At 41.4% G+C, this 245,000-nt stretch overlaps 8 protein-coding genes across 11 annotated transcripts in view; 2 read left to right on the top strand and 6 right to left on the bottom strand.

Annotated features, from left to right (window-relative positions):
• Window positions 1–22,447, bottom strand: part of LOC311062980 (rho GTPase-activating protein 20-like) — a gene marked incomplete at both ends in the record, with an annotated part of 22,623 nt that extends 176 nt beyond the window's left edge. Inside the window, 3 exons of the mRNA XM_084082200.1 lie at window positions 9,670–9,840; window positions 15,026–15,114; window positions 22,370–22,447. Coding sequence (XP_083938326.1) covers window positions 9,670–9,840; window positions 15,026–15,114; window positions 22,370–22,447 — 338 coding nt within the window. The remainder of the gene's footprint in view (window positions 1–9,669; window positions 9,841–15,025; window positions 15,115–22,369) is intronic.
• Window positions 22,448–53,527: 31,080 nt separating this feature from the next.
• opn8c (opsin 8, group member c) lies at window positions 53,528–66,054 on the bottom strand (the record flags this gene model as incomplete). Its single annotated transcript, XM_084082201.1, has 4 exons — window positions 53,528–54,037; window positions 55,564–55,895; window positions 63,215–63,508; window positions 65,910–66,054. 4 exons carry the CDS (start codon window positions 66,052–66,054, stop codon window positions 53,528–53,530), a joined length of 1,281 nt encoding a protein of 426 aa, XP_083938327.1.
• A 6,458-nt stretch (window positions 66,055–72,512) lies between these two features.
• On the bottom strand, window positions 72,513–170,660 carry ppp2r5a (protein phosphatase 2, regulatory subunit B', alpha isoform). Of its 2 annotated transcripts, none has more exons than XM_084083103.1 (13): window positions 169,597–170,660; window positions 132,100–132,296; window positions 98,476–98,577; window positions 97,536–97,628; window positions 85,408–85,538; window positions 83,041–83,100; window positions 81,865–81,973; window positions 81,046–81,099; window positions 80,091–80,141; window positions 79,789–79,908; window positions 76,973–77,100; window positions 75,395–75,496; window positions 72,513–73,734 (listed from the first exon to the last, which is right to left on the bottom strand). In XM_084083103.1, the coding sequence occupies exons 1-13, from the start codon at window positions 169,742–169,744 to the stop codon at window positions 73,422–73,424; spliced, it is 1,608 nt and encodes a 535-aa protein (XP_083939229.1). In that variant the 5' UTR covers window positions 169,745–170,660; the 3' UTR covers window positions 72,513–73,421. The 2 variants fall into 2 exon arrangements, with proteins under 2 accessions (XP_083939229.1, XP_083939230.1); XM_084083104.1 differs by lacking the exon at window positions 169,597–170,660 and adding an exon at window positions 138,200–138,384.
• A 1,575-nt stretch (window positions 170,661–172,235) lies between these two features.
• Window positions 172,236–185,488, bottom strand: dtl (denticleless E3 ubiquitin protein ligase homolog). 2 transcript variants are annotated; one of them, XM_084082706.1, is made up of 15 exons: window positions 185,339–185,488; window positions 182,682–182,807; window positions 181,726–181,818; window positions 181,552–181,613; window positions 180,748–180,868; window positions 180,458–180,523; window positions 179,692–179,810; window positions 178,998–179,071; window positions 178,231–178,334; window positions 177,690–177,794; window positions 176,472–176,584; window positions 175,455–175,544; window positions 174,574–174,703; window positions 173,642–174,351; window positions 172,236–172,990 (listed from the first exon to the last, which is right to left on the bottom strand). In XM_084082706.1, exons 1-15 carry the CDS (start codon window positions 185,388–185,390, stop codon window positions 172,925–172,927), a joined length of 2,031 nt encoding a protein of 676 aa, XP_083938832.1. In that variant the 5' UTR covers window positions 185,391–185,488; the 3' UTR covers window positions 172,236–172,924. The 2 variants fall into 2 exon arrangements, with proteins under 2 accessions (XP_083938832.1, XP_083938831.1); XM_084082705.1 differs by having other exon boundaries at window positions 182,682–182,810.
• Window positions 185,489–191,534: 6,046 nt separating this feature from the next.
• LOC311062670 (cytochrome c oxidase copper chaperone-like) lies at window positions 191,535–191,735 on the bottom strand (the record flags this gene model as incomplete). The annotated part of the gene is made up of 1 exon (XM_084081877.1): window positions 191,535–191,735. The coding sequence occupies one exon, from the start codon at window positions 191,733–191,735 to the stop codon at window positions 191,535–191,537; it is 201 nt and encodes a 66-aa protein (XP_083938003.1).
• Window positions 191,736–196,018: 4,283 nt separating this feature from the next.
• On the top strand, window positions 196,019–204,601 carry slc35f6 (solute carrier family 35 member F6). Its single transcript, XM_084081869.1, has 6 exons — window positions 196,019–196,173; window positions 200,615–200,687; window positions 201,698–201,869; window positions 202,121–202,336; window positions 203,106–203,216; window positions 204,005–204,601. The coding sequence occupies exons 1-6, from the start codon at window positions 196,097–196,099 to the stop codon at window positions 204,505–204,507; spliced, it is 1,152 nt and encodes a 383-aa protein (XP_083937995.1). The 5' UTR covers window positions 196,019–196,096; the 3' UTR covers window positions 204,508–204,601.
• A 4,956-nt stretch (window positions 204,602–209,557) lies between these two features.
• LOC311063831 (beta-1,3-galactosyltransferase 2-like) lies at window positions 209,558–210,721 on the bottom strand (the record flags this gene model as incomplete). Its single annotated transcript, XM_084083442.1, has 1 exon — window positions 209,558–210,721. One exon carries the CDS (start codon window positions 210,719–210,721, stop codon window positions 209,558–209,560), a length of 1,164 nt encoding a protein of 387 aa, XP_083939568.1.
• A 14,863-nt stretch (window positions 210,722–225,584) lies between these two features.
• Window positions 225,585–230,671, top strand: hlx1 (H2.0-like homeo box 1). Of its 2 annotated transcripts, XM_084083530.1 has the most exons (4): window positions 225,585–226,212; window positions 227,614–227,808; window positions 228,325–228,509; window positions 229,196–230,671. In XM_084083530.1, the coding sequence occupies exons 1-4, from the start codon at window positions 225,732–225,734 to the stop codon at window positions 229,631–229,633; spliced, it is 1,299 nt and encodes a 432-aa protein (XP_083939656.1). In that variant the 5' UTR covers window positions 225,585–225,731; the 3' UTR covers window positions 229,634–230,671. The 2 variants fall into 2 exon arrangements, with proteins under 2 accessions (XP_083939656.1, XP_083939657.1); XM_084083531.1 differs by lacking the exon at window positions 227,614–227,808.
• The last annotated feature ends 14,329 nt before the right edge of the window (window positions 230,672–245,000 follow it).

Raw genomic sequence — 245,000 nt, forward strand, 5'->3', positions numbered from 1 at the left:
TGAAAAACACACACACACACACACACACACACACACACACACACACACACACACACACACACACACACACACACACACACACACACACACTTACTGATGTTAAGCTCCGTTCACGTACACTACAGTACATCTGGTCTTATAGTGAACAGGTCATGCTCCCATCGCATGACAGTGTTAAGCTATAGTTAAGCTAATAAGCTTCAGTTGAACAGTCCAGTGGCCCTCAACGGTCAGCGGGGCCCTCTTGAAAATTGAGACCATCTGAACCCCACTGTTCCAGAGTCTGGTCCTGAATTTCAAAAGCGGTCTTTTTGTTTTGTCTTGTATGTATGTATGTATGTATGTATCGGTTCGGTTCATTTTTACTTGATTTGGTTTTTATGGTATTTGAAAAATATTATGCAAGTGTAATTATTGTCCATTTGTATTGTGATGTATGTAATATTGCAACACTATTGACAATAAACCAAAAAGGCCCCACATACAGAGGTACATTTTATGAGCAGGCAGTTCATTCAAGTGAGTCTACTACTCAGTGCAGAATCACCAACACCAGTGCAGGTCACCCGCTTACGAACGGCTAAATATTGTTACTGTTGGGCAGAAACCTCTTATCTCTCATATTTAACATTGTGTTATTTGCGTATATTAATGCCCTACTTGATCATACTACAGCATCACACAAAAGTAGCAGATATACACGCCCAGTTTGCCCTAGCATTAGGCCACGGACCCCCATAACTCGAAGAGCTAATACATAAATGGTCCATCTGGTTCCATTTACGCTCTCAGAGTTACAGACCTTTGTTCCTAACTATCAAGTAATTTAGCTGGGGACCCCCTAGAACACCCTCAAGGACCCCTCGGGGTCCCCGCACAATACTTTGAGAACCACTAGCTGTAGAACAACATGGTTGTTGATGGCATATATAACTGATGTACTGTACGTACAGTATGTCTCAGACTTTAAAAGGGATAGTTCACCCCCAATTTTTTTGAAGAAGAAGACCCCTGTGAGAAGGTCCTTTATGTCAGTAAGTGTGTGTTTTGTGTCGTTCCATTTGGCTATTTTAACAACCCTTTCCATGCCAATTTCTATCACTATGTTATGTTTGGGCTGGTACAACCTAAAATACTGTATCTCTTTAATGTAAATATAATTATGTAAGCCTTCTTTACCCTTTTAAAAGGTTTCATCCCTACTGACGAATGAAACATTTTACTATATTGGTCACATATAATAAAACAATTACAGTATACCTAATAGGCAAAAATACATTTGTGGTTCGACAGTACTTCCTGTGAGAATGCCTGCGTCATTCTGGTGCGAGTTTCGGGGCCTTCCAGAGCGGACATTAAAAATAGAAGTGGTCACACAGCACATTTACGTATACTGTATGTGGAACGGTTATTGTTAAAACTATTTGAATGAAACATATCAAAAATAAACCGTATACCTGTGATTAAGTCTAAGGTTAAAATAATTGTGTTTAGACATTAGGTTAGAGATGGTTAAGTTTAAGGTTAAAATGGTTGTGTGTAGACGTCACAGCAGGGTTGTTTTAGTTTTTAGCCATTATTCTATAGTCAGTGTAGAGAGACAGGAATCAGGAGACAGTAGGGAAGTGACATGCAGCAAATGGTCCGGCAATAGTCGATCTACAAGTTTACGACGCGTTGCAACGTGACGTGTGTAGACCATTGGTTCTCAAAGTGGGGTCCGGGGACCCCCAGCAAAATGTGCTAACATAGCGTCCAATCATAACCACTTTATCCATGTATACGTTAGCTATTCAAAAATAGCAGATCTACAAGCTTGTATACATCTGCTATTTTTTAGATTATTTGATAAATACTCTTCTGGGGGTCCCTGGCACAAAACCTTTTTCAGATGGGGGTCCGTGGCCAAATACATATAATTTTGGGGGGCCTTGACATGAAAAAGTTTGAGGACCACTGGTGTACACCAGCTATTTTCAGCAAATATTTGCTTATCATGCCATACAGCATGCCCAGAATAGGAACGCTATAGGTTAAAGCTTCTAATTGCATTGCAGTGTGTGCAGAGTGACCCTTTGTTATCGATGCTGCGGATTAATTAAGAACACTTTCCACGCTTTCCATGTTTCCGTGAAGCTCTTCAAACAACAGTGGGCGATCATTATATTTACCATAATGCCCAATTTATATTCTTTGCTTGTAAAGGTCACCACCGTTCCACCTGACCATGCCTGTGAGCAGATAAGACGTTTTGTTCTGGTTTGCAACAGGTAGACAATGGCGAGGGAAGCTAATTCTCTCTCAGTGAAGGTTCGATGATTGCTAAGCTGGGCTTCTTGGATCTCCAACTTGTTGTGTTTTTTCATAAATTAACGTCCTACTTGATCACACTACAGCGCCACGCAAATGCATCAAAAGTAGCAGATCTGCAAGCTCGAAACGCGTCGTGGAGCGCTGCGTTTCGAGCTTGCAGATCTGCTACTTTTGCCATTTTTGAATTTCAATGCTGAAAAGTAACAGTTCTGGACATATAAGGTTTGCACCCGACAGAGACGATATATTATACTTTTATATTTATATTAAATGACATTGAGCAGTCCACTTGCCTGTAGTTTAACCACTTAAGCCCTTTTTTTCCCTTCTTTTTTTTAATAGGTTAAATTGCACTAATTGACTGAGGCACCAACCACTTACCGATGTAACATAGGTTATACGGTAGATCTTCTGGTCTATAATGACACGGCTAAAATAGGCAGGTTGAAAGTGGTTAAATTGCACTAATTGACCGACCCGGCAGTCACTCACTTACCACTGAACTGAAAGAATACAGGAATAAACTGAAGCAAAACTATTACGTAAAAAAAAGCCTGCTCTCTCTGATCTGAACGTGCACATGGGCATTGACCATTGGCATAATTATGCAGGAAGTGCTGAAGCTGATTCTTCACTTTCCCCAAAAGTAAGCTGTTTATTACCATTTTAACTGCCCATAGCCTGGATGGACAGTGGATGGAAATGTGGGTATGTAGTCCTACTACTGTAGTTAAGTTCTAAGAAGACTTTAAGCCCTATATAGTTTGTCGTGCGATGAATAGCGGAAAATGGAACATCTATCAGTTCACACAATTGTGAGCTTGTAGATCAGCTATGTGACGTTTTGAAAATAGTACAGAATTGTTAGATTAATTTTCTCATTACCACTCTTTCTTTCCAGCTTATTGTACTTCATTCTTATTTCAGTGTTATCCACACTGTTGATGAAGAGTACCTATAATGCTGCCACCAGCCAGCTGTGTAAGTATGTGTATGTGACAAATACACACCTTGAACCACAGAGAGAGAGTATACACGAGGTCTGAATATTGATCCAGAGAAACTTGAAAAACAAACCTGTGAAACAGTTCAAGCATCAAACAGTCAAAAGAAGAAACCATTTGACTACAAACAAACTGCTGCTGCTTCACGCTACATTGAAATGAGTCAGCTGAGCGCTATTTTTTACTTAAGTAAAAGTATCAATACCCTATTGTAGAAAGTACAAGTTCAGTATAAAAACAATTACTTGAGTAAAAGTACAAAAGTATAGGCATCAACATGTAGGCCTACTTAAAGTATCAAAGTAAAAGTACTCATTATGCAGAATGTCCCGTTTAACAAGTTTTCAAAATGTATAAAAATCCTTTGAAAATAGCCGATCTACAAGCTCACAATGCATCGCGAAGCGACGCATTGTGAGCTTGTAGATCGGCTATTTTCAAATTGCCGAAGAATATAGGTCTGAAGTTGTTCTGTAATAATAATCAAAATCTACAAAGTAACTAGTAACTAAAGTTTTCAAATAATTGTAGTGGAGTAAGAGCACAATATTTGCCTTGGAGATGTAGTGGAGTAGAAGTAAAATTGAAAATTGGAAGTACTCCAGCAAAGTAAAAAATACCTCAACATTGTACTTAAATACAGTACTTGAGTAAATGTACTTAAAATGTTACTTTACATCACTGCTCCCAGCACATTGAAATGAGTCATGTGAGCTTTAGCACCATGCTGCTGATTCACAGCAAACTGAACATACTGTAACTGGAACCAGAGACGCATAATGCACTAATACTAATAATACACTTCACATATGAGGCAATTTGACCTACAGTATAGCCAGAATAAAACATGAATGTATCATTCATTCTTCTGTTATAGTCTGCAGCTACTGGAAAGGTGGGCAGCTGTACAGTAACGGCAGTGAAAGGAAAGATGTACAGTAAAGGAAAGATGTACAGTAAAGGAAAGACGTTTGTGGTAAAGTTCACGAGTGGGATAGACGACCCACTCTTCAGCTAAAAGCTAAACAAAAAAGTTTCCCATAGCGTGAGACCTAGCCTCTGCTTAGTAACACGTTGTTACGCCTAATTTACAAGTTGTTGGATCAACTCAAATCAAGTTTATAGAACACATTTAACCCATTAAGACCTGGAACGCAGCTGTGTCCTTTTTTTTTAATTTGAGCTAAAAAGCATTATTTTACACTTTGGCTATTCAAAAATAGCAGATATACAAGCTCGTAGCGCGGCACGAGTGCGGCACCGAGCTTGTAGATCTGCTATTTTTGAAAAAATCATGAAAGGTGCAAATCTTTGAATATATATATTCTTTTAAAGCAAACATTTGTAACTCAAATCTTTGCTTCTGGGGGGTCCCTGGAACAAAACATTTTGAGATGGGGGTACATATCATTTTGGGGGTCCTTGACATGACAAAGTTTGAGCACCGCTGATATAGAAACATACGTTTTTCAGAATACTGTTGGGATTTAAAGAAATCTTTTAGAATCGGCCTCAGGCTAATGGGTTAAAACAATCGAGATTGACCAAAGGGCTGTACACAGTAAAATCAAAGCATCAACAAAACATTATGCATGTGCACTCTCATGGCATCAAAATTGAAGTGAAATAAGTACAATAACCTCAGGTGTGATCAAAGGCCATTGAAAAGAAATGAGTCATGAGAAGAAACTTCAATAATAACTTCAATAACGTCAATAGAATGGCCACTTCTGATGGTAAAGGGCATGCAGGCTATTCCAGAGCCCAGGGGTTGCAACAGCAAAGGCACGATCTCCCCTGCATTTTAGCCTAGCTGTGGGAACAGTCAAGAGCAGCTTGTTAGCGGACCAAGTGGATGACAGTGTCACTCGCAGATTATAGCCGCTTATCGAGCTGTAGATGTGCTATTTTGACAAGTGAGACCCGTCCGCAAGACAGGAATATAAATGAAGAATTACAGTAGCATACGTTACGGTAGTCGACCCCCCCCGTTTCATGTCAGCTATGGCACAGCGGCCATAATTAACGCCTGGGGCTGCATTCAATGCTGCCATTTTGGATGGATGTTGGCGAGAATATCAACATTGAAACCATTCATCCTGATAGAAGCTTCTCTGTACCGATGCTCAACTGTTACGGTCAACCTTTCTGTTCTCTCCGGCTAGTCTGTCACAGCTGGGTTTTATTTGTTAAAAACACTGAAAAGGGGGGCGCTCAGGTGGCGCAGTGGTAAAGTCCCTGCCCGCCACCACGGAGGTTGTGGGTTCCAATCCACCGTGGTGCAACCGGCTTTGTCGGGCGGCTATGCGAACACAATTGACCCGTGTTCAGGGGAGCGAAGCCTGGTGGGGAGGGGGATTTTGGTAAATAGTCGACTAATTGTGACAAAATCAAACATATCAGACAGTCCACATTTCCCAAAAAGAAATACATGTATATCTAGTCTGAACAGAAGCAGGGATAAAACATACTGAATCCCCACCGGCAATAAAAATGGATGACCGCAGCGGGAATATCAAAACCAGCAAATCCAACCCTGCGTCACGATATTACAAATAAATACAAAGTCCAGACAACTCCTCACTTCCTTTAAAAAAAACAACAACATTCAAATCTGAGTCATCGCAAGGGCTATTTTAAACATGGAACTATGATGGATGGAAAATCATCACAAAATGACAAAAATAATGTGTTATTGGTGTGGTTGCCACTGTATACACAGTAGTAATTGCTATTTATATCTTACTGTTTATCCTCAAAAGTTTCATTCGCTATTCCTCCCAGTTTTTGTGGCAGCACATACAACTAATGGTGTAAAGTAACCAAGTACATTTACTCAAGTACTGTATTTAAGTACAATTTGAGGTATTTTTTACTTTACTGGAGTATTTCCCATTTTCAATACTTTTACTTCTACTCCATTAAATCTCAGAGGCAAATATTGTACTTTTACTCCACTACAATCTGAAAGCTTTAGTCACTAGTTACTTTGCAGATATACATTATTAGATTATGAAACATACATTAACCACTTCAGCCCTATTTTATACCAAGGCTATTTGAAAATATCTACAAGCTACAAGCTCTACAAGCTCACAGCGCGTCGCATCGCGACGCGTTGTGAGCTTGTAGTATTTTTTGTAGTATTTTTATATTGCGGTATTGTTACTTTTACTTAAGTAAAATCCAAGATCTTCCACAAGTGTCAAATCGACACTTAATCGGAAGCGGTGCTTGTATTTTTCTAGTATGGGGAAATGTGACAGTTCCGAATAAAGTCATACTGTGTAACCTTTTCAATGAAAAGGTTATTTTTTATATCATTTTTCACTGGCATATATTTCACAATAGCCACTCCACATAAATGTGTTGTAATGTGGACCACTTCTCTAAATACTTTTTTTAAGTAACGAGTGCCCTGACACTCCCTCTCACTCCCACTTTTTCTTTCGTTTGATCAATATTATTATTTTTCCGGTAAATGTGTTACTAGCGAAGCTTCCAAATGTTGTGTGAAGGGCCCCCTAGTTTACTAAAACCATAAAACATGAACACAATGTCCAATCAATCCCAAATATGAATCTGGCATCTATAGAACACACCACCAAAAGACCCTTTCATTTCTGGCCATAATGGACACAGCAAATGTGAAAAGTTGAACCTTATGTCATGAGACACTTTTCTTTACTATGGATTCCTCGGGCCACAACTCAGCTGCAACACAGAACTTGTATCGAAGCAACAACACCCAAAACTGTCTAGTAGTTAGTAATTAGTAAATAGTATTTAAATCTTATATTCAGTCTAAAGATATTTCTGAAAATAACTCAAGTGAGAAACATTAATCTGATGGAGTCTAAATTAAGCTTAAGCGGGAATCCCCATGCTTTCTACTGTGTATTTGGAGAAACTTTACACTAACAGATACGTTGCCAGGAGAATCCCCAACCGTCATGTGTTCAGCGACACGTGGTTTTTCACTTCCCCCGTTGCACTACTGGGCTCGCCTTACAGATAGATATTTGTCAGGGGTTGTATACAGCAGTGGTTCTCAACCTGTGGGTCGGGACCCCACATGATTTTGGGGGGGTCCCGAGATGACAGTGAAGTGACAGTTTAAGGACTTTTAAGACTTTTTTAATACCTCAACAGACAAAAAGAAAAGAAAAATACCATTACTGCATCAAAAGTAATCAACAAACTATACTATAAAAACTGGTCAAACATTGGCCAAATTGTCAAATAAATAATATAAAAAAGAAGCAAACATTTTTTAAATAGCCGATCTACAGGCTCACAACGCCTCACTTAGTATCCTTGCCATGTTTATATCAAAGTTCCTCCTTGGTTGATTAAATTGCATTCTTTATTTCTTTTTGTTATGTCAAGCAATTTAAAGAAAATGGGAACTGGCTACTGTGACAGTGTGGTTCACACCGAGAGAGGGCGGTCCATTGAGAAATTCCCTTCGACTTTGTGTGGCGACTCTTGACATCTTCATTGTGTCAACAGAGTGTAGCAACTTGGATGTGGTTTAGTTTTGCTTGCTGGGTCAACTTCAACTTCAAGTTTATTGTAAACAACTAATTTACAGGTATTAAAGATGAAAGTTGTTTTTATATCACAAACTGCTAGAACGATCAGCACCAAACTTCTTGTGCACAGTGCCTTGTGCACACATTACTTTCACATAATATGTTATACTTCTTTGAAATATTTTATTTTAATTTTATAATGGACCTCAATGGGTCTCTGATCAGAGTCGGGACGGAATCCTTGCTGAAATGGAGTCACATGTCAAAGATATGTCGTAGATGACTGACATCATGACGTCATAGATCATTGGTTCTCAAAGTGGGGTGCGGGGACCCCCAGGGGTCCTTGGGGAGGTTACAGGGGGTCCCCAGCAAAAGTAGTTAATACAGCATCACAATCATTTTTAACCATTTTGGCTATTCAAAAATAGCAGATCTACAAGCTCACAGCCCACGAACCAAGCTTGCACATCTGCTATTTTTGAAAAGATGTTTGGAAAATGTTGAATCATTTTGGAAGACTTTTTTTTTATTTTTTTACATAAATCTTCTCTCCTGGGGGTCCCTGGCAAAATATTTTCAGATGAGGGTCCGTGGCCAAATACATATCAATTTGGGAGTCCTTGACTTGATTTTTTTTGAGAACCACTGTCATAGACGACTGACATCATAGACCAGTGGTTCTCAAACTTTTTTCATGTCAAGGATCCCCAAATTGACACTTATTACCCCACAGACCCCCATTTGAAAAGATAAGCCAGGGACCCCAATACGAGAAGGTTTTTACGGCTCTCTAGCAGTGATTCTCAACCATTTTAATTTCAAGGACCCCCAGTTTAACATGCATTAGGCCATGGACCCCCATTTAATGGCATTTATACCTCTGGGACCCCAATTTATATTGTAGAATCAATGTTAATTTAACTCTGAGAGTTACAGACCCATAAGGGTCCATTTGGTTCCTGTCCATCATTTAGCTGGGGACCCCCTGAAACCCCCTCAAGTACCCCTGGGGGTCCCCGGACCCCACTTTGAGAACCAATGTCATAGACGACTGACATCATACTGTAGTCGACTGATGTCACAGGCTGGTCACATGAAGTCTCAGATCCACATTGGATTCCATTTTTATTGTTAAATCTTATTCGAGTGCATGTGAGCAAAAGGTATTTGGTTTTGGTTCCCAAACATTGTAGCGTGGGTGAAAACGTTTCACAAATAGTCACGAGAATAGAGAAAGGAGAAAGGAAACAAAGTCAATTGTCGTGTCATTCGCGTTTCATCTGTAGCTATAAAACTGCTTTATGGGTTTGTGTCCATCTCTTTATGTCAGTGTTGGTGGATTACTCTTTCACCCCTAGACACAGTTTATCACTCAGCACTTAGATTCATTACTGGTGAAAGCTACAGCACTCACCACTGTATCCTCTCTACGACAAGGTCTTCCCTCTCTGAGAGGAGAAATAGGCACTGGTATCGGTTTGTTTAAGGCTATTGATGGGAAGTTGCCACCATACATCGCATTGCCGTTAGAGTGTAGAAAAAAGCACTTACCAGACCCGTTCCAAGTGACTTGCTTACACTTGAGGTTCCACCTGTTCAGTCTGAACCTGGAAAATCTGCTTTTTGCTTTGATGCTCCCATTTCATGGAACACACTACAACTCATGTTAAAAAGTAACGCCTCGATATCCTATGGACAATTTAATAACCTGCTCTTAATTGTTGTATTGTATGTAATCTCGACAGCATTGCAAATGAGGGTAAAACTCAATGCTCTTTTCGAGAATTTAAAAAAAAGGTTTCAATCGACCTTACTTGAGCTTGGCGAAGATGATGACGTCGCTGAAGAGGAAGAGGTGTCTGTCCCTGGTCTTGGTGCCCTCGGTCACCTGGACACACTCGTCCAATAGGAGCTCTCCGTTCTCGCCGCTCAGACCCACGACAAAGGGACACTGGTCCAACGTGACCCAGCATGAAGGCTCCTCCCTGTAGGCCAGTGACAACAACACATAACGCAGTCAAATCTGGACCGTTCTTTTAAACTTTTAAAGGCCTATACTTCTTCATACGACGAATATATGACGTAAACAGACGGTCTATAGATCTGCTATTGTCTTAGCGATCTGCTAAAAGTAAAGAAAACATTTTGAAACCGATAATGACTTGCCCAAAAATAGCCCACTGAGTATTTTTCTGACTAAATTACGTTTAACGGCAAGGCTAAAACCGGGTTATAACTGGTCTAAAAGTGAGTCTATTCTTAGCCTAGCCTATTCTTAGCCTTAGCCGTTGAATACACGTCTATACATGTGTATAAAAGACAGCTAATTAAAAAACAGCTAATCATCGTCTAGCGTTGAAAAAAAAATCAACGCCCCTCCCCCGTCCCGTGACCATCTACACCAAATCTCTGTGCTGAAAATAACAGCTCTACAAGCTCACGATGCATCACATTGCAAGCTTGTAAGATGTGCAATTTTCACAGAATGTTCACCATACTGTATACTACAACAGCAGTACAGTATATGTTCACCAAATGTTCGCCTGTTATGACATGTTCAGAACAGGAGCGCTAGGGTTTATGTGGGTATAAGAATAATAATAAACGATCTTATTCATAGACACACATCAGGACGAAGCTGAGCCCAGCCTTTGACTGGAAATGCAGCCCATTGGTTGTTTGCAATCAATAGCATGTAGTCCTGGAATCCTCAATCAAATGTCATTCAATGACACATTGATTATTCTTCCCACAATGACAGTCACTGTGCGAAAATAACATTCCCAGCAGCATGCGATAGTATTAAAAAAAATCATTAAAAAATATTTTACTAGAAGTGAATAGTGCAACTGAAGCAAAAGCAAGGCAGTAACCACCCAGCTAGACAAAAAAAGTGCTATCCAAGCTGGCAATAAGCTAAAGAAGTCGTCTCCAGACACAAGTTAGATATCTAGAGATAGGCAGGTTTATTGCAGTAGACTATACACAAATGGAGCCTCTGTAGTAGGTTAAAATGTAGTCAGTCTAAACTAAAGTAATGGGATTAACGAGAGACAACATTGTACAGTACAGGAAAGAAGCTCTTCCTGGCTGAGGGGTTTTCGGTTGGGTAAAGCCCATTTTATATTCAAATGGCATCAACACAGGTACTTTCCCAGATGCCCTCGTGCCAAACCAGAGATAGCCTACATGGGTATGAAACAGATAAACCGAAAGGTTAACTACTCTGAAGTCCAATAGGTGTGAGAACAGCAATCAAATTCTCACGGCAGTCTGATAATTCAAGCCCAGCAGGTGATAAGCATTATCATAAAAGCATTTACATATGAGCAGAAAATGAGCTCTATTTCACGGTTACTGTACAAAGGTGATTTTGTCCTCCTCTAGATTCAGACACTAACAAGATAAATAGCTCTTATGTGCACAGTATTGTATGTGCATGGCACACCAAAAGGCCATCATGATGTATTATGTAGATAGCTTTGCTTATAGCTTTGATTCTTCTGGGTTTTTTTTTTACATTTATTCTTGTAATATACTCATGTGTAGAGTCGATATGCGGCATTGTTCACCGTTTTATTCATCTATTTGCATCTATATTGTATGTACCACTGAGGGCTTGCAATGCAATTCGTTGTACAGTGTGCAATGACAAAAGGCAATTCTATTCTATTCTATGAGATGGTTTCAACATTCTGTTGCTGCAAGAAGACAATGTGAGCTCCTTTGTAAACATCCTGTCAGCTGTTTATACCAAAATCCATACATAATCACACAACCACCACCATCATCAACATCATAACATTACAAAAGGGATGTTCATAAAGGATGCGATGTTCAGGACATGGATGTCGTCTTATATGGGTTATTCATAGGTGAGTGACTTATTACTTGCAGTGCAAATGTACTGTAGCAATGACCTCAACAACAATTAGATCTGACTATAAAAAATAGCAAAAGTAGCAGATCTACTAGCTCAAAACGTGTCGGTTCGCGCCCCGTTTAGAGCTTGTAGATCTGCTACTTTTGATGCTTTTGTGTGACGCTGTAGTATGAGGTAGTATGTGGTGTCTGGGGTGGAAGGGAGAGGTACTACCTTTGAGGATGATACGGTCGCAGCGCTATTGATAGTGCTGGTTGAAACCTTACTGGTCCTCACCAACACCCAGCTCTTGTCTATGGCTCCAAGTAGCAGAATTTCTGCGGCCACACCACGGCAAACTGCTTCGACCGGCAGGCTAAACTAGACAAGGGTAGCCAGGGGTCTACGGCCCCTGGTGAAGAGCTTGGAGAGGAGATAGGCACCACCAAGCTTAATTGCCTAATGAAATGTCATGATGTAAAACGTCGCAAACTGGCCTGGTATGGTCATGTCACAAGACATACCTCCCTGTCAAAGACCATCCTACAGGGGACAGTGGAGGGGAAGCGGAGAAGAGGCAGGCAGAGAAAGTCCTGGATGGACAACATCAAGGAATGGACTGGCTGCAGCTTCCAAACCCTGCTACGCACAGCAGAAGATCGTGAGCGCTGGAGATCCCTGACTGCCCAAGCATCCACCATGACACCCCTACGGCCCCCTAGGCCATGGGATGAGTGAGTGAGTGAGTGAGTAGTATGATCAAGTAGTGCGTTAATTTACAAAAAAACTCAAAAAGTTAGAATATGGAGATAGGAGGTTTCTGCCCGACAGCAACGCTATATACTGTACTGGAGTCCTCCAGGGATCTATACGAGGTCCGCTCCTTATTTCCCTCGACACTATATCTCTTCGCCGAAATTTGCAGATCTACAAGCTCACAAGGCATTTGAGTTGTGAGCTTGTACTGTAGATTGGCAAATTTCGCCAAAAGCTAGACCCCAGAATAGGGACGCTAGGGTTCATGTGGTCAGAGACCTGCCGTGATCTAGACTACGATAGATCAAAGTCACATGGTTGCCCACCGTTCGTTCGTCTAGTCCATACATGGTCAACTGCAACCTAAATGCATCCCGCAGGTTAATATCGGAATACTGATATATTATTGATTTCAGCGGTAACAATTCCAAACATGCAAACATGAACCCGCTTTAATTACTTCAGTCTATATTAGTAGCTTAATGACTAGTATTAAAATTCGATTGTCTTTTTTATGTCCAATGTATTTGTATTTAAGTTCATAAAGTTAACATAAGTATAACTAAATGCATTTGAAATTAAATCAAATGTATACTTTTCAGGATTCCAATTCAAAAATAGCAGGCCTACATGCTCAAAATGTGTCGCACTGCAACGCGTTTTGAGCTTGTCGATCGGCTATTTTTGCTACTTTTGTGTGACATAGAATGGCATTAATGTACGAAAAAAGTTAAAATACGGAGACAAGAGGTTTCTGCCCGACAGTATATGCAACGTGGCCCTCTGGAGTGAGTTTGGAAATATAATGGCCCTCTCCATCATCAAAGTTGCCCACCCCTAGTCTCGACACTAGCTTCTCCATGTCATTGACGCCCACACTGCAGCTCAAACTGAATATTGTGTGGGATTTATGATGCAGCATTGAAGGGGTGTAAGTGTGAATATGATAATATCACATTAACGGAGTAGTTTTCTTGGACTCCCCCGTTATCTGCAGCTCTGGGGGTCTGTGAGGGAGGCGTTATCAAAGGTTAGTGAGTCAGTAGGATAGTAGTGACTCATATATAGTACGGCAGTGGGTTTCAACGTGGGCCACAGAGGCCACAGAGGGGGGCAATAGGAGAGATAGGAATTTAATTCTTAAGATTGTTGGTATCCATCTATCTACAGTATCTCAGTGTTGATTTCGTCGACTAAAACTATGACGAAAAATGTTCGTCGACTACCTTTTTTTCACTGACGAAAACTAAATAAAAAACAAATAAAAACTAAGCGATGATGACTAAAAATAAGACTAAATATATTGACAATTTCGTCAACAGACAAAACTAGACTAAAATGTTAGTGAGGGACGAATGGAGAAGAGATCCAGTAAAACTAAAAGACAAGTAATTTTATAGACTATGACTAAAACTAAATCAAAATTTGCTGTCAAAATCAACACTGCAGTATCTATCTATATAGCTATGCAGCATTCTGATTTTGAATGGGCTATTGTCACAGTGACAACATTCTAGGACTGAACATAATGTCCAATGTTTACAAAACAGAAATCAATTAGAAAGAAAGGAAAATGAATTATAATGTATATAAACATTTTCATTTCAATTCAAATTAAATTCATAAGATTGTTGGCACGCACACACGTAATTCTGGCCATTCAGGTTCTGAAAGGACTATTTTGTCCAAGTGACAACATTTTAGGACTGAACGTATATGTCCAATATTAAAACGGCAGCCGTGTCCTCAGAATCAACCTGTGGGTTATGAGTATGGAGGCGGTTGTACTCTGCTCATGCAACTGTTTATTTACCTACGGAAACCCCACGGCAAACCCCCCTACACACACACACACACACACACACACACACACACACACACACACACACACACACACACACACACACACACACACACACACACACACACACACACACACACACACACACACACACACACACACACACACACACACACACACACACACACACACACAGCTGTGTGCTGAACAGAGTGGGGGGACTGAAGCCCACACGGTGACATAGTGAAACCAACAAACCGCTATCAAACAGGTGCTGTAAGGTTAAAGGCGCAAGCACATTTAAAGTGTTATGTGTTGCATGAAATACGCAGCAAAGTCTGTTATGTGAATAGTGTAGAGTACAGAATCTGAGTGTTAATGTAACTGTAACAGTGTGTACAATTGTACCCTCTCAGAGTTAGACATGGATAACACATTATTTTACTGTGTAGACTCATCTGTTTAGTAAGATAGTTACTCTGCCATGCTTGCTCTGCTTCCCCCTGCAGGCTGTGAGGAGTGAGAATGAAGTTAAGATTAATTAACAAAGCTACAGTAGAATGTAGGTGACATCCTATATATAACAAGATGATCCATCCTAATCGGAGAATACCAACTGGGAAATTAGGAGCAAGAATAGAAAAGTGTTGCTTGCTGTACTGGACTTTTCAGGTGTAGACTTGTAAAAATGATTGCTCTTGCTCAGGAGTCATTCTGTTGAAGTAGAAGAGAAACAAAAAGTTCCACTCACCTGATGGGAGACCATGGCATCCCCAAAGCCTTCCCGAAGGCCAGCGACGGAGCCGAGCGTCGCCTTTGGGCCAAGCTACGGAGCTGGTGCTGGAAGACAACAGAAGGTTTGAATTAGGTTAAATTAAGGGTTTAGTTTCTTAAAAAAAAGATCTGCTATTCTTTGCTATATTTCAACCTTAAAAAAGGATCTTTGACGAAGTTTGACACATTTTTAAGATTTTCCCACAGTACAGTAGGGGCGCCGCCACGCCTGGGTTAATGTGGGTAACATATGTTTTTAATTCATTTGTTAGATTGTGACATTATGGGTAACATTATTACCAAAAGGAAATGCATGCATTTTAATTGAGTGCAAGAATGTACTTTTGGGGTTTTTAATTCACCTCTAAAACACGTGTGTACAGTGCACCTGGGCAAAAACATCAATTTACCAAAGAATAAGCGCACAGACAGACAGACACACACGCAATCAGTGGTGAACTACAGCTGTTATCTACTGTATCATCAACAGGCGGTTTAGAAACATTCTAGCGCAAGCAGATGTTCGATGCACAATGACGTGTCAGGCATTCCTCACCTCAGGCACGACCAGGAAGGTCGCGTGTGACCGAAACGTTGCTCTAATTAATAAATCACCCTACTACGTGAACCTTGTAGGTGGCAGTGTGCCGGTTATCTTTTACTGTTGATGTTCCCCTTTTTGCACCAGCTTTTAGACTTTTAACAACCCTGTAGAACCTGAACTATGAAGGAAAGGTCAGAAAATTCAAATTTTTTGAAAAGGGACACTTTATTGGGTCTTAAAACATTTTTAATGTTTTTTTATTTTTTTTAACATTCCTTTGTATCATTTCTTTGTTGTATCATATTTGATACAAGGGGTATTACAAGGGGTATTTCAAGTCGGTTTTAACATTACAAAAACAAAATTAACATTTCTTTTAGACCTGTAGTATCAAATATGATACAAATCGTAAAGGACTATAGACCTGTAGTATCACATATGATACAAACACTTTTGACATCATAAAAAACAAACTCAAATACTAAATTTTGAGAGCTCATAAGTGCATTCAAGTTATCCGACACTTATTTCAAAATATTAGTAAAGATATACTAGGAAAACTTACCAGAACTGCTTAAAAAATAATTGTTTCTTAGTAGTGCATCAACCTCTAGAGCTCCTGTTTAGTTGATGGCAGATCTACAAGCACACAACGCGTCGCGATGCGACGCGTTGTGAGCTTGTAGATCGGCTATTTTCAAATAGCCTAGGTATAAAATAGGGCTAAAGTGGTTAATGTACGTTTCATAATACCATAATTAATATCTGAAAAGTAACTAGTACCTAAAGTTTTCGAAGTAAAAGTGACTGAAAATGGGAAATACTCCAGTAAAGTAAAAATTCCTCAAAAGTGTACTTAAGAACAGTACTTAAGTAAATGTACTTAGTTACTTTACACCACTGACTTTCACATCACTAAATTGGGATAATGAGTGTGGAAAAGCCTTTGCAAAAATCCCTTTTTTTTAGCGGTGCCAACCGCTCTAAGCTTGACTTTGTCCGTATGTCCGTCCGTGGAAGCACGGGATGAGCACGGGATTTCAAACAGCTATAACTCCAGTGTGCAGCATGCCACCAAGTCCAAATATGGTATGTGGACTTAGACCACCAATAGGGACGAGCATGAATTGCTGAATTTATCAAAGAGGGGTCCAGGGACCCCCAAGCACGGGATGAGCACGGGATTTTAAACAGCTATAACTCCAGTTTGCAGCATGCCACCAAGTCCAAATATGGTATGTGGACTTAGACCACCAATAGGGACAAGCATGAATTGCTGAAGTTAGCAAAGAGGGGTCCAGGGACCCCCAGCGTATGTTATGTTTGTCCGTCCGTGGAAGCACGGGATGAGCACGGGATTTCAAACAGCTATAGCTCAAGTTTGCAGCATGCCACCAAGTCCAAATATGGTATGTGGACTTAGACCACCAATCGGGACGAGCATGAATTGCTGAAGTTATCAAAGAGGAGTCCAGGGACCCCCAGCGTATGTTATGTCCGTCCGTCCGTGGAAGCACGGGATGAGCACGGGATTTCAAACAGCTATAACTCCAGTTTGCAGCATGCCACCAAGTCCACATATGGTATGTGGACTTAGACCACCAATAGGGACGAGCATGAATTGCTGAAGTTATCAAAGAGGGGTCCAGGGACCCCCAAGCACGGGATGAGCACGGGATTTTAAACAGCTATAACTCCAGTTTGCAGCATGCCACCAAGTCCAAATTTGGTATGTGGACTTAGACCACCAATAGGGACGAGCATGAATTGCTGAAGCCCCGCCCCCTCTGTCTTCCCATTGGCTGGCCTTTAAACAGGCATAACTCAAGTTCACAGCATGCTAGGGAGTACAAATTTTGTACATGGACTAAAACCACCAATAGGGACGAACTGTAATTACTTAAGCCCCGCCCCCTCTGTCTGCCCATTGGCTGGGCTTTAAACAGCCATCATTCCAGTTTGCAGCATGCTACCAAGTAAAAATTTGGTAAGTGGACTCAGACCACCAATAGGGACGAACTGAAATGAGTTAAGCCCCGCCCCAAAGGCACCGCTTCCTTCACACAGGGTGTGATTTTTTACCACAGGTCCAACACGCCAGAGGAATCTACTATTCTTTAATAACTAATAATAATATGATGACTTGTATTATACTTTTATTAAATTCAAAAGGGTTAGAGAAGTCACTCTGGCTTCACTGATCCTTTCGAATAAATCGATAATTGTTGTCTGCTGCAGAGCCTTCTGATTGTCGTAATAAGTGCACTTATCTGTATTTTTTTCTGCACTCTTACTGTACTACGTGTTATAATGGTGCAATTATAGTCTCAGAACATAACAATGATCAGCAGAAAGGATTCAGAGACCAGGGTAAATGACTAACATAGCATAATAAAAGAAAATCAATTGATGTTCTTGCATGCAAGGCTTTCATCCTTGCTTCTTCCGTTTCACTTGTAAAACAGATAGACAAGGGTCAATACGGACGAGAACTGTATGCCTCTTGGTGCTTCGATCTTTACGACATGGCTCTGCAATCAGTGGTGGAAAAAGTACTCAAATTCTTTACTTAAGTAAAAGTACCGATACTGCAATATAGAAATACTCTGTTACAAGTAAAAGTCCAGAATTCAAAATTGACTTGAGTAAACGTACAAAAGTATTGGCATCAAAATGTACTTAAAGTACCAAAAGTAAAAGTACTAAAATATTTGAAAATAGCAGATCTACAAGCTCTCAACGTGTCGCGATGCAACGCGTTGAGAGCTTGTAGATCTGCTATTTTCAAATAGCCTAGGTATAGAATAGGGCTAAAGTGGTTAATGTATGTTTCATAATATAATCATTTATATTTGAAAAGTAAATAGTAACTAAAGTTTTCAAATAATTGTAGTGGAGTAAAAGTACAATATTTGCCTCTGAGATGTAGTGGAGTAAAAGTAAAAGTATTGGAAATTGGAAATACTCAAGTAAAGTACAATTACCTCAAAATTTTACTTAAGTACAGTACTTAAGTAAATTTCACCACTGCCTGAAAGAAACCAAAGTGGGCATCCACCTTGCTGTTGATACCGATAACTGCTCCCAGACAGACCTTTACTTACACCATATGAATTATGTTGCTGAAAACACAAGGCAATAATAGGGGTGCAAATTTTAATCAAACTAATCGATTGGATTATATTTTTTTTTACAGATTTTAATAAAATAATCGATAATCAATTTAGGAGACAAATAGAATTTCTTCATTTCACTTTTTTTCTTGTCATTATAAGTCACTTATTAAAAAAAAAAAGGGTAAAATAGCCCCATCTACAAGCTCACTATACGTTTTGAGCTAGCTTGTAGATCGCCTATTTTTGCTATTTTAGTATATAAGTATACAGTAGAACAGGTAAATGGTTAATCCGATCACTTGATTTAGTTGATCATTAAAATTTTTGTTCAATTTGTTGGGGGGGGGGGGGGGGGGGGGGCCTCTTGATTATTCGATTAATCCACAGTTGCAAGCAGCCCTTAGACAATAATAAGCATTCCACCGTCCAACACTTTCAATGATGAGAGTTACCGACTGGAAGTAAACTTCTTATTCACAAAGAAACAAGGTCATTTGACAAAAGCATCTATTTCTGGTCCGTCTTCTCTCCTGTCACCCAAACGGTGCCCCTTCTAAACGGCTGAGACAGAGGGTACTGTACAGGACAGACTGGCTGTCACACAGGATGGTACAGGACAGACTGACAGGCACACAGGATGGTACAGGACAGACTGGCAGGCTTTACTGTACGCCCCAAAGGACCAGGGCGTCCTAGCACAGTGGTCCCCAAACTTTTAAGACCCAAAAAGAGAAATTAGACGTTTGCCCGGGACCCAAACTAGTGAAAACAGCAGATCTACAAGCTCACAACGCGTTGCTTCGCACCGCGTTGTGAGCTTGTAGATCTGCTATTTTCACTACTTCTTAAATGTTTTTATTTATTTATATATATTCCCCCCCCCCCCCCCATAATACAGATTAGCCAATTTAGTCGTTATGCCAATTAATTCCCTATGATTCGATTTTATTTATGAAAACTGTTGGAATTGTTTTTAATTGATGAAACGTGAGTTTTGTTTAAACTTTTTAAAATATTTTTGAAATAATATACAGTATACCGGTATATATTTTTCTAATGTAGGAAACCCATAAAAACCCATAAAAAAAATGGTCCGCGACCCAAACATGGGTCCCGACCCACTGTCTGGGAAAAAGTGTCCTATCAAGCTCAAAGGCCAGTAGTACACTCAAACAAACACACACACACACACACACACACACACACACACACGCTTCATTGTAATGTATGAATTTACATAACTGCAAACAAACAATGACAGATGTCACAACACAACAGATCGCGACACACTGCAACATCACAACACAAAACACTGCAACGCAACCCATTTGTGAGGAAGAGGCATTGTAGAGTAGATATTAGTAGAGTAGACAAGATATTTAAAGAACATGTGACATAACTTGTACAAGTCTTGTAACATAACACGTGATTTAAAATAATACTTTGGTCTGTTAATGAGTTTCAGCTGAAAGATGACTCTTATTTCACAGCTCAGTAAAATATCGAAAACTGGGAATAGTTAAAATGCCTAAAGCCTGACTCTGAATGCCCAAATTGTTGCCGTTATAATATTTAGAGTGACATAAAATACGGCAATTACATATATTTTAAGGACCACTTCACCCATTTTCAACCTATCTTCATATAATTGGTCCTCACGTCCTCAAGTTGAAAATGGGTGCTCCTTTAACTTTGTGTGTAGTTTGAACATGAATAAGACTACCCAGTTGTAAACACTGTCAGGGCAGTTTCATTACAATGTCAATTGTATGTCTACGGAATGTCTACACAGGAATGTACGGTTTTACTATACTTTTTCACAGGGTCTATTATAGATTATTATCTGCCCTGAGATTGTGAGGTCGGGGTTCGATACCAAAGACTCTAATGGGACCCAATGCCTCCCTACTTGGCACAATGGCACTCAGCATCAAGGGTTGGATTGGGGGTATAAGTCCCTGTGACATAGCGTCATGTAAAGGGGTGCACTTGTAAATCATGGCTGGAGGATGCACTTGTACGTCAAACCGCCACACGCTACAGAAACAGGAGATGGGCTCCAGTCCTATGGGGCCACATGGCTCGGCAAGGCTCAATACTTATATAGACGATAGTCAGATTTGCTGTGAATGAATAATAGACAATGACATGATTGTATTGGCACCAGTCATTTAAATGCAAAACATCCCATTTGGTGTCTTTAACACTAGACGCACCATGTGTGACACCGCCGCGTGTAGACGGACAGGACAGCGTTGTTTGTGAGCAGCGTGATGCTGGCAAAAAGGTTTGTTTGTTTCGTGTGTTTAAATAAAGTTTGATTGATCGATTCATTGTGTTTTCGGTGTGTTCGTTGCGGTTTTCGTTGGGCTTCCTATACTCATTCCCTTTGTTTGTCGTGTATTTTCTTAGTTTGTATGCGTCATGTATGTTTATGTTTATTCTGAACGTTGCTATTTTGTGTTTTTGCCAGTTTTACATTGGCATGTTAAAGCCGCAAGTGTATTTAACACGCCTTTCCAGGTAATGTATCAGACCTGATGAAGACCCTTAGCGGTCGAAACGTTGTGTAACTCCATACGTTTTTTCTACTGAGAGTGTGCAGACTTCCCTTACTTTTTTTCTAAAGCCGCAAGTGTGCCTTAATAAAGCCACCAGAAACAAGAACTACTGACCCGTTTTTGGACCACATGAAGGGAGAGACAACACTCATTCCCTAATTGATGCAAGTTTGTTGTTTGTCACTACAAAGGCACATCAGAGGGCATGGACATACAGTGTGTGTGTGTGTGTGTGTGTGTGTGTGTGTGTGTGTGTGTGTGTGTGTGTGTGTGTGTGTGTGTGTGTGTGTGTGTGTGTGTGTGTGTGTGTGTGTGTGTGTGTGTGTGTGTGTGTGTGTGTGTGTGTGTGTGTGTGTGTGTGTGTGTTTCAGGCCCGTTAGCTTAGAACAAGAAGAACAGTCGAACTAGACCATCAAAGTGGGGTACGGGGACACACAGGGGTCCTTGAGCGAATTCCAGGGGGTCTCCAGCTAAATGAGTTAACATAACATAAAAATAATTTTAACTACTTTAAACCTATTGTACACTACGGCTATTTGAAAATAGACTGTCCAAAAACTCTTGAGAAATCTAAAACAGAACCATTTTACACACATTTTCTGTTATTCAAATGGGGTCCACAACCAGCCAAATACGTCAATTTGGCAGTCCTTGACATGAAAATGTTTGAGAACCACCACTGCTCTAGAACAGTGGTTTCAACCTTTTTCATTTCAAGGTCCATATTCGGCATTTGAGCCTCGGAACCACCATTTGATGATTTGATTTAGCCTCTCAGACCCAAAACTTTAAATATTTCTTCTACATTCTCTAATTGTGTAGACTTCTTGTAAATTAATTAATGCAGATGTTTAACAATAATTTAACTCTTGAGAGTGTAAAATGAAACCAAGATCTATAAGGGTCCATTTGGTTACCAACTCTCCATCATTTAGCTGGGGACCACCCTGGGAACCCACTCAAGGACCACTGGTGGTCCCCGGACCACTTGGTTGAGAACCACTGCTCTAGAAGGTCGTCACCTCAACAGTATAGGTGTCTCCAACATCTTTTCAGTGGGTGGTGGACAGACAGACGGATGGATGGAGATGGATACTCACCGTGCACAGCGAGGCCGCAGCCTCATCGTAGCTTCCTCTCCTCATCACCGCCGCTCCGTGACATTCGGTCGTATCCATGCCTGTGTATAGCGTCTCTACGGCGTCTCTCTCTCTCTCTGAACGTCTATGTCTGTCGGTCTCAGGACCCTGCGGTGTCTTCTGGTTCTCCTCCCGTGTTTTTCGTCCCGTCTGTGTGAGATTGTTCCGCAGGCGAAGAGCTGGCTTGGTTTCCCGCACGTAGGCTATGGGGGTCAGAGCCACAGAGTGGGTGCTGCTGCTGGGTGCTGGCCAAAAAGCCTGGTTCAGCTGGTGCTAATGAGGGTGACAACAATGAAAGGGCCGGCGGACAATGGAGGAGATGAGGTGTTCTGCTTGACCCTGTGCCGCCGTGGCCTCCCACACAGAACCCCCAGCCTCTCCATCCCAGCCTGTTCCCGTTAATGAGATAAACAAGCATGGCGACAGAGGCCCCCGCCGACCCGCCCCCGTTAACCAGGCTAACGAGGTAGATGCCATGACAGTCCAGGAAAACAACAATCCCCCCCCCCCCCCTCCAACACACACACACACACACACACACACACACACACACGTTTGTGTTACTATACTTGCGAGGATTTACAAGTAATCTACAGGCTTACAATGCGTCGCTCTGTGACACTGACACATTGTAACTTCTGGCTCATTGGTTCTCAAAGTGGGGTCCGGGGACCCCCAGGGGACCTTGAGGGAGTTCCAGGGGGTCCCCAGCTAAATGATGGATAGTTAGGAACCAAATGGACCCTTATGGGTCTGTAACTCTGAGCGTGTACAAATGGAACCAAATGGACCCTAACCCTGAAATTAAAATGGTTGAGAATCACTGCTAGAGCCGTAAAAAAAAATCTTCTTATGGGGGTCCCTGGCATATCTTTTCAAATGGGGGTCCGCGGGCTAATAAGTGTCAATTTGGGGGTCCTTGACATGAAAAAGTTTGAGAACCACTGTCCTAGATTGCCTATTTCCGGTGCATCACACCATCACGCAACTAAGTGTAATGCAGGCAGAAAAACCTCAACCCATAGACCTACAGTATAACCTCTAAATGCATAATCCTCATCTTAACCTCAATTTGGGTTCCAGTTTTGGGTCCCAGTCTTAAAGGACGACTTCACCACTTTTCAACCTATCTTCATATAATTGGTCCTCACTAATACTCATGATAAAGCGGTACCATTTTTTTCTACTTGGTCTGTGTCTCGTAGGAGGGCTGTGGAAAGTCCAGAAACCGTCTACCAGTGACATCATCATTAGGCATGATTTTTTTTTCCAACAAGATTTCAAGTTTATTATTTAGATTTTTATTAACGCGAGAACAATGGCTTCTTTTATTGCATTGCAACTTTCCAGGAATAGAAAGCCTGCAGTTTCTATTAGCTTGGATTCCCCATCGATGATGTCACTGGTAGACGGTTTCTGAACTGTCCACAGCCCTCCTCTGAGACACAGACCGAGTAGAAGAAAATGGTACCATTTTATCATGAGCATTAGTGAGGACCAATTATATGAAGATAGGTTGAAAAGTGGTGAAGTCGTCCTTTAAGAGTCTTTGATATGACCTGGCCAGGGATCGAACTCCTACCCCCTTGTCTCAGGGCGGACACTCTAGCAACAAGGCCACTGAGCTGATATAAATACAGCTAAGCATAACTCTTAAATTCATAATTACAACCATAAAACAACAATCTCTCTTGTTATTTTACTTATCCCCAGATTACAACGGCTGCCAATCTCTTGTGAGGACCAGGGGAAATTGTCCTAGTAATACTGTACAAGTACACACACATTTGAATCATTTTATTTGGATCTGCACAGAAAGCGCAATACATAATAGATCCAAACACTGATCAGAAGGTGAGGAAGTGCAGAACAAACGGGCATCCAGGTATTCAAACAAAACAATGTTTAATTTTCCCACAGATAGTTAACTCAGGATAGGCCAACATGAGGGTGATTTTCAAAACAACATAAAACTTCCCAAAGAATCCAAATAATGTCCAAACTTCTACTTAACATAAGCAGACAGTCTTGTCCACGTTCAGTCCTTGGGTCCAGCTCCTTCCAGTCATTCTCTCTCAATCCATCTTGCTTTGTTAGTTCTGTCTCTCTTTGCTCTACCTCAATAGGCTCTATGCACAGCAGACATGTTGTGACATTTACAGGTGTTACCAATGATACTACTAATGAAGGCTCTGTTCCATTCTGGTCAAACAGAGTCAGGGTGCTGATAGCATGTTGACTCACTGGAGACACTCTGCTACACCAGTGGGTCTAAAATGTGGGTCCAGGGACCCTCATGGTTCCTTAAGGGGTTTCCAAATGGCCCTTACGGGTGTGTAACTCTGAGAGTGTACACATTTGTGGGTCCATTTGATTCCATTTGTACACTCTCAGAGTTATGGGGGTCGTGGAAATTGAAAAATCTGAGAAACACTGTGCTACACTAAATGGAACAGAGCCGTAACACCTGTGAAGGAAGTGATAATATGGCTGCTGTGCATAGAGCCTATTCGATGCCTCAAGCACCTATACACCTATCTGTGTTGAGGCCCTCTCTGGGACTTACTGTAGTTGTCACCACAGCGGCCATTTTGTGTGTGGGAAACGTATAGCACCCATCTACCACCTGTCCCCTCGTGATGCCACAAAACATAATTAATTATCAGAATTCAGTTAATAAAATAATACTTTCTATTGGCTTATCAAATCAGTCAATGCTTTCAAAATGCATTAAAATACAATGATATGGTGATTTTGATGAAAGCTAGTAAATGGAAATGCCACCGTATCTCAAGCTAATTTCAAGCCTCTGCAATTGGATTTTTCAAACCGTATACCGAAATGAACGGAAGGAATCCAATAACTTCTTCGGAAATCAAACAAACCACGTTATCATTGCTGTCGGCAGAAGAAACCTTGTATCTCTATTGATGGATATTTTCATAATAATCATTTGAAGTGTCATAACTGGCCCAATGTCACGTTCATATAAAATGTCTAAATCTGCCATCATATCCTATTTTAGTGTGCCATCTTGGCATAACTCAAGTTTGCCTACCAATCTTATGATTTTATTAAGTTCAAGGTTGTACGGAACTAATCCTAGTATTCGTTTTCTCCTTTCCTCTAGAGACTGCATGTGTTTTGAGCTGTACAGAGCACAGGCCCTCCAAGGTCACTGATTATCTCTGGAGGAATACAATAACAGCTCAGTGGATTTAACTTGACCATCTATGACAAAGCAACAACACCTCCAGCAACGCTACAACGGTAAACATGACCTATAAATGACCTGCCCACCTACAGTAATAGCTCCCCGGGGAACATCTATAACTACTGTGAATTACATTACTGTGCCTGGATTTCTATTCTGAGAAGACAGGCACTAAGGCAGGAAATAAGGAAGCAAAAGTCGTCCCTTCAGCTGAACAAAAACGGGTACAATTTTGAATAATTATCCTTTCACTTTAGGGGGATGTTAGAATCACCTGCATTACTGGAGAGAGACATGTACGAAAACACATTTTGATGATGTGTGCTTGCTCGTCTGAATGATAAGTGCATGTTTGTTTGCTCTCTGTAGATATTCAATGAATTCTGAGACGCACATGTTTGATGAGGACTGTAATTGGCTTGATAGGTAAGGCCCTTAATACTGTCTTATTATCAGTATTAAGTGGTGGGAAAAGTACTCAAATGTTTTACGTAAGTGAAAGTATCAATACTGCAATGTAGAAGTACTCTGTTACAAGTAAAAGTACAGAATTAAAAATGTACTTGAGTTAAAGTACAAAAGTATTGGTATCAAAATGTACTTAGAGTACCAAAAGTAAAACTACTAAAATGTTTGAAAATAGCGTGTAGATCAGCTATTTTCAAATAGCCTATGTATGTATGTATACGATAGGGCTAAAGGGGTTAATGTATGTTATATGATATAATAATTTATATCTGCAAAGTAACTAGTAGCTAAAGTTTTCAAATAATTGTAGTGAAGTAAAAGTACAATATTTGCCTCTGAGATGTAGTGGAGTAGATGTAAAAGTATTGGACATTGGAAATGCTCAAGTAAAGTACAAATACCTCAGAATGTTACTTAAGCACAGTACTTAAGTAAATGTACTTAGTTACTTTCCACCACTGCTTATTATCATAGAGTGTGTACTAGCCTTTGTATGGAGGTGTCTCGTGCTAAACACTGCCGCGACACTGACATTCCTCCCTGACCTTTCTGGATCTGAATAGTTATAGAATCAATATACCATTGTCATGCTAGCCAGGTATTTATTGCTATGGGGACAGCTTGCAACTCTATGACATAATGAAGCTTGGCCACACGGTTGGTTGTTGTGTTCGTGCCAATCCACAGGCTCACAACGTGTCACAGTGTAATGCGTTGTGATCTTGTAGATCTGCTATTTTGGCGATTTTTTTTTTTATGTCGACAATTTTTGAACACGTACAAATATGGATGTGATAGATTGCTTTATCATTTTACAAACACCTTAGGCTCAGATCACACATTGGAATAAGATAGACACAGACACAGTCGGAGATCTCCGTCATATTTTACTTGGTACCAAGGAGCCAATGTCCAGCTTTACCTGAATCATTTCTGAAGTACAAATACTTTACATTGGTTTATATACAGCAACATGAGAAGGAGAAACAGTTAAGCAGGAGGCAGGGCTTAGGAAGTACTCAAAAGTATTAGGATACGAGTAATAGGTACTAAATGTAATAGATTAGAGCGTATTTGAGACTTCAGTGGGAGCAGAGAGCTGTGCCTCCAAGGGCTGGAGACACTATAAGATAGCCGTGGAATGTCAACATCTGTAACTTACAATAATAGACCATTCAGTATTGGCCCTTAGTTCTGTCCTCCTCTCAGTACCAAGCACAGTAGAAATGAACATTTATGCATTAATTATATGAACACATTATATAAAACTGAGAATCGGACCTTTCATTTCCCTCCTTTTGATCAATAATTAATATACATATTCTTCTTGTTTTCACATTTTCAAAATGGACATCATATCAGGATTTCATTAATCACTTGCCTCTTTCGCTTTCAGTGGCCTTGGTACTTAAGCTATCCGCTTGTCGCACTTTGTCATACAGAGCATAGCACAAAGCTGTTATCAGGGCACATGATGAGACTATTAGAATGTCAATTGATCCTGATCAATAATGATATAAACGATTGTAGATAATGCTGAAAAAACCCACGGATAGGAAAAAGGACATTATCACTCTCAAAATGTGTGGCTTTCTTGTGAGCAGTGGTTGTAACACTTAATAACCTTCAACCGTTTGTATCATAAATTTGACCATTATGAACTGACAATTCATTTTCAAATATTAACAGAGCACTTAGATGTCTGTGTCATTCTCATCATAAAGGCGAACGTCCGCAACCATGCGTTTCAGGATCACACAGACCGATAACACGCGAAACAGCACCAAAGCACAGAGTACCATTGTTTCAAATTTGCACAGAGCTTGAATCCAACCCCCTCCCATTAACCAAGAAAAACCACCCCTTATGGTGATGTTACCATTCATAGCTTTCTGAAGGGCACGTAGATTGGACATCGCGTTATTGGCCTCTTTAGCATTAATGTCATCTGAAATGTAAACACAACAGGTACTTGTTCGAAAAGTACTTCTCACCAGGACCACTGGATCCCCAGTGGGGTCACGGTGTTTTGATGGCATCATTAGTATGTGGCTTCGGAGAGGGTTTGATGGCATGTTAGGGTGTGGCTTAGCCGAGATGATGACCGTTTGGTCGGTTATCCCGCCCCTCCCTTCGGAGGTTGTCTTAAATGCGCCCTCATTCCACACTAACACATTCACACCAGTTGGCATTTTCCATCTCGCTCCATGATATTACATTTATCACACTTCATACTTAGTCCGCTTCAGAGTGACATAAAAGCTCTTATTTATGTGCTTAAAACTGATCATACGTTTTGCACGGCAAATAGCTTGACCCAAGGCTCACTCACTGTTTGGATTCGCGGCACTTACTTACTATCAGTTAACTGCAACAGGAAATGTAGGATGTAGACATATATATATGCAACATAACAATCATAATTATCTTAGCTTTAGCCTTCCCCTGCTTAACTTTTAATAATAGAGACAAAAGATACATAGAAAAATATACAATAACATAGATAGGAAAATATAAAAATAAAAACAAGTGTGGTGCATCGTCCTTTTAAGTGTAATCAGGTGAGGGGGGGGGTACTATTCTAAGTGGATTCTTCACCGGTTAGGGCCTAATATCACTCTATATGTGAGACTCCACCCCACAAGCCGGCCTTCTTCACCTTCTTACGTAATGTTCGATGATGTTTGCACCAACTTGCGAATGTTTTTGTGTGGATTGGACAAACCACACGTCTCACATCAGGTGACATGTTGACCAGGGACTGCATCTCACAGCAGTTGGCATGTTGACGTGACCCGGGCATGGACCCTCCTAGCACGGAGAGTTCAGTTCACACTTGATGACCTGGTCAGCATCACCATAAGCAGTCCCATCGTTCCTGTGGAAGAGATAAAATCTTGGCAGCTTACTAGTTCTTTTGACCTTTGTAACGTCTTCAAATTCATTTTTACAGTGTATGGCTTTTACCAGAATTTTTAAAATATAAGTTTGAATATGTTGTGAATGTGTCTTTAATTACTATTAATACTACTATTAATACTTCTTAACTCAGTGTCACTCCCTCCTGTTTGAACCATGGCCATAACTTATGGTCATGATTCAATATACAATTAATTACTTAAAAACCGCTACTTATAATGATTCACAACTTTACTTAGAACACTGCAAATATACTTCAAATATAGAGGAGAAGAAATCATCTACAAAAACAAAACTAAGTGAGAAATGGGGCCTGTGGCACACTAGTATCAAGACACAACAAATGAAAGATAAGTTCCATGAGAACTGAACTCGCTTCCTTTACTATTTTTTTTTATAAGCATTCCCATGGGCTTGGAACGTGGGAGTCACTGCTCTCGTCATAACAGCTTGCAGGCTGAGATTAGAATGCCTTCACATGATATACTCCTCACTTGAGTAGAAATACTTTTCAGTCAAAGTGACTAAATGCTTTTAGAAACATGGCAGCTTCTTACTTGTGAAGAGGGAAAGGGCCAAACCTATGAATATTACTAATTCTCAAACTTGGACGAAGTGTCACTAATCTTTTAACAAAAATAACAACAACGGGGGATTTCATAGTAGTGAATGAATACAGAAAGACACCTTTTTCTTAATCATGACTTTGTGGAATCTACAACAAAAACAGAAAAGAACCAGGGTTTAGTCCCTATCTACATGAAGAAAACAACCTTTGCCCTTTAAGTGTTCTGTAACTAAAGGGCTTGGACACAGCCTTGACTTCAAATAAGTCTTCAACTAATACTTAAGGTACTTTTCATTATTGAGTATTTCTTAAAATCAACAACTGCTCTACAGCTTGTAGATCTGTCATCTTTTGGAAAAAGATTTCCATTGCTAGTTACGACACAAATGTCACTTTCAAAAATAGAACTGCCTGCCATTTGACTCAATTTTAATCAAAACAAAAATATTGATTGAATACAGTTTTAATAAACTTAAAGTTTGTGAGCCACTCCATGGCACAGCGGATTCAGACTTGCAGCCCTGCAGTAGCTTGCAACCTCAACCCCCACTCCAGGACACGACACACAAACCTCTACGCTTCTTCTCTGGACAGTAATGCCCCTTGACCCTGCAGTGCACATTCCTAGCTTGGGGTACTTGGAACTAATCCCTCTTAATACTTAAGGTTCACTTCTTTTCGCTAATTTACTAAAAACTTCATATTCTACCGCAATGAGCTCAATATCATTAAGCAAAGGCCCATGTTACTTTGATCACTCTTCCAGAGTAAACCACCCACAGGCCTTAATTCAATGTAATGTCACCGCAACAGAACAGAAGTCATAACACATCTTTAACATTTGAGTTTAGACAAAGGGCTTCAACAGAAAAATGGGCCTTATATGGGAGCTGGTTAATAGCTTTAACTGCACAAACTTCACTGATAAGGGCTCCTAAATATCACTAGAACTTATGGCCTTTTGTGATGTTTTTTTTTTTTTTTTACTTCATCACTGTCTTTCTGTCTGGCTCTGTTAGCACACAGCCCGCACACACACGTGCACATACACACGTGCACATACACACGTGCACACAGACTCCTCTAAACACCCACACACACAGTACCACACAGCAACCCTATTGGTTGGCATTTAAGTACAGTACTTGAGTAAATGTACTCAATTACTTTCCAACATACACTCATTTCAACTGTTCGCTGTAACTCATTCATACCAACCACAAAAATACTTTTACTCTCTGGGAGTTACTCATTTGCTCAGTCACCATTCTGTCACTTCTTCCCCACACACGTATGTGATACTTAAGTACAGTACTTGAGTAAATGTACTCAGTCACTTTCACACTCACACTCTTGAGAATGGTTTATACAGTAAACTACATCTGAAGCTGTAACGCCCAGTGATTAAGTATACTCATAGCGGTATTTGGAGTCCAATGTACATGATCTCCCACTGTCTGAAAATCACGCGCTGGGATTGGTGTCAGGTGCCGATAGTTTGTTTCGATGAACAAATTAAGGGATAAGAGACTTTCTTGCTGTAGCCAACTCAGTGATGTGGAATAATTTAGCAAGGGCATATAGATGATTGCATTTGGAAACGTTTCCCTGGCACTGAGATGTAAAGCGTCCAACAGTGCATTATTACGTAGCAGATCTGGTTGGTCTTTACTATTAATGCCTAAAGATAAGACCAGTATCTCTGCATGTACATCTCTATGGGACCTCTTGATCATTTCACATACATTATGAAAATTCCCTCCCGCGAAACTTTCGACTTGCATGTTAAAATAAGGAATACTCGGTATTCTAGCCAAATTGCTGTCTCCCATTAATAGGATGGGTAGATGTCGATTAAATGCCCATGATCTCTTGTCATATCCTGCATGCTTGAAAGGGACCGAATAATCACGCACAGGAGGACCTGCATATCGCATCCCGGTGCTGGGCATTGTCCACGCCTGAGAGCGCGCTAATATTTGCCTACGATTAGGGGTGCTGCGAGGAGACCAGTATGCCATTTGCAACGATTAAAAAGGAAATAGATATATGTGTGGCTTGTATATTTATATCTATTTTCCAACAACACTGCTCCCTGGGAAGTCTAATTATGAATGTAATACGATTTGGGGCTTTTATTCATGCATAAAACTTTGCTTTAGACTGGCTACTGTAAACAGGTAAGGGGCTTTCTCTCCCATCTTGCATACACGCACGCTTGAGTACAGTATCTGAGTAAATGTACTCAGTTACTTTTCACACACACAGCTTTCTCTCAAGCAGTCGCTATCTCTCTCTCTCTGCACACACATGCAGCCCTCACACACACACACATTCACTTGTATTCCTATACTCGTGAGGACATACACAGACACTGAAAAACTCATTCATTCAAAGTCACGACACTTTGTCTGCTCACTCATTCAAGACTCAATGCATCACGTGTCCTGGTACACCACGACATGTAGAGTAATACAAACACACACAAAGTCTTACAAATGACACAGATCTTGACAGAAATACTGTATCCATGTACTTCAATTTCATGCACATACTCATGTCATTTACCAGGCACACACATTCGCTGGGATCCCATCCATCACACTGTATTTTCATTCATAGATTCACACAATAGTCACCAGTCTCGTCTCTCAACCACCGTGACCCACTCACACTTATTTCGAGCGTTATTTACACTGCTGTATACTGTTTGAATCATACTTCACACATTCCTTAATAACACATCTTAATATCACACTATCACCACGTTCCAACGGATTTCTCCGGAAAGGTGCGGTAGTGAGGATCTTTTAGTAATATTAAGCACAAACATACAATATAAACACATTCAGTTTCACCACGTCCCAACGGATTTCTCATCGAGACACCCAAGTTTAGATGTGGGTTATCTCTAGCTGATAGATCCCGAAAAGTGCTCACGGCTAACACATAGTGATGACCGCGGAGAGAAAATTGTTAGACCCGGATAATTCACTCAGATCGCGTTTTGGATACACATAGTGATGACGCGCGTCCGTCAATATCTGTGATTTCATACACACTACAGTATACAATTTGCAGGAAATAAATCACTCTTGTTGCTTCTAAAACATAGCAACATACCCTAAGCTTTCACTGCCTACAGTGCTTAGGTTTATGTTTATGCACGCAGATAAACAATGTCTATATGCACGCAGATAGACAACTTTTGTGTCTCACTTACGTGCTATCTTATAGTTGTGTGATGAGCGTTCAAATGCCGTCGGCCGTTCCTTGAAGAGCAGATGATAAGACGAGATGACCACCGGCCTGGAGGCGAATTCAACGCTCCAGGATTTTTGCAGGATCCGGGTCCTGGCTGCTTGCAGACTTTTCCAGCGTCGTCTTCCTTCTTACTCTTCTTGGAACAGCTCTGACATCCAGGCTCGAGGGACCATTGTAATGATAGATTGCTTTATCATTTTACAAACACCTTAGGCTCAGATCACACATTGGAATAAGATAGACACAGACACAGTCGGAGATCTCCGTCATATTTTACTTGGTACCAAGGAGCCAATGTCCAGCTTTACCTGAATCATTTCTGAAGTACAAATACTTTACATTGGTTTATATACAGCAACATGAGAAGGAGAAACAGTTAAGCAGGAGGCAGGGCTTAGGAAGTACTCAAAAGTATTAGGATACGAGTAATAGGTACTAAATGTAATAGATTAGAGCGTATTTGAGACTTCAGTGGGAGCAGAGAGCTGTGCCTCCAAGGGCTGGAGACACTATAAGATAGCCGTGGAATGTCAACATCTGTAACTTACAATAATAGACCATTCAGTATTGGCCCTTAGTTCTGTCCTCCTCTCAGTACCAAGCACAGTAGAAATGAACATTTATGCATTAATTATATGAACACATTATATAAAACTGAGAATCGGACCTTTCAGGATGCCAGCCTTAATCCATTTAGACGGGGGAAGGCAGCTGTGTGTCATTTTTAAGATTTGTTTTGGGCTATTCAAAAATAGCAGATCTACAAGCTCATAGCGCCATATTTTTAAAGCGAACGTTTGTACAGTAACTCAAATCTTTGCTTCTGGGGATCTCTGGAACAACATATTTTGAGATATTTTTGTTTTTTAAATATTTTACATTTATTTCATATATTTTTTAATTTTTTTTATATTTTTTATATTTTTGATTTTTGATGATTTTTAGAATCGGCTTCAGGTCTTAATGGGTTAATATGGTTTATCAAAAAAATAAATTAATTAAACGTTTTAATTGTGATTTTATCAAAAGCAGAGATAAAGATTTCCCCCCCATCCCCCCCAGCAAATCCAACCCTACAGCCAATCAATGAAGAGTGCACCATGGAGATTTAACACAAGGTCAAATTAATATACTTGCAGAGCAGCTCCATGGGACATGATTGCAGTGGTGGAAAAAGTACTCAAATGTTTTACTTAAGTAAAAGTATCAGGATGAAAATGTACTTAAAGTACCAAAAGTAAAAGTACTCATTATGCAGACTGTCCAATTTCCAAAAGTTTTCAAATGTATACAAATCTTTTGAAAATAGCAGATCTACCAGCTTTTGTTGAGCTTGTAGATCGGCTATTTTCAAATAGCCAAAGTATACATGTATATATATTTAAAGCTGGAGTGGTTAATGTATGTTTTGTAATAATAATCAAAAACAACAAAGTAACTAGTGACTAAAGTTTTCAAATAATTGTCATGGAGTAAAAGTACAACATTTGCCATCTGAGATGTAGTGAAGTAGAAGTAAAAAAAAGTACAGAAATGTGTACTTTAGTACAGTAGACTTGAGTAAATGTACTTAGTTACTTTCCACCGCCGCATGATTGCAATGATGAATTCATACCATTGATTCAGACTCGTGATGCGTATAATGAAGCTGTGCTGAACATCTTACGGTGTGAGAACAGCAGGATGGCGTTCATCTCTCCCTCCTTCATCTCTCCCTCGTTCATCTGATGAGAGGCCATCAAGATGGTCAGGAATAATTATTATGTCAATATAGAGCCCATGCAGGCGTCAAGTGCGTTTGCTGGAATGTGTGCTATTTCTTGCAGCATATTATCACAGTAATGTATGCAGCAACACATTACAGCCAATGTACTTGATGCTGGTGGGCTCTATTAACATAATACTATGATGTGCTTATAACTGTACATGCAGGCCAAGGACCCCCTAGCTGAGAGAGAGATGAAGCAGGGACCCCCCTCTATATTGTATAAAATTGTGTTTCAGATAAACTTTTTCTGCTCTTTTTTCCCTCTACACCTATACCTCTTTGCCAAAAATAGCAGATCTACAAGCTCACAACGCCTCGCAGATTTTTGGCTAAAGTTCTCCTCAGAAAAGGGATGCTATAGGTTCAAGTGGTTCATGTAAAAAAAAAAGAAATCCTATCACACAAGGATTTGGCGGACCCCCTGTAGTAACTCTGAGGACCCCCAAGGGGTCCCGGACCCCCTGTTGAAGACCCCTGCCCTACTTCATTACACTTGGACCTGCCTTCATAGATCAGTTTGCATGTCAGAGGCCGTAAAAGAGGGTTTGGTTTAAAGGAGTAGTTCACCCCAAAAAGGACTCATTTCTATCAGTGACTGGCGGAGTCTCTGGTATAGGAGACTTGCAGAGTCTCCTACTCCTATTGACTGATGACCTGGTCATCAAATTATTGGCTTATGAATGCAACAAAAACTAAAAGATCTCCATGAATTCAAGGCTTCATGCGGTGTGTAATTGATAGAAAATAAGTAATTTTTTGGTTGAACTACTCCTTTAAGCCTTGAAAATGTTAGTCCCATGATCTGAATAAGAATTCATCTACATTAAATCTGCACTGGGCCAGGATAAATGATATTCCATACCGGTATTATGACTAATAGAAACTGTATCCCGGAGATGTAACTCTTTAAAGGCCAGTTTGATCATTGAATTGAAATTAAAATGCATAGTGGGACATGGGATGGAAAGACGTTGGTTTCTCATTAATGAGCACTTATCTTCAACCACACCATGATTGAATCCTTTCAAAAAAAACTAGCTACAATGCTCTTGTAATAATAGAGTTTTTCCATTTATAATAATAGTTGGTAAAAGAAAAAAAAAGAAAAAGAAGAAAAAACTGAACAACCCGCCCATAAATATCAGCTCATTAGCAGTGGTGTAAAGTAACTAAGTACATTTACTCAAGTACTGTACTTAAGTGCCCTTGTGAGGTATTTTTTACTTTACTGGAGTATTTCCAATTTTCTATCTATCTCTTCTATCTACTCCACAACATCTCAGAGACAAATATTGTACTTTTACTCCACTACAATTATTTGAAAACTTTAGCTACTGTAGATTTTGATTATTATTAGAAAACATACATTGACCACTTCAGCCCTATTTAAACGATATGAAAATAGCCGATATACAAGCTCACAACACGTCACAATGCAACGTGTTGTGAGCTTGTAGATCTGCTATTTTCCAAAGAAACAAACATAGACATATGATAACTTGTGAAACTTGTGCATAATGAGTACTTTTGGTACTTTGAGTATATCTTGATGCCAATACTTTTGTACTTTTACTCAAGTAATTTTTGATTACCAGACTTTCACTAGTAAGAGTGTTTCTACATTGCAGTATTGATACTTTTACTTAAGTCAAAAAAAAAGTACTTTTTCCACCACTGCTCATTAGCGTGGGTTCACAGTTGCTATGGGAAGCGATGGCTGGATCCTATAAGCTTTGTATCATAAGCAGAGCCTCACTCAGTGAAGTGGCACGTCTGACCATGTCAAATCAGTGTAATTGCATGTAAATGTATGCAAAATTAGGAGAGCAGCCATGCCAGAAATATAGGGCTGAAGTGGTTACTATATGTTTTGTAATAATAATCAAAATCTACGAAGTAACTAAAGTTTTCAAAGGATCATAGTGGAGTAAAAGTACAATATCTGCCTCTGAGATGTAGTGGAATAGAGGCAAAAGTACAGAAAATTGGAAATACTCCAGTAAAGTAAAAAATACCTCACAATTGTACTTAAGTACAGTACTTGAGTAAATGCACTTTAGTTGCTTTACACCACTGATTACAAGCAGAGCCTCACTCGATGAAGTGGCATCTCAGACCATGTCAAATCAGTGTAAATTAAACACCGATTTAATTTACACAGTATGTGAAAGTAGGAGAGCAGCCATGCATACAAATGTGCAGTGACACACCACAACAGCAAACACCATTCATAAGGCACTAGTATCCACCAATACATTACAGTATAATACTTAATAGCATAATACATGACAAAAGTGGTGGAAAAAGTACTCAAATGTTTCACTTAAGTAAAAGTATAAATACTGCAATGTAGAAGTACTCTGTTACAAGTAAAAGTCCAGAATAAAACATGAACTTGAGTACAAGTACAAAAGTATTGGTATTGAAATGTACTTAAAGTACCAAAAGTAAAAGTACTAAAATGTTTGAAAATAGCAGATCTACAAGCTCACAACACGTCGCAATGCGACGTGTTGAGCTTGTAGATCGCCTATGTAGATAGCCTATGTATAAAGTAACTATTAACTCAAGTTTTCAAATAATTGTAGAAAACTCCCCCAGAAGAGTTAGTGTTGAAGTGTCCTTGAGCAAGACGCTGAACCCCTAATCGCTCCCGATGAGCAGGTTGGTGCCTTGCATGGTTTCCTCCGCCATCGGTGTATGAATGTGTTTTCAAAGAATTATAGTGGAGTAAAAGTACAATATTTTCCTCTGAGATGTACTGTAGTGGAGTAGAAGTAAAAGTATAATATTTGCCTCTGAGATGTACTGTAGTGGAGTAGAAGTAAAAGTACAAAACAATTGAAATACTCCAGTAAAGTAGAAAATACCTCAACATTGTGCTTGAGTACAGTACTTGTGTAAATTTACTTAGTTACTTTACACTGCTGATTATAAGCAGAGCCTCACTCAGTAAAGTGGCATCTCAGACCATGTCAAATCAGTGTAAATGCATTTAAATGTACGTATGTGAAAGTAGGAGAGCAGCCATGCATACAAATGTGCAGTGACACACAGCAAACACCATTCTTAAGGCACTACCACCAACACATTACTATAATACATAGCATAACAAATAAGGCACTCAATGTTCCATAACCTTAATCTTGTGTACGACGCACTGATATTCTGTTTGCACCTTAATGTCTAATATCATGTACAGTAGATACCGTACTTACTTACTCTTACCTAATTTGTATATATGAAGATATATTTTGTTGATTCCCCCCGCGCTCCAATTGTTATTGTAAATTGTCACTACACATAGAAAATGTTCTGGAAAGTTCTCTTATCCTTCCATTCCATTGTTCTCTATTCAGGGACGTGCACAGATAGACTCTAGGTGGTGCTAGAGCACCTGCCCTTTGCCCTCTTGACCAGAAGTGCCCTTTTGAAAAAATATGATTTTTCTTTTTACCATAACCACTCGAAACCTAGCATCCTTTTTCTGAGGAGAACTTTAGCCAAAAATAGCAGATCTACAAGCCCACAACGCCTAGCGCTGCGAGGCGTTGTGGGCTTGTAGATCTGCTATTTTTGGCAAAGAGGTATAGGTGTAGAGGGGAAAAAGAGCAGACCAAGTAAACAAAAAAAAGTATAATTTACTTGAGCACCTGCCCCTCAAAATGTCTGTGCACGCCACTGTCTCTATTCTTCCATACTATGGAATGAAAGGGCCAGCACTGGACTGTATGCAATCAATGGTTTCCTTCCATAACGCTGCTAATAATATACAATCAGCTGCCAACACTGTGGTATGAATTCTTCATTGTCCTCAGGGGCTTCGTTAGCACAGTAGTGCAGCTGGTTTGGTTTCAATAGAGCCCAAGCCCTATATGTAACGGCCTAATGGGCTTAATAACAGGGGACAGAAAACAACATGTTTACCTTCATAGTTATTTTTATCTTTGTATAGCACCAGAAGCCTACCTTCACCTTGCTTGCCATGCCTTAGGCAGTGTCAGGGACCAGCGTTGGTCGGCAAGAGAGACACCAGGAGACCTGTGTAGTTTCTTTAAAATGCATGAGGTTTTTCCTTGGCCTCTTAGGGCGGCATTTCTTCCTCGGCCTAGTGGGAATGTGCGTGCAAAGTTTCACGGCAATCAGACACTGCATTCATGATTTCAGGCATTTTCTTCAAAACGGAGCACTACTGCAAACTTTACATGCCAATCTTAGCTTTCTTTTTTAAATCTTTTATTATTTCCATAAAAATAAGACAAGACATTGATTCTAGGCCCAAAACAAAAGAGGACAAATGTAACTGAACTTTACATCAAGACTGAGCTAACCAAAATGAGACATGAGGGGATAGTGGTGATCAATCCACTCTTGACACAAAGGGGACTTTGACTAACATTCAGAAAAACAAATAACGCGCATCCTCCGTTCTTTGGTGCTGAGCTTTAACTGGATGAACAGTGATACTGTAGTATATTAGAACTAAGCATATAGTCTAATAGACATATAGTCTAAAAAATACCTAAGATGAACACACAAAGAGCAGAATTAGAGACACATCCCCCACAGGATGCCATACACTGGATGCTCCTATGGTCAATGACTAACAGTGACCTAGGGCAACACATGGTCCTTGTACTTACTTACATGCATCCATGCATAATATCACATATCATTATACACTAATATACCAGTACCCATATTGTGATGCACTCACATTATGATATAACTATGCATACTACTAAATACTACAAAGGCCTAATAAACATAGTCCATTGATTACTCTGGTCAAACTTAACGCTGACTAGCTGGTTTGGGAGACATTCCGGATTAGTTACAGAAATTCTACACCCTTTCATGGGGGAGAAAAGCCCAGGTCCAGATATGGCGAACCAGCTTGGAGTTCATTAATTCATTTGTGGGACAATCTTCTAGTTTGTCCCTCAAAATGTTTTCGAAGACATGAACCTTTTTTTTTTAATTTTTATAATTGCCATCTGTGGGGCATTATTTTTGCCTTTGTTGAGGGAGTGTTTTGGATTCATGTTAAATTTATTTTTATTGAAATTTTGGTCAAAAGTATATGGCTCACATTGCAGTTATGCCTCTGTGTCAGGCGATTACGCATCAGATTAAGTCGTCACGCTCTGTCTCCTAATAATTTTGCCTGACTGATCATGAAGCTAAAAAAAAAAAAAAAAAACAGTAAACTAATAAGAGGATTGATGATGGAAGATGTATGATTTTATAAGCCACACTCCATGTTGCGAGACTATCCTCCGAGGACTATAAGCCATGGATGGCCCACCATGCATAGGAGATTAGTCCACGACCTTCATGAGATCTGCAAAATGATTAGTCGTCTTTCCATTCATAGTTCGACTATAAAAAATGTAATATTCAAAAAACCAAATAAAATCTATGACTATTCGATTGGATAGTAGTTATGTGTTACGGCACGGGATCCTTCTATAATACCATGATATGCCTGATCAGCTTTGGTTGGGGAGGCCAGCGCTAAGGCGAATTGGGTTTAGTTTTTGTGGATTGATGATGAAAGATGCATGAATTTATAAGCCACACCTTATGTTACGAGGCTAAATCCTCCCACGATTGTAAGACATAGGTTCGCCACCATGCGTTAGGACATATTTGGTTCCATGACCATCATAAGGTCTGCGTAAACTGGTCATCTGTTCATTCATAGTTCAAATTGTAGCGTATGGCTACCGAATTCTTACTTGATTGATTAGCGTTTGTAAAAGAATCCGCCGGGTGTTCTGGGGGTACCCTCTGATGCGGCTGCGGGCTGCTACTGGAACCTGTTGAGTTGCGGCCAAAGGCTGCTACTTATATTCACTGGAAACTGTAGTTTTCCGTGAGACTGGAAAATGTTGAGTTACGGCCGAGAGCTGTTACTTATATTCACTGGAAACTGTAGTTTTCCGTGAGACTGGAAAATGTTGAGTTACGGCCGAGAGCTGTTACTTATATTCACTGAAAACTGTGTTTTTCCGTGAGACTGCGATGTTGACGTCTTTTTGGAGGGTTTTTGTTTTATGTTGTGTGTATGGATGCATCTTTTTGTTTTTGTTTCATGCATTTTGCGTACATGTAATAGCTAAACATGTGTACAAGTGAGGAGATGAGAATGAAAGTGTCTTGTTTGTCTGCCTGTCTACTGCAGTGGGCGGTGGATGTGTCTGTGTCTGTCTTTGTAGTAATGTAATAATAATATTAATAATAATAATGATAATACGTCTTGCTAAGTGGTGTATTCCACAGTTAGACAGTGAAAGTTGTCCTACTGCGGCTCTCCTAGTTCTCCTCTGTATGCGGGAGAAAGGGGGGTCCACACACGCGTTAGCCTGTCTGGTTGCTAACTCATGTGGCTAGCTCGTGTGAGTGAAATGAATGTCCATTTATTGGCTTAACTGAGTGGTGTCACGTATTTTCAAAGCAGCGACTATAAGTGTTTTGCTCATAGCACCTGAACCATGTGCTTGATTACAGCATTTATAGCCTTTATTGACACTTTTACACATTTGTGAAACGAGTGATTTCTGTTGACATTCTGTTGCTTACGTCTTTACGTTGCTGCCGTAAACCGTTCTGATGGTTGCTATGGTAACGCTCATGTGACCTATGCATTAGACTCATTTATCTCTATTCTTTTAATTAATTTCTTAAATTATATGTGCTTTGGTTCGCAAACTGAATCGCTATTTTTGACTTTAATATACTTATTGTCCTAATACTAGTCATCCTAAATTTTAAACTTGCTGATGGTGACGTTATCAGCTGCTGTTTTAATTTATTAACGGCCAACTCGACACTGCTAGCCTTTGTGCCAGGTCACGTGGTACGCTGCTACTGCGAGTGCGTCACTACGTTTATACGTGGGGATTCCCTCCCCTTTTCATTGAGGGTGTCACGGAGATCCTCCTTACTTATTACATTTTAGTATCATTTTGACACGCATGTGTTTTGTTGCATGTTAGTGAACAACTTTACAGCCACTTCCATGTGGTATTTTCTTCTCGTTTCACGTATATAGGTGTATTCGGTGTGGTTACATATTTTATAGGGTTATACATAACAATTGTGTTGCTCCTGCACACTTTCCTCTGTGTTTCTGAAACCTGATTCTCATGTTTCAAGGGGGGAGGTGAAGCAGGAGAGATGTTTTAAAATAAGTAATGCACCGTTTACAATCTAATGATAAACATTATAATTGTGAGCATGTTATAAAAGTGTGCAAACACATATTTCCCATTTCACCACGTTAATAACAATAGGGGAAATCATAATGAAACATGTAGTAATTGTGAATCTCTTTACATTCTTAAAAAAAAAAAGTATAGTCTGTTTGAGACATTTATTTCTGGAACAAACAATCACTGTTGGTTGTCTTGTCTCTTACCCTTTTGTGTGTGAGTGAGTGCGTGAGTGAGTGAGTGCAGAGCCTAGGCTCCCTGTCTCTATACCCCCTCAAGCCCCCCACCTTCCAGTGGGCACCCACAGTCCTTGGCCCCACCAATTTTTACCCTATGCTATAGGATGTGCCAATCTCTCTCTCTTCTGTGTGATTGTTTGTGTCATTTCTCTTTTTTGTTTGAGTGAATGAGTGAGAGTTAAGAGTTATTTTGCATTTAATGTGATGTAGAGATTATGGTTTGAAGAATTGAAGAATGAACGCTAATGCAATTGTTTATGTTCTCTTGTGTTGATCGCACATGTGCCATGGGGAGTTCCCAGTGAGGATGACACACCTCCCTGGAGACCAAGCCAAACCCCCTTCTGAGGCCAGATACAAAGATCCAGAAGGCCAAACAGACCACACAGAGGCCTTTCATCTGGATGGACATAAGCAGACCCATTCCGTGACCTGAGGGATGCCGGTCCATTGTATCACACAAGATCAGTTTGTCCCTAAACCATTTGAAACTTAATAGCCTAACAGCAGTAGTTTGACATTTATTATTTGAGTGTGTGGTTGTGTAGGCATGGAAATCGACTCATTGAAATAGGTAAAGTGACATAGTCCATTGATTACTCTGGTCAAACTTAACGCTGACTAGCTGGTTTGGGATACATTCCGGATTAGTTACAGAAATTCTACACCCTTTCATGGGGGAGAAAAGCCCAGGTCCAGATGTCAGTATCTCCTGGGGTCATCTGACCTTAGTGACCACTATATTGTTCTAACCAACTCTCACAATAGACCTACACACACACCAAACTACTTAGCTTAGCACACACACATTTACACACCGTTTTAGTATTTGTAAGACACGCACCTACGTGCACACTGAAGTGCATCCGTGCATGCACACACACACATATAGGATCCACACTGTTTAGACATGTGGACCTCAACACACACACCTCGTGCACAAGCCTATAGAAAACAAGCGTGCATGTGCATACACACGGAGTATAAATATGTTCTCTGAAGTAGAATTCTGTCTCTTTTCCTGTGTGAAAGCTGCCATGTAACCATGTAAGTAATTCTCTTCTCTCCTTAATAAAATCAACTGAGGAGAAGGAATGCCTGGACTCTTTAATTCTCCTTAAACAAGGGCAAATAGCCCCACAGATTAATGCATTTCACTTCAATACTGAAACAAAAATAGAGCTCGGAACTCACTTTTATGCTCCAAGGTTTATTCAAACAAACAGCAGACACAACGTTTCGACCCTGTCGGTCTTTTTCAAGTATTGACTAACACTTTGACCAACATTACACAGATTACAAATAGCTACAAGCAACATACCAAGAGCACTGACTCAGATTAAGTAAAGACATTACACACAACTGAAATATCAAAATAAATGTCTTCACAATTGCAGTAATACATTCAAACTCATAATAAACCCCTGTCCCTCCCCATATGCATAGGGGACAGTCCAATTACTAGTCAGCTCCTTATAAGCACCTGTGAAGCAGTTGTTTTTTTCTGTGGACAGGCATCTAAACTTCAGCACTCTTTGAAACTGATAACTCAACAAAACAAAATGAACTTAAATACAAATTAAATAACTCCTGATAAAACAATTTGACCTTAACAAAATATAACTTAATGGACTCCAGTCCGTAACTTTATCACCAAACTTGCAATAAACAGTGTGTCATTTAACCGGTGGTGTGTAGTCCTTTATGTTTGTAGAATGTAGTGCTGAAAATAAATATAAACTAAATTAATAAACCAAAAAAGTGTCCACCTTGTTTTATCAACTTTATGTGGCTGCTGGTGTGGCCATCACAGGCAGTATAATGTAATCACTATAGTCATCACCACACAGAAAAACAACAGATAAAACAATTCATCACAGAGGCTCTTTCTGTGTGTGTGTGTGTGTGTGTGTGTGTGTGTGTGTGTGTGTGTGTGTGTGTGTGTGTGTGTGTGTGTGTGTGTGTGTGTGTGTGTGTGTGTGTGTGTGTGTGTGTGGGGCTTTCATATTTTTCATATTCCATCTGATTGCCTAAGATTGGTTTCCAAAGATTGCTCCGCTTTGAACAAAATGACTCAAATCATGAACACAGTGTGCGATTGCCGTGAAACTTTGCACACACATTGCAACTAGGCCAAGGAAGAAATGCCACCCTATGTTTTTCAAAATCGGCCATAGATACTGTAACTGGACCAATCGGCGTGAAACTTTGCACGCACACTCCCTTGACTAGAGGCCAAGGAAAAACCTCTGCTCTGCATTTTTCACATCAGCCTTTTATAGCGCCACCAGGAGGCCATTTTTTTGCGAAACACATTTCTTGATATTACTCCTACAGATTTTGTTCAAACATCACGCAAATCAGTACAGATTATCTCTATAGTCATGTGATCAACACAGATTTGTCAGATTCTTCATATTCCATCCTGATTGGCTAAGACTGGCATGTAAAGTTTGCAGTAGTGCTCCGTTTTGAAGAAAATGTCTGAAATCATTAATGCAGTGTCTGATTGCCGTGAAGAAATGCCAAGAGGCCAAGGAAAAACCTCATGCACTTTTCAACTCGGCCTTTTCTAGTGCCACCAGGAGGCCCTTCCTATACAAACCCATTGTAACTTCAAACTCCATTTTAACCATGTTAGATTAATTGAAAACTACTGTCCTTGGTTCTGGTGACTGATATTCTATGTGAGGGGGTGTTTTTACGGGGCCAGAGCTCAGCTCTGGACCTGTTTTATTATTCGCTTTATTCTGTCACTTCTGCCACTTTTCGCAGTTCTGGGTGAACCGTGCTGTCGCTTTTTACGAAACTCGGCCATATGGTAGATGGTCATGAAAAACGATCAAAAAATAATTCTCACAATCTTTCGTCCAAAGGTGGCGCTATAGCACTCAATTGAAAATGGCAACTTTGAACAGGTACAACTCATGCCCTGTTTGACCTACAGCCATGAAACTTGGATACACATATGCGTCTCCTCATGCTGAACAACTTTCACCCTCTGACTTTTGACCTCTGACCTTTAGATCTCCCAGCATTTTGAATTATATGAAAAACAGTCATTGGCTCCTAACTTCTGCATTTTTTCACTTATGGAAAATCCGTTGGAAATTTTTGTAGGCAGTGGTCCAAAGTTCAAGTGTTAAACGTTTCGTGCAGATTGCTCAAAAATCCCAGGAGGAGATAGATTTTAACTATTACAGTTTTATGAAAATTATTCATCTGTGCCTAAAACATACATGCAGACTCACATTTCTTTGAAACTTTGCAGAAATGTACAGGGTCATTCCAAATATCACTGAAACCAATCTTACTCCAATTGGCCAAAAGGGGGCGCTATAGCAATTTTTTGAAAAGGCAGACTTTAAACAGGCATAAGTCATGCCTCGTTTGGCCGAAAGTCGTGAAACTTGCTTACACATGTGCCTTGACTCATGAGGAACACACGTATTGATTTGACCATTAAGCTCCGCCCTTAGATTTTCCGCAATTTTGAGCAGTTTGAAAAATACTTGTTTTTGCCAGTTCTGGCTTAACCGTGCATACGCTTTTTACGAAACTCGGCCATATGGTAGATGCTCATGAAAAACTACCAAGAAATAATTCTCACACTCATTCGTCAAAGGGTGGCGCTATAGCACTCAATTGAAAGTGCCAACTTTGAACAGGTACAACTCATGCCCTGTTTGACCTACAACCATGAAACTTCGATACACACATGCGTCTCTTCATGCCCGACAACTTTCGTGGTCTGACTTTTGACCTCTGACCTTTAGATCACCCACCATTTTGAATTATATGAAAAACAGTCATTGGCTCCTAACTTCTGCATTTTTTCACTTATGGAAAATCCGTTGGAAATTTTTGTAGGCAGTGGTCCAAAGTTCAAGTGTTAAACGTTTCGTGCAGATTGCTCAAAAATCCCAGGAGGAGATAGATTTTAACTATTACAGTTTTATGAAAATTATTCATCTGTGCCTAAAACATACATGCAGACTCACATTTCTTTGAAACTTTGCAGAAATGTACAGGGTCATTCCAAATATCACTGAAACCAATCTCACTCCAATTGGCCAAAGGGGGGCGCTATAGCAATTTTTTGAAAATGCAAACTTTAAACAGGCAAAAGTCATGCCTCGTTTGGCCGAAAGTCGTGAAACTTGCTTACACATGTGCCTTGACTCATGAGGAACACATCTATCGCTTTGACCAGTAAGCTCCGCCCTTAGATTGTCCGCAATTTTGAGCAGTTTGAAAAACACTTAAACCCAGGATTTTTCAGCTATTTGCGTGAAACTGTATCATCTGTGTGATCTCCTTTTTCACAGTTACTTGTCTGTTGGGCCAATGGCGTCTCCCTTAAATGAATGCCTCACAATCTCAAGGTCGCCAGTTCAAGCCTCACTTGATGCAGACTTAATTTAAGTTGAATTGCAAACAACATGACTGTATCAATGAATACATGTGCAAATGGTAAAGATAACCTGAAATGCTTATTTGAGAGTACGTTTTTTCAACGTATGACATACTTCATTCTGAAAATAGCTGATCTACAATCTCACAACTTTTCATGGTTTGTGAGCTTGTAGATCGGCTACTTTCACTAGTTTTGGTTCTGAGGAGATGTACAATTTCTTCATTGGTAAATGGTTTGTGAACGAGTGATCTTAGTGTTAGTGAAACAGGGGCTTGGTTCATGAAAGAAGGCAAGAGTTTATGATCTTCAACAGACAATATCAGCCTGGACAAAGCTATAGCACTATAGGTAGTGTTGCAGCCTATTAGTCTGAAGGTTGAGAGTTTGAATCCTGTTAATGGCAGTAGGTTGAGATGTCCAATCAAATCATTATGTTTCCATCTCTCTCTCTCATCAATCTATTGTTTCCATGTCACTCTCTCTCTCTTCAATCTATTCCGTTTCCATGTCTCTTAGGGGTGTGCCGATATATCGTCCCGCGATATATCGCGATACGTTTTCGTGACGATATGTATCGTTTTGGAAAAAAAAAATATCGTTTTTGATTTTTTTTTTTTTTTTTTTTTTACAATCATAATAATCAGGCATGCAAACGTCCCCGAAGTGAAAAGAGTGACAACATGTTTTTTTTTTCGGGTCAGGTGTCATACTATTTGGATTCAAAACGGCTATTGTAGCTGAAAAGCTACAAGTTTGCATGTCTGAATAATGCAAAAACAGAATTATTTGTTTGCATTTTCTTTTTTTCTCCTCCATATATTTTCATAATAAAAAAAGTGCGTATCGTATCGTATCGAAATCGTATCGAAGTTGTGAGTCAAATATCGTATCGTATCGTTTCGTGAAATTAGTGTATCGGCACACCCCTAATGTCTCTCTCTCTCTCTATTCACTGGCCCCGTATTATCGCTGCTTGCAGCTATATTTTCAATTACTTTTTGTATTTCTCCTGCCCTCCTGACCGAAGGCCACCGAGCAATTTTCTTTTCTTTCTTTCTTTTCTCACTTTTCTTTTTCTTCTTCCCAACCGAGTGTAGCCTTGGACTCGACAAGACCACCACCAACACCCCAGTAAGTGGGCTTTGGCATATTTGTTCATATTGTTTTCTCCTGACCAAGAGCACCTCGGATATACACAAACAAACAAACAAACACACACAATAGAACACTTCCAGCAGAGAGATTCAGACCTTGCCTGGGTCACACAATTAGCCCCTTATATCTTTACTTTACTGGAGTATTTCCAATTTTCAGTACTTTTACTTCTACTCCACTACATCTCAGATCCAAATATTGTACTTTTACAAAAAAAAAAAAAAAAAACCTGCAAAAGTAGCAGATCTACAAGCTCAAAACGCCTCACTTCGCGCCGTGTTTCGAGCTTGCAGATCTGCTACTTTTGATACTTTTTGTGTGACGCTGTAGTATGATCAAGTAGGACGTTAATTTGTGCACGAAAAAAACACAAAAAGTTAAGACAAGGAGATAAGAGATTTCTGCCCTACAGCAGCTAACTTATTTATAGTTGCTGTAGAGTTTCTGCAGCAGTGAAGTCCAGTCCAATTAAGTCTGGCTAGGATCTTTGCATAATTAATTAACAGTGGCGGGGAGGGGCCCATGCAGTCATCAATGGAGCCCATGTTATCTATTATATTACATAACCTGTCAAGTTGTAAAGCAACTAAGTACATGTACTCAAGTATACTGTACTTAAGTACAATTTTGAGGTACTTTTACTGTCTTCATTATTTACAATTTTCAATACTTATACGTTACACCCCACTACATCTCAGAGGAAAATATTGTACTTTTACTCAACTACAATTATATGACAATTATTGTAGATTTTGATTATTATTACAAAACATACACTAACCACTTCAGTCCTATGTTTTGTATACATTTTGAACTTTTGAAATGGGACATTCTGCACAATGAGTACTTTTACTTTTGGTACTTTAAAGGGATAGTTCAGCCCCAAAATGACTTTTTTTCATCCATTTGTCACTCCGTGGAGACTTGAATTGATGGATATTTTTTAGTTGTCTTATTCCTAAGCCAATAATGTGATAACCGGCAGCGGTTCCGGTCCGCTGGACATCAAATTATTGGCTTAGGAATGCGACAAAAACAAAAAAATATCCATCAATTCAAGTCTCCATGGGGTGACTATGATAGAAAAAAATAAAAGATTTTGGGTGAATTATGTCTAAGTATATTTTGATGCCGATACTTTTGTACTTTTACTCAAATACATTTTGAATACGGGACTTCTACATGTAACAGAGTATATCTACATTGCAGTATTGATACTTTTACATAGGTAAAACATGCGAGAGTATACTTCTTCCATCACTGGGAAACATTTCTTCTATTTACTTTTAGGTAATAAGGCCTCACTGTCTGTATTGTCATGTGTATGTACTAGTCATGCATACTTGACCGTGTGAATTTGTTCTAACAATCTGAATATTATCAAATCAACTTCATGCTGGCCCGGAATTATTATAATACTAATAATCGTGTTTCCTTTAGTTTTGGTTGTGGTGCATACATTTGCACCTAATATATATAGAATGTGTCCTCTGCAATTAAGCCACCCAACTATTTGTTGTGGGAAAGTGGTATTAATGAAGTGACTGGGGTGCAGTTAGGGGTTAAGTGTAATTAAGTGTTAAGCTGCTGGTATGAAATGCCTGCATAGGCGCAGGCTTTCATTACACAGTAGCAGGGGTTGGTTGCGCTTGACGGGCCGGGACAGCTTGTACACGACCCGAAACCTGTCTGGTCTCACGTGGCATGAGACTGTAATCCATTGATTGATTGATTGATGTACTTTATTTAGTAAGACATGAGAACAACAGTACATGGAAGTACAAATTCACAATACGAGGTCTACTAAACTGGAAGACTCATTAAAGCACTGAGCTTGTTTCAAATGAGTTCCCCACGCACACAAATCATGATGACATATAAGAGACAGACAGATATACATACTACTATAGAATGTCATACAATCAGTTTACAGGTTACTGGTATGAAGAGTGAAAAATATGTACAAAAGAAGAAAGAGAGAGGGGGGTGGGGGGGGTAGGTTAGGACTTAGACAGGGGCCATCTTTCAATTGCAGCCTCCTGAAGGTGTAACTTTAAGGCAGTTTTGAAAGTGAGTAGGGTTTTACACTCCTTTACTCCTTTTGGTAGGGCATTCCACATTTTTGATGAATAGCATGAGAACGAGTTCATTCCCTTTGTTGAGCCAAATCTGTGTTGAACATGATTTGTGGAGCTGCCTCTGGTGTTATGATCATGGACTTCATTAACATTGGCTGGAAGACAACAGGTTAGAGGACTATAACAAACCGGCTGGAAGACAACAGGTTAGAGGACTATAACAAACCGACCCAAAAAAATCCTGAACCCAGAAACGGGGGGAGCTTGGGCTCGGGGCCAGCAACCCCAAACCGTAAAACAACCACACATAATATGCTTCAAAAATGTTGAAAACAGAAAGACACCATTAGCAATAACGATGTCTGGCAGAGAGCGGGTCTACTACCACCAGTGGAAGAGGAGATTAAAGGAGAATTTTGGACTAAGTTTTTCTTACCTTTTCTATGATGTTATGATATCTTAGGATGAATGGTACAGTAGAACGTTTTCATAACTCCATCCTGGGTCCGCCACAGCTTAAAACGTGCGCAGATAGGCCTTGCATTAGATCACATATTTTAATAGCTTTTTTTTTTTATTTTTTTTTTAGATCTGACATTCATAGTGACAGAACACTGTCCAAAAAAAAAAGAATTCTCGCTAGACGAGATTAGACGTCACGTGGCGCTCAGGGCTTAACAATGGCGATAAAAACGGACTTCTTAGACGTCATGTGGCACTGAATGTGCATTTTCCGCTAAAACAGGCAACCAAGAGTGTACCTAGCGCTAAGGTGAAAGTGCAATATATCAGCTACCTACTTTCTTAAACAGATGAGACAAATAGCAAAATCAGATGAGCACGAGCTAAAACATTTAAGAAGTTCAGGAGGAAGGAACACACTTTGATCATCACACAACACTCCTAAACTTCTCCCCGACACCAGTTTAACACTGAGGATTTTACAGTGTACATTGGGTTCCCAGAGGTAAAAGAAAATGGTATGAAATGGGGGTCCCTGGCCTAATGCATATCAAACTGGGGGGTCCTTGAAATAAAAAAAAGATTGAGAACCACTGAACTAAACTATGCTGGAACCCCAATCTAAACCGTGACATCCTCAGTGTTTATTTAAAGGTAGGGTAAGTGAAATTATTTTGTTAAAATAAGTTTTAAATTGCTATAGAGTTTTTTTTATATAGAGATTTTACCTTTTAACGAAAAAACAAACAAACATCAGGAACCAGAAAAATCACTTACCCTACCTTTAACTCAGTGAGTGTACAAATGGAACCAATCCATTTGTAAGAGTCCATTTGGTTCCATTTGTACACTCTCTGAGTTACAGACCCGTAAAGGTCCATTTGGACCACTGGTGGAACCACGACCGGAACCACCGGTGCCGTGCATCTCCAAAATGATTCCCCAGTTTAAAACTTGTTTACTTCCCCTCTTTCTTGTGCCTTCCTCTAAGGGCTTGTCTCGTGATGCTGGTATTGGGCTTCCGGAGCGTGTGGCCGATCCATCCCCAACTTCTTCTCTTAATGGCCAAAAATCTTGTAACTCCACTTGAGCTGTATTCGGGTACATGATGATGATAGCATAAGGACACATTCAAGTATCTTACAATGTATAAAGTGACCATACCACAGTGTTGTGGAAAAAAATGATTTTTTTTTCTCCATTTGCTGAAAAGCTAATATTTTGGACATAGCTGGTTGCTGCCCTACAGCAGAGATATCCCTTTGTTCGGTTAAATCACGATGACCTTCATCACAATTAACAATACAGTAATAAAAGACAGATATACCACTGCATTTGATTGCCGTTATGTGAGACAAATGAATCAATAACTCACAAATACTTTAACATTCAACACAGAAAACATCATTACACTTTCTTTAAACAAAAAGGTAATTCTGCGTATTATAGGTTTGAAATGGTCAAAGTCAAAGTGTACTCACAAATGATTAGGACCACTCGCCTAATACATCAAAATGGATTGATAAAAATGGACATGTAAGGGTTGTGTACAGCAGTGGTTTTCAACCAGTGGTCCGGGGACCACCAGTGGTCCTTGAGGGGGTACAAAACAACAAAACCCTGGCACAAAACATTTCAAATGGTGGTCCGTGGCCAAATGTATAACAATTTAGGGGTCCTTGGCATGAAAAAGGTTGAAAACCACTGGTGTACAGGACAATGTGTACACAATGACAAAGTGCAGTGAGCAGGTGGAACTATCTGACTTTACGGCTGTGTTTGTTTAGATGTTTTAATGTTTATGGATAGGGCCGAAATGTATTTCGGATGTTGAACCATCCAGACCTCTCAGGTCATCTAGGAAAGGTCTGCTTTCTGTCCAAAACGAAACGTGGGGAATCAGCATTTAGTTCTTATGCACCACATTATCTGGAACAAACTCCACAGAAAACTGCAGGTCTGCTGCCACTCGTATTTCTTTTAAAATCACAACTAAAGACCTTTCTGTTTGCAGCTGCATTTGATTGAGTTACCTTTATTTATTTTTTAATTTCTCTTCTGCACTGTATCTGTTCCTTTTTTACCTCTTTTGTTTCATGCATCCTAATGTCATTGTGCAATTGTCTCCACCGGGCCCAAGGCATGGCTGAGACTATATTTTGCACCCTGTCCATCCGTCCGTCCGTCTGTCTGTCCGTGTGTCCGTCTGTGGAACAGCTAATCTCCGGCAGCGTTGGCTTGAAAACTGTGCACACACACTCCCCGGATGCCAGAGCAGAACCTCGGGCCGAATCTTTCAGATTGGCCCATTATAGCGCCACCAAAAGGCCGATTTTTGCAAAACTAATCTTTTGACAGTACTCCAACAGATTTTGTCCAAACATCACGCACATCGGTTCACATTATCTCTATCGTCATGTGATCAAGAAGACGGTTCTGTCCGAATGATTATATTCCATCCTGATTGTCGAACATTGCTGGCCCACAATAACCTACCTGAACGGGCGGGGGACCTGTGCTCTGCGGAGCACTTAGTTGTGTTTCCTTTGCTTGGTGTTCTGTGTAAAGCACATTGAAATGCCTTGTTGTTGAAATGTGCTGTACAAATAAAGCTGCCTTTCCTTGCCCGCTTGCCTACCTTACTGCTGTACTTTTAAACTGCCAATGAAATATTCAATCAATCAATCAGGTGCTTTCTGCTTCGGGAGATAAGCAAGAGAGCATTCACATGGAAACAATAAACAAGCACAATAAAAGCTCAAACACATACAATACAAACGATAGATAAGGGGAGCATTTTCTGGTCCTTGGGGAGGGGAAATAGTTTTTACAGCTTCACGTATCAGCATGAACATGCCATTATGAACCATCCAGACCTTTCACGTCATCTGGACAGGATTTCTGCTCATAACACGGCAGATTAAATCAAAGCCGAAGCCTTTTCTGTTTGCCGCTGCAAAAAAAGGAGTGGTTTAACTGGCATAACAATTGTATGGATTGAATTTGAATTGAAATATATGTTGTATTTATTATAATCATGTATATTTTTTATGTTTTTTTCAATAAGAATTTCATTTTCCTCTGCTTTCCAATTGGACTCCCTGGCGGGCCACAACCCACACTTTGAGAAGCACTGCGCTATGTATGGTCCAGCTCTGCACCGGCTGTATATCCAGTTCAGCAGTCTGCAGAAACCCAGTGGGGGGGACCCATGATGCACTGGGGCAGTGCAGTGACTGTGTTGACCTCCTCAGTAAAGGGATAGCTCCAAACTTTCGTTCTCTACCGGAAAAAAGTTAATTCAGCAGACGTGACAAGAAGGTTATAGATCACTCCTTTTTTGTCACGTGTCACGACGTGGAGATGGGCAGGAACTCTCTGACAGCCTTGTTGTGGCTCATAGACGGTGTGATCTTCAGCTTGTCGCCCCAGCACTGGTACACGACGTCGCCGTGGATGTAGCTGCTTCCCAGGCGCTTGTTCCGGCTGCTGCTGCGGCTCTTGTTGTGCTGCGACAAGCTGACCGGCGGGCCGGGGGGTCGCTCCTGGAGCTCTATCTGGATGGGGTGGGGGGCCTGGTGGTGGTGGTGGAGCGCGCCGGCGGAGCGGACCCCCACCCGGTTGCCCAGCGCGCCGGGACACAGCGAGCGGAGCAGACAGCGCAGCTCCTGCTGGAAGGTCTTGTTGAAGTAGAAGTAGATGAGCGGGTTGTAGACGTGCGAGCTCTTGGCGAAGAGGGCCGGGAGGACGAAGACCCCGGGGCTCATGTTCCAGTTGTCCTCCTGGAAGATGAACAGGAAGGAGACCACGGCGTAGGGCGCCCACGCCACCACGAAGCCCAGGCTGATGCAGAAGAACATCTGGAGGATGAGAGAAACGACGCGAACGTGGGGTTATTTTTTTTTTACACTTCTGTTGCAGAGTACAACCAGTGGTGGAATGTACCTAAGTATGTTTACTCAAGTACTGAACTTAAGTACTTGAGTATTTCCATTTCCCATCCAGTGATGCTCATTAGGCAGGGAGTGCTGTGCAACTTGCGTGATGATTAGGCTGACCTAAGAACAGATTATACCAGCGCCGCAAAATAAGAGTTGAGCTGTGCATAGGCTGCCTGCTGAGTTGTGAGAGAACAGATCAAAGGTGCGCAATCATAAATTAGTCATCAAGGTGAAAACATGCTATTTAATGTCATCATGCATACAGTAGGCTGCTATGCAGTAACTGCTTGATCCCTTTATGGAGTAGCCTATAATTGGCATCTACTGCTAGAACTGCATTTTTAATTGAAATTGTACTCATTAGGCTTGTCATGTCCGTTCTGTAATATCTCAGAAGAAATTGGATCTCAGAACAAATTTCATGGGTCCAATTAGGGTTTAAGTCTGTCATTTTGGAACTGTGAATACCTCTATTTCACAGTCCAAGAACAGCAGGACCTCACTTACAGAGATTTCAGAAAATATTTATATAAATTATTGTAAGCCTGAAACCAAGCTATCCAGGCTCCTGGTGAATCATGACCATTGAATATTTGACTAGTATATGATATAGCCTACTATATTTAAAGGTAGGGTAAGTGATTTACTTTGGTTAATATAAGTGATTTTTTCATTTTAGCATTTGGGGAACAATGCTCTAGTGTAGCTGTAGTATACAACCCTCGTAGACGTATTTATGATTCTGACGTTTTCAATCTACGAGAGTTGTAGGGTTCACGCCCCATGGAGACCTGGACTTTCTGCACTATGCCCCGCAAAGTACTCCAAACGTGTACAAATTGAAAATAAAGGTGCTTACCCCAAAGCCCCAAATGTTAACTACTTCTACGGGGTAGTCGTTTAATGTAATAATGCATATCTTTCAATAAAGAAGTGCTTTAATGCCGTCTGTGGCCGAACGCCATTTTTTCACCCTCGTTTACTTCCTGTTTACATTTAGTGTAATTCCAGGTTTCACCGGATGCGCCCCCTCACTACCCGTCACTACCGCCCATTGGGAACTTCCGACAGAATCGGCCACAGACGGCATTAAAACACTTCTTTATTGAAAGATATGGATTATTACATTAAACTACTACCCCGTAGAAGTAGTTAACATTTGGGGCTTTGGGGTAAGCACCTTTATTTTCAATTTGTACACGTTTGGAGTACTTTGCGGGGCATAGTGCAGAAAGTCCAGGTCTCCATGGGGCGTGAACCCTACAACTCTCGTAGATTGAAAACGTCAGAATCATAAATACGTCTACGAGGGTTGTATACTACAGCTAGCTCTAGTGCATGCCAAACTGGGGGGTCCGTGATGTTATAACATTTGAGAACCACTGCCTTAGGCCTAACAACACGTCACACCAAAGAGATGGCACTTCCACCCCGCCCCAGCTCACCATGGAGAGGCGTTTCTCTGCGTGCCGCAGGTTGTTGCGGATGCCGCGGGCGGACAGCGAGTAGGAGAAGTGGGAGATCTTGCACAGGATCTGGCACTGGGAGACGGCGATAAGGAGCACGGGCACCAGCGTGAAGCAGGCGAACGAGCAGATGACGTAGACAGCGTCCTTGACCGAGGTGTGGTAGGCCCGCCAGGCCACGGTGCAGGACAGGCCGTAGGGCTCGGGAACGTACGCGCCCCAGCCCAGCAGCGGCAGGAAGGACCACACGGCGGCCACCGTCCAGGTGGTGACGCACACCATCCGGATGTTGGCGCCCTCCAGCCACACGGCTGCACAGCAGAAAAAGGAGGATCGAAGAACATGGATTGATGGATGCAGTGGTGTAAAGCAGGGGTCTTCAACAGGGGGTCCGGGACCCCTAGGGAGTCCTCAGAGCTACTATAGGGGGTCCGCCAATTCTTTGTGTGATAGGATTTTTTTTTGTTTTACATTAACCACTTGAACCCTAGAATTCCTTTTCTGAGGGGAACATTAGCCGAAAATAGCAGATCTACAAGCTCACAACGGCTGTGAGCTTGTAGATCGGCTATTTTTGGCAAAGAGGCTATAGGTGTAGAGGGAAAAAAGAGCAGACTATAGTATAAAAAAAAAAAAAATCTGAAACACAATTTTATACAATATAGAGTAGGGGGTCCCTGCTTCATCTCTCTCTTAGCTAGGGGGTCCTTAGCCTGAAAAGGTTGAAGACCCCTGGTGTAAAGTAACTAAGTACTTTTACTCAAGTACTGTACTTGAGTACACTTTTGAGGATTTTTTTTTACTTTACTGGGGTATTTCCCATTTTCAATACTTTTAAAAATAAATCAAAATGAAAAAATCAGGTGTGTTTGGAGGAACGTGAGCTATAGGAATCAGGTGAATGAAATCAAGATTCATTTATATTCATAAGAGTCTATCAATGACATCATGGAGTATGTTTTTTGTTTGACAGGAAGTAATTAAGATTAGCTTTTTAGGGACTTTTGAGAATACACAAAAATTAAGAAGATTTCGGCATCTATTATTAGTTATGTTCATACCTAATACAAGTGCTCTAAAAGTGTGAAAAAAAAATATTTTTCATTTTGCCACGCCTTTAAGCCCTTTTTGTACAATACAATTTCTTTAGACAAGACAAGACAAATGTATCTTGGACAGGGACGTGCACAGATAGACTCTAGGTGGTGCTAGAGCACCTGCCCTTTGCCCTCTTGACCAGAAGTGCCCTTTTGAAAAAAAAGTTTTATTTTTTTCAGTTTACAGCAGGGGTCTTCAACAGGGGGTCCGGGACCCTTAGGGGGTCCTCAGAGTTACTACAGGGGGTCCGCCAAATCTTTATGTGATATGATTTTTCTTTTTACCATAACCACTCGAAACCTAGCATCCCTTTTCTGAGGAGAACTTTAGCCAAAAATAGCAGATCTACAAACCCACAACTGCGAGGCGTTGTGGGCTTGTAGATCGGCTATTTTTGGCAAAGAGGTATAGGTGTAGAGGGAAAAAAGAGCAGACCAAGGAAACAAAAAAAAGTATGATTTACTTGAGCACCTGCCCCTCAAAATGTCTGTGCACGCCACTGATCTTGGACACTGTGGCAGAGGGCCCTGTAGGAGTCACCTTGCTCTGGGCAAAAGCCATGCGCTGCTGGCAGAAGAGGGTTCACCTGGTTCATTCAGGCCCTGCATAACAAGGCCTCTCTGGCCCTTCAGAGAGGCAGAACATGAGAGACACCATAATTATCGTCTCTGTCGGGTGGAAAACCTCACATGTCCAAAACCGTTACTTAACCCATTGAGACCTGAAGCCGATTCCAGACATCTCCTAAATCCCAACGGTATTTTGAAAAACGTATGTTTCTATATCAGTTGTGCTCAAACTTTTTCATATCAAGGACACCAAAATGATATGTATTGTGCCGCGGACCCCCACCTCAAAATATTTAGTTCCAGGGACCCCAGAAGCGAAGATTTGAGTTAAAAATGTTCGCTTTAAAATAATATATTTTCAAAGATTTGCACACATTTTCATTATTTTTCAAAAATAGCAGATCTACAGTGCCGCGCTACGAGCTTGTATATCTGCTATTTTTGAATAGCCAAAGTGTAAAATAATGCTTTTTTAAGCGGGATTCAAATTCAAAAGCATCAAAAGTAGCCGATCTACAAGCTCAAAACACGTCGCGCTTCGCGTCGCGTTTCGTTTGACGCTTTCGTGTGACGCTGTAGTATGATTACGGGGCATTCATTTATGAAAAAACACAAAAAGTTAAAAAAATACGGAGATAAGTGGTTTCTGCCCGACAGCAACGTTATGTTTACTGTTTTCCCATTTCCTCCCATTAGTACTACTGGGTTTGAGTACTTCTTTGTCCATCACTGTCTGCCTGCTACCTCAGCTACAACGATTACCTAACCCTGCCACAGAGCAACAAACACCCCCCGGCACCACCCTGGGAGCACACTTCAGCACGCTCCTGCACTTATCGCCTTTGTCTTCCCCTTCAATAAACACGCCTACAGGCTTTCTCTCTCGTGTGTGTCTCAGTCGCATAGTACTCCTGCCATGAGGCCTCTCTAACAATAACACAATGAATTAAGTGACTGCTGTTAAAAAAGAATATTTACATTATTGCACTGTATTTACATAATTGTACTGTATTGCACAGTGACATTATAGTCACAGTGCATACAGTACACACACGCGTGCGCGCACACGCACACGCACACACACACACACACACACGCACACGCACACGCACACGCACACGCACACGCACACGCACACGCACACACACACACACACACACACACACACACACTACAGTAAGCATGCATTGCATCTATGCATCTATGAATTGAATACCAAGGCCCTCATTGGAAACAAGTCCGCAAGGACTTTTATGAACGGACCTGTTAGACAAAGTATTTTAAATGTAAATGTGTTGTTTTACATTTTTTTTGCCTAATAAAATATTCAATCAATCATGCCATAGTGCATTGGTTCTCAATGTGGGGTCCGGGGACCCCCAGGGGTCCTTGAGGGAGTTCCAGGGGGTCCCCAGCTAAATAATAGATTAGGCACCAAATGGACCCTTATGGGTCTGTAACTCTGAGAGTGTACAAATGGATAACGGGTCCATTTGGTTCCATTTGTACACTCTCAGAGTTAAATTGACATAGATTTTACAATATAAATTGCGGTCCAAGTGATAGAAATGCCATTAAATGGGGGTCTGTAGCCTAATGCATGTCAAACTGGGGGTCCTTGAAATTAAAATGGTTGAGAATCACTGCTAGAGCCGTAAAAAATCTTCTCTTATGGGGGTCCCTGGCATATCTTTTGAAATGGGGGTCCGCGGGCTAATAAGTGTCAATTTGGGGGTCCTTGAAATGAAAAAGTTTGAGAACCACTGTCATAGTGAATACATACCAAAGGCAATACATTGCCAAACTAGAAAAAGTGCTCCTCGGAGCACAGGTCTCCGCCAGGTCAGGTACGTTATTCTGGCCTCCTGGTGGCGCTATAATAGGCCAATGTGAAAAGGGTGCCATTTATTCTTAGGTCTTTCACGGCAATCAGACACTGCATTCATGATTTGAGGCATTTTGTTCCAAAAATGTGTTTTGCTAAATTAGACCTGCTGGTGGCGCTATAACAGGCCAATGTGAAAAGGGTGGCATTTCTTCCTTGGCCTAGTGGGAATGTGCGTGTGAAATGCCACGGAAATCGCAAGCTGCGTGCATAGTTTGAGGCTTTTTGTTCAAAACGGACCAATCCTGCAAACTTTGGAAGCCAACCATAGGCAATGAGGATGGAATATGGGAAATCGGACAGATCCATGTTGATCACATGACTATAGAGATACTGTGTACCGATTTGCATGACGTTTGGATAAAATCTGTAGGAGTAATGTAAAAAACATTGTTTTGCACAAATCGGCCTCCTGGTGGCGCTATAACAGGCCCATGTGAAAAAATTGGGGCAGAGGTTCTGAATTGGCATCCAGGGAGTGTGTGTGCAAAGTTTCGGAGCGAACGGGCCAACGGTGCCGGAGATTAGCTGGTAACACACAGACAGGACGGACACACACACGGACGGACGGACGGAGGGTAAAACATACTCTCTCGCCATGCCTTCGGCCTGGCGGAGACAATAATTTAAGTTTTTTTTTTACTTTGTATTTTTTGTTAAGTGCACCTGCACATCCCAACCCAATATTATGCCGTTGTTACAAATGTGTTGCTTTTAAATGTGCAAAACAAAAATCTAAAAATAAATCAACATAGAATCATCCACAACATGTTCACATGCACAGTTCAGTTTAAAAAGCAGTGTTAAAGGGGTTAGGGTGTCATTTAGAGGGCTTTGTGGATAGGAGGACAAATAAGTTCTTGATGATCTAAAAAGCAATGATTCTCAACCTTTATAATTCTAATGGCCCCCAGTTTGACATGCATTAGGCCACGGACCACCCGTTAACCATGTTTTATCTCAGGGTCCCCAAACAACACTGTAAAAACCTCTGCGTTTATTTAACTCTGAGAGAGCGTACAGTACACATTGTACACTCTCAGAATTACAGGCCTGTAAGGGTCCATTTGGACCCCAGGTGGTCCCTGGGCCCCATGTTGAGAACCACTGGTCTGACTCTGAAGGCATAGACAACGTTTCACCTCCCTCCTCCATATGTGTGCATATGTGTTCTTACTGTACTGTACACTCCTGACTGATTGAAGTGGATTTAGGAGATAGAAATAATGAGCGCCTATAGCTGAACCTCCCTGATATTCTCCGCTTTAGAAGCCTCTCACTTTAATCAGCAGTACAAGCACGTTATGTGAAGATGACATTTCCTCCTTTCCCCCTTTTCCATCTGCGTTTGAACCAGGGCCGTAACAAGGGGTAATCACAGGGGATGACATCGGCCACCCCACTAGCATTTACATTAAACCTCAAATTTGTCGCATCTTGACACGTAGTGGTCGAGGTGATTTTTCTGAAATAGGGCTTATGTGGCTGCCATACTAATTTTGGTTATATTTCTGTTCTTAATTTGCCCTAACCCATTAAGACCTGAAGCCGATGGCGATTCTACAAATGTCTTCTAAATCCCAACGGTATTCTGAAAAACGTATGTTTCTATATCAGTGGTGCTCAAACTTTTTCATGTCAAGGACCCCAAGATTATATGTATTTGGCCTCGGACCCCCATCACAAATTATTTTGTTCCAGGGACCCCCAGAAGCAAAGATTTGAGTTAAAAATGTTTGCTTTAAAACAATATATATTCAAAGATTTGCACACATTTTCACGATTTTTCAAAAATATCAGATATACAAGCTCGTAACGCGGCACTCGGTGCCGCACTATGAGCTTGTATATCTGATATTTTTGAATAGCCAAAGCGTAAAATAATGATTTTTAGCTCATATAAAAAAATGACACAGATGCGGGTTAAATATAATTTGCCCTGAACCTGTTCATGCAGGAACGCCATATATGGCGAGGTGTCAGTGGGACACAGCAAGTGTGTTATACTTCCGCTCACTGACGGAGCGTTTGTTTGAGCATGGCGCGGGAAGGAGGACACGGTGCTTTAGTTTGCTATTCTAATTCTAAATGTGAATATTTACGTTACTACTGGCTTGTGGCTAAATGCCAAGAAAAATGAGGTTATCACTAGGGATGTCCGATATTAAAGGCCGATTATTAGCATAAAAATTTAATATCGGAAAAAATCGGTAAAGGTTTTTGGTAAAACTTGCATGGCACTTGCATGGAGGGCCCTGAACGGCATGACGAGCGTATGGAACTACAACCTCCCGCGTCAAATCAAACTCCCCTTCTTCTATGTAACGGTAGAGTCTGCTCTCCTCTATGGCAGTGAATGCTGGACTCTGAAGCCAACCCTGCAGAAGTCCCTCCCTAGACGGATGCTGCCTACACCAGAATGTTGCGTGCAGTACTTAACATCAGCAAGAGTACACATGTTACCAACAAGATCCTGTATGAGGGAATGGCAAAGGGTGAGCGAGAAAATGGCAGCCAGGAGAATGAGACTGCCAAAGACATCAAGAACTGCCAGCCAGCAAATTGGTGCTGTGGAACCAACACACGGGCATCGGTCCCGAGGACGTCCCACACTAACGTACGTGGATGTACTCAAGAATGATGCAGGAGCGCAAAGTACCAACGAACTGGCCAGATGTACTGTATGGAGAACCGGGATGACTGGAAGCAACGATGGAGGGCTCGCCTGAGGACGACCTAGAGACTAGCATGTCTTCTTTATACGTTGATCGATGTATTGATTTATTGCAGTTGTATGTTGCTGTCTGTTCCTGGGCGGACTCGTTCTCGTTGTGCAGCCAGCGAGGTGTTTATATTTTCTTTTGTCGTACAATGTTTATGCTTTATGTTCTATTACGTTTTATGTTCCATTATTTTTGTCTGTTTATTTATGCTCTAGCAGTTGGATGGTTTGTGTCTGTGAGAGCTACACAATAAATCCACTCAGTACGAGAAAGAACAAGCTGTCTCGTTTTTTTGGACCACTGATGGGAGTGATAGCTTAAGTGGTCACTTTTTCCTTGCCGCCCTCTATTTTTGTTCTGAAATGAATTCTCTGGTTTTAGCGCAGATTGTCCATTCATGTGCAGTAAGTGGAGGGGCTGCACATTTACATTGAAATAAGATGCTCATTGTGAGGCATTGCGATTCGTGACAAAATGTTCTCTTTCCATTTGAAGAGTAATACGCATGCTACGCGATAGATCAATTTACTACCACAGGACTACAAAATGAACTAATATAAACAACGTAGGCTACTGTAGCTATTATTATAATTCTTTTTTTTACAACAACTGTTGTTTTAATCATCCAATTAACATGCAGTTACAATTCATAGTAGAGGATCACTTATTGTCATTTTGGACCTTTGAAGACCTCTACCATTAGGGCTGTGAATCTTCTGCTTTCTCACAGTTCGATTGATTCTTGGGGTCACGATTCGATTTAAAAATTAATTCTCATTCAAAAATTAATTCTCATTCAAAAATCAATTCTCATTTAAAAATAATTCCAAGCTGTAGCTCTGTTATTTCCAATAGCTCAAACAAAAAAAGAGGCTAAGATTCTTGGCTTTAATGATATCTTAGATTAGGTGTAGTTCTATTTGATGCAGAAACACAACGTAATTGCCTTGATGCAAGTAACATTAATGAGCGTCAGCTGGACAGTGACACACACTGTGCTGTGCTGAACTGGAAGTGACTGGAATTAGTTTCATTTTCCCCCTAAAGCCCTTGAATATGACATGAATAAGACATGATCATATTTACTGTTTAATTGGTTGCCATTATTGACAAATAGGTAGGAAAGCTTTCATTTATTTTCTTCTTTTTCTTCTATATGTATTTTTTGGAATTCATCGATTTTGAATCGTTGATGATAAGAATTGTGATTTTTACATGAATCTATTTTTTTCCAACACCCCTATCTGCCATAGACCGATTTCAGTGAATGTCCCTCCCCATCACCTTAGAACTGTGCTGGTGGAGCCCCCTTCACTATACACATGTTCCGGTAGACCCCCCCCCCCTCCCCTCACCATAGAGCAGGCTGTAGCAGGTCTTCAGGTACCGGATGACACTGATGGCGGCGACGGTGAACATGCCACACAGGCCGAAGATGAAGCAGCCCAGGCCGTAGTAGATGCAGGTGGGGTTGTGTCCCAGCCAAGCGTGGTTGAAGGACGACATGATGGACAGCGGGTAGAAGAGGACACAGCTGAGGAAGTCCACCACGGCCAGGTTGACGCACAGCAGCTCGGAGCCCACCATCTTCTTCCTCCTCCGGTATGAGATCAGCAACACCAGGCCGTTGCCCGTGAGGGAGAGGAGAACTGAGGACAGGAAAGCGATCGATCAACAGCGGCACTCATGATTTGTTGTTCAGCAGTATAGTGGCTACCTAGCTACGTACAGTGGAACAAGATATGTCACAGGAAAATGGTCACATACTGTACGACTGACTGGCTTTATTGTGACTGTTGTGTCTTCGTGGGCCACATAGCACCTGAGGAACCAGTGAGGAACTACCGAGGAACCAGAGAGGAACTACTGAGAAAATAGTGAGGAACTAGTAAGGATCTAGTGAGGAAATAATGACGAACTAGCGAGGGCCTAGTGAGGATCTAGAGAGGAACTAGTGAGGATCTAGTGAGGAAATAATGAGGAACTAGTGAGGGCCTAGTGAGGATATAGAGAGGAACTAGTGAGGATCTGGTGAGGAAATAGTGAGGAACCAGTCAAGCTCCAGTAGGAACCAACCAGGAATCAGTAGAAACCAATCAGGAACCAATCAGGAACCAGTGGGGAACCAATCAGGATCCAGTAGGAACCAATCAGGAACCAGTGGGGAATCAATCAGGAACCAGTGGGGAACCAATCAAGAACCAGTGGGGAACCAACCAGGAAGCAGTGAGGCACCACTGTGCTGGGTCTTTAACGAATCATGGTGCCTAGGTCACAATCCTCTTATTGAGGTTCTTATTTAAAGGAGTAGTTCACCCAAAACGTGACTTATTTTCTATCAATTACACACCCCATGAAGCGTTGAATTCGTGGAGATTTTTTTGTTTTTGTCGCATTCCTAAGCCAATAATTTGATTACCGGCAGAAAGATGCTAATGTATCCGGTATGAGTCTCCTACCGGAGACACCGCCGGTCATCAAACTATTGCCTTAGGAATGCGACAAAAACAAAAGAATCTCCATGAATTCAATGCTTCCTTACGGGTCCATTTGGTTCTATTTGTACACTCTCAGAGTTACACACCCCAAATTGTAGACCCACTGGTGTAGCAGAGTGTCTCCAGTGAGCCAACATGCACAATATCAGCACCCTGACTCTGTTTGACCAGAATGGAACAGAGCCTTAATTAGTATCATTGATAACACCTGTCAATGTCTTCACAATATGGCTGCTGTGCAAGTGATGAAACCAAAGTAGTGAGCACACAACATTGGAACTGAACTGGAACACTATAAAATTGAAGCTGATAAATGGGTCCTCTCTCTCTGATTGGATGCAATTGATAACCCAACCGAAAATGTATTTTATGTTTAATGTGTTTATTAAAAAGCTGGAGAGACAGAGAGACCCTTGTTACTGAGCAAACACTGTCTACTCTAGCAAGAGAAGGCCTACTACTACTATCAGAATATAGAGCTATTTAAAGCGTATTTTAACCAAAGAAAATCACTCACCCTACCTTTAATCCGGGTGGTTTTGTTTGCAGGTGAGGAAACTAAACATTTTAAGTAGCCCTCTGCCATCTAGTGGCTGTTTTTTTAACTGCAGCGTACACGCTTCACATTAAACAACGTGACATTCCAGCTTCACATTAGAGTCTCGCTCCTTTTTTCTTTCTTTCGTTTTTATAGAACCATTTTGTTACAATATCATCAAATACATTTGTAGGCAATTTTTAACCGCAGTACCCCCCCCCCCCCCACCCACTGTTTACTGCAGCCTACATATTTTTCTTATTGATTAGGATAGGCTACTCATTTATATGATGTTTTTGCATAGTATTGTATATCTGTCTGTCATTAAATGTTTCGATTAATTGAATAATACACATGCATAGACCCCAATTGAAACAAGCCATAGTGCTTTCTTGGGTTTAATCCTTTTGGCAGCCCTATTACTTTCTGTGCTTTTTTTTTTGCAAACTGTTAATAACGTATTCAATCAATCAAGCAAAGACACATTGCGTGCGTAATGCGTATACAGAAACATGCACGCACACACAGATTTGAGTGTAAGGTTGCCTTTAGTTTTTAAGTTTAGTTCATTATTTTGGTCATGATTCATACAACATAAAACGGATCTGGCTTTTATATAGGTTAAACGTATTCATCATTATAGGGGGGGGGGGACCAGGGCCCCCCCCGAAAAATCAGTTAACATAGCCTCAGAATCCTTTTAACCACTTAGCGTTGGCTAGATCTTATACAAAATCTGCAAGTTCATAAGCTTATGTAGATACGCTATTTTTTGAAAATGTGTGCATATCTTTGAATATAATTATTTTTTAAATAGAACATTTTTTTTAAACTAAAATCTTTGCTTCTGGGGGTCCCTGGCACCAAACATTTTAAGATGGGGGGTCCGCGCCTCCGCGGCCAAATGTAGTAGGCTATATCAATTTAGGGATCCTTGGCATTGAAAACCACTATATAGGCGACAAGCAACATCATTACTATTCACAAAATAATAACATAAGTTGTTGAACTCACCAACCACAAGGATAGCCAGTCCTACACAGATATCGGCACCGGGTGCGAGTTTGGACGCGTAGACAGACACAGAGATGGTTCTGTTGAGATGAAGATGAAGATCAGAGTCCAGGTCGTGTGGATCAGCGGACCGGTTCAGAGGCATGTTTGTCACAGCATCACATTCACATCACATGGAGAACAATGTCAACAATGTGTCAAGATGCACTGACTGGACCAGTGGTCCTATAGCCTTCTCTGACTCCTTCATCCTTCTAATCTTCTACAAGGAATAACAAAACGCTCGCCCCAAAACACAGTCGCCCCGGGATAAAATCCGGCGACCTCGGAACGGTCGCCGCTTGGTATTCCTTCCTATTAACATTAACCTCAGTAAAACTATACCTAAACAAACCTAACGTTATTCCTAAACTTAACCTCAGTAAAACTATACCTAAATATATTTCTAACGTTTATCCTCAGTAAAACAAATATAAGAGTACAAGAACCACTGGAGGCGAGCGTACCGCGGAAAAAAAGAAAAAGGGGGTGAGTGAGCCATAGGGGGTGAGCGTGTTTTGGGGCGAGTCTTCTGGTTACCGTCTACTACAGCACCAGCAGCAGCGAATCGAGTCCTCTCTCCTCTTCAATTAACTTACACGTGTCATTTATAGTCCGCCGTACGATGGTGTCGCTTGGCAAATACAACAGATCTTCATTCAAGCCCGTGATTGTCTCTTGAATTATTAAAACCAATCAACTCACAATGAGCATTTCAAGCACAGGTCAACAATATGAACTCCCTCCATATGCCCATGGTATGACAAGACAGACAGACAGACAGACAGGCAGGCAGACAGACAGACAGACAGACAGACAGACAAGCATGCCACTTTCATCAAAGTCCATAGCTATTGTGGGTGTGGTCAGTGGTGGACTTAAGTACAATTTTGAGGTATTTGTACTTTACTTGAGTATTTCCCATTTACAGTAGCCTACTTTTACTTCTACTCCACTACATCTCAGGGTAATATATTGTACTTCAGTTACTAGTTACTTTGTAGAATTTGATTATTATTACAAAACATACATTAACCACTTCAGCCCCTATATATACATTTAGGCCATTTGAAAATAGCTGATCTACAAGCTCACAATGCATTGCATCGTGACGCATTATGAGCTTGTAGATCTGCTAGTTTCAAAATATTTGTATACATTTCAAAACCTGAAATGGGACATTCTGCACAATGAGTACTTTTACTTTTGGTACTTTTTGATGCCAATACTTCTGTACTTTTACTAAAGTACATTTCGAATTGCGGACTTTTACTTGTGACAGAATATTTTTATATTGCAGTATTGATACTTTTACTTAAGTAAAAAAAACATGAGCACTTTCTACCACTGGGTGTCGTGCGTTTGTGCCACAGGGTGGCGCTCCGGTGCTGCGTTTAATATGCACTGTATGCATGTCATTAATCAGGTCCAAAAACCTGCCTCCCTGAAAACAGAACAGAACAGTCTATTCTACTATAGAATAGAATGCGCCTCGGCCTCTTCAAGCTGAACTGGTCAGGACCGGACAGCTTCAATGCGTTTTATTCAAAGGACGGAGTCACCTAAAAGACTATTCATTTTGACCAAAATCTGCAGTAACCATGTATCCAGTCATCCATTCAACCCTTAAATTGCATAAAATATATTTACACCTATATATCTACACCTAGAGGTGAAGATATGTGTTATATTTACACATATATATCTACACCCAGAGGTCTAGATATGTTATATTTACACATACATCTACACCCAGAGGTGTAGATATGTATGTTTGATATCTTGACTTTACATTTTGGGATGAAGTCTCTTGCCTGGTGTTTCTAGTTAAAAAGAAACATCAAACAGAAATGAATGATCCTTTCCTTTACCCATTGAGACCTGGAACGCATCTGTGTCACTTTTTGATTTGAGCTTAAAAAAAAAGCATTATTTTACACTTTGGCTATACAAAAATAGCAGATATACAAGCTCATCTACAAGCTACGAGCTTGTAGATCTGCTATTTTTGAAATGTTTTGAAAATATGTGCAAATCCTTGAATATATATTGTTTTTTTAGCGAACATTTTTAACTCAAATCTTTGCTTCTGGGGGGGTCCCTGGAACAACATATTTTGAGATGGGGGTCCGCGGCCAAATACATATAATGTTGGGGGGTCCTTGACATGAAAAGGTTTTGAGCACCAGTGATATAGAAACATACGTTTTTTTCAGAAAACTGTTGGGATTTAGAAGACATTTGTAGAATCAGCTTCAGGTCTTAATGGGTTAAGACCTGGAACGCATCTGTGTCACTTAAGATTTCTTAGGCTATTCAAAAATCGTGAATTTTTTTTTTTTTTTTTTTTTTTCAAAAAAACTTAGGATTTAGATTTTTTTTAAAGAATCCCCTCAGGTCTCCAGGAACTTCCAGCTCACTGTAGCAGGTACTGCAGCACAGTGGTTCTCAAAGTGTGGTCCGGGGACCCCCTCCTTGTAGAGGGTTCCAGTGCAGTGAGGCAACCAGCGAGATTAGTTAACTTATACTATACCATCAAAATCAGTTAAAACCCCTTTAACCCTATTTTATACTTGATTTATTTGTAAAATAGCAGATCTAAAAGCCCACAATGGGTTGCGATGCGACGCATTGTCAACTTATAGGTCGGCTATTTTCAAATAGGTTAGAAAAATATAGAAAAGGTTTTGAAAAGAATATGTACACATGTTCTCATATGGGGGTCCATGACGCAGACATCTTTTCAGATGGGGATACATATCAATATGAGGGGTCCTTGACCAGTGGTGGAAAGGAACTAAGCACATTTACTTAAGTACTGTACTTAAGTACAATTTTGAGGTATTTGTACTTTACTTGAGCATTTCCAATTTCCAATACTTTTACTTATACTCAGAGGCAAATATTGTACTTTTACTCCACTACAATTATTTGAACATTTTAGTTGCTAGATACTTTTCAGATATAAATTATGATATTGTGAAACATACATTAACCACTTATTTTATACATAGGCTATTTGAAAATAGCCGATCTACAAGCTCACAACGTTGTCAGCTTGTAGATCTACTATTTTCAAATATTTTAGTACTTTTACTTTTGGTAGGCTACTTTAAGTACATTTTGAAGCCAATACATTTTGAATTCTGGACTTTTACTTGTAACAGAGTATTTTTACTTAAGTAAAGAATTTGAGTATGTTTTCCACCACTGCCCTTGACATGAAAAGGTTTGCTGTAGCAGACAGGAGGGAAAAGTTGAAGCGCATTCATCCGGCGCCATCTGTTGACACCCGTAGCACACTACAAGTCCACACACACACACACACACACACACAGCCGCATATATAAAAAGACATTGGATGTTACGTTTGGAGTAGAAAGGTAAGGTAGACTTTATTTGATGGCGTTTCAAAGCCTACATAAAGGTCTAGCCGTTACAAAACACAGGTTCCCCACACAGTTGTATGTCACAGAGATTGGAATGGTGTGTACCGACAGAAAGGCATCATTATCAAACAGCGGGGACCTAAAAGTACAGGGTAGGCAGTCCAGTTTAACCACGTGAAGCCTGGCCCTTCAACTACTATTTTTGGCCATGTCCTTATCTGTGAAAATGTTTGTTTTTGTTAGTTTGTCAACTTTTCAAACATAATTCCATCAAAAATGTCAACAATGACTGATCTACAAGCTCACAATGTGCTGCATCACGACGTGTTGTGAGCTTGTAGAGCTTGTATTTTTTGCTATACATCATACGGAAAAATATATAGGCTATAAGTGGTTAACCACTTAAACACATTAAGACCCGGCCGGAACGCATCTGTGTCATTTTTAGATTTGAGCAAAAAAAAAGCATTATTTCCCACTATTTTTGAAAAATCGTGAAAATGTGTGCAAATCTTTGAATATATATATTTTTAAAGCGAACATTTTTAACAACATATTTTGAGATGGGGGTCCGGGGCCAAATACATGTCATTTTGGTGGTCCTTGACATGAAAAAGTTTGAGCAACACTGATATAGAAACATACTTTTCAGAATACTGTTGGGATTTAGAAGACATTTGTAGAATCGGCTTCAGGTCTTAAAGGGTTAAACCCTATACACTTTGTCGGCCGGGGGTCCCCCAGGGGTCTGTACTAGACCCCCTCCTTTCCCCCCCCCCCTCACCCCCCCAAAAAAAATATCTATGGCGAAAAAAAATAGCACATCTATCTATAGTTGAGCCCCTCTCCTTTTCTCCCTCTACACCAAAATGCTGAGAATAGCGTACGGTCTGCAATCTAGCGACGCAAGCTTGTAGATCAGCCATTTGTGCACCTGTTATGACATGGCCAGAGTAAGGACGCTGGGGGTTCATGTGGTTAAAAGAGAAAACACAGCTCAATTTAAGACTTCCTGTGTCGTTTATTCTAACGGCCGGTCCGATCGATATTACGCTCGCTGTCGGGGGTGGAAACCTCGCATGTCCAAAACGTTTTACTTTTCAGGAAATGTAAGAAAAAAAAGAAGAACCTGTGTTCCCATGGAATGCAGTTATTATTCGGTTAAGCTCTTGTTAATACTTTTCATTGGTTCAATATTTATATTAAAAAAAAAAAAACCCACAGACCACAGAGAGACTTCACCACAATCAATTTCAATTTCAGTAAAAAAAAAAAAGAAAAAAAGTCTTCCAAAATAGCCGATCTACAAGCTCACAACGTGTCACATCGTGAGCTTATCAGAGCGGTTATTTGCGCTACTTTTGTGTGCCACCGTAGTATGACGAAGTAGGGCATTCGTTTACGAAAAAACAACATAACAAAGTCGAAATACGGCGATACCATAGTTCCTTGAGGGGGTTCCAAATGGCCTCTTACGGGTGTGTAACTCTGAGAGTGTACAAATGGAACCAAATGGACCCTTACGGGTCCATTTGGTTCCATTTGTACACTCTCAGAGTTATGGTGGTCGTGGAAATTAAAACGCCTGAGAACCACTGTGCTACTCTAAATGGAACAGAGCCTTCATTAGTATCACTGGTAACACCTGTGAAGGAAGTGATAATATGGCTGCTGCGCATAGAGCAGACTAAATAGAGCCGACTAAAAAAGTCGAAATACGGCGATACCAGGTTTCTGCCCCGACAGCCGACGACTCGTGGACATAATGGACGAGTCCAAGTCCTGAAGCTCTGTGACGTCCTCAGACAAAGAGCGGAGGAGGTGTGAGAACGCAGAGTGAACAGCAAAAAAAGGCAAAGACAAAAGGCCATGGTTATATCTTTGCTTGACGACATCACATCACACGTGAGGCATCGTCCACCCACAGGAATAACATTCATGCTTCAAATTGACTGATGTTTTGCCTTCTCAAGATGCTATAGTCTCACACACACACACACACACACACACACAGAAACAATTAACCAACACACCACATCCAGCCATATTTAAACCGTTACACCTGCACCGTCTATTACCACTATTATCGTTTAAAAAAATGTTTGCCATGACAATACTCTTGGGGGTGGTGGGGGGGGGAGGAGGGGAAAAAAATATATGGCTCATTTCTTTGTGTCTGCTTTTATTAATTCTATTCAGCCTGGAAAAATACAATGTATAATATATTTATATAATATATCTGTGCCCATTTTCGTCATTAATTTCTCTAAACTAAGATCATTTCAATACCTTACTGTAAATAAGTCTTATGGCTGCAAGGTCATGGTTTGTGTTAAAACTAGAGTCAAGCTTTGTGTCCATCCAGATAAAAAAAAAAGAAAGAAAGAAAGAAAGAAATCAAATAAACCGAAACACCCGAAAAAGGCTGAAAAATATGTCAAGACATTGACATTCTCTAAAGGTAGACTTCCAACGAGTTTAACCTGCGTTGCCCAGAGTCACTGATAAAGAGTTATGCCTTATTAACGCGGCGGCGCCGCGCGTCGAAAACAGCCGACCTACGGGCTTGTAGGTTCGGCTTGTTTTCGGGGCGCGCGATACCGACCAATGGGACGATGACTGAATCCGGCTTTGGACCATCCATCGATTCAGGAGCTTCCATTGTCCCATTCAAGGGGAGAGGGCTGCCATGCTTAATTTATGCTTCATCGTCCGTCGCGCGACAGCGTTCGCTCGCCGAAAAAAACAGCCGATCTAATAAGCTCACGAGCGAGTGAGTTTCGGCACCCGACAAAGTTATAAATCAGCCTTTTATCCCATTAAGACCTGAGGCCATTCTTAAAAAAAAAAAATCTAAATCCTAACAGTTTTTTGGAAAAAAAAATCAAAACAATTTTTTTTTCAAGATTTTTCAAAAAATAGCAGATCTACAAGCTCATAGCGTGGCACTCAGTGCCGCGCTATGAGCTTGTATATCTGCTATTTTTGAATAGCCAAAGAAATCTAAAGTGACACAGATGCGTTCCAGGTCTTAATGGGTTATACACCTCACACACCCCCTTGCCTATATACACCATCAATAGACGCGCGTCTATCGAAAACGAAAAAACGGACTGGTCCCAGCCACCCGCCCTGTCCTCCAAAAAAGCTTGCAACCCCCCCCTCCCCTCCCCTCTCCCCCCCCAAAAAAAAGGTTTGCTTTGCACCCGTGTGGTTGGCAGCAGTGAGGGGAAGAAGAAAAAAAAAAAAAACACATACAAAATAGAACATCTTTAAAATAGCAATATAGGTTTCTCTAAGTGCAGCGACAATCAGAAACATTAATTTCAAGTCATTATAACCCTCCCCCTCCCCCTCGTCTCGTATATCACAAAATGAATCAATTCTCAGTTAAGAAACTAAACGTGAAAGGATAAACTTTGATCAGACAAAAAAACAAAAACAAAAAAAAAAGATCAATATACTGCAGCCCAGGCTGTACTGTAACATCCAAAAATATAGACTTAAAGTTGAAATATGCTTTCTGCCAAAGAACTGCTGGCATTTTAGTCACTCTAAATAGGTTTATTCTTTTTTTTTTTTTATATATACTGATGAGGTTTAACTTGTGTATTTAACCACCTCCCTTAAAGCTACAATCCGGTGACTTATTTTAATGAATGAAACGGTTTATTTTTTAAACGATCTGGTATGGTAGAGTATGTTAACACAATAATAAACTAGCACATCTGCAAGTGGGTTTGGAGGTGGTTCTCCCTACTCTTCCATCGAGACATCTAGAGACCCTGGTGTCGGGGTTTTTTAGGACAATACCGACAATACCGACTGGTCGACAACGTCAATAAAGTTATTTGAAGCAGACGGCGGCGAAAACCGGATTGGACACTAGTTTCGGAAACATTGTTTACAATTACAGTACCTCTCTCTGGTCGGGAGAGGTAAAAAATAAAATAAAAAAAAAGAACAAACAGAAAAACCTTACGGATTGTAGCTCTAAAACGTTGCCCGCTTACGGACAGTTCTTTTTTTTTTTTTTACTGCGGTTGTGAAACTGTTTAAGGGAATAGAAAACTCAAGTCCTGTGTCATTTGGCACACGGAGGTTCGCTCTCGCCGGAAGGCGTGGCGCCGGCGGCGGTCGTGGCCTCGGCGTCCGCGGCGGCCTCGCGGTTGTCGTGGTCCGCGGCGGTGACCTCGCCGCCGCCGCCCTCCTGGTCGTGGCTGTGATTGCTGCTACTGGTGGTGGTGGTGGTGGAGTTGTTGTTGTTGTTATTGTTGTTGTTGTTCTGGGCGTTCTGCAGCCCGTGGCTGTTGTTCTGGATCAGCTCAGCGCTGCCCAGCCTCAGTTCCTCCAGCTTCCTCCACAGCTCCTCCCTCTCCTGCTCCTTCTTCTTCTCCCTGTGCCGGGAGAACCCCAAACACACCAGTGTTGATTTTGACAGCACATTTTGTTTTAGTCACAGTCTTTTTTTTATTATTATTATTATTTTTGAGCGGTGTAGCCGCTCCAATAAGTGGGTTTGGGACCGTCGTGAAAAGACCGTCGTGAACATTTGTCTTTCGCTGTACTGTGATTGGCTGACTCTATTCACACCCTTTGCTCAGTACTGTGATTGGCTAGCGAGACGCATGATGAAATTAATAACCTATAAATATCACCACGCACTTCAAAAAAATTACTTTTTGTGTCCGCCAGTATGGTGGAGAGTATGTTTTCGTCTCTGTCCTTCCGTGTGTCCGCCAAGCTAACATTGGTCAAGCTTCACGTGACACGTACCGTGATTGGCTGACTCTTTGCTTTGATTGGCTAGCGAGACGCATGATGAAATAAAAACCTATAAATAGGTGACACACTTCAAAAAATAATTTATATTTTTTGAAGTGAGCTTCCATCAGCCAAGCTAACATTGGTCAAGTGAAACGTGACAATATGTAATATAAATAGGTTAGACAGGATTAATCAGGAACATTACTGGCGGAGAGCTGTGCTCCTTAGGAGCACATTTTCTATCTTCTTCCATCACTGTGATGACCACTGTTGTTGCTAAATAACACCGCTCACTTCACATTGGGTGTGATTTTTTAAACCTTTTTCCCAATTTAGTCGTTATGCCAATTGACTCCTCCCCACACACATTTCTGTGTCGTCACTGATGTCATATCCTACTGACTCACCTGCCAGTGAGGAGCCCCCACCAGGAGGACGTAGAGCCTTCGTCCTACTCCTCCCGCCAAACACTCCCCGCTGACAGGTGCCGCCCCCAGCCCGTAGGAGTACGTGCAATGACCAATATCACCCTCCTCCCCGCCCGGCTTCCCTCCCCCCGAACACGGGCCAATTGTGTTTGTGTAGAAGACGCTCGACAAAGCCGGATGCACCATGGCGATATTCGAACCCACAACCTCCGTGACGGTGGGCAGTGACTTTACCACTGCGCCACCCGAGCGCTCAGTCACTGTCTTTTCAATAAAATTCCATTTAGTTTTAGTCATATTTTAGTCATCTGAAATGTTTTAGTTTTTATCTAGTTTTATTCGACTAAATCATTGGTTCTCAAAGTGGGGTCCGGGGACCCCCAGGGGTCCTTGAGGGAGTTCCAGGGGGTCCCCAGCTAAATGATAGATTAGGCACCAAATGGACCCTTGTGGGTCTGTAACTCTGAGAGTGTACAAATGGAACCAAATGGACCCGTTAGGGTCCATTTGGTTCCATTTGTACACTCTCAGAGTTAAATTGACATAGATTTTACAATATAAATTGCGACCCAAGTGATAGAAATGCCATTAAATGGGGGTCCGTAGCCTAATGCATGTCAAACTGGGGGTCCTTGAAATTAAAATGGTTGAGAAGCACTGCTAGAGAGCCGTAAACATCTTCTATTATTGGGGGTCCCTGGCTTATCTTTTCAAATTGGGGTCCGCGGGCTAATAAGTGTCTATTTGGGGGTCCTTGACATGAAAACGTTTGAGAACCACTGGACTAAATATCATAAGATTTTAGTCGTCTAAATCTACAGTTCATTTAGTTGACTAAAATGTATTTTGGCCATGGACTCACCGTTGCCTGTCTGCTTTGTAAGAGGCTGTGAGCTCGTCAAACAGGGTGCTGTTCATCTCCATCAGTGTCTTCAACACGTTGTAGACCAGCGCTACGATGGTCCTGTAACAACAACACACAACACCATTCACAACATGACTATGACACGAATACGACTGTTTATCTTATCCTGTAAGCTGTGACAATCCTTCAGTAAAAATTATTTAAAAATAATTATAAAATAAAATGACACGAAGACACGATGAACAGTTGAAAGGGAATGCTGAGCACGTTAATCTATTACGACTGGGAACGCATCTGTGTCATTTTAAGATTTCTTTGGCTATTCAAAAATAGCAGATATACAAGTTCATAGCGCAGCACCGAGTGCCACGCTATGAGCTTGTACATCTGCTATTTTTTTAAGAGAAAAAATTGTGAAAACGTGTGCAAATCTTTGAATATATATATAAATGTTTAACTCAAATCTTTGCTTCTGGGGTCCCTGGAACAAAATATTTTGAGATGACGACGACGACGACGACAGACAAATCATTTTGGGGGTCCTTGACAAAAGTTTGAGAACCACTGATATTATAGCAACATAAGTGTTTCATAAAAATGTTAAGACATTTGTACTATCGGTGTCAGGTCTTAAACCATCATGGTCGTTAAAAGGACCCCACCCCCCCCCCCACCCCGTTAACTCCCAAACAAAGTAAAAATCAATGCTGCTGCTAGAAAAGTCCATGATGGACAAGTCAAATCAATGGCTTGCCAGGAAGAACCACTGATTACGGCCAAATGGGAAACGCACCAACACGGTTCTCAGGCAGATGATTGCCTGTGTAACTTCCTGGCAGTGAGACTGCACAACATAAACATGACTCACTTTTTTAGTTGCTGTCGGGCAGAAACCTTGTATCTTTTTTTTTCCCTTCGTAAATTAACGCTATACTTCAGGGGTCTTCAACGTTTTCAGGCCAAGGACCCCCTAGCTAAGAGAGAGATGAAGCAGGGACCCCCTACTCTATATTGGATAAAATTGTGTTTCAGATGTATTTTATTTTTTTACTTAGTCTGCTCTTTTTTCCCTCTACACCTATAGCCTCTTTGCCAAAAAGGCTATAGGTGAGGCGTTGAGAGCTTGTAGATCTGCTATTTTCGGCTAATGTTCCCCTCAGAAAAAGGAATTCTAGGGTTCAAGCGGTTAATGTAAAAAAAAAAAATCCTATCACACAAAGAATTGGCGGACCCCCTGTAGTAGCTCTGAGGACCCCCTAGGGGTCCCGGACCCCCTGTTGAAGACCCCTGTACTACAGTGTCCCCCAGGGGTTTGTATTTAGCCCCCTCCTTTTTTTCCCCCTCTGCACCAAATCTATTCACTGAAAATAGCTGATCTCCAACGTTAAGCTTGGCTATTTTCGCTGTGAATGTTGGCCTATTTTTTCTGAGGAATCTTTGCCTATTATAACAAACCCCAGAATAGGGACACAAGGGGTTCATGTGGTTAACAAGTTCTCAGCTCAGTTGTAAACAAAGCTTTTGACAAATCAGCGTGGCGTGACTGACAAAAGCACCCGGAAACAGAATACATACGGATTCCAGTGTTCTTTGGAGATCCTGTACAGGCTGCCAAACATAATTGGTAGGACCTTGTCGATGTTCTCCTCGATCAGGCTGAGAATGTACTCGTTGTTCCAGAAATACAGCGCTCGCTCGGCCACCTGCAGGGGAGGAGAGGCACTGCGGTCAAAAAAACACTAAAATAACACTCTGTGCAAAATAATAGCAACACCTGAACTTTAACCACTTGAACCCTATATACTTCGTTGACTGGGGTCCCCCAGGGATCTATACTTTGCCGTTACTTTTCCCCCCAAAACCTCTTTGCAACAGTTACAGTATCTATAAGCCAGTGGTTCTCAAACTTTTTCATGCCAAGGACCCCCAAATCGACACTTATTAGCCCGCGGACCCCCATTTGGAAAGTTAAGCCAGGGACCCCCATAAGAGAAGATTTTCACGGCTCAACCATTTTAATCTCAAGGACCCCCAGTTTAACATGCATTAGGCTACAGACCCCCATTTAATGGCATTTATATCTCTGGGACCCCAATTCACATTGTAAAATCAATGTTAATTTAACTCTGAGAGTGTACAAATGGAACCAAATGGACCCGTTAGGGTCCATTTGGTTCCATTTGTACACTCTCAGAGTTACAGACCCATAAGGGTCCATTTGGTTCCTGTCCACCATTTAGCTGGGGACCCCCTGGAACCCCCTCAAGTACCCCTGGGGGTCCCCGGACCCCACTTTGAGAACCAATGCTATAAGTTATCTGCAATGTTCTGTTAATGTTGGCCTATTATGACATCCTATTATAATTCTAGTAAGCTCACGGTGGTGGTTGGTGGTTGGTGGTGGTGGTTGGTGGTAGGGTGGACTCTTGATCAAACTGCGCATGCGTCGTTGTGTGCCAGGTTTCGCGAGAGAAACAAGCAGCGAGGTCTATGAAAACGAGGCCAAACCAAACGAACCCTATAACACCAACATTGGCCCTAAAGCGCTTACAATCGGCGGACATGGCAACACCGACGCCGACGCTACACCATAGACCCCGCCCACTCTCTGCTGTGGAAAGTAAACACTCCAGATTTGTTTCTCCACACACGATGCACATTAGCTCCATAAAGAACGGTTCTATGTCGTTCTCTTCCAGGATCGGGCGAACGTCCGCCAAGGCTCCGCTGTTTGCCCTTTTGTATACATCGTATCCCAAAACTAATGGTAGATTCTAAACCGCACGGATGTTTAAGGTTTGGTCGCCTGCATAATATTTTAGGTCGCCAGCGAAACTACCCGTTTAAATCGCTTATTTAGTCAGCCTGTGGCCATGTTTCCCATTGTAGCCAAACCGGGAGCAGTAGTGGCAGCGGACGTAGGGTTTTTTTCCGGGTTGAATGGGAAACATGGCCACAGGCTGACTACATAGCCTGATAATAATGTCCAAAGCATGTCTGTGTATGTTTACATCCATTACTGTGTTGGCGTTAGTTGGGATTAATGTTTATTAGCCAAACCAACTTAATATGAGCCGTTAGCGTGATGCTAAGCTAACGGACGTTTGGCGCTAGCATGCGGCTAACGCTAATGCTAACGTCGTCATCGTGACTTAATCAACAATGTAAACATTTCATCAACAAACTTTATGAACCTTACTGTGGTTAATATTATCAATGCTACCCAAGTAGTCCATTGAAAAGTATTATTTTGGTGTATTTTGTGTATTGTAACTTGGACACTAACTTAATGGTAGCTGGGGCGACGCGTTGTTGGCTCATGGTTCAGAATGCCTCATGGCTATTGTAGTCATTTTCTGCTATTTCGGTTCTACTGTGATAGACAGTGCTACATTACCTGCTGTTTAATTGTGAATCATATATGCTATGAATATATGGTAATACAATGTTTATTTTCCTGTATTTCCAGGTTTATGACCTGTGTCATCTATGACCTGTGTGTCATCTGTGTGTCCAGTACTTTGTACTGTGTTGGTTAAAAATAAAACTACAAAAAGACAAAACACGAGTTGTGACAAAGACGTGTGATTCTCTGATTAATGTTGTTAGTGGTGTAAAATGCCATCAAAAAATATACTCAAGCCTGCTGCAGGGCAACAGAAAATAGCAAGCCTATTTTGCTATTTTATATAGCAAATTTTTATATATATATATATATATATATATAGAGAACTATAACAACATAGTATTTATATATCCGTTTTTATATTTATATTTTGCTATATTAAAATAGCAAGCCTATATTGGTGCTATTTAATGTACTTATATACTGTTCTATGTTTGCATATAATTTGCAAATATTAAAGATTTGGAATTGTGTAGATTTAGAGACATGTATGGACTGTTATATCTTGAACATTTATTCATTTCCACTTACCAGACACTTTTTTTATGGTAAAAATGAGCATAAAAAGCAAAATACAGAATTCAGAAATATTAAAATGGAAAAAACAGAATTTGGGAAAAAAATAAAACGGATTTCATATGGCTCTTGCCGCGACGGGAGCGACCGGGGGGGGGGGGGGGGTGCCACGACGGGACGCGCGCGGGGGAGAAACCGCGCGACAGGACGTGCATTAACCCCACGTTTGCAACGACTTTCGTCTGCGCCCTTCACCGGGTATGGTCTAGTGATAAGAATAGGGACAGTTAGGGTTCATGTGGTTAATATAAGCACGACATTCATTCATTATTTCACCACATAAACACACTAAGATATAGTAGATAACAGATACATATTTTTACTCTACGGTACACGTACACAAGATGCAAGTGTGTGCGTGTGCGTGTGCGTGTGTGTGTGTGTGTGTGTGTGCATGCGCTCAGCATACCTGGAAGTGGGGATTGGCCACGCATCTAGAGATTTGCTTGAACAACGGCTCCTCAATTTTCTTGAACTGTGTGGGCTCAATGACGTCCAAAATCTCCTCTATTTCCCCCAGATACATCACCTGATTGGACAAGAGACCGACGGTGTAAACCAGTGGTTCTAAAGTGGTTTCTAATTTCAAAGCTCTACCATACAGATGTACTAGCTATATCGTATTAACATATTACAGATCGGTTAAAATAACATTGTATTTATCAAAATAAGTGCCAGATTGTAGATTTCATGTCAGACACAATACTGTACCTCCTTCTGGCTGCAGGTTTTAGGCCAAAACTTCAACAGTCCACGGATTACCTGCAAATAAATCGAGAGGAACGTGATAATAAATAACATAATAATCATATTATGACAGAAACCATACGTTATGGTGAGAGTGTGTAAAGGTTGGATTTATACTTAGGTAAGTGCCGAAGTCGCATGATGAAAATAGCTGTTCTACATGGTTTTAATTTTCTATATATCGTCTGTCGGGTGGAAACCTCATATGTCCAAAACTGTTACTTTTCAGAATTCAAATTCAAAAGTATCAAAAGTAACAGATCTACAAGCTTGAAACGCGTCGCTTCTCGCCGCGTTTCGAGCTTGTAGATCTGTTACTTTTGATACTTTTGTGCGGCACGGTAGTATGATCAAGTAGGGCATTAATTTACGGGAAAAAAAACAGTGCACTCTGAAATAGGATTCTTAGAGCGTATTTCTGAACGCACCCAATGTAAGGGCCATTAACCCATTGAGACCTGAAGCCGATTCTACAGGTCTCCTAAATCCCAACAGTATTCTGAAAAAACGTATGTTTCTATATCAGTGGTGCTCAAACTTTTTCATGTCAAGGACCCCCAAAATGATATGTATTTGGCCGCGGACCCCATCAAAATATTTTGTTCCAGGGACCCCCCAGAAGCAAAGATTTGAGTTAAAAATGTTCGCTTTAAAAATATATATATTCAAAGATTTGCACACATTTTCACGATTTTTCAAAAATAGCAGATCTACAAGCTCGTAGCGCGGCACTCGATGCCACGCTATGAGCTTGTATATCTGCTATTTTTGAATAGCCCAAAGTGTAAAATAATGCTTTCTTAGCTCAAATCTAAAAATGACACGGTTCCAGGTCTTAACGGGTTAAATAGATAGAAATAGTATGCATTCTATCACCAGTAAAAAAGGCCTTATAAGAAGAACAAACAAGACAGCTCACCGGCTCAGTGAGTGTGGGGTCCTTCTCCAGGAACTGGACGACGCAGTAGGCCAGCTGAACAACAACAACAACGTTAGAACCTGTCACAGTATTAAGGCTTATTTCACGTCACAGCCACTAGATGTCACCGCAGTGCTTCGTCACAGCTCTCCTTCAGCTCAGACAGAGCTCACAGTACATGTATTTTATTAGGGGTTTAATGATGCATTTAAACAGTGATGCGCATCACAATACATGGTTTATGATACGATACATGGACGATATACTATACTACTAATATTGCATAACACCTGTGTACGACAAAGTATAAACACAAATGCTTAATCAGAATAATCGATTCAGTCATCGATTTGTTAATTGGTTGAAAAAAACAACAACATACTTCTGATTGATTTGATAATCAACAGAATAAACTCTATGAAAATAATGTGAGGACGGTTTAGTTTGTAAACTTTTACTTGACGATTAACTGTCATACAAATAATTGCGATTAACGATTTCATTGTGTTTTCTTTTCCGTTTGACTTTTAGACTTTGTAAACAAAAAAATGCACGGGACAGATATGCCAAATGACTTAAATATACAGAAAGAAATGACTGACAACGATCAATTCCAATAATCAAAATTAATAATGTATACCATGGCCAAAATAGGCCACATTTAATCATTTCATATTCACAATTTCAAGGTTTTTTTTTAATGAATGCATGAAAGATTTTCAACATGGAAACAATTTTGAGAATGATGTAAAAACAATGAGTGATTATCTCAAATAATTGTGATTAGGTGATGACGTAATTATTGCCTGCCAGGCCTACCTGTGCGTGGAACAGCGACAGTCCTTTAGCAGTGTGCATGGGGATGAGCACCTTCATCAGGAACTGCTTGTGTTCCGCCTTCAGAGGCAGCGCAAAGCCATTGATGATACTGCAGCGCACACACACACACACACACACACACACACACACACACACACACACACACACACACACACACACACACACACACACACACACACACACACACACACACACACACACACACACACGATGAAACTATGTTATTATTTACAACTTTACTTGACTTTAGTTGTTTATTCAGACGGGACAATGCACATTAATGAACATTCAATATATGAACGTGAATTCAGCTGAACATTATCTCATTCATGTAAACATGCAGGATTTAGCTATTTTCTTCCATCAGTCCACACATATAAAAACAATACAAATACAGAAGAGAACATGCAACTGCCTAAAAAAAATTGGTTGAAGAATACCCAACCCAATCTCACACAACTGAGTATACATTGCACGGAGTGTCATTCCGTGCATAGACAACTGGAAAACCCGAAAATTCCGTGCATGGCCGCCTCGCATCTCCTCCATTGACTAAACCATTTCGGAGGCGCACAGTCTCAAGCGAGCAGGAGCCACGTGAGGGACCACTGAGCGAGCGAGTTGCCGTCCCGAACGTTGTGACGATCGCTTCAGCCTACTCAGCGCCGTTTGAGTTATGTAATGATAGGCACAGAATCGTAAATTTAGTTGAGGGTACTGCTCTGCTTCCTGGTTGCAATCGGTTACGCCCACCGTGGAACTCGCCGTACATATGCACAGACTAGGTCTGTGCATATGTATTCTAAATTGGGTGAGATAAGGCTGAGAATACCATACCTACTTTATGCCTAACTAAAAACCTAAATACCTACTACTGTAAAGTCAAATACCTAGGGTCCAAATGGACCTCTGAGAGTGTACAAATGCTTTTTGACTGATTTTGTATTACATGTCACTTTGTGTAGCCTTTTGGGACGTTGTTTTTGATTGATATTGATGTTTGTGTAAATGGATTATGTAGTTCTTACTGTAGACACCTGATGTGAGCACGAGTTGTAGTTTGATCCGTTCATATTCAAACTTTTCACGTTTGATTCTGACGGTATTCAAGACGGTGTGCGGATATATTTTTTCTATTTTTTTTAATCCACTGACCTTCCCAGGATCTCCAGGAGCTCAGCCACGCCGTTGAAGTGATCCGTCTCATAGATGAACCTGCAAGAGCACAAAAACACCACACACACACACACACACACACACACACACACACACACACACACACACACACACACACACACACACACACACACACACACACACACACACACACACACACACACACACACACACACACACACACACACACACACAATTTTGAGACGGGGGTCTGCTCAGTGGTGTAAAGTATCTAAGTACATGTACTCAAGTACTGTACTTAAGTACAACTTTGAGGCCTTTTTTACTTTACTGGAGTATTTCCAATTTTCAGTACTTTTACTTCTACTCCACTACATCTCCGAGGCAAATATTGTACTTTTACTCCACTACAATTATTTAAAAACTTGAGTTACTAGTTACTTTGCAATTATTATCTTGTAAAACACACATTGACCACTTAGCCCTATTTTATATATACAGTATATAGGCTATTTTCAAACATTTTGGTACTTTAAGTACATTTTGATACTAATACTTTTGTACTTTTACTCAAGTAAATTTTGAATTCTGGACTTTTATTGTGAGTACTTTTTCCACCAATGGGGCTGCTGCCAAACTCGGGGGTCATTCTTGACATGAAAGGGTTTCAGAACCACTTGTTCTACGAGTCACCCCCATGTTCAACAGGCCGGGGGTGGCACAGTAAGCCGGTGCCCATTGGAAAGCAGCAGCGCTTGGCAACTGTGGCACTATTTTTAACCCCTCGGCCAGCAGATGGTCAAAGTGGAAACATCCGTTGTCTTCGGTGCCACTTTGCCAGTTGGAAGTGACGTCGAGTGCCCCCTGTTTTTTTTTTTTGCGCGCCAGCCGGTCTAAATCCCTCTGTATCACAGCAACCAGGGTGACAACGATTAACCCATTAAGGCCTGAGGCCTTAATGTTGCTATATAAGTGGTTCTCAAAACTTTTTCATGATTGTCAAGGACCACCCAAAATTATATGTATTTGGCCGCGGACCCCCCCCCACCCCCATCTCAAAATATTTTGTTCCAGGGACCCCCCAGAAGCAAAGATTTGAGATAGAAATGTTCGCTTAAAAAAGAATATATATATTCAAAGATTTTCAAAAATGTTCACAATGTTTCAAAAAATAGCAGATCTACGAGCTTGTATATCTGCTATTTTTGAATAGCCAAAAGTGTAAAATAATGCTTTTTTTTTAGCTCAAATAAAAAAAATGACACAGATGCGTTCCCGGTCTTAAGGGGTTAAACGCGTCCCTGTCTGTCGATGATGCGAGGGACCCGGAGTGTTTGCTCTGGAGTTATGCCGTCTGTTGTCGCAGCTTAAAGGGTGGTCCGTCTGTACAGAGAGCAATGAGTTCTCTGGCTCAACACGTCCCCAGACCCCCCTCAGAGGAACACCGTTCATTGGTCGTGTTACATGGCTTAGCAAATCACAGTGCTGCAATAGGCTCTATTCACAGCAGCCATATTATGAAGACATTCACAGGTGTTACCAATGATACTAATGAAGGCTCTGTTCCATTCTGGTCAAACAGAGTCAGGGTGCTGATATTGTGTGCATGTTGGCTCACTAGAAACACTCTGCTACACCAGTGGGTCTAAAGTTGGGGTCCGGGGACCCTCATGGGCTTCCAAATAGCAGGTCCATTTGGGGGAAGCAGGGCAATATCTGTCACTGCACTAGAGCAGTAATTCTCAAACCCGTTTTGTAGCAAGGACCCCCAAATTGAGGTATTTGGCCGCGGACCCCCCACCCCCATCTGAAAATAGTTTGTTCCAGGGATCCCCCCAAAAGCAAAGATTGGTGTTAAAAATGTTCTTCTAGATTTTTTGTTTTTTAATAGCCAAAGTATAAAATAAAAATGATTGTGATGGTATATTAACACATTTTGCTGGGGACCCCCTGGTACCCCCTCCCATACCAAGGACCCCTGGGGGTCCCCGGAACCCACTTTTGAGAACAAATGCACTAGAGCAGTGGTTCTCCAACTCCGACCCCCCCCAAAAAATAACCCTATTTGAACTGGGGACCACCCCACCCTGACAAGCACTTGGACTTGAGCTGAGCTATTGAGCTATTGCATTTAGTTTAGACCTGGTTTCACGGATAAACATTGTAAAAAAAATAGCAGATCTACATGCTCAAAATGCCTCACGTTGTGAGATCTGATATTTTCACAATTGTTGCCTTTTCTTATGTATTCTTATGTTTCTTTCTATTGGCCAATGTTTGAACATTTTCTATAGTATAGTTTGTCGATTACTTTTGATGCAGTAGTGGTCTCATTTCTTTTTTTTACTTCAGAGGTACTGTAATCCATGCATGTGTCTCTCTCACCGCAAGAAGATGTTGTTGATCTGCTTCCGGATGAAGGCTCGCAGACCCAGGAACTTCCCGTAGATCCGATGCAAGATGGTCTTGAGGAAGTCCCTCTCCCTGGGGTCCTCGCTGTCGAACAGCTCCAGCAGCTGAAATACACAGAACAGCCATAGACAATCATTATTACACTGTCACCCGTTTCCTTCTCCACAGAACATCCACATACAGTCATTACACTGTGACCTGCATCCTTCTCTTTCCAGCTGCATTCAGCAAGGCCACAACTAGTACAGTAGATATAGGTATATATATATTTATATAATTTCCCAAAAAGTGTGGCCGGGACCCATTTTTCGGTCACAGCAGACCAATTCTTATGGGTTGTGTTCTGAGTAAATATCCCACTTACTAAATAAAAAAAATCTCATTCTTTCAACCCGTCCCCCAAAACATTTCTTTTTACATAAAAATAAATAAATGATGAACATAGCAGATCTACAAGCTTACAACGCATCGCAATGCTATTTTATTTTCACTATTAAATAGAGCTTAAATGTATAATTCTTAACCCATAAAGACCTGAAGCCGATTCTGCAAATGCCTTCTAAATCCCAACAGTTTTCTAAAAAAACGTATGTTTCTATATCAGTGGTGCTTAAACCTTTTCATGTCAAGGACCCCAAAAATTATATTTATTTGGCCGCCGACCCCCATCTCAAAATATGTTGTTCCAGGGACCCCCCAGAAGCAAAGAATAGAGTTAAAAATGTTCGCTTTAAACAATATATATTCAAAGATTTGCACACATTTTCACGATTTTTCTAAAATAGCAGATCTACAAGATCGTAGCGTGGCACTCTGTGCCGCGCTACGAGCTTGTAGATCTGCTATTTTTCAATAGCCAAAGAAATTAAAAATGACACAGATGATGCTTTCCCCGGTCTTATCAAAGAGTTAAATGTATAATTCTTAATGCATTTTTATACGATTGGATCCCCGGTAGACACCGGATATAATGTTTTGGGGTCTGGAGCTTGAAAAAACCCTGGTATGGGACTCATAGACACCAGCATCCTGATCAGAACAAACGGATGCTTCCCCCCCACGCATCCCGAAGACAGCAAACCAGCTCGCCTCACTGCACGGCCGTCATTTCTGAACAAATTGGCATAAATAACAGCATATCACATCTTTACCAGCAAGCAGCCCACGTTATGTAACTGACTCATGTAAAGGCCTAACGGCAAGCGTATCGTATATAGATTTATACCCGTGGCATGGGAATGGCTATTTTCAGCTGTGTGTGATGAGTCATTAGTGCATGGTTGCTTAGCGCAAAGCAGCCCGAGCAGTTTTGAAGAGAGAATGTCACTGACACACATCTGCTATCTGGGAGGCAGGTTGAGGTTGAGCAGCACGAGGCGAAGAAGTCCCTCCCGTCCGCAAGGGCTTAGCAAATCACAGTGCTGCAATCCCACGGCTTTTCAATTCATTTACCTTTAACCTCTTGTGTCTACGGTATGGTTTGGGGATCCTTTAGGATTTGTAATGATTCCGTCTCCTTAACGATTCCCTCCTTAACTCACTGAGTGCCAGGATTGCCAGAATTATTTCAGAATTGATTCTGAAAAGTTTTTTTCACAGAAAACAAAAAGTGCTTAGGAAGCGAGATACAGCCTTTTTCAGTTCTAAGTTAAACAAGGATTGGATGGAACTGCACATCTTCAGATGATGATATCTTGGGTTCTGAACATGTTTTTCAAAAAAAAAAAAAAAAAAATTGAAACTATTTTTTCAAAAACACGTCAAACACGTTAATGGCACCCAGCGCCATAGCGGTAAAAACACGTGAAACACGTTAATGGCACTCAATGAGTTAACGGTCCGATTTCTTGGGTATCACAAGGGAAACTTTTTTTATTTTAACGTTATATTATCATTTAAATCTTACTGGTCTAGGGAATAGTTTAACTGAACACGCACGCACGTTAGAAACTCTGCATATAATGACATATTCACACCTGGTGATAAAGAAGCAGTCTGTCAGAGTTATTGACTTTGAATGCCTTGAAGTCAGGATCAATATTTAATCACACAACAATCAACCACTCCCCTTCCCCCTACAATGACGTGTAGACTAGCCTACATTTTCCATGAATTCTTTCCAAAGAAAGAAAAAAAACTGCAATGGACTTGAATGTAAACAACTTGGTTGTCACATAACTTTACACCTGGAATTCAATGGACCCAGCCCCAAATACAGGTGCCTTGCTTAAGAGTCCTTCTCTAAGTACTAGCACATACTAAACACATCTCGTGTTCCAATACTTTGACCCCTATTTACATACAGAACACTGTGTACCAATGAGATCACAATATGGTCTCTAGGTCTAGATAAGCTGAAATGGATTTGAAGATCTCACCTATCAAATCCACCTACAATACATCATGAGTTAGAAATGGATTTCTGTAGTCCCAACCCCAGAAGTTACCCCCGCCATGGGATCCCACCACAGTTTCAGATAAATGTAGAAAGCTCTGTAGCAAACAGGGGCTTATGACAACAAGATAATGTTTGCCACTCAACCTTTTTTTATTTTTGAACCACACACGTAAATAAATACATTTTAAAAAGCATTCAACAGCTTAAAAATTCACGACCGAGTCCGAGGTACCAACGTGTATAAGTTATGCAGAAGAACAAAACGTGCAACTCTACCAGCCTCGTGTTAGCCACACGATCATCAGAAGGAACAATCTGTGCTCAGGTTTCAGAGCATTTAATGTACCACAGCAGCGGGCATCAGAACAAACGCATAATATCAGTCGTTCTGGCCTTTGTCCGTGTTAACCACCATTATTTTATGCATGAATCTAAAAATTCAGATGCAAATCTGAATATATATATTTTTTAAGCAAACATTTGTAACTCAAATCTTTGCTTCTGGGGATTCTACAAATGCCTTCTAAATCCTAATAGTTTTCTGAAAAACGTATGTTGCTATAAACCTTTTCATGTCAATGACCATCCACAATGAGATGTATTTGGCCGCGGACCCTCATCTGAAAATATTTAGTTCCAGGGACCCCCCAGAAGCTAAGATTTTAGATAAAGATGGTCAAAAACTTTCAAGATTTTTCAAAAATAGCAGATCTACAAGCTCTACAAGCTTGTATATCTGCTATTTTTGAATAGACCAAAGTGTAAAATAATGCGTTCCCGGATTGAAGGGTTACAGAACAGTAAACTACGGCCAATCGGCAGACAGGAAGTGAGACACTGTGGCCGGTACAGTTCATCAGAGTTATGACTCAGCTCATGTTCAAAGCCCTGAGGTTTAGGGTCAATAGTTAATCTACACTGTCACACACATTCAAGTCACTTGTTTTTCACCCTGGCTGGGGTTTGAACCGGGACGTTCTCTCCTGTAAACTGACCAATGCCAGGCCCTCTATAGAGACAAAGGGATTCCCCCTGATTCAAAAAAACAAAGTTGAAACCTTATGCAGAGACACTGTCAACGTGCTAAAAACTATGACTCTTTGTATTTAAATCCCTTTCAACCTGGTGTCGCTATTTTGGGCATCGTGTCATATTAGGCAAAGAATGTTGCGCAATGTTTTTCAAAAATGTTTTGAAAATAGCCGATCTACATAAGATCATTCTGAGCTTGTAGATCGTAGTATAACATTTTATAAAATAGGGCTTTTGTGTGGTTAAGACCAGGAAAGCATCTGTGATTTTAGATTTGAACCACTTGAACCATTATTTTATACTTTGTCTATTCGTGAAAAATCGTGAAAATGTGTGCAAATCTGTGAATATGTACACATATAAAGCGAAGATCTAAATCTCAAAGCTTTGCTGCTGGGGGGGGGGGATCACTTGAACTATGTGTTTTGAGATGGGGGTCCGCGGCCAAATACATATCATTTTGGGGATCCTCGAAATAAAAAAAGTTTGAGAACCACCGATATCGTAGCAACAAAAGTGTTTCACTTTGGAAGAAATGTATAGAATCGGCACTCAGGTCTTAATGGGTTCAAAAGTTCAGAGTTGAATTTACACCCAGAACTTTAAGGATGGCAAAAATGACGCACAAAAGGTTTAGAGGAAAGGAACCAGAGAGAAAAGCCAGTGTTCGGTTGAAACAACATCAGAGTGTTTTCATACCGTCTCTGTTGGGTGGAAAGAGACCTCATTAAGTCCCAAAAAGAAATTTTACTTTTCAGAATTCAAATTCAAAAATAACAAAAGCGAAATCCACAAGCTCGAAGCGCGGCGAGCTTGTGTGGATCTGCCTTATTTTACACTTTGGCTATTCAAAAATAGCTTTTTTTCATGGAAAAGTTGGAGCACCACTGATAAAGCAACATTGCGTTTTTCATTAAACCGATTTTGATGACATTTGTAGAATCGGCCTCAGGTCTTAATAGGTTAATTTACGAGGGCAAAAAACACAACAAAGTTAGAATACGGGAGATGAGAGGTTCCCCCCCCCTCCCCCCGACAGCAACGGCGTTTAAAATGACCCGGTGCTTTACTGTACATCAACACCACAGCACTAATTGGGAGACTAGGAGAGCTCAGTCTGAACATGGATTCTCTTCTCAAGCCAAACAACAGCCGGCCTATTTTTAAACCCTTCTCCGACGCCCACTGTGACTGCGGCTGGGCTGGGAAAACATCACGTTTTGTTTTTAGAGGCTCATCTTTTTGCTGCAACTAAAAAAAAAGCCCAGGCCCTGGTAGTAGAGACCCATTTTAACCACTTTAAGGCCATTAAGACCTGAAGCCGATTCTACATCATACATGTCTCCTAAATCTCAACAGTATTCTGAAAAACGTATGTTTCTATATCAGTGGTGCTCAATCTTATTCATGTCAAGGACCCCCACAATTATATGTATTTGGCCGCGGACCCCCATCAAAATATTTTGTTCCAGGGTCCCCCAGAAACAAAGATTTGAGTTAAATGTTCGCTTTAAAAATATATATATTTCAAAGATTTGCACACATTTTCACGATTTTTCAAAAATAGCAGATCTACAAGCTCAAATTGCTTGGTTTCTCCAAATAAATCATGATATATATCCTATTTTTGGCAAACTATTAGTTAATTAATATAACAAATTAGGCCAATCTCTCAGTCGAATCAGACTCCCTCGATCGATTGATCGATTAGTCGACTAATCGAGGTCAGGCCTAGATTTTACATAATGTGTGTGTGTGTGTGTGTGTGTGTGTGTGTGTGTGTGTGTGTGTGTGTGTGTGTGTGTGCCTCTGTGTGTAGCTGACAGGGGTATAGCTAACACGTGGACCTGTATAATGGCGGTATGTTGATTGACGAGCTATAAGGGAGGAATGGCTGTACTGCACCAGCAAGGTAAACAGGCTTGTGCAATCCTCCAGGGGGGTTCACGACCTCTGGCAACTTCCTCTACCTCCGCCCGACCCCCCGTCGAGGTGCTAACAGCCTCATCTATGCTCTTCCTTTCACTGTGTGACCGCAGTTTATTAATAATCCCCATGCCAAGTAAAAGAGAGCAGGACATTGGCATTCTTGTCCACGATTGTCCACTTAACCCATTAAGACCTGAGGCAATTCTTAAAAATGTTTTCTAAATCCTAACAGTTTTTTGGAAAATATAAAAAAAAAAAAATTTCAAGACTTTTCAAAAATAGCAGATCTACAAGCTCATGAGCTTGTAGATCTGCTATTTTTGAATAGCCAAAGAAATCTAAAGTGACAGAGATGCGTTCCAGGTCTTAAAGGGTTAAAGGACAACTTTGTTTTTTTACAACCAAGGTTTATGTTTTAGCTTGTAATTAAAGTTAAAAAAAAGATGAGTGTTAATTTTTTTCATTTACTACTTTCTATAGTTTTAGATATTTTCGAGATCTTTAAAAAAAAGAAGACATATTTAGCCTAAATATGTCTATATAGGCTAAATATATATTTTTTTACAAAATAAAAAAGTTCCCGTGGTCTTTGATGGCCAGATGTGAGTTATTGGGGGCTAGAAAAGCTACTGTAAATAATAATAAAGAAATCGCCGGGTTATTGTGTAAAAAAAGACATATTTAGCCACCTGCCCGAATGCCCCCACCCACTGTAAAAAAAGATGGCGAAAATTGCTAAAACTATAGAAAGCAGTAAATGAAAAAATCATCTTCTATTTACTTTAATTACGAGCTAAAACATAAACCTTGGTTGTAAAAAAAACAAAGTTGTCCTTTAAACTATGACGAAAGATGTCCGTCGACTACCTTTTCTTCCACTGACAAAAAACAAAATAAAAAACTAAGTGAAAACTAATTTATTTATTTCGGCGTTCTTGAGAAGAATACGTTTGAGAATCCCTGTCCTGAAGTATAAAACTAAGTGGGGGGGGGGGGCTTAATTCGGTTAAATCTCAATGACAAAAAGGAAAAATAAAAAAGCATGCGGGCAAGTAGACGGTAATTAAATGATGAAGTAATCAAGTGAACCATGTTATTAACAATGTAGTGTTAAATTACCCCGCAGCACAAAATGCCTGATTAACCCCTTCAATCCTGGGAACGCATCCGTGTCATCGTGAAAATGTGTGCAAATCTTTGAATATATATATATATACATTTTTAACTCAAATCTTTGCTTTTGCATGGGGGTCCCTGGAACAAAATATTTTGAGATGGGGGTCCACGGCTAAATACATATCATTTTGGGTGGTGAGAACCACCGATATTATAGCGACATAAGTTTTTTTTTTTCAATTAACTGTTAGGATTTAGAAGACATTTGTAGATTTGAGTTAAAAATGTTCACTTTAAAAAACAAGCTCGTAGCGCGGCACTCGGTGCCACACTATGAGCTTGTATATCTGCTATTTTTGAATAGCCCCAAAGTATAAAATAATGCTTACAGCTAAAAATGTAAAATGACACAGTACGCGTTCCCAGATCAAATGGGTTAATAAAATGTGTCTCGGCTGACATTCTGATTGCTTAGAAACCTGAGCTTTACAACAGAGCGTCGTCACCATCACAGCAATTTAGTTAACGGTCACACAGCAATTAACTGCGGTTCATGATTTACAATTGTGTTTTTTTGGCCTTCAACATTGAGAACGTATGAATACAAATGACATTTCTGTTTGCCTTTTTTAGGCTTTAAAAACAAAATCACACGGGGCAGATATGACAAATAAGTTAACCCATTGAGACCTGAAGCCGATTCTACATGTCTCCTAAATCCCAACAGTATTCTTAAAAACGTATGTTTCTATATCAGTGTCATTTTTAGATTTGAGCTAAAAAGCATTATTTTACACTTTGGGCTATTCAAAAATAGCAGATCTACAAGCTCATAGCGTGGCACCAAGTGCCACGCTATGAGCTTGTAGATCTGCTATTTTTGAAAAATCGTGAAAATGTGTGCAAATCTTTGAATATATATATTTTTAAAGCGAACATTTTCAACTCAAATCTTTGCTTCTGGGGTCCCTGGAACAACATATTTTGATGGGGGTCCGCGGCCAAATACATATCATTTTGGGGGTCCTTGACATGAAAAAGATTGAGCACCACTGATATAGAAACATGCGTTTTTCAGAATACTGAGATTTAGGAGACATGTAGAATCGGCTTCAGGTCTCAATGGGTTAAAAGATACATGCTACCATTCATTTTCAATGGAAACCAGCGACATGAATATACAAAGATACATCCGACGTTTGTAGCTGTAGCTACAGCGACAAAGCTACAAAGCTACAAAGCTACAAATTCAAGCTGAGCTGGGTTCAACTTCCAGATACAAAGCTACAACTGTAGCTCCGATTCACGATGCACGTTTGATGACCTCAGCGACCGCGTTGAGCAACACGGATACAAAGCAACACAGTGACAAAGATGCGGTGTATTTTTGTATCTTTTAATCTGCCCGTGTGAACGCACCATGACATTTGCCTCTAAAATGCTGTGGAGTAGAAGTAAAAGTACAGAAAATTGGATATACTCCAGTAAAGGAAAAAAATAAAAACTCAAAATTGTACTTAACTCACTGAGTGCCATTAACGTGTTTCACGTGTTTTTACCGCTATGGCGCTGGGTGCCATTAACGTGTTTGACGTGTTTTTGAAAAAATAGTAAAAAAATAAATAAAATAAAAAATATTTTTTTTTTTTTTTTTTTTGGGAAAAAAAATGTTCAGAACCAAGATATCATTATCTGAAGATGTGCAGCTCCATCCACTCCTTGTTTAACTTAGAACTGAAAAGGGCTGTATCTCGCTTCCTAAGCACTTTTTGTTTTCTGTGAAAAAAACTCTGGCCCTTTTCAGAATCAATTCTGAAATAATTCTGGCAATCCTGGCACCCAATGAGTTAAGTACAGTACTTGAGTAAATCTACTTAAGTTACTTACACTGCTGAAACTCAAGCGCAAGGGCAGGCACCTGGGATGTGGCCCATGAGCCAGGCATTCCTACTATACAGTACTACCCAAACGCTACCATGTCTCTCTCTGCGTCGTTCAGCCTGTGGCTTTGACACGACCAGATGAAAAGTCAAGCTCTCCTGTGATTCTAAAACGAGGAGAGGAGGTGGGAGCTGGCATAGTGGCTGAGTATGGGGGGGCGACGTGTGAAATTGTAGGCAACTTGCTAGAGCAGGGGGGGTCTTCAACAGGGGGTCCGGGACCCCTAGGGGGGGTCCTTAAGAGTTACTACAGGGGGAGGGGGTAGGGGGGCGACAAATCTGTGTGTGATTTATTGATTGATTTATTATTATTTTTTTACGTTAACCACTTGAAACCTAGCATCTCCTTTTCTGAGGAGAACTTATACTATGCGTTCCCGGACTATAGGTCCGGGAACGCATCTGTGTCATTCTAAGATTTCTTTGGCTATTCAAAAATAGCAGATATACAAGCTTGTAGATCTGCTATTTTTGAAAAATCCCGACTTTGAGAACCACTGGTTCTCCCGACCCTCTGCGAAATCGACAGAAATGTTGCCTTGACCTCAATCTTCTATATTTTCACCAAACTCTAAGCAGATGGTGCTGTTTTTAGAATGCTTATTTTAAGACGGCTTTCACCATGATGCCGTCTTAAAATAAGACACTTGGAAGTTGCTGAATGAATATGCTAGATTTGAAATTATCTACTTAATTTAATTTCCAGCTGAAAAAAATAAAAAATAAAACAAAAAAAAACAGTTTAAGCTTTGTGTCCCGAGTCCTGAAAAATATCACACACAAAGAATAACAAACAAAAATGTCTTAGTTGCCTTATTTATTACTTGATAAGACTGTAACTGGCGTCTGCCACAGCAGGCAGGCAGGCAGAGAACTAGGGTGTGATCTGTTTGTGTCTCTTTCAGATCCCTGTCCCCCCCTTCTCTTCCTGACTTCCTTTACAGTGTGTGTGAGCCCTCTATAGTTTTAAGGTAAAGGCCTTCTGTGCCTCCGAGCAAGGGCGAGTGGTAGAGGGAAGGGAATAGGAATTCAAACCGGAGCACGGCAGCTCAGAGCTCAGACACCTGCAGTCTTGTCAGTGCTAAGAGCGGAGGACGATCACAGCTAGATAGAGATCCACTGCACCAATGTTTGCTGGACACACTAGGTCAGTGGTTCTCAAACGGCGTGCCCAGTAGTGGCGGGGTCGTTGGAGAGCGATTTGTTCGAAGTGATTCGGCCTTTTGTGTAAGTAGTAAGTAAGCCTTTGCCGAGCCCTGAGGCCCGTAGAGGGCAGGAGCCTATCTCCTGTTCCCTTAGCGTGAGGCAGCTTGATGTACAAGCACACCCCCTGGACATGACGCTAGTATGTCACAGGGACTTAACCCAATCCAACCCTTGTCTTTTGTGGTGAACGGGAACAAATTCGGTCACTTCCTTCAAGACGTTATCGAAAATGACAATGCACAAAAACCCCAGGGAAGAGGTCCCTGAAAGTTGAGTTGAATGAATGAATTTATTTGGTGATAATAGGAAAGAGCATATCAGCACTTCCGTACATACAGCAGAAACAATATCACAGAGGATAAAAAAACACAATAAAGCCCTAAGGCTTATTTCCATTGTGGTCCTCTTAACACATTGCCTGCCAAAGATGTTTTAAAACGTCATTTTTGATTATTTTTTTTACACAGAACCAGGAATAACGTGATATTTTTTTCTTCACAGAAGCATAGTGAAACCCTCCGTGATTAGCAACCATCAGGGGATCGATCATACTGGAGATAAAAATATCAGATCACAAGCTCACAGCACGTCACTTTGTGCCACGCTGCGAGCTACACCTGCTATTTTTGACAAATACACGTCAATTTGGGGGTCCTTGACTTGAAAAAAAGTTAAGAGAACCACTGGGGTGATACGACTCACACCTCACAACGGCCATGTACTGCAGGTTCTGCAACCAATTTCTCATTCACAGACAGTGTTGATTTCGTCGACTAAAACTATGACGAAAAATGTTCATCAACTACCTTTTAATCACTGACGAAAACTAAACAAAAACTAAAATAAAAACTAAGATATGATGACTAAAACTGACAATTTCGTCAACAAATAAAAACTAGACTAAAATGTTAGTGAGGGACTAGTGGAGAAGAGATCCAGTAGAACTAAAAGACAAGTCATTTTATGCTTGGTTGTGCCGATCTACAAGCGACACGTTGAGAGCTTGTAGATCGGCTATTTTCAGAGCGCAACCAAGTGTAAAATCAGCCATTACGACGCCATCAAGGCACCGCCAACATACATTTTAGTCGACTAAATCAACTGTAGACTTAGTCGATTAAAATCTTATGATATTTAGACGACTAAAACTAGACGAATACTAAAACATTTCAGATGACTAAAATATGACTAAAACAGAATTTTATTCAAAAGACTAAAAACTAAATCAAAATTTGCTGTCAAAATCAACACTGGACCTAGACACTACAGGTCGGTGGGGCCGGTGTCTCAGCCATTAGGGCCAATTGATCGAACCAAAGCTGTGACTTCATCACTCAGTCATCACAGTCAATATTCAGTCTACACTGCTGGCCTCACTGGTCCGGGCCAAAAATAAAACAACTCTCTCTTGTCCCCTGGGTGGGCTGTCGTGAAATGCCAAGCCAGGCACAGCCCCCAGCTCCACTTAAATAAAGTCATCTCATCATGTCATCGTGTGGGGCCGGAATTCAGTATGTTTTTTTCTGTCCATTGTTAAGTAACAGAAAATAAATGTTCTTAAGCTTTGTCACAGGACTCAAGATATCTGAATAACAGCCAGCCTACAACAGCCACTAAGAAAGTCATTCAAGACTCAGAGCAGAGCAGCCATGTTGTCCCATGAGTGTGTCTTTTAGGTAGATAGAGTCTGGCTGTCTCTTGCATTTCTTCTGCTGTTTTAACCACATGAACTCTAGCATAGCATCCCTATTCTGCGCATGTCATAATAGGTGGACATTCGCCGGAAATAACCGATCTACAAGTCTACAACGCGTCGCGACACAACACGTTGTGAGCTCGTAGATCAGTTCGTTTTGGCAAAGAGGGCACCAAGTAGAGACCCCTGGGGGGGGGGGCTCTGCTCCATGAAGTTTATAGGGTTAAAGGGATAGTTCACCCAAAAAATGATTGAGCCAATTTTGATGACCAGCGAACCGGCGAAGTCCGGCCCCTCTGGCCTCTCCTCTCGGCTTCTCTCCTCTCCTCCTCTCCTCCCTCCCCGCTTTGCTTTGCGGCCCTAACCTCTAGTCCCAACCTCCCAACCTCGGTCATGTGATAAAGAGGTCAGACTTCCTGTATCTGGTTGCTATGGCAACCTGCCAGATCAGGCTGAGGGTCTGATAGGCGAATCAGAGAATCAATCAAGCCAAGAGTCCACTGATCACTGATCGAGGTGAGGTAAGATGCCTAAAACATAGTCATAGTAGTCATATAGTACTAAGATAAGATAGTAAGATAGTAAGATAAGATAAGATAATGCGTTCATATTGCAAAAGGTGAAGCTGAAGCCTGAGAGTGGCCTGTACTGACGCAAGAGGAATGACTTGCTAATGCAAGTCATTTGGCATAACAACAACTCCACTCAAGAGTGCAGACGCCGGCGCCATGTTAAATCACACCGGCTCAGCAAGAAAAGAGCTTAATGCAATGAAGACACTTACCTGAAGAACAAACCTCTGATCAATGTAGCGCTTTGCCATGCTCGGCTGGAAATCTGGGTTCTCCAGGAAGCGCAGGAGAAACTCATAGACGAGCTGTGGATATAGAAGCAAAAACGAAAAGTTAATGAGAAAAACACATCCTACACCACAGCCAAACCAGCTGAAGTTATGAAAGCTCATTTATACTTTGTCGCACAAGGGATGTGTGTGACTGTCAACTAGAGCAGGGGTTTTCAATCAGTGGTCCGGGGACCACCAGTGGTCCTTGACGGGGTTCCAGGGGGTCCCCCAGCCAAATTAATAGTTAGTAACCAAATTGACCCTTATATGTCTGTAACTCTGAGAGTTAAATGAACACTGATGATGGTGATACAGTGTAGATTGGGACCCCCGATAAACCTAAATGGTTGAGTCCCTGGCATATCTTTTCAAATGGGGGGTCCGTGGGCTAATATGTGTCAATTTGGGGGTCCTTGACGCGAAAAAGGTTGAAAACCGCTGAACTAGAGCTCTTCACGGGTCCAAAATGACGGACCCGGACGGCCCAGTGAATTTAAGAATTATTTTCTAACCAAGTTATAAACAACATTTCTGTGTGCGGCCCCATGCAGTCTGTGTGTTGCTTTTCAACAGTTGCCAGGTTTAGCGAGAGAAACAAGCAACCAGGTTTATGAAAACAAGCCCAAAAGAAGCGAGCCCTTCGCCCCCGCCACGTCAGTGGCACATAGGTGTCAAACTCTAGAAGGTTCTGGTTATGCGGCCCGAATTTCTAGTAATGATACAATCCGAGACAATGGAACCGGAACCAACCCGGGTCCGAGTGATTATGGTAAAACACGGATCCGGATCTCGTGAAGAGCTCTACTGTCAACTCTTTTTTTTCCAGTACGACATTTTTGACAACTGTGCAAAAAAGAATAAAGTGTTTTCATAGTCTTACTTGTATGTGAGGCCATGAAGCCTCCAGCGTTGGCTCGTCTTCCTCTGGGTCAAAATCGGGGTTGTCACTTGGTGGAAGAGTCCGGAATATATTGGTGCAGATCTGGAGACAGAGAGGAGAAGAAGGATACTTGTTACATCCCATGGTATGTACTGTATGTAATGTGTCCTGTCCTATGCAAGTTTAGTGTGTCATGCCAGACAACTGACTGTGTCCTGTTCTATGCAAATCTAGTGTGCCATTCCCGACCTATGATTGGCTGATGGCATCCAGTTCTCTGTCCATTCTATTGGTCCGTGGCTCTCCAGCGTGGTGGGCCAATCAGAGAGCACCTTCAGTTACCAGTGGTCGATTGGTGGGGACTTCTCAAGCTACTGTGGACCAATCATGACTGTCTGATTCACTATTTAAGCTGGCTGCTGTTCACCTGTAGTACTCTCTCTCTCTCTTTGCATCTATGCATGTCCAGGCTTGGGCATGTTATTCAGTCTCAGACCATGTTTGACCTTTATGACAAGGGTAGGCAAGGTAAGATTGGGGAGGCTACATTTTGCACACATGTAGGGTACCTATATGCTGTCTAGAAACATCAGTAAGAGGGTATGTGCCAATTCTGTATTTTGTTAGTTTATTTAGTGTAGTAAGTTAAGTTAGGTTTGTTTTGGGTTATTCCCTTATTTCTGTATTAGATTAGGTAGGTAAGCTTTAACACACTTGAGTTATTAGTTTAAAGGTTTTTGTAATCACTGGCACTGCCCTGCCTCCCTATGTCTTGGTCCCTTCTGAAATTCAATTATTGTCAAATCACCTTAATGTAAATAAATCACTTTTCTTTGCACCATACCATCGTGTTTTGTTACTCCCTGTGCCCTAGACCTATAACAGGGTCGTAACAGATGGGGGCTCGTCCGGGATAAAATTTTCCCGTAAAGTGAATTTATTGACATTGGTGATTTGACTAGTGGTGCAATAATAACTGGTGAATTACCATTGATAATCAGGTTGAGGGATAATGGTAACCTTCGATATTGACCAGTTTGCAGCTAATCCAACATTAGAGGTACTAGACAAATGTCGTAAAGATGAACTGTTGCAAATAGCTGCTTACTACAAGTTACCTACTGCTAAACAAGACAATAAGACGGAGATCAGAACAGTGATTGTGTCTAAATTGTTTGCAGTGTCTCTCACTACTGAGGGAAGTCCTATGGCAGAGGGTGGTATACTGTTAGGGACGCCAAGTCCTCCTGCTCCTGAGGAGAAGGGAAAATCTCCTGGTACGCGCTCAAAGTATGAGCCTTTCTCTCCTGAGGATGAACCACAACTCAAAGTCCGGTTGGCCCGTCTCCAAATAGAAGCAGATGAAAGGAAAAGCAAACGCGAAGCAGAGTTAAAACTAGAGATACGTAGACTTGAGGTGGAAGCAGAAAAAGCTGTTCAGATGCACAAACATCAGTTAGAAGCCCAGCATGGGTTTGGTAATGTTGCGTCAAGTGTGCCAGCTCAGCCTATCAACATCTCTGGTCCAGTTGGTCCTACCATCCCATCGGTTTCTGTTGGGTCTGGTCTTCCCACTTCTCCTCCTTCAGTTCCACAGTCTTTCAATGTGAGTAAGAACATTTCATTGGTGCCACTATTTCGTGAAAATGAAGTTGACTCATATTTCAGTGTGTTTGAGCGCATTGCGGCAGCTCTCCAGTGGCCACCTGAGGTTTGGCCTATCATGTTGCAATGTAAGCTCTCTGGTAAAGCTCAAGAAGTAATTGCTGCTCTTCCTCTTGAGGACAGTTTGAAATATGACTCTGTAAAGGCTGCCATTATGCGTGCCTATGAATTGGTACCAGAAGCCTACCGGCAGAAGTTCAGAAATCTCAGAAAAGGTTCCAGTCAAACCTATGGTGAATTTGCTAGGGAGAAATGCACATTTTTTGATAAATGGTGTACAGCCTGTACGGTATCAGGTTTCGATTCCCTTCGAGAGATGATGTTACTGGAAGAGTTCAAGCAGTGTCTTCCAGAACGCGTTGTAACCTACTTGAATGAACAGAAGGTCACTACTTTGCATCAAGCTGCTATCTCAGCTGATGAGTTTGTGCTCACTCACAAGAGTGTGTTTCGCAGTTGGTCACCTGAAAGGTCTGCCATGTCCCGCCCAACTAAGGTTCAGAATGGGTCACCTGAAAAGTCAGCAGGGTCCCGTACCACTAATGTGTCTCAGCGTAAATTTTCACCACCTCCCGGGACACGATCCAGAGAGGAGCGAGAGTGTTTCTACTGCCACAGAAAGGGTCATGTTATTGGTAATTGTTTAACCCGAAAGCGCAAGGAACAGCAACAGTCTCAGGGTTCTAACCAGCAAAAGGGTGTGGGATTAATTAAAACCGTTCCCTCCCCAGCTACAAGTAGCATTGACGAGATCCCAGATGCTTGTTTCAAGCCATTTATGTCTGATGGGTTTGTATCTCTTACGGGAGATTCAAGTAATGAGCAACCCATCCGTATCTTAAGAAATACAGGTGGGGCACAGTCTGTTATGCTCACAAGGGTTCTGCCCCTTACACCTGAAACGGGCTGTGGGGCTAGTGCGATAGTCCAGGGAATAGAGATGGGATTGGTGCCAATGCCATTGCATCGTGTTTTTGTTAGGTCCAAGATGATCACTGGATTCTTTAATGTGGCTGTGTGCGCAGAGTTGCCTGTACAGGGGGTGGAGTTCTTACTGTGTAATGACATTGCCGGAGGTAAGGTGACTCCTACCCTGGAAGTATATGATCACGTTCCAAACAGCATTGAAGCGGATGATCTTGAGATCTCTTTCCCAAATATATTTCCAGCTTGTGTGCTCACTCGCTCCCAGTCTAAAAAGTGGAAAAAGGAGATCCCCCTGTTTGACACTGTGTTGATGCCATTGCTTGCCGGGGAGGAGTCTTCTGTGGGTGGTGTAGCGCCTTCACAGGGTGTTGGGGGAAATGGCAGGGGTGACACCACAGCAGATACTGAGCTCTCAATACCTGCCACTCGAGAGAAGCTCATTGGTGCACAACAGGCTGACCCGAGCCTTGCAAATTGTTTTGCTGCTGTGGTGAGCCAGAGTGTGGCAAATGAAAAAAACCCTGCCTACTTCCTTGATAAGGGTATGTTGCTGAGGAGATGGTCACCATCAGTAACAGAGAAACTAGACTGGGGTGGTGTGTACCAAATTGTTGTGCCTTCAATGTACCGTGATCAGGTGTTGTCCATAGCGCATGAGAATCCATGGTCAGGTCATCTTGGCATAACAAAAACATACAACCGTATCCTCCGTCACTTCTTTTGGCCTGGCCTAAAGTCCGATGTTGCTAAATTTTGCCGTAGCTGTCACACATGCCAGATTATTGGGAAACCAAATCAAGTCATTCCGCCTGCTCCTTTGTGTCCTATTCCAGTAATGGGCGAACCCTTTGAGCGCATTGTAATAGACTGTGTTGGTCCGTTGCCCAGAACCAGGTCTGGAAATCAGTTCCTTCTTACATGCATGTGTGCTGCTACTCGATTTCCTGAAGCAGTTCCCCTCCGCAACATTACAGCTAGATCAGTTATTAAAGCCCTGACCAAATTCTTCTCTACTTTTGGCCTAGCAAAACTTGTGCAATCTGATCAAGGTACGAATTTTCAGTCCAAGGTCTTTAAACAGGTTTTAGAGTCGCTGGGCATAGTACATGTAACTTCGAGTGCCTACCACCCAGAAAGCCAGGGGGCTCTGGAACGCTGGCACCAGACTCTTAAATCAATGCTGCGCAAGTACTGTCTGGAGAATGGTAACAATTGGGATGAGGGGATACCTTTTGTGTTGTTCGCTGCTCGTGAAACTGTGCAGGAGTCCACAGGGTTTAGTCCTGCCGAGTTAGTCTTTGGGCACACTGTCCGTGGTCCCCTTAAGGTATTGAAAGACAAACTGTTGTTAAGTACTGGATCCTCTGGTCAGAGTGTACTAGAATATGTCAGTCAGTTTAAGGAAAGGCTACACAAAGCCTGTACTTTGGCAAAAGAGTCTCTGGCCAGTGCTCAAACTACCATGAAGCAGCATTATGACCGTTCTGCAGTGTCCCGATCGTTTAAGCCTGGGGATAAAGTTCTAGCTTTGCTCCCCATCCCTGGTTCTGCTTTATCAGCTCGTTTTACTGGCCCTTACATCATTCAGGAAAAGCTCAGCGAGACAGACTATGTCCTCCATACACCTGAGCGAAGACGTAAGAGCCGGGTTTGTCACATTAACATGCTGAAGCTCTATCACTCCAGGGAAACCGGTTCCAGTCCAGTGTGTTCTCTTGACCCGGTTGCTGTTTGTCAAATGTCAACTATCATTGTTGAGCCTCAGGTCAGTGATGAAATTGAGTTGAAGGTGGGTAATACTAGTGTAAGATTACCAAATTCAGAGATGCTAACTGTGTTATCCCACCATTTGACCCATTTGAGAGAGGATCAACAAAAAGATGTGGTTGACTTAGTTAATGAGTATGTTGTGCTCTTTGGTGACATTCCTTCCCAGACCACAGTGTTGGAACATGATATAGATGTGGGTAATGCTGCTCCCATTAAACAACACCATTATCGTGCCAATCCCACCAAGAGAGCATCGATGAAAGCGGAGGTTGAGTATATGTTACAACATGGGCTTGCTGAACCCAGCTCTAGTCCTTGGAGTTCCCCCTGTCTAGTCCAGTTGAAGTCTGATGGGTCCCCAAGGTTTATTACAGATTACCGTAGAGTAAATGCTGTAACTGTCCCTGATTCTTACCCGCTACCGCGGATGGAAGATTGCATAGACAACATTGGTTCTGCTAAGTATGTGACAAAATTAGATCTGTTAAAAGGATACTGGCAGGTTCCCTTAACTGAGCGTGCTTCTAAAATCTCTGCTTTTGCCACTCCTGATTACTTCCTACAGTACACCGTCATGGCGTTTGGAATGCGGAATGCTCCTGCCACCTTCCAACGGCTAGTCAACATTGTCTTAAGTAATGTGCCAAATTGCAACGCATATCTTGACGACCTGCTGGTGTACTCTTCTGGGTGGGAGGAACATATGGAGACATTGAGGTTGGTGTTCAAACGTTTAGCACAAGCCTCTTTGACCATAAATCTTGCTAAGTGCGAGTTTGGTAAAGCTACCGTCACCTATTTAGGGAGAGAAGTGGGTCAGGGTCAGGTAAGGCCTGTAGAGGCCAAAGTCTCAGCCATGTTAAAATATCCTGCTCCCACAACAAGGCGTGAGTTACGCCGTTTTCTAGGCGTGGCCGGGTATTACAGGAGTTTTTGTAAGAACTTTTCTACTGTAGCCCATCCCTTAACTAATTTACTCAGTCCTACCCAGTCCTTTATTTGGACCAGTGATTGCAAGCATGCCTTCGAAAGCATCAAGAGTTTGCTATGTAATGCTCCTGTACTTTCTGCTCCTGACTTCACGCGTCCCTTTAAGTTGGAAGTGGATGCTAGTGGTGTGGGTGCTGGTGCAGTATTGCTGCAGGAGAAACTGGACGGCGTGGATCATCCAGTTGGTTACTTTTCACGAAAGTTTGACAAGTATCAGGTGAACTATGCCACCATCGAACAGGAAGCCTTAGCTCTTTTGCTGGCTCTCCAACATTTTGATGTGTATGTTGGATCCAGTCCCCTTCCTGTTACGGTATACACTGATCATAATCCCTTAGTTTTTCTGTCACGCATGTATAACCATAACCAGAGACTCATGCGCTGGGCTCTGGTACTACAGGAATACAACATTGATATTAAGCATAAGAAGGGATCTGAAAATGTAATAGCCGATGCTTTGTCTCGTGTTTAACTTAAACTTGTTAAACTTGGTAAACAAACTGAAGTTTGTTCTTTAAAGGGTGGGGATGTTACATCCCATGGTATGTACTGTATGTAATGTGTCCTGTCCTATGCAAGTTTAGTGTGTCATGCCAGACAACTGACTGTGTCCTGTTCTATGCAAATCTAGTGTGCCATTCCCGACCTATGATTGGCTGATGGCATCCAGTTCTCTGTCCATTCTATTGGTCCGTGGCTCTCCAGCGTGGTGGGCCAATCAGAGAGCACCTTCAGTTACCAGTGGTCGATTGGTGGGGACTTCTCAAGCTACTGTGGACCAATCATGACTGTCTGATTCACTATTTAAGCTGGCTGCTGTTCACCTGTAGTACTCTCTCTCTCTCTTTGCATCTATGCATGTCCAGGCTTGGGCATGTTATTCAGTCTCAGACCATGTTTGACCTTTATGACAAGGGTAGGCAAGGTAAGATTGGGGAGGCTACATTTTGCACACATGTAGGGTACCTATATGCTGTCTAGAAACATCAGTAAGAGGGTATGTGCCAATTCTGTATTTTGTTAGTTTATTTAGTGTAGTAAGTTAAGTTAGGTTTGTTTTGGGTTATTCCCTTATTTCTGTATTAGATTAGGTAGGTAAGCTTTAACACACTTGAGTTATTAGTTTAAAGGTTTTTGTAATCACTGGCACTGCCCTGCCTCCCTATGTCTTGGTCCCTTCTGAAATTCAATTATTGTCAAATCACCTTAATGTAAATAAATCACTTTTCTTTGCACCATACCATCGTGTTTTGTTACTCCCTGTGCCCTAGACCTATAACAGGGTCGTAACAATACTCATGAGACATCAGGACTAACTCGGGCAGTGTCCATACAAACACATTCAGCTGTGGGAGGGGAAGCTGGAGCGTGATTATTTGGAGTGAACCATGCCGTGGTGGTGTGTAAAGTGTTGTTGTTTCCATACACCATGGCTCGGTTTCACATAAGGTTCTCATAACCTCATTTTGGGCCCTACTCAGGACTCAGGAGGTAGTACTGTGCTAACCCTGAGTTCTGGGTGACTCAGGGTTAGCACTTATACTTTCAAAATGTTTCGTTGACGTACTTTGTGTCAAGCTCGTGAAAATGTGTGCAAATCCTGGAATATACAGTATATTGTTTTAAAGCGAACATTTTTAACTCAAATCTTTGCTTCTGGGGGGTCCCAGGGAACAAAATATTTTGAGATGGGGGTCGGCGGTCAAATACGTATCATTTTGGGGGTCCTTGACATTTAAAACTTTGAGAACCACTGATATAGAAACATACGTTTCTTTTTTCAGAATACTGTTGGGATTTAGAAGACATTTGTAGAATCGGCTTCAGGTCTTAATGGGTTAAAGAAAAAGGCTCCAGTGCCTTCTTTATTCACCATAGTTATCCTTGTCAAAATGTAGCCTAGCTCTTAGCTACGTCATGAGAACCTGATCATCTCTTAGATGTGACGAGGTGACTGGAATTAAATCAGGGTTTTTTAATACTTGCACATCTCTTGATATACAGTAACGGTGCCAGAGAGGTAAATATGATTCACTTTCAAATGACTTGTGATGCAGCAGCTCCTCAATGAAAGGAATTGTTTGTGGTTATGTCAACAGGTTCCCAAAATAGTGAGAACACGTTGGCATACAGGAACATCTTCTTATTATTCTTATTCTCCTCCAGTGTCTGTGTTGTAAAGTGTCAGAGCAGACCCGACAGGGCTTATGCAATGTAACAAAGTGCACACTGGATGAGGTGTTAAGCAGACGCCACAAAAAACACTAAACTAAACAACCTAGAAGTGTCTGAAGTGCTAAAAAGTGTCTGTGTTAACTGAGAAAACTGCATAGGTTCAACAATAAAATGTGCAATACATGCAAGCAGTGGTGGAAGTACTGTACTTTTCAGGTACAATTCTCAGGTACTTTTACTTTACTGGAGTATTTTCTATATCGTCCCACGATATATCGTGACACGTTTTCGTGACGATATGTATTGTCACAAAAACATTTTGAATAAAAATTATTTTGAATATATATATATATATATATATATATATATATATACCCACACACACACACACACACATATTTTCATAATAAAAAAGTGCCATACATCGTATCGTATCGATATCGTGAGCCCAATATCGTGTATCGTGAAATTAGTGTATCGGCACACCCCTAGTACATAGCAACAACTACATCTTGAAAGGTATAGTTACAAATAGGGGTTCCCGCCCTGAATGGGTTAAGTACATTTTGATGCCAATATTTTTGTACTTTTACTCAAATTACATTTTAAATTTTAAATTTGAATTTTATTCTTTTTTCACCACTGAATACAACAACAAAAAGCTTAGTCATTTCGACACCTAGTTTCTCATCATGTCCATGATGTTTATCCTACACACACAATAACAATTTTTCTCGTAATAATTATATTTACTTAACCCATTGAGACCTGAAGCCGATTCTACATGTCTCCTAAATGTCAACAGTATTCTGAAAAACGTATGTTTCTATATCAGTGGTTCTCAATCTTTTTCATGTCAAGGACCCCCAAAATGATATGTATTTTGCCGCGGACCCCCATCAAAATATTTTGTTACAGGGACCCCCAGAAGCAAAGATTTGAGTTAAAAATGTTCGCTTTAAAAATATATATATTCAAAGATTTGCACACATTTTCACGATTTTTCAAAAATAGCAGATCTACAAGCTCGTAGCACGGCACTCGGTGCCGCGCTATGAGCTTGTATATCTGCTATTTTTGAATAGCCCAAAGTGTAAAATAATGCTTTTTAGCTCAAATCTAAAAATGATACAGTTCCAGGTCTTAATGGGTTAATGAACTGGTGGGCCACCACAACCAGGCCATTTTTATAGTGGTACTCAAAGTGGGGTCCGGGGACCCCAATTTAATCGAGAACCACTATAAAAAAGGACCCCTGGCCTGGGGGTCCCTGGACCCCACTTAGAGAACCGGAGGTGGTGTAGGGAAATAGGGATTACAACCTGGTGACTAAGCGTGTTTGAGCAGAGCCAGAGATGAACGGACAATTAACAGCAAAACCAAACAGAGCCATTATGGATTCTGCACGAGCCACAAGTCCCTCTTAAAATTCTGTGATCCACACTGTGAGTGTAGACGGGTCATATGCTCCACTACTGCAGCCCGGTATTTTTAGACAGGAAGAATTGGAGAGAGTCACGCACAGCAGAAAGTCTGCCTTTTACTGTGTCTGTCTGTGTGTGTGTGTGTGTGTGTGTGTGTGTGTGTGTGTGTGTGTGTGTGTGTGTGTGTGTGTGTGTACAGTGGTGGTAAAAGTACTCAAATGTTTTACTTAAGTAAAAGTATCAATAGTGCCATGTTTAGAAATACTCTGTTACAAGTAAAAGTCCGAAATTCAAAACCTACTTGAGTAAAAGTATAGGTATCAAAATGTACTTAAAGTACCAAAAGTAGAAAGTACTCATTATGCAGAATGTCCCATTTCCCAACTTTTGAACTTTAGATCTGCTATATTGGAAATAGCAGATCTACAAGCTCACAATGCGTCACATCGCGATGCATTGTGAGCTTGTAGATCTGCTATTTTCAAATGGTGGAAATGTATATTGGGCTGAAGTGGTTAATGTATGTTTTGTAATAGCCTAATAATCAAAATCTATAAGTAACTAGTAACTTAAAGTTTTCAAATAATTGTAGCGGAGTAAAAGTATAATATGTACTTAGTTACTTTACACCACTGTGTGTGTGTGTGTGTGTGTGTGTGTGTGTGTGTGTGTGTGTGTGTGTGTGTGTGTGTGTGTGTGTGTGTGTGTGTGTGTGTGTGTGTGTGTGTGTCTCTGTCTGTCTGTCTGTCTGTCTGTGCGCATGCATGTGTACTAATTATGTATCACTGTACTGTACTGTACCAACTGTCCAGAATAAATATAGCAGAATACCTGTATAGTACTATATATTTATCATCATAGTAGAATTTGAGTTTATAAGACATTGTGAGGACAATGTCCCTGGTCCTCCTCACAAGACAAATGGTTGTTATTATGGTTACTCTGCTCTTATTTGGGGAGTTAGGCTTACAATTGGGAAAAGATTCAGGTTGGTGTCTGTTGGGTTTAGTTTTAGGCATTTATAGGTTAGGTTTAGGGGGGTTAGGTTAAAGGTTGTTACACACCGGGGCGATTTTTTCGTGCGAATAATGCGTTTTTTTTTTAAACCTTATAAAGTCAATGGCTCCGTACATGGAGCAAAAAAGCGAAAAAGCGAAGCGAAAAAGCGTCTTTTAATTATTCGGAACGAGTCCGAATTTTGCGTATATTCGCTATTTTCGCCGGTGTGTAAGAACCTTTAGAGTTATGCTTGATTTATTTATACTGTCTGGGACACATTGTGAGATTATAGATACTGTACGCTATATTTGCTCTGTGACACCGGCACACAACTAAATATGAGTCAGATAACAATGGCATTTATGAAATTGTCATCCTAAAATACTAAAAATGTTAATACAAACGTGAGTGTGTGTGTGTGTGTGTGTGTGTGTGTGTGTGTGTGTGTGTGTGTGTGTTTGACTGAGAAAGACAACGTCCAATTAACTATTGACAGCTGTGAGTTCCAAAACGGACAAGGACAGGACATTTTAAGCTGACAGTAGGGCCCAACTTTTGAATAGATTTCAGCAAAAAACACCGGGAAAAGAGACTCTCCCGTCTGCTCACTTTCACTCTGCATCGTCAGATCAGTGGCCTCACGTCTGTAACAACTCTTTAACCCATGGATACTCAAATACCTGAACCTGTGGGCCACATTACAAACATGGCAAGGAGCCAGGGGCCAGTTGATAAAATGACAACATTAACTCATCCAGTGCCACATGACGTCAAAGACATCATGAAAAAAAAAAAAAAACATGTTCAGAACCCAAGATACTGTATGATGATTTTAAGATTTGCTGCTCCATTCACTCTTTGTTTAACTTCTAACTTAAAAAGGCTGTATCTCGGCTCCTAAGCACTTTTTTTTACAATGAATTTTAGCTGTGGCACTCAGAGCCAAAATTCCATAAATAAGCTGGGCACTGAATGAGTTAAAGGGACAGTTCACCGAAAAAGAAAAATCTATCAATTAGTCACCCCATGGAGACTTGAATTCATGGATATTTTTTTTGTTTTTGTTACATTCCTAAACCAATAATTTGATGATTCCGGTAGGAGACACAAAGGAGACTCTTTGTGTCTCCTACCGTAACGGCTGCCGGTCATCAAATCATTCTCTTAGGAATGCGACAAAAACTTTTTTGATTGATTGATTGAATACTTTATTTAGAAGTTTGAAACAAGCCTATGGTTTGTTTCAATTGGGGTCCTTTGTACTCAATTCATAGTGATATTAAAGGGTTAAAATACCTGGGCCAACAGCCTGCAGTATGCCTGACACCTCACACAGAATAGCCTTGGCTAATGTCATACTGTCGATAATGTACTGTAGCTGCTCTGGTGTCACTAAACCGCAAACATGCCCCGGGTCAATTACGAGCGGCCCAATAATTCCCTTGCCTAATGAGCTCGCCTGAAATAACATGACACCACAGTTAGCTCTGAGTTCGGAGGTTGCGTTGTGAATTGGCCTTAGGCATGTCACAATTATTACATCTGCTATTTTCACTCTTTCGGAAAGCTCTCGGCCCATTTCCCGAAAATCTACGGTTTTGGACATAGAAGGTTTCCACCCAACAGCGTGGGATATGCTGTTTACATTCTAGAAATCTAGTGTTTGAACGGTTAAATCCTCCCCATGCCAACATTCAGAAAACAGCTAGTAAATAAGGTAAGAAACAAGCAGGTGTGCTTGCCTTTTTGTTTAGGCCAGTGGTTCTCAAACTTTTTCATGTCAAGGACCCCAAAAATGATATGTATTTGGCCGTATGAGATAGTATATCTGCTATTTTTGAATAGGCAAAGAAATACAAAATGACAGATGCGTTCCCGGATTCCCCAGTCATTTCCATATAATTATTGTTAAAGAAGCAACCGATATGGTCGTCTAGATATGGGCTTTGTATTGTCAACATCAGAAGTTATCCGTTTGCCCTAGCTTTAACAAAGTAGTTTTAGTTTGTTGTTTAATTCAAAAAATAAAAAATAAAATAAAAACTGCACCCAAGGCTGTGCTACTACTGTGTGATCTTGGCACTGAGTGTGCCACACTCGTAGCTGAAGGCCAGACAACAGTGACAACATGGCAGCAGAATAGCAGTTCCCTCTGGTGTATTCAAATCTACATTCATTATGATCTCCACTTTGAACAGTAGTACACCTTTCATCCTTTGCACATCAATAACACAAAAGCGTATCACTCAGTGAGGGAGGGACAGACAGTCAAACACGTCCTTGTCTGGTCCTTGCCGCCAGTCCAGACAACAACAAAAAAAAGGACTCCAGACTAGAGGGCATAAAGACCTGCATGATAATAGATCAATAAATGAGTGTAATAAGTGTGTGTGTGTGTGTGTGTGTGTGTGTGTGTGTGTGTGTGTGTGTGTGTGTGTGTGTGTGTGTGTGTGTGTGTGTGTGTGTGTGTGTGTGTGTACTTGTATTACTATGCTTGTGAGGGCCAACTGTCGTCCACAAGTGTAGTATAATTTGAGAAATAGACATAGTGAGGAAGATTTTTCTGGTCCTGACAAGAAAAAAACAACTATGTTTTATGGTAACAAATATATTTTAAGAGGTTACAATTAGGGAAAAGCTTAATATACTTAGTTGTACGCCAGTGTTGTGTGCACTGAAACTACAGGAGCTGATCTACAAGCTTACAACTCGTTGTAATCGCATTGTAAACTGGTAAAGAATGTCCAATTTAAAAAAAAATAGCATTCATAAAATCGCCGTCCTAAAATGTTGATGTCCTCAAAAATATAGTAATACAAATGTGTGTGTGTGTGTGTGTGTGTGTGTGTGTGTGTGTGTGTGTGTGTGTGCGTGTGTGTGTGTAGAGACGGGCAGAGATACAACTACCCTCGGCTACGTTTGCTGAATGTGGAAACAAAGGCAAAAAGAAAAGGGTCCAACCAGGAACGGGGGAGGAAAAAAAAAAAGTCAGACCCCAGCGTTGACAATGGGAGAGAGTGCAAAGAAAGCGAAGAGGAAGCTGTCACCTTGATGCAGTGAGTCTCTCTCTCTCTAGGGTGTCACATAGATAGACGTGCCTCCCACCACCCACGCCCCTGCACACTGACACAGGTGAGCAACAGAAGAAGGAGGCAGAAGGAGCAGTCAGGAGGGATTGAAGGCGCTCCCAGTCTGTCTACTGTCAGCCTTTTCACGTTTAACCGCCGTGACAGCGGAACGGTACGAAGCGGAGGCTCTCAGAAACGGTTTGCCGAGGCACACGTGAGACATGTCCAGGTGCGCCTGGCAAAACCACACATTATTGTTGCAATAGACAGTATACACAACTATACAAAAAGTTGTGATTTTTCTTTTTTACTACAGTATATATGTACTTTTACAAACTAAGTTCCCAAAAGAGAGGCAAATTATATTCTCTTTCAATGGGCTAAGTCTTAGCCAATTGAGACCTGAAGCCGATTCTACAAATGTCTTCTAAATCCCAACAGTTTTCTGAAAAAACGTATGTTTCTATATCAGTGGTGCTCAAACTGTTTTATGTCAAGGACTAAGGCTGAACGATTAATCGTTTTCAAACCGAAATCGCGATTTGAAACCACGCGATTAGCTAATCGCAAAGGCCGCGATTTTTTTATTTTTTATTTTATCATAATAAATAATTTTAATATTAATATTAATCCCAGAGCACCCGCGGGACTTGTCTCCTTCTCTCCAGAGTGGCTGCCTCTCTACAGGGAGCGAGAGGGGAGCGAGAGGGCAGCGCCCCCCCCCCCTCTCTCTCGCTCTGTCCCTCTCATAGAGTATTGCCGTCGGCTGCGAGTATTTAAAGTTTGTCGAACGGCCGTGTCGCGCGTAGCGGTAAAACATTATTTTCGGTGCGACACAAGTAGTGTAGTAGTAGTGTTGCTCCTATCTATGTTTGTTTCTGTAAGTGTAACTTATATTTTTCCCATCATTATTAAACTATTTCTGTTGGATGCTGTGATCATAGAGGTATAATATAACGGCTGTGATCCAATGTAAACAACACGATGCACAGCACTTCCTGGTCAGTGTTGCCAGGTTTTGTGAGAGAAATAAGCAACCCTGTCTATGAAAACAAGCCCAAAACAAAAGAAGCGACTATGAACTGTATCTTTGTCACTTATGTACAGTGGTGGAAAAAGTACTCAAATGTTGTACTTAAATAAAAGTATCAATACTGCAATGTAGAAGTACTCTGTTACAAGTAAAAATCCCAAATTCAAAATTGACTTGAATAAAAGTAGGCCTACAAAAGTATTGGTATCAAAATGTACTTAAAGTACCAAAAGTACTTATGTTTGAAAATAGCAGATCTACAAGCTCACAACGCGTCGAGTTGTGAGCTTGTAGATCGGCTATTTTCAAATTACCTATGTATAAAATAGGGCTAAAGTGGTTAATGTAGGTTTTATAATATTATAATTTATATCTGCAAAGTAACTAGTCACTAAAGTTCTCAAATAATTGTAGTGGAGTAAAAGTACAATATTTGCCTCTGAGATGTAGTGGAGTAGGAGTTAAAGTATTGGAAATTAGAAATACTCAAGTGAAGTATAAATACCTAAAAATTGTACTTAAGTACAGTACTTAAGTAAATGTACTTGGTTACTTTCCACCACTGCGTTATGTATTCTGAGTTTTTCACTTCCAAGGAGTAGTAGTAATACAATGTACAGTAGGAGAGGACTTTGGCTTGTGAGACAAAAAAGTGTTACATTTTAGTTGAATGTTAATCAACATAAACTAAATACTGGATATCAGTAAATATGCTTCTGGAGCCATAAGTGAAAGACCTACTTATTTCACTGCTGTGAATTGTTTACACAAAATGGTAATTATTTGTTTAATTTTATTTTTATTTTTATTTATTGAACTTCATTTCAGAAAAAGCTTCTCTTCTTGAGCCATACGTTAATGACTTAACAAGTTCAATGTTGGGTTGTTTACAAAAATAAGCTATTTCTATTCCAGCTAAATGTTTGAATATATAAATGGGGAAAAAAGTACTTGGAAGATACATGTTGGAAGCAATGAAGCAATTCATATCTTTTAGTCCGCATCCTTATTTATTAGAATCTAGAACAGTAAATAAATGGTATGCCATTTGGTAATGTTCCATTACTTCCAATTACTTTTTAAACGTACACAGTGAATACTAAACTGAAGCTTGACTTTAAAAAAATGTTTAAGATTTTTTTTATTTTATTTTTTATTAAAAAATCGCAATCAAATCGCAATCGCAATATCGGTCAGAAAAATCGCAATTAGATTTTTTCCCAAAATCGTTCAGCCCTATCAAGGACCCCCAAAATGATATGTATTTGGCCGCGACCCACATCTCAAAAAGTAAATCTTTACTTCTGGACCCCCCAGAAGTAAAGATTTGAGTTAAAAAATGTTCGCTTTAAACAACAAAGATTTGCACGCATTTTCAAGATTTTTCAAAAATAGCATATCTACAAGTTCATAGCGCGGCACTTGGTGCCGCGCTATGAACTTGTATATCTGCTATTTTTGAACAGCCAAAGTGTAAAATAATGTTTTTTTTTATCTCAAATCAAGAAGTGACACAGATGCGTTCCAGGTCTTAATGGGTTAAAATATATATTTTAGTCACTTTCAACCTATTTTGGGAATGCCATTATACAGTAGGTGACTATTTTTCATTTAATTTCAATTATTTATTCAAAAATAAAAATACAATAAAAAAATCACACCCTGTGTGAAGGAAGCGGTGCCTTTGGGGCGGGCCTTAACTCATTTCAGTTCGTCCCTATTGGTGGTCTGAGTCCACTTACCAAATTTGTTCTTGGTAGCATGCTGCAAACTGGAATGATGGCTGTTTAAAGACCAGCCAATGGGCAGACAGAGGGGGCGGGGCTTAAGTAATGACAGTTAGTCCCTATTGCTGGCTTTAGTCCATGTACAAAATTTGTACTCCATAGCATGCTGCGAACTTGAGTTATGGCTGTTTGAAGGCCAGCCAATGGGAAGACAGAGGGGGCGGGGCTTGAGCAATTCATGCTGGTCCATATTGGTGGTCTAAGTCCACATACCAAATGTGGACTTGCTGGCATGCTGCAAAGTGGAGTTATAGCTCTGTAAAATCCCGTGCTCATCCTGTGCTCATACGGGCGCTGGGGGTCCCTGGACCCCTCTTTCATAACGTCATCAATGCATGCTCGTGCCTATTGGTGGTCTTAGTCTAGAGATGCCGCGATCCGATTTACTGATCGGATATCGGCTCGATATCACTGAAAAAATGTGGATCGGATCGGATCGGATTTCAGCAAAATGACCGATAAAACGCTGCGATTAAAGCACTCCATTCCAGTAATCCGCTCCAGCACTTTGATCCTTCCCACTCCCAGCACGTTGGCTTCAGGCAGTGTTGCCATGTCGGCTTAGTATAAGCAACTTTGGGCTTCTTTTTCTGTAAAGTTGCTTGTAAAAATCGGTAGTTGCGCGTTGCGGTTTTTGGGGCTTATTTCTATTGTGTACTTGCTTATTTTGGCTTGCTTCCAATGTTTTAAAATTATTATTTAAAACAGTGGTTCTCAAATATGTTTATAAATGTTTTGTGCCCAGGGGAGCATTTGTGTTGTTAGAATGTTTAAAAAAAATCTAAGTCCACATACCAAATGTGGACTTGGTGGCATGCTGCAAACTGGAGTTATAGCTGTTTAAAATCCCGTGCTCATCCCGTGCTCATACGGGGGCAGGGGGTCCCTGGACCCCTCATTGAGAACTTCAGCAATTCATGCTCGTCCCTATTGGTGGTCTAAGTCCACATTGCAAAGTTGGAGTTGGTGGCATGATGCAAAGTGGAGTTGTAGCTGTTTAAAATCCCGTGCTCATCCCGTGCTCATACGGGCGGAGGGACATAACAGACGCTGGGGGTCCCTGTACCCCTCTTTGAGAACGTCAGCAATTCATGCCCGTCCCTATTGGTGGTCTAAGTCCACATACCAAATGTGGAGTTGGTGGCATGCTGCGAACTGGAGTTATTGCTGTTTAAAATCCCGTGCTCATCCCGTGCTCGGACATAACATACGTTGGGGGTCCCTGGACCCCTCTTTGATAACCAGTGGTACGTGTGGGCAATGAGAGGAGAGATGACATAGGCAGTGTCCACGTGCGTGTGTGTGTGTGTGTGTGTGTGTCTGTGTGTGCGCGTGTGTTTGTATGTGTTTGTTCTTTGCCGTGCTCATCCCAGGCTCATACGGACGACGGACGGACGGACGGACACGGAGTCAAAGCCACGTATAGAGCGGTTGGCACCGCTAAAAAAAGAAATAGAAAATGTTTGCAGATCAGAGTGTAAGACTGCTAGACGAGATCCAAGTGTACTGTAGCTCTTATCCCGAAGACTCAAAAGGGGAACGATCATGCTTTTCAAACATTATAATACATGTGTGATTAGGGCTGTCACAATCATGACCTTTTAGTTGTTGTCTCTGTTCATCTCAACCAGCCTGATTTTACACAGATGAATGAAAACAACGTCTAACAATTGTGCAAAAAATGATTGCGATGACTCAAATCATTGCAATCAGACGATTATGTCATAATTGGGACGGGCCTAATTGTGATGCCCTGAGTGCTGCCAGTGGGGGTGCAATCAATCTGTGCATGTGAAAACTACAACCCTTACCAACCCCCCCTCCCTGGTTTTAGCCGCTAGTACCCTCAGTGTCTTGTGACATTGTCCTTGTTCGCTGTGTTTATGGCAAAACAGCCATCTTGACTTCAGAAACACATGAATGAAGGTTGATGAGAGCCGCGTGTCGCATCTGTGTCATTTTAAGATTTATTTGGCTATTCAAAAATAGCAGATCTACAAGCTCATAGCACGGCACTGAGTGCCACGCTATGAGCTTGTAAATACACATACACATACACATGTGTATGTGCAAATACACATTTAAAAATATTTTCTAAATCCTAAAAGTATGTTGCAATATCAGGGGTGCTCCAACTTTACCATGTCAAGGACCCCCAAAATATGTATTTGGCCGCGGACCCCCCCATCTCAAAATATGTTCTGGGGGTCCCAGGGACCCCCAGAAGCACAGATCGGAGTAAAAAATGTTCGCTTTAAAACATATATTCAAAGATTTGCACACATTTTTCACGATTTTTCAAAAAATCGCATACCTACAAGCTCGTAGCGCGGCACTTGGTGCGCGCTATGAGCTTGTAGATCTGCTATTCTTTGAATAGCCAATGAAATCTTAAAATGACACAGAAAAAGCATGAATGAAGGTTGATGACAGCCCTAGACAGGCCGATGACAGCCATAGACCATATGGATGTACCAGGTCCACAGTAACAGTGTAAACTAACCCTGACAGCTCAAAAAAAAGAAGCTAAATATATCATAACGGCCAAGAGAGGGGGGGGGGGGAATTCCCAGAAGAACCAAGGTTCAAATCCGGGGTGTTACACCTGCAACGATGTCTAAATGGAATGGCAGGAATGCTGAGAATGAGAGGGAAGCGAATGAGAGGACTAGACTGAAGAAGCTACGGTGCGGTCGGCAGAGACACATAATGGTAGGCAGCTTCTCTCTAGGAGCTGTATGCACGAGAAGACTAAGTGTGGTCAAAGTTCACCGTATCATCATCAAGGACAGGCACCACCCCCCCCCCCCCCAGCCACAGACTGTTCACACCCGTCCTACTACTACTACTACGACCGCGGTTAAGCCGGCCGGGCGGGGAGGCCTATACCGTACTGTCAAGGGCAGGGACTCCCCTCTTTCTTTGGGGTTTCGCCCAGGTGGGTGTGGTCATATGGCTAAGCCTAACCCTAACCTCACAGAAAACATGCCTTAACCCACTGGTTCCCAAACTGTTTTGGTCGTGACCCAAAAGAGAAAGCTGATGTTTTTTCCCCGCGACCCAAACTAGTGAAAATAGCTGCATCACGACACGTTGTGAGCTTGTAAATCGGCTTGGGAGCTTGTAATTTTTTTATTTTTTTTAAAGTTTTAATTTAGATTTTTTTTTATGAATAATTGTGAAGAAAAAAAAAAGAAAAAAGAAATTGAAAATCTTTTGAAATATATATATATATATATATTTTAAATAAGTAAAAAAAAAGGGATATTTACTTGCGAGTCGCGATCTATAAAAAATGGGTTTGGGACCCAACCCACTGTTTGGGAACCACTACCTTAACCTAATTAACTTAACCTCAAAACCAAACAGACGAAACACCTGGGAAAGAGGGAAGTCCCGTCAAGGGCAGGACCACCAGATTTCTGAACAGCCTCCACACGGCTACCATCAGAATTACTGAACAACAAACACCTGATCACAAGGCTGGCCCGTCTGTCAACTGGAACACTTCACCTGAAACGTAAAGACAGGTTTTCACGCCCTTCATGTGGATATCGTCTCTGTCGGGGTGGAAACCTCATATGTCCTAAACGAGGGGGCTAGACCCCCCTAATTGAGAGAGAGATGAAGCAGGGACCCCCCACTACATATTGTATAAAACGTGTTTTTAAACTTGTTCATAGATTTCTTATAATAGTTTCATAGACTTGTTTGACAGCACTATATCACGGTGTAGCGTTGTGTTGGATTCATGTTAATGTGTATTTTCAGACAGTTAACCATTTAAACCCCCAATACTTAGAAAACTTTTACTTGGTCTGCTCTTTTTCCCCCTCTTTGCCAAAAATAGCCGATATCTGCTATTTGTGTCTATTATTCCCCTCAGGATATGCTAGGGCAGGGGTCTTCAACGTTTTCAGGCCAAGGACCCCTTGACTGAGAGCGAGATAAAGCAGGGACCCCCATTATATATTGTATAGAATATTTATTTTTTTCATAGATTTCATAGGCAGCTTCATAGACTTGTTTCACAGCACTATCATGTTGGATTCATGTTGATGTGTATTTCCAGACATTTAACCATGCACCTAAACCATACTTAGTATACCTGACCTTTCACTCTGTAATTAGCCTGCTCTTTTTCCCCCCTATACTAAACCACTTTGCCGAAAATAGCAGATCTACAAGCGCACAACGCCTCGCAGCGCGAGGCGTTGTGTGCTTGTAGATCTACTATTTTTGGCTAAAGTTCTCCTCAGAATAGGGGTCCCGGACCCCCTGTTGAAGACCCCTGTGCTAGGGTTCAAGTGGTTAATGTAAGAAAATAAAGAAAAAAAGTTTTCACCATTTTGACTCCTCTTACTCTCTCTAACCTCAATGTCTGCTCCGTTCCATAAATGGAAGAGTCACTAATTCTACCCGGTAACCAGTTTCCCTGTGCTGCTCGTTAGGACAGTTTGGCTTGACCAATACTTGCATTGGTGACACAACAACAACAACAACGTAGCTGGCCCTGTACAGTACAGTAGGGCCAGTGATACGATACTCAACCTGTGGGCCGGGGGGCCCACTGGTGGGCCGTGAGGATATTACAAGTGGGCCCTCCAACTAATTGGCAAAACAGTTAACCCATTAAGACCCGAGGCCGATTCTACAAATGTCTTCTAAATCCTATGGGTTGTCTGAAACACTTATGTTGCTAAAATATCAGTGGTTCTCAAACTTTTTCATGTCAAGGATTATATGTATTTGGCCGCGGACCCCCATATCAAGTGCGGCCGAGTGCCGCGCTATGAGCTTGTAGATCTGCTATTTTTGAAAAATCGTGAAAATATTTTTTTAATATTTTTTTTTCCGAAAAACTGTTAGAATTTAGAAAATGTTTAGAAGCGGCCTCAGGTCTTAATGGGTTAATAAAGAGCTGGAGAAACATGGGAGACTCCTTTAACTGAACAAACACTCTATAGCAATGAGTACTATCAGAATATAGAGCTATTTAACACTTATTTTAACCAAAGTAAATCACTTTAAGTAAAGAATGTCACAGCACCAGCCCAGCCGCCCCGCCAGTCTACAGTAAATTGCTTCACAGCATCCCGTTGGCAGATGTTTTGAGGCAGATGGATAAAACAGGAGGCCCCCTCTCCCCCCCCCCGTTTGTTTCTCAGTGGGCATATTGCTTTGCTTTCCCTGGCGTGAAGCAGCACCTCGTTGGAGACGAGGGGTGGTGAGGTCATTGCTACTCCTATGTCGCTGTGGGTAGGCCAAAGCTGGGGCATTATGCCCATCATGATGCCTATCGTAGCCAACAGAGAGAGAGAGATGCTGCGTCTTAACTCTTAAACTGCCAGAGTTTCTCTAGAGCAGTCTGTAGCCTCTGCCAGTGTTTTCTAAGCTAGCACTTAGAAAAACATTTTTTTGTCTGTTCATTTTTTAACATTGAAGTGAATGGAGCAGCAACTTTTTGGAAAATGTTATCTCCTGGTTCTTTGTGACGAACGGAAAAACGGAAAAACCCAAAAAATAAAGAAACATTTTATAAATATTTTTATGTAAAAAAAAATCTTTTTTTGCCAAAAACGTTTATAAATGTTTTTGGCAGGCAATAGCTAAATTCTCAGAAACGTTTATAAACTTATGTTGCTATAATATCAGTGGTTCTCAAACGTTTTCATGTCAAGGACCCCCAAAATGATATGTATAGTTGGCCACGGACCCATATCTCAAAATATGTTGTTCCAGGGACCCCCCAGATGCAAAGATTTGAGTTAAAAATGTTAGCTTAAAAAATGTTCACAATGTTCACAAAAAATAGCAGATCTACAAGCTCGTAGGGCGGCACTCGGTGCCGCCCTACGAGCTTGTAGATCTGCTATTTCACCCCGTGGTGACGACACGTTGCCAAGCACTATAGGAGCAGGACTTCCGTGGTACGCCATTTCCCCCGGAAACAATCTTTCTCAACCAATCACAATACTCGTATCATTCAACGGGTAATGTAAACAGATTTGTTAAGCCTCAACGTCGTTTCCTTGGGTGGTACTTCCGCCAAATTCCGGTACTTCCGTTTAGACGCTCAACCTGCTAGGTCTTGCCCAGCGTGCTTAAAGCCTGACATTACTAATTATGACAAATGGACGTTTTAAAATAGGATTGGACAAACCAAAAAGATCACATTTCCTAGGAAATATTAATGTCACAAAGAACTCTACGTCTGTCCCTAACAATGGTCAGTGTGCTGTGTTGGTCTGGGTCTCTTGACATGCAGTCCAAAACAATGGGTTATGTAATTCAGCACGCACGCACACGCACACACACACACACACACACACACACACACACACACACGTTAGTCATGTCTTTTTCAGTGTTCCAGTCAACACTCAACAGGATAGGAAGGAACAATGTTTAAAGATGGACAGAAAAGGACAGAAACACTGAAGGAGGACAAGAAGAAAGAAGATAGCTGAGAGAGGCTGAAAGAGCTTCAACAACTTTAAAACTGGCTCAAATATGTCAACAAATATATATATATATTTTAAATTTCTTATCATTTCCGCCAGGCCGAAGGCACGGCAGGGACAATGTTTTGCACCCTGTCCGTCCGTCCGTGCGTGTCCGTGAGCAGCTAACCGTTTTAGGATCAGTAAAATGTACAGGTCATCATCGGATGGCCTGTACAACACATCTGAGACGGGTCTTTCCACACTGTCTGTGGACTGAATTTCCACAGATCATTGAAGTACTGGTTAATTTGATTGCCACCAACAATATATACAGCTCTCCATTGTAGGTCTCTGTGTCAAACACTCTTGATGTCGTCGTAGTCGTCCTTGTGCTTCTCCCCATGTCCCCCCAAACACAAACAACAAATCTTTGTCCCCGATGATGGTGGCAGACTGAAATGATGAAAACAGGTGCCGGAGTGCCTCTGGTGTTGTTAATTACAGACAATTGTGATGGTGTCTGACAACTTATAGATGTCATTAATGTGTCTAGTCGGCTGGATCCATCCTCCATGGATATACATGACCTTCCCCCCAAGACACAGGCTGAGTGGTTGCACCTTGCCTCTGGAACAGCCCCAGAAAACCTCAGGATTGAACCATCTCTGTGTGTGTGTGCGTGTGTGTGTGTGTGTGTGTGTGTGTGTGTGTGTGTGTGTGTGTGTGCGTGTGCGTGCGTGTTGACTCCAATCTTGTCAGTTGTGAGGACAAGGAAAAACGTGCTACCCCTCCCCAGATGCAGATTATATCTTCTACCTTCACACAGGCTCCCCAGTCAAACGCAATAGATTTCAAGAGACATGCATGTGTGCCTGACTACTACAGCAACATAATCATAGAGATGGTTTCTCTTTGGTCCCTTCAGATTTACCGTCCATCACAACATTCTAGACACGATGAGCAGATTAGATTAAAAAACTGCTTATCGGTTCCTTTCGTCTGTAAAAGAATGCAAGTGCTCTTTGCACACGCTACTACCGCGAAGCCCATGACCTAAAATAGAAGCATTAATGTGAACGTTGTGAAGCTACGGCCTTTGTCTTGAGACTTCATCTTATTACTCCCTCTACACCAAATATCACCAAAAATAGTGTGTGTGTGCGTGCGTGCGTGCGAGAGAGAGAAATAGAAAGATGAATCATAAATGGAATAATGGTTCAAGCACCCCCCCACCCACCCCCAGCCCCACCCACCCCCAGCCCCACCCCTTGCACTCATGTCCCTGTCACACATGAAAGGGCCAATTCAATCAAAAAACGGTTTGAGAAGCCATTTCTTTTTAATATAACTATATATCACTAATAACAACAGAGTGGGGGCCTAAAGAAAGGTACTGTAAGCCTGGCTGGTGGTTCCATTATAGATGAAAAACCCCGTCTTGTTTATATAATCTCAACAGCCTGGATGATCAAAGCATAGCTGGCCCCAGCCGGCATAATAATAATGGGACTGCACGGCCATCTCTTCATTAACCATGTGATCATGTCCTAAAGTGGAGAGAGTCTCTCTCCACCTGGCCCCATGTCTGTGACGGTGTGTGAAGCTGCCAATGCGTCTAATGTTGCTGACATGCAACACCCCAGAGACAATGGGGACATCACCATTACCTACCCTCGGTTAAACTGGAACCTAGTCAACCTGCTGTGTGTGTGTGTGTGTGTGTGTGTGTGTGTGTGTGTGTGTGTGTGTGTGTGTGTGTGTGTGTGTGTGTGTGCACCCAACACCAACAGGAGACGTCTGGGGGATCGGATCAGGATGCGTCTATGGGGGCCGGGCCAAGGCCAGCATCAATAATAACTAGAAAGTACTGTTCCTGAAGAAACAGTGTGGGATCGCTAAGAATGTTGAGCTGGTATTGAGTATTGATAGTGTTAGTAGTGTTATAGTAGGGTCATAATACAATGACATCAGTATTATGACGTCACTAGAATGGCATTACCATTCACTAGAATGGCATTATGCATTATGACGTCACTAAATGGCATTTCTCCATTGAAATGACCCAAGAAACGGGGGGAATAATAATAATAAATAGTGAAGATAACATTAGTGTGATCGCTAAAGCGTTCCCACAAAGATAACATTAGTGTGATCGCTAAAGCGATCCCACAATGATCGCTAAAGCGATCCCACAATGAAGATAACATTAGTGTGATCGCTAAAGTGATCCCACAATAATTTTTAATTTGAATTTGAATTTGAATGATTAGCAAATTTGACCACAGTCCTAGCACTTGGAAGTGCTTGAAGATGGTCTGTACGCCAAGATTCTTACTCCTAGTGTCCTTGGCATTGTTCAACACAACATGCACAGACGCCTTTGGCCACGGAAAAGAAGTAGCAAAACTTTTCCACTTAAGCCCTATATATACTTCATTATACAACAGGTAGTTCCGACCAAGCAATCTGATTGGTTGAAATAGCTTTCTAGCCGTGCTTCAAACCAGCATCATAGCACGGGCCGAATAAATCACTCCGCACTGCAGTCCGCGCCTGCTTAGACCATATATGGCACAGCTGTGCTGTGACGTCACGCTGTCCCACGGTACAAAAACAAACAGAGAGTATCCTGACCCACCGCCGCCACCGGAGAACAAACAGCTACGCAAAATGGACTATGTTGTTAATTTTGATTTATTTGGATCTACAAGCTCACAACGTGCGTTGTGAGCTTGTAGATCGGCTATTTTCGCCGTGCGATACCTTCGTACGACGGAGCATATAGCCTACTGGAATCAGCTGTGTTGTGCCTCACTTGTGTTATGCGCTCTGAGAGCCTCAGAGCGCTGCTACAGGGACTATTTTGTCTCAGTCAAATAAACTCTTCTCTTTACAGGGAAACATAATAGCGAAACATTTTTATTATGAATTGCCCCACAATATGAATACATTTGGATGTGTTTTGTTGGTAACTGTTGTATAATCGCAATATTACACTCGAGGGTGTGCTTTACTTTACATTATTGGCACTTCAGTGATGCTGGCGGAACTCGGCTGCGCCTCGTTCCTGACCGCATCACTGGCGTGCCAATAATGGCGGTAAAGCACACCCTCTCGTGTAATATTGCTTAAATGTACGACGAATAGCAAAAATTGCCACTCTCCAAGCTCACAATGTACCGTAGTGTGACACATGCTGAGACTGTAGATTGTCTATTTTCGCTATTTTTGGAAATGCATAAAAATGTTACCCCAAATTAGGGACGCCAGGTTGAAAGTTAAAAAGCAAGAAACCCCCCGAAAGGTGAGAAATGAGAACTGCTGTACACGGAACAGACACGGAAAGAGAAAAAAAATACATCTACCCAGACACCTGCCCCATCTCATTTGACTCTCTGCCGGATGCATTTATGTCCATTTGCAAACAGTAGATTGTGTGAACATTGCTGTTCAATATGCAAACTGTAAAACACCTAGAGAACCACACACACACAGCAGACACACACACACACACACACACAGAGAGAGGTTTGCCTGTTTTCCCTGAGTCAATCAATGTTGGAAGGTATGAGGTTGCGTGTTTTCCCTGAGTCAATGTTGGACGGTATGAGGTTCCCTGTTTTCTCCGAGTCGATCAATGTCGGGAGGGTATGAGGTTGCGTGTTTTCCCTGAGTCAATGTCGGAAGGCGTGACTCGGGATTATTATTACGTCTGGGCCGTCAGCTAGTCTGAGGTCTCGACTCAGCAGAGCGCAGACACACACACACACACACACACACACACACACACACACACACACACACAGACAGACACACACATTCTTTTTTGTTCACCCGTACGTAATCTGTATGACGTGCTGAGTCATGGGCAGCAGTGGCTGTCACGCTGAGCTCTAACCCATTAAAACCTGGAACGCATCTGTGTCACTTTGGATTTCTTTGGCTATTCAAAAATAGCAGATATACAAGCTCATAGCGCTGCACCGGGTGCCGCGCTATGAGCTTGTAGATCTGCTATTTTTGAAAAATCTTGATTTTTTTTCAAAAAAACTGTTAGGATTTAGAAAACATTTTTAAGAATGGGTCTTAATGGGCTAAGCACTGCGTGAGTCACCGCTGGCCTTCGAGGGACAGGGTAATAATCCATGTGTCTGCTGGCCTGCAGGTAACGTGCAACAGGCCAGCAGGGTGGTTCGTCCAGCTGTTTCACGAAGACCGCTCTGCAGCCGATATGCAAGTGTCTGGTTCTGTAGGGTGAGTGGGCCATGATGACTTCTGTTCTGACTGCCTCTGGTGGTGTAATGCATGAACTTGCGGACGCGTGCCCGTGTGTATGTACACCGTACAACTCAGGGGGTTAAGTGAGGATGCCCAATTACGCCGTGTATAATCTGGTAACTGCAGCGCTTTCAACTGTAAAGCCTGAGTGTCTGTCAGCCATCGAAAATAGCAAATCCACAAGCTCACACAACGTGTCGCGGTACGACGCGTTGCGAGCTTGTAGATCCGCTATTTTCAGACGCCCCTACGCTGGCGCGCAAATAAGTATAAATCAGGTTTTACGGTAATCAGGAGGCATGTCAATGGCACATCAAACTAGGAAGTTGCGTCAACGTTAATCCGCGGAAACACTCAATTTGGACAGCGCATTCCTGCCAACCTAACCCCCCCCCCCACCCACACACACCCCAACATGCATGTTTCATCATGTCAACCGCTGTGCGAGGGCTCAATGCGCTTACCCTGCCAAGTAGGTTAAACCTAATTGACAAGAGGGAGAGGTCACGTTTGTTTTCACTGTGACTGCATGCGTTCCAGCGGGGGTGGGGGGGTTGGTGGGGTGTGGGGGGGGGGGTTTGGTGCACGCGGTGCGGCTAGGGAGTGAAGAGGAGGATGACAGAGGTGGATCAAAGAGAAAAACCCTGGAGGGACGGAGCGAGCGCTATAGTGGCGAGCGCTAATTCAAAACACCGCTGATTCAATTCAAACGCTTGATTTGAGTTTTATCTGGCAGCAGCGAGGACGTTGTTTGATGATCACAGCAAGCAGTGTTGTTGAGCAGAACCCTGAACTTCCTGGTTGCAAAAGCAACCCCTGTTTGGTATTCCTGGGCCAATTAAGCCTTATAATGTGATGAAGTACGTCATACGACCACAAATACACTGCCTCTGTTGGAAAACTTGTATGTCCATCGTCCAAAACTGTTACTTTTCAGGAAATGGCTCCAATGTAGTTATTATTTAGTCACTTTAGTTTTTTTTTTTAATAAAACCCACAGACGCACTTAAACACTTTCAACCTGGTGTCCCTATTTTGGCCATGAAAAACAAAGCGGGGGCTCGCAACTCACTTTTGAATGCTCCAAACATTTTATTTGCGACAAACAGCAGATATGACGTTTTTTTCAAGTCCTATTTTGGGCATGTCATTAACACACACATTTTCTAATTCAAAGTAGAGAAGATTTAAGACTTTTGCATGACATAGTCATACGATGAATAGGCTCTATGCACAGCAGCCATATTGTGAAGACATTCACAGGTGTTACCAATGATAACTAATGAAGGCTCTGTTCCAACAGAGTCAGGGTGCTGATGTTATGCATGTTGGCTCACTGGAAACACTCTGTTACACCAGTGGGACTAAAATTGGGGTCCAGGGGACCCTCATGGTTCCTTAAAGGGCTTTCCAACTGGCCCCTTACGGGTGTGTAACTCTGAGAGTGTACAAATGGAACCAAACGGACCCATAAGGGTCCGTTTGGTTCCATTTGTACACTCTCAGAGTTATGGGGGTCATGGAAATTGAAAAGTCTGAGAACCACTGTGCTACACTAAATGGAACAGAGCCTTCATTAGTATCATTGGTAACACCTGTGAAGGAAGTGATAATATGGCTGCTGTGCATAGAGCCTATTCTGAAATAAGGCACTAATGAAAAAATCAAAAAGGTTAAAATTTTCCATTTTCCAAAAATAGTCCAATGTCCAAAAATAGAGACGCCAGGGGGTTGGTGGTTAATCTTATGCAACAGTCACACACTTTAAATACACTCCTTAATGGAGTGATTTGCTGATGGTTCACAATTTGATCAGCCACCCTGATGAGAGGAAAAAAACCTGTTCCCAGCAGTGTTCTTCTGAGAGCCATTTGGATTCACAAAGGTTCTCCCCGGAGCGTGGAGCACACATGATGCAGAAATAATTGTCCGTGACAGATATGTCGGTTGCAGAAAATAGACCATATTATGCCACGCCTACCACTCTTATCTCAAAAAAGGTCCTCCTGTCCCCAAGTCACGTCAGAAAAAAAAAATCACTGACTCGGGACAGATAATCTAAAATAGCAATAATAAAAGGCCAACACAGGCTGATATGCATGAAACATATTCCAAAGATAGCATATCTACAAGCTCACAAAGCGATACAGTGGGATGTGTTGAGAGCAAACAGCTGTTTTCACTATTTAAAAAAAGAAAATAGGGCTTGAGTGGTTAAGCATGGTCCAACATGATTTCTGCCAGCATGGGTTGATTGGGTTCTGCTACTTAAAATATCACACTGCAAAATGCATAAATCACACTTAACCATTAAGACTCTACAAAGTTTACAAATGTCTTCTAGATCATAACAGTTTCTTATAACACTTATGTTGCTATAATATCAGTGGTTCTCAAACCTTTTCATGTCAAGGACCCCCAAAATTATATGTATTTGGCCACGGGACCCCCATCTCAAAATATTTTGTTTTCAGGGACCCCCAGAAGCAAATATTTGAGTTACAAATGTTCACTTAAAAAAAAATGATATTCAAAGATTTGCACAAATTTTCATGATTTTTCAAAAATAGCAGGTCTAGATCTACAAGTTCGTATCTGCTACTTTTGAATAGCCAAAGTATAAAATAATGGTTGAAGTGGTTGCTTTCCCGGTCTTAATGGGTTAAAGACGCTATAGTACCGTTTATCGCACAATGAAGTTAGTTTACCTTCTATAGTAATTTTACTATAATAAATGGAAGTATAAAAAATACATTTTATGTTTGGTGGTTTACATTTTTTCTGTAGTTGAATTATCATGATGCCTAGTCAACAAACGAAAGGGTAAATGATCACGTCTAACCAACTTAACCCATTAAGACCTGAGGCTGATTCTAAAATGTTTTCTAAATTTTTTTGAAAAAAAAAATATATAAAATATATTTGTTCACGATTTTTCAAAAATAGCAGATCTACAAGCTCATAGCGCGGCACTCGGTGCCGCGCTATGAGCTTGTATATCTGCTATTTTTGAATAGCCAAAGAAATCTAAAAATGACACAGACGCGTCCCCGGTCTTAATGGGTTAAGTGCTGCAAAGAAACTAGGATACCAGGTAAATACCAAACCTAGCATCTGTCTAAACAATATGTGGACGAGCCCGTACAGGTATATCTAAATAACAAAATATGTGAACCAGTAACCGACATACATCTGCATACTTAGCATAACTTAGTACAGTATATAGGCCTCTCGTCTCTGTCGGGTGGAAACCTGACAGACCAATCCAAAACTGTGTTTGCATAAACCTGTCCAAAACTGGAACTTTTCAGGATTTAAGTTCTAAAATAGCAAAAATAGCATATCGAAAAATGGAGACACAGTTTCTGCCATAGTACTTTATGTAACAAGTGCTACGAGAGGAGAGTGACTTGAATTTAAATGTTTCCTAAATAAAGTTACTGCACCAAAAGTTGGCGAGTGAGGTGGATGGAGGCGGCAGTGACCCCCCCTTCCTACAGCCTCCTGACCTTAACCAGTGACAATAAATGAAGAGTAATGAACAGTGGGTTTTGGTGACTTTTTTATATACTTTGGCTATTCAAAAATAGCAGATATACAAGCTCATAGCTTGTAGATCTGGGTCCTTGGAGGTCCCTGGAACAACATATTTTGATGGGGGTCGGCGGCCAAACACATACTTTTGTGTGGTCCTTGACAGGAAAAAATTTGAGCACCGCTGATATAGCAACAATAGTTTTTCAGAAAAATGAAGATATTTGTTGAGACATTTGACCGTTATAAATGTTTACTTTAAAAAAACTACATATTCATAAAAAAAAAATCAGATCTACAAGCTCATAGCTACATATGAAGCTTGTAGATCTGGTATTTTTGAATAGCCAAAGAAATCTAAAAATGACAGAGATGCTTTCCCGGATTGAATGGGTTTTAAACAGATCCACCTGGTATGACATCCACAGCAGAGTATAAGTTCAGGCGAGGGCAAAAGGATGAATGTGATTAAAAAGCGGTCGTGTGTGTGGGAAAGCTTTATCGAGCCTTATGTGTCAGCCCTTTTTGGTCTAAAGTGCGTGCTTGTTTCAGATAGAACAGGGCAACATAGACTGTAGGCCATAAAAAAAATAAAGGAAATAATTCTCTGTGATCTTTAAACCAGTGGTTCTCAATCTCAACCAGTGGTCCGGGGACCACCAGTGGTCCTTGAGGGGGGTTCCAGGTGGTCCCCAGCTAAATGATGGAGAGTTGGTAACCAAATGGATCCTTATATAGATCTTTAACTCTTGAGAGCGTAAAATGAAACCAAATGGACCCGTAAGGGTCCATTTGGTTTCATTTTACGCTCTCAAGAGTTAAATTATTGTTGCACATCTGCATTTAATTAATTAAAGGATTGTTATTTTTATCAACATTTGCCTGTTATCTCACCTACGGTACCAACATACAGCATGGAATTGTGGACAAAATCCCATTCAAAGATAACAAAATATTCTACGTTTTGGGTCTGAGAGGCTAATAATGGTGCGTTCACACGGGCAGATTAAAAAGATACAAAGATACAAAAATACACCGCATCTTTGTCGCTGTGTCGCTTTGTATCTGTGTTGCTCAACGTGGTCGCTGACGTCATCAAACGTGCGGACATCGGAGCTACAGTTGTAGCTTTGTAATCTTTGTACCTGGAAGTTGAACCCAGCTCAACTTGAATTTGTAGCTTTGTATCTTTGTCGCTATAGAGCTACAGCTACAAACGTCGGATATATCTTAGTATCTTCATGTCGCTGGTTTCCATTGAAAAAGAATGGTAGCATGTATCTTTTAACCCATTGAGACCTGAAGCCGATTCTAAATGTCTCCTAAATCCCAACAGTTTTCTGAAAAACGTACGTTTCTATATCAGTGGTGCTCAATCTTTTTCATGTTAAGGACCCCCAAAATTATATGCATTTGGCCGCGGACCCCCATCAAAATATTTTGTTCCAGGGACCCCCAGAAGCAAAGATTTGAGTAAAAAATGTTCGCTTTGAAAAAATATATATTCAAAGATTTGCACACATTTTCACAATTTTTCTAAAATAGCAGATCTACAAGCTCATAGCGCGGCACTCGGTGCCGCGCTATGAGCTTGTATATCTGCTATTTTTGAATAGCCCAAAGTGTAAAATAATGCTTTTTAGCTCAAATCTAAAAATGACACAGTTCCAGGTCTTAATGGGTTAAATAACGCACCATAATCTCATCTCAACGGTGGTCCGTGGCTCAAATGCCGAATAAATAACGGACCTTGATATAAAAAGGGTTGAAAACCACTGCTATAAACAATTAAATGTTTTTTTTTTCCCACTACGTCCTATATATATATAGCCTTGTACAAGAAGGGGTGGACATTTATTGCCGTGGTGGAACTAGCCGTGCATCGTGGCTGTTACTAATTCTTTCATCAAGGCTGAAGCTGTTGATCTCCAATCAGCTGTTTTTCAACCATCAGCTGATCTGATCTCAGAACTTCCGCCTGACGTCGTTATACAGCTCACACACATCAGCTGTGGGTTGTGTGGTTTTTGATGCACTGCAGCTCTGCAGTGATTCTCAACATTTTTTTCCATTTCCTTTCAAGGACCCCCCAGTTTGATATGAATTATTACGCCACGGAACCACAATTTGACATGGTTTCTTTTTTTCTTTTTTTTATCTCTGGGGTCCCAAGCTTACACTGTAAACTCCTCTGTGTTAACCCTTTAAGACCTGAAGCCGATTCTACATGTCTCCTAAATCCCAACTGTTTTCTGAAAAACGTAAGTTTCTATATCAGTGGTGCTCAATATTTTTCATGTCAAGGGCCCCCAAAATTATATGTATTTGGCCGCGGACCCTCATCAAAATATTTAGTTCCAGGGACCCCCAGAAGCAAAGATTTGAGTAAAAAATGTTCGCTTTAGAAATATATATATTCAAAGATTTGCACAAATTTTCACGATTTTTCAAGAATAGCAGATCTACAAGCTCGTAGCGCGGCACTCGGTGCCGCGCTATGAGCTTGTATATCTGCTATTTTTTGAATAGCCCAAAGTGTAAAATAATGCTTTTTAGCTCAAATCTAAAAATGACACAGTTCCAGGTCTTAATGGGTTAAAGGAGTACAGTGTTTGCTCAGTAACAGGGGTCTCCCCATCTCTCCAGCTCTTTAGTAAACAGATATGTTTTCACGTATAGGTTACCAATGTTATCAGATCAGGAGAGAGAACCCCACAAAGATTCATTTATCAGCTTCAATTTCATAGTGTTCCACTTCCAATTTATTTATTTATTTTTTTGTCTGTATGTATCATCACTTCCCATTTCACTTGACTATCCCCTGATTGGATAAAATCGGATATTTTGAAGATGTTTTTTTTAAATATCGAAAATGTTTGGAGATTTTTAAATATATATATATTTTTTTCTTCTCTTCTGGGAGGTCCCTGGCACAAAACCTTTTGAGATGGGGGTCCGCGGCCAAAATACACATCAATTCGGGTGTCCTTGAAATGAAAATGTTTGAGAACCATTGACTTTACTGCAGGGGTCTTCAACAGGGGGTCCGGGACCCCTAGGGGGGGTCACTACAGTCACTACAGGGGGTCCGCCAAATTTTTGTGTGATATGATTTTTTTTTTTTTCCTTAACCACTTGAACCCTAGCGTCCCTTTTTCTGAGGAGAACCTTAGCCTAAAATAGCTGATCTACAAGCTCACAACGCCTCGCAGCGCAAGGCGTTGTGAGCTTGTAGATCAGCTATTTTTGGCAAAGAGGTATAGGTTTAGAGGGGGAAAAAAGAGCAGACCAAGTAAACAAAAAAAGTTTAATCTGAAACACAATTTTATACGATATAGAGGGGGGTCCCTGCTTCATCTCTCTCTCAGCTAGGGGGTCCTTGCCCTGAAAACGTTGAAGACCCCTGCTTTACTGTACACTACCTTCTCTGAAACCATTCGAGGGCCCCGGGCTGGCGGTGGGTGGTTCCCGCCCAAGAACACAGTGACGTATGTTAAGCCAACGTGTTGTCCTCAGTGTGTGACTCACCATGTTGGTGATCTCCGGGTAGGCGGACTCCACCAGCACGCCGCGGTTGGTGGACACGTAGTCCACCAGCTCGTTGAGCACGGCCCTCTTTATCTCCTTGCTCTTGAGGTCCGTGACGGAGTCCATGAAGTCGAACAGCATGCAGCACTGCTGGAGCTTCTGGTTGAACAGCTCCTGCTGCTCTGTGGACGGAGCGTCTGCGAAAAGGAAAGAAGAGGAACAAAGAGGAGGAGGAGGACACGGTCATTATTATGTCGGTGCTATTAGGGCTGTCACGACTATGACGTTTTAATTGGCGATTAGTCGTCGCTCAAATAATTTGCGATTGACGATTTGAACGTTGTTGAACATTGGAAGATTATGAATAAAAACGTATTTTTTTAATTAAATAGCCGATCTACATGCTCACAACGGCTTGTGTTGCGAGACGTTGCGAGCATGTAGATCGGCTATTTTCAATATTTTTGCCTCTTTCTCAGGTAATATTTCACAATTTGGTCAATGTTTGAAAATGTTTTTTGATTACATTACATTACAGTCATTTAGCAGACGCTTTTATCCAAAGCGACTTACAATAAGTGCATTCAACATAGGTAGGGAACGAAACTACTAATCACCAGAAGTCTTAAGTGCATTCTCTTCTAAAACAAGCAACCAAGAGTATACCTAGCGCTAAGGTAAAAGTGCAATATATCAGCTACCTATTTTCCTTAAACAGATGTGACAAAATAGGAAAATCAAATGAGCAAGAGCTAAAACAAATAAGTGTATCGAATAAACAAGATCCAATAAAACAAGAGTTTGTGCAACTAGTTAACAACTTGTAGGCAAGGCGAAGAGGAAGGGTAGTGTTTCCTGAAGAGGTGGGTTTTCAGCCTGCGGCGAAAGATGGGCAGTGATTACTTTTGACGCAGTAATTTTTTTTCCTTTACTTATTTTACCGCTTTTAAAAAAGGTCTTAAAAGTCCTTAAATTGTAACTTTAGAAGTGTGCAGACACCCTGTATACACTTATACTGCATGTTTGTTTAAAAAAAAAAAAGTTTTACTGTTGAGTGAGAAAACAATGTTGCACATTAAGCACACCCCCCGCCGCCCCCTCCCGCCCAAAATCATTTGGGGACCCCCCCAGTGGTTCTCCAAACCCAGTTTGAGAACCACTGGATGAGACTAGCCAATGAGTTGAGGGTTATTAGAAGCTGTCAAACTTGACCTCGGCCCGGGTCCGTCTATAAACGGCATCTGGCAGTCGTCCAGAGTCCAGACATGCAATCCACACACTGTGCCGCGTTGTTGTGGAGCCGTGTTCCGCTCCAGCGCGTCCAGCGGAGCGTTAAGTATGTGTGTGTGTGTGTGTGTTTGCATTACTATACTTGTGAGGACCGACCGTCCCCACAAGTATAGTAGAATATGAGAAATAGATGTTGTGAGGACTTCATTTTCTTGGACCTCGCATCAAGAGAAATTGTTATTTTATGGTTGAAAAAAGTTTTTTTTTGTTTACGATTAGAAAACAATTCAGGTTGGGGTTAGGTTTAGGATTAGACCTTTAGAGGTTAGGTTTAGGGGGTCGGGGTTAGATTTTCCCCTATTTTATACTTAGTTGTGCGGCGATGTAAAATACTGGAAAATAGCCGATCTACAAGCTCACAACGTGTCACAGCGCGACACGTTGTGAGCTTGTAGATCTGCTATTTTTCAGCTTTAGACTTGTGGTTAAAAATGCCCCCAAAAAATCTTATATCAATCTTAAAATCGGCTTCCTAAAATGTTGATGTCCCCGCAAGTATACTAATACAAACGTGTGTGTGTGTGTGTTCAGATACGGCTTGGTGAAGCAACAGCAGCGGGTCTGATTTACAGCCGTTCAAGAACATAACACCTGGAGGTGTGCAGAGGTTATGCAAACACAACCACCAACCGAAAGCCATATGTTGACTCTGTGTGGCTCAATGGCTTCATGAGTCAGCGCTGTAGGGTCTCTCTGAATGAAATATTTTCATTCAATATGTTCCAAATCTTTTTTTGAAATATTATTTCCCATCATCTCATTAGCAAAGAGATGAATGTGTCATATTATATGCCTGCAGCTTTTTATTATCCTCCTGAAATAACCTAGACATGTATCAGCTATGTTGGCTATTCAAAAATAGCAGATCTACAAGCTTGTACATCTGCATTTTTTTTTTTCTTTTTTTAATATTGAAAGAATTGGGACATTTTGAATAATTTTTTTTCCCCTTTACATAAAAACAAAACATTTTCAGATGGCAAGACATATCAATTTGGGGGTCCTTGACATGAAAACGTTTGAGAACTATTGCTATACTTAACCAGATGAACCAAAGCATCCCTCTTCTGGAAGGGACCATGCATATAGACCCCAGTCAACAAAGTATATAGGCTTATAAGTGGTTACATTAAACTAACTTATGTTATCACAAAGATATTTTCTGCAAGACCAAAAACCTCCAATCCCGTTCAACATCCAAGTATACAAAGAATATTTGGTGCCTCGTGTTTTTTTTCCAAAGCAATCCACTCAGATGTAAAGCTGCTTTCATAACATCAATGTACAGAGAGGTCAATGAATATTTTACAAGTGACAATGACATTTGCCAGCCAGGTTTGTTCTGTGGGAGTGGGTGACATTATCCATATGACTCAGAGCGTCCCTGAGAAGCCCTACCCTGTTTTCCTGTGTTAATAAGCCATTAGCTGACTACTAAATGAGCAAACAATGGGGGATAATAGAGCAACGATTTACAACAGGACCAGACCAATGTATCGGTTTGGTCGATATATCTGTCATTATTTGACTTTTCGGTATATACTCGGTACATCGGCAAATGCAGCCGAGGTGTCCCGATTCTTAAGCTTTTAAACATTTTTAAAAAATGGCTGATCTACGAGCTCACAACCAGTGTTGCCAGATTCTGTGAGAGAAACAAGCAACCAGGTCTAGGAAAACCAGCCCAAAAGAAGCAACAATGGGTCACAGGAGCACTTTAACATATACATCAGCTATTTGAAAATAGCAGATCTACAAGTTCACAACGCGTCGCGATGCGACGCGTTGTGAGCTTGTAGATCTGCTATTTTCAAATAAAATCTTGCGGGGAAATTATAATGAGCAGATCTGGCAACCCTGCTCACAACGCATTGCGACATTGTGAGCTTAAGTGGTTAAATGAAATAAATTCAGTTTATACGTGTATTTTATATTTGCTTATTACACGGCTTGGTTGAATGCTTAATTCTGATTGGTCAATCACTGAAGTCAGCGGTGTATTCTTTGTGAATATTGACCACTGAGCTAAATAACAGACCGCTGTCCAATCAGAGGCTCAGTCAGAGAACCTGGCTGCGCTGCTTGATTTTTGCCGTATCCAACACGGAAGCCATGTAAACAAACACACAATGTCATTTACACATTACACAAAACATTTGAAGCGAGAAATAGGCATTCTGTTTTATCAACACTTCCCGTTGTTTTCCGAGGTTGCGCTGGACCTGGACGCGCCTGGCACGAATTAATGGACCGCTTTCATTACCGTAGGCAATGAAATCCTTCCTTTTGTTGTTACTTTTGGGTCAATTTATACATTTCTTTATGAAGTAGCCGTGTAATAAGCGGGATAATCAATGGGGAGCAGGTCATTATTGAGAAATAAACCCCTTCACAGTGATTATTTGTTTATCTTTTATTTATAACTAAGCTTGTAAGTTAAATGTAACTTAATAGAACTTTAATCAAATCTCTAAATCCTTCAAATTGATTTCAAGATTGCATCGTCAGCATTGTTTTTCCAAAAATATCGGTCAAAACATCGGTCATCACTGGTCAAGGACTCTCCAAAAATCCCGATCGTCATCGGACCCAGAGATCTGTCATTGGTCAGACTCTAGCTAATAAAGCATTGATTTACACACTCCGTTCTACACTATTCCTAACCGCACACACACACACCCTGTCCTACTCTATTCCTAACCGCACACACACACCCTGTCCTACTACTCCTAACCGCGCACGCACACACACACACACACACACACGCACACAGGGGAATGGAGGTGACATCAAAGGGGTGGGAGAGTGCCGTGCAGAGTTTCATTTCATATTGAGGAGTGACAGATTTCTCCATTATGTAACCAGTCAGGCACACACATCCCCCAGAAAAGAACCTGGCACGGGGGGTGGGGGGGGAGAAACAGGCACTGCCAAGGAATCCTCACCGAGTTTCACACCTAATGAAAATGTTCCAGTGGTGCCCGAAGGCGGGCCGGAGTGTATACCGAGGTATACTGTAACCGGATCCTAACAGGTCGGACGGCCGCTTGTTGCTTTGCCGAGGGAAAAAAAATCATCCGACTGTGTAACTAGACCTCGTCTGCTAGTAAAACGCCTAACACCCCGTAATGTACGTTTCCCATAATACCACCCTTCCAAGGACTGAATGCTGTCTATAAAAGCCAAAAGCGAGCTGCGAAGGTAAAAAGATAAGTTGACAGGCCACAATACCTCTCTGTCCAAAGAGTGTATTGTGGGTTAGCGTGACACATAGTTAACATTCCTCCCCTGTAAGTGCAGAAATAGGCATGCTGTAAGCTTGTCTAGGGCTGGAGGGGAGAGTCATTGCTGTTGGGCAGGCCAGGCGTGCTGCTGGATTTGAATCTTAAACAAGTGGGACGGCCGGTTTCAGTCTAGAGGGTTAGGCCCGTGTTGTGCAACTGGTTCGAAACACGGTGGACGAGGCAAAAGTGAACCAAGTGATTTGGAGTATTGCACTCTGTTTGAACCCCCAGAGTCTGTGTAGTGTAGAGCTGCTTTTTAAGAGCTTATTTCCCTGTCCTGTCCTTTCATGGAAACAAAGAGAGGCTACATTTAGGCCAGGCCGAGCCCTTTACATTCACTTGCTCTTTTTTTGTCAAAAAAACAACAACATTATTCCACATAATGTTGAGGAGGTTAGGCTGCTTTGGGAGAGAGCTGTTTCCCCCCTGAGGCCATCAGAGATCTGAACAATGAACCTTACTGCCAGGTCAACTTGTCTTTTAACCTGTAAAATACCCGCTCACTAACACAGCACATACGTACAGCATTTTTTGGTAAAATATCTTGCAAAACCTCCTTGCACAAATTGCACGTTATTTTGGATTGTACCTAGCTCAGAATAGGCTCTATGCACAGCAGCCATATATTGGGAATGAATTGGATTAAGGCTCTGTTCCATTTAGTGTGGTGTAGTGGTTGTCTTATTTTCAAGGGCCTCCATAACTCTGAGAGTGTACAAATGGAACCTTACGGGTCCATTTGGTTCCATTTGTACACTCAGAGTTACACACCCACCATAAGGGGCCATTTGGGAAGTGTTTCTAGTGAGCCAACATGCACAATATCAGCACCCTGACCAGAATGGAACAGAGCCTTCATTAGTACGATTGGTACTTCACACATGTGAAGGAAGTAAGAAGAAGCCCAATTTCTTTCCAATATGGCTGCTGTGCATTATTAGAGCCTATTGCAAGTTTTTTTGGATTTTACCTAGCTCAGAATAATTATAGTTCACCAAATAATACTTCACTTCTATTTACACAGTCAGCTGCTGACTTATTTCTTGTTCTGGAACATGAATGCATATTAGGTATGTCCGTTATTCACTACGCCTATGTATATCGTCTCTGTCGGGTGGAAACCGCCAATGTCCAAGAAACTAACATTACTTTTCAGGATTCAAATTCAATAACATCAAAAGTAGCAGATCTACAAGCTCAAAATGCGTTGCTTTCGAGCTTGCGGATGAGCTACTTTTGAGACGCTGTAGTATGATCAAGTAGGGCGTTAATTGACCAAAAACGCAAAGTTAAAATATGGAGAGCGATATTACTGATTAGGAGTATGCATCTCTCTTTTATACGGCAATACAATACGCATTATGGGCTTTTCCGTCAACCGAATCCGCGTGTACACGTTTCATTATCGATCCGTCATCCAACCACATTAATTATATCATCCAATTTATAGATCCGCACCAACCGCACCGCAGGGATGCACATGGGATTCTATATGGATACGTACTTGTACAAACAATGTCACTCACCCCTGTCACGAGCACTTCTGTAGTGACTGTATACATCCCTATCCCAGGTAACAGCAAGCCCTCCGTCTCCATACACTTTCTCACATTGCATCTTCTCATCATAAGACATATCCAGTCGTCGGCAGGGTTATTAAGAACTTCACTAAATCACGCCCACACCAAACTTTTCCCTTCTTTTTTAAATTACAATTCATAATATTTTATAAATCCTCCGTTAAGTTTCTCTCTCACTAACAGCTGCCTGTAGTCCACCGTGTTGTTGTTTGCAGCGTGATCCAATATGAGTGTGACTACACTAGCGTCGACTCCCATTGGAAGAATGGAATGCGGAAATTGCGGAAATGCTCGTTCGATCTCAATAGACGGGTTTCCTGTTTGTAAACATGAGAGGATATGCGCGCGCAGTGGAGGGGTGAGCCTATAGAGGGCGCTATTACCCGCAGCAGCTCTGGTCAAATCTACATTCATAAAATAAATGGTCTTCACCGGGTTTAATGAAAGATTAAATTATGCAGTTTGTAATATCTTGTTTACTCAATAAAAATGATTTGTCGGAAGTTGGATCTGTTCGTCTTTTATTTGTATACAATAGCAGCATTATGCCTATTATGCCTATAATAGCAGCATTGTGCCTATCTAACTCCCAAACACAACAACAGAGTGAAGGGCACTTCCGGGTTCGTTCTACCCCGGGCATGCGCAGATTGCGCATTCTGCTCTGTGATGACGTCGCACGGAATCCTGTCTATGAGGAAGTTCCAATGTTTGGAACTACAGCCCATAGCGGCCCCGCTTTACGGCGAGATCCAAGCGTGGCATGACTCTCTCTCTCTCTCTCGCTCTCTATGGGTCTGGTTATTTGGAACGTGAAAGGACCCCCTTGCCGGCAAAAGCACGTGTAGTAGGCGGCTAATTTGTGCCTGATGGAAAATGCCGTAATATTAAAATACTACAAACGCACGCACGCCAAGATAGTGTGCTTTTTAATTAATAGCTGTAATAGGCCTATAGATAGATTCATTTATTTCCCGCATTATTTCGCCGGCGGTTTATCCAATATTAATTAGTAATTATATTTGATTGACTCAACCCCTACAAATCAACTCAACTTCCAAAGTTGAGTTGAACTCGGTGAACTTATACTTCCATGAGTAAGAGTGCTTTATTTACTTAATAACCTGTAGCGCCGATGTGCTCTCAGGGTCTCAATTACTCTTATTATGATTTCTTGTTTGCGTCTTGAACAACGCCGAGCTGAAACACGTCCCTTGTTAGTCTCGGAGAGTTAAATAATATAGTGAAAAGGACCTTATGGAGTGCTGCTGGCTTGTTAATCTTCTCGTTGTATTTCTTTTACCGTGAACCTAAAGTCTCGTCAGTTTGGAAAGGTTTGGTTCCTGTTTCTGGATCATTGCCATGCATATCTAGTAGGACACCTAGTGGTTGACGATATTAATGCAGGATGCCCGGCGCACAATATAACTATGAAAGTAATTAAAGTGGGCTATGCAGTGTTACCGGTTTTACCGGTGTTGACTGGGGGTCTGCGGCCAAATATATATATGTATCAATTTGGGGGTCCATGACATGAAAAAGTTTTGAGAACTACTGCTGTAGAGATGGACTCGCTCTATGATTCCTGTGGGGACTTGGGGGGGGGGGGGCGGAGTACTAGAGATGGTTCGGCCTGGCGGATACAGGCTGACATGTGGATTCTTTCCCCCAATGCAAAGCTATTTTTACCGCTCAGAAGAAACGGACCGTCACAGCGTACACACATTCCAAAAAGGGTGCCTCGGAGTGAATGGAAATATTTCCATGAGCGCAATCTGAAAACGGCGCTCCAATGGAGACCGAGACGACGACGTTGGCATGCGATATGATCATATGCTGCCTACCGGTGTTGCCAGATTCTGTGAGAGAAACAAGCAACCAGGTCTAGGAAAACCAGCCCAAAAGAAGCGACGATGGGCCACATGAGCACTTGTATACTAACATATACATCAGCTATTTGAAAATAGCAGATCTACAAGCTTGTAGATCGGCTATTTTCAAATAAAATCTTGCGGGGAAATTATAATAAGCAGATCTGGCAACCCCTGCTGCCTACAGCTGCCTATTTATATCTATTTTTTTTTTTTTTAATTACCTTATTTTAGAGTGAATAAATGAAGTATTTAATGTGTGAAGGGTAATTCAGACCACTGCAATTTATGCTGTTGCACCGGGAAAGAATGCTGATGCGCACCGGAAACAACCGAGGTGTGAGTTCATAACTTCATACGACTAAGTATAAATCGGTTTAAATCAGTGGTTCTCAAAGTGGGGTCCTTGAGGGGGTTCCAGGGGGTCACGCCCCAGCAAAATGTGTCAATACAGCATCACAACCATTTTAACCGCTTTATCCAGTAATACGTTGGCTATTCAAAAATAGCAGATTTACAAGATGACAGTGCGTCACTTCATGACACGCTGCAAGCTATTTTTTTCTACACAATCACACAATCATCTTCTCGTCTACATCTCTTCTTTTGGAGGTCCCTGGCACAAAACATTTTCAGGTGGGGGTCCGCAGCCAAAAAAGAAAATCAATTTGGGGTTCCTTGACATGAAAACGTTTGAGAACCACTGTTTTAAATGGGTTTCGTCTCGTCCCGAACTTAAAACTCATTGAAACGTATTTTATGCAGGTGGGATTCAGGCTAAATAAATATTGGTGAATTAGGGGCAACACCGGTAGGTGAATGGATGGCAGGTCACTGACCATAATGGACGCAATGTCTGCGTTTTGGCTTCCGGGCCGGAGCCGTGTGTGTCGCACAGCTTTCCCTTTCTGTACCCTCCTCAACTTCCTGCCTCTCCACTATCCCGTCTAAATATAAAGCAACGATTGCCCAAAACAATAAATAAATACATTGGCAAAATATCCCCTTTGATCGTAAGGAGGAAACAGGAAACTCTCTCTCCCATTGTGAGTTTATTTATTTATGTGGGGTGGCTAACCTTCATCATGGCATCACAAATCAAAAGCTGGCCCCGGAATAATGACAAAGCAATTTTCCCACACTGACGCTTTTGTATTGAAGATGAGGTTACAAAAACAAAAACATTAATTTTATTCACACTTGAAAAAAACACAACAAGCATGATGTCTATGCGATTCAACTCTGGGGAATAGGCTCTATGCACAGCAGCCATATTGGAAAGAAATTGGGCCTCTTCCCTATAGACCAATTATTTGTTTACTAACATTGAGACTGGACGCACAGGTGATTGTTTCACGCAATCAATTCCCAACCTGTTGTTTCGGGGTGCGCTGGTTTCAGTACACCCCAACCCCCTCTTGTGTGTTGGCTAGTGAGGCGCGTCCTAGCGAGACCTGATAGAATGGGTTTCATTGCGCGCATACTGGTTGCACGCATACTGGTTCTTATCAGTGTGACGTCGTCTGTTAAGGGGTATAGCAAATCTACAAGCTCGTAGCGCAGCACTCGGTGCCCCGCTACGAGCTTGTAGATCTGCTATTTTTGAATAGCCAAAAGTATAAAATAATGATTGTAGCTCAAATCTAAAATGACAGATGCTTAACCCGGTCTTAATGGGTTAATTTCAATGACCCAATAACTCTTGAGAGTTGAGAGTGTCTTGAGAGTGTACAAATGGACCCGTTACGGATCCATTTGGTTCACTCTGAAGGAGTTACACAACCGGGCCGTAACGGGCCATTTGGAACGCCCCCAAGAGTGTTTCCACTTTCTAGCAGTGGTGGAAAAAGTACTCAAATTCTTTACTTAAGTAAAAGTACCAATAATAACCAGTACCAAAAATTAAAATTTACTTCAGTAAAAGTACAAAAGTGTTGGCATCAAAATGTACTTAAAAGTACCAAAAGTAAAAGTACTAAAATGTTTGAAAATAGTGAAAATAGCAGATCTACAAGCTCACAACGCGTCGCGCGTTGTGAGTGTGAGTGGCAACACTGTTGCTCAATGTCCTCTCAGAAAATGGGATCTAAAAACGTTGCCATGTTTAGTGAGAGAAATAAGCAACCATGGTATAATAATGACAATATGTCATGTCTAGTTTTATTTGCTACATGTTCATAAAGAGAATTAGCAAGATGCCAGATCAGGATTCATTGGCATGGGACCCAGAAATGTGGCATTGGCCCGGGGCTGTAGTTACAGCAGCGCTGATGGATATATAAGATCTCTGAAGAGTGTAACAAGTAGGGCACAACAAACCACATGGTATGCATACTATGCATTATTAAACCCTCGAGGTGAAGCTCTGATGTTAAACACTTATGATGAGCGACTGTGTGACTTGCTGTGGAAAGAATGGCTGTGGCATGGCGACCGCACCAGAGCCCTACATAACATTACAGTGGCTACTAAGTCCTTTGAAATGTTATTACGTCAACTGGAGGCACACAGCTGGAATCGCTCTCTGGAACACAACTGATGACAAAAGCTGAAAACACAGACAGACTCAATCGAATTCAATGAGCAGTGAACTCAGCCACTTAACCCATTGAGACGGGTGGGAACGCATCTGTGTCATTTTTATTTTTTTATTTCTTTGGGCTATTCAAAAATAGCAGATCTACAAGCTAATAGCTTGTAGATCTGCTATTTTTTGTGACTTTTTGGCGATTTTTTTTCTTTGAATATCTATATTTTTGTTACTCAAATCTTGCTTTTGGGGGATTCTACAGATGTCTTCTAAATCCTAACAAGTTTTTTGGAAAAAGACGTTGCTATAATATCCGTGGTTCTCAAACACTTTTTTCATGTCAAGGACCCCCCAAAATGATATGTACTATTTGTCCGTGGATACCCTCATCTCAAAATATGTTGTTCCAGGGACCCCCCAGAAGCAAACATTTGTGTTAAAAATAATATATTCAAAGATGCACAAATCTTCCAAAATTTTCCAAAAAATAGCAGATTTGAATAGCCAAAGACATCTTAAAATGACACAGATGCGTTCCCGGTCTTAATGGGTTAAAACCTATATTGCCGATGTCGGGCAAGAAATCTCCATATCTTAACTTTTTTCATAAATGAACGCCCTACTTGATCATACTACAACTACAGCGTCACACAAAAGCATCAAAAAGTAGCAGATCTACAAGCTTGAAAGGTTCGAAGGGAGTCTCCTGAAAGACCAGAAATATATATTTTCAGGTCAGGATACCAATTTTATCCAGTCAGGAAAGAGAAGCAGACGCTGACGTTTAACACACATGAACACAATATCGACGTGCACTAAGAAGAAGAAGAAAGCTTTAACACTAATTTGAACCAAAACAACAACAAGAAACAAAAATACATCACTTACATCCCTTTTGAGAAAGTCAGTGCCTTATGCACCCGGGTTAAGATACACTAGGGAACAAAAATGTTTGAGATAACAGACTACCGGGGGGGCAATTGCAATTATTTATAAAAGTAATGGGTCGTACTCAGAGAGGCAAGAGTGAGTTTACTTCTTTATTATTTCTTACTTGTCTCTAGAATGAACACAGCTGCAGGCCAATTGCAATTATGCAACCACTTTACATTTGGCCGTCTCACGTTGGCCTTTTTGTGTGATGATTTGCTGTGAGCTGGATGGATGGCTGTCGGCTGGTTTCACCCCCCAGCAGCATGGAGCAGTCATCCAGTGGTGGAAAGTAACTGAGTACAAGTACTGTCTTTAAGTCAAATTTGTAGGTACTTATACTTTACTGGAGTATTTCAAAATTTCAATACTTTTACTCCACTACATCTCAGAGGCAAATATTGTACTTTTACTACACAACAATTATTTGAAAACTTTAGTTACTAGTTACTTTGTAGATTTTGATTATTATTACAATTACAACAATTATTAACCACTTCAGCCAACTATACATTTCGTCTATTTGAAAATATAATATGTAAAATGTCATAATCGTGACAGCCCTAACTTACAATGCATACAGAGAGAGAGAGAGAGAGAGAGAGAGAGAGAGAGAGAGAGAGAGAGAGAGAGAGAGAGAGAGAGAGAGAGAGAGAGAGAGAGAGAGAGAGAGAGAGAGAGAGACATACGTTCTGTCTGGTCTCAGGGCAGTTTACACAGAGACAAACCTAATGAGAGCCCTGAGGTCATCCATCATCATCCTAATGTTTGCAAACTGCAGTATAGAGTGTGTATACTGTACATACACAACTGACAGGTATTAAAAACATAGGCCTTTAAGTCTACTACGCTCTGGTAGTGTGTTGGTAAACCTACAACCACGATATTGGAATGTGGGGGCGGCGGCCGTAGCTGATTGGGTAGAGAGGCCATATGGGCAGAGGTGGAAAAAGTACTCAAATGTTTTACTTTAGTAAAAGTATCAACACTGCAATGTAGACATACTCAGTTACGAGTAAAAGTCCAGAATTCAAAATTTACTTGAACAAAAGTACAAAAGTATTGGTATCAAAATGTACTTAAAGTACGGAAAGTAGAAAGTACTCATTATGCAGAATGTCCCATTTCACATACAGTATGTGAAATGGGACACAGTACAGTACTTAAGTAAATGTACTTTACACCACTGCATATGGGTATCGGAAAGGTCGCTGGTTCGATCCTGGGCATGGCCCAGTCTACTACAGTGTCAAAGTGTCCCCTGAGCAAGACGAGTAAAATCGAACAGCTTCCCGCCCGTTGCACTCGTATGAGACATCTAAACTGAGCAACCGTCTGCTGGGTGAAGCTGGAAAAGCATTTCCCCTCCTGTGCGGGCCGGGGGGGGGGAACAGAAAATACTCCCATTAAACGTCTAATAAGTGCGAGGCACAATAGAGGTCATCATGGGATGGTCATGGGATGTTCACGGCTAACTGTACAACAAACATATTTGTATATTATTATACATCATCCTGTCTACAGACAGACAGACGGTGCTGCTGCCCCGTCCGTCAACACTTCAGAGGACATTAGCCAAGCAGAAAGACACCACAACAAAGTGGAAGGTACTGGGCATGCAGGTCATATGACCTCTGTCTGCAGTAGGCTGTGCTAACCAGTAAGGCTGGGTTCATTCACTGGTTCTCTCAACGTAGGGTGAGGTCCTCGGTAGGGTTGGGATCCGGAACCATGTGACATACTAGCATATACATGGGTAACTGGCGGCCCGGGGGCCACATGTGGCCCCCACCTTCACTTAATGCGGCCCTTAGGTTAATATCGGAACACTGATATATTATTGATTTCAGCTGTTACAATTCCAAACGTGCAAACATGACCCGCTTTAATTACTTCAGTCTATATTAGTAGCTTAATGACTAGTATAAAAATGATATTGTCTTTTTTATGTCCAATATATTTGTATTTAAGTTCATGAAGTTAACATAAGTATAACTAAATGCATTTGAAATTAAATAGAACATTTACTTTTCATGATTCCAAATAAAAAATAGCAGATCTACAAGCTTGTAGATCGCCTATTTTTGCTACTTTTGTGTGACATAGAATGGCGAAGTACGGCTTTAATTTACAAACAAGATATGACAAGTCATAATATAGCCGCCAGCGGCAGGCTTTTTTTGCCCCAATACAGTCTATCACAGTAGAACCGAAATAGCAGAAAATGACTACATTACCCATGAGGCATTCTGAACGTACAACGCGTCCCCCTCTACCATTAAGTTACAGTGTCCAAGTTACAATACACAAAATACACCAAAATAATACTTTTCAATGGACTACTTGGGTAGCACTGATAACATTAACCACAGTAAGGTTCCTAAAGTTTGTAGATGAGATGTTTACATTGTTAGTTCAGTCACGGTGACGACGTTAGCATTAACGTTAGCCGCATGCTAACGCTAAACGTCCGTTAGCTTAGCAACACGCTAACGGCTCATATTAAGTTGGTTTGGCTAATAATCATTAATCCCAACTAATGCCAACACAGTAATGGATGTAAACGTTCACAGACATGCTTTGGACATTATTATCAGGTTGCATTATGAACCAGCAGTTACACAATACAAGTAGCAGGCCATGCTAGCAGCTAACAACATACCAAGGCGGGTGCTGTAAACGACGGCCGTCCATTGGCTAGGACGGCCGTCCATTGGCTTTAAAGTAGTGTCTCCCCATTGGCTGTGAAGTAGTGAAGGACAGCCAGGACAGCCAATAGCAAAAAAAGTGTTGAATACATGTCGGAAATCTGTCGGGTCAGAGTCAGAGTGAATACAGAGCCGCGCTTTCAGCTGGCGGCTAAAAAAGTTAAAATACGGAGATAAGAGGTTTCTGTACAGTATATGCAATGTGTCCCTCTGGAGTGAGTGTGGAAATATAGTGGCCCTCTCCATCATCAAAGTTGCCCACCCCTGTACTAGCATCATATCCAGGGGGTGCACTTCACGCTAAGGAAACAGGAGATAGGCTCCTGACCTATGGGCCACATGGGTCATGAACCGGTGGATCCCAAGGCTATACTTACTTATCAATAATTTAGCTGGGGACCCCCTGGAATGCCCTCAAGAACCCCTGGGGTTTCCAGGGACCCCATGTTGAGTACCAAAGGTATAAAAAGGAGTAAAATTTCAAGTCCTTAGAGAACTGAAAAACATGAAAAAGTGCCACAATCACGGCACTGCATCTTGACTTACAAAAAGCCTGGGATAGACTCAGTATAATGACAGGCTAGATTTAGGATTCCACATAAAACTGATATAGCCATCCTGTCAACATCTTACCCTTGAAGCGGTGCTATCTCAACGATAGCCAACTGCTACAGTATTCTCGTACCATTAAACTTTGCACTGCACTCTAAACATTACAGCCTAATATGCATTATACATACATACATACATAACACATAATTGCTACTTGGGAATGGCTTCTTTAACCCTTTTAGACCGGGGAACGCATCTGTGTCATTTTTAAGATTTATTTGGCTATTCAAAAATAGCAGATATACAAGCTCATAGCGCGTCAGAGTGCCGTGCTACGAGCTTGATCTGCTATTTATTTTTATTTTAATCATGCAAATGTGTGCAAAACTTCTGACATATATTTATTTTTAAAGCTTCTGGGTAAAAAAACGTATGTTGCTATAATCAGTTGTTCTCAAACCTATTGATGTCAAGGGCCCCCAAAATGATATGTATTTGAGCGTGGATCCCATCTCAAAATATGTTGTTCCAGGGACCCCCCAGAAGCAAAGATTTGAGTAAAAAAGAATTTGCTTTAAAAAATAAATATATATATTTGCAAAGATTTGCGCACATTTTCACAATTTTTCAAATAAATAGCAGATCTACAGGCTCATAGCGTGGCACTCGGTGCCGCGCTATGAGCTTGTATATCTGCTATTTTTGAATAGCCAAAGAAATCTAAAATGACTTGGATGCATTCCTGGATTGAATGGGTAAAGTACATTTGTACCGGTTTTGTTTTGGCCACAGCTCTATTCTTCCATGACTGATTAAAACTGTCCCACTACATTTTGACATGTTTCACCACGGACGTCTAGACTCATTTGAGCTCAAAGAGAAGTATAACCTTTAATAAATAGATTGGAGCGAACTAACAGAGAATGCCCAGACAATATCACAGCATTTAATTCCATTCAACATTATTATCTTATCTTTAATATCACAATCCAAATCATACAGTATTCATAACGTTAACTTATACTCTATGGAGGACAACGTTTTGGAGAACTGAGATGCGGGGTGTCCATCAATGCAAAGGAGACATGTTTGTAATTAATCTCAGCCAGAGCTTGTAGATCAGCAATTTTCTAACTTTATTCTGCTGTGTTTTTTACCATGCACAAGTGTTTTTTACGGTACTGACTGCTGAAAGGCATTGTATTTCGTTTTTAGATGGGAGGCTTGGACCTGTGGCTGCCACCAGTCTTCTGGGCTTTGAGACTAACCGTGTCCAGTCATCCCTGGGACATCAAAATATGACGTATTTGGGAATTGGGACGAAAAAGTATCTCCCCTGGGACGCAGACGGGAACTATTGGTCTCTGTGACACAGACCATGGGGTTCATTTGAGACGTGTGTCCCTGTTATTGACAGAGCTTAACCCAAGACCTGGAACGCGTCTGTGTCACTTTAGATTTCTTTGGCTATTTCTTTGGCTATTCAAAAATAGCAGATATTAGTGTATATCTGCTATTTTTGAAAGATCTTGAAACTTTTTTTTTTTTTTTTTTAAACGGTTAGGATTTAGAAAACATTTGTAAGAATCGCCTCAGGTCTTAATGGGTTAATAAAAGACCATTGTTGGGAGTAAATAACTAAGACCAAGTCCATCGTCTTTTACCGGGGGAGTTATGTCACGTCACATGACTCTGTGAAAATGCCAGCATGGATGGACGACAGACTTTAGAGTAAAAGAAAAACAATGTCTTGTATCTGTGTTACACAGCCACGGGTGAAACGATCTAAAACAATCGATTTAATAACAATGTCTCCTCTATTCAAGCAACGGCTCGCTTTTAAAAGTCTATGTCTGTGCTTGGTGGAACAATATCACAGCACTATGTTCCATTTAACATTATTATCTTATCTTTAATATCACAATCCAAATCATACAGTATTCATAACGTTAACTTATACTCTATGGAGGACAACGTTTTGGTGAATATAGATGCGGGGTGTCGATGAATGCAAAGGAGACATGTTTGTAATTAATCTCAGCCAGAGCTTGTAGATCAGCAATTTCCTGCTCGAGTTGGATACAGTTCCCAGTTTGACAGCAATGATGTCTGTTCTGCAACTTTATTCTGCTGTGTTTAAATGCTCTTCAAACAGCGCAGCATGTTTGCAACGAAGTTCTACCCGAGGAGGTTTATCTGCTGTAACTTTTTAACCCATTAAGACCGGGAACGCTTCGGTGTCATTTTAGATTTCTTTAGCTATTCAAAAATAGCAGATATGCAAGCTCATAGCGCGGCACCAAGTGCCACGCTATGAGCTTATAGATCTACCAGCTTGTAGATCTGCTATTTTTGAAAAATTGAGAAAATGTGTGCAAATCTTTGAATATATATATTTTCAACATTTGTACCTCAAATCTTTGCTTCTGGGGGGTCCCTGGAACAAAATAATCTGAGATTTTTTTTTTTTATATATATATATTTTTTTTTAAATCATAGTATCTCAGGTCTTAATGGGTTAATATATATGTTTTATTCTGTAAACATATTTGTTTTGCGTGATGTTGTCTAATGATGCAAGTTTATGCACCGTTTGCGTAGTGACAGTAATATGTGTCATATGTGGGATCAAAAAATCCTCTTCTTTCCCGCCTGTGCGTCCCAGGGGAGATTACATTTTCGTCCCAATTCCCAAATACGTCATATTTTCATGTCCCCGGGATGCCGGGGCACAGTTAGTGTCTCAAAGCCCAGAAGACTGACTGGTGAGGCAGTGACACTCTACTGTAGGCTGAATGTGACATTCTACTGTACCTACACTGGTTCTCAAACTTTGACATTTCAAGCACCCCCATAACTCTGAGTGTACAAAATGGAACCAAATGGACCCGTAAAAGTCAATTTTGGTTCTATGTTTGTACACACAGAGTTACAGACCTGTAAGGGTCCACAATACACATGGAACCCCCCTGAAGGAACCGTGATGGTGCCTGGACCCCACTTTGATTACCACTTCTGTAGACCATTGGTTCTCAAAGTGGGGTCCGGGCATAGGTCATTTTTGCCTCTGCCACCAGGGGGGGCAAAGAAAAATATATGCAACATATATCTTTATCATATATGTGACATATGAAATTGTCCGCCTGCATATATGTCTCTATATATGTACATATATATCCATATATGTGGACATAGAAGAGACATAGATTTCATATAATTCACATATATGAACCTGAATATGGCGTAAAAAAAAGAAGACATTTTTTGTTTTAAACGGCAGGCCACCAGGGGGGGCAATATCCCCCCAGGCCCCCCCATAAAATCGTCTATGGGTCCATTTACAGTATATGTTGGATATTAAAAAATAGCAGATCTACAAGCTCACTGTACATTTTTTTAAATATTTGATAAATATATATTTTTTTAAATCCATAATTTTGACGTTTTCAGATGGGGGTCCGTGGCCAAATAAATATCAATTTGGGGGGTCCTTGACATGATAAAGGTTTGAGAACCACTGCTGTGTAGACAGAATGTGACCGGGCGTCCAATCCGTCCATGCATTTACAGGACGTTTACCTGCCTCGTTGTCGCTAATACAGACGACAAAGAACCCATCGTCAGACTAACAAACGCGTCGTGTCACGACATGTTAGCTTGAAGATCTGTTCTCTAGACGGCCCGCGCGATGGAAGAGTACAAATTGAGCTTTAAGCCGTTAAGACCTGGAACGCATCTGTGTCACTTTTAGATTTGAGCTAAAAAAAAGCATTATTTTACACTTTGGGCTATTCAAAAATAGCAGATCTACAAGCTCATAGCGCGGCACCGAGTGCCACGCTACGAGCTTGTAGATCTGCTATTTTTGAAAAATCGAGAAAATGTGTGCAAATCTTTGAGTATATATTGTTTTAAAGCGAACATTTTTAACTCAAATCTTTGCTTCTGGGGGTCCCTGGAACAAAATATGTTGAGATGGGGGTCGGCGGCCAAATACATATCATGTTGGGGTGTCCTTGACATGAAAAGGTTTAAGAACCACTGATGTATATAGCAACATAAGTAAAAAAGAAAAAAAAAACAAAAAAACTAAGACATTAGTAGAATCCACAGAAGTAATACGATTTGAGTTACAAATGTTTTAAAAATATACATATTCAAAGATTTGCACACATTTTCAATTTCTTTTAGAAAATAGCAGATATACAGGCTCATAGCGCGGCACTCGGTGCCGCGCTATGAGCTTGTAGATCTGCTATTTTTGAATAGCCAAAGAAATCAAAAAGTGACTCGGATGCGTTCCAGGTCTTAATGGGTTAAGCCCCGCTCACACAGGTTGCTGCCACAGCAACTGTCAAACTGGTTGGGTGAGACCAGGCTCGGCGCGCTTCTCACTCTGGTCTCCAAACTTGTTTAGGGTTCACACCGTCAAATCATGCTGGCATTGTCACAACAGGAGCCCACAAGAGACGTTATAAGCAGTGGTGGGAAAGAAAGAAAAAAGTACTACTCTGATATTTGACAAGTAAAAGTAGAAATACCACACAACAATGTAGAGTTCCTCTGCTCCTGTGTTCAGATTAGAATGTTACTGAGTGAAAGAGTGAAAGAACAAGTATTGGCATTAGAATATATAACAGTAAAACTAAAAGTTCTCACATTTTTTTTAAACGTTTCTTTTTTTAAATAGCAGATCTACAAGCTCACTTCAAGCTCACTTCAGCTATTTTCAAATAGACCAAGTCTAACATAGGAAAGTAAAGTGGCCTCAAAATTGTACTGTAGGCACACAGTACTTGAGTAAATGTACTTAGTTGCTTTCCACCTCCAGTTTTTAAGAGTCACAAGAAAAGACGCCGGCGGAAATGTGAGAAAAATATCAAGAAACCGTCATGGATTCATTCCACACCACCGTACCGTAGTATATGAACAGATACGAGTCTGACATAAACAGAGATACAGAAACCTGTCGTCAAGCAACATTCTGGTTGATCTGATGATCAAACCTACAGTAAGTCTGTCTGTGTGATTACAGTACCGTCTGTCTGCCAGCTCACTGTGCCATGGACTAAATGCCTCTATAAACTCATATGAGGAGAATAGAAAGCACTGCACGCACACACACACACACACACACACACAGTCACACATACACAGTCACACACACACAGTCAGTCACACACACACACACACACACACACACACACACATACACACAAACCAGGGTGGAACCCCCGCTGTGACCTGTTTGTATTCACTACCAGCTAGTTTCACAGGTAACAGCCATTGTTCAGAGGGTTCCTAGAAGAGTGGGCACTAAGGAACAGTGGGCACCTCCATGTGAAATTGTCTAGTTTGCCAAAAATATATATATAAAATATTTGAAAATGTGTCTTAACTCATTCACTGCCTGAATTATTTCTGGCCACGTTGCCCACTGCCAGAGATTTTTAATTGAAAAAAAAAAAGTACTCAGGAGCCGAGATACAGATTTTTTAAGTTTTAAGTTAACAAGGAAGTGGATGGGAGTCTAGATCTTCGAAAAATCATATCTCCTTGGTCTTTGGGTCACATTTTTAAAAAGAAATTAAAAAAATAAAAGTTTTTTTTTTTTTTTTTTTTTAAGTCGTTTTAGTCGTTCTAGGCAGGCATGGCTTGTGGGACAAAAGTCGTTTTAGTCGTTCTAGGCAGTGAATGAGTTAAGTAATACAGTAAAGTATACATGATTTGACAACTTCTTGTTTATGCCCAAAATGACATTTTGACAATTTGTAGCAATTCTAGAAATATTATATTTCTAAAATGTTGGACCAAATAGACAATTTCACATGGCGGTGCCCACTCTTCCCGTTACTGTTCAGAGGTCCTACATATCTTTGTACTAACTTGTATAGGAACAGAGCCCATTTGGCCCGGACGGCTGGCGTAGCGGTCTGGGGCACCTAGGCTGCTAAGGCGGGTTCGAATCCCGATGACCTTTGCTGCGTGTCACTCCCCATCTCTCTCTCTCTCCCCATTTCCTGTCAGTCTACTCTACTGTATACTATCAATAAAAGGCAGAAAAAGCTATCTTAACCCATTAAGACCTAAAGCCGATTCTACAAATGTCTTCTAAATCCCAACAGTATTCTGAAAAAACATATGATTCTATATCAGTGGTTCTCAAACTTTTTCATGTCAAGGACCTCCAAAATTATATGTATTTGGCCGCCGACCCCCATCTCAAAATATGTTGTTCCAAACAATATATATTCAAAGATTTGCACACATTTTCAAAATTTTTCAAAAATAGCAGATCTACAAGCTCATAGCGCGGAACTCGGTGCCGCGCTATGAGCTTGTATATCTGCTATTTTTGTAAAAATGTGTGTAAAATAATGCTTCTTAGCTCAAATCAAAAAGTGACACAGATTAATCAGGATTTATAGGCCAAGGGTAGGCTGAGAGGTGGACATTGCTCTTGTCTTTGTATGTCTTTATGTATGTATTTTGTATTGTTTTGTTTTTCTTGTGTCATGTCAAATGTGTGAACTGTTTATTGTTGCATACATGGCTGCTGGGTCGCAAGACAAATTTCAGTGTGAACTGACAATAAAGTATTATCGTATCGTATCGTATCGTATTTGTTCCAGGTCTTAATGGGTAAAAAAAAAAAAAAAAAGGAACAGAGCCCATTTGACTGGTAAAATAAGTGTCGAGCATAAACGCCAAAATCCTTTTTATCCAACTCTATATCCCAACTCTGGGGTTTTTCTGCCTCAATTCAGCAGATTTTTTTTGTATCGATGAAGAAGAATGCGGACAGAGGACTTTTTAATGACCAGCATCGCTCACTTTTGCTATTGATAACGGTGCCAAGTCCCAGACCAGTGAAAACAAAGCCTTCCACTCTGCAGGGTCCTCTGTAGCATGGTTTCTAATAACAAACCCATAACACAACCATAAACACTGACCAGGGTTCACCGTGAACGCCAACGCCAACGAACACAAGCAAGAAAGGCAGAAGAGAACACGGGCCTCTACCTTAACCCATTGAAGCCTGAGGTTCCGATTCTGCAAAATGTCTTCTAAATCCTAACGGTTTTCTGAAAAAACGTATGTTTCTATATCAGTGGTTTTCAAACTTTTTCATGTCAAGGACCCCCAAAATGATATGAATTTGGCCGTGGACCCCCATCTCAAAATATTTTGTTCCAGTGACCCCCAGAAGCAAAATTTGAGTTAATGTTTGCTTTAAAAGAATATATATATTCAAAGATTTGCACACATTTTCACGATTTTTCAAAAATAGCAGATCTACAAGCTCATAGCGCGGCACTCGGTGCCGCGCTATGAGCTTGTAGATCTGCTATTTTTGAATAGCCAAAGTGTAAAATAATGCTTTTTAGCTCAAATGAAGAAATGACACAGATGCTTCTCCAGGTCTAGAATGGTGGATAGAATGGTGTCATGTGAAAAATAGCCGATCTGCAAGCTCACGAGGTGAATGTGAATCACTGCTTTCTTTCAAAACTGTCCTGAAAAACTACCAGGAGACCACAAGACAAGGGGAGGTAAATGCAATTTCCCATAGAAAGGAGGTGTCTTTCACGACCACCGTTTTTCTGTTTTTCCGTCGCGTTGAGTGAGCTTGCGTATCGGATATTTTTTACCCTATTCTAACCCTTCACATATCGTTACTGTCGGGCTGAAACCTTGTATGTCCAAGTTTCTAATTTTTTTGTAAATTAATGCTCTACTTCCTCATACAAGGGTGTCACACAAAAGTTGTGAAAATGGCAGATCTACAAGCACACAACGCCTGTGAGCTTGTGGATCGGCTATTTTCACTATTTTAAATCTTTTCTTATTTTTAAATAATGAAATCCGTTTCCATCCGGCAGCAACGATTTAATGATGACATGCCAAAAATAGGTACACAAGGTTTTAAAGTGGTTAGGGCGTAATCACACTCCATTGTGTGTCAAGGGTTGTCGCCGCTCGCCAAAAAAGAAACAGATCTAAGTAATCGGGTAGAACTTTTTGGCAAAGCAACACGTGTCGTACGGCTGAGTATGAATGAGGCTAATGCCGTCTCCCCCGACAAGAGATCAAAACTTAGAAAGGCAAATTACCTGGAAAAAGGAAGCGTATACTCAACGAAGGGCTACGAGCTATTTTTGGTTTTAACAACTCTTGCACTATGAATGTTAATCCCCAGGACCTGTCACTGAGAAACTACAGGGCCATTTTACTCGTGTTACCCTCCATACGGGAGACGGTGAAACCTGAGCATGTGTTAGGGGTTCTGAGAAAGATGAATGTGCGATGATGAAGAGAGACGGGGAGACGTCAGCGCTGTTGCTAGAAGGAGAAGAAGAAGTGAACGAGTGGAGAGCCCTAACTCTTGATTTTCTGTCCTGGCGACAAGATTTACATGCCAGTCTAGTTGCCTTTAATTCCGACTTATGTGCAAAACATCTCTCTCTCTCTCTCATTGCAACAAAGCACTGTTTTCAACTGGAACCAGGGAACAAAAAGTCAAAACCAATAAATAGCTTTTTAGTATTGCCATGTGTTGCAATATAATATTAAGGGAGGAGAGACATACCCACATTTTACAGGTGCTAAGCGAAAGAATATAACATGTAAACCGAAAGAGAACGCTCACATTGTGGGCTACAGTTGTAGGATTTTTCTTTATTGCACCTGGGTGCTGCTGTTACTATAGAATATTCAACATTTTTTTGATGACTATCATAAACAACATCAGAAATATTAGCAGAATTATGAGTGGACTGGGTGGACAGACCTGCCATCTCATGAGGGCTGAAAAAAGGTTGGCAACTTCTTAAATCAAAGCCTTGTTGGAACGGTCTGGGGAACGACTTGATAATCTACCTATAAAGCAGCAGCCTATAAAAGTAAAACAATTAACATTTAGTGACAGTCAGAGCAAACCTACAATCCAATGTTCACACACACCTCAAATAACTTTCTTCTGAACCATCCTCAAATACTATCAGCCACTCCGAAGCAAATGAAAACGATAAGAATTATTTCTGCGTGTGCGGCTGTGCGCAATCTCAAATATAATCATTTAATGGTGTTCAATCGAGGCTTAAAAAAGTAAGCTCAACGTTACGTTTACAGCACAAACACTCAATCCTGTGACAGAAACATCAGCATAAATCAAGCAGCAGTCTATCTTTGGAAAGTAAAAAAAAAATCGCTTGACTTGCTCTCAAGGCTTCTGGCTGCCATGGCAACCGTGTTGGTCTCTCAGTGAGTCATCTTTTTCAGTGTCTATCAACACACCACACAGAGCCTCTCTCCTGCAAGAAGCATCCTTAATGCCACAGAGATCTACTGTATCTGATGCATCCTCCTTATTAATGCCACTGCATGTCTACACATTAGAGATCTACTGTATCTGATGCATCTTTAACCTATTGAGACCTGAAGCCGATTCTACATGTCTCCTAAATCTCAACAGTATTCTGAAAAATCACACCCTGTGTGAAGGTAGCGGCGCCTTTGATACATTTTGTCATCGATATGTATTTATAATGTGTTTATAGCCATGTGTCACGTGAAGCTTGACCAATCACTTTGTTGACGGGTCTGACCAATCAGAACGTTGACGGGTCTGACCAATCAGAACGTTGACGGGTCTGACCAATCAGAACGTTGACGGTGAACACGGACAAAGTCAGGTATAGAGCGGCTAGCGCCGCTAAAAACTTATGTTTCTATATCAGTGGTGCTCAATGTTTTTCATGTCAAAGACCCCCAAAATTATATGTATTTGGCCACGGACCCCCATCAAAATATCTTGTTCCAGGGACCCCCAGAAGCAAAGATTTGAGTTAAAGATGTTCGCTTAAAAATATATATATATTCAAAGATTTGCACCCATTTTCATGATTTTTCAAAAATAGCAGATCTACAAGCTCATAGCGCGGCACCGAAGCTTGTATATCTGCTATTTTTGAATAGCCAAAGTGTAAAATAATGCTTTTTAGCTCAAATCGAAAAATGACAGAGTTCCAGGTCTTAATGGGTTAATGCCACTATATGTCTACAGACTAGATATCTACTGTATCTGATGCATCTTTAATACCACTGCATGTCTAATGAGATCTGATGCAAGATTACCAACACAGTTTATGATCAATCTACTTTTTAGTCCATTGCACATTATGATATTTAAGAGACACTTTTTTGTGGGGGGGGGGGGGTTGACTGAGTTCTGCCTTTATTGATAGTACACAGTAGATAGAGACAGGAAAACAGGGAGAGAGAGACAGGGAGTGACACAGAGCAAAGGTCGTCGGACTCGAACGGGAATCGAACCCGCATTTAGAGCCAACGTGTGGTACTATGCGCCTTAACCGTTAGGCCAGAGAGGCCGGCAAGAAGCAACACTCTTGTTGTGTACCATAATTCAAGGGTTCCCAAACTTTCCAGGCTGCGACCCTGATGTGGGGGGGGGCACAGACAGCACTACTGTACCCAGTAATCATTGCAGCTATTTCCAAGGATTATAATATTAACAGCCCTGGCGTCTAATCTTAATGGGCTAGAGACTCATTAATGTATGGATAGACAGAGTGGAAAGTTAAAGCCTGTTTATGAATCAACACCAAGTAACCCACTATAAATGCAGACGTGCTAAACACCAACCTCAAAGAAGACACAGCTTAGTGAATGTAAACTGGTACAGAAATGCCTCTGCCTGGCCCGGCTACCATAGAGCATTGGTTCTCAAAGTGGGGTTCCGTGGGAGCCCCAGGTGTCCTTGGGGGGGGTCCAGGTCCAGGCGGTCCCCAGCAAAATGTGTTAATATAGCATCACAATAATTTTAACCACTTTAACCTTTTACACTTTGGCTATTCAAAAATATCAGATATACAAGTTTGGTACCGAGTGCCGCGCTGTGAGCTTTTTTTTTTTTTTTCTTAATCGTGGTAACTTTTTGCAAATCTTTGAATATAACAATAAGATGGGAGTCCACGGCCAAATACATATCATTTTGGGGGTCCTGGACATGAAAAGGTTTGAGAAACACTGGCTTAGTGAATGTGTAAACTGGTACAGAAATGCCTCTGCCTGGCACTGCCACCATAGAACAGCAGCAGTTGTTCTCAAACTTATTGACGCCAAGGACCCCCAAATTGATGTGTATTTTGGCCGCAGACCCCCCCCATCTGAAAGGGTTTTGTGCCAGGGACCCCCAGAAGAGAAGATTTGTGTCAAACAATTCAACATTATTCAAAAATACTAAAACATTTTCAAGACATTTTTTTACAAGCTTGTAGATCTGCTATTTTTGAGTAGCCAACAGATACATGGATAAAGTGGTGATGCTATATTAACTACTTTTGCCCCACTTTGAGAACCACTGCAATAGAACACCTCTGATAAGCACTGTGACGGCTCGCTGCTGTGTCCATCCTCATATCAATCTTTGTATAAGAAAGTCACACGAATATTATGATAGACCCGTTTCAATCACTTAAGCCATATATATATATTGTACAACTAATAGCAAAAATAGCAGATATAAGCTCACAACAACGCATTGAGCTCATTGTGATGCGTTGTGAGCTCGACGTATATCTGCAATTTTTCTTAAGTTTTGACTTTCTTTTACTTTTTGCCCATAATGACATGCCCAAAATATAGGGAAGAACTAGCCTGGTAAACCATCCCGGTCGCGGAATTCACATGGACCGGGATTGGTTTACCAGGCTAGGGAAGAACAGGGTTAATGTGGTTTAGGAGGAGCGAGGCTCCGTAGGGACTAGAGAGTGCCATGTCGGACCCAATGTTTTGGGAACCACAGATGGAAGACTTCAGTGACCACAGTGCAGGTCACAGCAGAAGAAGCCCACCTGAGGCCCTTTATAAACTGGCCCACAGAGAATCAGTAGCTACTGACAAATAATGACACAAAAGTCAACCTGCACTGCACTCGGCAGCTTGGAATAATTGAGAGTGTACTCTGAGCTTGTAGATCTCCTTTTTTCCAAATAACCGGTGTATATAGTCTTATATAGTCGCTTATTTTGGGCTTGTTTTCATAGACCTAGTTGCTTGTTTCTCTCTCAAAATCTGGCAACACCGGTCCCTGGCTGTGATTCTGATAACAAGGCTAATCGGAGGCATGGTGGCCAGGTCAGACACTGTGATGCGTAACGTCCACAACACGTGATGTCACGGTTATGAACTCATCGTGAACCTTGTGGTTATAATCCCCTCTCTCTCTCTCTTTTTGTCAGTCACTCTCTTTCTATGAAGCAAAAAATGCCACAGAACCTTTCAAAGGCTAATAGTGTTAATACTTTTTTTTGCCTAAAAATGGGAACAGCAGAGCAGTGGATTTCAGCTTTCAGGTCACACCCCAAGGTCAGTCGCCTTGTTAAACTACGTTGTCCCCAAGCAAGAGACCCATTTACTGCTGTGTCCCATCACAAGACACAAGCACACACACACACACACACACACACACACACACACACACACACACACACACACACACACACACACACACACACACACACACACACACACACACACACACACACACACACACACACACACACACACACACACACACACACACACACACACACACACACACACACACACACACACTTACTGAAGGACATACTGATCACCGTTTCTGGTATTTCCGTCACAATGATTACAAAATTGCTTGATTTCAAATATTTGAGCTAATCACAATGATTTTGTATAATAGTTTTCATTCATCTGTTTAAAACAGTTCCATGAAATAGCAGATCTACAAGCTCATAGCGTGTCACTTTGTACTGCGCTATGAGCTTGTAGATCTGCTATTTCTTTTGCAAATCTTGAATTGTTTTGCAAATCTTTGAGTATTATATTTTTTAAAACGAACATTTTTAACTCAAATCGTTGCTTCTGGGGGGGGGTCCCTGGAACAAAATATTTTGAGATGGGGGTCTGTGGCCAAATACATATCATTTTGGGGGTCCTTGACATGAAAAGGTTTGAGCACCACTGATATATAGCAACATACATTTAAAAAAAACTGTTAGAAGACATTTGTAGAATCCCCAGAAGTAAAGAATTGAGTTACAATGTTCGCTTTAAAAGAAATATATATATATTCAAAGATTTGCACAAATGTTCAATATTTTTCAAAAAATAGCAGATCTACAAGCTCATAGCGCGGCACCGAGTGCCGCGCTATGAGCTTGTATATCTGCTATTTTTGAATAGCCAAAAGAAATCTAAAAATGACACGGATGCGTTCCCGGTCTTAATGGCGTTAACAAAACCCAACACACAACTCAAAAAGATCACTACTAGTACATTCAGCTGACTCTCTGCCACCCGATCACCAAGAGGGAGTTAATGTGAGATGTAAACAGACGAGCTAGCTTCCCGTCCGGTCGGCCAACAAAAATATACTAATTATTAGCTTGTGTCTGACAAGAGTCGAGACATAATCACACAACTAACAAAAAAGCTATACAACCGACTAATAATAATAATACATTCTTCCACCAGCTTTGGCTGCAGTGCTGTTGTTGCTGGGTTACATAACCAACTACTAGGGGTGCAACAGTTAATCGTTCACAAGCTCACAACAAAAAGGTGGCTATTTTTTTGCTTATTCGTCATAAGACAAAAAGGTATAAAAGGGCTAAATGTGGTTACTTGTGTGGATACTTACTGAACCGGGTGACCAGCCTTTCAGCGAATAAAGTCGGTAACGACTGATGCTGCTTACAGACTATATAGCGGACGATAAAGCAACAAGGCTACGAGTACATTTTCGGTGGAAGTCGGCGATATGAAGCCACACAAAATGACGCCCGTGTCACTGTCGCTGCGTGACGGTGGGCGTGACGTGCTACCATTCAAAAGTTGAGCTGGCTTCAACTTTGTTTTTTTTCCCTCAGCGCTCCATTGATGCAGTGAAGCGTCAAACAATAATGTTTTTGCTTCATCATTTCCGCTCCCCTTCTCTCTCTCTCTCTCTCTCCCCACAAGTCAATCTGTGTTCTGTAATAGGGAGAAAAACTCATTGTTGGCGTTTAACCTATTAAGACCTGGAACGCATCTGTGTCACTTTAGAAAATAGCAGATATACAAGCTCATAGAGTGCTGCGCTACGAGCTTGTAGATCTGCAATTTTTGAAAAATCGTGAAAAAATATTTCTTTTATTTTTTATTTTTTTAACTGTTAGGATTTAGAAAACATTTTAAGAATCGGACTCAGGCCTCAATGGGTTAAAACAGTTCCCCTGTCTGTCTGTGCTATTTAACCCTTTTTTTTATTTACACAGCTTTGGTTAAGCAACACTTCCAACGGTGACTCGGCAGCAATGTAGCTGTCCGCTCACAGTGGAGCGTTTTGTAGCTTAAGTACTGTAGCTGCTAATGTGTACGCAGCATAATTAGGTGAGGTTCTTACAGTGCGTGTTTCCGGCCTCAGCACCGTCATGAAGTGAGAAATAAATAAATATCCCAGGAATATTGTCCAGTTGCCTAGTCGTTGCATCAAAATCAAGTTTCACCACTTATTTCTATACTTTGGCTATTTGAAAACGACTGATCTACAATCTTTAAGATCCGCTTTGAAATGTTTTAACTCAAATCTTTTCTTATGGGGGTCCCTGGCACAAAATCTTTTCAGAGGGGCGTTCGCGGCCAATTTGGGGGTCCTTGACATGAAAAGGTTTGAGAACCACTGGACTAGTTGATGTGCACGGAGGTAAAGGGAAGGGACTGTAACAATTTTTCCTGCATTTGCAAACCATGTAGTGGTTTGGTTAACTTGGTTTAGTGTTTCAACCATCTGCTTCCTTACTTCCTGTAGTAGTTTGGGCTCAACAGGTTGAATTCACGTTGTCATTTTGTTGCTGTCAGGCAAAAAACCTCTTATCTCCACATTCTAACTTTTTGTGTTTTTCATAAATTAACACCCTACTTGATCATACTACAGTGTCACACAAAAGCATCAAAAGTAGCAGATCTACAAGCTCGAAACGTGGCGCGAAGCGACACGTTTCGAGCTTGTCGATCTGCTACTTTGGCCATTTTTTTATTTGAATCCTGAAAAAGTAACAGTTTTGGACATGAGGTTTCCGCCCGAACTAAGACGATTTGTAAAGTTTGTGCTTGGCTTTAATAATTGATTTTCCAGAGGTGTGTAGTGGCCACTGAGAACAGCCATGTGTGTGTGTGTGTGTGTGTGTGTGGTGATGATGATGATATGGACAACTGCATCTCTAACAGAATAACAAGCAGCTTAGGTACACTCCATGGTGGGTGACCTGATGGAATTCGGTGGCATAGTTTTGAGCAAGACTGAAAAAAAGGAAGAATGAAAGAAGAACACTAAATTAACACTCAGGGTCTTGCTGTATGAGTGTGTGTGTGTGTGTGTGTGTGTGTGTGTGTGTGTGTGTGTGTGTGTGTGTGTGTGTGTGTGTGTGTGTGTGTGTGTGTGTGTGTGTGTGTACGGTATTTAACACACACATAATATTAATACATTACTGAGCTACTGCATCATGGATTCAAATTAAGTGGATCCTAGCGCATGTAAGAACTAAAGTGGATAATGTCATTGTCACCACATGTGAACAAGGCTGCGGGATCCAATTAATTAATTTGGTCCCCACTCCTTGGGGTGGGTTTTTTTTGTCACTGTATATTTTGCGCAAACGTGAAACGCGTCCTCTGCATGTACCCATCCTATAACTAACTACTAGGAGCAGTGAGCAGCCATTAGTACGGCACTCGAGGAGCAATTAGGGGTTAAGTGTCTTGCTCAGGGACACTTCTGACACATTGCTGGGGCCTGGAATTAAACCTGAGACCTTCGGCTCATCCAACCATTCAGCTATTGAAGGTTTTCAAATGTAGCCGATATATGTGCCCAGTGTACCATCATCATTAACAAATAGTAGATCCTCCATCACCATTTAAAATATGTTAATATGGGCGGTGCAGACATAAAGTTCCTATGACTAAAGTGTTCGAATCCTCCGCGATGCCTTCGGCTTGGGCCGGGTGTTCCAACGAATACGATTGGCCGTGTTTGTGGAGGGAAGCCACCAGGCAGGGAGGGCAATCTCTGTCGCTGCACTACAGCCTCGCACAGGTTCTTCAGGGCACCTGTTCAGTGTGGAGGATAGCTTGTTCCTACCAGGGTTGCCAGATCTGCTTATTATAATTTCCCTGCAAGATTTTATTTGAAAATAGCTGATGTATATGTTAAAGTGCTCATGTGGCCCATAGTGGCTTCTTTTGGGCTGGTTTTCCTAGACCTGGTTGCTTGTTTCTCTCACAGAATCTGGCAACACTGGTTCCTACATCCCTAGGGCTGTCATGATTACAAAATTTAAGTTGACAATTAATTGTCACACAAATAATTGTGATTACCAATTTGCTTGTGTTTTTGGCATTGGACATTTGAACATGAATAGAAAAAGCGTAAGCGCTTGTAGATCTGCTTTTTCCACTATTTTTGGAAAATGTTTGAAAATGTAAGAACATTTTCTCAACATGAAAACGATAATGCAAAATAATTGCGATTATCTCAAATGATTGCGATTAGGTCATTATGTAATAACTGATACAGAACTATAACATCCCCCAGGTGAAACTCCTCACTGTGTCAGGTGTGAAGAAGGTGACTGATCTCCAAAAGGTATCAAAAGGAGACACATGGGTAATGCCTACACGCTCCAACATGACCAAAAACTGTAGGGGTAGAAGATATGTTAGCAGGGGGATATAATTAATTACTATGGTGCAAACTTACAAAACCTGATTAGACCTTCATTTGAGTCCCTATAACCAGGAGTCTGCTCTATGCCCTCAAATACTGACATGCTGGTGAGTTAACTTGTCAGGGCTTGCCTTTATAGGGGAAGCAATTTAAATTGCAACCATAACTTGATGATAATGATGATTGAATTATATCCACACACAAACAAAACAAAAACTCACATTAAAAATGCATCTTAAAGAACACTCAACTAACAATATTGAACACATGTTAAAAGTTCAGAGTTCAAATAAGGGCTGAATAATGTCAGGAATGTTATTTTAGAACCATTATAAAAATCTTCAAATATTCACAAGTGGGTAATTTGCCTGAAATGTGCAAACATTCTTGTCTGATTCATGTTTTTGCTACCAAAGAAAATATGAAATAACTCTGGGCAAATATGTAGTACGGCACTTGTCCGGACAGTGGTTTTTCAAACTGTTTTTGTGCCCAAGGCACAGCAAAAGGCAAGACAAATTCTCAAGGCACACCTGTATTCATATCCGTGCAAAATAGCCTCTATAACACGTGATATCACTAGTTTATCACGCTGAAAAAGGATGCAACGCATTGTGAGCTTGTACACATTAGCTTGTACGCTATTTTTGTAATTGTAACATTGCAAATTTCCGCCTATAATGATGTTCCCAAAAGAGGGATGCAAGGTGGCCAACTTCAAATATGTATATATTTTTAAGGTATAGGCACTAGGCAGTAGGCACTGTATAGAAGTGGTTCTCAAACATTTTCGTGCCAAGGACCCCCAAATAGACACTTATTAGCCCGCGGACCCCCATTTGAAAAGATAAGCCAGGGACCCCCATAATAGAAGATTTTTACGGCTATCTAGCAGTGATTTTCAACCATTTTAATTTCAAGGACCCCCAGTTTGACATGCATTAGGCTACGGACCCCCATTTAATGGCATTTCTATCTCTGGGACCCCAATTCATATTGTAAAAATGTTGATTTAACTCTGAGAGTGTACAAATGGAACCAAATGGACCCGTTAGGGTCCATTTGGTTCCATTTGTACACTCTCAGAGTTACAGGGTCCATTTGGTCCCTGTCCATCATTTAGCTGGGGACCCCCTGGAACTCCCTCAAGGACCCCTGGGGGTCCCCGGAACCCACTTTGAGAACCAATGCTGTATAGGATAAAAAATAAAAATAGGTCAGACATTTTTGTATAGTGGTATATAGTGGTATATATTGCAATAACAATTTGTGGTTGTGCCTAAATCAAATCCCAAGCAAGGCACACCTTAGGACTTGCCTCACGACACGCCAGTGTGCCTTCGACACACCGTTTGTAGAACCACGTGCTGAACAAACAATCAGATAGCTACATCATCCGCATAATGTCATTTGTGGTGAACGTATCAATGTGCTGCTAGCTCATGGCCCCAATTATGGAGTTTCAGTACGTCAAGAGCATGTTCATACAAGTCCTCTGCTTGGTGTTAACGTAAGTGTGAGAGAGAGTGTGTGTGTGTGTGTGTGTGTGTGTGTGTGTGTGTGTGTGTGTGTGTGCGTGCGCACTGAAATACTCAGGGTTATGGATCCACGTGTAACTCCGAGAGTGTACAAATGTGGTCGGGGTTACATTTAGTAAATTAACACTCAGGATTTTTACTGTGTACTACTGACAGGTAGCTACTAGATTCCTCATTCAGTTCCCATGTCACTGCATGCACCCATCAAGGGGTTACCAACCAATTTAGGGCCATCTAGTCTAGTGGTTTGGCTGCTGCAGTGCAGACCCCCCCCCTTCTGAAAAGATCTACAACCTCACAAAATAAAATAGGGCTTTAAGTGTTTAAACTGTTCACGCTGTGACACTCAAGGACCCCACGTTTGAGAGCCGGTGATCTAGTCAACTCTCAGTCAATAAAGCTGTTTCTAGTCATTACCTTCTCTTCTACCTAGTCTCGCGTAGACAGACAATCGAAGATCTCCATTCTCCACCTACCGATATGTCTGGTGACACCTAAATTCAATGTAAAGGCTCTATAACTGGGTGGAAAATATGCGGAGATTTTAGACTTTAGGGCGGTCCTTCATATCGCCATGGTGACATGATTAGTTTCCCAAACAGTGGGCGTAGGTTTTGTCAGTGGCGGTTCTCTCAAGATGTTCTTCTAGCAACTACATTGGCATTTAGATGTCGCCAGATGTTTTGGTAGGCGGAGATCTCTGGCTACACCAGACTGAAAATCTTTTCTCACGACACGTTGGAAGATTGTAGATCAGCTACAGTATTTTTGGGCTAATGTGCAACCCCAGAATATGGATGCTGGGGTTCAGGTGGTTAACATTCACTCTACTGGCTAGGCTACCCGTAAACCTCAGTAGAAAAGGTTTTGCCTGACGTAGACTCGACACAGTCATGAACCACGATGGTGCCAACAACTAGGGATGGGCGTTTGGGCTTTTTTTGTAACCGTGTGTATACTTGGGAATGTTGTTGGTTATCCATGGTTAACCATAGCGTGACATCAATGTCATGTATGGATATAACACCGCAGAGCAGATCAAGAGCCTTGTACACACACACACCAACAGGACCAATGTTTGAAACTGTGTTACTACATTTTCTCTTTAGTTACTTTTCAAAAAGGGTAGGCAAAATAAGCCTCAGCTTCAGTCTATACCTAAGACCTGGAACGCATCTGTGTCACTTTATATTTCTTTGCCTATTCAAAAATAGCAGATATACAAGCTCATAGCGCGGCACCGAGTGCCGCGCTATGAGCTTGTAGATCTGCTATTTTTGAAAAATTAGGATTTAGAAAACATTTTAAAGAATCGCCTCAGGTCTTAATGGCTTAACTGCATGTATGTATATCTGCTCTTTTAAATGGACCGAAATAAAATGTACTACTACTACTACTACTACAGCATCACTGAGTTGATGTTGAACAACAGACGAACGTGAATGCAGCGAGCAGACAAAAGCCTTAGCCCTAGAATGGTCATACAAGCACTGTTAATAATCTATATACACAGCCATGGAACACTCAATGACATGAGAATTTTGTCCATGTGAATATATCATGGACAAGTGGAGATAATTGACTAAATACACGATTTCTGCCAGAACTTTCAGATGGATTTTAAGCTGACGCCAAGTCACACAGCAATTAATAATGATTGAATAAACACAAAAATGCCACAAATTAGAATAGCACAGAGATCGTTGTGTTGTCTATGGCTGTATGTAGAACACATGCAATGTAGGGAATATCAGCCATTCTAGGGCTAACAGAGACTAGACTACAAGGTGAAAATACAGGTCAAACATAGTTAGTCATCTGTCTTTTTTTTAAACATTTTTTTTCCAACGCCTTGCGGTTTTCCTAGTTGTCTCTTCATCAGCTATGGTTAACTGTGCACCGCCCGCCCCCATGCCTAGCACTCATCCCTAACACCAACACACACCACCTCAGCACTGCAGACAGCCGAGCCCACATAATGGGACCTAATCATGTAACAGTCCTGCTCTTCACCTTGAAAAGTATAGAATGTCTACATCCAAAAGACAAGTATTGTAACTGACAACATGAAGTCTCAAGCGCTGTAATTATTGGTAGTTGCGGGTTGCGTTTCTTTGGGCTTCTTTCTCAAGTGTACTTGCTTATTTGGGCTTGTTTCCAATGTTTTTTAATTATTATTTAAACCAGTGGTTCTCACATAAATGTTCATGTCATGGACCCCCAAATTAATATGTATTTGTCTCTAACTCCCCATCTGAAAATGTTTTGTTCCAGGGAGCCCTGGCTGTACCAGATGTTTCAAAAATCTTCCAAATATTCCACATTTTACTTCAAGATCTTATTGAAAATAGCAGATCTACAAGCTCACAACGCGTCGGATCGTGACACGTTGTGAGCTTGTAGATTTGCTATTTTCAAATAGCAGCTTATAGTCGCTTCTTCTGGTTTCATTTCCCTGGACCTGGTTGCTTATTTATCTCGCAGAATCTGGCAACACTGGAGCCTGTATACTTATTTGATAATAATTATGTCTGGTTTGGAATACCACAATGACTGTATTGCCTAAGATTTTGAAGAATAATTGTATGTACTATGTACAGTATTGACAGCTATTATCCACCCAGATCAGTATCCTGAGGAAATGAAAGTAATATTTGATAATTAAAATATAAAATATCTGTTAGTAATGGTGACCTCACAATGAACCCCTTTTACCACACTGGTAAGCCAATCACTTTGCCCAGACTAGTTCCCGCTTTCATTATTCTTTGGTGTGGTATTGTTGTGACATTCATTAATACACAGTAGTCAGTCAGGAACAGTGCAGTGTTGTGACAAAAAAGAAGCTTAATTCTAATCCTCACGGTTTGGAAAGATCTGGGATCAACAAATAGAAGACCGCTCGCCGTTGCCCAAACTGTCTTTGAGTTGCCCTTGATGGCTGGTTGCACTGTGTGTGTGTGTGTGTGTGTGTGTGTGTGTGTGTGTGTGTGTGTGTGTGTGTGTGTGTGTGTGTGTGTGTGTGTGTGTGTGTGTGTGTGTGTGGCTCTCAAAAGACTCAGTGTGGTGACGAAAAACAACAATAGGTGTTCAGAAAAAAAGGTTTCCCTGTAGAGATGGGGTTATGATCGTTTATCGTGATTAAAAAAACGCTCACAATATTGCAGAGATTTTAATTTATCGTGAAATTGTTCTTCTGTAAAGAGTGCATTTGGTATGCTCTTATTTCACCCTACACAAATAGCACCAAAATAGCAGATCTACAAGCTCCCAACAAGCTCACAACGTGTTGTGAGCTTGTAGATCGGCTATTTTTGGCGACGTTCCCCCTAGAATTGGGATGCTGGGGGTTCAAGTGGTTAATAAAAGTGGCATTTTAAGTTTTAAGCATATTTTCATATCGTTAATCGCAGTCATTTTTTGCCACAATAATCGTGACATGTAATTTGCATATCATCCCATCCCTAGTAGTGACGAAAAACAACAAAAGGTGTTCAGAGAAGAAGAAAAAAGGTTTCCCTGGGTGGTAAAAGTTTTTCTGCTGCAGCCAGCCAGCCAGTGCACATTGCACACATTTCACACTTTGAACAGCACACGCCTTTTTATAGCCTTTTATCAGCACATTAATTTGCTCAACAGCAGGAAGCCAAAGCATCTTCCAGTCATATTATCAACCCACACATCTGGCTAAAGCACATCCTGCACGCGTCAGTCAGTCAGTCAGTCAGGCCTTCTTCTGGAAGCTCCAACAACAACAACAACAGTTTGAGTTGTGTTTGTGTTTTGGGTGAAGAAGAACAACAACAACTTGATGCGTGGCCAGTTGCATTCAATCACTTCAAAACTGGCTTCATGTGAGCATTTAATTGCATAATATAAACAAGCAACAAGTTGCATTCTTCCAATGCAATTGTCGTGACTGCTGCACTGCAAGCTGAGGCTTTGCATGGCAACACATGTACTTTGCACGCGTGAAATATTCCCCAGTGTTGATTTAACTCCGAGAGCATATACAAATGTAACCAAATGGACCCTCATTGTTCTGCAACCTATAGTCTATAGCAGTGGTTCTCAAAGTGGATTCTAGGGACTCTCTGGGTTCCTTTAGGCCCTTTAGGGTCTAAATGGACCCCTACAAGTCTGTCACTCTGACAGTGTACAAATGGAACCACAGTGTACCTAACGGGTCCATTTGGTTCCATTTGTACACTGTCAAGAGTTAAGGGGAGACCTTGAAATGTAAAAAGTTTGAGAACCATTGGTCTATAATATACATGGAATGGACCCTTGAGGGTACATCTGGTTCCATTTGTACACTTTTTCAGAGTCAGGCTTTTACAGTGTAGTTACATAATTAACAACAAGGCATGCATAACTTGGTGACGATAAGTCACCAGATCATCAGAGATCTCAGGGGTGAACAAACATTGTGGATCCATTTACCTTTGAGTGGAGGCAACGGGGCCAACTCGACCAGGGCACTCTGGGTTCGGAACTGGGAAGACCCCTGAGACTTCTTCTGCTTCTGGGCCTTCCTCATCGATTTCCTCGTAAATCCGTCCACTTTCTCGGATGCAGAGATAGCCGACATTTTGATGCATGAACCGATAAATTGAAGAAGAAAAAAAGAAGTGGAAGAGAAAGAAGAAAAAAAAACACCTCTTTTGAGATCAAATCAATCCCCTCAATCAAATCAAAAGGTTCCCACGCGTGTTATCTTCTTCCATGTGGCACCAGTAAAAAATAAAAATAAAAGCAGATGATGATGATGATGATGGGTCTCCTGGTGAAGTTCTCTCTCTCTAGATCCTATGATGTGTGATGATCCAACATGGTCGGCAATAGCGATAGACCCGGCCGTTCCATCAGGACATTAGGTGTATTGGTTCCGGACCCGATAGTCCAGCAGATCAAACGACAAAATAACAGAACTTAAGACATTCACCTAGACTGGGACAACATCAAAACAAGACCCCCTGCTGCTGCTGCTGCTGTGTGACCGATGAGGAGGAAGGGACGACTAAACTCTTCCCGGGGTTGGAACACAAACTACTACAACCTGTTGCAGAACCTAGTATTAAATGCATGTCACAGACTCAGGGCCACACACATACACTCATACACACTCTTCACCAGAAGAACCGAGCTTTCCTTCTCTAGAACCCCCCCTAAACCCCCTCTCTTAAGCCTAAAACCCCAGCCTGGAGGATGTATCTATCTATCTATGGGAGCTGCTGCTGCTGCTAACGCCAACTAGCTAGCTAAAGTTAGCCTCCGTTAATGTTAGCCGCCGCCGCCGACGACGACAGCTGTCAGTTTGATGCGATGTAATTCATATAAAAACACAAAAAGTCAAAGTTGTTCCAGAAAAGCTTTGCGTCTTTCTCTTGTTGTTGTTGTTCTTTGTGACATAAGTGTTGTGTTGTCGCGGAGGGGAGCGGTGGAGGTGTCGCTTCTTGCACACAGCGAGCTTTTTAATCCCTGTTGGTTGTTGGAGGTTGTGAACAACTGTCCTCCTCCTCCTCCTCCTCCTCCTCCTCGTCTCTGACGATGTGAACTTTCAACGGACGTCTCATTCTGGGCGGAACGTTGCAAGGATGTGTCGGCAACGTCACAACTAAGCGACGCAGTCTAGTGCATAGACCGTAATAATTTTTTTTAGATGTTATATAAGTATAAACAGTAATAAAAATGTTTAGACATTATATAAGTATAACTAATCATTTATTATTATTATTATTAACATGAATTTAATTAACAGACATAAAGTTGAGTCATAAATTGTAATGTTCAAGGTATCCACAATCCACATATTTACTGATAAAACTAAGTCTAGAAATTGTGTTTCAAATGTAACTTTAATTGCTGTAGTCAAAACAAAATTTAAGATATCTAAACATCTAAGTGTAGTGGCCTTTTAAACATTTTAACAGCTTTCGCTCGATAAAAAATGGCTCAAGTTTTAAAATACGTTTTTTATTTTGTCAAGCGACGTGCGACACTGACCACTTCCGATCGTTTGTGACGTCACTGGGCTATCCTTGACATGATTATCCCATGTCTCATTCAGTGTATACGCACATTAAAAGACTAATGTTACACAGAAATAAGAACAAACATACGTTTTGAAATAAATGAATGGTAAAACATAAAACTGCTTGTTGAACACACTAACCTCGCGTCGTTGTACTACCTGTGGTTTTGATTTAGTAATCAGTGCTCAGATCCGGTCTGAGCTGCCTACTGTATCCGGGAAATCGCACCCAAACACACTTGCATGCACAGACACAGTTTCCGTATCCGCTACAGACCGGATCTACAATGTAAATTGAATCCCTGTGTAGTTAAACGCTGCTATTTGATCTTTGTGGACGCGCTACCGCTACAGCAGTGGTTCTCAAACCTTTTCATGTCAAGGACCCCCAAATTGACACTTATTAGCCCGCGGACCCCCATTTCAAAAGATAAGCCAGGGACCCCCAATAAGAGAAGATTGTTTACGGCTCTAGCAGTGATTCTCAACCATTTTAATTTTAAGGACCCCCCAGTTTGACATGCATTAGGCTACAGACCCCCATTTAATGGCATTTCTATCACTTGGACCGCAATTTATATTGTAAAATATATGTCAATTTAACTCTGAGAGTGTACAAATGGAACCAAATGGACCCGTTACAGAGTTATAGACCCATAAGGGTCCATTTGGTGCCTAATCTATCATTTAGCTGGGGACCCCTGGAACTCCCTCAAGGACCCCTGGGGGTCCCCGGACCCCACTTTGAGAACCAATGCGCTACAGGACAGCAGCGTGACCGGTGTACGCCACACTGACTGAAATTTCTACTGGCCAATCAACAAATGGAACCCAGAGAGCTTGAAACTTTTCCACCAATAGAAATCGCACTAAAACGGGACCAGAGTCACCAGACACGTGACAACTGAAAACAACAGACTGGTGAAAAGTGGGAGCTGTACAATGTGTCTGCATTACCAAAAAAACACAAGAAACACAAGCTTTAAATCAACTATTCTGAATTTAATAGACATATATAAACAGGTAACACCGTTACCCATGGTTATTTTGTACATCTATGAACAACTCAAGGAAATCTTTTTTTTGTTGATAAAACAGGAGCCATGTTATAGGAACTGTTGAAACTGTTGAAACATCTTTCTAACGAAAAAACAAAAACGAGAAAAAAAATGCAGCTTCTTGAGATGAGGAAACTGAAGTAGGCAATTTCCACATTGCGTCAACGGTGAAGCTTCAGGTTCATTGAGGTCATGTAATTTGAAAATAGATCAGTAATCTTAAATCAAAATACTTTACTGACCCGGGTCACCCAGGGGTCTGTACTTGGTCCCCTCCTTTTTTTTTCATCGACAAAATCCCTTTTTCCGGAAATAGCTAGTGTGCTTGTAGATCGGCTAATTATTTTAACCCATTAAGACCGGGAACGCATCTGTGTCTTGTAGATCTGATATTTTTGAAAAATCGTGAACAAATATTTTCTATATTCTTTTCAAAAAACGGTTAGGATTTAGAAAACAATATTAGAATCAGCCTCAGTTCTTAATGGGTTAACCTATTATGACATGCCCGGAATAGGGAGGCTATGGGTATGTCAATAGACCCCATGTTATGGCCAGTCTAGGGGGTGTCTTGCCATAATATGAAAAAATACACAATAAAATACACAATAAAAACAAACATCAATATATATACAGTATGTAAAGTCAAGAACAGAAATGCTAGGCTGGTCCTTATAGATCACTCCAGGGTTCTTCTGTGGAAATAGGAGGATATTTTCTTCATGGACTGTGGTGAGCGGATTGTCTGAAATACAAGAAGAGGAGAGACTGGTAACTTGCCCGTTCTTAAGAAGACACTCTATACATGTGGACTTTTACCCATGATAGGGATCAACCTATCTGCAAATTACGGAGCATTCCGACTCAAGTCAGTGTGTATTTATTGTGCAGGGTCAGTCAAAGCCACAGTGTCGACAAGAGATCCAACCAATTTATTCCCTGCGAGGGCTGGGTGCTAAGGACAAAATACAATATCACAATATTTTTGACCAAACACCATATCGATATTGTGATGATAATATCGTAACATTATCAATTTGACCGTAGGGCTTTCACAGAAGTATTAACACAATGAGATTTGATAAATAATGGTCAGTAATTCCTATAACTAAGTGGGTAAAGGCAAATAATAGAAGTCACTTAAGATAGAAAACTACTTAACTTCACTGTAATGCAACCTGAGCTTGTTGATCGACTATGTTTTGCCATTAGGTGGTTAAAACCAGGAAAGGACAACACTTAATATGCAATATCACAATATTACAATATCCAAATTCCAGACATTGTCGAGCCCTCTTCCCAACAATTGTCATGCATGCAAAACGAGCAACACGTAAACAAACAAGACAGAATAAATACAGTTTTTTTTTAATGAGTCAGGGATGTGTGTGCTTACTGGTGAAGATGGTGTCCTGCCCTCTTGTTTCTTAGAGACACCGGGACTTCTGGAGGTGCTGGCACCTCTGGGGGATCGTATGGGGCTTCCCAGGCCCTTCCTCAGTCTTTGGCCCAACACTGACAACCAGTCCACTGCACCAGGGGAGCAGTTCTCCTTGCCGCCTTGTCTGGAAGGCGATTGTAGGTGGTCCTCCATCCTCACAGGGTCCGCGTCCTGGTGCTGCTGGTGGTCCAGGGCCGGGCAGCACACGTCCACGAGAGGGCGACTCCTCTTGGCCGGAGGAGGAGGATCGAGTAACGTGACACAATCGCACCGCTCGGCTCCGTCGCAGCTCGCCACGGCGCCACCGCCGCCGTGATCGAGCCTGCGCTTGACCCGGCGCTCGGCGTGGGGAGGGGAAATCCTCACCGGGCTCAGCACCCCCCGCAGCGGCGGGCTGGCCGGCTCGGCGGCGGGGGACTCGGGGGTGGTGGCGGGGGTGAACCAACGTTTGATCGAAGTCGGAGTCCTCTGGTGATGGGGGTTGGTTTTGGCACCGTGAGCGTGGACAGGCGACGTAGTGCTGGAGGACAGTGGCAGGGCGGCCACACTGGGGGCACAGGCTGCTGGCTGTGGCGATGCCAGTGCCGGCTGTGGCGATGCCAGGGCTCCGGCACTCTCTGTCCTTGTGCTCTTGGCTGGTGTGTTCTCAGTTTGCCTTGAAGGCTCTTAAAGACACAATGAGACAGACATTTGTAAATATTTTAACCTGCCCTAAGTATATCCATACCATCTATATCTAGATATAGCTATATTATATAGATGTACTTGCATTTGTACATGATTTGTTTGTCTAATTCATGTGTAAATCAGACCTCTTTGTCCATTTGAAAGCTTTGGCTCCATGTTAGTTTGGCAACAATCTAATGTGAGTCGTCTTGTCTACTTACTTGAATTGAAGAGAGACCCAGGTTCCGCCCACCCGACCAGATTGGCCTCTCCTACGGATGACTTGGCGCCGTCCACTCCCCGATCCAGCCTCCAGATCCGTACGGTGTTGTCATCAGAACAGGAAACCAACTGCCAACAAAATAGTGGGACATTACACAGGGCCTAAATCAATCTTCCTGGTATTTTAAAACACTTCACTTTCAAAGGAGTGGAAGAAAGGCACAAAACATTATGTGTCAAATAAAGCTCTTAAGCCGAATTTATACTTCGGCGTACGGCAGTGTCACACACCAAAAATAGCCAAACCTACAGACCCACAACACGGTGCATCCACGATGTGTTGTGAGCTTAGGTCAGCTATTACGATGGAGCATAAATCATGCTTTAGTCACGAAGGACTTGGAAAGAAGAGAATGTCTCCTTCATGGCCTATAACTACTTAAAGCTTCAATCCATACGTTTCAGCGCATATACTGTTCAATCCAGTGCGCTGTCTGCTTCAAATAACTTTATTGACAATGTCAACCAGTAGATGTCCTCATGTCTAATGCCACCTTCTGAAAACCTTGGGACTACAATTATTCACAGAGCCGATTGAAGGGTAGGGAGACCACCTCCAACCACTGCAGATGTACTAGTTAAATTGTATTAATGTATATTGTATTAATGTATTCAATACCATATCAATCTGGGAACAAATAAAAAAGGAAAAACAGCGCCAGATTAATACCGTACAGGTTGGGTTAAAATAACGTTTTTTTCATTCAAATAAATTGCAGGTTATAACTTTAGCTGTGCATGTAATTGTCTCCAAGAAACCTTGTAAATATTGTAAACAACAATAGGTCGTAGTTCATTACAAGACGGACTGTCATCTCACCTTGGTGAAGTCTGTCGGACACCATGCAATAGACGTCACTTCCTGACTGTGACCCTTGAGCAACACGGGAGGTCGTTCAGGCTCCGAAATCTGGAACGAATCGATGACAAGAAGATTATTTCAAGACGTTTCAAGAAGTACACTCAAAATGCATCATATTTTATTATGGTGATGGCAAAAAATATAACGAAAACAGCAGATCTCTAAGCTTGTAGATCGGTTATTTGTGCTAATTTGGGAAACTAAAATAAAACGTGATAATTTTTGCCCATAATGATAACATGCCCAAAGTAGTAGTCTTTCAAGACCAGTGTTGATTTCGTCGACTAAAACTATGACGAAAAATGTTCGTCGACTACCTTTTTTCACTGACGAAAACAAATAAAAACTAAGCTACGATGACTAAAACTAAGACTAAATATGTTGACAATTTCGTCAACAAATAAAAACTAGAATAAAATGTTGGTGAGGGACTAGTGGAGAAGAGATCCAGTATAACTAAAAGACGCTTGGGTGTTGCGCTCTGAAAATAGCCGATCTACAAGCTCACAACGCGTCGCGCTGCGACGCGTTGTGAGCTTGTAGATCGGCTATTTTCAGAGCGCAACCAAGTGTAAAATCAGCCTTTAAGACGCCATCAAGGCACGCCAAAATACATTTAAGTTGACTAAATCTACTGTAGATTTAGTCGACTAAAATCGTATGATATTTAGTAGACTAAAACTAGACTAACAGTAAAACATTTCAGATGACTAAAATATGACTAAAACTAAATGGAATTTTATTCAAAAGACTATGACTAAAACTGAATCAAAATATGCTGTCAAAATCAACACTGTTCAAGACAGACTGTTGGCTCACAAGTTAACATTTTCAAATGATAGACAGCTTCCCGTTTGTGACCTTTACACGTTAGTAGTAGTTAAACAGAAGCATTCGAAGATTGTGGAAGAGTTGTCTGGCTCGACAGACTACCCAAATAGGGACATCAGGGTTAAAGTGGTCAAGGAGACAAACCTTCCAGATGTATGTGTGCTGGTCACTCGAGCCACTCGCCAAGAACTGGTCGTCTGGACTAACGGTGGACTTGACATAAAACGAGGCGTTCAGGTGGCCACTGAAGACGGACACTGTTGGTGGAAAGCAAACAAACGTCACCTTCTGAGAGACTTGAGACACAAACGTCGGAAGTATACCATGATGCTGGCTGAAATGATGTGATCTAACAATAAATGTAGTTTTAGGCAGTCCGAGAGACACATTCCACTGCTCTGTAAAAATAAATTGAACCATGGGAACAGTGTGGCTCCCCTATGGATCTCTGACTTCACGTGATCAGCCTGTGACATCAGTTATCTATATGACGTCGGTTGTCAATGACCTATTTGAAATACGACAGCAAATTTGGGCAGCCCAATCAGAAGCCCCTTTACTTCCCTAAAATGTGTAGATAAAATATTTCAAAAAGTATAAAAAGCATGTAAAAACGACTTCTTAAGTCGCTTCTTTGTGACAAGAAACATGGCGCTGATCAGTCCAGGGGTTTTGGAGATTATATCTGGAAACACAGACGGCTCTGTCTCCTATATAGCCATGCTGCGAAAAAACTTGAAAAACTCAGAAGTCTTGAAAGCTTCCAGAGCAAAGGATAAAACCACTCAATGACTATTTTATGTATCTGGCATGTTGTCTAGGCAAATTCATCATGTGACACATTGACATTCCACATGCAGTCAAGGAAGCCGTTATCTAGAGAAATGATGCTCACAGCAGGAAGGGAATCACCAAAAGAGTCTGTCATGAGGTATAACAGTGTTTCAAAAATGTCCCTCCTGGCTTTGAGTACAGTAACATGGTGCTAAATTATTTCTTTGTACTCTATTCACATGACCATTTATTCTGTAATGTTTTTGATAAATGAACAAACTGCAAATGTGTCCATCTTTGATCTGATCTGGTTTGTAGTACAACAAAAGCCAACGCTAAACAGTGACTTGCTCAATACCAAACGTATTCTCTATTCTGAGAATCATTATCCTTTCATTCACTTCACCTCTCTATCACAGTTGAAACCAAATAACTCAGTCTGCAGCGCCATCTAGTGATAAACAATGAATTACATAGGAAACACGAATAGAAAATGGCTTACTCTGTCTGCAAAGTGCAAAGTAGAGCTATCATGACAAGCCACGCGTACAACTACTAAGTTACGCATTTCAAATGAATATTGCTTACCTGGAGTGGTTTTCAATCCAGTGACATTGAACATGTAGATGTTATCATCGGTACAGTTGGACAGCAGGTTAGACCCCGTCGAGTCCAGAACAAGTCCAGAATAACCTGTAAAACACAGAATCTAGTCATTAGCTCACACTCATGGAATTTTCACAAAACCTAAAAAGGGGCATAAGTGCTATGTTTTTGTTGAAATAAAAAAAGTTGTTTTATAAAGTTAACGCTCTATATTCCAAAATGTATCATTGCTTTATAGAGTGGTTGTTCAGTAACATGGGTCTCGTCTCTCCAGCTCTTTAGTAAATAGAAAATATATTTTGATGATTTTCAGGTTGGGATACCAGTTGTATCCAGTCAGGAAAGAGAACACCACAAAGATCATTTATCAGCTTCAATAGTGTTCCAGTTCCAATTGTATCCCAACCTGGAAATGTAAATTCCGTTCCGTAGAAGACTTATTTTAAGAAACATTATAGCTTAAGTTACACCCCAAAAAAAGCCTTGTCCTATTGGAAAGTAAGAAAAGAAAATACCAACCAACCTAGTTTCCGTCTGCTAGAACCAGGGTAGGGGTACGTCTGCATGGGTACAGGATCATAATGATGTACGGTGTAGTTCTTCCTAAGATCCCAAACCTTGATTATCCTGGTTAAGATGGGAAGAAAAAAAATTATCACAATTACAAAGCAAGATTATGCTCTATTTAAAAAAATAAAATAATGATCTGATCCCATATTCAGTGCTGTAAAGTAACTAAGTACATTCACTCAAGTACTGCACTTAAGTATAATTTTGAGGTATTTTTTTACTTTACTGGAGTATTTCCAATTTGCAGTACTTTTACTTCTACTCGACTACATCTCAGAGGCAAATGTTGTACTTTTACTCCACTACAATTATTTGAAAACTTTAGTTACTAGTTACTTTGTAGATTTTGATTATTATTACAAAAGACACATTAACCACTTCAACCCTATATACATTCGGCTATTTTCAAATGGCCGTTCTACAAGCTCACAATGCGTCGCGATGCGACTCATTGTGAGCTTGTAAATCAGCTATTTTCAAAAGATGTTTTAGACATTTTATACATTTGCAGACATTCTGCACAATGAGTGCTTTCTACTTTTGGTACATTTTGATACCAATACTTTTGTACTTTTACTCAAGTCAATTTTGAATTCCAGACTTATTCCTGCAGTATTGATACTTTTACTTAAATAAAAAAACTTGAGTACTTTTTCCACCACTGCCCATATTTTTTTAGACAGTATAACAACTGATGATGTCAGCCATACTACTACTCACCCATCAACAGCTCCAGCAGAGATGAGGGTGTGTTCGTCACGAAACAGAACCACCGTGACGCTCTGCTGGGAGTCCTGTGAGGAACACAACAGCAGCACATCTGTAAACAGCAGCATCCTAATCCTAGCCATTCATCAGTGTACAGCCTTAAATATACGATCAGAGGCTCCACTCAGAAGTATACTATAGTCTGGCAACCGTTTCTGTTATACTTTGAGGAGGTGTATTCTACTGTTGCAAATTAATATAGCCATTTGCCATTCTTTCCCCCCCCATTCCCTTTCCCTCTTCTTCCCAGTTATAATTGATTTATTTATTTTACATATTTTTAACTTTGCAATTGATTACATTACATTTCACAACATTACATTTCACTACATAATAATAAAAAATAAAAAAAATCTGTTCCATTCCTCCTTTTATTCTGCATTTATTTGTTTATTCTCTTTTTTCTTTTCTCTTATTGACTTTAATTTTGTGACATCGATACCGCTTTTCATGCCAATGTGTTGAACTAAAATTCCCTTGCATTTTCGGTCATTTAATAATTGGTTGATACGGGTATCTGTTTCATTGGGTATTGAGTACTAGTGTCTGTGATGTCTTGTAGTTTGTTATATGTTTGTAAAATTCAATGCAAATATTTGAATAATAATAATAATCAATGTACAGCCCAGCTGTCGAGTGAACTCACCACGGACGGCGCGATGCCAGTCGCGAAAGGACGCCTCTTCTTCGTTTGTTTCTTTGGTGTGATTTTGTCTGCCGTGTTGTGAGCCCCGCTGATCTGTTTGACCTGTCTGTAGAAACCATCTGACAGGGAAACACAGCATTTCACTCATCAAGTCCATTTACTCCATTACTTGTCATCCTTTGAGAACCACTGATTTAACCCACAAATGTCTTCTAAATCCCAACAGTATTCTGAAAAAAAATATGTTTCTATTACATTACATTACATTACAGTCATTTAGCAGACGCTTGTATATATATATATAAGAAGGAGCTGTTCCTTTCACTGCTGGCTAGCACCAGGGTTTTAAACTGAATGCGAGCCGCTACGGGGAGCCAGTGTAGAGAACGGAGAAGGATAGTTGTGTGAGAGAACTTGGGGGTTTCTATATCAGTGGTTCTCAAAGTTTTTCATGTCAAGAACCCCGAAATTATATGTATTTGGCCACCGACCCCCATCTCAAAATATGTTGTTCCAGGCAAAGTGTAAAAGAATGCTTTTTTAGCTCAAATAAAAAAATGACAGTGTGCCACAAGTTCAAAAGTGCCTTGTGGATTTGTGACAACGACACACACACACCATTATTGCATTATATACAGCTATACAAAAAGTTAAGGATTTTTTAATCTATTCGTCTTTAATTTATTACATCAACATTTAGACCCTTTTTTGGTGCCCAAGGAACACAAATCAAAAATCAAACGTTTTTCAATCAATCTCCTCATACCTTTTTTGCTGCACCTGGTGTCCCAGACCATAATATTTCCATCTCTTCCACCCGTACAGAACACAGCTGTTGAAAGAGGACAAATGTAACTAAGACGGTCATGAATTGTAATAATTGAGATAAGATTGACAATGGTGTCATGACATCAATTAAGGGATTTTGTGCCAGGCCCTAAAGCCAACTCTACATGAATCGTGGCATCCCGTTTCTGGGCCAAAGTTAGCCAAACTACAAGCTTGCGACACGTACAGTTGTAGATCAGCTATTTTCGAGAGATATATCAATGGTACCTTTCTCGTCCTTGGTGAAGGCCACAGACTTGACGCTACACTGGTGTCCCTTGAATGTGCCCAGAAGTTCTCCACTCTTCAGGTCCCACAGTTTAGCCATCTGGTCACCTGATGCCGTTACCTGAGGAAGATGATCCATGAGTACCATCTTTTAACAGTAGTCAACGTTATCAACTTCCTGATGATGATAGACTGGGGAACATACTGTATCTATGTACAGTATGTATCTAACTTCATATCTGTCTACCTGTATCTACATGCCATCGATTGCTGATTGATCCAGAATTCCACGACAATGCCCTTAATTACATATTGATTGCTTTGTTAGTACATACAGTACATTACATAATGAATTACTGATAGCCATTACATTACATACATAACGTTGATATGCCCCTTTTACTGTGACAGACTTCACATTATATTTATTTGTGTTCAGCTAGGCCTTGTGCTACCTCCAGATCATTCCCGGGATTGGATTTATATGACGTCATTCTATGTGATTGAATGCCTGTGAACCTTGGCCTCCGAGTCCATCCACTGGTGGCCTATACACACGATGTACACCTGACTAGTCAGGGCGCAGAAAGCCAGGTCAAATGTCATCTTTAAACGGTATTTTATATAATGGTCCCTTTTGTTAATACTACTACTACTCTGTTTTTGTTCTCTACCCCTGTATCCTTGATTCATCCTAACAGTGGTGCTGCTATGATGACTGAATTTCTCACAAGACTAATACAGTTCTGTCTGTCTATCTACCTATTGCAAGGCAAGTCATAAGGAAAGTTGTGTTTTCCGTACCAAACGAGCATCTCCAGGAACCCAGGCTATATCAAAGACAGCATTCTCGTGAGCCATCCATTCTGTGTGGACGAGAACACACAATCATCATTAGACACTTAGGTTCATTTATTGACAGAAGCCGGATGCTAAACAATGTACACTGTCAACAAACCCAGACATTATTTTACGTACCTTTCAAAATTGGGGTTGTCCGGTTTTCTGTGTTGTACAGACGAACAATACCTTCCTCATTGGCCACGGCAAGGACATTCTGCGTGCCCCTTACTAGAGACACATGGGTAGAGAGAGCAAGCCAGGGTCATTAGATGAAAAATTGACAGTAAAATTCATAGTGTTAATTTAGCTCTGATAGTATACATTACATTACATTACATTACAGTCATTTAGCAGACGCTTTTATCCAAAGCGACTTACAATAAGTGCAATCAACAAAGGTAGGGAACGAAAGCTACTAATCACCAGAGGTTATAAGTGCATTTTCTGCAATAACAAGCAACCAAGAGCATACCTAGCGCTAAGGTAAAAGTGCAATATATCAGCTACCTATTTCCTTAAACAGATGAGACAAAATAGCTAAGTCAAATGAGCAGGAGCTAAAAACAAATAATTGTATTGACTAAACAAGATCCGATAAACATGAGCAGGAGCTGGAGCTCCTGCTCATGTTTATCGAGCAGGAGCTAAAAACTGAGCAGGAGCTAAAATGAGCAGGAGCTAAAAACAAATAATTGTATTGACTAAACAAGATCCGATAAACAATTCAACAATAAAACAAGCATTCGTACAACTAGTTAACAACAAGTAGGCCAGGCAAAGAGGAAGGGTAGTGTTTCCTGAAGAGGTGGGTTTTCAGCCTGCGGCGAAAGATGGGCAGTGACTCTGCTGTCCTGACATCAGTGGGAAGTACATTCCACCACTGTGGGGCCAGAACAGAAAAAAGTTGTGACCGTGTCGATCGACCAGAAGGTTATACAAATAGAACTGTTCCATTTGTATATTCTCTGAGTTACAGGTCCATTTCTATTCTATCAAGAATTAAAGGTTAATTTGGTTCCATTTGTGCCGTCCCAGAGTAAAACGATGGTGGTCTCTGAAGATTAAACGAGACACATGATTGGTTGATTTACCTGAGGAGAACTCTAGTCCAAACGGGGGTACAGCGACGCCGTATTTTCCATGGGAGATGTACTCATCGTGTCGGGCACACTGGAAGCCTTCTAGCAGAGTGGTGAGAGGGTACCTGGGACACTGATCTGCTGGAGCACAAGAGTCAAATCAACTGATTTACAAACAACTCCAGCAATTCATAGCAATGGATCCCTCACTGATGGAACGTTCAACAAAGGCCTGTGTGCCGAAACGCGGCTGTTGGGTTGACTGCTGCTGCGGAACAAACATTATTTAAAAAAAGACTCCTAAGTGTGGATTGTTTCTTCTCTACTCGGAACGTTCAACGTTACCATTGTTATGGCAATATTGGACTGTCATATATTGATCTACCATTTCTTGATTGTATGCATATCGCAAGTTGCCATTCGCCTCACACCCACAGTTGTGGGTGTCCTTTCAGGGGTTAAGACACCTCCTTTGTGTTTATTCCTCCGTGTTGTTGAATCAACCCTTTTGATCAAGCTATGTAAATGGACATGCCACACCTATTGTTTCTTGGTCGTGGGACCCCCTGGGCCTGGCTTGGGAGAGAGGTATAAAGACACTGAGAAAATATTTGAGAGGGTCTTCTTTTAAGAGAGCTTAGTTGGAGGGGACACAACGCTGGAAGAGCACTACTCTAGATCAATCTACCCAGCAACACAAAATATTAAACTCAGCCCCATCTTTACCAGCAGCAACATATACTTGTAACGTGAAAGGTATTTCTACATTGTAGTACAGCCATTTTCAGAGCCCTTAGAATGGCTCATATTCCATACCTTGAATGCATAAAACAGCAGTGGTGTAAAGTAAGCAAGCACATTTACTCTGTATGGTACTTAAGTTTTAACTACATTTCTATTGTCTATTTGAAAATAGCAGATCTACAAGCTCACACTTGTGTCCCAATGCAACGCATTGTGAGCTTGTAGATCTGCTATTTTCAAAATATTTTTGTACATTTGAAATGTTAAGTGAAATGGGACAGTCTGCATAGTGCATTGGTTCTCAAAGTGGGGTCCGGGGACCCCCAGGGGTCCTTGAGGGAGTTCCAGGGGGTCCCCAGCTAAATGATGGATAGTTAATCAAATGGACCCTTATGGGTCTGTAACTCTGAGAGTGTACAAATGGAACCAAATGGACCCTAACGGGTCCATTTGGTTCCATTTGTACACTCTCAGAGTTAAATTAACATTGATTTTACAATATAAATTGGGGTCCCAGAGATAGAAATGCCATTAAATGGGAGGTCCGTAGCCTAATGCATGTCAAACTGGGGGTCCTTTATTTAATGTTATTTAATTAAAATGGTTGAAAATCACTGCTAGATATGACCCACATATGAAAAAATCTTCTCATAAATGTGGGTCATATCTGGCATATTTTTTCAGATGGGGGTCCGCGGGCTAATAAGTGTCAATTTGGGGGTCCTTGACATTAAAAAGTTTGAGAACCACTGGCATAGTGTACTATCAAGTAAAATTTGTATTCCGTACTTTTACTTGTAATTACAGACTATTTATACATTGCAGTATTGATACTTTTACTTAAGTAAAAGATGTCATGTGAGTACTTTTTTCCACCACTGTAAAACAGAGTACATGCATGAATGTATGGAATGTCAGCCATTCTAGGGCTGACGTTACAGCAGCAACAACTAGGTCAGGTCCAGCATAATGGAGGCTGGCTATTGTATCATTAGGCTAAATAAAGACTATGAGGCATCATGTCAACACGATCAGAAGAACGTATCGTGATCGATAAAGCGTTTGGTTCGTGGATGAACAAATATAAACACAGATTAACACTGAATGCACGATGATCTTTGGCCCTAAATGAACCAACGTTAGCATGCGGCTAGGGACGAGATCCACGTCCACTGAGGGCCACAGCAGCAATGGTGGAAAAAGTACTCAGATGTTTTACTTAAAAGTATCAATACTGCAATGTAGAAATACTCCGTTACAGGGGAAAGTCCGGAATTAAAAATGTACTTGAGTAAAAGTACAAAAGTATTGGCATCAACATATACTTAAAGTAGCAAAAGTAAAAGTACTCATTATGCAGACTGTCCCATTTAAAGTTTCAAAATGTATGAAAATCTTTTGAAATAAGCAAATCTACAAGCTCACAGATCTGCTGTTTTCAAATAGCCGAAATATATAAAGAGCTGAAGTGGTTAATGTATGTTTAGCAATACAAATCTAGTAAAGTAAAGGTACCTCAAAGTACAGTACTTGAGTACATGTACTTATTTACAAAGTTATTGATCCCAGATCTACTGATCGCAGCATGTCATTATATCCGAAAATGCCCAATCTCTCACATTTCCTCACAATCTTTGCAGATGTTTCAAAGTCTTTCGGAAAATAGCTGATCTGCAACGCTGACGCGACGCGTTGTGAGCTTGCAGATCAGCTATTTTCGAGCAGCCCAAGTAAATAATAGGGTTTGAGTTTAATAGCCTTGGACCAAGACTATCATAGATGTATTTGATAGAGTCTGACTTTTACTTACGTATAATAGATATATTATGCATTGATATATCTATAAATCCATAAATACAACGTATGATAGTCTTGATCTAAGGCTTAGGTTTGAGTGTTTAAAAAATAAAAGTAGTTTTTCTCACCATTGAGCTTCCGTCTGCTGATTCCTCTGTCAACGATGGATCTAAACAACATCTCTGCTCCGAGACAACAGATGATCTACAGTAACAATGTTTTATTTCATATATTTCTCCTCCCAGATCAGCCTGGTTTTCTCCTCTTCTCTGCGCGACTACTCTCTGTCTTCTGTTCTTTCCCGCGAACACCGACGGATCGAATCCCCCCGCGAAACTTACGTCGGGCTCAGCCATTGGTTGCGAGCATAGTGACGTTTGACGTACGCCCCCCAGTGGCCAATGAGGCGTCTACGTACGAGAGTATGAGGCTTCGTGATTGGTCCAATACCCTTCCGGCTTCTAGCGGTACTGCTGAAAAACGAGAAGTAACCTAACCATAGACATGATGAACCTACCTCACTCTATGGAAGGGATCCCAACTTGAAAGACACTTAGTGATTAGTTATTTGTTAGTTATTGGTTATCAATTATCAACACAATGGTCGGTGTATCTCAGCATAGCTTGGTTTGTATGCTGGCAATGATGAGACACTTCTGAATTTGATACAAAACTGCCCTCTGGTGGTGTGACATATGGGGGCATGTAGATGATTGCCTGCCTAGTACAGTATTGTCACTATACTGTACCACCAGGCATGCAAATCATCCCACTATGCATAAGCATAGTGGGATGATTTCGTATCAATTTCAGAAGTGTCTCATCATTGCCAGACAGACAAACCAAGGAAGGAGCTATGATGAGATATACACCATTGTGTTGATAATAGTACTATAGAGCGTGCCAACGACTCGTCACTACGGGGGGTGTGGCATAGTAGCCGCAGACATACTTGAGGGGGGCAATGTTAAGTCAACCTGGTTTTTACCCCTCAAAGATGTCCGCCGCTACCAAAAGACACTTGTTGACGCCCCCTTCAGGATTTTTGGCACGCTCTATATAGACGGATTTCCGCGCGACGTCATCACAGAGCAGAATGCGCAATCTGCGCATGCTCGGGGAAAACGAATTGTTGCGCCGTTCACTCTGTTGTTATGTTCGGGAGTTAGATAGCCATAATTCTGCTATTATAGGCATAATAGGCATAATGCTGCTATTATATACAAACAGATCCAACTTCCGACAAATCATTTTTATTGAGTAAACAAGGTATTACAAACTGCATAATTTAATCTACTTTCATTAAACCCGGTGAAGATCATTTATTTTATGAATGGACATTTGACCAGAGCTGCTGCGGGTAATGGCGCCCTCTATAGGCTACCCCCGGATCTGCACGGTCATATCCTCTCATGTTTACTAACAGGAAACCTGTCTATACAGGAATGAACATTGAGTTAGTGACTGTGGAAGCATTGTTGGAGGTGATCTGGGAGGTTAACTCTCTGATATTTAACCTTGTAAACGAAGATCCATGTTTGAAGGATGTTTATACTAAAGATAGTTCAAATGTTACAATTTGAGAATAGAGGTGAGGACGGTTCCCTGAACCTTTGACGTTTTTTTAAGTAATTTATGGAGGTGATCTGTACTAAGATGTTGAAGATGTTCTATGAATGTGGTGGTGGTGGTCGGTGCCCTCCTGTTTGGCAGCAGGCCGAGGGCAGTTGACACCAACAGACTCAACCAACTGAATAGGAAAGCTAGTAGTGAGGTTGTGGGAGTGGACCTGGAATCCCCTCCCTGGCACTGCTGCTGGCAGTAGGCCAGAGAGGAGGAGACTGTCCAAGCTCCATCATGACATCTCGGACAATGCCTCCCATCCTCTCCATGATGAACCAATCAAAAGAAGGAGCCCATTCAGTGAGAGACTCATCATGCACTGTCTGACACTGTAGTGTAGTACTGTATGTAATGTATGTATTATCACCCCTTTTATAAATGATCATATCTTGGAAGTGGATCCTGTCTTTGTAGTGTCCAATAGCTAATTTAATGTTAAGGTAAATATGGAATGCGTCCATTATCTTAAAACCTTGTCACCGCTTTGTTGACATTGATTTCATACATTTTCTGTAGACCCACTATTTGTTTTTCCTTCCGTTTGGCCCCTTTACAGCTTTGCTTCGTCCTTGAAACACGCCATTATGATGTTGCTTTTTACAAAATTAAGGCTGATCCATAATGGTAATCCATATGTGTTTGCTATTGACTTGTGAGATGAGATGTGTGATTATGTACATACAAGTGATATCGAAAATTACCAGTAGGTGTCTCCATCTCAACACTAGGAGGGTTGTTTGCACATGGTATTCAAGTATGGGTCATGGTATTGGCCCTTTGTTCAAGGAGCCAAGACCTAGTTTAAAATACAGTAGGCCTAATACTACTGTAGGTACAGATTGTACCAGTAAGACTCCCTAATCGGGAGATAAGCGACCGTAGGTCACATGTATACAGAAGAGGGCTGTAACGGCGATTGGTTCCTAGTTGTGTGGGCAATGTATAGTTTTGTTTGGTGGTCTAAGAAATGTGGTGGCAGGCATGTTGATGACATGAGTGTAGACATACTGTGTAGTGTGTAGCAATTTGTGTGTTTTTAGGGGCAAAACTGTAGGAGTAGTGGGCAAAAATGTGTTGTGAAAAGCGGCCTGAAGGTGGCGCTAGAAGAGGGCCATGTGAGAAATTAGGGGTGGGGTGTCCGCGTTGCCTTGGCGGACGAATAGGTACCGGCCGCGGCTCTCCCGGACGCTCCTAGCCCGAGTTAAGGCATTTTATGTGAGCTGCAGTGGCAGGGGGTCCTCCACTGGGGGCGCCACCACTTTTGCATCCGTTCTGGAGCACCAGGAGTGGGTGGTCCCCGGGAATGCCCCGTGAGCAGCCCCGTTGGGGTGGTCATTTGGTAATTAGTCCACATGTGCTCATTTTTTACACTTGGGGGTCCCCGAGGCAGCTGGGGGTCCCTGGAGCTCCGGGGGTCCTTGGAGGGTGTAGTTTGGCAGGTAAGGAGTGTGTGTGCAAAATCTGGCATGGATCGGGGCAACGGGTGCGGAGATATGAGCAGGGCAAAAGTGTGACGGGACGTGTGTGACGGAGTGACGTGACGGACGGACACCTGGAGCAGGTTTCTATAGTAAATGCGACCTACGGTCGCAAACAGTAAAGACCTCACACACACACACACACACACACACACACACACACACACACACACACACACACACACACACACACACACACACACACACACACACACACACACACACACACACACACATAGGGGACATACAGTATATACAGAATTGTTTTCACCTATTAGTCCACCATTAAACCCTCACAAAACGAGCACTGGGAAACACAGCTATATTTATGGTCTGGGCGGTTCTTAGTATAATTCGATTTTCAATTGGAATTCACTTTCTAAAAAGCATTTTGGGATTTTTCACCCAGAAAAAAAAATCTATGTTTCAACTTTAAATTATACTGAGATCCCCAGACCATTTCTGAACTTTAATCCGTTAAATATTGAGTCACAGTGAAAATCAACATTAGACAAAATAAGCCATTGATGCTGCCTTTATTCTGGGCTTTCAATAATTCACCACACAAGCATATGTATCTTCCTAATTATCTCCGCCAGGCCGGATAGGCAAGGGGCAGGGATTATGTTTTCTCCCCTGTCCGTCCTTGTGTCTGTCTGTCTGTTTGTCTGTGAGCAGATAATCTCAGGCAACAAGAAACTTCCTTGTGTCCTGACGGCTGCACCCCACGACTGAACAGAGTAGAGGCAACCCGGCCTGGTGGAGTTCTAAGGAGCACAGTTTTCTGGTTTTGACTTATTCTTGCCTTGATTTATTTTGTGATATTTATTTATTCTAAAGAGAACACACTAAACAGGCAGTCACATTACATTCAACTTTATTATACATTTTGGTCATGTGATCAGATAGTGGGACTTTCCTCTTTACTTAAATGACTAGATGTTCAGGTCGCTTCGTGGCCTGAAAAGGTATAGGCTAGTAGCGCTGATCGTTTGTGACGCCAACATGGCAATTTAAGTTGAAGTCGAGATACGTGAACTACAGATGGACGTACAAGCGTATACATACGTTCCCAGAGTCAGAGATTTTTTGTATTGTAAGATAAGGATGATGTGTATTGTAAGATAAGGATGATGTGTATTGTAAGATAAGGATGATGTGTATTGTAAGATAAGGATGAGTGATTTTGTCTGTTCCTCTCTGACGTATGTTACCAAGTGTCTAAAAGACACTATCCGCCTATGTTAAAATTGGCTGGCGGACTTAGCCATAACCATGTTCCCATGTGCAGCCCTACATTCAAGTGAATGCACGTGCTGCCTGTAAAAGACCAAAGAGGTATTTTATTTCATCCAGTCCCTTTTTGATTTTCTCCAGATCACCATCTTGAAAAAGTGGTGGCTTCTGCCTCTCTGCCATCAGATAGCCTACTGAAAAACAATCTAAATGAATTAGGCCTAATCTTACAGACACTCAAGTCTGGTTTTCTCTCGAGTTAGCTGCCAAATGAGTATGCCTTTAACAGAAACATTGTCCAGTCACTCCATATAAGTGAGGACGATGCCCAAAACCTGTCAGTGTGTAATGAGGCATAATGTGACATAATGAAGTGGTTGTTGGCGACTGCATTGCTATTCGTATGCACATTCTGGAGGTGCAGTTTCAAAATAGTATAGGCATTCTATGGATAATGAGGGGTTAACCTAGGACAAATTGCAACAGAAACTCTGTCAACCTTATGTTAGTAATGACAATAATATCAGAAGTCCTAAGAAATCCCAGTGGCGGAACATATTGAAAAATGCTGAATAGGTGATCAATTCACAATTTCCCATAAGCATGTTTTTCTTGTCTAATTTCCACACAAAAGGTTCTGTACCGTCCACAATCAACCAGAACCTGTGTTAGTGCAGTACAGTGCTTGTGCAAAAAAAAAAAATCTTAACTCTTCAAATGCCATTTCTGTATATTATGCATGTTTATGAACTCGGGTACATTTTTATGTGAAGTGCTGTTCATGTGATTTTGTTGATGAAAAGCACTGCATTTTCATTTAGTTTTTGTATTACTAAACCCCAGAGTAGGAACCTTTGATTCTTAACTGTAACTGTGTGGTAGATGTACTTTGGACCACATCCAATATGTCCAATATCCACCATCACTCAAGCTACTCAAAGAGGATATGATGTATTTACAGTGGTTTATCTTCTTTTTACAGATAAACCACTGACACCCAACAAAGACGTTGTTCCCCAGACTGACTTTTTGACCCACACCCCTTGCCCCTTCCTTTCGCGAGTAAACAAAGACCTGTGATTTATTTCCACACCCAGGCAACCCTCTTGCAAGTCAGGCATCTTACAATCTACAATAAGTTGCTCTTGACCTCTGAGGTTTTTGCAGACCTCTGAGCGTGAAAACAACGTATGAGTGACAAAATGGAATGATTTTATTTATAGATTGATTGGTTTTTTTGGGGGTTAGGTGGTGGGAAGGCACTTTACCACTGCGCCACCCGAGCGCCTAGATTAACTTTGTTGATTGTTGGTGTGCATATAATGCAATAGGGGCTGGTGTGCTGTCTGTGCTTTTCTTCAATGATTGTTGTAATTATATTGTATTGTATCACTGCCACTGGTGGTAATTCTTTCCTAGTTTGTAAATTGAATTTGACAGGTTGGAACCAGGGTTGCCAGATCTGCTTACTATAATTTCCCCGCAAGACTTTATTTGAAAATAGCCGATCTACAAGCTGGTGGCCCATAGTCGCTTCTTTTGGGCTGGTTTTCCTAGACCTGGTTGCTTGTTTCTCTCACAGAATCTGGCAACACTGGTTGGAACCACATAATTCAATATTCAGGCTAGTTGCTGGTCATTAAGGAAGTCCATGAGCATCTCCTGATTGGACAAATCCTCCAGAGAGTTCATTTCCTCCAGGAGCCCCTCTCCCACCAGGAACTCTGATGTTATGGACAGTCTTCCCTAAACGGTGATCAGTGATCCGGTCCTGTAGGTACGTATCCTCTCCGACCGGGCTTGGGTGCCAGTCTGTGCTTTGCGTGCATTGCAGCGTTTGGTGGTGGTCTCCTCCAGTCTCACGGAGTAGAGTTTGGCCCTCAGCACCTTCTTTCTCCCTTGTTCTTCAGCTGGGATCGCTCTTGTTGCTGGTCCCCTGGTCAGCCGGCAACTCACAAACAACACTCACACGTACAAAATGGAGAATCTATATCTTAAATCCAAGGGCCCTCATGCATTGTTTATGTGCCTCTATCAAGGCTGTGCAGTTCTCCTCTCGATATTCAATGATGCAAGCATCCCGAACCTTCTTGGTTTCAGGACAGGCACAACACGGTTTCAGTGGCTTCTCCTTGGTTCCTTCAATTGCTGGAACTGACTCGACACTGGTGTCAGATTGGCAAGACATGATGTCCAACATACTGGTATAAGCAAATATCAATAGCTGAAACTTCGTTGACGAATTAGAGAAGGTGACAGCGAAGATCTTGTATATAGTGTCATAAGCATGACGTCACACTTTCTAGATGTCCATATTATTTGGGCTGATGTCACTGTGATGCGGATGTCCATATATGGACATGACATTGGCGGGCGTCCATATTTGCAAAGTGCACAAAAGGCACATTGGGGGAAACGTACACAGACTACAGGACCTTTTTTTTTGCCATGAGCATTGCAAATGTTCTCTTCACAATGGGCTCTGCATGATTGTGTGGTTAAAGTTACCATTGTGGTTCCCCCATCCCCCTTGGGATTCTAGATGTGGTCAATATACCCACTGTTCCAATTCATCAGACACTAAAAGCATAAACATAAATGTACTCATTTATAAACTGCAGTACCACCCACGTTGTTTATCCTTCTAAAATTCATGAAATCTGTGTGTGCGTGTGCATCTGTCCCTCGCCTATCTCAAGAACCGTCCAACCGATCAACTTCAAACTTGGCCTGCGTGTTGCTGAGGAGCCGAGGGTGTGGCAGTGCCCAGCGTGAAGTCGGTCAGACAGGCGGTTTTCCAGAACCATCAATATGCCCATATGTGAGCATGTTCCCATATACGGGAAAATTACATCAATGACAACAATTATGACATCAGGGATCTCCATATATGAGCATTAAAGGGACATGGACAGACACACAGGCAGACAGACAGACAGACAGACAGACAGACAGACAGACAGACAGATACAGACAGTTCCATGTCCAAATATGGTCATCTGCATCACAGTGACATCAGCACCTGGAAACCCAATGATAATGTCTAAGGTATGAAATCACGCTTACAACACGACAGAACTCTGTGTGATGTCGAAAGCGTGAACGACCCTTTCTAGACATCCATATTTGGGCAATCGGGTGCTGAAGTCCATTGTATGATCCATCTCTTGAGTCAGTCCAACCCAGCCAGAGAAACCTCCTCAGCTGTCCCTGACCTCACACACACAGCTGTCTTTCCCCTCACAATCACACGGTAGGCCCTACAAACTCATCTAGCCATCAAAATTATTGTTCTGCATTGGTTACATGTCTGTGTCCTGTGACTTTGTTTAGATGGGGCGGCATGTGGAGTGCACATGGAAGAAACTGGAAGCTAAAACAGAGAGACAGAGCCCAGCGACACACCTTCGAAGAAATCATCCAACAATACAACCGTCTGTTGGTGAAGTCAGACTTGCAGGCTGTTCTGTCAGAGCGGTACCGGACTGAGAAATATGACACCCAGAGAGGAGGACACGAACCCAGCACAGGGTCAGACTGCCAGGTGAATGCAGAAGCAGGGGATGGAGGACCCAGTGACCAGTCACTCATCAGGGCACTCAAGATGCTGGGAGTGAAGAAGAGCCATCAGAAACATCACTGATGCTTGTTCAGTAACAGGGCTCTCCCTGTCTCTCCAGCTCTGTAGTAAACGGGAAAGGGGAAATGCATTTCCAGTTCGAGGAAACCAATGTTAAATCAGGAGAGAGAACTCATACAGAAACACATGAAATACACCAAGAAATGAGCACACAAAATTGGAACTGGAACACTATCAAATAAATGGGTTTTCTATCCTGATTGGATGAAATTGGAAACCCACCTGACAATGTATGTTCTGATCTGTTTACTAAAGAGCTGGAGAGACAGAGAGAACCTCTGTTACTGAACAAACACTCTATAGCAATGAAGCATTTTAACAAACAACTTTTTGTTTTAACCATAAAAAATCACTTATACTACCTTTAAATTTGCATCTGTAGTAGAGGCACACAGAGTGTGACAGTAGGTTGCAGACTGGACTGGTGTGTGTGTGCGTGTGTGCAGACAGACTGTTATTATCTGTTGTTAAATAAGCTTGTTTGCCTGTCTAGCTGTTTACAATTAAACCAGTACAGGTTTAACAACTTCCACTCTTCCACATGTTCCACACTCACACAGTGGAGGAAAAAGTACTCCATTTCTTTACTTAAGTAAAAGTATCAATACTGCACTGTAGAAACATGTAGTTACAAGTAAAAGTCCGGAATTCAAAATATACTTGAGGAAAAGTACAAAAGTATTGGCATCAAAATATACTTAAAGTACCAAAAGTAAAAGTACTCATTATGCATAATGTCCCAGTTGACAAGTTTTTTTTAGAATGTATGAAAATTGTTTGAAAATAGCAGATGCCATGCATTGTGAGCTTGTAGATCGGCTATTTTCAAATAGCCAAAGTATTATGTAGGGCTGAAGTGGTAAATGTTTTGTAATAATAACAAAAATCTGCAAAGTAACTAGTAGCCTAACGAAAATTGGAAATACTCCAGTAAAGTAAAAATACAATGGTCCTTAAGTAGCCTATACAGTAGTAAATGTACTTAATTACTTTACACCACTGCACTCACACCATGAACTGCATCGTCTTTATGCAAAACAGGTAGGTCAATAGGTCACTGTGTGGTTGCCTTCTGTTGCTCTACAACAATAGATGTGTGCCAGGGGGTCCCTGGCTGGCACAATTTTTTTTTTTTCCAACTGGGGTCCGTGGCCAAATAATGCGTAATATACATTTGGGGGCCTTTGACAGACAGGATTGTTTTTGGCCATGGCCATCTATTTTCAAGAGTCCTTATACTAGAAAGAATACTTTAGGCTATATACTATACGGTAAGAGTTGTTGAGAGCTTGTAGATCTGATGTTTTCGGTGAGCGACAGGCCGAAAACATCACAGCGCGACCGACCCAGATCGAGACTCTCATAGGCTCTGTCTGGAGCTGGGTTTTCACCTTCTAACTACACGGTGGGTAACGCCTGGTGACGCGAGGTTAACCATGGTGGGCTAGAGGACAAACTTGATGAAAATAAGAGACTGTGTCCCACTGTATTGCTCAGGCTAGAAGAAGCACTGTTAAAAAAAATGCATAAAAGACTGGGTCTCGCTGTATTACTCAGGCTGCACCACAATGTCTATACGCAGAAGCAAGCATTCGTTTCCACGCTGCCCAGACTTCCTATTAAGTACCGTTGCGAGTTGTCAACCATGTGAACTCTTTGCATGTAGTACTCATTAGGAAGCATGTCTGCGCCGATTTACTCGCGATCTCTGAATACGACCTGGCCTGGTAAACCCTCCCAGGTCACAGAAATTAGACACACAGGCAGGCTTTACCAGGCCAAATACGACCTGCGACCACAACAGCTCAATGTGTACCGAGCGATAGTGCACTGTAGTGCACCTCGAGACCCTGAGCTCATTCGATCCACCAGCCTCAGCCTCCCAGTAGCTTGGATTACAAGTGCACGCCAGCGCACCCGGCGATAGAGAGCATGACTTATTGGGCTTTTATCTTTCAGAGAAATTACGTAATCGTTTCAAATAATGTTACTACAGTGACATCTAGCGGTGATGGGAATCTTGACTTTTTTACAGGAACTCCTCAACTCTTCACATTTCTTTACACACAAAAACATATCTCTTGAATGTAAATCGTATGGCCTTAATGGGGACATTTTCTTTTTTCTAAATGCTTTTTTTCTTTTTTCACCTTGATATTTGCTTATTATTAATACTCCTACTTTAGTTATTTCGTTTTTTTTATTGCAAATATTTTGCCTATTTTGTTTTATTCTTATTTTATTGTTATCCAATCCATACTGTTGAGAAAGCTTGATGTATAATCATTTCACTGCCTATAATGCTGCTATATACACTCCTGCGGGCTAAGGGATCTCTGGGAAAAAACACTGCAATCCATGGCAGCGGTCAGCTGACTCCAGCATGTCACCTGTGTTGCCATGTCCGCTTATTATATCCGCTTATACTTGGGCTTGTTTTTCTGTAAAGTTACTTGTAAATATTGGTGGTTGCGGTTTTTTGGGCTTGTGTTCAAAGTGTAGTTGCTTATTTGGGCGTATTTCCTAAATGTTGTTTAAACCAGTGGACAGGACCCCCAAATGAATATGTAATTGTCTGCATATCCTCATCTGATTTTGTGCCAGGGACCCCCAAACCAGATTTGTGTAGTGAAAATGTTTTTCAAAAATATTTAAAATGTCGCACTTTCCCCCCCACGTTCTTTTTCTTTAAATAGCAGATAGAAGTTATACGAGCTTGTATTTTCATTGGGCTTATTTTTCGTAGACCAGGTTCCTTATTGCTCTCGAAAGATATGGCAACGCAGCATGTCACGTGGTCTGAACTGCAGTCTATCTGTACTAGTGTAACAACAAGCAGCAGCTCAGTCAGTACAACAACAGTACAGTCAACCAGAACCTCTCCAATAACAACATAATAACACATCATCATGGCCTGGACCAGGTACCAGCTGTTCCTGGCCTTCCTCATGCTCACCACGGGCTCTCTGAACACCCTGTCAGCCAAGTAAGTCTCCTTTTTTATCCAGTTATTACCAGCTTATTAACTAACTATACAGTAAACATTCATAACTATGTCATTGTGTGGGGCTCGGAGATAGTACCATGGCATGTAGGATAATATTATTCACGTGAAATCAGCCTTAAACAGGTTGGCTTTATAAAGTGGAGTTTAAGAGTTCAGCATCGATTTGTCCTTTTGTAGACCCACTGACCCACTGTTCCCTGGTTAGCACTTTGTAGCTAATGGATAATAGCTAATGGATAACAATGAGATTGTCCTCATTCATTCAGCATGTTGTTTTTGTTGTGTGAGATCAACATCTTATCCAATCCAGCTCTGCTGCTGATATACAAACTGTGTTTGTCAAACACTGTGGTCACGATCAAAGGGCTACAATCGTCGTGTTTTATTCATTCAATAGTCGTTTCTTATCTGTTTATTTGACAACTTAAAAGTCAATTCACGTTTATCAGCATCGACGACCTGGGCTGTGCTGTATGTGTGTGGAGGCACTGTTGTAGTTGTTACACATTCTACAATGTGTTATGTTGTTCAAATTAATGTTGTTGACTGGGTAATTATGCAGCTAATTATAAATAGCTGGATCTATCACAGTATTACACTTAACAAAACAAAAGAAAACGATTAAAATAGCTTTATAAATAATGGCTTTAGTCTATAGTACAATGTTTTGTCAAAAAGCATTCAGTTGAATCTAGATTAGAAGATTAGTTCAGAGTTCATTTCAGGTCCAAACCAAATCGTTCATATGCTGTGTGTGTGTGTGTGTGTGTGTGTGTGTGTGTGTGTGTGTGTGTGTGTGTGTGTGTGTGTGTGTGTGTGTGTGTGTGCGCGCGTGCGTGCGTGCGTGCGTGCGTGCGTGCGTGCGTGCGTGCGTGTGTGTGATAGAGAGAAAGAAAGAGAGAGAGAGAGAGAGAGATGTCCTGGTGTAACCAGGTCATCTAAATCAGTAGTTCTCAAACCTTTCCATGTCAAGGACCCCCAAAATTATATGTATTTGGTTGCGGACCCCCCCATCTCAAAAGATATTTTGTGCCAGGAATTTTTCAAAAATATTTTTATATATATATTTTTGAATAGCCAAAGTATGAAATATGGTAAAGTCCTTAAAATGATTGTGACGCTATAGTAACACATTTAGCTGGGGACCCCCTTGGTACCCCCCAAAGGACCCCTGGGGGTCCCCAGACACCACTTTTGTAGAACCAACGATCTTAAATGTCATGCCAGAGGAGAGGTAGGCAGAGGTAGAGCTGCAGTGTGCATGTCAGCAAAACCTCAGTAAGTCACGCACTCACTTCTGTAATAATAACCTCAACCTGTGATGTTTGTAGACTTAAGTTCTCCATGTTGAGTCACCATGCTGAATGCCATGGGTCTAGTTGCGCTTCTGCTTGAGTCTGCTTCACTATGCACTTTTCTCACACACTATGTATTATGCAATGATTTATTTTAAGAATAAAGGCCTAAATACACTTTTATTTGGAGGGGTAAGCTTGGCTACAATGTGCTGTGTGGTGCTGCTTGCACGGTATGCAGTGCAATGCATTGTACATTTACTCTAGTACTGTACTTAAGTATAATTTTGAGGTATTTTTTTACTTTAGTGGAGTATTTCCAATTTTCAGTACTTTTACTTCTACTCCACTACATCCCAGAGACAAATGTTGTACTTTCACTCCACTACAATTATTTGAAAACTTTAGTTACTTACTAGTTACTAGATTATTATTATTACAAAACATACATAAACCACCTCAGCCCTATAAACATTTCGGCCATTTGAAAATAGCAGATCTACAAGCTCACAATGCGTCGCGATGCGACGCATTGTGAGCTTGTAGATCTGCTATTTTAAAACGATCCTTATACATTTTGAACACTTAAAGTAGGACATTCTGCATAATGACCATGAGTACTTTTACTTTTTATACTTTAAGTACATTTTGATGCCAAAACTTTTGTACTTTTACCCAAGTACATTTTGAAAACAGTAACTTTTACCTGTAACAGAGTATTTCTGCATTTTACTTAAGTAAAAACATTTGAGTACTTTTTCCCACCACTGAGTGTAGCAAAACACGGGTAACGTTCGACTGACTTCCACTTTGAAACACAAACAGAGGAGTCACCTGAAACCGACCGTTTCCCTCTGCTCGCTGGGAAGAAAGGCTTCAAGACGGACTCTGTTACAACATGGCCTCACGGCTCACACACTAGACATGCCTTTCGGTTTCATTCGTTCCAACACGTCGGCCCTCTCGGCAAATATTGTGACCGTCTGTGACTGTGTGTCTTAAGTGTCTGACCTTGCACATTGATTGTACCAAGTTCCAACACACAGCATAGTGTCTTGTCACCGTCAGGTTAGAATAGAAACCGTGTATGACCAAACCACTTTTCAGGAAATGTGAAAAAGAACCTGTGTTCCAATGGATCCAGTATAGTTATTATGTAGTCACAAGCCCTTGTTAATACTTTTCATTGGCAGTGGTGGAAAGTAACTAAGTACATGTACTTACTCTGTACTTAAGTACAATTTTGAGTCACTTTTTACTTTACTTGAGAGTATTTCCAATTTTTCAATACTTTTAATTCTACTCCACTACATCTCAGAGGCAAATATTGTACTTTTACTCCACTACAATTATTTGAAAACTTGAGTTACTTTGCAGATATAAATGATTACATTATGAAACATATGTTGACCGCTTTAGCCCTATTTTTTCTACGCGCTGTGAGAACAAGTTGAAATATGGAGATGCAAGGTTTCTGCCCCGAACAGCAATGTGTCTGATCCAACATAACAACAACACAGATGAACTTAAGACCTAGATTATCTGGATCAATCACCCAAACACTCTCTAGTCTGGCCTCTAAGAGCAGTTGTTGTCAAAGTGAGGGTCAGGAGGAGACCCCCAGGGGTCATTCATTCCACCCCTGTAGACGTCCACACCACGGGGGTCCCCAGCCACACATGGGCAAATGACATCATCGACATGCGACGGGTGTTGTCCCCCTTCTGTAAAAGATTGACTATTTCTAAAATAAATAAAATGTTGAAGGTGTTTAAAAATCATATATTAGTTATAGAGGGCAATTATAATGTATCAAGGCATATTTGGCTTATTAGCCAGGGATCCTTTTAAATTGTTTCATAAAGTTTTACACTTTTCCCCATGTTTCTTTTCTTCAAATAGCAGATCTACAAGCTCACAACGCGTCGCAAGTAGTTTAAATTCAATTCACTTGAAATGATTACAAACACAATAAAACAAATAATGGCTATTCTAACCTTTTTCATGTCAAGGGCCCACAACATTATATGTATTTGGCCATGGGACCCCCATCTCAAAATATTTTGTTCCAGGGACCCCCAGAAGCAAAGATTAGAGTTAAAAATGTATATAAAGATTTGCACACATTTTCACGATTTGTTTTTCAAAAATAGCAGATCTACAAGCTCAAAGCGCTATGAGCTTGTATATCTATCTGCTATTTTCGAATAGCCAAAGAAATCTTAAGTGACACAGATGAGAGACTGCTATGTGACGTGAATACGTTTGAAAAGCCCTAAGCCCAGAGTATTGTTGAATGTGTCAGCAAAGTGCTGTCATCACTTTTTTCCCTTGACTTGTCGGGTGACTCAGACAGTAAGACTCACTCACGTGCCTGTCATGCTTTTTACAAACCTGTCTGCCTATTATAAAAGTCAATAGAACATGTACTGTAAAGGACATTGATTAACTTGGGCGACAGTACCACTGACTGCATATTCTTCTATTGTACAGGAGGTAAATCATTGTGTAAAATAACCCTCGTATAAGCCATATATACTTTGTTGTCCGGGGTCTCCCCCCAAGGGGTCTATACTTGGCTCCCTCCCTTTCCCCATTGTACACGGTACACCAGACCTCTTTGGCGAAAATAGCCGATCTACAAGCTCTCAAAATGCTATTTGATGAAGGTTTGCTGATCGCTATTATGACGTGCACTGAATAGGGACACTAGGGTTCACATGGTTAACCCAAAATGTCTTCTAAATCCCAGCAGTATTCTGAAAAAACGCATGTTTCTATATCAGTGGCGCTCAAACTTTTTCATGTCAAGGACCCCCAAAATTATATGTATTTGGCCGCCGACCCCATCTCAAAATATTTTGTTTCAGGGACCCCCAGAAGTAAAGATTTGAGTTAAAAATGTTCGCTTTAAAAATATATATATTCAAAGATTTGCACACATTTTCACGATTTTTCAAAAATAGCAGATCTACAAGCTCGTAGCGCGGCACTCGGTGCTACGAGCGTATATGACACAGATGCGTTCCAGGTCTTAATGGCTTAAGTCTGTCTTGGATGTTCTTATATCTCGTCCCAACATTTTAATCCAAACCATTTCAATGATGTCTTGTTTGTCTCAACAGATGGGCTGACATAATGAAAGCTCCGGGTTGCAACGGCGACAAGGAACATTTATTCACTCACCCGTTTGTACAGGTAAGGTAACATCACTACCACCACTGGAAACCAATATAAACCACTATTCTCTTATATATTGACACGAAAAAAATGTATTGATCTTTTATACCCGACAAATTGATTTAACCACTTGAGCCCTGTTTCATGTACTTTGTACAACAATGTAGCAAAAAATAGTGAATATATGAGATCTCCAAGCTCACAACGCATCGCAAATTATGCGTTGCAAGCTTGTAGATCTGCTATTTTCACTATTTTTAAATGTTTTTTGAAAACAAAAGCCAAAAATCAAAATTTCTAAAATTGTCCCCCGAAAGTGATTATTTGATTTAAAAAAACAATTATTATTCATGAACAAATTATATTATCCTCTCTGTCGGGTGGAAACCTCAAATGTCTGAACTGTTACTTTTCAGGATTCAAGTACAAAAATAACAAAAGTAGTAGATCTACAGTCTGCAAGCTCAAAACGTTTCGAGCTTGTTTATCTTCTACTTTTGATCCTTTTGTGCGACGCTGTAGTATGATCAAGTAGGGTGTTAATTCACAAAAAAAAACACACTAAAAGGTTAGAATATGGAGATGAGAGGTTTCTCACGATACATATATGTTAGTGATGCGCGGGTTGACCCGTAACCCACGGTACCCGCGAGTCAGAATTTCGGAGGTAATTATGCGGGCTGCGGGTGAGCGGGTCAGCCGCTCTCACACGCAAAAAAAACAAAAAAATCACATGCTCTTGTTTTGTCTTTATTCCTAATAAGAATAAGAATAATAACAATAAAACAGTTTGAATACACTTGGGGATTATTTTCTAACCATGATTTTACAGAATTTAAAAAAAATTGCGGGTCGCGGGGCGGGTTGAGCCATAGATTTATATATGGGTTCGCGGGGCGGATTGAGGCGGGTTGGGTTCCGTGGCGGGGCGGGACGGGTCATGAAAAAACCCGACCCGCGCATCACTAATATATGTATATTTTTTCAATTAACTGTGGCACCCCTAACTGGCATGTTCCCCGTGGCAGGCGGTGGGCATGTTCCTGGGCGAGTTCAGCTGTCTGGCGGTGTTCTACATCCTGCTGTGTCATGACAGACGCTCTCCGGTGCCCAAGATCAACCCCGGTCAGACCTTCAGCCCTTTTCTCTTCCTGGCCCCTGCTCTGTGTGACATGACCGGAACGTCCCTCATGTATGTTGGTAAGTGAATTATGCGGCTTATCTCTCTCTCTAACACTTGTTATTATCAGTAGTTATCATGCTGTAAACATCTGTTTTTGTATTTACTAACGCCAAATAAATCATAGTTTATTCGTCTGCAACTAATTGATGTAGATAGGCAATTTTTTTACGTTTAGAAGCATTTTCCATAAAACCCTAATGGTCTCGGATATGTCATAAAAGTGAGATTTTAACTTTGCTTTTGAATCCCTTGTGTTTCTCTGTAACAGCCCTCAACATGACGAGCGCCTCCAGCTTCCAGATGCTGCGCGGGGCGGTGATCATCTTCACCGGCCTGCTGTCCGTGGCCTTCCTGGGCCGCCGCCTGAAGCCCAGCCAGTGGTTCGGCATCCTCATCACCATCCTGGGCCTGGTGGTGGTGGGCGCGGCCGACTTCGTCAGCGGCCACAAGGGAGACGACCACAAACTCAGTGACGTCATCACCGGTAAGAGGGTGTGCGTGGGAATGCCATTTGATATATCTTTGGCCGCGGTCCCCGGTTTTGTGTCAGGGAAGAGTGTCCCAGAAGAGAAGATTTGTGTCATTTATTTATTTTTTGTTTCATTTTTCCAAATGTTTTAAAAAATAGCAGATGTACAAGCTCACGTCGTGACGCGCTGTGAGCTTGTACATCTGCTATTTTTGAATATCCAACTTATAAATGGGAATACCAAAACGCTCGCCCCAAAACACTGTCACCCCGGGGCAAATCCGGCGGTATTCACCTGATATTCCTAAACGTAAACTATGCCTAAACCTAACCTTATTCCTAAACGTAACCTCAGTAAAACATATACAAGAATACAAGAACCGCTGGTCCGCGGGAAAAATGGGGGCGAGCGTGTTTTGGGGCGATCGTCTTCCGGTCACCATAAATGGATAAAGTGGTTAAAATGATTGTGATATATTAACAAACTTAGCTGGGGACCCCCCGGTACCTCCCCCCACATGTTGAAGGAGAGTCAGCATATAACACTGACGAAGGTCCCAGGACCGAAGCGTTTGCTAATTTTATTCGCCACTCACTATGAGCACAGAGCACTTTATGAGCGTATAAAAATGTAAGAAATGCTATGTTCTTCAGTCTCTGTCTAAGGAGCTTTCCTCAAAAATGTTATGCAGCGAGCGAGTCCTTTTCTGCCAGTTTTCCTATTCATTGTTGTTTCCATCATCTCCATCATGTTCAACTGCTGTGTTTCTGTCGCCCCGTGCAGGAGACCTTCTGATCATCATGGCTCAGGTTATAGTTGCCGTGCAGATGGTCCTGGAGGAGAAGTTTGTCTACAAACATGACGTCCATCCACTAAAGGCCGTGGGAACTGAAGGTACAGTGAAAAACACATCACCTGAGTTCACATTTAGGTTTTGTTCTGAAAATATTCTTTTTCTGATAATATGATCTTAGATTATATTGTTGCTGTCGGGCAGAAACCTTGTATCTCCATATTTCATATTTTTTTCATCTGCTTTCATCTTTTTTCCATAAATGAATCCCCTACTTCACTGTACAGCAGTGTCGTGCAGAAGTAGCAAAAATAGCTGATCTACGAGCTCACAACACGATCATTGTGACGTGTTTCACTATGTTTGAAACATTGTGAAACTGAAGGTGAAGTGTGTCTGTAGTGTAGATTTTATTGATATTGAACCAATGGCGTGACTAAATAATAACTACGTTGGATCCACTGGAACACAGATTATTCGTGCCATTTCCCAGAAATGTGACGGTTTTGGACATACAAGGTATCCACCCGACAGTGACAGACGATATGCATATTAGCCACTTGCTGAAACCTGTAACCCCCGTTCTGAGTTTTATCTCCATGTCACGAGGAGAGAAGAAACTACTAGTGAAAGTGATCTAACCGGAAGTACAGTGTTACATGTCGTCCAGCCTACTGGAACTTCCTGTTTCCCTGTACTTCCTGTACTTCCTGTACTTCTAGGTTAGACACTTTGGGACAGTGATTTTGTGCCCCAGTTTGATATGCATTAGGCCACGGACCTTCATTTTATATACATTTTTTATCTCTGGTACCCCAAATTACTGGTACCCCAAATTACACTGTAGTAGTCAATGAATCAATCAATCTTCACTGCGTCCCCCCCGCAGGCTTCTTCGGCTTCTTCATCCTGTCGCTGCTCCTCGTCCCCATGTACTTCATCCCGGCCGCCGGCTTCGGCGCCAACCCGCGGCAGGTGCTGGAGGACGCGCTGGACGCCTTCTGCCAGATCGGCCACAAGCCGCTCATCCTGCTGGCGCTGCTCGGCAACACCGTCAGCATCGCCTTCTTCAACTTCGCCGGCATCAGCGTCACCAAGGAGATCAGCGCCACCACGCGCATGGTGCTGGACAGCCTGCGCACGCTCGTCATCTGGGCGGTGAGCCTGGCGCTGGGCTGGGAGGCGTTCCAGGGCCTGCAGGTGCTGGGCTTCGCGGTGCTGCTGACGGGCACGGCGCTCTACAACGGGCTGCACGAGCCGCTGCTGGCCCGCTGCTGCCCCGGCCTGGCGGAGCGGTGGGGGGTGGGGCGGGCGGAGGAGGACGGCAGCAGCCAGGCGGAGCGGGCCAGGCTGCTGGACGAGGGCAGGGTGCAGGCCGGCGACGAGAGTTAACCTCGTTTTGTGGTTTCTCTCAAAAAACCTTTATACATTTTTTCCTGAAGGAACTCCGGTTTGATAATGCGTTTATTAAGGCCAGTGTTTCACAGCCTGGGGTCCGTGCCCTTTGAGGGGGGGGGGGGCACCAAATGTTATTAAGGAGGGGGGCGGGGGTTGAGGCCTTGGGCCCTATTTTCGACGGTGCCTTACCCATTATCCCTAAACTTCTTTGCCATTTTTTACTATTTTTAAAAACATTTTCAAATTGTTCAACTAGCCGATCTACATCGACACGTTGTGAACTTGTGAGCTTGTAGATTGGCTATTTTTCTTTTTTTTAATAGTAAAAAATGGCAAAGAAGTTTCGGGATAATGGTTAAGGTACTGGTGAAAATAGGGCCCGTTGGCTATTTTAAACATGTTGCACAAAATGATGACTTCCTTTCATCCACTTTCAACATGGCATCCCTATTCTGGGCAGTCATTATATTGACAAATATATACATTATAGTTGAAAAAATATTGTGAAAATTGCGAAAATAACTGATCTAAAAGCTCACAACGTGTCGCATTGCGATACGTTGTGAGCTTGTAGGTCAGTTATTTTCACAATTCTTTGTATGAGAAGTATATAGTGTGTTTGTGTGTGCATGTGTGCGTGCATGTGTGTGGCGCGCACACGTGTGGAGGGGGTCCCAGTTTTTGTTTTGTCACATTTAAGAAGGGGAGGGGCTCTACGCCTAATGAACAATTTGGGGGAATCACTGCATTAAGCCACGGACCCCCATTTGACTCATTTGTTTGTTTGTTTTTATTTCTGGGACCCTTATCTACTCATTAAAATCCTCTAGTTTCACTCTGAGAGTGTTCAAATAGAACTTCTATTTGTACATTCTCAGCGTTACAGACACGTAAGGGTCCATTTGGGCCCCAGTTGGTCCCCGGACCTGACGTTGAGAAACAGTGAGTTAGAACACGCTCCTCTCTCTCTCTCTCTCTCTCTCTCTCTCTCTCTCTCTCTCTCTCTCTCTCTCTCTCTCTCTCTCTCTCTCTCTGTGCCCTGAGCGACCACGAACGTGTGACAGCGTCGTGGAATCGTCTTGTCCTTTAACCTATTAAGACCTGGAACGCATCTGTGTCACTTTAGATTTCTTTGGCTATTCAAAAATAGCAGATCTACAAGCTCATAGCGCGGCACTCGGTGCCGCGCTATGAGCTTGTAGATCTGCTATTTTTGAAAAATCTTGACATTCTTTTGTTTTTTTGTTTTTTTCAAAAAAGGATTTAGAAAACATTTTTAAGAATCGCTTTTTGTTCACGTTATCTCATTTTAACTGACACTGGAAGCGTGCGTGGTTTTACCGTTGTTAAGAACTGACTAGTGGGGCGGGGGTCTGGAGATTTTATTACATGCTTAATTGAAATGTATAGAAAAGGCTTAATTGAATTTATAGAAATACCATTTTATCTGCAGTATTAAAAGCCATCTGGATTTTATTTTTAGAAACATCCTGGGCGATGATATTTCCTGCTCGCCAGAGACAGCAGAACAGAGTTTTATTAAAATGACTGTCAAAAAAGGAAGATTTCATACAAAAAAAAACATATCGTCTCATGTACTATACTTGATTTTAACATATCTGGTCAAATGATATCATAATTTGTATATCTTATTGTCTGGTTTTAGTCGTTTTTAAATGCTATTTTGTTTTATTTCTATTTGGTTAAAGACATTATCACATGTTCATGCTGTAAATTTTATTATGAAACAGTATCATTTGTAAACATTTTCCTTCAGACTCACTGATAATTGTTGGTTAATATATGTGCATATTTAACATATAGTCACCTTATGCCATGTATTAACCACTTCAGCCCCGGCATCCCACTTTTGGGCATGTCGTTATAGGTGAACATTTTCAAATAGCAGATCTACAAGCTCATAGGTGAGCAATTTTCTAATTTTTGGGAAACATTTTCCAAACTGTTTTAAAAATAGGGCTTAAGTGGTTAAAACAACAGAGCTAGTAATTTGCACTTCTTCGTTTACAGACTTTGGCTGGTACAACTTGAATTACCATGCACTATTATGTAACCTAGAAATGACTGTATCAGACAGACATACTGCAAGAAAAAAGGGAAATAACTGTCATTGGAATTACGTGGTTTTTTATGCTGACATCAGTTTTATTTCTACTCCATCGGTTTCGTTTGCAGAAAATGTTCAAGTTCAAGTTAAGAACGCATTGCTTCATTAACTTGAACATCACTTCTTGTCACCAAGTTAGTGCCATGGAGTATGAAGTAAAGCCTTTACCATAGAGCAGTGGTTTTCAACCAACTGGTCCGGGGACCACCAGTGGTCCTTGAGGGAGTACCAGGGGGTCCCCAGCGAAATGAGTTAACATAGCGTCACAATCATTTTAACCACTTAGCTTTGGCTATTCAAAAATAGCAGATATACAAGCCCATAGCGCGGCACCGAGTGCCGCGCTATGGGCTTGTAGATCTGCTATTTTTGAAAAAACCTTGAAAAAGTCAGCATATCTTTGAATATTTATATATTTTTTAAGCGAAAATTAACTGATATCTTTGCTTCTGGGGGTCCCTGGCACAAAACATTTCAAGTGGTGGTCCGCGGCCAAATGTATATCAATTTAGGGGTCCTTGGCATGAAAAAGGTTGAAAACCACTGCCATAGAGCAGCGATTCCCAGCCAGTGGTCTGGCGCCCTCTGGTGGCCCAAATGATTTGCAAAACATACTGTGTTGGTTCCATTGATCCAAAGCCAGAACACAATCGATTGATTGATCATTAAAAATTGAACATGCTCTGAAAACGCATGCGACCCACCCACCTTGACCACTTGGTGGTCAGATGGGTGGGCCGCGTGTGCATTTTCAGAACACTTTTAGCAGTGGCGTGCACAGACATTTTGAGGGGCAGGTGCTCAAGTAAATTATACTTTTATTTTTGTTTACTTGGCCTGCTCTTTTTTCCCTCTACACCTATACCTCTTTGCCAAAAATAGAAGATCTACAAGCACGCGCTGCGAGGCGTTGGGAGCTTGTAGATCTGCGATTTCTGGCCAAAGTTCTCCTCAGAAAAGGGATGCTAGGTTTCGAGTGGTTATGATAAAAAGAAAAATCATATCACACAAAGATTTGGGGACCCCCTGTAGTAACTCTGAGGACCCCCTAGGGGTCCCGGACCCCCTGTTGAAGACCCCTGCTGTAAACTGGGAAAAAAAAAAACTTTCTTTTTTTCAAAAGGGCACTTCTGGTCAAGAGGGCAAAGGGCAGGTGCTCTAGCACCACCTAGAGTCTATCTGTGCACGTCCCTGACTTTTAAGATTCTCAAGTGGGCCCCTGATCCAGAGAGGGTTGGGAATGGCTGCGATCGACAATGCTGACTGCTGTGTGCCATGCGCTGCACTGAATGGATGTAATGATTCTTCCTTTTATAAAAAATACATTTCTTAAAGAATCCAAACCGTCTTGTCACAGTGTTTCACGTCACATCTTAGAGCAGTGGTTTTCAACCAGTGGTCCGGGGACCACCAGTGGTCCTTGAGGGAGTACCAGGGGGTCCCCAGCGAAATTAGTTAACATAGCGTCACAATCATTTTAACCACTTAGCTTTGGCTATTCAAAAATAGCAGATATACAAGCGCATAGCGCGGCACCGAGTGCCGCGCTATGGGCTTGTAGATCTGCTATTTTTGAAAAAAACCTTGAAAAAGTCAGCATATCTTTGAATATTTATATATTTTTTAAGCGAAAATTAACTGATATCTTTGCTTCTGGGGGTCCCTGGCACAAAACATTTCAAGTGGTGGTCCGCGGCCAAATGTATATCAATTTAGGGGTCCTTGGCAGGAAAAAGGTTGAAAACCACTGTCTTAGAAGAATAGAACAAACAGATTGGTCATGAATGTATTGTTTCAGCTTCTTTCCTGCCACAAAATCGATAATAGCCATGAACTAATGAAATATGAACACAAAATAGATATCTTAAAGTAATCTTTAAAGCAACACTTTAAGCCAGGGGTCTTCAACAGGGGGTCCGCAACGCCTCGCGCTGCTTGTAGATCGGCTATTTTTTTGGCAAAGAGGTATAGTTGTAGAGGGGGAAAAAAGCAGACCAAGTAAAAAAAAAAAGAGTTTAATCTAAAGCACAATTTTATACAATATAGAGGGGGTCCCTGCTTCATCTCTCTCTCAGCTAGGGGGTCCTTGGCCTGAAAACGTTGAAGACCCCTGCTCTAAGCTAAGGCTATGGTTGACATTAGCTTCAGGATTAATGTAACAATATGTTGAATTCATAGACAGTAAATAAAGAATGGACAGCGTTACACCACCAGACTCTACAGACCGTAAATGAAGCCTATTTTTCTATATCGCGCCATATCCTGCGCAACCGGAAATGAATGCTATTGGTTGGGTAGCTTGTCAATCAAGAGCGGGGGCGGGGAATGAATGCTATTGGTTGTGTAGCTTGTCAATCAAATCATCCCGCCCCTCCTAGAGCATACCCTATCCATTTTTAAATAAATGGGAGCATCATTTACCAAAACGCATATCATGGTGATTGAAGGAAGACTTTAAACTAGCGACTGAAAGCATATAGTATTTATGATCCAATCCTCCTTGCTTGAATTTCTTCTGACACCAGCAGGGAGGGGTAAAACAGCGAAACTACAGGCCATTCATATGAACTGTCACTTCCTATATAGACTCAATTTCAAAGGCGGATGCTGGGCCCTTGGTTGAATTGAGCACCAGTCAGGTGTCTATTATCATCCAATGCAGGTGCCTATTGTCACCCATAGGTGCCTATTGTCACCCAGTGAAGGTGTCTACTGTCACCCAGTGCAGGTGTCTGGTGTGCATGAAAGTTTTCACGCCGATCGGTCCAATGGTGCCGGAGATTATCTGTACACAGGAGCTTTAGCCGTCCGGCCTGGTGGAGACAGTAAAAACAAATTAAATATGTTTTCGCTATTATGAGCTCAACCCCACGGTATGCATCACATAACCATATGGGAAGCGGTTATTGTCCAACCCTAGCTCTGGTCCATAGCGTTAGAAGGACTTCTCCCGCTATGGACCAGAGGTAGTCCAACCCTAGGCGTTGGCACGAGCTTGTCGCCCTGCATTTTGTTCCAGTACTGCAGCACCTCACTGGGATTAAACTTGTGGACTGTGACCATGTTGTTGTACTTGAATCTGGAGTAGGGCAATCCCTCGTGGTTGAACAGCCCGTTGGGCGGAGGTGTGGGCTTGATCCCTAGCTTGGCCAGGCAGACTCCCACGTACACATCCTCAAAACGCAGGTAGGGAATGCTCAGAGAAGCTCGGTATATTTTCGTCGCCATGTCTCCGGAGAACACATAACCCGGCCCGGCGCAGTAGATAGGGTACATGTTGCTTGGGTACTCTTGAGGGGGCATGTAATACTTGTTCCTTTTGTCTCGGAATGGCGGGCCCCCATTGATGGAGCCCGTAATGTAGTTTGTCTTGGGCTTCAGTTCAGGTCTCAGCAGCTTGTGGATGAGGTAATCGGTGTTGACAAGCACGTCACTGTCAACTTTCATAACATAGCTGGCCCGTGGGCAATGCGTGGCCACCCAATTCATCCCCATCAGTACCTTGATAGTCAGGTTGTGGTACGTATCCAAAAAATCCTGCTGAAGGATATCGTGGTGCCTCTGGCTCTCAGACTCCAGGGTCTTCTGCTGTAGGCGTCCCAGCTCGCCTTCCTTCACCCCCAACAGGAACAGCCGGATGACCCCAAGGCCTGGAGCGAGGCCCTCATTGCCCCACGTCTGCCGTACGACATTCCGTTCCTCTACTTGATGAGCCTCGGTGAGTATCAGAAACACTAGGAATGGTGGTGCCTCTCCCTCTGGACATTTGTTTGACTCGTTAATGATGTCGGGGAACGGCCGGGGAGTTGGCTGACCATGGTCAGCTGGATGGTCACCTGGGTGGTGAGCTGGACGATGGTCAGCTGGATGGTCCCCTGTGTGGTCAGCTGGATGGTCACCCTCTTCATTTGGCTTGTCATTACCTCTCTGCCAGCCCTCATGGACCCGAAAGACCAGAACAGACAGAAAGACTAAGAACAAGAGGAGACACAGAAGTGCAGCGATGTGCTTACAGTAGTGGCGCCCCTTCCACTGCATGGCGTCTGCACTTGCACTGCAGTCACGCTGGTGAGAGATCATCTGCCCTGTGAACCTCAAAGAGATGTGGCTTCACGTCTAGCAGCCGAAGCTGAGGTATGGATCTGAATAAGTCTTCTATCAAAACCCTTAAAGTTTAAAGTCTGATTCTGGCTTCTCTGTGGCTTCTCTCTGGCTTCACTGAGACGGCGGGTTTTATATACAGTCTGACGAGTATGTCATGTTATCCCCGATGATGTCATGATGAGTCAGCCAATCCATATCAATCCCCCAGGACCGAGGACAAGTGTCCTGCTCTGCTACTGCAAGTTTGGGCACAAAACATGAACGAGTGAAAAAGGTTTGATCGACTCAGGGGCTTTTGCTGGTTCACAAGTTAATTTGTCAGTGTGTGTCTTTGAGTTATGTTTGTATTAGTTTAGGGTCAAGTGTGGCATTCTTAGTCTAGTGTTGTGCTTGCTTATGACGGTTTTGAGTTTTGAGTTCCGGACTTTGGGTCCTGTATTGACACCCAGTCCAGTCTATTGTCACTGGGGTTGGGATACGGAACCGCATCCAACGTTAAGGAACCAGAATCGGTTCCAACAATCGGTTTGCTGTCAGAACTGGCATGTGGACATCAGGGCTGCAATACTAAACTACAATAATATGTATGCAATACTCTATGTATGATTGCATTTGTGTTTAGAAAGAAATATAATGAAGGGATATATTTTTGTTTTCAAATATATAGGAATCATTAAAGGGAACTATAACAATGATAATCGACTGGTTCTTTAGAACCGGACTCAAGAGCTACTCTGAAGGCCTAGCTGGGTTGTAAGGCCAGCTAGTCGTCCTGAATATGCAATCTGTGATTATCTGGGTTGTAAGGCCAGCCAATCTCCTGGTACTCGGGAGAGAGTTAAGATGTCTCTCGGAATCGCTCTGGAATGTGTCTATCTGAGAGGTTTCGAGCCTCTTCTTATAATGCTGGCTTGCGGTCCTGACATCACTATGATGATGTCAGATAGTGTCAGACGTCTCCCTATATGGAGCTGCCGATGTTAGTTATGGTCAAATATGGGATCAAGACTTCAGCCCTGGACGTGATGGCTATGTCTATACATGGAGTTTCGGGGAAGGGTTCGCTGATGTCAGACTCCGTACAAATGGCACGTTTGGGTCTCTATGACGACTTTGCAGGTCTATTATCTCCATCTATGGGGATCTCCATATATAGGCTATTGCTGGCAACTATGCCCTGAATGTTTCCTAAGTATGCCCTGAATGTTCGTAACAGGAACTGTTAAGGAATCGGACTGTTAATATGTAATCGTTAAGGAACCAAAATCCTTAAACTAAAGGATCCCAAAACCCTAATTGTCACCCAGTGCAGGTGGCTATTGTCACAAGTGCAGGTGTCCATTGTCACCCATCTCCAGCCAACCAGCTGACACTCGTTTGTCCTTTCTGTCAAATGGCCCCCAACAAGCCTTAATGACCTGGAGTGGTCTTTAATGGAGGTCAAAGTTTAAGCCCAGGGATCACACCATGAACCCTAAGGATCTACAGTATATACACAACAGAATCCTGAGTGTCCATCTAACTCTGAGAGAGCACAAATGGACCCCATCTGTACACTCTCTGGATTTTTTTGTAGTTTGTACAGCACTACCATCTGGATTAATAACTTTTAAGTCGATTTTCCCAAATACGGTTTTAAAATGTTTTAATCTATCTATCCATCCCTCCCTCCCTCCCTCCCTCCCTCCCTCCCTCCCTCCCCCTCTCTCTCTCTCTCTCTCTCTCTCTCTCTCTCTCTCTCTCTCTCTCTCTCTCTCTCTCTCTCTCTCTCTCTCTCTCTCTCTCTCTCTCTCTCTCTCTCTCTCTCTCTCTCTCTCTCATAAATAACAAGATGTTCCACAATAACTTGGTCCAAGTCATTCCTGCTATTACCCCCTACCTCCTCTGCCTCCTGCATTCTTACCACAAATAGCCTAACATGTTAACTTTTTAAGATGAGGGCAAAATGAAGCCAGGAGCCAGTTTATTTAATTATCACATTCATTGGAAATACGGGGAAACAATTAGACTGACTCTGTACAAATCAAGCTGACAAAAGCTTATGAAACGAATACATCTCAGTTTTGTAGCTATAATCTGCACAAAATGTCAAATTGTTTGCAACGCAGCTACAAGATTAACGACATCACTGCATCAGGTGAAAAGCGACTGATGGCAACCAGCTAATTTTAATTATAATATAATTATAAATAATTATGATAGTGAAAGTATCATTATTATTATTTGTCAAATGTTCTTCTTGATACCATTTTACCATGGTAACACTGACCTGACATGACACTGACTAGACCATGATCATGGCAGTATCATGGTCAGTATCTGTCAGTATCATGGTCATTATCATGGTCAGTATCATGGTCCGTATCATGGTCAGTATCATGGTCAGTATCATGGTCAGTATCATGCAGTATCATGGTCAGTATCATGTCAGTATCATGCAGTATCATGGTCCGTATCATGGTCCGTATCATGGTCAGTATCATGGTCAGTATCATGTCAGTATCATGCAGTATCATGGTCATTATCATGGTCAGTATCATGGTCAGTATCATGGTCAGTATCATGTCAGTATCATGGTCAGTATCATGGTCAGTATCATGGTCAATATCATGGTGAGTATCATGTCAGTATCATGGTCAGTATCATGGTCAGTATCATGGTGAGTATCATGTCATTATCATGGTCAGTATCATGGTCAGTATCATGGTCAGTATCATGTCAGTATCATGGTCAGTATCATGTCAGTATCATGGTCAGTATCATGTCAGTATCATGGTCAGTATCATGTCAGTATCATGGTCAATATCATGGTGAGTATCATGTCATTATCATGGTCAGTATCATGGTCAGTATCATGGTCAGTATCATGGTGAGTATCATGTCAGTATCATGGTCAGTATCATGGTCAGTATCATGTCAGTATCATGGTCAGTATCATGTCAGTATCATGGTCAGTATCATGGTCAGTATCATGTCAGTATCATGGTCAATATCATGGTGAGTATCATGTCATTATCATGGTCAGTATCATGGTCAGTATCATGGTCAGTATCATGGTGAGTATCATGTCAGTATCATGGTCAGTATCATGGTCAGTATCATGGTCAGTATCATGGTGAGTATCATGTCAGTATCATGGTCAGTATCATGGTCAGTATCATGGTGAGTATCATGTCAGTATCATGCAGTATCATGGTCATTATCATGGTCAGTATCATGGTGAGTATCATGTCATTATCATGGTCAGTATCATGGTGAGTATCATGGTCATTATCATGGTCAGTATCATGGTCAGTATCATGGTCATTATCATGGTCAGTATCATGGTCAGTATCATGGTCAGTATCATGGTGAGTATCATGTCATTATCATGGTCAGTATCATGGTGAGTATCATGGTGAGTATCATGTCAGTATCATGGTCAGTATCATGGTCAGTATGATCACACAAAATATTTTCATATGGTGGTCGAGAACCACTGCTGTACATTCCAGTCAAAGCCTTACTTAGTAACCCCCACTAGATGTCACTGTTTGATTAGAATTTGATCATGACCCACCTTGTGGATGTAGTACTGAACTGTGAAACAAAACAAATATACCTTTGCACACACAGCAACATTTTGTTCATATAAAATAAACTGATGGACACTGGTAGGATATATATATATATATATATATATATATATATATATATATATATATATATATATATATATATATATATATCAAGGCCCATGTTTGGGCTTCATGCTTCTTGTTCCCAGAAGATGAAGTGCAGTTCCCATGCTCATTAATTCCACCTGTGTGTTAATACAGCATTTAATTGATTAATTGGTCCAGAACAGTCTGTTCTGCTTTAGCTCAGTGCTGAATGTTGCTCTAAACATTGGCAACGTTAATAATCTGCAAGAATACCACCCAACTCACTCCAAATCCAACTCACTCCATGAAGACTTAAGAAATATTCGCCCAACTCACTCCAGGGCTCGGCCAACTCACTCCAGGGCTGGGACAACTCCCTCCAGGACCAAAGCCAACTCACTCCAGGACCAAACCCAACTCACTCCATGCAATGTCACCAGTGTAATATTGGTTCAATGTGTCAGTGGTGTAAAGTAACTAAGTACATTAACTTAAGTACTGTACTTATGTACAATGTTGGGTATTTGTGCGTTATTTGAGTATTCCCAACTTCCAATGGTTTTACCTCTACTCCACTACATATTGGATCCACATATTGTTTTTTTACTCCACTAAATGTATTTGTTTTACTAGTTACTTTGCAGCTATAAATTATAATATTATTGTGTGTGTGTGTGTGTGTGTGTGTGTGTGTGTGTGTGTGTGTGTGTGTGTGTGTGTGTGTGTGTGTGTGTGTGTGTGTGTGTGTGTTTTCCCCCCATTTCATGCCATTTACATTATTCTTGGAACAATTAATTGACTTCATACAAATGACCCATTCACATCAACACCTTATCTGCATATACTATAGCCTATCACCTGGTCATTGCATAATGCAGGCACATGACCCATTAATCAACACCTCATTGTAATGGATGTTTCATTGAATAGGAGTAAGTGCTCATCTTCCTATAAAGTGAGCTTGTAGATCGTCTACTTTCAAAATGTCTAATTTTATTTAAAAAATAAATAAATTGTGCCTCACCTTGTAAAATAACATCTAATTATTTAGGTATAACTTTATATCAAAATAGATGTTCATTGTCTACAGTTTACAATTAACAACACTTTCCTATGCATTTCACAGTCCCAAAGTTATGTATATAACTACTATTTATCCAACAGTGGATTAATCACATTGGTGCATTCATTGCATTCCTCAATAATAATTTGTGGAGTGAGTTGTGCAAATTAAATTTGTGTAGTGAGTTGGCCAAGTGTGTGGAGGGAGTTGGCCAAGTGTATTGAGTGAGTTGGGCAAGTGTGTGGAGTGAGTTGGGCTCTGCTGTGGAGGGAGATGTCTGGAGTGAGTTGGGCGCGATTTGGAGTGAGTTGGATTTGGAGTGAGTTGGGCTGTTACCATCTGCAAATGTTGGTTGGTTGGCCCGTAGACTAATATGCATAAACAGCTCTTGACGTCTACAATGGAGTTCAGTACTTTTCTTTGTTTTATAATACATTTATAAAATATAAAACAGTCTACTTGAGGCAGACGTTCTCAAAATGGGTTCCCAAGTGCGAAATTATTTATAGCATCAGTTACCACTTTAAACAGTGTATATATAGACTACATGGGCTATTTTCAAACAATCTTGAAGAAATGTGAACAATTTGGAACATTTTAATAACAACACAAATCTTCTATGGAGCGTATATAGGCTACAGCCAGGGCACCTTGGACTTGAACGCTGAACGGGGACATTTGCATAATTATGCGGTTGGTTGAGATGGATATCGCATGATGATTACCATTGGCTTCGCTTGTCAACAAGAACAGAACGTCTATAGCAGGGGTCTTCAACAGGGGGTCCGGGACCCCTAGGGGGTCCTCAGAGTTACTACAGGGGGTCCGCCAAAATCGTGTGTGATATGATTTATTTTTCTGCATTAAAAATAGCCAAAAATAGCAGATCTACAAGCTCACAAAGCCTCGCGCTGCAGATCGGCTTGTAGATCGGCTATTTTTGGCAAAGAGTTGTAGGTGTGTAGAGGGAAAAAAGAGCAGCAAAAGTTTATCTGAAACACAATTTTATACAATATAGAGGGGGTCCCTGCTTCATCTCTCTCTCAGCTAGGGGGTCCTTGGCCTGAAAACGTTGAAGACCCATGGTCTATAGCTTTGAAAGATGTGTTCTTTAAGTTGTAAATTAGGCTGGACTGCTGCAGTCCTCTCGGCCAGTCAGTGTGCGCATGGCAGCATGCTAGAGAAGAAGCAGTAGGCCTAATGGTTTGTTATTATGACCTTCTGTGTTTCCATTAGTCTCGTCTCCTATTTAGCTCTGCAGAGACCCAGGGAATGTGATTTAACCCTGTTGTACACTGATGCACACTGAAGAGTATAGAGGCTCTTCACAGCACACTTTAATCTGTGCAGGGGTGGTTTCAATGTAAACACAGAGAGACAGACAGACAGAGAGAGAGAGAGAGAGAGAGAGAGAGAGAGAGAGAGAGAGAGAGAGAGAGAGAGAGAGAGAGAGAGAGAGAGAGAGAGAGAGAGAGAGAGAGAGAGAGAGAGAGAGACGCCGTCACATTTAAAAGCTTCCATTAAAGGCCGTCCCCAGGAGTGTTTAAATGGGAGTGGGGGCCGAGGTGAGTATGATTAGTCTACAGCCACTCTAATGTCCATTTAATGAGCACTTTAATGTCTTTATGCAGGACACCCACCCACCCCACCCCGCCCCCCGAGAGCACCCAACTCCAAAATACTATGACCACAAAAGGGAAAGGACTATGATGGGACTCATCTATACAGATATATTTCATTGTATTTGAGCTATTTGACTTTATCCTGGTGAATAGTGCAAAGAGACATCCCCCGTGGAAATCATTATTGACATTGACATTGAACCACTTAAACTCTATATGCTAGGCTACTTCGTTGACAGGAGGAGTCCCCCAGTGGTCTATTAGCCCCCCCCCCCCCATAATAGCAGATCTACAAGCTCACAATGCAAGGCTTGTTGTAGGCTTATATTATCTGCTCATTTCGCCGAACGCTCGCCCCAAAATATGTTATAGCAGTGGGTCTCAAAGTGGGGTCTGGAGACAGTCAGGGGTCATTGAATGAGGAGGTTCCAGGGGGTCCCCAGCTAAATGTGTTGACGTGATTGACGAGACCAGACCTATTGACGTCGCAAGCTCACAACCTGTACATCAGCAACAATAACATATAATAATCTTTAAAGGGATATTGGAACATTTTTGAAAAAGTGGCACAACACATTTTTAGATTGGGGGGGGGGGTCCTTGACATGAACATGTTTGAGAACCGCTGTGTTATTGGGGTTCAAGTGGCTGAAGCAGAAACATTGACGCCCTTTTTAGATCAACATCAGGTTATTGAATACCTTTTAGTGACAAGACAGATTTATGGTCATCCTAAAGGGCGGAGGCTCCTCTCGACACGTCCAACAAATCATCTCAGAAGAAGATTGTTTTTGCTAGACAAGTTCAGACAACCACCCAGTAATAACTAAGATTAACGGCATGGGACGGAGTCTGACGGATGCCTGAGTGATTCTCTGGATGGTGATAGACGGCCGCAGAGGAGGGAGGGAGGGAGATAGAAAAAAATCTATGAGATTTCCATATTTTCCCATGATCAGCAAGGGATGGTGATATATATTTTTTTAATGTTTCCTGCGTGATGTCCAGTCTCCAGTCCACCGACCGTATGGGCATGGCAGCAGATATTTATCCATAAGCATCAACCAAAACCTGCACTGATGGAAGGGGTTCTCAAATGTTTTTCATGCCAAGAACCCCAAAAATGACTTATTTCCTATCAAATACACACCCCATGGAGCCTTTTTTTTTGTTTTTTGTTGCATTCCCATGCCAATAATTTGATGACTGGCAGGGTCTTTGGTATATAGACTCAAAACGTCTCCATTGAGTCTCCTACCAGAGACAATTAGCATCTTTCCGCTGGTCATCAAATTATTGGCTCAAGAATGTGACAAAAACAAAACAATATCCATGAATTCAAGGCTTCATGGGGTGTGTAATTGACACAATGTAAAAATAGTCTACATAAAGTTCGGTGTACAAATCGTACTTGAGTAAAAGTACAAAAGTATTGGCATCAAAATGTACTTAAAGTAGGCCTACCAAAAGTAAAAGTAGCCTACTCATTGTGCAGAATGTCCCATTGCACGAGTTTTCAAAATGCATAGAAATCTATTGAAAATAGCAGATCTACAAGCCCAAAACATGTTGTGGCCCTGTAGATTGGCTATTTTCAAATTACCGAAGTATATGAAGGCTGAAGTGGTTCAAATATGTTTTGTAATAATAATGCAAATCCACAAAGTAACTATAAGTAAAGTTTTCAAATAATTGTAGTGGAGTAAAAGTAGCCTACAATATTTTCCTCAGAGATGTAGTGTAGTAAAAGTAAAAGTAATTGACAATTGGAAATACCTCTCTAAAGTAAAATAAATACCTCAAAATTGTACGTATTTAGGCTATACAGTGCAGGGCCCGGTGCTAGGCCGGTGCGCCCCCCCCCCCCTTTTACAGACTAGTACTTGAGTAAATGGACTCAGTTACTTTACAGTCACACCACTGACCAAAACAAACATCTTTCCACACCATCAGACGTTGCAAAACCAACCTTAAGGGAGGAGATAAAATATATTCCCATTCATAAAGTTACAGACGGCCTGTCAAGCCTCTGTCTCCGCTTATTGTCAGGGGTGTTTTCAGGCTCATTGAACAACCTCTATTCCAGTGGTTCTCAACCAGTGGTCCGGGGACCACCAGTGGTCCTTGAGGGGGTTCCAGGGGGTCCCCAGTTAAATTATAGATATTTAGGAACCAAAATGGACCCTTATCATAAGGGTCTTATGTGTTTTGTGTCTGTAACTGTGAGAGTGTACATTTGTACACTCTCACAGTTAAACTAACATTGATTTTACGATATAAATTGGGGTCCCAGAGATAGAAATGCCATTAAAATGTGGGGTCTGTAGCCTCTAATGCATGTCAAACTGGGGGGTCCTTGAAATTAAAATGGTTGAGAATCACTGCTAGAGCTGTAAAAAATCTTCTCTTATGGGGGTCCCTGGTATATCTTTTCTAATGGGGGTCCGCAGGCTAATAAGTGTTAATTTGGGGGTCCTTGACATGAAAAGGGTTGAAAACCACTGCTCCATTCTGTTCATTGCGTCAGTCTGCTCATAACTATACTCCTTGCTTAAAGCCTTATCATTTTTTATTATTTCTTGACTATATCAATAAATAATGGTCTGATGATAATTCGTCACTGGGGGGAGCTGCTTGAACGGTGACTGCGGCCTACAGGCTACATGAACGTGCGATTCTGATGTAGTGTGCACACTGCACAGTGGTGGAAAGTGCATGTACTCAAGTACTGTACTTGAGTACAATTTTGAAGTACTTTTACTTTACTGGAGTATTTCCAATTTTACCAAATACTTGTACTTCTACTCCTCTACATCTCAACGGCAAATATTGTAAACTTTTACTCCACTATAATGTGAAAACCTATAGTAGTTATTGTTGGTAGATTTTGATTATTATTACAAAACCACTTCAGACCTTTATATTTTGGCCATCTTTGAAAATAGCCAATTTACAAGCTCACAACGTGTGAGTTTGCTTATTACTTTTACTTTTGGTACATTGAGTATATTTTGATGCCAATATTTTTGTACTTTTACTCAAGTAAATTTTGAAAACCGAACTTATAGGCTACTTTTCATATCACTGAATGTCCATTATGTTCTGTTTATGACAAGGACTTGTCATAAACAGAAAAAGTGGATGTTTTTTAATGAGACAACATGAAAAGGTTTCTGGAATGCTGCTGGCATATAGCCTACACTGACGTTGCAACACATTATAGGCCTATAAGTTCATCCAGAAAAAATATAACATCGCAGAGGATTATAAATTTAACTTTTAGACCCACGTCATGCATGTTTACAAATAAGGCTAAGAAACAGGCATATAGCCTAACGTTTTCGTAATAGCCTATTTATATATATATTTTTTAAAGAATGGTTAATTTTACATATCGTCTCTGGAAACTCATATGTCCAAAACTGTTACTTTTCAGGAAAAGTATCAAACGTAGCAGATCCACAAGCTGATCTGCTACTTTTGATATGGAGATATGAGGTTTCTGCCCGACAGCAACGATAAAGTGGAGGTATTTGAGGGTCACTCACATCAATGGTATAATGTTGTTGTGACGTGACCGAGGACATGTCTCTCTATATAGTTCCCTGTGTTCCTCAGTGCTGTGCAGATGGTGGCACGGGGCCATAACAGAAGGGTTGTGTACAATGGCCCAGGTCCCGTTAAATCTGTGAAAGTTCCTTCCTGAGAGGCAAACATTGCCAGAAATAGTAATCTTGGCTTCGGCCCGGCCTCGCCTGTTAGCTGTTCGACAGAGGGGAGCAATAATTCTAGGTTTAATAATGGGAATCATTTAATTCTGTCCGACTTCTTGATCCAAGAAGCTTCCACGCAATCCAGGGAGAGGTGCTCATTCAGGCCTGATAAGACTTCCTGCAAAATACACAGGCCAGTAATCAAGGCTCTCACACAATAGAGCCCAGGGTACAGTGTATACAGTAGGCTGTGCAGTGGTAGGCTATAGCCTATAGATACTCAAGTAAATATAGGCTATACAAAAGTACAGATTACACGTGCATTTTCTTTTTTAATTACATTTTGGAAACATTGTATTGAAATTTGGAACGTTTTCCCCAAAACATACAAATAAAAAAATAAAATCAGAAATGATTTGAGTGAAAAGATCAAAAAGAGGGAAAATAGCAGATCTTCAAGCTCACATTGCATCCTGGTGCATGTAGATCTGCTATTTTCACTATATTTGAAATAGGGCTTATATAAGTTGCTAATTCATGATATATTTTTGCACGTTTGGGTCCCAAGAGTCCCTTCTTAGATTTTTTTTTCAAAAAAGTACAGTATTTCCATTTAAAATGTATAGCGAGGGGAAAGTCAAATGCATACTCCCAAAATGTACTCAAGTAAATGTACTTACTGTCCAACACTGCATAAGACTTCCTGCAAAATACACAGCAAGGCAATCAGGCTCCAACTAACAATAGATCATGGGGTCCACGGTGTACAGTAAGTACTCTGCGTGCACAGTGCTCATGCTTTGTTTTCACTTTAATAACCGACAGTACACTGTGTGTTTATGTGACTCACGTACAGTTTGACATTTCGTTTTTCAACACGTCTTGTTCGAGCTCTGATTAGCATCAGCTCACAAACCTTAAGCCACAATGTGTTATTGATCGCATAAACAAAAAGTTGGACTATTATTATAGCTATGCAAACATGTATTATGCATTTACACAGAGGTTCTCAAATGTTTTCGTGCCAAGGACCCCCAAATTGATTGTATTTGGCCGCAGACCCCCTATCTGAAAAATATATTAATTAAAAAAGGTGTTGTACACAATCTGAATCCTGTGTTCGTTGTTAATTATAACGGAGAGTGTAAAGATTAGGGGTCCATTTGAGCCCATGCAACACTCTCATAGTTAAATTAAGACTAACATGTTTTACTGTGTAGCCTATATATCCAAAGTAAACCAATCAGAGTGATTATCAAATATTGTTTTCACAGTTAATGCCATAATATCAAGTGATATATTTCGCATACATATTACAGTGTGTAAAACATGTCACAGATTATGATCTTATACGTTATGTCTTCAGTACTGAAGGAACGGCATGCGTGTAAAGTCTTACGGAATGTTTTAATTCACGGCATTAAATGCTGTTTGTGTTCAGATCCAGGTCCCTATATGTTCAGAAGAATCTATTTCAGGTATGAATATACTTCCTTCCTTCAATCTGGACAAACCATTAGTGCCTCGTGGCCTTTTTAATGCAAATGAAACTATGGATGTTGAGGCAAACACCTGCAGACAAAAATGTATATAAGATGTATTTCCCCCTCATATTTCCACAAAGCATGTATCTGATATTGTATAAATGTATACATTGTGTAAATGTTGCTTTTATAGGCTATAGTTGTATAAGTTCATAAGCACAGAAAGCTCGATTAATACGTCTGAAAGTCAGTAGTGATACAACACAGTTTGTACACATCGTCGCTGTCAGATGTCCCAAACTGTTACTTTTCAGGATTCAAATTCAAAAATAGCGAAAAGTTGCAGATCTACAAGCTCTTGTAGATCTGCTACTTTTGATGCTCTTGTGTGACAAAAAAAGTTGGAATATGGAGATAAGAGGTTTCTGCCCCGACACAGCAACGATATATAGTGGTTAAGTGGTTAATGCTTCCCACTAAAAGCTCATCATGCACCTGAAATAACTGGGGGCTTGTCCCCCCCCCCCCCCCTGCATCCTCTTCCCTGGATTGTTTTGACTATACATGATCGAGGGCAAACGTTATATTATCTTCTCCTTTCTAATTTTAACCCAGGAAAAGTGTCACTCTGTCACACAGTGCGATGGGGAGGCTAGTCAGGGTCATAGACGACCCTTCCTTCTGGCTGCTATATGAATCAACACTAATGAATACATCACAAGCCATTGTTTGGAACCAAAAGAAACCCGGAGGAGGACAATAATAATCGCACGCTCGCGCGTACACGCACGGGCGCACGCACGCACAAACAGCGCTGCAATTGGTGCTTAATTGCTTATTATTGTTGTATAGGCTAAATATGAAATGTATCATGCGAAACATGTGATGTATTACGATATGCATGCAGTAGGCCTATACTGTAGTATGCCGCAAATTACTCGAAAAAAATATATGTATAGAGTGTAATCAAGACAAAATGTAGGCTATTACACTATATTCATAACAAAATTATAGCCATTTTTTTCTTCAATTGCTGCAAAAAATATATAAACATAAATAACTTTCATAAGGTGTCCATGTGACTTTCAAATGAATCGAGTGTAGCTGGACCATAACGTGTGAAACTCGAGGGGCCTGCGGATGAAGTATCGCCTCTGAAGTTAATTGTGTTTTGCTTTTGAAGGGGAATAGATTTCCTTTGTTTATTATGAGCGCGGGGACGGATTTGCGTCACCGTGCAACTTGCAGCCCGAGATAAAGTAGCACAAATATTGAAAGAGGGAAGTTCTAACGCTCATTATAAAGTTTCCCCTCCTCTGCTCCGGAAGAAATAAGGATTTCTGCTGTATCCTAAAATACTAAAACAGCTTCTATTTTTGGGACAAATCTAGCAGGCGTATCCGCTCATTTAACACGAATCACGGCCCATCAAAAACAGGATGACCCGAAGCTAATAGGAACTAGGCTACTCCCGCACTCCTTTTATTGTAGCCTAACTGGACTGGGACTTTTTAAACAGCACTACTGCTATTTTAGCTGTGATCTTAGGCTATATTGCTGTATTATTTATAAGGCTATATTGATACATTATAATTTTAAATAAGAGATACGTGGTGTTATTTGATTGGGTGGTTAAAGAAATATTTCCGCACAAAATGCTATTTTTTTGTAATCATTTTAGCTCATGCATGCGATTGGGTTTGATATATATCCTGTTACATTACATTACATTACAGTCATTTAGCAGACGATTTTATCCAAAGCGACTAACAATAATGTTAATGTATTATTACACCTATGATGTATATAGGCTACTTATGTTAACACACTCCATATACTCTATGATGACAACATAAGTTGTATCATTTTGAATAAATAAGCGGTTCATTACATGGCTTGGAATATAATGACAATGAACATGTAATAACCTATATTTGTGTGAAACAGTGACATACAGTAGAATATCAGTGTTAATGTATCCATCTGTAACTGTGAAATAGACTATATAGTGTATGTAAATGGTTACATATCAGAGTTGAAGTAACATGCATGGTTGCACTGTGTAACTCAATTAAAGGCAATTAAAGGCACAGTTTAATTAATGGTCGTAAAAAAGCCGTGCAGAATGTAGTGCCAAGTGGGGACTGATGATTGCGACCGTAGGTCGCATTTACTATAGAAACCTGCTCCAGGTGTCCGTCCGTCCCTCCGTCACACACGTCCCGTCACACTTTTGCCTCCGTCACACACGTCCCGTCACACTTTTGCCCTGCTCATATCTCCGCACCCGTTGCCCCGATCCATGCCAGATTTTGCACACACACTCCTTACCTGCCAAACTACACCCTCCAAGGACCCCCGGACCTCCAGGGACCCCCGGCTGCCTCGGGGACCCCCAAGTGTAAAAAATGAGCACATGTGGACAAATTACCAAATGACCACCCCAACGGGGCTGCTCACGGGGCATTCCCGGGGACCACCCACTCCTGGTGCTCCAGAACGGATGCAAAAGTGGTGGCGCCCCCAGTGGAGGACCCCCTGCCACTGCAGCTCACATAAAATGCCGTAACTCGGGCTAGGAGCGTCCGGGAGAGCCGCGGCCGGTACCTATTCGTCCGCCAAGGCAACGCGGACACCCCACCCCTAATTTCTCACATGGCCCTCTTCTAGCGCCACCTTCAGGCCGCTTTTCACAACACATTTTTGCCCACTACTCCTACAGTTTTGCCCCTAAAAACACGCAAATTGCTACACACTACACAGTATGTGTACACTCATGTCATCAACATGCCTGCCACCACATTTCTTAGACCACCAAACAAAACTATACATTGCCCACACAACTAGGAACCAATCGCCGTTACAGCCCTCTTCTGTATACATGTGACCTACGGTCGCTTATCTCCCGATTAGGGAGTCTTACTGGTGGTAATAGAGTGTGTGTGTGTGTGTGTGTGTGTGTGTGTGTGTGTGTGTGTGTGTGTGTGTGTGTGTGTGTGTGTGTGTGTGTGTGTGTGTGTGTGTGTGTCAAAGGTGCCCATGGGTGCATGCTTGCGTGCATGAGTGCGTGCGTGCACGCGCGCGCGTGCGTGTAGGGGGGGGGGGGGGGGGGGGGGGGTACCTATTATACCTATTAAAGAGATCTATCAATCGTCCAGGGATCAGACGTGTCACGGTCAGTGACATCTATGTGATGTGAGCAAATACAAAATCATCCATTGGCTGACAGGGCGACCAATCGGCGACCAGAGACGGAACTTCAGAGTCCAACTACTAGGCTAAAAGTTTCCAGAGTTGAGGAGAAGGCTTTTGGCACTTCCACGTACAGGACGTCCCGCTAAAGAAGACCCTTTTTCTACCGTTTGATACATGACGCGTTCTGTCGCCATATTATCACCGGGTGGTTTATATAGTTGCTGATACTATAGCGAGGCAACCAGCAGCTATACGGAACTCGAGGATGTACACGGCGGGACTCAATCCGTTTTACGCGTCCAACTTCAGCCTGTGGTCCGCGTACTGCGCGGGCGGCTTCGCCGTGGACACGATGAAGAAGCCGTCGTTTTGCATCGCGGACATCTTGCAGCAACAGGCCGGAGGGGGGGACGCCGGGGTCGGGGACAACGGCGTGGGACCGGGCGGCTCCTCGCACATGGTGGGGGGACAACACCGCGTCCAGGCGGCGCAGCAGCACCCCAACGGCGGCTCCCCGCTGCGCCCGTCCCCGGTGGTCGCCCCGGAGCCGTCGGTGTTCGGGGCCAGAGCGAGTCCGTACCACCACCACCACCACCACCACCACAGACACGGACTACACATCAGCAGAACTTTTAACTCTCAACAGGCGGCCCCGCTCACGTCGAGCAAAGACCTCAAATTCGGAATTGATCGGATTTTATCGACAGACTTTGACCCCAAAGCCAAAGAAACGTCGTCTTTAAGAGGTGAGCGTTTTTATACAAGTTTTACACAGCTGAGCTGCTGTTGCTGCTGCCTGCCTGCCACCCATGGGAACCCATGCAGCAGAGATGAGTGTTTGTGAAGCAGGGCTTGTGTTCATGTCACGCCACGGACCCCTACATTGGCTTTAGTTATAACGGACCCCCATTTTAAATGACCCTGATGTCCGAGAGACCCAGCGATTTATGACAGTGTATGTTTTGGTTTTAAATGGACTTGTCTAGATGGCATAAATGTAGCTGAGAAATTCATTTGGTGATGTTGTAACAAGTTGTCAGAATAGCCATCATTATTATCGTATTGTAATTATTCCAATTCCAAGTGAATTGAGTGTACTACTCCTCATTTGGCTTGGGAACCCCCTGGAACCCCCCTCGATGACCCCCATGGGGGTCCCCCCAGACCCAACTTTGAAATCCACGCACTGTTGCAAGACATCTTATTTTGGCGTGTTTCTGTCTTGTGTAACATGCCTTCATCCAAAACCAAAACTACACAGCAACATCAAAGTTGACCCATGGCTTTTTAACATCTATGCCTATAGATTCTATACCATAATAGGCGTTTAATCAATGATCAAACAAAGTGGCCACGTGAAAATAAAGTTCCCTAGCCCACTGTCACTTTAGAGAGATGATTCGCAACGCAGTAGAACGTATACGGCAATAACATATCTACAAGTATTGTATAATTTGTCACTAAATGTTTCATGAATGTAATACACATAACCCCAATGGAAACAAGCCACAGCGCTTTCTTGGGTTTAATCATTTTAGCATCCTTTTGTATTGAACTGTACTTTCTGTGCTTTTTTTGCAAACCACAAAATAAAGTCAACCAATCAATCAATCAATCAATCAATCAATCAATCGAGCAAGCTGTTGTTATAGCTTGTAGATCTGTTCTTATCGACAATGCAACACCGTTGCATATTAACACGGAGGAGTTGCCTATATATAAATAATAAATTAGACTTGCCGTGTGTGCCAAAAACCTCTTTACACTGACTTAGACCATTGGTTCTCAACCTGTGGGTCGGGACCCCCAGGGGGTCCCCACAGGATTTAGGGGGGTCCCCAGATTGCAGTGAAGTGACAATTTAAGGACTTTTAAGACCTTTTTAATACCTAAAAAAAAAGTAATCAACAAAAATGTACTACTATAAAAAGTGGTCAAACATTGGTCAAATTGTCAAATAATAAGAAAGAGGCAAAACATTTGAAAATAGCCAATCTACAAGCTCAGTAGATCTGCTATTTTCTCAATATTTATCTGGGGGGGGGGGTCCCCAGTTCAAATATTATTATTTTGGGGGGTGCACGGCCTGAAAAGGTTGAGAACCTTCACTGACTTCAGCCCATTATGTCTCTCGCCCCTATACACAGATCTCACGTCCATTGTTAGCTCGCACCGTCAGTCAGGGATCCACCTGAGCGTTCAGCCACCAGTGAGCCAGTACTTCTCGTCGCTAGACCATCACGCCGGGATGAGCGACGCGGCGTCGGCCATGATGAGTTCACTAGCAGGCAACGGCCACGGCAGGCACGCGGGCCCGCACCCGTTTCAGGACACCTTCCCAGGTAGTCTATATCTCACCCAGTGTTTAGGACAAGGGTTCACAAACTTTCAGTGCATGCCGCGACCCCCAAAAATAATCATATTTGAACTGGGGACCCCCCCAAAATAATCATATTATTTGAACCTGACAAGCACTTGGAATTGTATCACATTTAGTTTGACTCGGTTCCACAGATAAATATTGTGAAAATAGTAGATAGAAATGTGCAGATACCCTACTGTATGTTGGTTTGATTGTTGAGTGAGAAAACAATGTTGCACATTAAAGCTAATCATCTGGGGACCCCCCTCCCCCCTAATAATAATAATAATTATAAATAACAATTTGGGGACCCCCTGCCTGGGGGTCCCGACCCAGAGGTTGAGAACCACTGGTTTAGCGGCTAACTCTGACACTGACACCTGCAGCTGTAAATGACCGTTAATTGGCCGTTAAAAAGCCGCTCCTCGGATTACTTACAACGGACACCTTTTGAATTGAATTCACACCGCATTGTCTCCCCCTCCTCTCTTTACAGGTCCATATGCTGTCCTCACCAAAGACACGATGCCGCAGACCTACAAGCGCAAGAGGTCGTGGTCCAGGGCGGTGTTCTCCAACCTGCAGCGGAAGGGCCTGGAGAAGAGGTTCGAGATCCAGAAGTACGTCACCAAGCCGGACAGGAAGCAGCTGGCGGCGATGCTCGGGCTGACGGACGCGCAGGTATAAAGAGACGCCTGTTGATCATTCATTCATAAGCTATGATAGTTGTAGGCCTCTCTCTACGTTGTCCTCAGGCCTACATTATTAAAATTAAACTTTAATTATAGCTCCTGTCCTTTACATTATAGCCTACAATCAAGCAAGTGGTTCAGTTTATTTTTTGTGGTTTTAATTGGATTTCAATTGGTTTACAATAAAGAAAATGCACAACAAAAATCTATATAAAACGTCTACTGCCTCACAACAGAACTCTGTATTTTACTTTGGCCTAATGTAAGAAACCATTTATTTATACTTCGCCATATGCATTTTCTTGTTTACTTTTTGAACTGAAAGTGTTTTTTAAATTGTGGTTTAAGTGTGTGTGTGTGTGTGTGTGTGTGTGTGTGTGTGTGTGTGTGTGTGTGTGTGTGTGTGTGTGTGTGTGTGTGTGTGTGTGTGTGTGTGTGTGCGCGCGCGCGCGTATGCGTGTGTGTGTGTGCGTGTGTGTATGCGTGTGTGTGTGCGGTGCGTGCGTGCGTGTTCTTTTTGCTTTTCTTGATGAATTGAATACACATCAGGACCACAATGAAAACATGCCTCTATAGGGCTTTTATCCTTTTAGCATCATTGTGCCACTGTACCATTTGCAAACGTGTTAATAAGATATATTCAATCAATCAATCAATCAATCAATCAATTTGCAGGTCAAAGTTTGGTTCCAGAACCGCCGCATGAAGTGGAGACACTCCAAGGAGGCCCAGGCCCAGAAAGACAAGGAGAAGGACCAGCCAGAGGACAGCAGCAACACAAACAACAACAACAACAACAGCAACAACAACAACAACAACAACAACAACAGCACCAATAAGTCCCCTACGGCCGGAGCCGAGGAAGAAGGAGAAGAACCCAACAACAACAACACCAAAGAACCGGACGAGTCGGAGTGTGAGAGCGACGCCTGCAGCGAGTCCGGAGAGGAGTTCGACGAGGCGATGCAGGAGGACAAGAGCGACGTGGACATCTGTGACCTCCATCACAACAAGACCGTCAGTGTCATCATGACCCCTGCTGTGAGTAACACGGAGGATGTTACAGCAGACACAGTGCTGATGGCCCCGTCGGCATCACAGATAGTCATCTAATCCTGTTGGTTCTCAACCTGTGGGTCGTGGGACCCCCCCCCCCCCCAAGGGTGGATCCCCCACATTATTTTGGGGGGCGGGGTCCTCAGATGGCAGTGAAGTGACAATTTAAGGACTTTTAAGACCTTTTTAATACCTCAAAAAGCACCATTAAAAAAAAAAGAAATAGAAAAAGACCATTACTGCATCAAAAGTATAATCAACAAATGATACTATAAAAACTGGTCAAATAAACATTGGCCAAATTGTCAAATAATATGAGAAAGAGGCAAACGTTGTGAAAATAGCAGATCTACAAGCTCACAATGTCTGGCGTTGTGAGGTGTTGTGAGCTTAGATCTGCTATTTTCACAATATTTATCTGTGGAACCCAGTCGAACAAAATTGAATGCCTCAACTCCTACAATTCCAAGTGCTTGTCAGGGTAGAGGGGGTCCCCATGTTGAAATATGATTATTTTGGGGGGGTCGCGGCTTGAAAAGGTTGAGAACCACGTGATCTACTCGGACTATTTAATTGACTGCTAATTATAGCTGTTAATTGACTGTTAACAAGTCTCTAATCGGACTACATTGACCGTTAATTGTAACCGTTAAATCAGTGTCTCTTTTTAAAGCTCAAGAACAATGGTTTTATATTTTATCATCTTGGTTGGAAAGTGGACACTGTGTTGAAAAACCAACACACCCTGGGGAGTTTAGACTTGAGCCTGATTTTATTAAGGCCTCGTTGTGATCGATCGATTTGGTCTTATCGATTTATTGACGATCACTCCTTCTTGTCGTTCTCCTCGCTTTAAAGAGCTTTATGTGCATGATCAATTTTTCCTCGTCTGAAGGAAATGTGCGGTTTGTGAAGTTTTATTAGGCTATGAACCACTTTGTGCCACGTTATGATGAGATCTCAGAACATCACGCAGTGTTCATGTATTATTATTATTTTGTTGTTGTCTGGATTGAGAGTTGTACATTATTTTGTTAATAATAATTTGCACTGAAAATATTGTAAATAAAAATGTTTCTTACTTTGGAAATTGGATCACAAATGAACTCAAATTGTTTATTATTATTATTATTATTATTATTATTAGCCCATAAAACGTATAGGCCTATTTAGTGTTTTTTTTTAATAGCTTATTAATTTCCCTATCTGAGCAATCCGGTTAAGATGTATTTAAATTTTGGTAGCTTACACCTCTGTCAACGTTTTGGAATTTACATTTCAGACTAGATTTACCTCTTTTTCTAGCCAGACGTAAAGTTTCCAAAATAAACTATTAAGAATCATTTTGCGCATGAATAGGCCTACATGTAGTCGCAATATAGAAAAATAAAGAACAGCTGCTGCAAACTAATGAATTAATGTATGTGCATAAATGAATACAATTTTCAAACATTTTAAAATAATTGATGGAGAGCGGCAGCCATGCGTTTAATAAGATAGCTATAGGATGGATAAAGGTTCACAGCTAAATAAATGATAAATAAATCATTTGGATCTATAGTTTGGACCAAAATGAGTAACTCAGCGTGTACAAATGTAACCATTAGTGTCTCAGAGACAGAGTGAAATTAACACGTGAGAAGCTCTTATTGATACAATGTTGCATGAACCGCCGATGTGCAACATTAATTCAGACTTCATGGGTATGTAGGCTGTCGTCTATAGGATTGCTTACACAGTGGTGTAAAGTAACTAAGTACATTTACTCAAGTACTGTACATACACTTTTGAGGAATTTTTACTTTACTGGAGTATTTCCCATTTTCAATACTTCTACTCCACTACATCTCAGAAGCAAACATTGTACTTTTACTCCACTACAATTTATTTGACCGCTTTAGCTACTAGTTACTTTGCAGATTTTGATTATCACAAAACATGCATTAACCAATTCAGCCCTATAGCCTACATTTCGGCCATTGCGATGCGACGCATTGTGAGCTTGTAGATCAGCTATTTTCAAAATATATTTATACATTTTGAACTTGTGAAATGGGACATTCAGCACGATGAGTGCTTTTACCTTTGGTACTTTAAGAATATTTTGATGCCAATACTTTTGTACTTTTACTCAAGCCAATTTTGATTATCAGTATTTCTACACTGCGGTATTGATACTTTTACTTAAGTAAAAAAATGTGAGTAGCATACTTTCACCGCACTGGCTTTACATTGAGGGCCATTTTCCAGTTGACACATAACAGTAGGCCTACGGTCATTTTATTTCATAACAAATTCCCCTCATAGGTTATTTCGCAACCCGCGGCTGTAGAAGTTGGCTATAATATCGTTAGTGAACCATAAGCCTGTGATAAATGACAATAATACAGCTTTCTTTCCATAAGCATAATGGCTACGACGAGTTCACTGACTTTCTCTTGAGAATGGTATAGGCCTGTATGGGGAGAAGTGGGATTTATAGTTTGTATACATTACGTGGCTCCAGATATCAGCAAGGACACGGACGAGTATATTATTATTGTATGAATATTATCCAGACACACAGATAGAACACAACCTGCTCCATGTATGGACGTTCTGTCTGCTCCCTGAGCCTCTCCTTAAAGCCATTAAGACCAAATAGGCCTACAAATGTCTTTTAAATCCTAACAGTTTTCTGAAAAACGTATGCTTCTATATCAGTGTTTTTTTAAAAACTTTTTCACCTCAAAGCCCCATATTGTAACCCGGAGGCCTATTTCTGCAAATAAGGCATCGGAGAAAGTCTGATTACTAATTAAATGACTTTTTATTTTAGCCACATTTTAGATGACACTCACTCAATAAACTAAGGTATTTTTTCAGTGGCCCCTGTGATCGTCACAGGTGGCAGTTCAGATAAATGACGGACGCATGCGCTTAGATTACATGAAGTCAATTTAATGACTTAATGTAATGTTCAATTAGGCTGTATAATGTTGTATTGACATTTTTAAAAAAGGGGGATTTTTGGGCTTTATTTATATATATATGTTTTACAGTAGAGACAAACAGGAAACAGGAGATGGGGAGAGACACGCAGCAAAGCTCGTCGGGATCGAGACTCGAACCCGCGATGCGCTGTCTGTCAGGCTGCTAGTAGCTACTACACTGAAGCCTAGGTGGCCGGACCACTACGCCAGCCACCTGGGCAGACTTAATAGCAAATTTAGAACAACCTCCTAAATCTGAGGTAGACTAACTTGCACTAACTTGTTACAATGCAGTAGAGGTGCAGTGATATGTTTTTGTTGAAATAAGTGATAGTGATCATAGTTTGTTTTATAGTGACAGGAGTCTCCCTGTCTCTCCAGTTCTTTAGTAAACAGAAAACTTTTTTTCAGGTCGGGATGCCACTTTTATCCAATCAGCAGGAGAGAGAACTCAGACATTCTTACAGGATAAACAAGTGAAATTGGAAAGTGATGATACAAAAGAAATTAGCAGACAACATTGGAACTGGAACTCGCTCCTGATTGGATGAATTGGCAACTCACCTGAATATGAGCTGGAGAGATGTGGAGGGCCCTGTTATTTATCGAAGAAACACACTGTAGTAATTTCAATATCTCAAAAGTTAACTTTTCACAAAAATATTTTGTTTTAATCATAACATATCACATAGACTACGTTTATGGATATTTCACTGTATTTGACTTCTTTCACATACAAATATTTTACCAAGCCATTGAAGCCAATGAACCACTTATTTATAAAAAAGGGGAAAAAAGACATGAAAAAACATAACTTACTACTATGATTTAAGGTCTATGGAGTGTATGTATGGAATGGTGTGTTAACATTCGTATAAGTTATGATAGTTTCATGGTAGGTGTAGTAATTTTGCCAAAGTGTTAAAATCTCCCACATGTGAACATTTTCTATCAGCTCTCTCTCTAAAGCACGGAACATTATTAAAAGTATGACTGATTATGAAATTATGAATATCCAAACCAAAGTGTCCGTCCTGAGCCAGGTTTCTGGCTATGCAATTCATCACGGCTCAACACACTGAATAATGAAGGAGTTATAATGACTTGTTAAGAAATTGTATATTTTGACTATAACTCGCCAGTAGAATTATTATGCCAGTAAAGTGTACTAGTGGAATTATTAAGTATGCATGCAGAGAGTGTCAAAGGATTTGCAGCTGAAACAATAAGATGAGTGGAATTGTAATATGTTCGGTGGCTCACATCCACAAAAACAATTTACAGTTAAAATTAAATATTTTGTTTGTAGGCGAGCTATACAATCATTTTACAGCCTAATCATGTCTGTGAAACACATATTTCACGGAGAAATATCATTCTTTCGCTGCTTTTCTCAATTTGTGACACTGGTTTTGAAATATTATGTTTGGTTTAGTATGGTGAGAGCTCTGTTTATGTTTGTGTTTGAATTAAGAACCTTTGAAAAGATTTATGCTTTAGCTCACACTGAAAATCCTGAGTGTAAAAATGGACCCTTAAGCTCCAGTTGAGTGTATAAAGGGCTGTTCACACCAAGTACTCACAGTGCTCTAAACGCGTCGCTTCTTTGCCGCGTTTAGACGCTTTTGTGTGACGCTGTATAGGATGATCAAGTAGGACGTTAATTTACGGAAAAACACAAACAGTTAGAATGCGGAGATAAGAGGTTTCTGCACGACAGCAACAATATATTGCTCACCATTGTATTTGTTTTTAGCTGTGGTGTGAACTCTGCTATCCACGTTTTAAAACGATGTATTTATAGTTAAAGTTATTATGTAGTCGTCGTGCTTGACGTGAACGGCTCTTATAACTCTGAGAATGAAACCAAATGGACCCGTTAACATTTTCCACATTCCCAGAGCTAAATGAACACTGAGAATTCTATACAGTGGAAGCCTTTTAATGTCACATAAGAATTAAGCCACTTCTCTGTGAGTGTGACCTGCCATTGCAGGCCCGGACCACCAGTAGCTCGGGCTTACTATGGGGGGTGGGGGGTGGGGTGGGGGTCCACACTTTCCCTCTCCTAGCTCCGGAAAGAGGGGCCGACCCCTGGAGGGTGTCCGTTTTTCCGTTTTAAGCCCCAGCCATCTTGAATTTCACTTTTCATACCCCAGCTCCCCCCATAACTACCTGCAAGACCTTTTGTTTCTTTTCCACACAGGAAGACATCCTACACCGTGAGCCATCAGAACCGATACCGACCCATAAAGTGCCTTGGCCGCTCGGTATACGTACCGACCGTTATGAAGTAGGTGGTACTCGTCTTAATCGTAGCTCTTAATTCACGCGTCGTATGGAGAAAAAAAAAAAAGAAACAGAAAGTTGCTTGTCAGAATTATGATGGCCAGTTTTCCGAAGGAACGCAAAAGTAAAACGACCCCGAACACTTTATCAAGTAGGTATTAAGCGCTTAAAGCGCTGCTAGCGTATAAAATGTCTGGGTGGGTCGAGTCTCAAGAAATGATCCCTCGAAAAAGCTGTAAATTACGCTAGTATTTGCAAATATAAAATAACAATAACAATCCGAACGCTTAACATAATACTGAGGGGCCTTGATTTGTGAACTGTCCTAAGAACTTTTATGACCAGGATAGGAGAAAGTCCATCTGGACCGTATTTAATGTCAGCCTTTCCGCCTCCATTAAAAGCCTGTCCTCCGCGTCCCTCCTGGCAAACCCAGACCTGGGGAACCCATAAAACAAACCGGCCCCCAGGATTTCCCCCCAATATTTAACGCTTTGAAAAAGTAACTGTGTCAAACAAATTGCCTCTGTGAGAGCGGAGCGGGGGGGGGGGCGGGGGTTTGAAGGATTATTGAGACTAGAAGCTGTGACATCTCCTCCTCTTTGAGGCATTGACTGTGAACGTGTTTGATAGGCTGGTGGGAGATTCCTCCGCCATTGCTGTAATGCAGGTCAGTGCAAGGGGCTGACGGGAGATTTCGAACTCTCGTTGCCGTAATGCATGCACTCACTGGTTCTCAAACTTTTTCATGTCAAGGACGAACCCTCGAATTGATATGTATTTGGCCTGCGGAGGACCTCCCCCATCTGAGAATATTTTGTGTTGTTAAAAGAGTTTCAAAACGTTTTCTTTCCCAAGATATTCTGGGGGAAATCGACAAGTTCGACACAACGTTATACGCATTGCGCTTGTAGATCATCGGCTATTATTTACCCCTTGGAACCCCCTCAAGGACCCCCGGGGGTCCCCTTGGCCCTACTTTGAGAACCATTGCTGTAACGCGTCAGAGGCCGGGGCTGATGGGAGATTTGTCCTCCATAGCTGCAGTGGTTTCCAAACGGCGTGTGGAGGCACACTGGTGTGTCTGAGACGAGTCCAGGTGGGACAACAACCACACACTATTATTTATTGCAAATCGTTGCTGTCGTCGGGCAGAAACCTCCTTTCTACATATTCTAACTTTTTGTGGTTTCTTTGTAAATTAACGCCCTACTTGATCATACTGGTACACAGCGTCACACAAAAGCGTCGAAAGTATAGCAGATCCACAAGCTTGAAACGTGTCGCAAGCTTGTAGATCTGCTGCTTTTGAATTTGAATCCTGAAAAGACAGAGATGAAATATACCACTATACAAAAAGTTAAAAAGATTATTTTTAAATGACTTTGTGTGCACTCATTTTCCAATACAGAGGCAAATTATATACCCCAAAAAATATATTTTTTAACCACTTTGAACCTAGCGTCCCTATTTTTGCTTTTCTTGATTTAAACGTTTTTAGAACATTTGTGAAAGAATGAAGTATAGGATTGAAGCGATTAAACTTTCTTTAGTTATTATGAAATTAGTACAAACAAATTTACTCTTACAGAGAGTGATAACACCACGTGATATAGAGCCTATTTTTTCACGAGTATGAATACAGGTGTGTACCGTGAGATTTTGCCGTGCCCTTTGGTATATAACATGCCGTGGGCACAAAAAAAGCCACTGGAGTGTAATGTGTGCTGAAGGGAGATTTCTCCTCCACTGCGGTAATGTGTGTGTGAGAAAGCAGGCCGTCTGAGGGTCTCGTCTGTGCAGAAAGATCAACATCATAACTCATGGCGTCATGGCGCTGGTGAGAGAGGGCGTGGTGGTGAGCAAACTCATTGTTAGTCACTGCTGAAAAAATAGCAATATTCAAACTCTGTGGGTTTTTTGCTTTGAAGTAATCCGGCTTCATCCACATGGTGGGAGATCATGCTTTTTTTTCATCGATGATCATGCTTAGAGAAATGCACGTTGGCCCACCCAGCTGACCACTTAACATGGACGTGGACGGCAGCCGAACGGCTGCCGTCCATGCTAAGTGGTCAGCTGGGTGGGCCATCAGATTCAAGTGCATGGGCCGTGATCCAAAAAAAAGGTCGAGAAGCACGGAGATATAGCGTTTGGCAGTATTAGCACGAGTTTCCTGACAGCAAGAAGAAGGTCCTGGGTTTGAACCTCACCAGGGGGCCTTTCTGTGTGGAGTCTGCATGTTCTCCCTGTGTTGGCCTGGGTTTCCTCCCACAAAGACATGTACTGTATGTCACCAGTGGTGGAAAGTACAGTTAAAGATTTATTTTGGGCGTTTTTTATGCCCTTATAGGCAGATAGGATAGTCGGCTGATAGGAAATGGTTGAGAGAGAGATGGGGAGCGACACGCAGCAAAGGCCGTCGGGACTCGAACCCGCAACACGCTGTAGCCTACGTGCCCGGACTGCTACGCCAGCGGTCCGGGCCTTTGGAAAGTACATTTAAATCGAGCACTGGGCTTGAGTCCATTTCTTGACACTTTATTGATTGATTGATTGATTGATTGATTGATTGATTGAATACTCTATTAACAGTTTGCAAAGAGTACAAAGGCACAGTTATACAACAATGCTAAAAGGATAACACAAAAAGGGCTTGTTTCCATTGTGGTCCTGTGTATTCAATTCGTCAAGACATATAAAGACATACAATACAATACTATACATACAAGAAATCATCAATACTAGGAGCAGTAAAAGTATATTTACAGAAAGACAGTGGGGGGTGGGGGCTCATTTCTTTTGGCAAGCTAGAAGACTTGTCTAGGTCCAGTTGTAAATTGACTGGTGCTTTTTTTATTGGTCAGAAAAGGTCAGTTTTGAAGGAGGGTAAGGAGTTATGCTGTGTTCACATTTAAGGAAGCTGAACACAAAAAATGCAGCTTCAAGGATGAGGTCTGGGGAGAAAAAAACACACACTTTTTACGCTTTTAAAAGCTCATCAACATAAATTAAAGGCTGATTTGCATAGAGATAACATTGAAAATAAAAGCTGATTCATTGTTCAGCTTCCCTTTGGTGTGAACACAGCACTACACTGTTCGATGGCTGTTGGTAGGGCATTCCACATTTTGGTGGCATAGTAGTAGTAGTTTTGTACTTCTACTCCACTCCAGTGGTGTAAAGTAACTAAGTACATTTACTTAAGTACTGTACTTAAGTACAATTTTGAGGTATTTGTACTTTACTTGAGAAATGAGCATTCTGCATAATGACTACTTTTACTTTAAGTATATTTTTTATGCTAATACTTTTGTACTTCTTCCACCACTGTTACATACTCCTGTCATTTCCCTAGGCTAGAGCAAGGCACTGACATCACAACTTGGGGTTGGTCCCTGGGCGTTGAACCGTGGCTGCACACTGTTCCTAAGAAGTTAGGATGGGTCAAATGCAGGAGTCAATAACCTAAGAGGAAAATAAAGTATACTTTAATAAAGTATACTTTAACCATGACTTAAAGCAGCACTATGCACCTTTTTTTTAATGAATAAAATGTAATTTTGTCCAATCTGTATGGTAGAGTATGTTAATACAATATAATTGTCTCCCTGCTCTTCTATTGAGACATTCAGATTGTGTGTCAAAGGTCATGTCTCACCTAGACAAGCAAGCAGGTAGGCTCTATTAGCTCAATGGTAAAAATGTCAGGACTTGCGCAGGAAACCCAGGTTCAAATCCTGGGTAGAAGAGGAAAGTTACATAGTGAAGCATTAATACAGTTGACAATGATGTTAGATTGGGTGGTTCTGCTGCTTTATAGATGGCACAAGTAACAGGGCATAAATGAGATTATTTCTTAAAATAAAACAGTACTGTATTTTTGTCTGTGTTGTGCAGTTGCGAAAGTCCCAAAACGTTTTATTTATATGATACACAAACTGCCAAGAACATTACACTGCAACATCCTGAGTGTTAATTTAACTCTGAGCGTGTACAAACGGACCCCAAAGGGAACTCCAGGGGCCAGTGGTATTTGCGGATAGAGAAGATTTCATCTCAATGTAGCATTTTATTCATCCAATCTATAAATGTAGAAGCAAAAACACAGTAAAAATCCAGAGTGAGTGGGATTTCAGAGCCCAAGCTTTTCACACTGAAAAGTCCGATTCATACTTCGGCCGGCGTCTTGTTGGTGAGAAAACAGCAGATCTACAAGCTCGTAGCGCATTAAATTAGGCTTTGGAGTACAGTCCGGTGTCGGGGCAGAAATCTCCATATTCTAACTCTTTGTTTTTTTTGTAAATTAACGACCTACTTGATCATACTACAGCGTCACACAAAAGGATCAAAAGTAGCAGATCTAGTAGCAGATCTGCTACTTTTGATCCTTTTGAATTTGGATCCTGAAAAGTAACAGTTTTGAACATATGAGGTTTCCACCCGACAGAGACGGTATTTGAGTGTGTATGTGCTAGAGGTGGGCCTGTTCCTTCAGAGGTATGTTTGTTCCATTAAAGGCTGATTTACAGTGGCGGAAAGAAGCACTCAGATTTATTTATTTATAGTAAAAGTAGCAATGGTACAATGCAGAAATACTCTGCTACAAGTAAAAAGCCTGTATTCACCTTCGACTTGAGTTAAAGTACTTTACTCAGCTGTCTGTAATCATAATGTAACTTAAGTATTTGCATTAAAATATACTTACCGTATACTCATTATGCAGAATGTCCCCGTTCACAAGTTTTTTTCAAAAGGTTTTCAGAATTTCAAAAATAGCAGATCTACAAACTCACAACGAGCCGCGATGTGACATGTTGTGAGCATGTAGATCGCAGCTATTTTAGAATAGAATATGGCCTAATTGGTTATTCTTCAAAGTAACCTAAGTTTTCAATGAATTGTAGTGGCCGTGAAAAAGTGCCTGTGAAATGTAGTGGAGTAGAAATATAAAGTATAGAAAAATGGACGTACCGATTAAAGTAAAAGTACCTCAAAATTGTCCTTAAAGCTGCACTATGTAACTTTCTACCGCGGTTTACCCCGCAAGTACAGACATTTCTATCATTGAGCTAATAGAGCCTGCCTCCCTGCTCAGGGGATAAATTGAATCTTGACCATCAGGTCAAAATTCATGTCAGATCGTGTGTCGAGGTGAGACATGACCTTTGACATGACGATCTAAACGTCTCAATAGAAGAGCAGGGAGACAATACAACCACCCCAATTGTATAAGTTATATTGTATTAACATACTGTACTCTACCATACAGATTGGACAAAATAAAAATGTATTCATAAAAAAATGTCACAGAGTGCTTTTTTTAAATGTATTTTTTATTTTATTATTTATATTTTATTATATTTATTACATAGATATATTTTTGGCCTTTTAATGCCTTTATTATGGGGGGTGACACGCAGCAAAGGCCGTCTGGATCGGGGCTCGAACCCACGACGCGCTGTCAGGCTACATCGCAGCCTATAGGTGCCCGGACCGCTATACACCAGCGGTCCGGGGCCACATAGTGGCAGCTTTAAGCACAGCACTTGAGTAAATGTACTCAGTTACTTTCCACCACCGGCTGATTTATGAGGTTGGCCAGGATGCTCTTCACTAAATGAAGCCCGGTGTCATCGTCATGAGAGATGGCTCCCTCATGAGACTAGCAAAATATTATCACACAGCTTAAAAACCTTTAATTCTGACTGCAGGCCAGAGCCGCTTCCAGTCCGGTCCTATTTTAATCCAATTTGGTCGGAATAACATTTATCATCTTCTTTTATTTACGATGCTTCTTTCGGGAGCCCGTCGGGAGAGAAGAGGAGTTTATTTTGCCCATGAATAGAATTAAGAAGACGGTGGCGTTGTTGCTATGGAAGTAATTGTTGATTACAGTGAAACAGTGAACCTCTCATTGCTCTGAAACCGCAGCACCTTGGAGAGAGAGAGAGAGAGAGAGGAGTACGAGACGATTTTCGTGAGAAATAACTTCTGCAGACCATCATTTATGAATAATCTAAAGTCCAAAGATGGCACAAATTATTGTAGTCCTTCATCTTTCCCTTTTTAGTGGCAGTGAATTTGCACTGATAGAAAAAAAGATGGAACATTATTCATTCCTATCCATGTAAATCAATAGTTACCTATAGAACGCTGTTTCTCAACGTCGGGTTTGGGGCCCAACCGGGGCCCAAATGGACTCTGAGAAATGTAACTCTGAGAGCGTACAAATGGAACCAAATGGACCCGTGAGGGTCCATTTGGTTCCATTTGTACGCTCTCAGAGTTAATTAAAAACCCATTTAGACTGGGAACCCCTATACATAAATATACCTTTCAATCCAGGAACCCCTTTTGGGGTCGTTGTTGCTATGTACAGTATATAGCATGAATCATATCAAATGGGGGTCCGTGGCTTGATGCATATCAAACTGGTGGTGATGGGGAGGGGGTCCTCGATATTAAAACTTGTTGAGAATCAACTGAACGTAGAGCATTTTTTTGGGAGCCCAGGATTGTTCCGTCCAAGTCACAGACCGAACCAATCATATCCGCCGACAACTGAAAGCAGAGCCTCTTATACAGAAGCTGTCGCCACATTTTGCAACCCAAAAAAAAAGCCACATTATTGAGTGCTTTTCTAACATGGTCGCAGTTTTCCAAAGCGCCTTGGCCTCGCTCTGCTCTGTGAAAAAAAGCCCCGCTTCTTGCCAAGCAAGTATGGGAGTGGAAGGAAGGGGGGAAAAGAGAGAGAGAGAGAGAGAGAGGGAGAGAAAAAAAGAAGGCATCTCAAGTTAAATTTAAAGATGTGTTTCTCTTGGAAGCCAGGCAGTGCTGCCATAACCCATTGATACCTGGAACGCATCTGTGTCACTTTAGATTTCATTGGCTATTCAAAAATAGCAGATATACAAGCTCATAGCGCGGCACCAAGTGCCGCGCTATGAGCTTGTAGATCTGCTATTTTTGAAAAATCGTGAACATTTTTTTTTTTTTTTTTCAAAAACTGTTAGGATTTTGATTTTCTTAAAGAATCAGGTCTTAATGGGATAAACCAAGGGAGACATTTTCATGCTCCACATTTTTCATGGTTTCTCTCCGAAAAGTTTCCTCCCTTCCTCTCTCTCTCTCTCTCCGCTCCACCTTGGCTCCAGTGTTCCTATACCTACAGCTGGCTGCCAACCACAGGGCCGGATTGAGAGAGCACCACGGGGCAGTGAAAACCCTGTTGAGGAGTTCCTCCTCCTCCTCCTCCTCCTCCTCCTCCCCACCCAGTCCCAGGCCCCCCGAAAAACAGAAGCGCCTCCCCCTGCGGAGCTGTAGCGCTCGCCTGCCTGGGCTGGTTGGGCTGGCTGGTTGTCCTTGGATGGCTCTCACACACACACACACACACACACACACACACACACACACACACACACACACGGGAGAATCCCTCAGAGGGCTCGCCACCTGGACAGAACTTCTTAACCCATTAAGACCGGGAAAGCATCCGTGTCATTTTTATAGATTTCTTTTGGGCTATTCAAAAACATTGCAGATATACAAGCTTGTAGATCTGATTTATTTATTTTTTTTAATTGTGAAAATGTGTGCAAATCTTTTTTAAAGCGAACATTTGTAACTCGAATCTTTGCCTCTGGGGATTCTATACAAATGACTTCTAAATCCTACATTTCTTTTTTTTTTTTTTAAACTTATGTTGCTATATTATCAGTGTTTTTCAAACTTTTTTTAATGTCAACCCTCAAAATTATATGTATGTTTGGCCGCGAAGCCCCCCCCCCCCCCATATCACAATATGTTGTTCCAGGGACCTCCCCAGAAGCAAAGATTTGAGTTACAAAATGTTCGGTTTAAAAACAAAAAACAAATATATATATTCAAAGATTTGCACACATTTTCACAAAAAAAAAAAAAAAAAATAGCAGATCTACAAGCTCATAGCGCGGCACTCGGTGCCGCGCTACGAGCTTGTAGATCCGCTATTTTTTTGAATAGCCCAAATAAATGTATAAAATGGACACAGATGCTGTTCCCGGGTCTTAGTGTGTTAAGAGGTCCTTTCACCGCCCTTCTCAAATAATAACCTCCACGCTCCTAGAGAGAGAGAGCCCGATGGCCAATGGGTAATCAGTTCAAATGTAAAAGCCCTCTAACCCTCCTCCTACCCGGCCTGCTTTTTAATGTGACCATGAAGGAATGGTTTTTATAGCAGACTAGCAGACTGTTGTCTCGGGCCACGGTCCTGTGTGGTATTATGCTATAATTTGTGAACATACTGCTGAGGTTTGGTATTAATTAAGGAGCTAGTGGTGGTGGAAGAAGTACCTTTTTTTTTTTTACTCAAGTAAAAGTAGCAATACCGCGACATACAAATACTAGTAGTAAAAGGCCTGTATTCAAGGTTTTACTTGAGTATAACGTTGTTGTTGTTGGGCAGAAAAAACTCTTATATCCAATTTTTTTATGTGTGTTTTTTTCATAAATTAATGCCCTACTTGATCATACTACAGCGTCACACAAAAGTATGAAAAAGTAGCAGATTTGCTAATTACAAGCTCGAAACGTGGTGCGAAGTGACGCGTTTTGAGCTTGTCGATCTGCTAGTTTTGCTATTTTTGAATTTGAATCCTAAAAAGCAGGGGCGTAGCCACGGGTGGGCATAGGTAGGCCCCCTGGGCCCACCCATTTAACCCATTAAGACCTGGAACTTTGTCATTTTTTGATTTGAGCTAAAAAAAGCATTATTTTACACTTTGGGCTATTCAAAAATAGCAGATATACAAGCTCATAGCGCAGCACCGAGTGCCGCGCTACGAGCTTGTAGATCTGCTATTTTTGAAAAATCGTGAAAATGTGTGCAAATCTTTGAATATATATATTTTTAAAGCGAACATTTTGAACTCAAATCTTTGCTTCTGGGGGTCCCTGGAACAAAATATTTTGATGGGGGTCCGCGGCCAAATACATATAATTTTGGGGGTCCTTGACATGAAAAAGATTGAGCACCACTGATACAGAAACATAGGTTTTTCAGAATACTGTTGAGATTTAGGAGACATGTAGAATCGGCTTCAGGTCTTAATGGGTTAAAAGTAACAGTTTTGGACATATGAGGCTTCCACCCGACAGCAAATAAATACTATAGTAAAAGGCCTGTACTCAAGATTTTACTTGGGAATAAATACAAAAGTATTGGCATCAAAATATATTTGAGGAATCAATGCAAAATAAAACAAATCAAAAACATTGCCAAACTTAGTCAAAAATAGCGAATCTACAAGTAGTAGATCGGCTATTTTCATATAAAATAGGGGCTTGTAATAATAATCTGAATTGGCAGAGTAACTGGCAAAACTGTCAAATAAATGTAGCTCAGTAAAACATTCAAGTAAAGTAACAGCACCTTGAGTAAAAGGTACTACTTTCCACTGTGGTACACGCTATAATCTGTGAACTCTGCTGAGGTTTGGTATTAATTAGGACTGTGAAACGGCGGTGGTCGGGACCGCCTGCCCGTTTCCATATAGAGGGTGAATTCATTGAGTGATGTACACACAGGGACGGAGATTATGGCCGCGCTCCGCCCGAACCGCCCGCCCGCCCGCCGGGATGCGAGCTAGCACCGAGAAAAAAGGGAGGATGTTAGAGAATGAATAAAGCCCTTTTCATTTCACACGGCTTGTCATCAGTGGCAAATATTCACCTCGCTTTTCTGAAATGGAGGTGAACGGCCAGCGGCTTTGAAATTTATGGAGCTTTGCAGGCTGCACACTGCAGAGAGAGATTGGCTTGCTTGCTTTCAAAGTCATTGACAGAAAAAAAGAGAAGAACTTCCACTGACATTTTAGCAGGTTGGAGGAATGTTCAGTTCTTGCTTCTATTTATTTTATACATGTACACTATGTATTTGTGCAGTCTGTCTGTATGTACATTTATTGTGTGCATAATTTGTGTGTGCAACCTTAATATGCGTGTCAGTGGCAAACACCTACTACAATATTAACACACACACACAGTGTGTGTGTGTGTGTGTGTGTGTGTGTGTGTGTGTGTGTGTGTGTGTGTGTGTGTGTGTGTGTGTGTGTGAATATTATAGTGTGTGAGGAGTGCTATATGTGATTGTGTGTGCATAGCTGCCTCTGTGTGTCTGTCTG

This window comes from Gymnoscopelus microlampas (assembly GCF_963454915.1).
Source record: "Gymnoscopelus microlampas genome assembly, chromosome: 16".
Lineage (NCBI taxonomy): Eukaryota > Metazoa > Chordata > Actinopteri > Myctophiformes > Myctophidae > Gymnoscopelus > Gymnoscopelus microlampas.

Coding starts and splice junctions, on each gene's coding strand:
- dtl (XM_084082705.1), bottom strand. CDS start 185,390: ATGTTGTTTAGATCCATCGTTGACAGAGGAATCAGCAGACGGAAGCTC. Junction 175,545..176,471: donor AGCACACATACATCTGGAAG/GTTTGTCTCCTT, acceptor GATTCGTTCCAG/ATTTCGGAGCCTGAACGACC. Junction 174,704..175,454: donor GTCCGACAGACTTCACCAAG/GTGAGATGACAG, acceptor TTTTGTTGGCAG/TTGGTTTCCTGTTCTGATGA.
- slc35f6 (XM_084081869.1), top strand. CDS start 196,097: ATGGCCTGGACCAGGTACCAGCTGTTCCTGGCCTTCCTCATGCTCACC. Junction 200,688..201,697: donor TCACTCACCCGTTTGTACAG/GTAAGGTAACAT, acceptor TCCCCGTGGCAG/GCGGTGGGCATGTTCCTGGG. Junction 202,337..203,105: donor ACTCAGTGACGTCATCACCG/GTAAGAGGGTGT, acceptor CGCCCCGTGCAG/GAGACCTTCTGATCATCATG.
- ppp2r5a (XM_084083103.1), bottom strand. CDS start 169,744: ATGTCGGCTATCTCTGCATCCGAGAAAGTGGACGGATTTACGAGGAAA. Junction 98,578..132,099: donor ACCCGGAGATCACCAACATG/GTGAGTCACACA, acceptor CTCTGTCTCCAG/ATCTGCACCAATATATTCCG. Junction 85,539..97,535: donor ATCAGAGGTTTGTTCTTCAG/GTAAGTGTCTTC, acceptor TGTGTATTTCAG/CTGCTGGAGCTGTTCGACAG.
- hlx1 (XM_084083530.1), top strand. CDS start 225,732: ATGTACACGGCGGGACTCAATCCGTTTTACGCGTCCAACTTCAGCCTG. Junction 226,213..227,613: donor AGAAACGTCGTCTTTAAGAG/GTGAGCGTTTTT, acceptor CCCTATACACAG/ATCTCACGTCCATTGTTAGC. Junction 228,510..229,195: donor TCGGGCTGACGGACGCGCAG/GTATAAAGAGAC, acceptor ATCAATTTGCAG/GTCAAAGTTTGGTTCCAGAA.